Source organism: Cinclus cinclus, chromosome 2 (assembly GCF_963662255.1).
Source record: "Cinclus cinclus chromosome 2, bCinCin1.1, whole genome shotgun sequence".
In the NCBI taxonomy this organism is placed as follows: domain Eukaryota; kingdom Metazoa; phylum Chordata; class Aves; order Passeriformes; family Cinclidae; genus Cinclus; species Cinclus cinclus.
The window spans coordinates 697,742-923,573 of NC_085047.1; the positions used below are offsets into that span (position 1 = coordinate 697,742).

Genomic DNA, 225,832 nt, shown 5'->3' on the forward strand with positions numbered 1-225,832 from the left:
AGTTTACCTTAAAGCCACTTTTGCCAGTCCCGTTGATGGGGGGTCTTTCGAGGGCGTCCCCAAAAAGGGTCAGTGCAACGAAACCCCTCCTGCCTGGTGCCTGACCGATCCCCTCCCTCTCTCCCTCCCCACTCAGCCTGGAATTTCAGGCCAGGACTGCTGCTGCCGTGCCGGGAAGCTCCGTCCTCCCCCCCTCCCCCGGAACGTGGCAATGACCTTCTGCATAATTGAACGCTGATATCGTCTCCTCTCCGCTGTCCTCCCTTCAGATTAAATGGCACCAATTGCTTCCCAGTAGCTTATGTTTTCCTGGCCTCTGATTATCCTTATTTCTGCCACATGAACTCCCTTTGGGCTGTCCTTGGAGCAAGATGCTGAAACGGGAGCCGGCGGTGCAGGCGTGGGCTGTAAGGGGAGAAGAGGCACAGTGCCACCTCTACTGTCCCTCCTCTCTGTGCCAGCCCTGCAGAGATCGCCCAGAGGTCTGGGCACGCCTGGAGAGGGGAAAGACAGCCGGGTGGGTGGCACGGGGATGGAAGGCACTGCTCCTGCGCCCCAGCTTGCAGGAATCCTGGAGTCACAGCATGGTCTGGGACCTGTGGAAGCTCAGGGACACTTTCCCCTGGATCAGCCTGCTCAGAGGCCTGTCCGGCCTCTCCTCGGATGCTTCCAGGGATCCAGGGGCAGCCACCACCTCTCTGGGCAGCCTGTGCCGCGTAAAAAATCCTCATATCTGGTCCAAATCTTTTAGCTTAAAGCCTTTCCCCCTTGTCCTCTAGCTACAGGACCCACTCAAGTGTCTGTCCCCATCTTTCTTTGGCCCCTTCAGGTGTGGAAAGGCCAGGAGCTTCTGGAAATGGCGCTGTTTCCCAGCAGGATCCTGGATGAGCAGATGTCCAAACCCACAAACCCAGCCTCACTGGGGGCAGCGCTGAAATTCCTGGGGACACTGCTGCCACAGAAAGGAATGCTGAGGGTGTGACAAGAGCAAGAAAATGAAGATGCTCTCGAGCTTTCCAAAAGCCTGATGCACCATTTGTCTGCGCCAGAAGCCCTCACATTTGTCAAAGCTTAAAGACGGACAGACAGCAGTGATGGGGGGGGGGGGGGGGGGGAGGGGGGAGGAAGAAAAGAAAAAAAAAGCAGTGGAAAGCAACTGGGAGCTGCAGGAAAAAAGCAGCTCAATTAGACTCTCTGTTCACCACAAAGGAAATCATTAGAAATCACCAAACCCCAGGTTTTTTTGGTGATGATTCTCTAAAGTAATGAGTCTGGAAATTTTACAAGCCTGTGCTGCAGATTGTTGTCGGGGAGCTGTTTTTCATTAAAACCGTACCGTGTATCTGAAGGTTTTTTTAAAAACAAAGGGGAAAAAAAAGCAAGCAGCTTTTTAGAGAGTACCCCAAATTTTACACTCTTCAGGATGTTTTAGCTCAAAGCAAGGATTTCTCAGGGTCAAATTTGCACCCGGGTGAAGCCTGTGTAGTGCACTGACACAGGCGTGTTGAAATCCCCTGTATCAGTCAGTGCAAGGCAGCCTCTCAGGGGTCTCCTGAGGATTTTGGCTCCAGCTGGAGCTCTCTGTGCATTTATTTATCCCCAGTGTCAGAGCCGGCCTGCCCCACCATGGCCCCGAGCCCAGGCACCAGCTCCTCTGCTGCACCAGGATTTCTCCTTCTTCTCCCTTTCCACTAACCCGCAGCAGAGATATTATTTTCATTCAGGGCAGACTTGCTCGGAGCTGGCTGGAGACAACAGCCAGGACGGCAATGAAAGCAGGAGGGAACGGAGTATTTTTATTCCTGCAGCGTCACCAAACCTCCAGCTTCCACCTGGGAGTAGTGAGGCCGGTGCTAAGGAGTTCATACAAAGACAAGAAAATCATCTGAGTTGGGAAAATATCTGTAGGGGACGGAGGATTTGCCTAAGCCAGGCTCAGCCCTGCAGCCTTTAAGCGTCGCTGCTGTTCCCATCCACACCTGTCCAACCAGGACAGAACCGGGATCCTGCTCTGTGTAATTCCTTTGGAAATGACGAAAATGATGGACGAGAGGAACTGAAAGTCTGAGGAGAGTGTGCACGTCCCGCGCTGGCCATGCTTTTCTTAGAGCTGGACCCTCTCTGGGCTCCTCAACCGCTCTCCGCTCACCTGGGCTGGCAAAAAGCACCACGGCAGGGAATAACACCCAGGAGGGAATGTCCCCCCCAGGAGCTGCAGGGGCAGGAGACACACCTGGGACTCACAGGACGCAGCTTGTGGCTTTCTGGAGCATGGCCCTCCCAGCAGCACAGCCACCAAACTTCTATGGAAAGGTTTTCCTATTCCCCTGGCTGCTTATTTCAACAACAACAACAACAACAACAACAAAAAAAAGCAATTTCCCCGTGGGTTTTAGTTCTTTTAGATATGCTGCCTTTATCTTTGGGGCTTTGTGGTGCTAAATAGCTGCTGCATTTCACACCAGGAGAGCACAAATCCCTGTATTTCTGCCCCAAAAGGGCAGAAAATAAACATGGATGTAGTCACAAGTGAAACCACTCATTCTATTTTTGTCTCCCTTATCTCTGGTACTCCAACAAGATTTCTCCTGAGTCTTTCTTCTCCTTGATCTCTCTTTTTTTTTTTTTTTTTTTTTCTGTTCCCATCATCTTCTTATCCTCTTTTCTTCCCACCCTGGGTTTCTGGAGTCTCTGCCTTTCATGCACAAAGCCGGCAGCTCTCTTTAATCAAACACAGCAATTAAGAAACTCTCAATTACAAGTGTCACCCGTGTCATGATTTATTCCTGGCTTCAGGACTTTGAGTTCACTTATTATTGCTGTGTCTGGGGAAGTCTGAGGGGAAGGAAATGCAGGGAACTGGATGGCAGAGAGCAGCTGCCCTCAGGAGCAACATCCCGGAATCCTTACCGAACTCACCAGCTGAGATGGTTTTGTGCGGCTGGGAAGGAGGTGATTCCCAAGGGAGCCAGCATCATCAGCCACACAGGGCACAGCAGAAGCATCTAATTTTATTTTTTTAAAAATTATTTTATTATTGTTTTCCCCCCACAGAAAGTAGGATTCCCACGGCTCGCTTCTCCCCTTTGTGGAAGAGAAACATGGGAGTGGAATTATCATTTATTAATGTCAGAATTGAAGCCCCAGAGCTCTCTCTGCATTAAACCACAGCCCCAAGGAGGCTCTGAGCAGCCAGAGGAGAGTGAGGACACAGAGGCCACTTGCTCAGGGCTGTGTGACAAAGCCCCCAGGAGCCTGGCTGAAGAGCGGGGAGAAGGCACAGTCAAAAAGTCCTTTTCAGGCCGGTCCAGCAGCTTTCCCCAGAGCTGGGCTCCGGGTGTCTGCACAGTCCGTGCCCCTCTGAGCCCCTGTGCACACCAGACTCGCCCCCCTCCGTCATCCCCTGGCACCTCTGCTGCTGCCCCACCCAGCTCGGTGACATTGCTGCTGTTTCCCACTCTCCTCCGATCTGCCTGGCCCCCCCTTGAGGGCTCCCATCTCTCCTTGGCTTGATTGATACACCTGCAGAGGATCAGCGGTGCTTGCCCCATCCATCCTCGCTGTGACAGCCACGCAACCTGCTCCTGTCCCCACCGACCTCTGCTGGAGCCTAGAATCTTCTAGGGGAGATTCCCACTAGAACCAAGGCAGAATTTCTGTGATGAGGGTGGGGGAACACTGGGACAGCTTGTCCGGAGAGGTGGGATCCTGCAATCCTGCAATCCTGTGATTCTCCATCCTCTCCGAGGGCCCCAGCTCTTAGAATCATAGGATAGAATCACAGATTCTGCCTTGGGCTGGAAGGGACCTTAAATACCACCTTGTTCCACCCCTGCCAGGTCCTGGGATACTGCCAGGGATCCAGGGGCAGCCACAGCTGCTCTGGTAACCCTGTGCCAGGGCCTGCTCACCCTCACAGGGAAGGATTCCTTCCTGATATCCCACCTCTCCCTGCCCTGCAGCAGGGGTCCAGGCTTGTTTTCCCCTGGGATGGGGATTATCTGTCTGCTACCCCACCACCCCACTGTGGTTTCTTTTCTTTGAGCTGCAGAGAGCCAAGCCCATGGCCCAGGGAGGGTGGCTGTGCCCCGTGTCTTTCCCTCTCTTTCTTTCACTCCCGCCTTTGCTTGTGTTCAATTATTTCTCCTGCCATATTCATTATTAATATGCACATTTTCTGCCTAATTTCTCCTTCCTTTTCCATTATTTAACTGTACCCAGACCACGAGTGGTGTCCTCTGGCTTGAAAGCCGCCTCTAACCTAAAGCTGCAGGTTTGTGTGGGGATTTGAGGTGTGTGTGGGAGCTTCCATCACCTCCCAGGACTCGGATCAGCAGCGGCACGTGCTGCTTCCCGGGATTCTGAGCACACTGGGATCAGGGTTACCCTGCTGGGATGTTGTTCCCTGCAGACACACCTGGCTTGAGCTGCCACAGACTCCCAGTGCTTTTATTTAGGCACTGCTCACCCCTGCATCCTCTGTTCCCAGATTTTCTTCAATGGCTCCTATGGGGAATGAGAAATGTAGGAAACTTAAACTTTGCAGCTGGGACTTCAGGGAACAACATTCCAGCTGTTAATCACAGCTTCCCCCCCCCCCCCCCCCCCCCCCAGTTCCCTGGAAGATGGAAGGCTGTGGTTTCCTTTGGGCTTGCCTGGGTCTAGAGAAACCCCTGTGTGCCTGAACATCCTCAGGCCAGGTGAGCCCCGGCTCAGACCTGGGACTGCTGGAGGGGACGGGCAGGGCTGTGCCCCTTCTGCTCCAGCTGCAGGAGGCCAATGAGAGACCTTTGGGATAGGAAAGGGACACTTCATTTAGTGAGCAGCTGAATTCCTGCTCCTGGACTTCCCCCACTCCCCCTCTGCCACCCACACCTCTGCCAGTGCCAAGGCCTGTGTGTCTCAGCCTGCTCAGGATCATCCCAGGAATGATGCAAGCCCTCCAAAATATCTGGGCCTTTCCATCTTTCTTCTATTCCTCTTTGTAATAACTAGTAGTTTTTGGAAAGGCATGTGTATCCGGTGTGCTTTGCCTTAAAATCGTGCTTATTTTTGGCTTTTGTCAATCAGGCACAGCTGCTGCCATCAACTTTCTGTGGGGCTGGGTATGGATCAGGGTTGTGGGGGCTGTACCCCATCAGGCATGCTGGGAATGGAGCTTTCCCCAGTGTTCCCAGTTTGATTCCCATCAGCAGTGTCTCCATTTCTCAGCATGCCATCCCCATGCACCTGGATTTATTGCTCCTGTGGGTGCTCTCACACACGGGCATTTCCCATCTCCCAGACCACGGGTTTTGGAATATCTCATTATCTGTGCACAGCTTGGAGCCATCTCAGGCTCCGGTCTCTTTAGCAAATGACATTCTACCTTGAAAAGTGAGGGGAGAGGGATTGAAATGTTCCAGCAGCCTCTGTCAGTGCTGTGTGAAAGCACTTCTGTCCTTCAGCACCCCGGAAGCAACAGATGAGTGAGGCTGGGAAGGAACTCTGGGAGCAGTGTCAGCTCTTATCACACCTGCAGGATAAAGGATGCTCTTCCCTTGCCACAATCATTTCAGAACCTGCAGCAGTGAGCTCCTGCACAACTCCATTGCACGTCCATTAAGCCCCCAAAATGAATTCCATGCTTCAGGAGTAATCATTACTCAACTTGTCTCTAAACGCAGGAGATAATTCCTGATTTGCTCTGCACTGTTTGCTTGGACCTCCGAGAGAGCACAACTGGAGGAGATGCACTTGGCAATAAGCAGGGAAACTTACTCAATTCAGCAGCCTGGGGAGATAATTTTATGCCTCCAGGTGCCAGGGGTCATATCTTCCCCTCACAGAGCAGCCAGTGAATTGTGGTGAATGCCAATTTAATTTAAAGGGACGATATGAGCTAGAAACTCTTCTGCTCCAAATGAGCTGGTGCCACATCCCCTTTCTCACAGGGCAAACTTTGCACCCCAGCCCTCCTTCCCCTGCACCACGTTTTGCCCTTGATGTTAAATCCCACTATTATCCGTTTCACACCCTTTCTCCAATCTGCTGTGAATAATTTGGATTCCAATCCTGCCATCCACAGCACTCGTGACCGTGAGTAAAAAAAATTATTAGCTCCTGCTTCTCTCATTGTCCAAGTAATTAATTAAAATATTGATTAGTCCTGGAGACAGGACAGACCCTGGTGAGATTCTTATAGATAAATCCTTTTGGGCAGGCAGCAAACTACCTGCAGCTGCTGGAGCTGAAGCTTTCCAATTAAGCCTGGCTTTTTTTTTTCTCTTCTTTTCCTCCTCTCTGCATAACTCCATCTGGCTGGTAATTGTTTTATGGGAACAAGGTGGGACAGGGTCAAAATCCTTCCTTCAGTCAGGAGGTAGCACAGCTTCCCCAGGTGGGACAGGTGCCTGCCTGAAGGAGAAATGAAGTGTTTGGTGTGATCTGTGTGAGACAACCCATGACAACTTTATCCAAGTGACTGCACATGGATGAGTCACTTCTTTCCAGGGATCAGTGCTGAGCTGGGTCTGAATCTGCCTGGTTGCTCTGTTTTCCCCTTCTGAGATCCCTGGAAACCTCCAGTTTCTGGGAACTGTGGTTTTAATTGGTAGAATTTCAGCGACTCCTTGGCTTGTTTTTCAGTATCCCTCTGGGAACTTCCCAGGTTTTCTCGAACCTCAGTGTAACACCCACGGGTTTTTTGCCTTCCTCATCCCCAGCCTGGGGACTGGATTCCCTGCCCAGCTCTGCCTCAGTCCCAGGCACAGCAATTCTTTGTCTCTTGGCTACACACCGTGTCTCCTCAGTGAGCATTTTCTGGGAACAGATTTCAGGTTGCCAGAGGCAGCTCGAGTGAGTTTTAAGACGGCATCCAGTGGGTTTTGATCCATGTTTTGGTGGTCCCCTACAAGCAGCCGCTGAATCCGCCTGGGACCATCCCTACCCCATGTGCTGGGAAACCTGCTCTGTGACAGCAGCAGCAAACCAGGAGAAACCCTTTGGGTCTGACTGCAGCAGTGGCCAGGAGCACTCCCAGGGACACATCTGGCTGACCTAAACACACCAAGGGTGACTTAAAAGCGTCAGCTTTGCTCTTTTTCCAGAGGAATGGGAACTGTGCTGGGCTCTAAAGCAGCTCTTGGCTCCGTAAGTGCTTTGGATCCTTCCTTCCATTTTTAACCCCTTGTCTTGGCCCCGTGCAATTCTCACCAGCCTTAAAGGCACTGCTCTGCCTCCAGGTCTGTGACCCTGCTACCACAAAGTGCTGCATGAAAACATCCAGCATTCCATTCCAGGAAGCCTGTGAAGTTCTGGCCCACCTGGATTAGCTCCTGTTAACCTCTCCATGCAATTCCTGGCTGGTGCCCAAGCTGTACCCTTTGGTGCTCTGTAAATTCTGTTTTAGGCTGAACCTGGCAAACGGCGCAGGGTGGGTTTTTTGCTGCTTGTACCCCTTCTTTTGCTTCCTTTCTGCAGCCTTCCTACCTGCCTGCACCTTGCTCTGCATCAAACACTCTTCCTGCTGCTCCCTGCTGCTGCCAACCCTTTCATATTCCCTGGGTTTTCTCTCCCTCCCTGCTGACGGGAGGTGGGAACAGCCTTTCCAAACCGTCTCTCTTTAATCTTCCCTGGCAAGTCACTCCCTTTCAACCGTGTTGTTAAAGAGCACAGAGGAGGGGATGGGCAAATGTGGCTGTATTTCTCTTTATAGAAACTCCAGCCCGAGCTGATGGAAATTACCAGAGCAAAAGCAGGGTGACAGGCCTAGAGCTAGGACCGTTTGCCAGTGCCTTGGATGCTTGTCCATGGGGATCTGTCCTGTGCTGGAGGGGCAACGAGGCAAGGGAGAATTCAGGCTGTGCTACCTTCCTTGTGACGTGACGGGAGCTTTCCAAGTGGAAAATGACCGTGCAGCCCTGACCTCGGCAGTGAGAAGGAGCTGAGAGTGAGCTGGCCGGGCCACTCTGCAGTCCCCTTGTGCATCCATCAGGATCCCAACCAGGCACGAGAGGGATGTGCAGCCTGCCTGCCACCTGCAGCAGCACCACAGCCAATTCAACTCACTGTTTATTTTGGGAAAGGGTTTAATCGTGCCCTTTGCCCCTCCTTTCTGTAAAATGGAACCACCTCTTTCAGTGGCTGGAGGGGCTTTCAGAATGGCTGAACAGCCCTGAGGGGCTCTGGTGGGATGGGGGAGAGAACCATGGAATCACAGAATGGCTGAGGTTGGAAAGGCTTTAGAGATCATCCCATTCCACACCCTGCAGTGGGCAAGGACACCTTCCACCACCCCGGGTTGCTCCAAGCCCCGTCCAGCCCGGGCTTGTGCACTTCCACGGGCAAAGAATGGAATTCACGTCAGATTCCCGGCAAAACCCATTGCAGCCCCCGTGGAGCAAACCGTGCTGTTGTTTGCTTGTTGTAGTGTGGAAAGTACCTTGGGGGAGCTTGGGATCCAGCTGAGCGCCGCAGGAAAGCGCCTGTGTGCCGAGGCTCATGCTCAGCCAGGAAAGAACCTTCCTTCTCTGCGGATGCCGTGGATTCCTGGGCTGCCAGGAGCTGGAACAACCACCGTGGGCGTTGTGGGCTGTCACTTCCCTCCTCCTGCCCCAAGACCTTCATTCCCATTCCTCTCCTGCTGCTTGAGGCTAAAGATGCTGCCTTGGCTGTGGCTGGGAAAAGAGGATAGTGCAAAACTCTCCCAGTTACGGCTTTCTAAAGGTCATGGGTAGTGGTCAGCAAATGCTACTCGTCCTTCCCTGGATGGCTCCACTTCCATCCCTGCAACATCCACGCACACCTCTGCCTTCTGGAACTTTCTCTGAAGCCAGACACCACTTCTTGGAACCCTGAACAGGGGCTGTAAACTCTCAACCCAGTGAACACAAGGCATTGCATAAAAATAGGGAAAAAAAAAACCCAACCCAAATGCCTGAAAAATTCCAATCAACCTCTCAGTCTGCTCTGAGGTAATTGGGTCCCTCAGAATGGCTGGGCAAGCAGTTTGGGGAAACAGCTGAATTAATTCACTTCACCACAGGCCTTCTCCCACTTCTCTGCACACCCAGTTTTTCCCAGAGGACATTGGCCAGGGTGGGAGAAGGGAATTAATTTTCCCCTCTGTGTATTTATTTTCTGCATATTTGGGTTGAACTTGCAAGTTTTGTTTTCTCTATTAAATTCCATCCTGGAGCCACAGATGACAAAGTTACCCAGTGGCTGTGGCTACTTGCTAGTGGTAGGAGCAACATAATTCACTCCTGGGTGGGAAGGGGCCCCAGGACGAGAAGAATGCTGGAAATGGAGGCAGCTGAACCAAAATAGCACCAGGCTGGACTTCCACCCCATAATTACAGACAGAACCCCCTTCAGGGAGCCCAGGGCTGGCTGGTGCTGGGCTCAGATGGCTCAGCCACAAGCTCTACCCAGTCTGGAGTGGGCTCCAACCTTGTCCTCTGATCCTGCAACCCCGAGAAAAGTTCTGCCCTTCTTGAACTGCAAACCAGGAATGCACCTGAACTCCCACATGCTCCGGTGAGCTCCTGTGATAAGCACTGACCATCAGAAAATAAGTGCTGATAACACAAAAAACAAGAATTATAATCATCAGTCACAGAGATCTACAGGTTCAGTACAAACCCCTTTCTTAAAAATGATTTATTTAACAAAAACTGCACTGCAAAACCTGCCAGGTTTATGGTTAATTATGGTTAATGCTCAGTGCTGGCATCACTGTGACAGTCAGCAGGAAAAAACTGCTTTGAAGGACGCAAATCCAGGAGGCTGCAGAGTCCACAGGTTAAAGAGTGTGGACTTATCCATGCGAAGGAACAAGCTGCACCCCCGAGGTGGAGAACAACGTGCGGGTGGATCCACAGCACTGCATGGAGAGTTCATCCTGCTGGGAGATCAGGAGGCAGCCCCAGGGTCCACCACCCCAGGCACGCACCCTGCGCAGCTCAGCCCTGGGCTGATGGACGTGGCTTCACCTCCTCAGAATGGGTCACAAGTCACCTTTTCCATGTCACACTTTGGATTCCGGGCTCTTCGTGGAGTTTCCTGCCAGCTTCTCCTTCTCTGGCTCTGCCTTTGTCTCCTCTGCCCAGCTGGCTTGCCTCTCCTGCTTTCTGAGGATCACGTACACGGCCCCGAAACACAGGAAGGCGCCCACCTCGAAGAAGAACTGCAGCCCCAGATACCTGTGGGGTACAAACACAGAGAGTCAGGGCAGCGGGGATGATCCCAAGCACTCCCTGGCACTCTGGGGAGGCTGTTCCAGGGAACGCCTCTGCCACAGAACCTCTGTGGTCTCCAGCCCTCACAGTCCTTGGCAGGTCCCCGTGTCCCTCAGCGCTTCTCCCCACAGCTCATCCCCACGCTGCGTCCCCCCGGTGCCCCGGACCCCGCTGTCCATCCCTACCTGCGCCTGAAGAGGGTATTGTCATAGTATCTGCAGGCTGCCCTGCGCTCACACCTCCTCTCCCACAGCACGCACGTGGTGTCGATGGCACTGCCATAAAGCACCGGGCCCGGCATCCACGCTGGAACAAGGGGTCAGTCAGCTGGGCCCGGCCATGTCCTCAGAACAGCCACCCCGAAAACACGGCCCCAGGTGAGTGCACAGCCCAAAACACAGCCCAAACCATGGCCCACACCACCCCCCTGAGTGCCATGACCTAAACCACAGCCCAAACCATGGCCCCAGGTGAGTGCCAGGGCCCAAACCACAGCCCTGAGTGCCACAGCCTAAACTGCGGCCTAAACTACGGCCCAAACCACGGCCCAAACCAAGGCCCCAGGTGAGTGCCACAGCCCAAACCACGGCCCAAACCACCTCCCTGAGTGCCATGGCCTAAACCACAGCCCAAACCACGGCCCTGGGTGCCACAGCCAGGTGCCTTCTGAACACCTTAGTGATGGGGACTCCACCACCACCCCAGGCAGCCTGTTCCAGTACTCATCTCCTCTACACACTGAGCATTTATTGCTCCTTCCCACAGCTACTGTGGCATGTCCTGGGGGCTGCCAGGGCAAGGTGAATTTTCCCCCTTGGAAAAATGACTGGTGGGACCACAGGACAGGGTGTGGAGTGCCCCCTGACAAGCTGGAGGTGAACAGAGCAGTGTCTGCACACAGCTTGAGCTCCTGGACTTGAAGTTATTCCCAGGCCTCCTTTGCTTACACACGGAGATGGAGGCCTGGGAGCTGCCTTGTCTCATCCCCCCCCAGGTGCACCCCCAGACCCTGCAGGGCAGCATCTTTTCCTGCCTTAGGAAAGACCTCTCCAACAGCTGCCATTGCTTTCCAGGATGGTATTGTAACACATTTCAATTTACCTAAAACTCTCAGCAGCATGAACTGTATCCCAACAGCAAATGATTTGTCTTCAGGCTGGATGCTCCTGAAAAACAAAATGGAACGCGTGCTCTCTGGCAATCCCAGCAGGATGGATGCTTCCCTCCCTGGCACAGCAGCTCACCCATACACCTGTCCTTCAACCCAGCTGCTGAGGAGCCCAGAGAGCTCCCAGTCACATCACCAAAGCTGATGAGGGTTCATTCATCAGGGCTAAACACTGACCATGGCCTTTTCTTGGCCTGAAAATCCTGCCAGACCCAGGAAGAGCTTGGAAGTGTCATTTATAGACTAAGACAGAGATTCCCCCATGGTTTTCCCCTCAGCTTTACCCATCCTGGGGTCCAGCCCCACCAGCCTGGGCTCACATCTAGGCTCACTGCATCCTGCTGCCACCCCACAGGCACCTTTCCAAGGACGTGGGAAGCTGGAGCCCTAATTGCCTCTCTGCACTGGGAGGGGAGGCTGCTTTCAAGCAAAGGAAGGTAATTAAACTTTTTAACTTCACACAGTGCTGCCTTAAGAAGAGTCCAATTGCTGCTGTGCTGAATTACTGCTGAGTTAATGGTGCATCTTGTGCCGAGTTAAAGCCACAGCAGGAACAGGGCATGAGGTGGAACTCAGGGCTGGTTTAACCCCAGCCAGGCTGATTCAATCCCCAGTCCCACAGCTGGAGAAACCCTGCCTCCTGAAGGAAACATCCCCTCTGTGGCTGCCCAGGGCTGTGGCCAAGATGTCCCCACCTGAGGATGAGCATGAAGGACGGCGTGTGGGACGTGCTGGCCAGGATCCCTGCCAGGCAGGACAGGACCACGAAGGGCACAAAGAGGTGGGAGCAGCCGGTGCCGCAGGTGCCTGGCCTGGCGAACCCCGCCGGCCCCGGTCCCATGATGCAGCTGCACCTGGTGTAGTTCTGTAAAGAGGAGAGAACATCCAGAGGCTGCTCAAATGCCCAGGGACGTGCAGAGGGAAGGGAACTCTGCCGGCTGCCAGACAGAAGGAGAAGGGGTAGGATTTGTCTGGAAATAACGAGCAGTAATTAGCACTGAGTGCTTCAGGGAGACTCCAGAGCCCTGTCCGGTGCTCCAGGAGAACTGGAGAGGGACTGGGGACAAGGGCTGGAGGGACAGGACACAGGGAATGCCTTCCCACCATTCAGGGCTGGATGGGATATTGGGAAGGAATTCCTGGCTGGGACCGTGGCTTTGCCGCCTGTGCCCAGGCACTGTCCTGCTGTGAGCCCCTTCGCCCAGGGCTGTGTGCAGGGCAGAGCTGCAGCCACAGCCAGAGCCCCAGCTCAGGGCAGTGTTAAATCAAACATGCAAAACCTCACCTTTGAGAGAGGGTTATAAATGACTAGCAGAGCCTCATAGCAAGCAAAAGATGCCCTGGGGTGAGGGATGAGGAATTTTTCCTTTTCTCTGTTTTTTAGTCATGATTATCTTTTTTTTTTTGTTTTGTTTTTGTTTTTGTTTTTGTTTTTGTTTTTTCTTTTAAACAAGAAAACACTAGCTGGTTTGTTTGTTTTTTTTTTTTTTTCAGAGGGGGTGTCAGTTTGCAGAAGGGTGATCCCAGAGGCAGGGGCCAGCTCAGTGTCTCCCAAAACCTTGTTCCAAGCTTACATGGTGCCCTTACATGTGCCAGCAAAGCTGGGTGCACACCACTTTAGGGCTTTCTGCAGGCTGGGAGGGTTCCTGGAAACCCTGGGACAGGGAAGGCAGTAGGCAACGAGTACCACAGGTCCCTGTACTGGCAGAGATACTGAAAAGGGCAAGAAAACTGAAAAGTTTCCAAGAAAGAAAGGGCTGGAAGAGAGAGGCATCATCGAGGAGGGAAAAAAATCATTTGGAAAGGATCTGCTGTAAAAAAGGCAAGGGTGGGGGTGCAGGAGAGCACATCTGGGACTAAGCTCTGGCAGAAATCGTAACTGATATTAAAACGAAGTGCTGTTAATTAACGGAATGTGCTGCAAACTGCCCAGACAGTCCCGTGCTGCCATTCCATCCCCTGCAGAGCCGCTCATCCCACAGGGGCTGCTGAGGACCCGTGTTTGGATGGCAGAGGTTTCCTCACGGTGAGCTCCTGCAGACCCACAGAGCAGCTGGGAACACTCAGAGCTGTCAGGGCCTCGGTAACAGGCTGGGAGCAGCACAGGAGGGGCCAGCACAGGGCAGCGGGATGACCCAAAGCGAAGCAAAGCAAGGCCAGGAGCAAAGCCCGCTCTCCCAGCCCCTGCGCTGCGGCTCTCGGCTCAACTCCCCTCTCAGGCAGCCCGTGCCCCACGGCCAGTGCCCACCCCTGCCCAGCCAGGGCCCAGCACTGGCTCACCAGGACAGAACTGTCAGTGTGGATGTGGACGCTGCCGCAGCCAGCGGAGCAGGGTGAGGTGTACTCCACGCCGTCAGAGCCGCAGATGGGGTTGAAGCCCGTCTCGGGGCAGTGGCACTGCGCGTTGCACTCCAGGACGCGGCGTCCAAACCCAGAGCTGAACGCGAGGGAAGCGTTAATGCCAGCTCTGCGGCATCACCCTCTTGCAGAGAAAACTAACTGCACGCGTGCCAAGACCAGTAAAAACCCACCATGGCACGACAAATCCTTCCCCGTGTGTCAGTGGGGACCCACGGGAATTCCATCATCACCCCCAACCTCTCTTCTGCCTGGGCGAAGCATCCCAACCTCAAATGGGCACAGGAGCCACCCATTTCCTTCATTCTTGGTCCCAAACCTGGGCTTTGGGGTTCTTGCATCACCAGCTGTCAGAGGGAGGGAGGGAGATTCCTCCTAAGGGCTGGGACCACAGGACACAGAACAGGGAGTTCAGAGATCTGGATCAAGCCTTGAGGGCACACAAGAAGGTCCTGCCCACATTCAGCTGCCACAGATTGGATGGTGTGGTCCAAAGGGCTGGCCCCTGCCTGAATGATTCATCCACCACACTTTCCAAGATGAAAACTCGTGCTGTTTATGCCAAAAATTGTGTTTACTTCGGGTTCCACGCTTGCTCCTCGGTAGGAGGTCTCAGTGGTGGAACTCTTACAACCCTGCTCCTAAAAACCTCACATTATGGAGGTTTTACCCCTAAGGCGATAATCTGAAGCGGCTCCACCATGTGCAGGGTAGGTCACAAAGGCTGGCTGTACATTTTCTGCCCTAAACCTGAGCATGCAGCAGACTCGGTGTTTACCCTCAAGAATTTCTTACTTTATCTCCATTGTCTTCTTCTCCTGAGGGAACAAACCTGTTTCTGGGGATCCTGGTTGGCTCCCCCCGCCACCCTGGGAATGCCCCCGTGCCCAGCCCGGCAGAGCGGTGGTACCTGTCCCAGTAGGTGACGCCTGCCACTTTCTGCGTGGGGCAGCCCAGGAAGAGCAGGGGAAAAGCTGTGAGCAGGCAGAGCAGCATGCCCAGGACACACAGGGCACTGCACTGCCTCAGAGACATCTGGAACCGCTTCAGGATGGCACCGCCCACCACGATCCCGACCATGGCCCCAGGGATGTTCACAGCACCTGGGGGAAGGCAGGGCAGGGAGTCAGGGAACCACAGACTGGGTTGGATTGGGTTGGGTTCGGAGGGATCTTAAACATCACCACTTCCACCCCTTCCACCGTCCCAGGTTGCTCCAAGCCCCAGTGTCCAACCTGGCCTCGGGCACTTCCAGGGATCCAGGGGCAGCCACAGCTGCTCTGGGCACCCTGTGCCAGGGCCTGCCCACCCTCCCAGGGAACAATTCCCTCCTAATGCCCAATCCAAAGGCATTCCCCCTTGTCCTATCACTGTACCCTGTTTTCCATCTCTGATGTGTATCAGCCCCTTCTCACAGCAAAGACCCAGAGGATTTACTGTCGGGTTCCTATTCCTCAGCACAGGTGATTCAGAAGGGTCTAAGTTTTTTATGGGGACTGGTGGAATAATGCTACGAAAAAGCTGCTTTTCAAAAGCAGCAGGATCCCACAGCAAACTGGCTGCCACACGTATCCATGGATGGAAGACGTTAGGAGCGGTGGAGAGCTGTGCTTCACCCTGCAAAATGTTATTTTTCTGTGTTCACAGGAAGAAAAAACCAAGCAAGCCCGGGGAGCATGTTTAATTTCTGTGCAGTGCAGGACTGTGCCCGTTTCTGTGGTCACCCCTGTAAAACCCCACGTACAAATCCACCCCCCACCCCATGTTTTTGGGGGAGACCAAAGTTCAGCTAGAGACATGCAAACTGTTTAATTCAGCCAAGAATCAATGGGAAGGTTGCTTTCAGCCCATAAATACCCACGCAAAGAAGGAATTTCCAGCTACTGAAAGCTTTTTGGTCTGAAAGAGAAAGGCCAAGCAAGACTCAGAAGTGAGGACAAAGGCCAGAGAAATTAATCCATGGAACACAGTGCTGACTTGAAGGCAGAGGATAAACCGAGGCTGGGAACAGCTCAGCTGGGCATTGCTTCAGCATTTCACCTTCCTGCATCCAGCCGTGGGCTCTGCCAGTCTGCTGGGCTCACTTTGTCCTGATCTGCTGCCGACCTCAGAGGCCCCTTTCCCTGAGGGGCTGCTTGCTCAAAAATGTGTTTTAAACACTTCTGTGGCAGCATCTCTGAACTCTCCAACCCATTCGGAGAGGGAGGCTTTCTTCTAGAGGAATTCTTCCTAATTCCTGGGTTATTTTTTTAAAGGAGTCGAAAGCCCAGCAACACTTACCAATGACCATGTTGGCCAGGGAGGCTGTGAGGGAGAACTGTCTTTCCAGGAACTTGCCCATGAACGTTGCTAATCCAGCAACCATGGCAGAGATGCTGACCTGAGCCAGCACCACCAGCAGGTACACAGGGTGCCGCAGGTTCCTCAGCAGCACCACGGGAAAACCTGAAGGACAAGGGGGGGACCTGTTGCACGGAGAGCAGGGGCACGGCAAAATATTCATCAGGGAATCCCAGAAGAGTTTGGGTTGGAAGGGACTGCAAAGCTCATCTCATTCCACCCCCTTCCTCAAAGCCTTTTGGCAGAGCTTCTGCTTAAACAATTGCAAAAGTAGATGGGAAGCCGTTAAAAGTTAATTTATTTGTTTGCTGCGGTTGCAGTTCCAGTGTCCTTCTTGTTTCCATCATGAAAAACACTTTTGCTGATGACAGGCATTAAGCACTCCAGCAAACTGCCCCAGGGCTGAACCCTTGAGCAGGAGAGGTCTGCAGCCCCTGCTGCCAGGGGCTTGGGGTGCCCCGCGCTGCCATTGTCCCTCCTTAGGGCGACGTCCCCTTCCTGCACATCCCAAACCCACTTTCTGCTCCTCCTCGGCTCTGGCTGGCACGCAGAGGGCAACTTCCAAACAAACTGCTGATGAGTTTCCCAGATGAGGGCTGGGGCAGCCAATATGCTGGAGCAGAGATAAGGAATTAACAGCCAGGATTAATGCAAAGGACTGCCATAAATTAATGGCGTTAATTCTTAGCAGCTGACAAACGGCTGGGACAATCTTTCTATCTGCTGCAGCACAGCGGCGCCGGGAGCTCTCCCTGGGGCTTAGCTGGGAGCTGGCCTCAGATGGGGATGGGTTTTGGCCGTCCTGAGTGTTCTGGGAAGAGCAAAAGGACCCTCCCTGGGTGCGGTGGGCTCCTCCACGTGCAAAGGCAAAACTCCCCTTCGTGGCAGCATTGCCTTCCCAGCTCAGTGACAGCCAAAAACTGTAGGGAGCTGCAAAAGGGGTGCAAGCATACAAAGCACAGTCAGGGACCCTGGAATACTGACCCTCTGGAGGCTGGAGTCAGAGGAGAGGGAAGGAGCTGCCTTACACAGGTATGAACCCAAGAGGGGAGATGGTTTTGCTCTGAAGTACCACTAAAGGTTCTGATTTTTGAAGAGTACTCCTGGCATTTCTCAGCCACATTGCAGATAGGAAACCTCAGCTTGCTTGCAGAAAAATCTCCTGAGAGCCAACCCAGCCTTTTGTGGGAATCTTCCACCAAAATGTCCCTTTCCCTGGAGGTCTCTGGTCTTTTTAATCAAACCCACCCCTACTGCCAGCCCACATCAGAGGTGAAAAGCTGAGCAGGTCCCTACTTCATGGTGGGAGCAGCCAGATTTCCATCCTCTGCAATCCCCACCTCAGCACTAAGTGGAGCCTCCTTGCAGCTCCAGAGAGGAAGCTGGGCAGACAGCAAAAGCAAGTGGAAACGTTAAACTAATAATAATAAAAAAAAATATCCTTGAAACTGCCTTTAGGGACCATAAGAGAAACAAACGAGTCACGAGTGCAGCGTTGCAATTGCTTTGAGGATCACCTTTAATGGGTTAATTCACAGTAAGTGCAGCAGAATCTGCACATCCTCCCAGGTGTTTTCAACAGAAGCCTGGAAATTAGCAATGGAAATGACTTCAGGCAAGCTAAATCCTACTTCTTTCATTACTGCAGGGAGATCCAACGCCTGGGAAGGAGGAATTTGTGAGTGTGAGGAGCAGGGTGCAAGCCAGTGTCACACCGGGCACCTGTGCCAGAGCCAAGATCACTCCGCAGCAGCTCTGAGTGAGTACAGGGGAACTGCTCCCTCCTGGGCTGGGTGACCTCAGTGCTTGGAGCGTCCCCACAGCTGGGCCTGAGCCCTCACCCTGCACACAGCCCTGTCCTGTTCCTGCTGCTGTGGCTGGAAAAGCCCCTCCTGCCCGAGGCAGAGCTTCCAGGGCTGCCCCAGAGAGGCTCAGACCCAGGGGCACCTTGTGGGATGGGCTCCAACACGCCCTTGTTCTGCTTGCAAAAATTGCCACCGGAGTGATTTTGCTCTCTGGTTATCCCCAAAGCAACAGAACACACGGCAAAAGGTGTTTCCTTCTCCATAAGCACGTGATGGCTTGGGTTGCAGGGACCTAAAAACCCACCCAGGGCCACCCCTGTCATGGGCAGGGACACCTCCCACTGTCCCAGGGTGCTCCCAGCTCCATCTAACCTGGCCCTGGATGCTGCCAGGGAGATTCAGGCTGGAGAGCCTCATCTCCAAATGCTGCTTTCATAAACTATCATGCAGAAAATAATAGTCAAAAGAGAAACAGAGGGGGTGGAAACAGAACAAGCAGGAGAGCGATGAAATGGGAGGGAAATTCCCTTTCCAGTGACTTGCAGATGAGCCAGCCCTGCGGTCTTTAGGCTTCACCCACATTGTCCCATCTAACCATCGCACACTACCTGCCACCCCGTTCCTGGCTCTAAAAAGAGCTCTGTGTTAGAGATCCAGGTGATTTCAGCAAGACTGCTCTCCTAAACCATAAACCAGACACTTCATTTATTTCAGAACTGGGCTTTGGGGGATAAATTCCCCGAAATAATGAACTTATTAGCACAGCCCTGACACAGCAACACTGATTCAAGCCCCGAACCAAAGCTGCAGCTGGAGCAGGGTAGGACGTTTCCTCCTCTCTGCACCCAGAAGCTCATTTTTATTTGTGTTCTAGAGGCACAGAGCAGAGTGTTGGTGTGAAAATCCCATCTGAGCACTATCAATCTGCTCCCACGCAGCTGCTTCCATTACACAGGTTTCTAAAGGACAGTGCCACAAGGTCAGGGGGGGAAGAAACCCCCGAGTGCCTCCTCTAATTGAGCATTAGGCTGACGAGCAAACGCTGCCAGCAGCTGGAGAGAGCAACCTGCCCACGCCTGCCTGGCTGTGCCTGCCCTGCACTGACCTTCAGAAAACAGAATTTCCAATAAATTAACGGGACAGTATTTGGGAAATATGGGGAAGCTGACATGAAGTGCCTTCAGAGGGCCACATTTCATAAACAGTTGTCAAAGTGCAGAGTATTTAAAAAACCCAAACCATTAGCAGATGCCTTCAGAGACTAAAGCCCAGCTGATCCCCTTCAGCACAAAGAGCCCACTCATTTCCAAACAACTTAATTGCACTGGATTCAAATCTCCCCGTGGATTTTAAGTGCTCAGAGCCTGGCCAAGGCAGCGCTGGCCACGCTCAGCGGGACAGGAGGTCCCACAGCCTGGCCTGGATGGTGTCTCCAGCCTTGAGGAGGGAGTCTGATGAGGTTTTTTGGGGGCATGAAAAGTTGCCGGTGCTGCCCTGGGACTGATTCCTGCCATGGCCCGAGGACCGAGCAAGAGCAGCTGGATGCACCCAAACTCCTCTGACTGAAGGGCTCTCTCCCCTCCCACAACTCTGCTCCAGGCTCACAGCTGGCACCCCTCTTCCTTGCCTGGATTTGGGCTCTGGTGAGATTTTGGCCTCTGATTCCATTTATGACCACACGAGCCACAAATCACAGAGCCACAGAGGATTTAGGTTGGAAGGAACATCACAGCCCATCCCACCCCCTGCCATGGGCAGGGACACCCTCCACCAGCCCAGGCTGCTCCAAGCCCTGTCCAGCCTGGCCTTGGACACTGCCAGGGCAGGCATGTGACACTCGGAGTGACCAAGGCCAGACGCTTTGGCTGGCATGAGGTGGAGCAGGGCAGTGTGGGCAGGCTGGAGCACATCTGCTGGGAGCAGAGGGGTTAAACCCAACACTGAACCTACGGTGTATCTCAAGGGCTTATCCAGGAGCTGGGCTGAGCTCAGGGGGGAACGTGCCTGCTCCTTGGCAGGAATTGTCCCGTGGGATCAGGGATTTGCACACTTACGTCTGATGAACTCCATGAGAGAGAGGCTCTCCGTGTGCTGGGATCTCGGCCTGAGCTGGCTGAGCATGTCCTTCCTCTTCCTGCTGCCTCTGTCCTTCTCTCTCACCACCTGGGGACACGCCAGAGGCTGTCACTGCACACATCATGCCACAGCTTCCCCTGGCCTCGCTTTTCTCTCCCAAACCGTGGCACACAGCAGCCCATGACGTTGCTGGCCTTGGCCATCCCTTGACCATCCCAGTGTCCAGCTGCTGCTCCCTGCCCACACCACGGCTTTCCAATAGGGCTGACAGCATCCAGACACATATCCATGCTTCAGAGGAGTTCTCCCACCTTTCCTGCCAGTGCTGGATCACACAAAACAAGGAGGCCCAAACATTTGCAGGGAAAGCTGGATACCCTCACGGGATGGTTTTCTGCCCCAGAGCTCTGTGTGTGGGCACAGTCACACAAGGAGGGATACAGCTGGATCCCCACCAGCACAGCTTTGGGCACTGGTTTGGATGAGGGACGAGCAGTTCCCCGTGTCTCCGTGTTCCCTCACAAGCCAGTGGGCAGGAAAGGAGCAGCAATCGTAAGAGGAAAATGTGTCCAGGCAAGGAGGGGGTCTGGGATGGAGGCAAGATATTTGTCACCTCCTAAGCCCGGGACAGCAGGGGAGTCCCCAGCCCTGCAGGGCTCGGAGCATGGAGGGTCCACTGCAGCCTCGCTCGGTGACATCCCACAGCATCAGGAAGCCAAAGGATTTCTGGGATGCGCTTTAGATGCCCTGCTCTGCAGCCTTCCAGGGCAATCACAGGGGCGGAGGGCACTGACCAGAGACGTGCTGCTGTGCCTGTGGAGGGGCAGGCAGGGCTCAGGGCAGCGTGGCTTGCACAGGACACCGGAGAGTGTTTACAGCCAGAGCAAACCGCCCCGGCTCTGCCAGCCCCAGCAGCTCTGCTGCAGCTCCTGGCACCAACCTGAGCTGGACAAACGAGTTCACCCAACAGTAATGAGAGACTTGTGATGGACAGGAGGAAACGGGATTTTGGCTCTTGGGCTGAAATCGCCTCCTTTGCTCTGGAACTGAGAGTGGTCATTAAACAGCAGCGAGGTCATGGTGTCTGTGCTGTGGGTGCCTCGTGCCCTTTTTAAGGGCAAAAGCAATGAAGCTCCCTTCCTGTTTTGTATTGCTGGAGGTCAGGCTTTCATACATTTTTCAAATGCAAAGATAAAATCCGGCTCCCTTTCACTTTTCAGTCGTGTTACAGGCATTCTTCTCTCTGTTCTGAAACTGCAGCATTTTCCAAAAATACATTCAAGCTGTCCCTGACTCTAGCTTCCTCAGCTTCCAGCTGTTTGTGCTTCTGAAAGCCAACAGCCTGCACGTCCAGACAAAGCCCCAGCTCCCCCAGCTCCTCCAGTCTGGGATGTCCCTACGTGTGACCCTTGCAGGGGATGTTTCCGTGCTGGCAATCATGGGAGCAGCAGCTGCCTGCACATGGAGCAAAGCCTTCATGGAGAGGGAAAGCTCCTCTCCCTGTGCTGCCTCGGCCCTGGTATGGATTTTTGCTGCCTGAAAGGATCAGGAAATACATTGCTCTGGGATGAAGGTTAGCAGGGGCAGAAGGACAAGCAGGAATCCTGCCTGCTTGCTGTGGAGGATGCTGGAATGGCACTGGAACGGTGCTGGCTGAGATGCCTAAGCCCTGAGGAAGATGCTGTGCCCCTGCCATGAGGGATTTTGGCATTCTTACAGGAGAAATTTGTCAAGCTGGAGCTGGAAGGTGCAGTAACACAGGGCATCTGCTCAGCCCTGCCCCAGCATCGTGCCAAGGAGAAACCAACTAAGCTTGCAAAATGCCCCCACACTTGGATTTTCCTGGATGATTCCTTAAGGGACTCAGCTTCTTGGTGCCCCTCGCTGCATCTCATGTTTCTGCAAAGAGATTTTTTATCTGCATGGAAGATTTTGGCCAGCAAAGCTGTGACTGCCCCTGGATCCCTGGAAGTGTCTCAGGCCAGGCTGGACATGGCTTGGAGCAGCCTGGGACAGTGGAAGGTGTCCCCGCCTGTGGCAGGGGTGGCTTTGAGGTCCCTGGAAGCCGACCCATCCCGTGACTCCACGAGCCCATTGGCATCACTTCCACTCTCACAGGGGATGGAGGAGGCAGACAGGCTTTGGAGGAAGGAGGATGAAGTGCTCACAAGCCTTGTGCCAGGAAGAGCATCTCCAACCTGACTTTAGCCTGGGGAAATCCCCATTTCCCTGCGCAGGCTTGAATAAATCCAGGGATGGCTGAGCAGGGCTCTGCAGGAAAGGGAAAAAAAGCAGCTTTTCCTGGCAGCTTCTGCTCTCCCCACCTGCTACTGCACCTGTGAGAAGGGCAGCCAGAGGTGCCAGCAGGCTGGGTTTATCCAAATTCACCCCTGGAAACAAGGATAAATGACCTGCTCTGTGACAGAGAGGGCTTTTTTTGTTTTGTTGTTTATTTTGAGGTGTCTGCAGAGTTTCCCTCTGGCTGTGAACAGAACCTGGCACTTCCAGCTCAGTGAAAAGTAAGGTCAGAGAAGTTATTTTCATATTAGACAAACAAAGTGTAAAACCTCACAGCTTGGAGAAGAATTATTTTCCTTTTGACAAGGTCAGGCTCCCTACAAACACTCCATTATGCCTCTTCCAGCATGCGTGGGTCCCTCCAGGGACCCCATTTCCAGGAGTGCTAAAATAGCCAGCTGAGGGGCACCTTGCTCCCACCAAAGGGGAGGATTATTTTTAGCTGCTGTTTGTGCCTGTCTTTAAAGCTCCCTGGGGAAAATCCAGCAGTAGAGACCAGCCCATTCCTGAAGCCTGCCCTGCCACTTGGCCCTCTCTGTTCCTCCCTGTACTCCTAGGCTGCCTCTGGAGGTGCTTTTGCAGCTTCAGTGAGGCACCCAGAGCATCACGGTGCCTTTTTCCAGAGAAGGACCTCGGTTGGAAAATCTAGGTTTTGCCTAAGGAGGGATAGGACAAGGGGGAATGATTTTAAGATGAAGGAGGGCAGGGTTGGATGGGCTATTGGGAAGGAACCCTACCCTGTAAGGGTGGGCAGGCCCCGGCACAGGGTGCCCAGAGAAGCTGTGGCTGCCCCTGGATCCCTGGAAGCGCCCAAGGCCAGGCTGGATTAATCTGGGATAGTGGAAGGTGTCCCTGCAGCACCTGCAGGGAAGTAAGTCTTTACAACCTCCTGGCACCAAGGCTCAGGAGGAGAGCACTGCTGAGTGACCTGGTGTCCAGAGGGGCTGTGTGAATGGCAGCCCCCAGGGCCTGGACACTGCTTCCCATAAAACCCGTGGGAGCTCTGCCACCAGGCATCTGCCAGTGGGCGCTGACATGGCAGGGAGGCTTTGTCCCAGCCAGCAGAAGTGTCGCTCAGCCCCTGTGGCACCTGGGAGGTGCTGGGTTCTGTGCTTGGAGTAAAACCTGCAGCGGGAGGGATCTGGGTGGAAAAGAAGAACCCGCGCACGGGAAACGCCGAGCAGGGACGGCTCTCCTGCTTTGGTCTGAGGCGCTGCTGAGAGCAGCTTTCCCCTTTTCAGTCCCTCTTTGTGACAGCCCCAGAGCTGCACAAAGCCTGTGTCCCAGGAACATTGGAATATTGTGACAGTACTGCTGCCTGCCTTGGGATACAGCAACACCAGCAGATGGCAAAGCACGAGCTAAACTCTGGCTACACAGCAACTGAAGAGACCCTAAAGTTCCTCACAATCCAGGACACAGCTCCAAGGAATGGTTCGGGCTCCTGGAGGCAGTATTAAACCGGAATTACTGGGCAAAAAGCTGTTCTTGACTGAAAACAGTTTTTCAAGTATAAGAGCCTCATCTTCTCATCACCCTCCTGATTTCATGACAATCTCATGGCTTTGCTGTGATCAGCCCTCAATAGGGTTATTCAGGATACTTTGGTGCTAGAAACCTACTGACAAGCAGCAAAGCAGAGAAATAAAAATGTTCTGGGTTCAGAGTGACAAATTTACAAAAAAAAAAATAAATCAAAAGAGCTGCCCCACATTATCACTAATGTTAACACGAGCAATTCCAGGAACTTCAAGGAAAGAATTCATCAAGAAAACGTGAAGCTGAAACGTGTCTGTGGAATGAAAAATGTGGACGCGTCTTGGCTGGTGGCAAACTTTCTGGAGAGGCTTTTATTTGAGTTTTCCCAGCAGGGCCCCTTGCTGCTGCTGCTGGTGCTGATACCCCCGCGGGACAGGCATGGCTGGCCCTCCCATTCTGCAAGGAGGGCAGAATTTGGCTGTTTACTGTACTTTCCTATTATTGTTATTATTTTTAACTGTTGGAAGATTCCAAGAGCTTTCTGAGGGAGATGCGAAAATGGGGAGAAATCCAAGAATTCCAGAAATTCACGTGTCCTGCAGAGGGACACGTGGGTGCTCAGCCATGTGGGAGTGTTCCCTACAGATCCCAGCCAGCAGAGCAGGGTGAAATCTTCCTGCTCGTTTTAAAAACCAATATCTCCCTGTTCCCCCTTAAACTCTTCCAAACTGCTCAGAGCGTGGCACTTGCCAGAAAGTGCAGCTGTTCTAGCTGGAAGTGCATTGTTTTCTCTCAAGAGGCATTTATGAAATTAATATTCCCATCAGCCCTAATGAAGAACTTTTCCCTAAGATGGAGAGTAGCATGCTGAACAGACCCTGCTAACACAGAGCTTCCCCTCAAGGCTCCAGAGCAACCCAGGCTGCTCTGAGGGAGGGTCAGTTAGTCAGGCACATCGCATTTGGGTTCACCCTCATCCTGCCACCAGCCCATCACCTCACAGCTCAGGATCAGCTGGGAGTAAATCCCTGCATCCCCAGGCTGAACTGGTAAAACAGGTCGGGGAACCCCAAATCTCCACTCATTCCCGTGGAAATTCAGGCAGGGTCAGGAGAAATGAAGAATTACTCTGCACTGGGGCACAGACCTGTTCAGACAGGAAGGTTTTGATGCTGCCTCAAGGTAAAGCAATGACACCACTTACAGCAGGGCCAAGACACTGGGATGAGCCCAGCCTCACCTCCCGAGCGTGTCCCAGCAGCTTCAGCAGCGTCCCACCTCGCAGAAACGCCTCCTGTGCAAGCACAGTTGGTTCTGCGCCGCTGCTTGCGAGCTGTGCCGCGTCCCGGTGAGCAGCTCTGCCCTGCACAGCCTCTCCCTGCACAGCCTTGCTCCCCAGCTGCTGGGGAACAGCTGTCCTTGTCAACCCCTTGATGAAATTTCAATGCCGTCAGCGTTTCAGAACCGTCAGCGGTTCTGGTTCCTGCGGCTGGCGTTTGGGCTCCACCGAGGTGTGTGTGTGTGTGTGTGTGTCTGTGTGTGTGTGTGTTTGTGTGCGCAGGGCCTCTCCTACCTCCTTCGGCATTTCCCGTGGGAAGAAGAAGTACGGCAGGGCAGACAGGGCCACCAGGCTGGCGGCCACCAGGAACCCGAGCCACCAGGCCCCGACCCAGCGCGGGTCCTTGTTGGTGAGCTGCACCTCAGCTGCAACACGAGAGGAGAGGGGCATCAGACCGATGCTGGGACAAGAGAGGTGCCCCCAGTGCACCCCCAGCATCCATCAGCCCCAGGGTGGTGGCTCCCAACCCAGGGACCACCAGTTCTGGGCCCTGAGCAGCGTTTGCCCCTGACCATCCCATGGCTAAATTGCATTTCACTGTCTGTTTCACTGCTGTCCCCGGCGTGTCCAAAGATCCACTCAGCCTTTTGGACGGAGACAGCTGGGACAGGGATGTCCTGGATGCCCACTCTGCCCCACGGGCACGGGCCAGAGAACCCACAGGAGGCTGGAACCCCCTTGTGCTCCAGAAGCTCTGGCAGGACGCGTCCCTCACCTGCGCTGACTTTGTCGATGTCCACGTAAAACCTCAGCATTGCAGAGCCCAGCATGAAGGCCACTCCCGGGCCAATGACTGTCAGGGAGAAAAGGATTCCTGCAGAGGGACAGCAGGGAAGGGCTCAGCCTGGGGAAAGTAACCATGCAGACAGAGCTGCCCCATGTGGGACCAGGCTCTGCTGTACCTGCCTCCAGCACAGCCTGTTTCCCTGGTGGCTTCCTGATCTCCGAGAGCAACAGCCCCATGCTCCCCATGTTCCTTTCACACCTGGAATTAATTCCCTTTGGCACGCCTCAGACCTTTCCTGATGCCTGTGTGCAGCCTCCTAGAAGGACTGAAATACTCTCAGGAACAAGAGGTGCCCCCTTGGCATGAGCAATCCAGTTTTTTTACAAGGTTAAGGAGATAGAAGTTATCAGGGAACTCTCCTCCGTGAACTACTGATAAAAGAAATCCACGCACAAATCTACGATTCAACCCCTACCTTACTCGTAAGAGGTTTGGATCATCTACCAGAACAAAATTTGCTGCTGTGCTTCCTTGTTTCAACAGTAATGGCCCCTCAAACCCACAGCTTGTGAACACGGAGATCAGATGGTTCCTCTTGCCCTTCTTGAAGCCTTTTTGGAGGAGGATATGGTAATTAACCCCATCTCCAGGTTGTCAGAGAATCCCCAGCATGGTGGTTTTTTGCCCCAGATGGTGTTTCCCCAGCTCTCCTGCTGTCTGCCCATGCCTGAAGCAGACAAACTCTTTCTGCAGAAACCTTCCTGGCTCTGGGCACAGCAGAAGGGCTGTAACCAACCCCGCTCTCATTAATGCAAATTAGCCCAGTCTGGCCTTGCTGCTGCCTCCAGCCTGGCTTCTTTACCTCCCAGGGAGCCCAGCCTTACCCAGGTAGAGGGGGGAGTTCCTCTCACTGGCGAAGTCATCGATGTAGGAGATGCCAAAGGGCTGGATGGGCACGCCACCGATGCCCAGCAGTGCCTGGGCCATGAACATGACCAGGAGAACCTCGTGGTTCTCCCTGGAGGCGCGTGGGGTGCAGCTGGCATCGCTCAGGTTGGCCCAGCCCCCCGGGGCCCCGGGCTGCGGCTGGCACAGGTCGGTGGCGTTGCTGAAGGTGCCTGCGGTGACAAGGGACAGGTCTGAGGAGCTTGGTCTGGAGAAAGAACTTCTCTCTTTAGGCACTGCAAGGGGCTCTGAGCTCTCCCCGGAGCCTTCTCCTCTCCAGGAGAACTCCCCCCTCTCTCCCAGCCTGGCTCCAGAGCACAGGAGCTCCAGCTCTGGAGCAGCTCTGTGACCTGCTCTGGATTCGCTCCAGCAGCTCCACATCCTTATTTTATCCTTAGATAGCAGGTGAAATAAAACAATAAGAAGGTGCAAAGATCACTGCCCTGATGTTCACAGACACGGGTTCCCACGCCACAGAAAGCCTTCAAGGCTTTTCCTCCACCGAGGAAGTGGGGCTGAGGTCGCTCCAGTTCCAGTACGGGTAAATGAGCACACCTGCAGAATTTGTGAGCAACTACCCAGGAAATGAGAACTAATTTTCCTCAGGAAAGCTGCCTAAGTGGCAGTGCTGATTCTAGCACCCTAGAACCCCGGGCACGGGGGCGGTGGTGCCGACAGCAGGATTTCCTTGGTTATAGTCAAATCCCGCAGGAACTCAAATGCTCGGGCAAGGGGCCACCTGCAGCAGCGCTGCTGAAATACCAATTTACTGTTTCCAAGCTGGGGGTTGTGGCTGGCCCATTTGCAGCCAGCTATTTTTCACCTTTTCATCCTTCCTTTGGTCTGAACCAGCTGCACTACCTTTGGTGAGCCAAAGGAAAGCTGCCCAGTGGAGGCTTCTAGAAGATTTGCTGGAGCTTCACAGCAGGAATTGGAAAGGTAGCAAATAACTGGTTTTCTCCTTCCTTTCTTTCTTGCCTCATCCCTTCGTTTTCCTTCAGGGAGAAGACCCCAAACCCAACGTGTCCTGCTCCCTCCACGAGTGATTTAGAGCTGCGTGTTTCTCAAGGGAGGCTGATATTCCGGTGGGGTCTAAAACCTCAAAGACAGCCCGGCTGGACCAGGGAAGGCAGGTGAGGCTGGATGCACAGCAAACAAGGGGAAGCAGAGGCACAGCTTGCATTTTGATTGTTTTCCTGCCCTTTCCCATGGTTCCACGGTTCCCACAACCCCCGGCTCTGTTTTCCGCCGGTAGCTGTTGCCTCTCAGGGTTGAGATGATTTCATTCTCAGAAAAAACAAAATTTCTTGAGGAGAAGCCAACAGCTTGCAGCTCCCAGTGCCTGGAGGCAAGGTCATTTCCCAACAGGGGGTGGGGATAGGTGGGATATTGGGAGGGAATTGTGCCCTGTGAGGGTGGGGAGCACAGGCTGCCCAGAGGAGCCCTGGATCCCTGGAAGTATCCAAGGCCACCCTGGGATGGTGGAAGGCATCCCTGCCCATGGCAGGGGTGGGACGCGGCGATCTCTAGGGTCCTTTTCAGCCCAAACCATTCTGCCATGCCATTATTCCCTTCTTCTTCCGCCCCGAATGAGTTCGTGGAGCACTCACTGGCCACGGACTGGTCGTACTCGTGGGGGCCGGTGAGGAAATGGGGCAGGGCCATGAGGAATCCAGCCAGGGACACGAGCAGGGCCCCACAGCCGATGATGCGCGGCCGGTGCACGCGGCTCCCCAGGTAGCTGACAAAGACGATCAGCAGCGTGTTCCCAACCTGCAGGGACAAGAGAGCAGGGCTGTGCCCCAAGGAAGAAGGAGCACAGCAGTCCAGCAGGGAGAGGGGGTGGGGGGGACGGGGCTGCTCACCTCGTTGAAGGAAGCGAGCAGCCCCGAGGTCTGGCTGGAGAGGCCGTAGCGTCTCTCGATGGTTGAGATGGAGCTCTTCAGGTAGCCCGAGACCAGGAGCTGGGAGAGCTGCAGCAGCCCATGGCAGAACACAAAGAACTGCCAACACAGAGAGAGAGAGAGAGAGTCCCCAGCAGGGTCACTGAGAGCTGCAGCACAACAAACTGCATCTCTCTCAGAAAGGCACTGTCATCCAGCATAAACCTCTGACCACAAGCCTTGGAAATACCACCCCCGCTCTGCCACCAGTGAAATCTTCTGGAATTAGGTCAGAACCACGAAACCGGCCTCTGCCAGAAGTAACAACGGGGTCTGTTATCTGGCTGGTGGAGGCTGTAATTTCTTCAGCTGGGAAGTGGCTCTGGACATGCCTTCAGCTGGGGTGATGCCTGTTTGTGCTGGCCTGATCCCTAGGATGCAGCAGCAGAAGGGAGGTTGCACAACGTGCCTGTTCCCATTCAGCCAGAGGCAGGCAGCCATCCCCAGTGCTTCTGGGACAGGAATGAGCCCTTCCAGCAACACAGCAACAAACAAGTCCTTTAGAGAAAGTCAGCAGAAGGTCAGGGGGAAGGATTCAGACTGCTTTCCTCTCCTGCTCACAAAGCCCTGGATGTAAAACACATCTCCTCTGGAAAATACGACGGCTCTCTTCCGCTTCCAAGAAGAAAGCCTTGCCAAAGTCCACCATCTCCCAGAAAATAATCTGCCCTCATCTCCATCCTCCCTCCTCCACCTGAGCCATCTCCTTCCCTGCTGCCCCGTGGCTCTCCAGGGCATCCCTGCAGCCCCCAAAGGAGTTTGAATAACCAGCCCAAACAGTCACACAGCCTCAGGACACGGACCACACATATCCCTGCAGGACAGGCTGGATGGCCCTGGCTCCTTCCAGAGCTGCTGCCCTCAGCCCTGCATGATGCCCAAACCCTGGGGCCAAACCACTCCTGCTCCATGTGTTTTGCAGCAGCTTCTCCACCATGGAGAAACTGCTCAGCCTGGCCTGGACTTCTGCCGTATCTCGTTCTGATCCAGGCCTGAAGTGAGGTCAGTGCCAAAGTGGCCTGCTCTGTCAGCCAAGGCAACATCCAGAGCACACACAGGGACAAGGGGGAAGCTCACAACAACCCCTTGGGTCCCTGAGAGCAGCGGGGCTGGGCTGTGGTCGCCACCCCCCATAGTGATGGGCTGGCATGATGCACACCAGGACACCACCCAGGACCATCCCCCCCTCCCAGGCTCATGTCACCACTGGCGGCTGCAACGTGCCTGGACCGGGAAAATGTCACCCGGCCAAAGGAAAGCGTCCCCGGAGTCAGCTTTGCCAGAGCTCCTGCGTTCCTACAAGCGGCTGGCCGTGTCTAAGGCTCTGCTTCCTGAACGCATCAGCTCAGATGGAAAAGGCTGAAACCAGATCTGCTTATTCCAGGCGTCCGCAGCACACGGCCCCCTGAGCATCCACATCCAGCAACTTCACGGGTTCCCAGCAGCTCGGCCGTTGCCCAGCACTGCCCCACATCCTCTTCAGGTCAAAACGGGTTGGGAATCTGGTATTTTATTCTGCCCTGTCTGGGCAGAGTAAAGCACAGGAAGGAGAAATATCCCAGCAAAATCATAATGCTCCTTGAAGCCAAACGGGGTGATTTTTAGTCCCTCAGCTGCATTTTGACATGTGGTATGTGGTTCTTTGTGACACGCTCCCCGGAGATAAAAATATACATAAAAAACTGCAGTGCTGTGAATTTTGGCCCTTCAGCCACTTCAAACACATATAACCACATTGTGCAATGGTTCTGCAAGAACCATTCAAACCTCAGTCTGCAAGTTTTGTTTTCTGAGGAAGTCATTTAGAAACCGGACAGGGTGGCCTAACTTCTTGAAAAAAGAAAACCCCAAGAGACGAGGGGAAAACATCCTGTGCTGAGGTTAATTGTGCTCTTGGTTGACAAGAGCTTCCTCCACATCTGCCCGTGGTAGGGGTTACAACTAGGGGATCTTTAATATTCTGTCCCCCCCCCACCCCCGGTCCAAACCAGTCTGGGATTTTAAGATCTGCCTTCACAAATACAGCTTGGTTCTGCTCACAGGCCTGAGCTGACTTTGCCCCTCAACAGCTTCACCATCGAACCCCTTTAAAATATCTCCTCAAGGAAAATTCAGTGGGGTCATATTGGTAAAGATAACCTCGCTGACAAGTAAAGGGAAAACAGACAAACCCCAGCAGATATAAAGCAGCTGAATGGGCTGGGGAAAAGATTGGGGAAGGAGCCTCAGGTCATGGCTCTGTGTCTCCAGCTTCCGTACTCTGGTAGCCTCTGCCTCAGTGACTCACTGCACCAGCACTTGTAGAAAAACCCTCAAAACCCCAGATCTTCCTCACAAAAGTGACAGAGAAGTCTTGATCCTTTAAGACCAACTGCCATCTTTTGCTCTCTGGCCTGGTGAAGTTCTCTAACCAGCCAGGTAATTGGCTTCCAGCTACACTGAACATAGTAACAAACTGATGCTAAAGCTGCCTCTACTGATAAAAAGGAATCACTGAGCCAGAAGGGAATGAAGCAGATGCTGCAAGACAGAGGGAACCGTTCCAGGCGCAGCCTGTGGTTCTGCAGAGCTCCTCCAACACTCACCTGGAGGGTCTGGGGTTGCACCGAATCCAGGAGGACCCAAGACTCAGAAGAAAGGCTTCACACTGACAAAGCCAGGGCTAGGTGGGGGTCTTGGGAAAGAATTGTTCCCTGGGAAGGTGCCCAGAGAAGCTGTGGCTGCCCCTGGATCCCTGTAAATGCCCAAGGCCAGGCTGGACAGGGATCGGAGCAGCCTGGGACAGTGGAAGGTGTCCCTGCCCACGGAATGGGTGAATCTGGATGAGTTTAAGGTCCCTCCAAACCATCCCATCCCTCTGGAGTTAAAGCCTGCAGGATCTGGGAGTTAAACCTGCATTGAAACATCCCTGCCCCACCACTGGCTTTGGAATGGAGACACCTCCACGCCAAAGGCACTTTCACCGTGGGAAACACAGGGAGCATTTGCCAAATACACCTGGCACATGGCACCCAGAAATGCCCTCCATGCCTCCTGCAGGAAGCTGAACTGCTGTTTCCCAGGCTGGTAGTCTGAGGGGGTGCTGGAGCAAGCAGGAGGTGTTTACCTTGATGCTGAGAAAGGGGCTCCTGCAGAGGGTTTTCCGGGCCACCTCTGGATGGCTGTTCCTTGGAGCCGGACTGGTCATCCTGCCAGCCTGTCAGAAATAAATCATTCAGCACAATGCCCAGTTGCTGTGCCTGAATTCCACCCCCCTGCCCCGTGCTCGGCAGGCTAGATCCTGTCGTGCTCTGCAAACACCCCCACAGCGGGCACATGGGCTCCCGAGCAGCCACTGGCTATTCCTGGGTTTCCTTTGCTTGGAGCACTTCCATTCTGCAAAGCGGCAAAGTAGCTTGCAACATGTTAAACGCCAGAGGCCTGGAAGGTGAAACGCTGCTCAGCAGAGCCAAGGACAACATCGTGAAACATTTCTGGTGTCGGTGTGACATCCTTATCAGTGTGATGGGGCGCAGGGCACCCTCAGTCAGCTGGCAAGAGACACAGCCCTGGGAGAGCAGCTGGCAAAGCTGATGGCTGTGCTGCCATCCAGAGGTACCGCAGCTGCCTGGAGAAACGGGAATTGAAGGGCATCAGTGAGCTGCGGAAATGGGCTTCCAGAGGGATCTCAGTGGGATCTCAGTGCAGAGCCCCGTGAAGCTCAAGCGGGTGCGGTGCAAAGTCCTGGCCCTGTCCTGCCCTGCCCTCTGCACCCCTCAGGAGGGATTCCCTCCAGGCCACTGCCTGCTCAGCAAGCCCTTCCCCATCCCTCCCTGTGCTGGGCTCTGACGGATTAAAGCCTCGCTTTCCTGTCCATCCCATTTTCACCCATGGTGTTTTTGCATCTCCCCTGGCAGATCCCTCCACTCTCACTTTCGCATTCCCAGCCACCACCTCAACACCATCGTGCAAGGAGATTCCAATCCCTGGGAAGCCAGCACACCCCTCCCTGCCCGCAGATCCCCTTCCCTTCTCCTTGGCCTCTCCGTCCCCCCTCCTCAGGGACCAGCGATGTCTTTGTCGGGTTTTAGTGCCCAGGCTTCCTGCTCAGGAAGCTGCATTGTTTGGAGGCACGTTAAACCCATTAGGCTTCAACTTGTTGTTCAGCACATTCTAATAGATGTTCTCATCTCCGCAGCAAATGGGGTGAAAGGCTTCCCATCATTATTTTGTGTAATTCTATTTCCCCCATGATGAGAAGCAAAGGAGCGAGGACCTGCAGCCTCGAACAAATTAACAAACGCAGGGGTTGATGTAACTTCTAGCAGGAGGAGACTGCCTAAACTGTGGTGTTCATAAACCCTTCAGCACAGTGCACGGGAGAGGTGAATCCCAGGGGGGACCTGCGCCAGTTACGAGCGCCAGAGCAGCAGCCTCTGCAAAAAGCAATTGCTGCCCTCAGCCCTGTTCCAAGAGATATTGCTACAACAAATCCAGGACAGGATCAATAAAGTGAATTTGATTGTAAGTGAAAGCAGGCAGGAAGAACTCCGCTGGTCACCGGAGGGTTCGGCAGTGCTGGGACAGAGGCACCTGCCTGGCTCCAGCCCCATGAATTATTGACAGCCTGGGGTTGGCTGCTGCAGCCCCTTGGAAGCTCAGGAGGGACACAGGGGGCAGAAAAAGGGTGGAAAACCAAAGGGCATGAGACCCAAAGGAGCCGGAGCCTGGATTTCCAGGGATGGGAATGCTCATGGAGCTGGGAGCCACTGCAAGCTCTTGTGTTCATGCCTTCATCCCTCATTAGACCTGCAAACCACAAATTCAGTGGTGTGCAGCAGAACTCTGGTCCCCCGGCCCATCCTTCCCAGGCTCTCCTGTAAGTGTGTGGAGGAGGGAGGGTGGATGACCCCCGGGCCAAAGCTCAGCACAGATCTGAAACACTGCAGGGTGTGCCAGCAGACCAAAATGAGGATAAACCCATTTTCCTCAGATCCCACCCATCCACAGCTCTCCTTTAGGAATAAAACCAAACAGAAAAGTACTTTGACCCAGCAGAAAGGACAAGGAGCACATAAAATAAAAACGAACGACAGATAAGGCTTAATTGATTTAAAACAAAACAAAACAAAACAAAACCCAAGCATGACGACAGCAGCAAGTTAAGGGCAGTTTGATTCTTGTTGCCTTCGACTGGATGGAGCCCAGCCATGGAGCCACATCTTCTGGCAGTGGCACGAGCCAGGTTTTCCATCCCGGACAGCTCCAGATGGAAAGAAGAAATCCCTGGTGCTGAACGCTGCTCTCTTGGAGCTCACAGGGATGCTTTTCACCTTCTCTCCCCCAGCGACCAGGGGTGCGAAATCCCTTTGTTGGGGAGACCCCTGGGTCTGCCAGCAGGGGTGGCAGGGAGTGTGCTGTCACTCACCCTGACACTGATCCCTTGGGAGCCAGCCCTGCGCCATCAGGGGGCAGAACACACCATATTCATATGCCTGCAAGTGAGCTCTGCAGGGAAACTGCTCCTCCCAAAAACCCAGGAGGGGTTTTCTGTGCTCACCAGGTGCATCTGGGAGGTGCACAGGTGGCTAGGCTTCCCCACGGGTCACCTCTGATGGTGACACTGCAGGGGACCCCAAACAGCAGCAGGGACCACACAGCCACAGGTTTCACTCCAGGGAAGGAGGGAAGGAAGGAAGGAAGGAAGGAAGGAAGGAAGGAAGGAAGGAAGGAAGGAAGGAAGGAAGGAAGGAAGGAAGGAAGGAAGGAAGGAAGGAAGGAAGGATGGATGATTGTTCAGTTTGTTGCAGATCCATCAGCTGCTGGTATTCCTTCAGCTACAGGTGCAGGATTTGTCCTCAAAGCCCAGTTTTCTTCCCACTTCTGTCCTGGGTCACTGCACCCCTGAGAAAGGCCTGGCATGGTAAACTCTGGGTGCAGTGGGCACCACGTGGGAGCTGAGCTCAGCCTCACACCAGCTGATGCCACTAGAACTCTGCCAGGAACTCCAGCCTCACCTGCCTGTCATCTCCTCCCTGCTCCCAGGGCATAGGGACTGCAGGGAGCTGCAGGCTGGGGAATGACCCACATCCATGCACAGAACCCCAGACGGCTTTGGGATGGGGGTGGGGCTTAAAACTCACCCAGTTCCGTCCCCTGCCATGGGGCAGGGACACCTTCCACCGTCCCAGGCTGCTCCAAGCCCCAGTGTCCAGCCTGGCCTGGGATCCAGGGGCAGCCACAGCTGCTCTGGGCACCCTGTGCCAGGACCTGCCCACCCTCCCAGGGAGGAATTTCTTCCTAATATTCCATCCAACCCTGCCCTCTGGCAGTGGGAAGCCATTCCCTGTGTCCTGTCTCTGCCTGTGTCTGAGATAATCTCACAAACCCATGGCAGCACTGATGAAGATGCTCCACTTGTCCCCAGGCTGCCCTTTCTTTGACAGCAGGGCAGCAGAAATGCCCCAAACCCAAACCAAACCCGCACCGTGGGACCTGCTCCACGGTGCTGGCTGTGAGAGCAGGCTCTGGGCTGGGTGCCACAGCCTCCTGTCCCATTCCCGAGGCAGTGCCTCCACCCAGCACCTCCATTAACAGCTGCTTCCCTTAGCTGAGCTCAGCGGAGCATGAGTAAATAACAGCCAATGTAACACAGCAAATTAAATCCCAGCAGGGGACTCGAAATGCCAGCAAATATTCCGGAATCTGTCTTCCTTCTGCTGAGTAATTTTCCCTCGCTGGCAGCCAGTCTGGGATGGTGTCAGGGTGTGTATTTATGAGTGTGCCTGGCTAAAGGGGAAGCTGGCTTGGAAAATGGGGGTGCAAAGATGCTTTATAACACGACAGAAGGAAAAGACAGTGGAAACACATCACAGCTTCCCTGAAAAAAGACAGAGGGAATAAAAAGGGATGCAGAGATGCGCCCAAGAGCTGTTTCTATCTTGCACCGAGTGGCAAAAAGAAAGTGAAAATGAGATCAGCCCGGCTCAGTGACTCTGTATAATGAGAAATTGGCCACAGATGACATGTCCCAGAAATCTTACAAGAAGTCAGAATAGGAAAATGTTACTGGAGGTTAAGAATTAGAGGAAAAAAGACGGGGTGTTGAAACACGACACACAAGCACAGGCAATGAGGGAGAGGCTCCAGCTCTGCCCTGGTACCCCTCTGCCTTGGCAAGGATTGAAACCCTGCTGTGTGTGCTGAGGTCTCCCAGAGCTCCCTGCCTCTCCCTGGCACCCTCTGCCAGGGCTGCAGCCCTTCCTGGAAGGATCCTCACCTGCTCCAGCACTGCTCCAGAATGTGGGGAAGGAGTTGGAGCTCACCTGGCAGTACCTAGCCAGAGGTGGGAATTCTCATATCACTCCCTGTGGATGGGGCAGCCACGGCCTCTCTGGGCACCCTGTGCCAGGGCCTCCTACCCTCCCAGCCAGGAATTCCTTCCCCATATCCCATCTGCCCTCTGGCAGCAGGAAGCCATTCCCTGTGTCCCGTCCCTCCATCCCTTGTCCCCAGTCCCTCTCCAGCTCTCCTGGAGCCCCTTTAGGCCCTGGGAAGGGGCTCTGAGCTCTCCCTGGAGCCTTCTCCTTTCCAGATGATCACCCCCAGCTCTCCCAGCCTGGCTCCAGCCCTTGGAACACCTCTGTCCCCTCCTCTGGACTCTCTCCAGCAGCTCCACGTCCTCCTGCTGCTGCTGCTGGCCCCAGGGCTGGGGCAGCTCTGCAGGTGGGGTCTCACCTGAGCACAGGGGCAGAGGGACAGAATCCTTCATTCCCTGCTGCCCAGGCTGGGGGATCAGCCCAGGGCTGAGAGTTTCTGGTTCTGGTTGATGTCCAGCCTCTCCATCCATCCATCCATCCATCCATCCATCCCTGCAGGAAGGCAGCACCCATCCCATCTGGGGTGACTTTTTCTCCTGGGGGGAAGCGCCCTGGTGGCTCTGAGTGGGGAGGGAAGGGATCCCAGAGCCTCTGGCTGAGGGAGATGACTCTGGAGTTACATAAGCAACGAGGCTGGAATTGCATAATTCCATGAATCACTCTCTTGGCTTTGGTCTCAAAGGCTGCCCAGGGCTGTGGAGCTGTCGGGGTCTGCAGCCACACCAAGACCCCCCCTCACCCTCTGCTCCTGGTGCTTCCCAGGCTCCCGTGGGGTGCATCCCCTCCGTTCACCAGCAGCTCCATTGAACTGCTCCTGCCCTCGTTCCTCCCTTCTCACTCGTGGGTTTGTGCTGTGGCTCAAGGGTTTGTGAGATTTGCCAAACCAGGATCTCCTAGCTTTGCCAGTTTTACTCCTTCCCTTCAAGGTTTTAAGCAGTATTATGAGTAAAAAAAAGTCCCCCGTCTCCTGGATCGAGCCAGGTGCTGAACATCCAGCCCATGTCCTGGGATGGCTGATGTGGCTGTGCTGCAGAAAAAGCCTCCTCTTGCGTCCTCAGTGGGGATCTTCTATTCTAGCACCACCTCCTCTGTGTTTGGCAGGGAAACTCTTCCTGCCTCAAGCTGCTCCAACCCCTGCAGTTAAAGTGCCGAAGAGCTCCATTCCAGCAGGAATCTGCCTTTCCACAGGCTGCAGGCAGTGCTTGGCTCTATGGACAAACACCTGCTAAGAGAAGCCTGGAGGGAAGTGATCCCAAACCACAGTTTCCCCAGTTTGGGGTTTCACACACCATAAATACCTGCCTGATGTTTTTTTTCCCCTCTGTATTTCACTGGACAGGAGTGAAGACTGAGAAAAACAGATTTTTTTGCTGAGTCCCCCTGAAAGCTGTGAGAATTTGCAGTGCAAGGAGCAGCTGGAGGAAACAGGCAGAGACAGAGTGGCTCCAGGGACACTGACACCTCCGGTGAGAAAAATTAACTTTGTGAAGGGGAAGCTGTTGCAAAACAAGGAGCAAGGGCCCCTGTAACAGCCCCGTGCCTTGAGCACCCATCCTGAGTGGAAACCCCAGTAGTTCCCTGGAACTGAGTCCTCCTGGAGCAAAGCAGAGCTTGTTTGCTATTTATTACCTATAACTTCAGGGGGAAAAAAAAAAGCCCCAACAAACCCAGATTCTCCATCTTCCTGGGTCATCCCAGGACCACAGACCTGCTCCTCACACTGAGTGTTCCATGAGGAGCAGCTACACCCCAATCCTGAACTTTTCTTTCCGAGGGACATTCAAGGGCAGCTCTTTACTCCCTCCACACTAACCCAGGGATTAACAACCAGAGCATCCCCAAATTTTGGAGGTGGCCAGTAAAATTTGCTTCACCAGGAGCTGGGAATGATGCAAGCAAAATGGATGGATGGAAGACCAGGAGTAGGGAAATGCTGCTGCCAGGAAAGGGAAGTGAGCAGAGCTTAGGAGAAGTGAGACAATTCCTTAGCCAGCAAGAGAGGAGCTGGCTGTGAACAGCAGAGGAAACACTGCGGGTGGGAGAGACCTGGTGACATTTCTGGGTGATGATGGACAAGGATCAAGTGCTTGAGTGAAGCCAGAACAGCTGGCAGGGGCTGGAGCTGGCACAGGAAAAGGAGGAAACGCTGGTATTTTGGGCAGCAGGGGGAACTACTCAATGTCCTTCTGCCATAACTTACATGAGTGGACTGCACTGTCCACTCAGAGGGACTGAGAAAGTCCAGTGACAATGGAGATTGTCTTCTGGAAGTGCTCAAACTTGCAGCTGCAGCCACAGCTGTCCCCGGCCAAGCCACCTGACTCAGCAAGCCCTTTCCTGCATCCATGGGCACGAGCTTGTCCCGGGGTTTCTCCAGCCACGCACCCACTCTCAGCTTTCCCGGGATGACACTTGAGAGCCTTGGGGTGTTCCAATCACTTCTCAAGCCAGGAATTCCCCTCAGCACCTGCTGTGCCTCCTACACTGCCTCCATTTCCTTAGAAATCGCCTTTCCCAGAGCTTGGGTGGGGGGAATGGCAGGTGCTGAGGTGGGAAATGAAGCTCCCAAGCCATCTCCCAAATCCACATTCAGCCATGTCACGGCTCAAGGCTCTCGATATTTAATCTCCATCCAGGCAGGGCACACGTGGCAGGTCCAGGACAGAGCACGGTGCAGACCAGCAGCCCCAGTGACCCACTGGGAGCAGACTGGGAGCCAGGAACCACAGAGGAAGGGGGCTGGCAGCTAACTGTGGCCAGACCAAGGTCCCCAGAGAGCCCGGGGCTGCTGCAGGGAAGGGAGGAGGCCAAGCAGCCCTGCAGGGTTTGAGGGTTTGGGTGAGCCAGGACAAGGCATTGCAGAGCCTGGAAATGCCCAGCACAAAACAGGGAAACTGGAAAAGCAGGAAGGGACACGAAGAGAAGGGAGAGTGTGCTGTAAAACAAGCCCATAGCAATTACAAGCAGGAGGCTGGCAGGCACCAGGGCTCTCACAGCCACTTTGGGGCTCCCCAGGAGCACCTCAGAAGCTTTCCAAGGGAGTTGGCTGGAGCAGGGAGGAGCTCTGGATGCGTCTGTGCTTCCGTGGTGGGGAGAGAACCTTGCACAGGCTGCACAGCTCGACGCTCACAGAAGGGTTTGGGTTGCAGGGGCCTTAAAAGCCCATCCAGTGCCACGGGCAGGACACCTTCCACTGTCCCAGGCTGCTCCAAGCCCCAGTGGCCAACCTGGCCTGGAACACTTCCAGGGATCCAGAGGCAGCCACCATTCTTTTGGGACACACAGTGCCATTCCCTAATGAGGCAGGAGCTGCCCTGCCAGGGTTATCATTGCCCTTGGACACCCATCTCCAGAGGGGGTGGCCGCAGAGGGCTGCAGCAGCCCCCACACAGGATGGGACATGTGCCCCCCATCCCTGCACTGTCCCCATGCCCAGCAGGGACACCACGGCTGCCACCTGACAGAAGCAGCAGGGGTGGCCAATCTCACCCCGAACTTCAAGTCGGGCGTTCCAGGGAGGGCAGGATGACTCCCGGGGGATACTCCCACCCCAAAGGCTTGAAGGGACACAGCATCTCCTCCACGTGCAGGACCCAGCAGAAACCTGCTGCTGCCAGACCCGGCAGCCAAGGAAAAGCTCGGCAGGAGCAGGCAGAGCAGCAGCTCAGCCCTGATCCAGACACTTCCATGACTCTAGGGTTGTATGGATCATTTCTCCACCCAAGCAGTGGTCAGGCTCTCTCTCCCTGTGGCAGCAGGACCAGTCAGATCCACGGCTGCCTGGCATCTTCCCCAGACCTGGGCTGGAAAGAGCCATTGCCATCATCGGAGAAGTGAAACCATAAGAGAAACCCATCGGGGCAGCCTCAGGCATTGGGAAAACTGGGAAAATTCCCTGTGACGGGAGAAATAAGTGGAGCTGCCTCACTGGGAAAAAAAAAAGCAGACCCTCAAATAAACAAGCACAAGCAGAGAGGAAGCCACAAAACACGCGTGCAGACGGCACTCCTCATTTTTTTCCCCCCTCTGAGGCTGCTCCTGAGCCCCAGTGGATCCGGGAGCCTTGCAAAACCAGCCGGGGAAAAGCAGCGGCACAAAGTTCACCTTTCCCACCTTTCCCGGAGTCATCCTCAGCATCCCCCGATAGGGGCAGGTGCTGCCATACTCACGGTTCCAGGGCTGTCCCGATCCTCACCCCACTGGCAGCCAGAATTTTCCCGTGCCAGCAGAGCTGGGGCCACTCGCTCCTTTTCCTGCCCGGGCTGGAAGTGGGGATGGGTGTGTGGAGGTGGGGCTTCGCCTACACTTTTAAAAGACGGAGCGCGCTCAACTTTTGCAATCCCTTTCAATAGGAGTTTTTTCTTTTTCTTTTTCTTTCCCTCCACCCCCCCCCCCCCCCCCCCCCCCCCCGAAATTGCAATCCCAGAAGGACGGAGCTGTGCGGTTTGCTGAGCCAGGGCTTTGCGACCTGCTTACCCAGTCCCAGTCCAAACTGGGCTTGGTTTTCCCTCCATCTCCCGGCTCCAGTCCCCTCTCCCCTCCCTGCAAGGCTCCCATTCCTCCAGGGCAGTTTCTCTGGGTTAATTTCCTTGTTCAATCTGCTGTATCTACAGGTTTTTTGGTTTTTTTTTTCTGTAGATTTTGAAGCTGTGGTGTAGCCCTGGGATTTGGGAGAGGGAAACTTTGTCTATCTAACCCTAGACTATTTATTTGCGATTTCTCCCCGTACTCTATTGCTCTGAGCCCTGATACTTTTTCCAGACGAGAGCTGGAGAAGTTAACAAACAGGCAGCCGCATCCATCCCTGCCCTCTGGCAGTGGAAGCCATTCCCCGTGTCCTGTCCCTCCATCCCTTGTCACCAGTCCTTCTCCAGCTCTCCTGGCTCCCCTTCAGGCCCTGGAAGGGGCTCTGAGCTCTCCCTGGAGCCTTCTCCTCTCCAGGTGAGCATCCCCAGCTCTGCCCGCAGACAGGTGCACAAACACGGGCAAGTTTTGCCAGGTCAAATTCCCACTTAGATTTCCTAAATAACCCAGGGGAAGAGGATACCACAGGGGAGCATGAGACAGACACCCCAAGCAGCCCCGACAGGGGATCCTCGCTCCTCACACCTGGAGAGCGGCAGGGAAAGGGGGATATCCAGGAACGGAGAGGCAGGAGGAATCTGACGCTGCCATGCTCCATGAAAGAAGAGCACCATCTATTGACTCTTCCCAGCTCCTCGCGGCTCTGAGCCCGCACGAGTTCTGGAGTTCTGCTCCATCCCACGGCCAGCGGCTGCCAGAGCATCCTTGTCCCGCTGGTCCCGGGTGCCTGCTCCATGTCCCAGCTCGGGGACATCCCCGTGGTCTCCCCAAAGGATGCCCATCCATCCATCCATCCATCCATCCATCCATCCATCCATCCATCCTTCCAAGGCCAGGCTGGACAGGGCTTGGAGCCACCTGGGATAGTGGAAGTGTCCTTGCCCGTCACAGGGAGGCAGAAGTGTACAACCCCTCAGCCCAATCCTAAAAACACTCCCACGGAGTGTTCAGAGCAGGGCAGCCTTTGTCCTGGTGCCTCTGGAGCTGTGTCTCGCCTGCTGCTGCTTCCACACCAAGAGATTTCCCGCTGCTCCTTCAGCTTTTAGGTCATGTGAGATTTTGGCCTCCAAATATTGGGATGTGCAGACCCTGAGCGTCTCCCAAAAAGGATAATTCCTATTAAAAGCAAGCACTAAGTCCTGAGCGGGCGCACGAAGTCCTCGGTCAGGTGAGGGGCGTTGAATCCTCTGGAGGATGTGTAGGAAGGAGTGAGTGCTCCTTGGAACCTATATATATATATAAATGCAAAAGTGGCTGCCCCATTCCTGGAAGATGGGGCTTGGAACAGCCTGGGTTAGTGGAAGGTGCCCCTGGGCATTCCTTTCCAGTTCGGAACCACAGATGGCAGCACGACCCTGGGAATTGCTGCCTCGCCGCTTCCCACGGGAGAGCAACGCCATCTAAACTTCTTGCCCTAAACTAAAAATCCCCGGAGAAACCGAGCGGGAAAGTGAATTTAAATTCTCCATAGACAAATGAAGAGGGCAAAAAAAAAGGGCAGAGTGCCGCGTCCAGCATTTGGATGCTTAAAGGCATTTAAGCACTTTTAAAAATCGAACGTGCTATTATTTCAAGGAGCTTCTACTGGTTATGTCTAAAGGAGGAGAGATTTTAAAATTCTGAAGAGAAGATTTGCTTTTTTTCCCTTTTTCGCAGCATCACTTCCAGCTCTCAGCCAGGGCCGGGAAACACTGCCTACAAATAGCTTTATTTAAGCCAACAAAAAATTGTTTCTGCCCCATCTTAAAACCAAACGGTTCTGCATATAAATATAGATATAAATATAATTATAAATGTAAATATAAATAATAATGTAAATATAAATATGTTAAAATAAAAGGCTTTCCACCAGAGCATATTCCTGACATTTATCAGGCTGTAAACAAACACCCACTGAAGAGCGGCACGTTACCCTTCATTAAACAACCGCACTTGGATGGGGGATGGAGCTGGAGAAGAAAGCATTAGTTTATATATATTTATCAGAAAAAAAAAAAAATATATATCAGAAAGACATTGTCCAAGACTCGAGAGAAGTCTTGCCCTTTTGCTCTTTTGCTGATATCTTTATGTTGGTTTTCATCCCTTAAAAAGAAATGTATTTTGTGCTGTTTGGACGATATGAAAAACAGGGAAAAGTGATGTAACATCGGTCACTACTCCCCGCGGTTTTAAAACTGGCTTAACACAGGCTGTAAAATGATGGCTTAATCATCTCAGGTTTCAGGGAAGTTTCTTTAAAGTTTCCTAATCTTCCTCCAGGGAGGGAGGGAAGATCTCATCCTAGTCCTTGTGTTCTGTGAATGGCATTTGTGCTGCAAAGGCACTGCACAGGGGTCAGGGTGTCAGAAGCCTCACTGGAAACGTTCTTTTCGTTCACCGAGGAATTTTCTCCTGTGTTCATTTGCTGTTCTGTATAGCAAGTGTCATTTTTCCCCTCCGGCCTTTCCCTGCTCCTCTAAATAAACCCCCAGACAACTTTTGCTGTTCTGTCCAGACGTATGTGCTCTGTAAGGAAACAATCCAGATTAAGAAAAATTTAATTCTGGCTCGCTGGCATCAAACTAAGTTGAAAACGGTTCAAAATTCCTACAAAACTTCAGGAAATTACTTTCCCACAGACTTTGCCTCTATTTAATTCGAATAATTCAGGAACAGATAAACCAGGATAACCAGCGGCAACAACGAGGTAAAATGAAGCGTTTCCAGGACCACGATGGAAAGCGGAGGGGATTTGAAATGGATTGTGGGATGTTTTAAAAGAAACACGCGTGGAGGCTCTGATGGATTTTAACCCCTTGCTGAAGAGGGAGAAGTGTTCCCGGTGTCCTCTGCCAGAGGGTATTTAGGGGGTTTCCTTCTCCTCCGCAGACCTTTCCCCAGGTCTGGAATGCCTCTGAGGGCAAGAGAAGGCAAAGGGGAGGCTCCAGCTGTCTGCCAGAGGCAGCTCAGGGCCTCTAATCTCCCAGTCTGTACACACGAGATTAAAGATCCTCCCGGAGTTTTGATTAAGAATGCAAAGTTAAGAGATTAAATACCGGGAAGCCAAATTAAAGAGCTTTAAGTCCATCTCAGAACTCATCAAAGTCCCAAATTTTTAAGCCGTCATTACAACACAGGATTAGTGCAAAGCTTCCCTACCCTGATTTGATGTCCTTTCTTCCACAATAATGTTATTTACCCCCCTGCTGCAGTCCTGTGCTCCCAGCTATTGTCTCGTCTGCGGAGCTCATCCCACCTGGATCCCTCCGGCGCTTCCCTGGCGTTCCAGCCGTGCCCCAGGTAGCCTGGAGCCCAGGTTGAGCCTCTTGGTTTGCTCTGCCCTGCTTGGTGCACTGTCACTACCCAGTGTGACAGATCTTAGACAATTCTCCTGGCGCTCACACCCCGGGCTAAAGGGATAGATGCATCCCAGGGAATAAACACATCCCAGGGAATAAACACATCCCAGGGAATAAACGCACCCCGCTTTGGCTGATCCCAGTGTCCTGGGAAAGATGCAGACACCGGAGTGGGATGAGGCCACTGCGGTTATTCACCTCCGGGTACCTGAAAATGAGCCCCAAAAGTCCCTAATTGATGGGCACACCTTTCTGGATCCAGGAATCCTTTCAGCTGGAGTCACTGACAGCCCGGGGCGCAGCGTGCTGCTATCCAGGGATCTTCTGATGCAAAGAACTGCTCTGGAAACGCATCCTGCAAAGTGCCACAATTGTCATTTATAGCTCCCGCTGTAATGCATGTAAGTCAATGCTCCCCCGCTTTACAGGATAATAAATCGTGTCCTTCCCGTTTTTTTATTTACGGAATTGGGATGTCTCAGCTGCATTAAGATTGCGCTTCCCAGGGCTTTTTCCACAAAAGATAACTTAATAACGTTGCTAAACGCTGTGCTAATTAAAGGTTCCATTTGAAGTTACTCTCCCTTGAAAGATGCTCTGCCAAGTGAGCCATTGCCAAATTTGCATCTCAAGCCTTAGCTCTCTTTGTAAGAGTTAAGCACAATTTCAAGCTTCTTGAGCCCACTTTTTAACTTTCCCAGGATGTTTTATCCAGAACATCAAACTTCTATGTTAAATTACGGGGAGTTCTTTTATTTTTATTTTTTTTTAAAGGAAAATTATAATTTTTGTTCTTTGTTGAATTTTATTATCCTCCTTTACAAGCTGCTCTTCGTGGTTATTTCGTGTAGTCATTATTAGTAGTTATTTAGTGTAGCCATTACTAATTGTTACTTAGTGTAGTGATTACCAGCGTATTTTTTACTCTTGAAAGCCGTATTAGAGTGAAGCTTTTCACCCTCTGGAATTACTGGGATGGTTGCCCAGCAGCTCCAGCCCAGCTGCTGCACTGAGCTGGTTCTCCCCAGTGCAGCAGGGCCCTCAGTGTGTTTTTCATCCTTTCCCCACAGCCCAGCCCGTGTTTGCATCCTGAGCACAGCTCCCACCACCCTGCTCTTGCTCTCTACTTTATTATTACAGGTCCATTACGTGCCAGAGACCCAGAAATACCAGCATGAATTGAAAGCCCTGCTTATTGAATATCGCTCTTTCCTGGGCAAGCTGAGGGTCAGCTTTGCTTGCAGGAGCAAAGCTTAAAGACTATTTTGTTTTTTGTAAGAAAAAAATAAAAATATGTTGTTTTTTTCCCCCCAGAGCAGCTGTGGCTGTCCCTGGATCCCTGGCAGTGCCCAAGGCCAGGTTGGACACCGGGGCTTGGAGCAGCCTGGGGCAGGGGAAGGTGTCCCTGCCCATTGCAGGACGGTCCTTTCCAACCCAAACCGTTCAGTGATTCTCTGATGATGATAAATTCACTTTGTCTTCAGTTAAAACCGCGGATACAACGGCTCTGTGTGGTGCCACCAGCAAAGGGGACTGACTCAACAAGTGCCCCTGTGCCCAGCCCTGATGCTGTTCTTTGCTTTAGTGCTCGGAGCTCTGATTTCAGAGGTTGTGGTTTTGAGTCACTGCTTGGATTTGTGGCTGCATTCAGAATCTGTTCACGTTCTCACAGTTAAAATAAATGACTATTATTTCCTTCTCCCGCTTCCTCCCCCCATCCAACTGCTGTTGTTTAATTAAGGATAACGTGCTGCTCTTCAGTGGGTGTTTGTTTATAGCCTGATAAATGTCAGGAATATGCTCTGGTGGAAAGTCTCTTAGCTGGGAATACTCAGGTCCTTTTAATCACTACTACAGCTGTAAAAAAGGAGAACTGTCTTTAAATCTCCTTTTCCATGACTTTAAATATTTTCATTATTAATTTAAAGGGAAAGCACAGTTCAAAACGTACTTTTTACAACAGCCTTCCTCTTGGCTTTTTTCTTTCCCCCTCCTGTTTGTTTGTTTGTTTGTTTGTTTGTTTGTTTGTTTGTTTTAGTTACTTGCTGGCAACCTGCATGTTTTGAACTGGAGAGGAAAAGAGCGTTTGTGATTTATAACAGCAGAGAATCTGCACAATCTGTTGCCACATTTCTTTTTGTTGGTTGTGAAAAGCACCTTTTTCAAAGCAAGCTCAAGCAGTAGCCTCTCCTCAGGGCCTCTGGGTTGTCCTGTAGCCTTCAGCAGGCAGAGGTTGGGCTTATAATTCAGAGCCAGGAACATCCAATTTTTCCACTGGATGGCAAAATCTGGCTGTGGGTTGTTTGTTTATTTGTTTGTTTGTTTGTTTGTTTTGTTTTGTTTTGTTTTTAATGGGGATTTGTGGTTGAACACAGACATTTTTCACCAGCTTTGCCATGGAAGATTTTACATTGCTCTGCCCTTTCCTACGTACAGAGCAAAAAATTTCGTGGCCCTTTACAAAAGTCAGTGCAGCTGCCATGCTTAAATCACCTTAAATACAAAGGAAAAGCTGATTGGGAAGGTGTCTAATAAGTAATGTTGTCCTTATTATTTGGGGAATCAAATAAGGAGAAGACAAATTAGTTCAGAAATTCCTCGGAGACTTTGCCATTCCCAACATCGCTGGTTGGCTCTGCCACTGGGGCCTGGGATGACCTTGGTCAGGTGCTGAGCACCTCTGGAATGGAGTTTACACCCTGTGGAAATGCCACAGAGACTGCAGGCTGAGCAGCTCCGTTTAAATGCCGGAATAAATGACGAGTTCTTGAGAGGCTGATACCAGAGATGAGCATGTTTTAATTCCCTGTGAGGAACCTGGGGGTTTTTAATGCATAGCTCTCTTAATGAAAAGCTGTAGATTCATGCTTCTCTCCGAGGTGGAGCAGCCTGCAGGTTCAAAGTGCTGAGTTACTAAGAGGCTGTTATCCATCACAGTCTTTCTGGTTTAGCCAAACTGAGACAGAAAACCTGGGGAGGAATCTCTTTTCCGTGAAATTCACAGACCAGGTTTTTTAGCCCCAGAGTGTCACACTCCTATCAATAATTATTGCCTCTGTGACTTTATCAAAGTGGACAAATCCAGGACCACCCAGCTCTTTCCAATGGCTTTCTTGGGCCACTGGTTGAGTTGCAAAACCGAATTTGGCTCCATCTGCTTGTATAGGTGGGAAAAAAAATCTCCTTTGGCACTCCACCTCCACCCCCCCCCCCCCCCCCCCCCTTGTTTCTGCACTGTCACAGCACTGCAGATTCGGGTACTTCCTCAGGTGCTCTGCAGGGAGGGGCTCAGGTTTGGTACTGGACTTAGAGATGGAATGGGATGGGCAGGTTTGGAGCAAAAGTGAGCGAGTTTTGGCATGTAACCCCCAAATTTTGGCTTGCAGCAGTTCAAGGGCCATGAAGCTGGGATAAGCTTTGCAAGCAAAAGTAAGGCTGAAATTACTTCTTGGGAAAGCAGAGGCAGTTGTGTCCATACACTGCAGACTGGGGTTAATTTGTCTCCCTCTGTTCCCAGGGCTTGCCTTTGTTTATGGGATTAGATTTCTGACCCAAGAATCCCATTTCTTCCCAACATTGCCTGAGTTGAATGAACATTGATCATCTATTAATATTAAGATATCTTGCAGGTCTTTGGCTCTGGATCAGCACCATCACTTATTCGCATTTGGAAATAGCTCTGCAATGGATGATGGATGATGCTCAAACCTGTACCTGAAAAGCCTCCTCAAATCTCTCCACAGGGAACTTGGGAGGTAAGGAAAGCAGAAAAAAAAAAATCAGTCAGGATGGATGCAGGAAGTTCAGCCCCTCGTTTTACCCACTTTCTATGCATTTTGTATAAAGCAAAGGCCATGTGATCATCAAATAGCTCTTTTTAAAACGTCAGCGATTCATTGCCCAAATAGCCTGCCAAATAATGGCTAATCAATTGCAAATGGAGTGCAGGTTCCCCAGGAAACCTGGGGGAATTGTTCACCTCAGCTAAACGCAGGTGATGCTTTAAGTCACTTCCTGCACTTGCTGAATTAGGCTGGACAAAACCCCGACTGCAGAAATGTGGCTTAGACTGGAAGGTCCTGGTTAATTTTGCGAGCAGAACTGTGGCAGCAGCTCGTGGCTGTGCAAAACCAGGCTCCCTGGAGGTCCCTGGGGGAGCTCTGCTGGCCATACTCGGGCAGCAGCCCGCAGAGAAGCTGAAGGCCAAATGAGCAATGAATGCAGCCCTCCTGTTGAACGTCTCCTCCTTAGCACGGGATCTCATTAAAATGGGCAGAAGGAGCCCAGAACAAAAGGCCATATGTTTACCGAGTTCAGCCTGTAGATAATGAAGTGGCAAATAGGTCACACTGCTTAGGAATTTATTTGAAGCCATTTTATTTTGATAATGCCAGCTGTCACCAAGTGATGCTGGCAGGGATGGTCTCCCAGTCAATTTTTCTTCCTACCTGAGCAAGGCTTGACCCTTGAAATACCAGCTCAGGGTGCACAGTGCAGCTCTGGGCAGGGGCCTGGAGGTGTGGGCACTTTGCATGGCAAGAACAGGAACTGAAAAGGGGAATTTAGCCATCCACAGCTGGCCAAGTTCGCTGTCTTTAAGTCCACAATCAGATAAACTTTGTGTTTGGCTTTATACCACTGGGCCTCCTGAAAGGATTGCAGCTCTCAAGCTCCAGGGATGCACTGAAATGAGGAGGTAACTTTGGGGTCTGGAGGAGAGCAAAGATCCCTTTGCAGGAGGGCTGGGGTGACATTTCTCTCTGGAGAAAGGCAGGTGATAGTTTGGGAAAAGCGGGGACAGTGACAGCACCATGGAAAAGATTTCCTCGAGCCTCAGAGCATCCCCTAGGGATGCTCAGAGTGATTTATTCAGCAGAGAAAGATTATTTAACAAATCATCAACCTGGGGTTGAATCTTTTAAAGGGAAGTAATTTTCTGTTCATTTTGGAAGGGAAACAGGCGTGTCTGACAGAAAGCTGTCCTTGCTGGGGACTTCCTGCCGGGACGAGAGGAGCCTGCGTCAAACAGGGGGGACCTTGGTCCTTGTGCTTGCTCCATCCCCTCCAAAGCAGCAGAGCCTCCGAATTCCGCTGCTCCTGCGGAGGTGCAGGCTCAGGGCTGTGTGCAGTGCCTGTGAGAGAGAAGGGGTAGCCCCAGCCCCTGCCGGGTGTGGGATCCCCGGCAGGGTTTGCGGGATGCAGCTTCTGTGCCATCCCCTGTGCCCGGAGCAAAGCCCAGGTTGCGCCTCCGAGCAGGGCGTTCATCTCCAGGCAATCAGATCGAGTGGAGCGGGGCAATCCCTGCTGCATAGCGAAATGCTGGATTAGCAGTTAGGAGCCCTTGTGATTGGAGAGATGAACTGCTAAGCACATCACTCCTTCCGAGGCCAAGCCTCCCTTTCCATTTGGATCTGGTAGTCCGTTAAAAATTACTGCTCTGGCAATTAGGAGAGACGAACGTGCTGACCTGCACAAGGGCTTGTGCTTTAGGAGATCTTTGGTAGCAGCATTTCTGCCTGTTCGCTTCTTAGGCAGCCCCCAGTTTCTCTTTTTTCTGGACATTGAAGGTGTTGCCTTCTCAAAAGATGCTGCTTTATTGGAAGAAAAGAGAGCAGGCAGCTCCAAGCCCCAGTGTCCAGCCTGGCCTTGGGTACTTCCAGGGATCCAGGGGCAGCCACAGCTGCTCTGGGCACCCTGTGCCAGGGCTTTTCCATCCTCTCAGGGAACAATTCCTCTCCAATCTCCCATCCATCCCTGCCCTCTGGCAGTGGGAAGCCATTTCCCCCTTGTCCTCTCAGCCCAGTGAGGACACTGGCTTTCCTAATCTCTAACCAGGCTTCTCTGCTGCCATGTGGGGGATAAAGGCAGGAAAATGGGACTTGTCGGGATACAGGGAGAAGGTCGCTGCAGTCATATCTGCTCCTACATCCACATGTGCAACTGTAAAAAGTAACCAAGGTGCTGTCTCTTACTTTCAGGCAAACACGAGCAGATTTTTTTTATTTTTTAATTGGACTTGGGATTCTTTAATTTCAAGGTCTAAGCCACAGGAAAAAAAAAAAGTAATAAAAAAACCTGCTTGATCATAAATCTTTTATCACTTTTTAACCAAGTAATTTAAAAAAAAACCTTAGCTGAGGGCCATGGATGGCAGAGAAATAGAGTTACACCCGCTGGAAAATAATAACCTGCTTTTCAATCATTATTCCAATAATAACCTGCTTTTCTAGTGTGTACAGTGGTGCTGGGGGTCTGCAAGGTCTGTTTGCGAGGTGATGTTGGCACGAATAAATGAAACTGACCATTATAAGATTCTCTGTGAACTCTCTCTCACAGGCAGGGGCTGCTTGCCCTAATTCCTGCTCACCAGCCCAGCCCCCAGAGTTGCCCAAATCAGGCACCCAGCTTCCAGCTGGAGGCACCTAAAAGAGACCCTGCTCTCCCCTGTCCCAAACCTCCCGGAGGACAGGCACCGTCCAGAGGCAATGCTGGGAAACAGCAATAATAATTCCTCTTTTTGGAAGAAGGAAAAGAAGAATCCTGGGAATTTAGTGTTGCCTGGCAAGCGCTTGCATGAAATAAGTATTCTTTTTAAGTAAGAGGGAGGAAATGAACAGGAATTAATACGAGTCTGTCAAAACCAGGCCTTGTTAATCTGATGAGTTTCCTTCTTTGAGAATTCAACCCTCCATGGGTGGGGGAAGGGGTCCTTGATAAGCCTTTGGTGTCCTTAAACCCAGGCTGAAACCCTCCCTGCCTGCACCACAGAGGGATCACCCAACCCAGGCCAGATCATCTGTTTCTCAGTGGCCAACACAACATTGTTATAATATTGTTATAAACAGAGCATTCTCAGCCCTGTTTTCTCAGAGATTTTCACTTCCAAATCGAGAACTGCTTTATTAGCTATTTATCAGGATCTGGGGGATATGGTAGAGTGATTGTGTCAGTGTTGCTCACTGATGGCTGCTTGTGGGATTTTGATTATTTTTTAAACACCAGCACCTGCTGATGGCATCACCTGGTGCAATGATATAATCGTGGTTTAAAATAAAAGGAAAAGGGGAAAGATGGTGGAAAGCAAGCACAGAAAAGAGCCTGCAGAGTGTTCCTTACAGTATCAGACAAAATAAAAAGCCCTGTTTTTGGATGCCCTCGTATACTTCACCTATTTCTGTAGTCACAGTTTATGAGTTAATGGTGTGGATTTTCACTTTGGTGTTGGGGGCCTGGTTCTCAAACAGCTGTGCTCAGCAGAGCTGCAATCTTTGCCTCAAGGGGGAAAAGAAAAGTTACACTCACAGATTCTTGGAAAAAAGAACCCTGTCTGTTTTTTATTTTATTTATTTAGAAAGCACGTACAGCGATGCACAGAGAGGGGACAGAGATGCAGATCAGGTGAGCAGAGAAATCCAGCCCAGAGGAAGAGCCAGACACTTCCCAAAGGATCAGCCTAGGTGAGCATTTCAGCTGCTGTACCTCTAGATTGAAAAAAGAAACCACGGAGAGCCTCTGAGGAGCGGGAGCTCGTGTCCCCTCAGGCAGGGTGGCTCTGGCCTGCTGCTCCTGCCCCTGCCTGCTCACGCCATGGTTTCCTTCCTCGGCGTGCGCCGCTGCTGGCAGGTGAGGATGCTCGGGAAGGACGATTTCCCCTTCGCCCTCGACCTCTTCTTCAGTTTCTTCTGGTGCTTGAGGGAAATTCCCAGGTCCTCCATGATGGCGTTGAAAGAAAGACACTGTGGAGAGAGGGGATGGCATTAAACACTTCCCACTGCGGAGAGCCCGGCCAAAGCTCGGTCTTGGCCCTCACAGGGCTCAGGCGCTCCTCAGAGCCACCAGAGCTCGGCCGGGGCCCTCACGGCCCTCACAGGGCTCGAGGCTCTCCTCACAAGAGTCCAGAGCTCCGACTTGGCCCTCATGGAATTCAAGCATTCCTCAGAGCCACCAGAGCTCGGCCGGGGCCCTCACAGGGCTCGAGGCTCTCCTCACAAGAGTCCAAAGCTCGGACTTGGCCCTCATGGAATTCAAGCATTCCTCAGAGCCACCAGAGCTCGGCCGGGGCCCTCACAGCCCTCACAGGGCTCGAGGCTCTCCTCACAAGAGTCCAAACCTCGGACTTGGCCCTCATGAGGCTCAGGGAGCTCCTCAGGGGAAGCCAAAGTTTGGCCAGGGCCTTCACGAGGCTCGGGGAGCTCCTCAGAAGATCCAGCTGGGAATAAATCCGTGGATACAACAGGTGACTGCACACTGCAAGGGTTTTTCCATTACTTGGCTTCCAGTGACTTTCATTTAACCTTGGCTGAACTAAAGCTGCTTATGAATGTTTCCAAAATGCCCCACAGATGCCTTTGCAACATTTTGGTGGCTTCACATCACAAAACTTACCCTTTCTCATTTGCGTCTGACCTCACAAGAGAAAAGACCTTGTTTTAAATACCATTTACCTTAGCCACAAAAAAAACCATGAGCGCGCTGGAGAAAACAGAGAAAAGTTTTTTGAAGATTTCTTTGTGGCTTCGTTATTTTCCCCTCATAAAATGAACAGACGTTTCCCAAATATAGCAGCAGCCCTCAATCTTCTTTTCTTCGGAAAGAATCCTTTCAAATATTGTGTGTTGAAGAAAGGAGATAATTACCACAAGAATAAGGGAGCTGAATGGCTTGGAAAGAAAGAAGACATCTTCGTCCTTCCCACCATCACAGCGTTAGCAAAGACGTGTGGGGTAAGTGGAAAAATATTTTAAAATCCACAGCTGGAATAATTACATATAACACACAAAAAACCACAATAGCCTTTAAGTGGAAGTATCTGGCTTTGCAAAAAAACAAAAAAAAAAAAAAAAAACAAAAAAACAAACAAACAAACAAAAAACCCCACAATAACTGCTCTGGGCAAATACACACGAATAGATTATTTATACACATATATATATTTATTTATACAAATGATGGCAGCAGGGGGGAACAAAGCTTTAAGCCCCTTACCTTCACCAGGCTGAATAAAGGGGGTGTAGCCGGTTCTGCAGCGAGCTCCTGCCCTCATTGCCTCAGTGTGGGTGGGAATTTTGTGTCCCTGTGTGTGCCACCTCGCCCTCACGGGTTGGGCCTCACACAGGCTGCTGCAATTATCATTTAAATACCCTCCCTTTGACAACCTAATCCAGGCATTCCAGCGCTCCTTCCCCCCTGGAAGTGGGCGGAGGAGGAGCAGGTATCCTCCCAACACCCCTTCTGCGCTTCTCCAAGCTTTTCTGGAGAGCAGCAGCACCGATTCCCGGACTAATGAACACAAGGGCTCTGAGTGGTTGACTTGGCCTGGATTGTTGCTCTCTGTGATTTCATCTTTAACTGAGTTTTTAAAACCTGGATTACAAAGCGGGTCCAGAACTCCGTGGTAAATAGGGACAGGATCCTACAAACCCTAGGTAGGATTGATGAGTCTTGTTTTTATTTTCTTTCCCTGCGTTTCTCACTGACCTCCTAATGTGCTGTGTTTAATCCCAGCCATTACTCTCTGCAGAGAGCAGCCAGGGATGATTTCTGCAGGTGAGAGAGTGCATTTTAGTGCCTTGTTAACAGGCTGGTACTTTAATTTTCCAAAAGGACCCCTATTACTCAGGCTGCGCAACAACCACAACACTTTCCACATTCATCTCCACAAAACGGCCCCATGAAGCTCATTTTGCATTTGCAGACAGGTACACGGAACGTGCTGCTGGGATGTTTTTAATGTCTGATCTGCGGAGTGCCCAGTGGCTCCACTTCCAACCGCTCTGAATTTTAAAACAGTTATTATCAGGGGGAGTTCTAGTTATTCTTAGGAAAAGAGATGCAGAGCGAGCACAGCCTCAGCCAGAATGGTGTGGGGTTTGTAGGAAAGCCACGGGCAAGGAACACACACCCCACGGGGAAACCCAAGCCCTCTGGGCAGCACCTGCAAAGCAGCGTCCCCTCGTAAGGGGGATGTTGACATTAGCATTCGATTTTAAAGGGTAATAATAAACCGTTCTTTTGTGTCATATTCTGGTGGCCAGACTAAAATGGTTGCTTTAAAACCCTTTTTTATTTTTTTTTCCCCATGCTGGTCAGTCCGCTGCTGAGGTCTGCCCAGAACAAGAGCAGAGTGGGCACAGATCAATCCCTTTTACAACTCAAAAATGAATTTAACATTTTGCATTCAGCCAGCTTAACTTTCTCATTTCTGGCAGTGTCAAAATGCTGCAGGGCCACGGCATGTAAAAGGAAATGTCATCCTTTCAAAAGCAGAATAGGTTCTGCCCTCTGTGTGATGTGGGACTCTTTCTCTGTGCCTTTTTGGTCATTTCAGCAGCTGCTAAAGCTTACTCATGAAGCTCCCATGCAGAGGTCTGTGCTAAGCTTTAGGAGAATTACAGACTCAGAATTAAAAATAAATAAATAAATAAATAAACAACATAAAATAGAGTAGAAACAATGAAAAAAAAAAAGAGTTGCAGTCAGGATTTATAAATCTGTTGCTTCTGCTGCTGGGCTGCCACTGAGGGCGAGGCATTTTATTAATAATGCCTTGCAAAACCAGCCAAATAGCAATAAGGAAGCCAGCCAAAACCTAGAGTGCTGTTGGAAGTGCTGAGAACTGTGGAAATCAAAGCATGTGGGGCGGGTTTCATTCGGGAAGAACTCCTGAGCAGCTCAGGGACAGAGGAGGAAGTGCAGAAGTCAGGATTTTTCTCCTACACGCACGGCTGGGACCACCGACCTCTGTCTTGTGCTGAAAGAAAATGGATTTGGTTTTGCACAGAAGGAAAAATATCCAAAATAGTTTCTTTTAGCGAGCAAACTGCTGCTGGGGCACATGAAGGATCTGTGTGAGCATTCTGTCGCTGATGGCAGGAGGAGATCCCCAGACTGACTCCTTTAACCCGCCGGAGTCTGCTGAGCAGCGGCTGTCAAAACAGTGTGGCAGCCACCCAGGGATCGATTTAACTCTTCCCCGCTTACAGAACCTGTTCCTCTGCGCTCTGCTCACAAGAAAAAAATCAGTAAAGCTGCTTGTTGGTCTCCCACATCTCCTGAACACCAGCCGTGGTTTTCGATGGCTCTTTCCGTGGCCAGGGGCGGGGCTCTGTCAGGGACAGAAGGAGCTGCTTTGGAATTCCCCCAGGGAATTGCTGCCGGCCTGCGGGGCTGTGGCCCTGACGGCTGGGACGCGTTTACCGGGCAAGTGACAGAAACAGCTCCGGATCCTGCACTCATCCAAGGAGCAATTGCAAAACCCAAGTCCAAGCCGCAACCCAGAGGATCTCTTGCGTGGAGCAATGATGGAGATAAACACATTAGGCGTCTTCCTCCTCCTCTGAGAGCTGAGAGGAGCCGAATTTAATTAGTTTTAAGTCTCTTCTACTGGGAAGTTGCAAATAAAAAGTGTTTTCTTAAATCGGGTATTCAGAGGACCTAATTCGGGTCTTTGCTGGCAAGAAGGAGCGTTTTGTGGAGAGCCGAAGCTTTCGAGGCCCCATTCAAACAAATTAAGGGACCATTCTGAGCAAGACAATTTCCTGCAGCATCTGGAGTGCAGCACAAGCTCCCACCCTGGATGAGCAGAGCACTGGCACACGAAGCCACACGAAGCCACTGCCAGGCTTTGTCACAAGGCGCTCCAGCCTGCCGGCGGCGGCGGCAGCAGCAGCAGCACGGACCGGGGCTGAGGGGGGGATCCCGGGGCGCTCTCTGCCCCGGCTGTCCTCGGGAGCCAGGAGCACAGAACCCGCTCAAGGGACAGCGCTTTGGGTGTGGAGGCTTCCACCCAAAGCCAGCTCCCCCGAATGCAGCCGGAGGCAGAAGAGGCCCCAGGAAAACAGGGCGGTGACTTGTCTGATGAGCAGGAGCTCCACTGAGCAGGAGGAAAACATCAAATAGGGGTGAGAGGTGAGGGCTGGTGAGGCTGATGGGAATCTGGGATACAGTGGAATACAGGTGCAAGGGTTTGGGAACGCTGGGGTTTGCCACAGTTCACGGAATCCCCCGAGCTGGCATTTCTGTGCGCTTCTGCATCTCAAACTGTTGACGTATGGTTTGTTGTGTTTTTTTTTTTTTTTTTTTTTTTTTTTTTTTTTTTTTTTTTTTTTTTTTTTGGTGGCAAAACCACATCCATTCCATCGTCCCCTGCCCTGTCAGTCCCTGGCAGGCCAAGGGCTGGACGGAATCCAGGCGCTGTCTTTCCAGGGTGTGAAACGCATCCGGTGCCAGCCACCTACACAAAACATCCCACCAGGGTTCGATATGCAGAGCAGTGCCAGGGCTCTTTGCGCTCTTTTCACGTCTGGGACAAAACGATACCCGGTTTTCCCCACAAAGGAGTTTTCTCCGTTGCAAATGAACGCTGTGAATTGCTCGGACAAGACAGTGGAGCTGCTTTATTAATGGTCCTTTCGGGTGTTGCCTGAGGCTGCTCCTGTTGAGCACGTCCTTAATGGTTACATGGCATAAAACCTGACTGATGGCTCTGATAGCTACTTGCAGGCTTTGAGCGATGAATTTCAAACGGGGGGATTAAAATCATTAAATATTGACACAGGGAGTAAGAGATGCCAGCTCAACATCTCTGGCTGCCTGTAGCAGGGGTTCAGGAAGTTAATGGAGCCCTGCAGGGTGTCTGGGAGGTTCTTCCCGGATCCAGGGCCATCCGGACCACTCGCAGCAGAGACCGAGCTGAGTGCTCTTCCCTGCTTCCAGTCACCAGGCTGCCGCTGCTGGGGCTCGGGCCGGGGAGGAGATGAAAAGGAGGTGATGAAAAGGAGGCAAACAGCTTTTCTTACCTGGAGCAGGCGATTTACCCCGGGAAATGACAAGGTGACAAGTGCACGGGAGAGACTGTGATAATTCTGAAATTATCTGCCGAGCTCCCTGCTGGGGGTGCAATTATTTCCCGTGACGCGCATGGAAACCGCCCGGATTTCGGGGCTTCGGCAATTTAACCCTGGATCAGCTCATCCCCTGCGTTAACCCTCGGCGGGGCCGAGCCCTGCCCGGGTGTGATGCTCTCCCCCGGACACACCTTTGGTCCTCTCCTGACTACACCGTGTGGATCGAGGGCTGCGCTCGGATCCCTCGCTCCTCCCGGATTAACTTGCCACAGTCTAACTCCGTGGATAAGGTGGTGCCAGAGGTGGAGTTGGACGGGTGGGGTTGCTTACACTGCAGTCCGTAAAAGAAACAAAAGGCCTTGCATGCAAGAGAAGAGAAATGGAGAAAGTAAATAAATGAACGGAGCGGAAACCGAAAACAAGCATGAGAATGATTCAAAAGCCATTTAAACCAAAAGAGACTCCGCTTAATGGAAACAGAAGAGTCACAGATTGTACTCAACGATGCTTTGGATTAGCTTAGTGATAACACACCCCGCGCAGCATTTCCCATCTAAGCTTCTTATCTCGCCAGGGAAAAGAGAAAGCAACCGCAGAGAAACCAGGGAGAAACACTGGGATCACTGGCGTCGTGCTCTCTGTGAAATCGCTTCCGGAAAAGCAGCAGGACGTGCCACATTGAGTCACTTAATGATTCCAATTACTGAGCAGCGCCTTGCTGGGCAGGTGCAGGAAGGGGGGCTGTGTGCAACCCCGACTCGTGTTACGCGCCCCACATATAAATTAAAAGCTTTAGGTTACTTCATATATACAAATAAAGCTTTAGGTTACTTCGGTCCCGGCTTCAGGGAGTCACTGCCTTGCTCAGACTCCTGCAAAGCTTCCAGGACGTTCTGCACCATGTCAGCACTTTTCACTGAACATTTTAATTATACTAAATATTTTAATTAGCTGCAACAGTTCTCCAAAACGTGTTTGGATAAACGATCTCCCGAGACACGAACAAAACAAAGACACCAATACGTTTTTTATGCATTTCGCTCTGAAATGGGCTAGAAAGCTGCAGTATCTCTGCCTTTATCTCTGCCTTATCCCAAACCAGGGACCTTTCGACTGACACGCCCTGCGAGTGCTCCGTGAGCTGCATCTGTTTTTTGGGGACAGTGATGCTGCTTTCACTGCAAACTGCACCTCCCAGAGTGAATTCAAAGCGTTCCCTTCTCCTCCCGCTCGTCCCCGCTGCCCTCGGGAAGGGTCTTTGGCTCAAGAGCCACACCTGGAGCTCATGTCCCCACCCTTGGGTGGGGAGGGGCAATCCCCCATGGAAGAGCTCCAGCCTCTCCCACCTCAACGTGCAAAGGGAACTTAACCTACTTCGAGGTGGGTGCCTCATGTCTGGGAGCCTGGAGTGAGGAAATGGGTATCTCTGAGAATTCAGGGCTGGCGTCCCCTTGTCCCTCGGGAAAGTCCTGCTGGAGAGAGGACGAGCCAAACAGGGCCACAGCAGGGTCCGGGACAGAGGCAGGACAAACTGGCCCGGAGCAGGAGGGGCTGGCTGACAGCCTCAGGAACGCTCTCCAGGCTCCTGCTCAGCCCTGCCTCCTCCACAGGGCTGGGGCATCTCTGAAGGGGTGTTTTCACTCGCTTTTAGGGATTGATCCCTTCATACCACCCATCCTGATGCTCAAGGCACGATTTGCACACAGCATTTCCTTTGTTTCCCCTCTGCCCTTTTAAATAGCTCATTAGGCTTCGATCTCCCTGCTTTGAAGTGCATCCCTCAGCGCAATTTGCAAACCCCTAGCTCCGGAAAAAGATGTGTTCTAGAGCAAGAGGAAAACGACTCTTTGGATTTGGATGGGCTTTTCCGGGTTACTCAAGCGGCTTGCGTCAATGCCACGTTAAAAAAAAACCCACAGCCCGATTGCGTTTCATTCCTTTCCGGCGTAATTCACGCTGGAAGTCCTGAAGCTCAAGCAGAAACTGGTCTGAGAAATTAACTGCCCTTGCTCTGCACTGCCCTGCTCGGCAGCACTAATCGGCCGGCGGGTGAGGCACTCCCCTGCTCTTACTAACAAAAGGTTTGTCTTTAGAGCCCGGCCAGAGCTCGGGCGGCAGCGGCGGGGCGGGGTCACACGCACCTGCTCGATGTCGCTGTTCTTGCGCGATTTGTAGATGAACTCGCCGATGGCCACGAATACGGACAGCACCAGCCCCGCCGCCAGCACGATGAAGATGCCCCCGATGTTCTCCACGCCGAGGGCGCTGGCTTCCTTGCTGTCCTCCTCGGGGCAGCCGTTGCCTCGCCACCACTTCTCCTTCATCATGTGCAGCTTGCCCTCCTCCTGCAGCTGCAGGATGGCGATGGTGATCTTGTCCCTGTACGGGGACCCTGCGAGGGGACAGCGAGGACTGGCAGTGCTGGCAGGGGAGCGGCTGCCACCCTCTGAGGCAGAAGCCTCCCTTATCACAGGAGGGATTATTCCAGCTGGAAAGGCTGGAGGTGGGAAGGGAATCTCTGCTGGAGCCCCAGACCTGGGGACTGGGAAGCAGAAGGCTCCACTGGTGCAAATTATTTGCGAATTCATGAAAATTTTAGGGTGTCCCGGTGAGGTTTGTTTAAGCCTTGGCAGTGGTTTTCTTGCTAAGGCGTTCCTCCATGTCATATCTGAATATTGCTGTGAGTCCTGTCTGAGAATTCCCACTTTGCATCCCTTCTACTGACTTCAGCATCTGTCAGTTTTTCCTGCTGCCTGCAAATGAGTGGCTGCCACAGTCCACAGAGTGGGGCCCACAGTCACTCAGACACTTTCTCTTCTCATTTGCACCTGCACCACCCTCAGCTCCACCTCAGCTACCTACAGCTTGTAAGAACACCCTGTGGACAGGTCCTTTTTATTGTGATTTGCAGCAACAGGGACCCTTCAGGCTGAAAACAGCCACAATGGCATGCTTTTTGTTCGCAGGCCACCACTTGCTAAATGATGTGCGTGCAGGCTCTGCAGCTTTATGGGCCTGGGCAGTGTCTGGTGAGGAGTGGGGTCACACTGGGTGGCTCAGTCTGCTTAGACTTGGCTCTCACACACTCTGCTCAGCCTCTCCACCTTCCAGAATCCTGCAGCCGGTGTTTGTGAGAGAGACTTTTCTATGGGGGCCCGGGATTTTGTGATAGCAAGGAGGGAGAGCTCGCAAGAACGGTTCTGTGATTCGGTGAGATGCTGTTTCGGGCTCCAAAGGCACACGTGTGCTCCCAAACCCTGCCATGCTGGACTCCCTACAGCTGGAAAGGTTCAGAGTATGGGCTGAAATTCAGGCCTGAAAGCCCTGCAGCTAGTCCTGCCCGCCTTTTCCCCTCCTTTAGAAGCACATTAATAAGACATGGAAGAACAGGAAACAGGGAATGGCTTCCCACTGCCAGAGGGCAGGGTTAGATGGGATAGTGGAAAGATGTTCTTCCCTGAGAGGATGGAAAAGCCCTGGCACAGGGTGCCCAGAGCAGCTGTGGCTGCCCCTGGATCCCTGGAAGAGCCCAAGACCAGGCTGGACACGGGGGCTTGGAGCAACCTGGGACAGTGGAAGGTGTCCCTGCCCATGGCAGGGGTGGCACTGGATGGGCTTTAAGGTCCCTCCCAATCCAGGCCATTCTGTGATTCTCAGATTTTCTTCAACTGCTATTTCACCAAAGTCACATTTTGTTGCACATTAAAGGTGTTGCAAACTCAACTCCGCCAAGGCAAAGCAAGCTTTGAGTTGGACTGTGTGCCAGAATTGCGGAGCTCACGTGGCATTTCAGAAAAATCTCACTGGGGCACCATCCCTGAGTCCTTATGCATTGAAACAGCCTTGGAAATCTGTCCTCGCCGCTTCCGTTTTCCTCCTTATTTTGCCTAGCAGGACACTGTTAAAAATCCCTGTCCTGTGGATACACATCCCCCTTGCTGCTCTCCATGTCCTTCATCCCCCAGCCCTGCCCGAGGGGAACCAGTGTGAGGAACATTGCGGTTCCTCACTGGTTGTGCCAACGCTTGCTGTGCTGGGGCAGAGCACTGCCAGCACTGGGCCATGCTGTGCCCACGGCTGCCAGGAGACATGTGTCACACTATCCCAGATCCATCTGGGAAGCTGGAGGCCAGCACTGCTGGAGGCAGCCAGCTCTGAGAGCAAAACGTGCCCGCTGTAAGAACGGATGATTTGTGTGCTTGCTGTTAAAGACCCAAAAATAACAGCACAGAAGACGGGCCAGAAACACCTCCAAAACTGGTTTTGCACAGAGGAGTGAATTATTACCCCTGAAAAGAGCAGCGCCTCACAGAAGGGAGACCAGAATTTTTTGGGCCCTAGGAGAGGCTTGTGCCCTGCAATGTGTGAGGCTGCAGGACTCATCCACTTCCCCTGCCTGGAAGGACACAGCTGGGAGGTAAAGCGGAGCAGCCAGAGTCACGGCACGGGATTTGTGGGGCTGTTCATTCTTTCTTGTGGTGTTTATGTTGCCATCAGGATCGCCACAATTCATCTGGAGGGGAACAGGCACCTCCATATTTCTGCGTGGGCTTTTAGAGTTTGTCAAGAGTGCCCGGAGAGCTGCGCTGGTGGTGGTTTATTGGTGAGCTCTAACACCACCCACAAATCCATCTCCACACCTCTTCAAATATTCAGCGCATTACTTATGGCCTCTGAGCTATTAGCAAACCTCTCAGGCCAAGAGATGCATTTATCCACTTTCTTAGCAGTTTCCCAAGGAGCCGGGAGGAGCTCTAGTGTTAGAATTACCTGCATCAGCACTGGCACTGATCCTGGAGTTAAACCTGCCCTGACACACACAAAGCACAGAATCCCAGAACCACTGAGGGTGGAAAAGAACTGAGAGCACCGAGTCCATCCTGCACCCCATCCCCACCTTGATCCCAGCCCAGAACACTGGGTGCCACATCCAGGAGGAACTCCGTGAACACCTCCAGGGACAGGGACTCCAAGCCTCCCTGGGCAGCCACCCTTTCCACGGAGAAATTCCTCCTGATGCCTTTAACTGCTGCATTTTATTTGCAGAAGATGCTCTGATAAAATAGTACATGTCCTGGATTCAAGAATTCTCCTCCCTGTTTCGTCGGGAGCCATAAGGTGCTGTCAGCCCTCTCACAGGAAATTCTGGAGTGACAGGCCCTGTGGCTTTTAAGGGTCACAGACAAGCCTTTTTCATTTTCATTTTCTTTTCCTTTTTTTTTTTTTTTTTAATTTTCCATACAGCCTCTGCAATCAATACTCTTGAATGGCTCTGAGATAAATAACAGAGCCTTGGGGGTCCCTCTGAATAGCAGCAGGTTCATCTTATTTATGAAATCAGTTGTTTATGAGGTGCTAGATGGTGCTGGATTGTTCCACAGTGATTTGGGATAACTATTCCCCTGAATTTTGCAGGATTTTCTTAACCAAAAAAAAGGTGCACTTCTCATACAAGAAACATTTTATAAATATATTTCACAGCTGCATTTCCAGTGGCTGCACTGTCTCTGAGGATTGCCATCTGTTCCAATTATTCCTTCATTGTTCTTGGTTTAAACTGTGGCAGTTTTATAACCGCAAGGAAACTCTTGCCATGAGTTTGTCATTCTTGGGGATTTTAGCTTTTGTATCACTTTCCTCAGGGTGCCAAGGCTGTTCTTACACAGCCAGTGGAAAAACAGACTTGGGATGTCACGTCTGTGACAGTCTGCCTGCGGTGCTCAGCACCACCAAGAATGGCAGTTCCAAGTGCAGAGGTGTTTCTCCGTTATTTATATCTGCTCAGCCAAGCAATGGATGAACCAATCCCCAGCTGGACAGGGCTTGGAGCAACCTGGCATAGTGGGAGGTGTTCCTGCCCGTGGCACAGGATGGGCTTTGAGATTCTTTCCAGCCCAAACCCTTCCGTGGTTCCGTAACTCTATGAGCACAGGACAAAAGCTGGCTCCCCAGTGCCAATTGTTCACAAGCGCACAGCACAAAAATCTGACGCAATTTTTAATGCTGTGCAATCAGAAGGTCTTAGAAAGGGTATTGGACATGCTAGAAAAGTTTCTGCCAGAGGGACTTCAGAGAAACTGGGAGTCTTAGAGCTCTGCATTGAAGGAGAAGAATTTCTGATCTATTTCATGACCTCAGAGCAGCACCGAAGAACAGTGAGGATCAGCTGCAAGGTTCTGCATCAGGGATTTCAGTGTTTTGAGTGAGCAGTTTTCTTTGGGGTACATACAGAATCCCAGAATGGTTTGGGTGGGAAGGGACCTGAAAGCCTCTCCAGTCAGGTGGACAGGGACACCTTCCACTGCCCCAGGAATCTCAGAGCTCCATCCAACCTGGCCTTGAACACTTCCAGGGACCCAGGGGCAGCCACAGCTGCAGCCTGTGCCAGGACCTCAGAACCCTCACAGGGAGCAACTCCTTCCTAATATCCCATCTGCCCCCGGTTTTGTCGGTGTGAGTCCCTTCTCGCTTGTCCTGTTTCTGACGGGATCCCAGGACTGATGGAATCCTCTGCCTGTGTGCCCCCCATCAGCTCAGCCCCAGAGCCTCTTACCAATGGGGGTGCCCACGCCGTAGCCCTTGGAGTCGATGAGCCCCCCGATCTGGGTGAGGTTGCAGTTCCTCTGGGTCACGTACTCGATGCTGGTGGACTCCATGAGCAGGGCGTAGTCGGTGGTGAGCACGCGCTGGATGCCCTCGTCGTTGTTCTTCACCAGCGCCGTCTGCTGCCTGCTGCTCATGAACGCCCACATCTTCTCGTACGTCGAGATCTTGGATTTCTGCCGAGGGACAAGGAGGCACCGAATCACAGCAGCACCCCAACTGCATTCGTTCCTGATGTTCCTCAGCCTCCCCAGCCTCAACGCCAGTGCCGCGTCCGGAGCGACAGGGGACCCACGGCAGGCTTTTCCTCCCTGCAGCATTTCCCTCTCACTAGCCTTTATGCTGAGGAATCTCTCATTGTTCCCCACTTTCTTTGCAGTGCCAGGAACTCCATTACTGGCCTGGCTGTGAGGTGCTCTGAAGTGTTTCCTGGGCCCGTGCTGTTCCCTGGATGGTAGCAACACGGGCAGCTGCCCCGGGACACCCCGCTCCCACCCATCGTGGCACAGCCAGTGCTCCACGAGTGGGTGATGGATGGACAAAGCATTCATCTGCACCTGTTGTGTTCGTATCACTCACCTGGGAGTCACCTACTTCGGGCATGAAGCTTGAGGAGCAGACCAAATAAACTCCTGCTTTGTGCTTCCCACTGCAATCCGACTTAAGGACATGATACTTTTGTCACAAGGGTTAAGGGCAGTGTCTCCTCAGACCCTCAAGCTCTGTCTCTGGCTTACAGCCATCTCAGCTGATTCCAGGCTCAGTTTTACACACCAGCTTCGGGGGGATTCCTGTGAGAAGCTGATTTTCTGGTTCTTTGAGCTTTAAATGTTAATGTGCCTCACCTGTAAATTCAATATCTGTGAGTGTCACCCGAGTTCCACCTCAGTTTGGTGAGCCACAAGACACCACTAAACTCTGACGGTGGTTAAGTGGCTCTTCACAAGTAGGAACCATATTTATAGCTTGGTTGGGAATGTTTTTGAAATCTATGCTATGTTTATGCACTAGACTGAGTCTGACAGTGAATTTAGTGGAAGGTTGTATTCCTTATTCAGAAGAGTTTGTAAGAAAGATCTTGGCTTCTCAACTTGCCAGCTCCCATTTTATTTTATTTTTTTTTTTAGGATGGATGCTGTGCCAAATTTTGGCCTTTGAATTTTCATTAATTTCAGTGGAAGCACATCTGCACTTTAGAAGGCAGGAGCTGGCACTGGCCACAACACAGGGCTAAGATCTGTTATGTTGGAAGGGCGAGAAAGCAGTGGAAGATTTATGGGCATTCTGGAAACAGAGCAGGGCAGCAGTCTGGAGAAATAAATGTGTGTCTCTGCTTGTGGATGGGAAACATCTTGCCTTCAGCTGGACTTCTCCCGGATTTGGCCATTCCCACAGATGGGCAATGCTGCCTGGGGTGCTGCTGGCTTGCTCTCCTACAAGGCTAAACTGCCCTGAGCTGCCCAGGCCCTTTTCTCGGGGTGTTTTCATCTGCTCTGGCCAGATGTGGCATCTCTACACAGGGAGGAGGCGGATTCTGAGGTTCCTTCCAAAGTCAGAACTCCATTTCTCCCCGCCACAAATAATTCCAATTGCTTTTGTGTTCATTCCCCCCTGCTGCCTGGCTAAAAGTCACTGCAGAAAAGTGACTTCCTTGAAAAATACGCCGCCTTTAGAATTTTTTTTTCTTTCTTTTTTTTTTTTTTTTTCTTTTCCGGGGGAAACTGTTGCAACAGGGACACCGGTGCTAGGCATTCCAAACCAGCGAGCAATCACGACCGTGATTTCACGTGCCCTGCAGACACCACTAACTACAAGTGGTGCCAGCTTGAATAAATGTAAATGCAGCTTTCGGAAAAGCAGTGGGAGTACCCTGCTTTTCCACCATGCTTCCCGATCTCCAGCCAATCCAGCACTGTGTCATCTCATCTTCCAGGGGCTTCCTGCTGCTGCTTTGAGCACAAAGTCCTAAATCTAAGCTCTTTACAGTCTGCTTTGTGCCAGGGTCTTTTTTTCTGTGCCTGAAGTCTCCAGAAACCCTTTTCCCCATGTGTGTCCCATACAGTCCTGGAAAACAGAGGGATCTGGGCTTTGCCCCTCGTGTCCTACACGTCACTCCCTTCTTGCTCCTGTCCCCTCCGCAACCAGGAATGCCCAGCACGTCGTGGTTTGCTTTGAAAAATGTTGGTCTGAAAAAAAATCTGTTCCTCCTTGGCATTCCTTGGCTTTAGTCCCATTTGATTTGACGAATCGCGTCTCGCAGCAGAGAAAGCACTCGAAGTAATGACCCTTCCCAGGGCACCCCAGCCCCGTGCCTCACTCCCCCAGGGTGATTTTGCTGCCGCCGCAACCCGCGGCGCTGATCCCTCCTTTTCCTCTCCCCGTTCCCAGCACTTCAGCACCGCCCGGGACAGGACAGCTCCCAGAAAAGAGCCGGAGTCTGGAAAGCGGCGGCAGAGGCGCGGTAACTGTGCCGTACCCTGGGAGGATGCGGGAGGGGGGTAACTGCTGCCTGAATCCCCTGCTGCTGCCTTCTCCCAGTTCCCAAGCCACTCCCTGGTGCGTGTGCGTGTTTATTTAGCTCAAGGAGTAGATGCAGCAGTTCCCGGTCTGAGGGAGGCAAAGTCGGAGCCTTCCTTTGCAGACAGAAGTAGCTGGTTTTGTGCTTTGTACGGAGAGCTACTCCAGGGTTTCTTATTTCAGGTTTTGGGCAGGACAAAGAACTCCTATTCTTGTGAGGTGATTAGGAGATGCTTCCGTAATAAAAGTCATAACACCTTTGATAAAACACGGAGTGTTTACAGGTGTGATACGCTGCATTTTTCATGCATTTTCACTGTGTCGCCCTCCCTCTGCCAGGGAATCCATTCCCAGTTTCTCTGTTGTCCTCCCCCCTGTGCTTCTGTGCACGTGTATTTCAGGCACAAGTAAGCTGGCACATGCAGTGCATAAATATTTAACCACCTTGCCTGAAGGTTTTCTTTTAGAAGCTCATATACTTTTAAGCCTACAAATTTCTGCCTGTGGGATTAATGGTGCAAAATGAAATCAGTGTAAAACTAAAAACAGCATTCGGAAATTTGTTCTGAGCTTCAGGACCTATTTCCTCTAAAAACGCAGGGATGCAACAGGATTTGAAGTTCTGTCTCTGAAGCTAAATTTGACTTCAGTGTATCAGTGGCACTGAGCTTCTTTAGGCATGGAAGAGCCAGAGGAGAATCCAGAGCCTGCCTTAGTGGAATATCTCCGGGTGGGTTTCCTTCTCAGAGCACGTGTCAGCTCACCATTTCAGGAACCCACCACAGCAAAATGCTGCAGCTGGTGTTTTTCTTTCAGCAAGTTAACCTTTCTGTTCAGCCACAGGAGAGCCTTGACAGGGGCAGATCACCCTTAGCAGCACCAGCAGGGAGAGACTACACAGAAACCCAGAATTCTGGGATGGTTTGGGTTGGAAGGGCCCTCTGGAGATCACCCAGTCCAACCCCCCTGCCAAGGCAGGGTCACCTGGAGCAGCTAACACAAGAACTTGAGATTTTTGCCTTTTTGGGATGCCCTCCCCAGAGGAGGAGAGATCTCTTGTCACAGACGTTCTGCCCCACTGGCTCTGTGTGTGTGACTCCATAAACACCACCCTCAGATGCCACAGGGAAAAGCCTGATCTGGGCTCATCCTGAGCCTGACTTCCCTGCTGAGACTGCTGATTAATTAATTCTGGCTGTCACAGGATTTTTGTGCATGTATTCTGTTTTTATAGCTTGTTGGCTTTTACACTGACGTTTCATGAGATTATCCATTTTGTATGTAATTAATACTAATGATTAAGAAAAAAAGTCACAATTATCACAGTTTTCTACCAAACAATTAGCCAGAGAAAACTCTTCACTTGCAGATGTGTTCAGGTGTGTGTGTAGCACCTGTATTGATAGTCTGGGTGATACTGACCACGGAGCATTAAAAAAGGGGACAAACTAACTCGCATTTTCCTGTGGAATTACCCTGGTGCAAATGTGGCTTTCGGAAGGGGAAGCAGAGTTTTCCAGCTGCTTGTCAGTGAAGTGGCTGGAAGGAAATAGGAACCCAGCTGGAGGAGAATATCCCCATATCCATGTCCTGGCTCCCATCAGGGGCAGATGGGTTTACCCCTCACTGCACTTCACTGCCAGGCTGGTGTCCTGGGGGAAACCTGCTGGGTTTTACATTCCTGAAGGAATGTGCTGAAGGATCCTCTGGGGATGGAGTACCTGGTGTATTTATCTTCTCCTGCAGTCCCTCGGGATGCTGTGGTGGCTGTGGGTGTATTATCTATTTACCTACCCCTGCAATCCCTCGGGATGCTGTGGCTCTGGGTACCTGGTGCATTTATCTTCTCTAATCCCCTGGGATGCTGTAGTCTGCCTGTGGGTACCTGGTGTATTTATCCTCTCTAATCCCTCGGGACGCTGTGATGCTGGTTTGGGGTGAATCATGTATTTCCCGACCCCTGCAATCCCTCGGGATGCCTCGGCTCCACCTCCCGTCCCCGCAGCTGCCCGAGGCTGCCTTACCTTGAAGAAGGTCATGGTGGATCCGTCTCTGACAGCCCCGTACTCTATCTTGGTTTGCTTTGCCAGGTCATCTGCCGAGTCGATGGGAGATTCCATCCTCTCCACGGTCAGGAAGGCAGCCAGGTTGGCAGTATAGGATGAGATTATGATTAAGGTGAAAAACCACCATATTCCTCCAACTATTCTGGTGGAAAGAGCTTTGGGCATCAGCTCTGATCCTGTTACAACACCATCAAAACAACCATATTAAAATGTGGCTTTCCTGGTTCCACAGCCTGGTTTTAGGCACAGAATGTTTTTATGAGCTGTAGCATGATAAAATGATTTCAACAATAATCTCACAGATGCACGGCTGACATTTATAATGGTAACACACTGGGAAGGGGATGTGTGCCATGATACATGACAAATGGAATTATCCTTGGGTCTAAGCCCCCTTACCTCTCTGAGCTAGCCAGCCCTGTGATATTATGCATCTTGTACACCCCCAGCAAGCTACTCTGGTATTTTTGTCTGCTTCTGGAGTCCCTTTGTGCTCTTACACTGCAATCAATTTTGTAACCAGAGCTCTTTGGCAAAGGCTTTTCTGCTCACAACTGCCTGACAGAAATACCTCACGGGAGAAGCCTGCCCTGTGCATCCTATTGACACATCTCAGCACCAGCAGGGAGACCAGTGCAGCTCCAGGGACCTGCAGTGAACCTCAGCTCAGCCCCCAGAAAACCTCTTTCTAGCAACGTGGGCTTCACATTTGAGAAACCAGAGGGTCAATGGACACATCCCTTGGGTCCTCAGGGTGATACCAAGCTTTGGACAGCGTATTTAACACCTTATTCTGAACGGGTTTGAGCAGGTGCCTACCATTACCATAAATCCCCGCAGAGCAGCACGTGTTAGCTGCTCTGCAATGGTTACCAGGCAGCTCAGACAACCTCTCTTTCAGACACAGACAGAAATGCTGTGTCTAAACATTCTGAGGCAAGTTATCTGCTCTTTTACCGAGGGGCCATTCCCACTGAGCTCTGTGCCTAATGTAGGATCTGGGGATCTGGTTCAGCAAAGCTCTTAGGTAGCCACCTGAGTAATTTGACTTCAAAGTTCAGTTTTTGCATAATTATTTTGCTGATGAGGGATGGACTTAGGAAAATACTTAAGAGCCTGTAAACAGGATGCCCAGGGCTAAAGCTTTTTATTTGACAAACTTGTTTTTATTACTGGAAAAGCATGCTGACCTATTCCGTCTCCTCAGCTATTCAGTGAGTTCTGCAAGAAATTTCAATGCTACAGAGAACATTTTCAGACTTTGCAAAAACTCCGATTGTGACTTTTGGGGCAGAGACCCGAAAGGGTAAAACCTTCCCCACCAACCAGCAAAGAGATTGGAGCTGTATTTGTAAACACAGAGCTGTGTCTCTTAAAGGTCAGAGCTAAGCTTAGCCCAAGGGTTGGAGTGTGTTGACAGAACTGCCAAACAGCGAGGGCAGTCTGAAGACAAAAGCTCTCACTTGAAATTTTACAGTCCAAATGGAGTTGTTTCCAGAGCTGTAACTCTGCCTGGGTTTGTGTTTGGGGATTCTGCTGCACTTTCTTGGTTTCATGATTAGATTTTTTTTTTCCAAAGCTATGAAATATTTCCTCATTGCTCTCCATTTTTAAGCTGGGTTTGAACTGCAAAAGCTGTGCTGATGCAGGTCATCCTGAAGGAATTCTTTCTTTTAAGCTTAGGCAGCCATACAAACAGAACTCCTGCACTTGGCCCCTGACGCTGTGCCACGCACATGGAGTGTGCCAGCGCTTCTCAGGAGAGGATGGAAAATCCCTGAGTGCTGCACTTGTGGGGTGCAGACGCCAAACCTTCTGTGATTTCCTGCTGCAAAACATTGTCTGTGGGAAGAGCTCAGTTCCCAGCCTGGTAATTCTGCCCGGAGTGACTGCTCTAGTGAGGTGAGAGCAAACCCTGCTCCTGGCTGAGCAGAGTGGGGCAGCAGCTCATCTTTCCCACGGTTATTCCAGTGTTCACCTTTCCAAGTGCCTCATCTCCAGCAAAAAGCATTGGGTTATCATAGAATAATAGAGTGGGCTGGGCTGGAAGGGACCTTAAAGCTCATCCAGTGCCACCCCTGCCATGGGCAGGGACACCTTCCACTGTCCCAGACTGCTCCAGTCCCCAATGTCCAGCCTGGCCCTGGACACTGCCAGGGATCCAGGGGCAGCCACAGCTGCTCTGGGCACCCTGTGCCAGGGCCTTCCCACCCTCACAGGGAACAATTCCTTCCTGATATCAAATCTAAACCTACTCTCTCAGTCTGGGTCCATTCCCTGTGTCCTGTCCCTCCATCCCTTGTCCCCAGTCCCTCTCCAGCTCTCCTGGAGCCCCTTCGGGCCCTGGAAGGGACTCTGAGCTCTCCCTGGAGCCTTCTCCTCTCCAGGTGAGCACCCCCAGCTCTCCCAGCCTGGCTCCAGCCCTTGGAACACCTCTGTGCCCTCCTCTGGACTCTCTCCAGCAGCTCCACGTCCTCCTGCTGCTGGCCCCAGGGCGGGGGCAGCTCTGCAGGTGGGGTCTCACCTGAGCACAGGGGCAGAGGGACAGAATCCTTCATTCCCTGCTGCCCAGGCTGGAGGACCAGCCCGGGATCTGCTCCGTCCCCCCCTCTCTCCACCTGGGCGCTCTCTGCTCCGGCTGCTCCTGCCTGCCCCGTGTCTGGCTGAGCTGAGCTCCGAGGGACAGCTCTCCTTTCTGACAGCGACAGCTTCCCTGGATGGATTGGATGAAATGCGCCCTGTTTGGATGCTTTCAGAGGATGCAAACACATCTGAGACTTCCAGGGGAAAAACAGGGGAAGCAGTATCTAAATCAAAATGTTGCCAGCAAGACTCGGGGGCAGAGACAATACTTGCTGAAGTCTCTCTAGTGCCTTTTTATGGCAGACATGACAGCCAATCCTGATCCAGACTTTGCTCACGCTCTGTAGAAAAGAGAAAGTCTGATCATCACATTTTAAAATTTAATCACAAGTGGCTTCCAGTCGAGCATAACGAGCAGCTGCTGCCAAGGAGGAGGAGCGCAACGCTGGACCCAGGCTTCCACCACCACTCCCATCATGTCCAAACTCTTCACGTGACCATGATGCACAGACAATCACACCGCAAGTTTGCACATGGAAACATTTGTGTTGCCTTACAAATGTTTTCTTTTTTTCCTTTCTTTCTTTCATTTTGTTTTGTTTTGAATCTCCTTAAAAGACAAGCAGAGTCTGGTTGGGGCTGACTGTCATGTACCCAAGGTAGTGGTAACGAGCAGACACTGCATCCCACAGTTTGCTGTGGATGATGGTAAACTCCAAAAAAAGGCAGGACAGGAAACACAAAATCCTGGGGCACTTTCACACACAGGGCAACCACAGTTAGATACACACACCTGCCTGATACTGTAAAACCTCAGCCTGTGTTTTACTGACAGATTGGAAGGAAAACAAAACAAAAAAGCTCCGAAACAAAGCAGAAATGCACTTCTTTCATCCAACCTCCTCCAAAGCAATTTGTCCTCTCAATACAGTAACGCACCCCTAAAAGCAAGTGCCTCTTAGGTCAATACAAACTTTATTCTCTACCATGTCTAGGAAAAAAATCCTCTTTATTTTTAAATTTATTTTTTACTCATGCCTGCTAAAGAGGAAAGAACAAACTGTACCTGTGTGAATGCAGAGATGATTTTACATTCCTTAATGTTTAGGAATTTAATACCAAGGTACTGCTGGGCTTTGCCTTTTTGGTTGTCGTGGGGTGGGGCCTTTTTTGTTCAGCTTTGATTAGACCTGAAATGTCTGCCAGAAAACATTTTCTCTCTTTTCAGTGGACCCCACTTTCACGGTTTTGGTGAGAAGTGATTTAATTAGAAAGCTTGGAACATAAATGCCATAAACAAATGTGTTGTTTAGCACATAGATCTATTTGACTTCCCACACAGAGTAAGCTTCGCTGCCCCTCCTTGGCATCTGAATAAAATGTCAGCTGTTTCCAAAATCATCAGCAGCGGGGGCTTGTGACTGGGTTAAGTTAAGGCTTCTAGGGTTGGATGCATTTACAGAAGGGTGGGACTCATACCTGCAGAAAAGCCGTGGAAGACAAGGGTTTGGTGTTGGTTTTAAACAATGTGTTTGACAAGTGCCTACAAACTCAACAACCCTTCTGGAGAAAGAGCATCTTTCTCAGTTTGGCAGCTGGAACAGCTCTTCTAGGGCAGCTAAGGCCAATTGTGTTGGGATGGAGCCCAACATTTTCCTCTTGCCAAAACTCTTACACCGATAAACTCAACTTCAGCGTGAGGCACTTCATACCCCTGTCGCAAATGAATTCCACTTGAGCTGCAGACCTCCTGTGCGGCCCTGCGTGCCCCCCTTCCTCTCAGATGCTTGCCCTCCTTCCTCCTGGTCTGGGCTGCACAGTTCCCCTGGGGCAGTGGCACACGGCTCCTTTCCCTTGTGCTACTCTGCGTGTGTGAGACCAGGTTTTACAGTACATGCTGCGTTTACAGAGGGTGGAGTTTACCAGCACAGAAGCCCTTGAGCAGACTGTGGGACGTGTGCGAGAACGAAGTGTAACCGGTGTACCTTGCTGCATGAGAGCTCCAACTCCAAACCAGAAACTATTTAGTAAAGTAAAATTGTTTTCCACCACATCTGAGTCTGGGTTGCACGGGTGGGGGTTATACCACTCGTATGGTGTAAACCTGTGGCAGTCAACAGAAACAGTCTGTAAACATCGAGCAGAGGACACACAGCAAACCTGCTGAGACCGCACCCCGGCACGGCACCACGCAGGGAGCAGGCACGGGAGAACCCGGGCTGCAGGGCTGTCCCGTGCCAGAGGAGAATTTGGTGTCCATCGGCACTGCCCCGTGCCAGCTGTGGATAAGCTGTGGAGCTGTGGGCGGCACACTGCTGCTGGACCTGGCACGGGGCTGCTCCCCTCCTCTCCTCTGCTCCCTGGCCCACTCACAGGGCACTGCTGGGAGCCACAGGGGCTGCTCCTGGGATGCGTTTTGGGAATAAGGAAGGAGCAGCAGCCCTCTGAGGGCACCACCGCTCGCTGCCTGTGGGTGCTGGACCCTGCAGCGGCAGCTGCCCGTCATTCCCAGAATCACTGGATGTTGTGAGCCGGCAGGACCATGGAGCCCCAGTCTGAAGCAGGTGCCCGTCCAGGAGCAGCACCACAGCCGGGGCGTTCGGAGCACCCTGCTCTCCCAGCTTTGGGAGGCGCTGGGAGCAGCAGCAGCTCCCCAGGCCACAGGCCCGCGGGGGGGGCACTGCGGGGAAGGAGCTGCACAGGGGCTCCCTGGAAGAGCTCTGGGCCAAGCACACAGCCAGCAGGAGCACCCCAAGGACTGCTCCTCCTCAGGGTGCCCGCTCTAGCTCCCCAGTGCCGGGTGGCTTGCTCATGGAGCGTGTGAATGCAGCCTTAATTGACAGCCTCACCCAACACATTCTAATTACTGTTGCAACAATATAATTAAGCACTGAATCTATGCACAGTTGCGAGCGGAGTGCCTTAGCTGAAGTAATGAAGTCTGGTAATAATGAACCTGTTAACTGAGAGAGGTCGTAGCTTAGGATGCCGTCAGCAATACCCAGAACGAGAGTATCAAAAATCATGACAAAAGACAAAGTTTTCAGGTTCAAGTTACAACAGTTCTGCATGCACCCGTCAAAAGAAGAGGAACTCCCAAGTTAGATGTTTCCCATTTCTGCTGTAATAATGGAAGCAGGGGCTGTGGAGTGACCAGATCATCCCCAACTCAATTTGTGCACACAGAGGGAAACACATCCTTCACAAGAGACCCCCAGTTAGGACCAGCAGGTTGTCAACAGCCCCAGGAGTGAAGAGCTTCCCCCACAGTGTTCACACTGTCAGGCAGGAAGAAGAATAAATCCCTCTGCCCAACCTGCGTGGGAAGCCCAAGGCTGGAATTCTGCAGGGTTTCAGAAAACCACCACATTCCATGAGTTGGTCACAAATGTCTCCACCAGAGAAAAAGGGCCATTACTAGGAAGTGGCTGTGAAATTCTGGAAGCAAAGCCCTGTCTTCCAGACTGGGGAGGTTTTTCCTGCCCCGGGTACACGTTTCAATGTATTAGCAAGGTGTATGTACGTCTCCTTTACACCTCAAAACAAAACCTGATTTTCTTCTCATGCTTCTGTTGCTGTGCTGAGCTCTGGTTTACAGTTCAGCAGAATTCCTTGCTCAGACCTGTTCTCTTGGCCTTTTACTCCCTGGTTTTTCCCTCTTCAGCAGCAGCTGTGCTGAGGTTTCTGGTAAAGGTGAGATGCTCAAGGTCACCCAAGCACCTTTTTCCACTTGGTCTGTGTGACATTATTGGCTCAGCTGCTTGGCTCTACCTTCACTGACGTAACAGCGCAGCTGACATGGCATTAGCAGAAAGGGAAATTTTGGCAGAAAACACCCTGTTCATCCACTGGCAGTGTACTTGGAACAGAGCTCTGCCAGTCTGCAACCCTTCATGGTGATAAAAACCTCAGAGCTTGGGTTTAAAAATTAATGAAAAAACAACAGGGCTGCATAAGTCTCTGAGACAAATGAGAAATTATGCAGCTGCTGAAAAGTTGAAGGAAATGACGGGAGAATTATACCAGTCTGTGAAAATTATTCCCAAAAATTTGTTTTTTCAGGAACTGATGTCAAAATGTGGGTAACCATTTAATTCACTGTGACAGTGCTAAGAAGTTGATGGTTTCTGGGGTTATTAAAACCAACTAGTATTTGCTGAAACACTCTGCAAATCTTACAGAAATCTTGGTGCACTGGGAGACATGGACAGGTCTCGATGTGTGCTGCAAGAGCAGCTTAGCTTAAAATGTATTAAATCTAAATTAACATGAACACAAATTTCACTTCTTCAGTCTGAAGAAGTGCAGCTGAATCTTACTAGGCGCTGCTTTCAGGCACCAGCTCAAGGAAAGCATTTGTGTTCCCTTCCACTGCTCTGAGGTGGAGAGGGCTGGGGGGGATGTTTTCAGTCTTGGCACACAAGTGCAGAGAAGTCAGTCTGCCAGAGAGGAGCAGATTTAAGATTAGTCATGAGTGAGATCATGGGTTGTGTACAGTAGAGTTATTATTTATGGTACAGTGAGGCACTGCAGGAGCCTGTGGCAAGTCACGGGTAATTGCACAGAGCCCCACAGCTGCCAGGGAGGGATAAACTCCTCCTTCGCCTCAGGCCATCCCTGGGAAGTCACCCCGTGGCCTCTCCTCCTCTCTTTCACAGAATCATTTTGGCTGGAACACACCTCTAAGGCTGGACCTCCAGCAAAACTAAGTTCACCTTTTGTGTCTTTCGGCTTTGAGCTGTGTGCACCGTGAGTGGAAGAGGGAAACGTCTACATGCAAGTAACAAACTGCTGCTTTCCAGCACGTATCTGCTGGGGTGGTGCCTCCTGATGCATCCCATTGTATATTTCCCTCGGAACAGCCCTTAAAGAATGCAAGACCCCGGTGCAATCCAGACAAGTAGCGCTGATGAGAAAATACCAAGACTCTGCAGAAAGGTTTTAGGAATGGAAAACCCCCTTAGCATCGCTTGATACCCCTGTACTCCAGAGCCCATCCAACACCTGTGAGGGGAGAGGCTGTGGGTGCATCTAAAACTCTGTTCTGGCCTTACCTGGCAATGACAAAGAGGACACAGCTGACTCCGAGGCAGGCCAGGAGAACATACATCCAAATATCTGGAGAGAGAGGGTTTAAAAAGGAGAAAACGCCAGGGTTGGTCCCATTGGGCTTCCGGTACAAGATACTTATTCCCAGTGTCATGAAGGGCTTGGAGAAATCAATCACTTTCTCTCTCACATAGGTAATGGTGAGAGGAGCTACAGCCAGGTCAGCTTTCTGGAAACACAAAAGGGGAAATACTCATCTCCTTCATGTTCGACAAACCCACTGCAATTCCCTCCATTTCTTTCCCAAGTACTAAAAAAATAAGCCCATTTTGGGTCAAACTCAACACAATTTAACATTTCTATGGTATTTTGGTGGGGGGGGGGGGTATGTGACATTCTCTTTCCTCTTTTTTACAAGGCAGGGGGACATTTGGGAGGTGGCCACTGAGGGATGCTTCCCCCCAACACCTGCAAACTGCTCCTTCAGATGTTCCTACTCTGACGGGTGGCAAAACAGACACAGCAGTGGCTCTAAAAGGTGCAAACCCAGCAAAGATTTCAGCTATAAAGAGAAAGGAGAATAGAGAAGGGTTCAGTCTTACGTGATCTATGAGCTCCTTGACCATCCCATTCCACTCTCCCTTGTCATTCTGAGCTCCATATTTGCCATCAGAAACGAGCTTGACCTCATAGATGAAGCCTAAAATGTTTGACAGCTCCTTTAGCAAGTCCAGGCAGTAGCCCTCGAATCTGTCATTGCCGTACAAGGGCTTGTCAGACTTCTTGTACATCACGTAGGGATCTTCCTGCAGGAAAACACAGCAGACAGACAGTGAGAGACGCGAGGCTTGGCTCGGGTTAGATGGATTTCTCTACAGGGTGGTCGTATTTTCCAAAGGGATTGCAAGTACATGGAAACCAGCAATTTACTGTGTACGTTGAAAGCTGTTTTAGGTGTGTTAACAGACTTGCTGAATGAATCAGTGATGAATGTAAGGGCCCCGATTTTCAGTGGAACGGACCATTCATGGCTCCCAGGAACTTTAATTCCTGATGTGCCCAGAAGCTCCAAATTCAGACCCAAGGTCCAGGCCCTATATCATCCCACTCCAAAGGACAGAGAGGGATACTGAAGGAGAGAGGATCCTAAATAACAGGAAAACACCCATGAGGCGGACCCAACATTCTATATTCTGTGAAAAATAACTCTTTACTGAGAAAAACTTTCAAATGGAGCAAAGAGGGAATGGGCGACAGCAAAGGCAGATTGCAAAGAGCATTTTTGCTTTCCCCTTTGCAGGATTTTGGATAGAAGAAGATCTGGGCAAGCAGTTTAATGTTGCAAAACACCTCTGGCAATAGATAAGTAGCATAGAAGGAGCCTTTGAGCTCTTTCGCTCCTCCTGAGGAATTAGGCAGAGCAGTTGAAAAAAAAAGTGGCATTACTTGGGCACGTGGAAAGCATGGGCAGAGCAGCTCCGGGATACCGGGTTACGCCTTTTGCTTCCTCACAGGAAGAACAATGACTCAATCTGTCTGTCTGCCGTTTACCACTCCCTTTCAGCCCCCTTGGTCTCACTTTCAGTAAAACAAAGGATGCACAAGCAGCGACTGCGAAGCCAAGTGTTTGTGTGCGTTTGTTCTTCTGGGAGGAAAAAGTGCACAGGGCTCCTCCGAAACGCTGGAGAAGGTGAAACAATTTTGGAGGCAGAGGTTCCTGGGAGTCTTCCACTGGCAGTGTGGTGTTTTTGAGTCAGTCTCGTGCATATGTGTGTGTGTGTGTGTGTGTGTGTGTGTGTGTGTGTGTGTGTGTGCATCCTGAGCCAAAACCAGCAGCTCTGGGCAGCCTTACCAGGATGGTGGTGACGATGAGCGTGCGGTTGGCCAAGGAGTCCGTGATGTTGGTGGACCGGTCCTTGTTGCTGTCCGTCATGTTGAGGCCACTGTAGGAGTTCCAGACCCCAATCTGCGCAAAAGAGAGAGCGTGAGACCTGCCCTGGTCCCCTAAACCCCCAGAGCACCGGCCTCAGGAAAGAGCCCGGTGCTGGAGGAGAGCAGGAGCTCAGAGGAAGACAGCAACACCACGGGCTGATTCAGAAACCCCAGGGAATGACTGCAAAAGGCAACAATGCAAACCCAGGAGCAGTGAAGAGTATGAGGCTTGGCAGTGCAGTCCTGGGCTGGCCAACCGGCTACTAAAGTAGAACATTCTCACTTAGCTCCCCGGTAAAAAAAAAAAAAAAAGTCAAATGTCTATTTTTTATGATCTTTGAAAAAGATTTTGACAATGGTGGAGTTGAGATATGTGGCAAGACCTCTTTCTTCTGACAGAACAGGTTAAAAGCCTGAATAACTACATTGCAGCAGACTGATGGATACACCGGCCTTTTGCTTGCCCTGTGCCTTCAGCAGCTTTAGCAAAGATTATTCTGTCATTCCTGGACTCCTGGGTATGCCAGAGCTATCGAGGTGATACCATTTCACACCCCAAGCAGTATTTGCTCAGCAAACATCAGTGGCCAAAGGCAAATTGCCTTCTAGCCCCGGAGAGAGTGAAAACTTCCAGTATTTACTGCCCAATCCAAAGCCTCCAGGGAAGATATTTGTGCTTTCAGAGGATCTGGATCAATGCTGGGGTGGGGGGGGAGAGGGGAGGGGCAGAAATTATGACCATGCTATTTCTTCAGGTCAATATTTACCCAATTTATTTAAATGCAGTCTGGAAGCATCTCCAGCGTTTTTGTCCTTGGACTTTTGTGTCCAGCCTGGCTGAGGGCTGATGTGAGGAGCTCCAGGCGAGGAGCTGGCTTGGGCAGTTTGGTTTGTGCTGGGAGCTACGGAGAGCACAACCATTTCAAGCACACTCAGGGTTTGTGTCCCCAGGTGCCATTGCTTTTGCCCCTCACAAACTTTTTTTTTTCTTCCCAAATCCTTAATGGGCACATCCATGCCATTAAAAAAAAAAAAAAGTTCACGTCAAGCATTTGTCAGTCATTCCCTTGGTTTCCAAAACTAGAGCAGGCTGTGAAGCTGATCTGGGAAGTGCACAGATTTACAAAGGCGATAAAATGTTGGCAATTACGGAGGCCTGAGCCAGGAACGCAGGAAATATCCAGCATCCTTGGGTTTGCACCAGGGCGGATGAGCCCTTCTGCTCACTGTCACTGACTTGGAAGGTGTCTGTCGGCCGGCAGCAGGGCAAGAGGAGCACAGCTGTGGGAACAGGGAGCAGCAGGGTGGCAGAGCACACAGAATACACCAGGAGAGCACCGCACATCTGGGCAAAGGGACGGCACCGCAGGGCAGCCCTGGCCGGAGGGAGGAGCCAGGGGGAAGGACGAGACCGAGGTAGGACATCACTGTGGGGAGTCCCGGGGATGTTCTGCAGTTTAGTGACAAGTCTGAGAGGTGTCCTGTGGTCTTCCCAGTGAACGCACCGTGATCCGGTTTAAATCAGTTCAGCAGGTCACGAGATGCCTGCAGTCAAAGGGGAGATTGCTTCTGCGTGTCAGGGGATGGTCTCCTCCCCAGGAAGGAGGGGAGAGGGCCTTTGTGCCTCAGCCCGTTCCACTAGAGACTAAACCAGGCTGTTAAGTATGGATGTGCTCCGTGAGAACCCCGGGAGGGTTGTAGAGGGTGTTTTACACTGGTCTACACTGGTTTTCTCACAAAAACAACACGAACCCAAAACCTTTCCAAATGGCATATGAGGGAGGGCTGTGGAATATGGAGATCTGCGTGAACCATAGACAAAACAGAATTCTAGGCACTATAAAAATTTCTGTCTCGTGACTGCAGAACACTTCAGACTTAGTAGACTTAGAAGTTTTTATCTTCTCCTCGTACAACAGCAGCCAGGGGTTGTAAGTCCTGTGAGGAGCAGCTTGTGGAGCTCCAAACCCCACTTTTGTGTTTTAAGCACCTTACGTTCAAAGAGGGATGAGCTTCCTGGGGTAATTTCCATCTTTTATAAACAAGCTTAGTCCCAATTTCCATATGCTAGTGAATGACAGCACCCACTTACTGTTATTTCCTGTAAGGAGTTAGTAACACAGTCATCCAAATTTTGAGGCAGTAGTACTTGCCAGTGCTGAGAGGTCTGTGTGGGGAAAAGCACCCCCAGCCCTGCACGTTAAACCAGGCTTGGGAGCTGATGTCAATACACGCCCAAATTGGTGTCATTTTACTCCTGGGGTGAATTTTAGGAGAATCAGGAAGGACGGTACATGAGAAAGGACTGGTTTTGCTGCAGCAGGGGCCTCTACTCAGTGATGGGGAAAGCACAGCTCCCAAGAAGTAAAATAATAATTGAACCCCCATGATTTTGTTGAAAAAGCTAAATCCTGCCAAGATCTTTTCAGTCTCTGCAATTACAGTGTCTCAAGCGGAGAAAAACAGAAAAACTGCCAGGAAAATTCCTGCTTTCAGAGAAACTGTCGTCTCTAAACTGCAACAGGAGAGTCACCATTAAAACCCAAAGGCTGAGTGTGGATTCCCAGCCCACAGGGTTTTGGCATCACCTGTCTGTGTACAAACCTTCTTCCACACTTTATATAAATGGTTGGAACCCTCGCCAGCAGCCTTGGTACAGGGAAAAATGAACAGAGCGCTTCATTAAAAATGAAAAGAGAAGCTGTCTGGAGAGCTGTGAGGGAGCAATTACAGTTAAATTCTCAATGAACCCATCAGCAATTACCAGCCAGAGCTGAGCCAGCACACAGAGCAAGGGCCAGCGGCCTCGGGAGCCGCTGTCACCTGTGCTGGGGTTTGGGACACTCACGGCTGCCACCCCCAGGGCAGCCCTGATCGCTGGCTGAGGGCTGAGGAAAGGGAGCAAACCCAGTCCCAGAAACCTGCAGAATTCTCAACATCTCCACTTTGTTGAGGTTACAGCTCAGGCACCTTCTTTCCTCTCTCCCTTAGGTCACATTTATCTGTGCGCTGCTATATAAATTTATCTATCTCTGTACATGAATTTACCATCCACAGTTACAGTGGCGAGAGATGAAAACGAGGTGCACTTAAAATGAATTTTTTTCCATTAGGTAAGCATTGCCTGCCCCACGTTCCTCTCCCATACCTCGAAATGCACCATAAAATATAAAACCCAATCTTAGCTGCCCTGCTTTAACTCTGACTCAAATCACTTGAGAACAGCGGGGTCTTTTTTACCCCAGTCACAGGAGATTCAAGCCGAGGAATCATGCCCTTGTCAAATAAACTTTCTGCCACGTTTCTGCACAAAAGACCTGCTTACCTTTTCCGTGCCCTCCTCCTTGAGGCTGATGATGTCCAGGTCAAAGTCCTTCCTGAGCCCGTCGGTTTTGTTGAAGGTGATGCGCCCGGTCAGGCCCTCCCACCGTGCCTGGGGACACAAACACACCCTGCCTGTGGCACCCAGCGGGAGCTGCTCCCAACCCAGGACAAGAACCCCAATTTCAACACACCACAGCATCGAACCGCTCCCACATTTGGGGGGTTTTAAGTGCATGTGGCTTTGCCGCACTGACAAAACTGCCTTTTTTTTTGCTGTTTGGTTTCTTCCTGATATGTTTTATGTCTTGCGACCAGGCACAAGTCTGTGGTGGTTTATATAGATCGATCTGCATGCAGCTGGTACTGATAAAAAACATGCAGGCTTACTGAAGAGAAAGGGAGAATTGCACGTGCCCAAAGGCAGGGCAGTTCTGCACTTCTCTAAGGAACTAAAAAAAAGGAGTCTGCTCTGTCCAAGCTGTGGGGCCAGGCTTTGGAGCTTCCAGGAGAAGCCCAGCCCGTCACAGGGACCCCATAAAAGCTTTGCAGGGCAAGGTCACTGAATGTCAGAGCCGGGGGAAGGACGGCACACGAGCTGCAGAGGAGCAGGTTTGGTCCGAGCAGCACTCCCCGGCTCCAGCCTAACCCCGTGAATCCTAACCCTTGTTTAAACACTGGCACCTGGATTCGTCCTGCACAGCCAGGAGGATTTCCTGCGCTGGAGAGCCCTTCTTCAGGCAGCAGGACCGAGGGCAAGGACAGACTTTCTCCATAGTTTCAGCCACCTGTATCTTGTGAGCCTCCCACCCAGCCCGTTTGCCTTGAAGTAAGATCTCTCCCCCTCCCAGCCCATTTTGTCCCCAGAGCTGGTGCTTATCCGTAAAACAAAGCAGTGGGTTTCCAAGTGCAGACAATCTTGATAATCTGTTTTTGGGAGGTCCCCCACCAGATTAAATTTGTCAGAGATACAAGGAGAGCTGACGATAAATGATGGCATTGTTCTTTCGTGTGTGTCAGCCATATAATTTTAAATTACAAGCTTTCCCACCACACGTTGTTCCTTGCCTCATTTAATTTACTGGGGACAGAGGACAGAAGTAAAGCTGCATTAAAAATCACCGCACTCACAGACTGGTGTCTCCCCTCCCTGTTTAATTCCAGCCCTGGATCTGCAGGATTTAATCTTGGGGAGCTCTCACCACGTGTCTCAGGCAAATCTGGCACATTTGGAATTTGTTGAAACAGCAGGACTTTAAAACACACTTAAGTAATATAAGAATGGGGGGAAAAAAGCATTAATGCAACAAATTTGCTGTGAGACTTTTCATCTTAATGACTTGGTAGACAGAAATACACAGTTTGACTGAACTTGTCCAACCTCAGTCCCACTCAGACCATCAAAGAGCGACCCAAAAGTGACTTCAGTAGGAACAGGTGCCAGGGAATGTTTCTCAGGAGGGTTAAACTCTGATGGCATTTTTAAACCCTAATAGTGAGGAACATGCTTCAGATACTGTCTGAATTCTAAATTTAATTTCTGATTTTTATTTTATTGCTTCTAAACCAAAACAGTGAAAGCAGCGCCTTCGGAGTGCTTGTTAATTAACTGAAATGAAGCAGAACTTCCTGAAAAGCCAGGAGCTGCACGTGTCTGTGTATCACAGAGATGGGATTTCATGCTTTCACACACAGGATTGATAGCAGTTTTTATGTTTCTGGTGACATGCTGAGTGTTACAGGACATCCTAAAAGCTGAATTGGAACCTGGTCAGGTAGTTGATCGAAGAGCATCACTGTGAGCAGCTGCTCAGGCCCCTTCTTACCAAGCCTCGAGAAGGCAGTGGACAGGAGAGGTTACAGACACAACTTCAGCCACTTTCAGAGGCTGCCACGGCCAAAATACACAAAGCAACCTAGTGAGAGCTGTGAGGCTCCCTGCCTTTACTGCTTGAAAGGGTGAGGAGTGTGGGTGAAGCACAAGCTGAACTCTGGGGTTAAATATTCCAGGTATAACCAGTATCAATAAATTGATGGGAAATGACAACAGGAGAACAGGGCTGACTCAGCCTCCAAGGTCAAACACTCCAGAGGAGTTTTATCAGTTCCCACCCACCACAGGGTCTTTGTATCAATTTCCAACTTCACCATCTCAGATCAATGCAGCAGCCTCCATTCCAGCCAGAGCAAATCAACAGTTCAATCCCAGAATCAATTGGTTCAGCTGCTTCCAGACTTACCACGGAATCATGGAATGTCCTGAGTGGGAAGTGACCCCCAAGGACCAGCCAGCCCAGCCCCTGGCCCTGCACAGCCCCCAAACAATGCCACCCTTAGCATCCCTGGGAGCGGTGTCTAAACTGACTCCAGAAATTCCCCAGGCAGACCAGATTAAGTTATTTATTTCATACAACAGACCTATCCTTTTTATTCTCTCTCTCTCTTTTTTCCTCCTCTTGCTATATAAGTGCAACTTGGAAATTTGGAAACTTTTCCCTAAAGGCGAGCAATCAAGGTTTTTCTCTGGCTTTGATGGGAGTTTGGTCAGAAATCAGTCACCTGGACTGGTCACTGTGGGTGGAGCACACTCAGAAAGAGTGGAGTGAAGTCTAATTGGAGATAAGAATATTTCCCTGCCTACTCTGTTTCGGTGTGGAATTATTTTGACCCATGGTACATGTATTTGATTCTTGGGGTTCTAGTCTGCTTATTTATTATCAGAAATTCCTAGGCAAAATGAACATCAGTTATTGATTTAACGTACATTCCTAATTAGCTACAGGGGTGAAGGAACTGATCACTCTCAAATTTCTGATGAGGGCTTTGATGGTACCTGACACTTGAATGAAAAATTTAAAAACCTAGGAATACCTAAACCTACAATGCTCAGAACACCTCAGGTCACTTATACATAACAAAACTTCCCAAGCCCATAAAAGGCAATACTACTATAATAACAAATACTAATACTAATACTAATACTAATACTAATACTAATACTAATACTAATAACCACTGCCAAAATGCTACTGACCAAGCACAGTTTAATTCCCCTTTGGCTTTCTTTCCTTTGGGAAGAGAAAGCCCTTGCTTTATTGGAATTGCAGAGAGAGCTGCCAGATTGAAGTGACAGTGATACTGCTTCTCCTTGGAGTGGAAATCGTGTGTGATGAGCCACACATCAACTTGTCAGCTCTTATAATCAATCCTCTTATTAACAGAGATCCCCCAGGATTATGGAATACAGTGAGTTAGGGTATGACTTTGCCATTATCCTTCTCCAAATCTGGCATAATTGATGGAATAAAGAGAGTTTCAGCACTCGCCAGCATAGGGGTTTATCTGTGGAGATAAACTGAGAATTATGATGCTCCACATCCCTTTTACTTGGAAGAGGTCCAGGAAAAGTCCTGAACTTTCAGTGAGCAGCACTGGAATGGAAACAGAGGGAGAAGCAGAAAGGAGGGGTGGGATTATGCCGGACTGTGAATGTGGAAAATGTAACCTGTGCATTGTGTTTGAGTAAGTCTGGATATATTCAATATGTCCGGAAAGCATATATCAAAATATGTAGCAAATATCAAAACATCCTCCGTACATTCAGATAAAGTCACTTTATAATAGCTCTTGCTTATTTTTTATAAACAAATCCAGTGCCCAGGTAACATTTAATGACCTGAAAACAGAATGGAAGAAAAGAGATGTAATATTTTTTTTTTTTGGCAAACAGCTCGCTTTGATTTTGGATATCACAGTATCAGTACTTTGCAGATAATTTTTATCAGTTTTCATCAGTTCGATATGTATTTATGCACAGCATGCAATCCTGCAATTACTTTGCAATCTGGGCATAGATAATTCCATAAATAAGTGTTTTTGCACTTGAAATTTGATTTCAGAATAAGAATGCCTATTGACACTACCCTCAGCCTCACTGTCTTCTTGGGAAGCTGAGCTTTATTTTCTAATAAAGCACCATGGGATGCAGGTCAGGCAGGTGTTTTGTTTGCTCTTCCTAATTAAGAGTTTTCAGGTCAAAGCAACAACCAGTAATAGGCTCAGAATGCAGTGCAGAATGCACTTCACGGACTTAAAAAAAAGGTTATGGAAAGTGAAACACAGAAAAAAAACTGCTTTAGTGAGAGTGGATCAAGTGTTAATCTTAAATTATCTGGTGAGAGAAGCCCTACCAAAGTAAACAACTGCTTCAAATTTGATGTAACTGAACATTGCAGCACCAGAGCCCAGAGAATAAATCCAGCCAGCACCCACAGACCCTGTTGCTGGCTCAGTGCTAAAATGCAATGAGAAACATGCAGCAGAAGAGATTTTATTTCATGTTTTGGAGCAAAATGTTGTCCTCTTTTCCCAGCCACTGCACAAAGATTTCAGTGCTGCCCCACAGCCCCTGTCTCGGGGAGCAGGGGAGGTGGGGGTTTCCTGGCTCTTCTGGCATCAGGCTCTCGTACTGCTCTCTCCTTTTAATTTGTTCCACTTGGCAGGGCTGGAGCCCCATGAAAACACTCTGACAAGCTGACTCTGGGAGTAATCAAAGACCACTGAACAACAGAAATGTTCTGTTCTCTTACGAGATTCTTTGTGCTCCTGTGTTTGGAGATGTTGCCAATTGGAAACAGAACTAATTAGTGGATACCTCTGCAGATGGATTGCTTTCCCTTCTGCCTGCCATAGTTTAAATTTCTACTTTTTCTGTGATGAAAAACCTCCAGTTCTTTCTCCTTCCAGTACTGAATGCAGATGCACGGCTCTCACTCCTGGTCTCAGTGCTTGGCATGGATCTTTTCAGAAACACAGCAGGAACCAAAATCGCTTCAGATCTCTTTCAGTCTCTGAGATTTTTCCCTGTGATTCTGCTTGAGGGCATTTAATAGTCACTCAGAATCCAATCTGCATCTCTATCCTTCTCTCTGTAGCTCTTCTTTTAATAGTGGCTGGATTTGAACAAGGGCAGCTCACAATGGTTTCCATGATAATTGAAAAACATTCATAATCTGGGGCCTTATGCTTTAGAGGGGACACGAGCAGAACTGGATCATTCAATTATAAATGTATTTTGCGTTTACCCCCCAGTTTTCCTTTGGGAAAGGTGGGATTATCCTTGCTGTCCCTGTTCCCCCTCTGCAGACAGACAGCAAAGCCCTTTTCCCTCTGAGCAGGGGTAAGGGGCACTCCCTGCAAGTGCCTCCAGAAGGGCTCGAAGACTAGAGCATCCTTCAGTCGTGGATGGCACTGGGTCACTGAGAGGCACAGCTTCTGACAAGGATTTACTTTTCATTAAAGACTCCTTAACCGGCTGTTACAGAGCCTTGATCCCAGAGGTTTTCATCTCGATGACCCACAAAGCAAATGAGGTGACCTCGGTTCTTTTCACCACCAAAATAAAATGCAAAAAACTCACCAGGGAGCCACTGAAGCACTTGTTAACTCCAGCATCCGCAGGAATCACTGCGGGCAAATTCTTTGTCTGAAACAGGTTTATTTAGGCCAGAGTACTGAATACTTGCTCTGTAAAATGCCTTCACAGAACGTCAGTGCTACATCACAAAACAGGAAAATTGAATTCTACCTATGTGGGCCCAAACTATCGCTCTGCCTCCTTGACCTTTTCTTCTCTGTACCTACTCACTGATTCCCAGTTATAAAGTTCCTCTATCCCTGCTGAACAAACCAGCCCCTAACAAGATCTAGGGTGGTCCAAATGTATTTGCTATTTGCTTCCAACTCACATTTATATCTTTACAGGAGATACAATATGGTCTTATAACATCCTATCCTCTGCCTGTAACAACCACCTTTTTCTCTTTTGCTACATCAGACACAGGAAGATAAGGCTCTCAGAGTATTTAAATCAGTGTTTTACTGATGATGAGAGACTATTTTTGCAAGGCCATCAGTAATTAGCTGCCATATCTCACTCCATGCAAGGGAAGCTGCTTGTCCATGATAAATGAGAGCTCTGTGTCACTGTTCAGGCTTTGAATTGATCTGCTGGTATGCAAATTGATCTGGGCAAAGTATTCTGCTTTAGGCTGCGGGAACCCTTGATTTTACCCTCAGCACCCTCCAAAGTAAGCAAGGCATCACTGCAGGGGCATTCCCTGATACAAAGTATTTTATTAACCTACAGTTTCATTATAATTACTCTTCCAAGGCAGGGACAGAGGCCGGGGAAAAGGTAAAAACGCACGTGGGACACTCCACATAACTTCCAGTTTTCATTTCCACACTTCCCTAAAGGAAAGGTTTCCACTTGAAAATCAAAATACAGCTGAGACTTTTGAAAGAGTGAAGGCATTTCAACTAAAGTGTGTGTTTTTAGGACATCTCTGGATCAAGCTCAGTCGTGGATTCTTGTAAGACAGAGAACTGCTTCGGGAAGCAATTTCCTTCTTTAGAAATACTGTCTACAACGTTTTGTGGATATTGATCACTGAACAAGAAGTCTGCAGAACAACTGGAATTGCACAGCGAAGCAAGGACAGAGCTACAGTCTCGCTTTTCTTTCAATTTCCAGAACAACTGTCGCAGTTACCTCCTATTTTTTTAGAAACTATCAACATCCACAGCAAGCATTAACCGAGTGGAAAACCTGGGAGGTCTCGCAAGCGTTTCAGTCTGGGACTTTGCCACACGCAGGTAAAGACTGGAACGGAAGGCAGAGGAGACTCGTGCCCGGGAATCGGGGGTTTTGCCATGAAGCTGAGGGAGAACTTCCCCTGCGAGTGCCAGGACCAGGAGCACAGCCAGGACCAGCACAAGCCAGGGAAGAGGAAAGGAAGGATCCCAGCGAGCAGGGGCAGGGGTTTCCACACTTGCCTCTTTGATGAGGTTCATGAACCTGGGCCCGAAGCGCCAGGGCTTGTGGCGGTGGCACTGCAGGGAGCTGACGGTCATCTGGGCGGCTCGCTGCGACGCCACGGCCACCATGTACACGGCGTCGTACATCAGCGCTGCTTCCGTCTGCAGAGACACAGCCTGGGTTAGTGCCTGCCCAGGGCTGCTGCCTGCTGCCATCCCTTCCCTCCCTGCCCTGCCCTGCCCTGCCCTTCCAGCCCTTTCCTCCCCCGGGCTCGCCACGGAGCCCTGAGGAGCAGCAGAATCCAGCTCTTCGCGTTCTTTTGCAGTGTTTCGTGGAGGTCAGGGGGTCCCAATAACAAGTCCCAGGTGTATGAGCCACTCTTCTCACGGCACTTGCGGGACTGCTCCCTTCCTAACAGGTCAGGCTGGCCGCCCTGCTTTCCAGGGAAGCCAGTGCCACCGATCACCTGGAACACATCCCACTGCCCAGGTACCTGCTGCCTCCAAAGGCCCGCTGCCCTCGAGGATCCAGGCTTTTGGCACGGATGCGTGCAATGGTGCGCTAGAGAGAGGGGATCTGTCCTTTGGAGGTGTGCTTCTGGAGGGGATTAAGCTGGACTGACACATCCAACTTCCCACTACAGCCCTTGGATCCTTGAATATTGCCCCACAGATTCAAACACCAAAACTGCTGGATGCTCTTTGTGCTTCTGTGTTTCTTTGGAGAGTGGGTTCATGGGTTTAATGGCACGGCCTCAAACTGACATCAGACACTCTGTCTCACTTTGTCACTTCAGGCAAGTCCCACCTTCACCTGCACTGTGCTTCTGTGCTCTCATGGTGAGGTGGCAATGGCTGTGGCTCCCTTAATGATGCTGCACAAATTACCTTGCAGGAAAACCTAACGAACAATTAAGCCGGGGCCTGAAAAAAAAAGGGCAGTAATTCTGCCGATGAGAAATTGGACTTCTTTATAGGAACTGCAGAGCTGATCAGTCTTCTATTTCTTTTCCGTGCAATTCCTCTGGGAAATTAGTACATTTGATTCTTCGTCTGTGCCATTTACCTGAGTAAATTGCAACAGCATCAGTGTTACCAGTATAGGAGGGTTTTGCTCAAATGTATCTGAATTTAAGGACTGATCTTAAGACAGTGCAGAAGAGGAACTGGTCTTGATGTCCTTGTCAGAATCCACCCGAAGTAATGCTCCACAATGGGAGCAAACTGTGAGATCAGAAAACATTGTGAGTGACGAGTGAAGCAGGAGGAGACAATACCAGATGTTCTCACTGCAGAGCACCTCTCAACAGACAGTTGTCTGAGCACACCCAGGGAATCAAGGGCTGACCCCGAATCCCTCAAAATTGATGGAAATATTCCCATCAGTGTCAGCAGACCTCTGTTTTTGCACTGGACTGGGCCCTCAGGATTGGATTACTTGTCACTTCTCCCCTCACTGCGGCTCTCTTTAGGGTTGTAGGGTGCAGCAGGTTGCCTCATTTTCCAAAGTCGATCACCTCACCCTGATTTCTGTGCTTTTATGTCAGGAGAAAGGGACTCAGAGACAGCCCTGGAAGCTGTTTTTCTGATTTTTGTGTGCTGCTTAAACCACTGCAGAGAAAGGCAGACATCTCATTAGAGCAGCTCTGCCTCTGGGTGCAGTTTGGGCACCCAGCAGGACGTGAACCAGAGCTGTCTTACTTGCGCCCCGCTGACTTCCCACAAGCTGCTTTCAGGGCAAACAGCAGAGCATGAACCAGAAGGGATAAATCCTGAGCTAGTAACAGGATGTACGGTCCTGATCTCTGTGCCCTGTCACAGCGTCATTGTCCGATGAAATGCAGCAGTGGTGCAGCTCTCCATCAAACTGGGCAATAATGGAACCTGCCAGGAATATTGAAATGATCCCAGCAAGGGGAGGAAAGGCTTCCCTCAGTGCTGTGCCAGAGCATCAAGGACACTGAGACTATGAAGATGCAAAGGACAGGACAAGAGTCAGGGCCACCAAGGAGAGCAGAAGAGTGGTGAGAGCTTTGCTTCTCCCCATGCTGTATTTGGGAGATTTCTGTGTGAATTCTCATCAGGAATCCCCAGGGACAACTTTCTCCCTGCTTTGGGTACGAGTGAATTCAGATACACCACCCAAAGCAGCACCAGCGTGTGCAGTGCCAGGGACAGCACACTTAACGCATTTCTCCTCGGGATGTGAAGACATTCCCAAATTTTCCCCGCCATCATCTGCAATAAAGTCTATTTCTTACTGCTTCGAGCGCCACTCAGTCCATGAGATACATTATCTCATGCTGCAAAGAGATGGCAGCCCTTCGCCCTGCCAAACTGAATGGAGTCATGTCGTCTATGTAATGGTTCCTATTCTTTCCTTTCCCACTCGGGGGAGTGCTGGGAGGAATCCCAATTCCATGACTTGATGATACCTCTCATCTACCTTTAAATTACGTCTCCAAAAGCCAGCGTTTCTGTAGAGATGGAAATGAAGAGAAAAGGCACTTCACCCATTTAAAAATGCTACTCCTTTCCCACTCGTGTGGCACCTGCCCCTGCAGGTTAAATAAATCCCGCGCCTTCTCAGAAAGTTCCATTTTCTGCCGCGTTTTCCGCCGCACAACGCAGCAGGCGGCGGGGGAAGCCAGGCGGCGTTTCAGTTCTCCGCGGCCACGAGAAGGACGGCGGCACCGCGACGGGGGAGCTGTCCCTGTGCCACCCGCCCAGCGAGGCTGCTCACTTACTGTCATCATGCCATCGAGGAGCCCCGTCTCGGGCTTGGGGGGAGCCTGCAGCCGCTCCATCGACCACTTGTCCACCACGGACGACACGTGCGGGTTCTCGATGTTGAGCAGCCGAAAGCCCGTCATGTTCACCCCGCTGTACCTGTAGGGCTCCAGGTCCAGCGCAAACAGGTCCTAAAGCACCGGCAAGAACACAAACAAAACCGTTTTCTAAAGGAAATTTTGGGGCTTTCCCCCTCAGTGCCCACCCTGGCTCACGTTTGAAACCTGGTTGAGCCAAAGCTGCGTGCGATGGGTGACGTACCACGCGTCTGCCCATTGGAACAAAAAGATCAGAGCTGCTTTGCAAGCGACCTGCACATTTTAATTTACAGCAGAGCTGCAGCTCTGACGGACAGACACGAGGAGTTAGCTGGCCAGCGCCAAGTTTCTTTCGAAGCTCAGGGGAGGAAAACTCCGAGAGACGGGGCGAGAGCTGCACTTTGGCTGCTCAAGAAACCCATCTTCCCCTGGCACGCCTCCCCAGGCACCTCTGCCAGGCTGTCACGCTCGTGGGCTCCACGTGCTCCAGAGCCTGGCATTTACAGGGCAGAAGAAGAACGGGCATTTGGGGTGACTGAACCATGTGGGCCCCTCCCGTGCTGTGTTTGCACCATCAGAGAAAACTCAGGGGTTTGTCTGTATTATAACATTTCCTGAGTGCTTTCATCCATCAGCGATTTTGGGTTTTCATAAGTAAATGAAACAATTAAACAGTGATGAACCAGCAGTACCCGCATGCAAAGCCATTCATTATTTTGTTTCACTCCGGTCCATCTGTACTGATGGTTTCTCGTTAATCAGCATATTAATATGCAATTAATTTTCACTGCACTAAATTGTTAGCCAGCCTCAGAAATGGGGCCAAACAGCTTTCTTAAGAAACAGTGGGTCCTGATATTCCTATGGAATGTTAGCATCCATTCTCCAGGGGTTTCCTTGACTAATGGCAACAAAGATCTCCTAGAAAAAGGGGAAAATTTAGCTGTCTTTTCTGAACCAGAGGAAATCCTGCCCCCCCCCCCCCCCCCCCCCATATGTTTACAGCGTTCCTTACCAGTGTTGTAAAAAAGTAGTGGTAGTATTCTGTCATCATTCCCATGGAAAGAATCTGTGAAAGAGATGGAAAGGTGAAGGTACTTTCCTCTGAAAGCTCCCTGCAGTGCCTTTGAAAAGCAAGGGTTAAACACATCACAGGTCATGAGAGCTTGATTGAGAGCTTGATGAGAGCAATAAACCCCGTATTTTTCTTTAGGAGCCAAAAATATCCTGTTGCATTTAAATGGTGTTTTTATCACCTCTGCTCAGGAAAGAGATTAAAGATTGCAAAACTTCCAGGACAAGGCAAATTACTAGAGATAACGAGATGCTGAATTTTAAAACCCTTTAGTCCGCACTCTGGAAGTGTAAAAAAGAAATTTATTAAGCAGACAACACAGTTTGTAGGGAGAAGGGCTTAGGGACAGGTTTTTGTCATCCTCATGTACCCACACGCTGTCACCAGGATGGGAGAATTCTGCTCTCTCTGGGATCTTGTGAGGAGGAGGAGGAGGAGAAATTATAGTCTGGGGAACTGCTGAGGAATTCATTGCCACGACAGCAACACAGACCAAGGTTAACTCCTGCTCAGTCCTGATCACAGCAATGTAAGGATCTGTTATTAATTCCGTTTTAGGAGAGTTTTTGGAGTACTTGAACAGCTGTTTGAAAGACAGGGGGAAATAGTGGGATTTGGCTGGCCAAAATTCCCTTTCCTGGCAAGAAGCCTCTGAACATCAGTTGAGCGATTGTCTACGGCAATTCCTCACGTAAACAAAGAGAAAGAAAAAGAAAGGGAGAAAAGAAAACCCTGAACTTTCTGAGCTGCAGCAGATAATAAAACCAGCTCAGTGTTAATCACAAACAACTGATCCGTTTCCAGCCACTAAAAGTCAAGCCAGAAGGCAACTATTTTATTGAAATGCTCCACTGGATTTACACATCAAAATTGCCTTTTTTATTTCTGATTTTATTAATCCTCTTCTATTCTGTTTCTTGGAGCTCTTTTATTACCTGTGGAGTAAGCTGGAGGCTGCTGTTCCTGCCCTGTTTATGCACAGGAAACAACACAGGGCTGCATCCAGGGGAACATTTGTGTGCTGTTTTCCAGCTGACCTGGCTGGACTCAGTCCCCCTCCCCGGAGCCACTGGATTTTTGCGAAGGAGGTGCCGAATTTATGGGATTTTTATGACGCAGATCTCCTCTGAGCTGAAACCGTACTGAAACAGCCCAACTGCGACCCTGTGGGGCTCAGAGCAGCTGCCAGGTTAAACAAATGTGGTCTGAGCCCAGGAGAGGCTGGAATGTCTTTGGTCCTTTACGGAGTGTTTGCAGCCGATCCATGATGGTGCTTTAGGGGGAAAGCAAGTTCTTATCAGTTTGCATGAGAGGGATCCAAATGCACAGGCTGAAATTACTGATTCCTTCCAGCTTGGATTCCATCCTGAGACAGGAGAGCTGAGAGGCCACTGCACTTCTGGTAGCAGAGAATGCAAACTCCAACTTGCCTGCACGGACAATGGTACCCCACACAATGCCCTAAAATTCAGATTCACGTGCGCACTTACTACAGCGATTACCGAGTGTAGCCTGGGCGCTTGGGAAGCATTTCCCAGCTTTTGCTGCTGCAGCTGCACTTCGGAAGGTAAGCAGGTAGCTGAGGCAGGGCAGCTTTCCTGTCAGTGCGAGGAGGGCAGCCCGACAGGAGTGTCTGCCTCCTGGACGCGCTCTGGGTGGAAGCTTTTAGGAGAATATTGATGGCCAGGCAATGCCCTGGGAACAGAGCTGGCCGGACACACAGAGCTGTCTATGAACGATCACGACTGCAGAAGTCATGCCACAGGTTTGTTCTTTAAAGCCGTTTAAACCACCCCGAAACACGGCACCAAAAAATGCACAAGCAAACAGGGAAAACCCCCAAGCCCCGCAACAAACAGAAACAAAGCCCCTGAGGAGAACAACCTCAACTGGTTGTCCTCCCCTCGCTCAGTCATTAAGGATGGCGATCAGCTGACAGATATTTAGAGCTTTGACACGACTGCGACGCGTGCATCAGATATTAAATCGGGGCTTTTTATTCGAGGATCAAGCAGACTTCACAATAACAACTTATGTTTAAGGGTAATACGGCTGCTAAGCAAAATTCAAAATTCCCACTGAAGGACGATGCAGTGCTCTGATGCAAGTAAACAAGAGATGGAATCAAGTCAAAGCAAATGCAGGAGGAATGCTGAGAGTCATGCTGGACATGCCAAAGCATCAGTAGCTCCCGAACCTTAATTCCCTGGATGCTCCTGTCACTGTAAACAGGAGTTTCCAGGGCTCTTCCGCTGAGTGCCCGCAGCACAGCAGACACAGGAAAGCAGCTCCCAGCACCTCCCAGGAGCAGGACAATAAGAGCCTGCTGGGACCAAGGATGAATTTCAGGCTGGGACACCCCTGAAGCACCTGGCTAAACCTCCCACAGAGCAGGTGACCCGAAAGAGAGAGAAGCAGCCCAGGACGAGAGAGGGGAAGGCAGTCTCTCTGTCTGTGTGCCTGCCCACAGGAAACCGGGATGAGGTTTCATTGCACACTGCTATTTAAATAACTCTGCATCTAATTATGTAAATAATTATGCACCTGATACAAATGTCCTATTTAAATAATAATAGCTTTTACTTACAGTGGAATTCAGATGAATGTAAACTAGGGAAATCAGCCTCAAATATTCTTCTTGTACATCTCCAGCCCAGCCTTCCCTGTGTAACATTTGTTCTTCAGCCAAACTCAGATACGGTTAGACAATGGGAGACAAAGACACTTCCATCTCTAATTATCCATTCCAGAACAGGAGCCTGGGCCTTGTCTTTTGCAGCTGTGCACTTTCAGCTGTGGGTCATGAACCACAAAGTGCAGCCAAGAAAATACCAGTGGTCAAATTATATATGGCAAGCTGGCAGAGCCTGGATAAAAATATTCTCATACATCTGAAAATCTCTTTTGGGCTCCCTGTTCCTGGCTTGAATCACATCCCAGCTCTAACTTGCATTTGTTCAACTTGTAAAAAACTCTATGCCTCATTTAGATCCATTGTCAGTCTTCCTTGGAGGCAGGTTGGAACTGGAAGAATGGGCAAGTGCATCGGTGGGAACTGCACCAAACCCTGTGCTTGCTTTCACCCTGCATTTCCCTCACCCGAGCTGTTATTCAATTTCATGGCCATTTAATGCATTTCGTTTTCCAAGTAATTAGCCTCTCTGTTTTCTAAGGCCAGCCCCTCCCCGCTTCTCACCCACATGGGGGCACCTGGGGGATCTGCCACTTGTGTTTCTCCCGTGGAAGTGGGAACAGAGCTAATCCTGCCTTTTCTTAGCCGGGAGTGGGCTCCAGCCTACCTGCCAGGTTCCTCGAAGGAGCACAGTCAGGAGCTGAAGCTTTCTATTCTCACATCTATCACTGTAGCAGGAGCGTACTGCGTGGTGACACCTGGTTTTCAGCCTTCTGTAGGAACTGAATTAATGATTCTTCTTCTTGTCTGTCACATCGTCTTTACAGGATGCTCTGTGAGAGCCTTAAACCTGATTAAATATACAGTACACTTCCTCAAATGTATTTTGGGGGTGTGAAGAAGGGAGTAGGTAATTTAAGGATAGCAGGGACGTACCTTCTGAGAGGCGAGTTTGCCTAGCCTTGAAGTCTGCGTTCGCTCTTGGTGTGTCAGCACAAACTGAGGGTTAAGCACAACCCGACCTCTTCAGCCAAGTTCCTCATGCAAAGGGAAACATCAGGCTGAATAGCAGGATAAATTGCAGGATTTGTGCATAAAACAGGTTGCAATTTGCAAGAGCCAGATTTCATTTACTCGGGGAACGCGCGTCTAATGCAGACAGAGCACCAACCCTCTGTCCACCAAATATTCCACGCAAATGCCATAAGCAGCAAAGGAGGGCTGGGCCTCGTGGGGGCTGGTTGGAGACTGAGAAAATCCAGGATCTCTGGGCATGTTAGAGAGAGGGGGGAAATGCGGGAGTTCAGGGAATAGCTTGTCCAGCTGTGTGCAGGCTCTGTATTTTGGCTGAATTAGGGTATTGATTCACCTGTTCTTGTTGTGCACACAAGGAAGCGTGGCTTGATGGGGTTTTAGTGGAAGCCATAAACAAGCAGAAATTAGAGAAGTCTGTCCTTTGTGGTGTTTTGTAAAGCAGAGGCTGGAGGAGGCGAGTGGAGAGGTCCCTGGTGCACACACTGCCGGCACAACTCCTGCAGTGTTCTGAGCTAATCCTTCTGCTCCCAGAGCAGCTTTTGGCTGGTGTCCCCTTCCTGCCCCATGGGCCACTAAACGCCTGCTACATTACTTAAATACAGTGAACAGACAAGAAAGAGTCACTTTGGGGACAGCTTTAGGTGGCCCCGAGTCTTGCTCCTGTTAGAAATCTTCTAAAATTTAACAACAACACCTGTTTTTCCTGTGATGGCTACCGGATCGTTCGCAAAGACAAAAATACTCTCTGCTGACATCACAGAGTTTCCTTGAAATGATTTCTCCAGTGTTTGATATCTTGCTTCCACCCCAGGGTAAAATGACAGAGGGGATGGCGAGTGGAGGAATGGGGAAGTGAACCAGGGCTCTTCTTGTAACCTGCAGTCAGAGGAGTCCCACAGGAATTCAGAGCCCTCCACACCTGCACATTTCACAGCTGCCTCTGGCAGGGAGGAACTCAACCCCTGAGTTATTGCTGCCAGCATCTGCACTCAGCCACAGAGCTAGCTCACAGAAAAGCCATTTTCCCTTTCTTTCTAGCCTATATTTATGTTGTTTCCTCTCCCTCAGCACTGACCCACAGGTGAATCTCTCTCAATTTTCCTGTTTTCTTCCACACTGTCATTCCCCCTCCTTCCCCCAGTTCTTTGGGCACTGGAGAGCATTCTCTGTGTCTACAGCCTGTCACTTGCCTGGTTGATCCATATCCCACACAAACTTTTCTGGTGCTTTGCCCTGCTTTTAGTGCATCTTTCAGCACTCCCTCCTCTTCCTTTGACACCCAGGTTTTGTTTTTTTGGGGTTGTTTCCACGCTCAGCCTGGCATATGGGAAGCTTTGTGCCTCCTGCCAGACATCTTCACCTTCATCTTGTCGGTCCTTCAAAATCTGTGTTGTCAACTTAACTCTTCCCCCACAGATCTCCTTTTGGAGCAGCCAAAAGTGGGGGTGCTTTTGGGCAGCCTTGCAGGGAGCAGAGTGGGGGGACAGCCCACTCCCCCTGCCCAAACAGTGCTGCTACAGTGCCCTCCCCACCCCTGTGCCTCAAATCATTCACGCCGAGAAAATCCTTACGTTTAGTGCAGGACAGCATTCCTGAGAGCAGCAAATCTCACCCTACAAGCTCACAGGAGCTGAGTGCTGCAGCTGATCTAGGATTCTGCAAGTCCCAAGTTTCTTCAGCTTGGAGAGAAAGATTCCAGGCTCCACACACAAATGCCTTACCGACTTTGGCACAAAAAGCTGCTCTGCAGAACTTAAAATATTTCAGTAAAACATTCTGGGATGGGAACAGAAAGGGACCTTTATGGGCAGTGAGTCAGGAGACCTCTCTGCTGCTCTTCTGGGATCAGGGTATCCCATCAGATTGACTGGCATTAGAAATAACAACTCATCCCTCATCCCTACAGGTGCAGCAAGAAGGGAACTGCCCTCAAAATGCATGGAGCTGTTTCTTGCAGGTCAACGAACTGTGCTGAGGACTTTGGTTGTAGAGGAATATACAGCAAGTGGCACCAGTAAATTCCAACTCCCCCCACTCCCTGTGTGCCCCTGGGAACGTCCCAGCCCATTCACGTCAGGCTGTGCTTGTCTTCGCCCGCTATGGCTGCCCAAATCTCACACTCAGGCTGGGCCAGCCCTCACTCAACAACCTCTCTCCTTGTTTTAATGGGAAAGAAATAAAAACCCTACAACTCCTCAGCTGGGACAAGCTGAAACACATGAAGTGAAGTCCCTGGTCAGGCAGGACGTGGAACGTCAGAAAGAAAAGCCTGTGTGCTACACGTGGGGCTCTCTGGGGATGTCGGTGGCTCTGCGCAGCCCTGGGCTGCTGCACCTTCGGTTGTGACTTCTGTCCCTGGCCCAGGCTGGGGAGTGCCCTTGGGTTTGGTGCTCCCAGGACGTGGAATCGGAGAGGCTGGCAGATTTCGGGGTGCAAGGCTCGCGTGGGGCTCTGCCTCCCCGGCCCCGGTACCTGCTTGAGGATTTCTGCCGCCGTCTCGTGCGAGCAATCGAATATCACGTAGAACTCCTTGCCCTTCTTCATTTCCTTCAGCAGGGGCCTGGCGTCCTTGTTCCCAGAGGGCAGCTGGCGGATTTTGATCTTAATGTTGTATCTGGAAGGGGCTTTAATGAGCTCCTGCAGGCGAATTAGGCCTGAAAAACGATGGGCAAAGACACAATCACCATCCTGTGCCACGAGGGTTTGCTGTCAGTTAAACAGGGTCTCTCACACTCCAGGCTCCCTGAGGATAATTGCTGGTTCTGTATTTGCCAGCTTCCCAGCTAATATTATTAAAGCGTTTCACTCCCATGTTTATACTTGGCTTCGACATCTAAATATTTTGAAAGGTGTTTTTAACTGGCAGGCTACAGGATACGTTTGCATTGATGTAATATAATATAAACATACTGCAGTATGTTTAAACTGAGACATAAAAAGCAAATAAGGATTTTTCCTGTGCGGCTCATTATTATTCCAATACCAAACAGCAAGAAGATAAAATTGAGGAAACCTGCTCCTAACTTTTGTGCCTGGTGTCCTCAGTAGCCGTGAGATCTTATGGAATCTTTTGGGATGCAGCTCTAGCTCCTCAAGCACAGGTGATTTCTCAGGCTCCAGTGCTCAGCTGGCACAGCTTCACACGCCTTTGCTGAAGTCAGTGGAGCTCAGCCAGAGCCTTGTCCAAGTGTTTAGACACAGTGCAGTTCCACTGGCAAATTCAGCACTCCTGTGTAATCTGCACTGCCTCCAAAACCGAGGGAAGATAGTTAAGAGCTCTTTGAGGTGTGTGATTACAGCCTCTCATTATCCATGGATGCAATTCACCCACAAAAGAATTCCTGATCTCCTGCTGAGGGGAAGTAAAAGGCTGCCTTAAAAATATGCATGGAGACAGAGAGAGAACACAGGCAAGGAGTGCTTCTTGAACAAAAATCAAACAAATTATTGAAATGAAGGAGCTCCTGCCTCTCCTCCTGGAGTGGGGATAATATTTGTGTGGGGTGTGAATGTGTGGTGTCCTGGAGAAGCCAAAGCAGCAGTGGAAAGAACTGCAGCTGTTTTTCTGGAGCACATGGCAAAAGCCTTAACCCCCTGAGCCCATCCAGTGCCACCCCCTGCCCTGGGCAGGGACACCTCCCATAAGACCAGGGCACTCCGAGCCTCGTCCAACCTGGCCAAGATGTTTTTTATTTCTTGTGGTGTAATGACGTCAAACATTAGGGATGAGAAATAAAAGAGCTCGAGTTGACTGGCACTGCTCTAACCCCCAAATCCAAGGACTATTTATACTGATCAAAGTTGACATGTTTACTTTCCTGACTCCGGGTTAACAAGATGATTGATGAATAATTTATTTTGTAAATACCTCTGCAAATGAAATCTCCTTAATATCAGTCATTTTTTGTAGCTGAGCAGGTACACAGCACTTGGTGTTTTGGAATGCTAATTTGGTGTTGGGGTGGGCTGGAAAAGACCTCTCCTCGTTTCTATTCTGTCTAGAAGATTTATCTAGGAGCCGCTGGAGAATGACTAGTGGGGGACACAGATGAGGATGAGGGGTCTGGAGCACACCTCTTGTGAGGAGAGGCCGTGGGAGCCAGGTCTGGTCAGTGTGGGCAAGGGAAGGCTGAGAGGGGAATCCATCAATCCACATAAATATCCTGTCAATCCACACAAATACCCCATGATCCACACAAATATCCCCAAAGGCCGTCAGGGGATGGTGCCAGACTCTGCTCAGTGGCGCCAGCATGAGTGACAGGATGAGAAGCAGTGGCCAGGAACTGAGACACAGCAAGTTCCACCTCAGCCTGAGGAAGAACTTCTGTCCGTGGAGGGGGCAGAGCCCTGGAACAGTTGCCCAGGGAGAGTGTGGAGTCTCCGTCTCTGGGAACATCCCAAAATCCCAAATTTCTGTGTCAGCTGCTCCAGGTGACCCTGCCTTGGTAGGGGGGTTGGACTGGGTGATCTCCAGAATCTGGGATTCTGAGATCAGTTTGAAGCTGTGTTATGGGTTCCACAAGCAGGAAGCCAAACGGGATTGACTATTCCAGCCGCAGGGGCTGCTTCCCAATGTCTGGTGAAGCGAGCATCTTCCCAAAAGTCACGGCAGCAGCAGGACAGGGGTTTTTCTCCTGTGAGCCGGGCAAACTGCTGCGGGCACGGCAGAGGGAGCTGCCCCAGTCCCAGGATGGACTCTGACAGAAGCAGGGGCCCCGCGCCCAGCCCCACTCACCCGTGCTGTCCTCGTACACCACGGTGACGATTTTCCAGTTGTAGTAGAGCACGAGGTCCAGGACGGCCCTGCTGATGGCGGCGTAGTCGGGGTACAGGTTGATGTAGAAGGCGTCCCTGTTGTCCACGGTGGGGTGCTTCCAGCGGGTCTGGATGTGTGGCACCTCCAGGGCGTTGCAGATGGACTGCACGGCGCTGACCGAGGAGCTGTGCGCCGGCCCGAACAGCGCTGCCACGCCCAGGGCCAGCTGGTCACAGGCTGGGGCATACAGGGACACACAGCAATCTCTTAGTGGGCAAGAGCAAGGCACCTGCAGGATGCTCACCCAGAGCTTTCGTCATCCATCCATCCATCCATCCATCCATCCATCCATCCATCCATCCATCCATCCATCCATCCACACCACTTCAAAGGGAGAACAGAGCACTGCAGTGTTCCCAGACTCACTGGGAGATGTGCCAGTGGCTACTGAGGTGCTCAGGGGTGATTTAGAGGGCAAAGAGAGAGGCTGGGGCACCTGGGAAAAGGGCTCAGCCTGGAGAAAAAGGAGGCTCAGGGAGGACCTTGTGGCTCTGCACAACTCCCTGGCAGGAGGGGACAGCTGGGGGAAGATTTAGGATCTGCTCCCAGGGAACAGGGACAGGAGGAGAGGGAACGGTCTCAGGCTGGACCAGGGGAAGCTTGGATTGCATGGCAAGAGAATTTCCCCATGGAAAGGGCTGTTAAACATTGGCAGGAGCTGCCCAGGGAGGTTTGGAGTCCCCATCCCTGGTGGTGTCCAAGGAATGCCTGGATGTGGCCATGGGCTGGTGACAAGGTGGGCATTGGGCACAGCTGGGACTCCATGGGCTCTGAGACCTTTTCCAGCCTCAGTGATTCTGGTTTGATTGTGGTTCTGAAAATGGCTTTACTGCTTTATCAGCTTTATGTCCTTGACCCTGCTCGCTACAAATAAAACCTTCTCTGCTCGTTGCCTTGCAGATCTCATGGATTCCTGAGCTGCCTTTCTCAGAATGGCTTTATCCTGAAGGAACCAGGAGCCCTCCGGCTGCCAAAGGAATGTCACAGGAATGAAGTTTCACGGCAGTGTCAGGTAATACATCCCTGGAGCCACAGCAGGCTCTCCATGGATCTCCCTGGGACTGGCACCTTTCTCCCTGCGTGAGCTGCTCTAATTTCAGGCTGCTGCAGGGACACCAGCAGCAAAGGGAACCACGATTCACTGATCTCCATAAATAATCTGTGTTTACAGAGCAGGTAGGAATGCCTAAAGCCCTTGGCAACAGCAGGGGAAATAAAGAACACACACACACACACACACACACACACACACACACACACACACTCTGACATTTTATACCCCTCCAAATCAGCCAAATACATCAACAAAGGTTTTCTTCTCCTAGTGCCCATATCTCAGCCTGAAGCACCCTGGCCGGAGCTGTCTTTGCATTTATCTTTCTCTCCTGTGACTTTGCAGGCTGACAGACAGGAGATGAAGCAATATCAGTGATTTCTGTCCATTGGTAAAATTTACTGCCAATGTTTTTAACAAGGCTCCCGACTGGGACAAAGCCCTGCCCTGAGCTGCAGGGCTGCACTCCTTGTGAGGGTGGGGAGTTTAGAAATTGCTCTGATTGAGTGAAATATTGAATACACCAACTTCCACAATAAACTTCCACAATTTAAATCCATATTTTGCTCTCTGACTGTAATAGAATATGACAGAAAATCAATTATTTTCTGTTTCCATTCTACAAATGAGTGTTTCACAGACAGCATGAAGTGCACAGGCTTTCCAGGTTTAATTCAGAAGCCATTCTGAAGGAACACCGGTTCCAATGTGCAAATCCCATAAATAACTTCAATAATTCATGATGAGAAGAAATTACTGCTGTCTGTGTGAGTTTCTTGCATGTAGATTGACAACTTCCTATACATTAAAGAGAGAAGGCACTTTCACAACAGTCACAGAAGAGATTCTCACTCTACAGGGAATCTGAAATAGTGCATCAGCCTGGATTATACAGATTATAAATCCACCACGCTTGGGATTCTACAGCATATAGCTCCAGCATATACCTGACACCTGAAAGAGAATGTAAAAAATGCCATTTAAAGCTCCTTTTGATGTTCTTTGAAATCATTCTCCTTTTCTCCACTCTTACTAAGAAACTGAAGTGGCACGAGGAAAATTTGGTAGTGTAGATGTTTGGAAGGTGGCAGCTCACCAGCTTGGCTTCTGAAGCGAGGCATTTTTATTTTCCTTAGCCTTCTAGCAAATCCAGTTTCAGGAACTGGGCTGCTCTTTATAATAGTTTATCAAACTTTGAGCTTGATTCCTAGAGGCCAGGAAACACATGGAGCTTAAGGAAAATTGTGACTTATTTACCCCTCTCTATTTTGGCCTGTAAGTCAAATAGATGGGAGTAAATTAGGCCATACATTTCCTTCTCAGAAGAAAAAAAAAGAAATGGAAGAGTCAAAAAATTTCCAAATTGTACCACTTCAGTTCTTACGGTTGTTTATAACAGAGAAACTTATTTCTGTTTCCAGGCCACTGAGCATTAATACCTCAGGGCAGGGGGGCTACTGGCCTCTGGTCTTTAAAACACAGCAGAAATAATTTACCAATAACAGGTATCTGTGCTAATTATGGGTTGTGACATCCCACTGTGCTTCCTGCGAGTCTGTGATCATTTTTCTGCAGAATTCCAGGTGGCAAATCTATGTTTTGGAAAGAAAAATGGCTTGGACTCGCCACCTGCCATCTGGGGCTCTTAGCATGAGGACAGGACATAGGGGTTTATTCAGAAAGCACACGACAGGTCCCAGCCCAGCTTGATGCTCAGTCCAAACACCTCTGAAAGATTAGTTTTATGGTACACATGATATGAGCAGAGCAGAAAAGGAGATCGGGCCGGGGAAAGGTACAAAGTACAAAGTGAAGTACAAACCAGGTCTGTAACTGACACAGTAATTGAGATATTTACCTCTTCTCGAGGCTTCAAAACTATCGAAAAGGTTAATTCTCTGGATGTCATAGGTTAATGTGGTATTAGGCATCAGTGTTCTGTTTCTATTAATGTTGGTGACAGCGAACTTGAACGCCAATTCTTCAATATTAACAGGTTCATTTTCCACAGTTTCGAATATCCCTCCTGTTGGAACAGAGAGAAATGAGAAGGATTATTCGCCTCTTAATCAGAAAGAGGGAAAAATAAATCCTGAGCCGTAATTTCCTAGTGTTCATCTAGGAAAAGCCAATGGCTGCTCAGAGCACTACAGCAAGAGCACAGTGCATCATTAGTTGTTATCTGCTGTGGCACCGGGGTTAGCTCAGTGTCATGATGCTGCTCCACAAACATCTGGGGAAGACGACGCGTGTTTACCGTCCAGCCTTTTCAGAGGAACGCTTGGAACGCCCGTGAAAACTTCCAGCCAGCTCCTTTCTAACGTGGGTGGGGACGGACACGGGTCCTGCTTTCCCTGCTCCAGTCCAACCTACGCGTGGAAATGGAGCTCGGATGCGTGGATGTTTTCTGAATTGTTTCTGCACGTCCTGGCACTCCAAGATCCACTGAAGAGTTTGACAGCAAACGGACAGAGAGTCTCCCCTCGAGCTCTGTGTTTCCTCTGTCTTTTCATAAACCTCAGGCAGCCCTGTTGGTCATTCCTCAGTGTGCTCTGGGTCAGGGGAGTATTTTTGTTTCTCCCAAGGAAAAGGAGCTGAACCTGTGCTCACGGCAAGTGGCCAAGCTTTCGAAAAAGAAAGTGTGCAAGCTTTCCAAAAGAGGGCTGTAAATAACCCAAAATTTTGGATGTGTAATGATCTTCCCTGGAGTGTATCCTGGGATGGGGAAGGGGTCTCAAGGCCACAGCCTGTCCCAGCAGACTGGCATGTCTGCTCCCTCCAGCCTCCAGAGACCTTATTATGCCAACAGCACATTCCCACTTGTCCAGGGGCAGTGGGATTTGAGGAACACACAGCAAACACAGCTAATTTTAAAAAACAGCTCCTCTAAACAGCAATATCCAGCTCCAGTGCTTGATTCTGCAAGTATAATCTACTCATTTAGTGCAAGTCACTAGAGAATACTTTGGATTTGTCATGCACACATTTCCCCATTGCCCCGTGTTAAATCTGAGGCCCCTCTCTCTGTAATTTCTGGCCATCTGAATGCATTCAGATCAGGAGCTGCAATCTCCTGCAGTTTTGATGTCACCCACATAGGAATAGTTCAGTCATTAGCTGACTATCAGAAATGGGAACACATTGGAATCAAAACCTGGTTTGAATTTTAATCCAGCAATGAAGACCCTGGAGGCTACCAACCCCAGTCTGGTAATGGTATCCCTGTCTCCTCTGGAATAAACAGCATTATTTTATCTCCTGAACCCACACAGAGCAATGCCTTGACATGGCTTAAACCATCTGACAACTTCAGCAATTTTCTCGTCCACTCCATGGATTTCTCATGTACAATGTGCAGGTATCAGATCCTCAGAGACTTCTTCCCTCTCCCTCAGAAAGCATCCAAGTGATTGCAAAAGAGTGTGATACTCAAAAACAGACCCGCCAAAAAAGGGGGGGAAAAAAGCCTACGTGCAGGATTTGGAACCAAAACAAGCAGGATTTTCCAGAGCTGCAAATTCCAGATCACCCGAAGGGAAAAAATCTGAAGCCTGTCCTTTCAGATCCAATCCTGTAATCCCTCATCCCAACTATTATCCCAGCAAGTTTAGTGGTTGAATTCAATTATCTTTCCCTCATTTCACCAGAGGAAGACAATTCTTTTCAGTCAGCTGCAGTTCCAGCCTGGGCTTGGGCCAGAAAGGCCCCTCTGCTGAGTTTTCCTTGAATCCCTGCTGGAAGCAGCTGAGCATTGCTCCATCAGGGAAGGTGGATGCCACAGGTACAGCCTGAGATAACCTGGAAATAAGGGTGTCCACAATCCCTCTCCTCACCCCCACTTCCGATAGGATGGATATTTTGACATTTGATCCTGGCAAAAAACCCCTCCACCTCAGAAATTTTACTCTGCATTCCATCACTTTCTGTTCTTTTTTAATTAATTAAATCTACTTCATCTCACCACCCTTGAGGCAACCTTCACACCTGGATGTACACAAGCACTTCCTCATTCCAGGGCCAAGAACTATTTCCATCCCTCTAATCAACTGCCTATTAAATGAAGATTAATTTTAATTAATGATGTATAACCAAGAACTATTTATCCCTCATTAGCGGAATTCTGCCGGATTTTTCCTTTTGAAAAAGAGTGCAAGCTCAGGGGGCAGCAGGAAGGAAGGGAGGGAAAGGAGGAGTGATGGAAAGAGGGGAAGTTTCGTGCGGATGCGTTTTCTGAGCAAACAAATCAAAACTCTGCACCATCAATACACTTCCAGGTTCCTTCTGCACACCTTAAGGGAGCAGGAAAGCACCCACAGGATTGAGCTGCAGGCTTTATTTGTTGGTGAGATACCCTGGATAAAACACGGAATGGTTTGGGTTGGAGGGGCCCTTAAAGCTCAGCCATGGACAAAGCCCTTGAGGGAGTTGGTGGAGGCAATAATTCCTATCTGTGACTGAGCTGGGGGATATTTCATTCAAAAGGCTTGGACTGTACCTATTTGAGCTTGATTCTTCTGTTCAGGCCTATTCAACTGCAAAAAAGGAGTTGAATTGCTCAGTAAATCTGCATCACGAACAAGCTGTGCTGTACATTTTCATCCATACATCCCTAATGAAATCCAGTAACTCCATAAATAGTCTCTTCTCCTTCTGCTGATGACTGACAGCCAAGCTCAGAATTTATTGTGAAGGCCAGGTTAAAAGAAAAATAGCAAAGTGACAAGTTTGATGAAGAACCAGTTTGTCAGATGATTCATTTAAATAAAATAATTACTGTACAACATTCTAAAAACAAATTAACCACACCATTATACAAGCCAAGGAAGGAAGGAAGAAGAAATCGATGCTAACTCAATGCATAAATGATGTTCCAGGAATGAAGCTGTTATTGCTGAGTGTGAAAACAAGTGCTGGCTTTCATGCTGGGCTGCTGGTAGCACTCAGGTGGGAAGAACTGCAAATTCTGGAGCCCCCCTTTTCAATTCCCTCCTCCCTCAGTCAGAGAGTGAATCCTCCACAGCAAACCAAAAGCTGCTGTGTCCTGGTCAGTGGCAGACCTGACTTTTCACTTACAGAACATCATCTGTAACGTGATTTCTGCAAGGATGAAGGAAAAAATCAGTATCTGCCCCTCCTTGGAATTTAGCAGTGGAAGGTAAGAGGGGATGACAGCCTGGGTACAGCTGCTCTGCCAAAAGGGGCTGAGCCATGTGAGCGAGTCAAAGTGACAGACAGGGCAAAGCTTCAGCTCCATTCATTCTCTGAGCACAAAACCCCCCACAGCAAGGAAAATGTCACAACTGCACAGCACACTTCAGCAGGCACACCTGCAAAAGCTCCTCTGGCTCTTCCCAGCAAGCAAATATTTCCATTTCAAGGGGTCATCGGGGACTGAGGGAGTTTCAGTAAAGGTCAGGTCTGAATCCATTTCCAAAGGGGGATTTTACAGTTTATAACTCTTTCTAGTCGAGGATAAACCCCGTGTTTCTACGTGGTTGAGATCTGTATTTCCTGTCCTGGCTCAAAGGAGGAACTTTCCCAGGCTCTGCAGCTGGGGAGGTGCTGGGACACGTGGAATCAGTGGTGTGGAAGCACAGGACCTGCTGGATGCTGCTCCATCCCCGAGCTGGGAGCCACCGACAGCTCCCAGTGCCAGGACAGACAGGTGGTTTGCGAGCAGGGCTTCCAGAAACATCTGAACATCCATTTTCTGCGGGGATTCCTGCTCCGAGAAACCTCCCCTCCTTTCCACAGGGAACCTGGGGAGGTCCATAAGAACTCATTAAAACCCACCCGTCGGTCACTGAAGGGAAAGGGGAGCTGAAGTCCTAATGCTGAGAGCTCTGTGCTGCTGCTCTCCCCAAAGAGAAGCCGCTGCTGGTGCCAGGTGAAGGGAGGGGATTCATGAAGCCAGATGAACACACGGTTTGCCCTTGGGCTGTCTGACAGGGATTTGGATTCCACGGGGGTCTGGATCGTGTGCACTCAGTGGGATCGAGGGTTCAAAAAGGAGCAGTGCACAGCAGAACAGTGCTGAGGAAGATCTTTTGGTCCAGATAATTCCCTCTGACAGAGTTCCACTTGCACGGAAAGCACCTGCTACTGGGAGCCCCCTCCGAGCACATTTTGCCATCCTTATCTCTTAGCAAAGGACAGATTCTCCTGTGCCATGTGGTGTCCAGCTGGGAGGCAGTGCCTGTTCACTCACCATGCTCATCTCCCCAGAAAATAATCGAAGAAGTTATTGCTCACAGTTCAGCAGAATCTTCCTTTGCAAAATCACCTCTCTGACAGTGTAAGGTTATCCAGAAATTGGCTGTTAGCTCTAATTTGGACAGGAAATAGGAGCTGCTCTTTTGCATGGATGTGCATTAGAAGCTTCTCAGGAAGAATGGTGAACAGCCATTCCCAGCCCTGTAAGAAGCAGTAACTGCAAGTTGCATTTGCCCATCCTGCAGCCAGCTGAGGGCTTGCTCCCCGAGGTTCTCCTGGAGCTGGAGCACAGTGGCCGTGTTTGGCTGGCAGAACCCACCCTGAGCCCATCAGCATTCTGTGCACTGGCTGAGCCTGCAGCAGCCCTGGGAGTGAGGAGCTATTATCATCCTCATTTTACACACAGTGGAGCTGAGAGCCACGTCCCCACCACCATTCCCTCTCCGATCTGTTCCAAAGCTGTTTTGGAAGCCTTTCCGTGCACTGTGCTCTGCTCCAAGCCCCTGGCCCTACCTTGGCACCCCTCATCTCTGCATTCCCCAGGCTGGGTCCCAGCCAGCCCGCCCACAGGTCCCCTCCTGAGTGCTCCATCCTGCCACACGTCACTGCCATTGCCCTCTGCCTCTCCTGGATCATCTCCCCTCTGTAATTCATCACCCATCTGTGGGCTCCTGCTTCTAGGGTACACACTCAAAGAAAACTCCAGGGCCCTGCCCCTGCCTTTCCTGCACTTCCCCCTCCTTGTTTTCTGCCTCCAGAATCTCAGAGGAAAGATGGTGAGTGCGGAAAGGCAAAAATCCCGCTCTGGAACCCCCTGGATGTCGGCCTCCCTCACCCCAAATAACTCTGCAGTTATTTGCTCCCTGTCTCTGTAGATTGCAAGCTTCTCAAGACTGTAAGAAATATACAGCCGAACAGGACAATTTTTGATTTTAAATGTAATAAATGTGGGGCTGGCCCTGGGGGTGGTGTGATGGTTTAATTCTCCGTTCTGTGGCTGTGGGGAGCTGAAGCCTGGGACAGGCTCAGGACCCGAACCCTGACCAAGGGAGGGGATGAGCCCCAAGTGTCAAACTCATCAAGTGGGATTTTTTAAAGACTAGGCTTCTTTACAGCAAGGTCACTGCCTATTTGTCAAATTTGGCATCTCCTCTGTTCCAAACTGCCTATCCAAAATCCAGCTCCGTGTTCCAGATGTGGTTTTGTTCCAGCTGCTTTTGTGAAGGATTTGCTCCCGGCTGTAACAAGGCTGCTGAAATTTTGCTTGATCTTTTTTTTTCTGAACTCTCAGAGGCACTCAGCCTTTCTGCCCTTTTCATGCAGCGTGGGTGGTGCTGAATGACCAGAGATGAAACTGCTGCAAATCCCACTTTGGGCTCAGACACGTGCGGGGTGTGCGAGAGCTGCAGCCCCTCACGAGGGCTAAATAAAAATGGCAAAGTATTTCTCCACCCAAAATATCCCCCCATGAGAGCCAGGAAAGGTTTTTATAGCTATCTGCACTCCAGAAAGGTGCACTCAGCCCTGATTCCATCCTTTGGAAAGCTGAGAGATAAAAATACATGTGTGTATGTATATATAGAGAACGTGGAGCTTATTAAGATACAAGGATCTGCATTTTCCAGCAGGAGTTATTTTGCTTCTTGCAAGTGGAGATATTTCCCAAAGGCACAATTGGCATGATTCTTGTTACAGAATTTTGAAGTAATGAACTTTTTCCTTTTTATTAGCAGTGAAAAAATCATATTGATCTGATTTAGGTACCTCTTGCAACAGCAGGCAGGAACTAAAGCATTGCTTTCAAGGTGCAAGCTCTCCATTTGATAGGAAGTTTAAAAACTGTTGATTTTCTCCTTTATATTTTGTATTTCCCTCTGCCTGCATTATACCATGGGCTGTGGGTTGTTCCAAACATTTCTCCCGATTCCAGCAGGGTTTGATCAAATTCCCTCATGGCTGAGCATTCCTTCCCCCACGCAGTAACAACTTAAACAGTCCCACTGGAAAAGAACCTTACTTTCTGCTGTCTTTTGCAATCTTTCAGAGCCCTGCTTCACAGCTCTGCTTTTCCTGAGTGTCTGAGTGAGAGGATTTCCCTCTGAGACACCCAGACATCCTGACACATTGACTGCTGATCATGTGCAGGACCACGGGGTGCTGCTGGAAACAGAGAGGGAACAGGATAGGAGAGAGTAAGCAACAATCAATGCTTATAGTGAGGAATAAAGGAAGGGGAAAAGAATTTGTCTGAAAAAGGGCAGATGAGGAGAGTGCAAAGCAATATGGTGGAAGGGAGACTGAAAGACTGATGGCACTGAGCTGCAGGCATTGCTGGAATTTTTGTTCACTGCTTCTATCTGAGACCGTCTCAGAAGTGTCCAATTGCTTACAAATATAGCGAGATTTTTTGGGCAGTGTCAACCAACCCCCAACAGGCAGGTACAAAGCAATTGTATATATATATATATATATATATATATATATATATATATATATATACACACAATTATATATACAATTCATACATATACAATATTATATATACAAGAGGAAGCCTCCAACGAAACGATGCCACAGAGACCCCCAGAACAAACAAGAGCAAGGAAAATTGAATTCAGAGGCGGTTTTGACATGGACACCTGGTTAGGTCAGGAGGGTATCTGTACAAAAAGTGCTTTACGCTGTCCTTTGCAGTGGCTACAAGAGGTGACATTCACAGAAGGCAGCAATAAATACAGGTTTTTCTGCACTCTGGCAGCAGATGACCCTTAGAAACAGAAACATTCACTCGACAGAGCCCTGGAAAGTCACTCCAGAGAGGAACCCTGAGGGGAGAGAAGATGGCCCCACTACAGAACAGTTGGGAGTTGGCATCTGCAATGGAACTGCTTCAGGATCAGCCATTTTTCTCCAGCTGTTAGCCAGGAATAGAAAGACATTTTGAAATCCAAGACAATGCCTTGAAATGAGTGCTATTTAGCAAACAGCATTTTTGTGCATAAATGTCAGGGTTATATCTTTAAAAATGACAGAGTCTGTCTTTTCCTGAGTGCCCATTAAGCGCTATTATCTCTAAGATGCTTAGGAACATAAGGTCTTTGTTAAAGCTGAAGAAATCCGAGTTTATCCTGAAAAAAGCACGGATAAATCAGATCACAGACTGTCCCCAAGCACATCCCTTCCAGAGAGGAGGCACTGGAGGGAGGTTAAAGTTGGCAGGGGGGACATTTTAAGCTCCAACTTGAGTGTTTGCCTGCTGTCCTTCTGGATCCCAGCTGCTCCAGCTGCCATGAAGGCAGAGCTGCCTGTCCAGCCAGGAATGCTGGATGTGGGGGAAGCCCCAGGGCTGCAGCAGATCCCCCATCTGGAAACTGCTGTGCAAAAAATCGTGTCCTGATCAAGAGTTTCAATGTTAAGGATCCAAAATCCTGGAGTTTGGAGTTGCCCCTCTCAGTCTGGAGGAAAGGCTTAGAATCATGTGATTGTCCCCATCCTTCCTTCTCCCCAGATCGGGCCAGGCCTGGCATTAAGGAAGGATAAACCTGAGGTTTGAAAATAAAAACTGCAAAGAGACATAAGTGATTTGATTGATTTTCGTTATAAGAAATAAATCCCCCCCATTTAGCTTTTCTTGGCATAGAGGAAGGATATAAACCCAAACGTTGCCAGGTTTCCCTCTGGATCCATGGTTTTGATTCTCCTGAAGCTGCAGACACACGTTTGGTGTTTGGGGGAAACGAGGAAACTTGCAGGTTTTGCTCTGGATTTTCTTTAAGCCTTACAGCAGCATATTTTCCCCATGCTGCTGCATCATTATTCTGCCTCCCTTTAACTGGCATTAATGCAGTTTCATCCTTTATTTCTCAGGTATTGGGAAGGAACACGGAGGAAATGGGCTGCCATCCTCCTCACCAGGGCATCATTCACCTTACAGCCTCAGCAGCAGCTGTTCTAAAGGAAACCAAGGTACATTTTCAGTCCTGGGAAGTGTAATGTCTAAGGAGCTCATCTCAGATGATGCTCTTAAGGGTGGGGGTGGGGGGGGGAGTTGTGTGCAGATTTTCCAACAGATCCACTCTTATGAGTAATGTTTAATCAGCACCTGTGCTTTGAGCTGCCACATTTCCTCATAATAATGATGGTTGGCTCTTGAAAAGACACTTACTGGAGGTGCCTGCAGTTTAAAGCTTTCTTGGTAATTATCAATCTGGAACATTTCTATTCCTCAGTCTACTCGGGGCCACTCAAGTCTGAAGAATGCCTTATTCAACGTCTACATTTGCAAATATTAAAGCACCAAGTGTAAACAAAACACTGCTGCACCTGGTGACAACAGCACATCAAGTGCTAAATTATACAGAAATGTGGAATGGGAACCCAAACAACTCCAGGAACACTTTCTTCCTGGAACGCTTCCCTCAAAAAAGAACTTGGACAATCCCAGACTGGTTTGGGCGGGAAGGGACCTTAAATCCCACCCAGTGCCACCCTCTGCCACGGGCAGGGACACCTCCCACTATCCCAGGCTGCTCCAAGCCCCAATGTACAACCAGGGATCCAGGGGCAGCTGCTCTGGGCACCCTGTGCCAGGGCTTCGAGAGGCTCCTGCTCCAATCACTCCCGTGACTGTAAAAAGGAGAATCTTTTAGCTGAGACACCTTCCTGAAGTGTGGGCAAATCTGGGGATGCCTGAGCCACCAATGTCACATCCAGATAAATCCCAGCCACAAAATGTCCAACGTCTGCACCTTGTGTGCACGCAGAAGTGTCCTTCAACACAAATCACACTCAGACTGAGACATTCCACTGCAGCAGCTTCACTGGGAACTGTTTATCAGGAAATATTAACGCTGATTAGAGATGGTAGTGACAATTACTACATTTATTATGTTAAAGGTCTTAGTTGTAACTGTTACACTTATGGATAGGGAAGTTAGATATCTACTTTGAAAAAAATGAATATTTCTACCCAGGGGTTAAAACTTTGTTTAAAGAATTAATTTTAAAAAAAGTTGAAGAAAGCAAAAGACGCTTGTCCAAAAAACTGATACAACATCTCCAGGCCCCACAGGGTGAATATCCGAGTTACTAAATTGTTGCTCCTATTTTTTAAAATACAGAAGTTTATGCTACTGGGCATAAATATTGTAGGACGGGGTTTTTTTTTAGCCTCATTGTAAGAAATAAATTTCCATCAAAAGTCAGTAAAAAACCCTAGCCGTGAAGAGGAAACTGTAATTAGTACAGTGTGTAAAGATGACTTCAATTAAGTATTTCCATAACTGATGAAACAAATTGGCCTTCGTTTCAACGTGCTGCCCGTTCAATCTCCTGATTGAACAACTTAAATTTCAAAACAAAATTTAAAATGCAGCTGAAGGAGAGGTGTGATATTTTTCCTTGCTCAGCTCTCCTGTGTGTGGGTCAGAATTCTCACTCAGAGTATTCAGCGATTCGACCTTCAAACAGGTTTACATTTCTTGGCAAAGCTGCTGGGCTCACTTTTGGGGTAGGGGCGTGGAATCGAGCTGCTCGTTTATGCTGGGAGATCACCGGAGATCTGAGACCCTGGAACAGCAACAAATCCTGGGCAGGGAGCTCAGACAAGAGGGGGATGCTCCAGAGGGGCAGGGAAGCTCCTTGCAGAGTTCTGTGTGTCACAGCAAGCTAGGGCACAGAGTGATGTGACGACACCAGCCTCGCTCTCACTCTGTGTTTTCTGAGACTCAGAGCATTGGAAAATGGTCACATTAACCACTGCAGTACGTCCCCTATGTAAATGAAACGCTGTGTACATGACTCTTCTGGTGATGATGGCTCACTACGTGACATATGTCTAATGATTTAGATTGGCTGCTGTTGAGAGGGATTTAATTTAAGGCACTTATGGCATTGGGCTCAAATTATTTGCAAGAGTTGATTGAAGCTTATGTTTTACCCTGCAGCTTGTGCTCAGCTGAGGATCATCCGCTGCCTACACTCCATTTGTCTCCTGCAGGATCTCAGCTGTGGGCTCCTGCCACACTCTTGTGTCTCCACACCACTGTTCAGCCACTTCCCAGAGCGCTCGGGACCTGCTGGAAAATCAGATGCCAGAACAAAAGCACCCTATTCCGGTACTGGATTTATCTGTGTATTTAATTGTAAAGCCTGGAAGTTTTAAAGCAGTGGATTTCTGAAGCAGTGCTGATTTCATTATCAGAGAGTCCCAGGATCACTGAGGCTGGAAAAGCCCTCCAGGATCACCGAGCCCAAGCTGTGTCCCATCCCCACCTTGTCCCCAGCCCGGAGCACTGAGTGCCACGTACACACCTTCCTTGGACAGCTCCAGGGATGGGGACCCCAAAACTCCCAAGAATCCTTTTTGTCACAAACCCAGCCCCTACAGAGGAGATCTGCACTCCTTCCTAGCCTAGGAACATTCTGGAAATGCTGTTTTTCCTGAGGGGAAGGGAGCCAGCTTGAGCTCTGTGCAGCATCAAAAAACCTCTTGCTCAGTGAAACCTGTACAGAAAACCACCTGGGATTTAAGGGAGCATTAAGCAGAAATCAGCTAAATGGATTTGAGAGGAGAACAAACAAGCTTCTTTAAATGAAAGAGTTAGAATATGGAAATGTGAAATTTCACATTTTTCTGTGTGTGGATATCTTGTAAAGCTTCATTCTGATTCCTCTTTGCTCCCTAATGACTATTACATCTTCCTTGCAAAAAAATATGGAGTATTTCCCGAGACAAATCTTTGCCTTCCTATCTATCCACTGTAGCAAATGAAATCTTTGAAATAGTAAACTGTTTCAGAAAAGGGAAATGAGGGCACCCTTTAATTCACAGATTCCCAGCAGACTGGGTGGGAGTGCTGATCTGCTGGGGGGCAGGAAGGTGCTGCCTTTGGGTATCAGGGAAATTGGGATGTCAGGGAAATTCCTGTCCCAGAAGCGTGAGCAGAGGTAGACTGAAGGTTTGGGGTCTAGAAAAGGCAGTAAAAATTTGTTACTAGGCATTCAGAACTCATTTCTGTACTATCAAGCTGCAGCAGGGGGCTAGGTTGGCTTATTAATATAGGAAATTGCAGCTGGTCCTCAACACATTTCGATCAATGCGTGAGAACTGGCTAGAAATTAAGAGCAGGAGAAAATTAAAAAGATCATCTAAAAGTTTCTGACTGGCAAACTCCTGTTGCCTGAATCCACTGTTTATTTTTTCCAGGTGTTTTCTGATAAGCTCTTGGAGCACGACTGAGATCTTTTAGAAGGGGTGGAGATCTTTAAAATCTCCTTATGTGCAGATTTTTACACCAAGATGTAAAAGTGAATTTCATGCTGCTTTTGCCCTGCAAGGAATCTTGCCACATGCCCTACCTAAATCCAAATAAACTTGGGAAATTGTGACATGAACTTTACCCAACCCGCCCCATGACATTTGTCAAAGCAAACATCAAAATCAGGAGGGTTGTACGAGAGCAATGCAAACTTAAATTAATTGGTTTTCTCCCTCTTTTTTCTTTTTTTCTCCACTGAAAAAGGAGAGATGCGAGAGCCATCTGAAAACCATTGGAATTTGCAAAAATGAAAAAAAAAGTGTTTTCCACATTTCAAGCCTTTGGAAGATTGGTGATGTAACTTTCCAGCAAGGAGGAAATGAAGAAACCAAAGGTTTGTCCTTTTATTAAAAACACAGCATGGCCTGGGCTTGCTTTGATGTTCTAACAGTGAGACTGATTTCTCCTTAGCACATGAAATTATATTGTGGCATTAGGATGAAAAAAAAAAAAAAAGCAAAGCTCAACTAGGAGCTGTACAGCTCCATCCAGAGTGCCAAACACACTTTTGGTGTTTTCTTTTTTGCTTTTAGGGAGAATTTCCTGCTGGTTTTCTTAAAAACACTTAGGCATGACTGGTTTAATAAAATCATCTCGTGTTCTGAAAAATCTGAATAATGAATTGAGTGATGGAGCTGTCAGCTCCCTGCTGCTCAGCTGACCAGCTGTCACACCAAGGACTCTTTGGCAACTGGGAGATGTTTGGTTTGATGTTTAATTCCCTCATTCCATCAAAAGACTTTATTTGAAAAGGGTATTTGAATCATGCATGTGCTGGGGATGTTCCTTGTATCTAAATCATCCGCGAGCAGCAGTGGGGTTTTAAAGATTAAATCACTCAAAGATTTATTATTTTATTAAAGAAATAAGGTTTTCCTTCGTGTGGGGACTTGTGTTCTGGAAGTGCTTCCTTTGCATTATTCAGACTTGGTGGTGATTAATCACAGATTTTTTTTCAGCCAGCAAAGTGCACCTTGTGCAAAATGTGCCTTGTGCTGCAGAGGCTGGGACACAGCCCAGTACAGCACTGGAAAGTTCTGTTTTCTTCTGAGTTTTGAACATTCAGAGTCACTGTGGAGCTCCAGGAGGTGGGAGGACAGGCAGAGGGATGAGCTCTGCTCCATGGGGAGATGGTTACAGCACCCAGTAGAAGAGTTTGTGGAAATAGAGCCATATTTTTGTGAAAACAGGAGCCTGAGGATCATACTGAAGTTGCAACCTGCTGCAGGGTGACATTCAGGATTATCCCGAGCTCCTGAGTCCCCTTCAGCCTCAGTTACCCTGCGAACAGCTGGGGAGTTTTGCTAGGACAGAGCTCCAATTTGGGAAAGGGATTTCTGGCCGGGACAGTGCACATTCCACAGAATCATGGAATGGGCTGGGTGGGAAGCTCATCCAGTTCCCTGCTGTGGGCATGTTTGGGTTGGAAGGGAATCTAAGATTCCCACAGAATCCATAAGAAAAGACCTCCAAGAGCATGGAGTGCAGGCTGTGAGTGAATGGGTGTGAAATCCCCCCCTTCAGGACTGCCAGGAGTGCTGGGGAAGCTGCAGCTCCCCAGGGAATGTTCAGGCATGGAGCAGGAGCCACTCCAATAATGTTTATGGATGTCACCATTGCTGCCAAGTTAAATGCTGTGGGTATCCAGTGCTAGGAAAAAAACCCAAAAAAACAGGAAAAAGCCCTTTTGCCTCTTCACTTCTGAAATTGCTTTTACACCCCAAGCTGGCCCATACTGAGCGAGGTCCTCAAGGATATAGGAAATGCCTTGGATTTTAAGATACTTTTCAGCTTGCAACCTACCCAAACCCATTTGCAATGAATCATTCAAGATGTTAAGGCCCCAGTTTTCAGGATTGGCCTCTGTGCCTGCAAATAATTACAGGTACAATTTATGGCAGATAGGAGCAAGGGCAGTTTTTGACAGCAGATCTCTGCCTACCTGATTATCCCACAAAAAGATGGTTCTGTGCTATGCAATGTTCCCAGAATAATCTGTCTCTGGCAAATTGCTCCCATAAAATCAGAGCCTGACTTGAAGTCCTCTCAAAAAAAACCCCACCTCCCAAAAAAGTAAAACAGTAATTATGCAATTACTCTAAATCCCCCCCTCCCCCCCCCCCCCCACAACACAGCTTTAAAAATCTTAAAAATCTTTCTTTAAATATGTGCTTTATTGTTACCATAATTTCCCTGGGGTCTGCTGCACTGGCAAACTTATGCGCATCACCTAAAAATGTCACTGTGGTGCCTTTGGCACACATAAAAAAGACAGATGTTCCTTAACATTGTTCTAAAAACTATTTCCATGTCCCAGCATTTGGATTTATGAAGCACGGGCTATATGTATTATATAATTTTATTGTAAAGTAGTAGGCTTACAAAAAGTAAATAGGGCCCCCATTAAATAAAAAAAAAATAAAAGAATCCCAACAACAAAAATAAAAAAGGTATTACGTTTGAGGAGGCCAAGCATCAGGGGTTTTATAAAGCTTGATTTCTGTGCTTCTCCATAGGCTTGAGAGCGCTTACAGCTAAATATTGTGAGCAATTCAGATTCCCACCCCAGTTTGACAGAGGTTTTAATGCACCTCCTCCCCAGCAGTGCTGTTTAATATGCAAAGGAGGCAGGAGATGCTGAAATGGGCTTCTCCCCACGCTGTGAAGCCATGATGCAGCTGGAAAAATCTTTGTCAGGGCTGTTAACCCTCCTGGAGAAAAAGAAAAGGTGGGTTTTGCAAATGTAAATGATGCCATCCTTACCCACTCAGGTGGGTAAATATGCAGCCAGTGAGACACTGAGGCAGCACTGCCTAATAAGCCCAGAGGAGCTGAGGTATTTGCTGCACTGAGTGCTGCAGGTCTCACTCAGGAGTAGAAAAGGTTCTCTGAGCAAAAAGCACTTGGTGTTTTCTGACAGATCCCCTCTTCTGACCTGCTCACAGCATCCAGGGTCCAGCTTCCTGGGCTAATCCACTCAGAGAAAGAAACGAGGTTTTTATCTCCCGCTGAGCTCTCATGCTGCAGCTTGTCCCTGTCTGTGCTTTATAATCGGGTGACTTTTTATTTTCCCAGGGATGGTGGCAGCTTCCATGAAACTAATGTCAACACCACAGAACTGGCAAAGGCATTGCAATATATGCACCTACAAGCCTGCAAAATGGCACATACCATAAACATACCATTTGGATTTCCCAGGAAGAGCTGTCACAGGGCAGGATTTAGGGGATGGATTCAAACTGTGATCTCCACTGAAATATTTGGAATGGGACCCTCAATATTTTTCACCATACCCTCCATTTGGTACTACTGGGGAATGCCAGACAGGAGAAACTTCAAACAATAAAAAGTGTTTAAAAAGTCAGAATTCCATCCAAAATGGAGAGGGAATTAATGTTTTATTCAAAGCATATGCACAAAAATAGAAAAAAAGGATCATGTGAAAGCACAGGCTAAACTTTGTTCAAGTGAAGGTTCCAGAAAGCTCCCAGAGAGACTGAGAAACACCAGTCTGTGGAAATAGGAAATGTGGGTACCCATTAAGCAGTTCATTTTTGTAAATAAGCTAAAGCTGTCACATAACCTTGCCTACCTCTCACTCCCTGATCTAGACACAGGAGAAGTGCAGCAGGAAAACTGGGGAATATTAAACAGCAATGTTTTAGTCACAAAATTGAAGGGTTTTAAAATTTGGTTCAACTCCTAGCCACAGCGCAGATGGTGTTAGAGAATTACAGTGAATTTGGATAATGGTGTTTAACACCAATGTCCAGATGCACAATCAAACTGAAGGAGGGTAAGTTTAGATTGGATATTAGGAAAAAATTCTTTACTGAGGGCAGTGACACACAAATGTTGGAATTCATGCGCTCCATCTATCTGTCCTGAGTAGTGCTTGGATCAAAGCACAAATTCCTTCAGTTTACCCATGCTCTGCCATGGAAGGAAGGTTCCTCATGGACCTGGGGTCATGTCACACGTTCAAGTGCCAGAAAGGAGCAGGGCAGGAGCAGCCAAGTGCTGGCAAGAATCTGGGCCCCTCTGCCCTGGCCTGGACACCCCCAGGACTGGTGAAGCCGAACTCGGGGTCCCCTCAGACCTCTCCTCCTCCCTTCCTTCCCCACATCCCTTCTTTTTCAGTCTCTAACAAAAGAAGAACTAAATCTGTGGCATTTTGTTTCCTTTGCCTCGGTGCCCTCATTCCTTTCCGCCGCTGCCATGGTGCCTGCTCCCAAAAAAAGCCTTTTGGTTTCCTTCTGTGCCCCAGTTTGTTTCTCATACCTCCTTTTATTCACTCAACACTTCTGTTCTTTTACCTTGCACCAATAGTTACTTTCCTTGCCAATATTTACCTTCCTAAATCACTTTATTCCCTTTCCAGCGCATCCCAACCAACATTACTTTGAATCTCACATTTTATTCTTTATTCTTGCATAGAATTTTTCCTAAAAAGCCCCAGAGTGGTAACAACTTCCACGGTTTTCCTCTCAAACCCTTACTCAGCTGTTGCGCTCCCTGCCTAGGTTTTTTGCCTCACATCATCCTTCTGGTATCATCCCTTCCCTCTTACTTTTCATTTTGCTTTCACCTCCTCCCCTTCACTTTTCCCCTTAAGTTTCCATTACTCAGCCCACAGCTTTTCTTAGATTTCCCAACTTCATCTCTGCTGCAGCCCCACCTCTCTGCTCCTCCTTTTCCATGGGATTCCAAGAGTTTGTTCCTTCTCCTGGCACGGGTTTTGCCAAGGATAGAGAGATAACACGTCCCTGCATCCCAAAGCAGTGGATGCCTAAGGCTGGCTAATGGAACAGAGATAAGAGCCCTAATTCATTGTTATTCTCAAAATCAACTGCAGATAGAGATTCCAGCCCAAAAAGAGATTGTAACTTTCGAGGAGAGTGAAAGCAGTCTGTGACAATCAGGTCTGGAACCGTGAATTAAATGAACTGTCAGGTTCCAGACTCGCTGGCTTCTAACTTAGCCGTAGCTCAGTCAGTATCAGACATAACTCCCCTGCTTCAGAGGTTATTAAAATTTTAATAAAACCAAGGAGTTGCTGGGACAAAAGCATATTAAGATGGCATAAAAGTTGTGCCTACATCTCGTTAATTTAAAGGCAGATTAGCCATTAAGTGGAATGACTTAATTGAACATTTCCAAATACCAGCATGCTTACATTGCCCTGGAGTGCATTTTCAGGTCTGGACAGAGCAGGTTTAAGCTGCCTGGTGCCAGCGGGGTCTGAGCCCTGTCCTCTCAGGACTTTTTGCCCTCAGTACCTGGCAAGTGCAGCTCCCTCAGCCCCAGAGCCAGAGGTCATGTCTCCGCATTCATAACTGGCCAGATTACTCCCCCAGGATTTCTCCGGTGCCTTTTGGAACCCGTGGAATGCTGTGAGCTTCCCCAGTGCCCCGTGGCAAGAAGTTTCCCAGCTGGACTGCAGGTTGTGTGAGGAGCCCCTTTACATCACCCCTGCTGCCAGCCTGGCCACCGGGCAGGTGCACGTTGTGCACCTTAATCCCTGTATCCAGCAGGGCCCGGAAGGCCCATTCTGGATTTGCCTTCTCCACCTGCTCTGTGGTGATCTCTGTCCCTCTGTCTCTCTCTGTCGTGCTTCCAGTTGTCTTTACTGACCCTCCCTTGCTCCTGAAAGTGCAGGCAGTGCTGCCCCAAATAATGTGTGCACACACCCTGCACTCGCCAGGACCAAGGGACCTCTGCAAACTCAGTCCTTGCACAGCTCCATCCTCCCTCCCTGGCTGTGATCTGGCTTTTAAATCCTGCTCTCTAGGCTCATCCCTTTGGTGAGCTCCAGACCCATAAATGCTCAGCTGAGCCTGAGCTCAGTGTGGCAAACACAGAATACAAACCAAAGCCCAGCAGCAACAAACTCTCAAACTCCTACTTTTACAGCTATTATATACTTATATGCGTATAAAGATCTGTGTTTAGGGGTTACTTAAGCCTGTTTTCCTTCAGTGAAGGCTCTGGCAGCCATCAGAATTAGAAGGAATATTCTCAGTAAATTGCTTGTGCAGTTATCAAATGTCTCTGAGTTCATTTCAGCATTTAATCACCCTCAGAGCCTGGGTTTGCCTCATATGTTTGGGCATCCTTTAATCAAGGAGGAATTAACTGCCAAATCCTGCTGGGGGTTTTTTGTTTGGTTCATTGGTTGGTTTGGGTTTGTTTTTGTTTTTGGTTTGTTTGTTGTTTTTTTTTAAAGTATATTTATTTCATGTACCAAAACAAGGAATTGTAAGGGTTTGGCTTTTTCTTTTTTCCTTTTTTTTTTTTTCCATGAAGCTGCCCGTAAGTCTTCACCCCAAGCGAAAGTGAATTCTCATTTGGATTGGGTTGCCCTCATCCCCACCTCTCCTGCCTTCCCACATTCTGTGCCTGTTCTTTAGAACTGCCCCTAAAGGGACTTTTTGCCTCCTTCCACCCTTCCACACCCCGTCCTTAGAGAGATGAGGATTCTGCTGTGGCTCTGGAGACACAGCAACACACAGGGAAACGTGCAGGGTTTCAGGGACAGCGCTTCCCTGGGAACTGATCCTGTGCTCCAGATTAGCAGATCAGGCACCTGGAACTGCAGCCTGTTCGGGCTCAGCTCCCTCTGGAAATCATTTCCCAGTAATCCCAGAGCACCATATGGCCAGGACCCTGCAGGAGCCTGTGCTGGGAGCATGAGGAAGTTTCCCCTTCTCCCAAGCACTGCTGAGCAGCTCCAGAGTAACAACCACAGCACTTATTCCCTGTCCAGAGAAATCCCCCACCCTGCTGGGTGAGGATGTGCCCATCAGCCACCAGAACGGTTATTCCAAGCTGGTTTTTTTCCTCCTCCAGCAATTATTGTGTTCCCCAGCCCAGATATCCCAAAAGGGACCCTGTGCCTCCTAAAGACTGCTCCCACCCAGCCTCGCCCAAACTCTGAGCTGCAAGGGCTCCGAGTATCCCAGACCTGCTGACCTCCTGTGCCTGGTGCTGGTGGCATGAACCCCATCCTGACCAAAGGCAGACAAAACCTGGGGCTGGGAAATTTACCCCTCGCTCTCTTCTGTGGGACAGAAGAAATCCCCCTGAAGAGCAGCCCTTTAAAAAGAACCAGGAAATTGGGCCCTATCTGAGATGCAGCCCTAACTCAGCCTGAGCTCCCTGCAGGAGCTCCCTGCTCATGGCACAGCGGGTGCTGTCCCCAAACCCTTCCCTTCAGGCCTCTAAGGGGATCATTCCCAGCCGTCCCATGACAGGGAAGCATTCCCAGGAACACGTGTAGGCAGTGTCCTACTTCCACTAATTCTGCTGAGACCTTGCTCATTAATCTCTGGGATGCTGCAGGTGCATTTATTAGCAGCAGAGCCCCTGTTCAAATGTTGGGATCCTCTCTGACACATTAAGCCATTTTTAATTTGCTCCCATCATCCCCAGCCTCTCCAGCAGACATTGGATAACTCTGGGGTCCTAAATAAGCCACAGTGACTCGGGGAGAAAGCAAGTGAGTTATTAATCTTATGCAAATGCCTGTTTAATTTTCAGGATCTTGGCACCATTGTAAGTGCTGAAAGTCACGGACTATAAAGAGAAAAGGTAATTTCCTGTTTGTTTAATTGATCTTCTGTAGCTTCTCTCCTGGCTGGTAAAGCCAGGTAATGGAATTTGCAATGTAAAGTCATTATTAGAAGTGCCAGTATGACATTTGATTAATCCAGGCTATTTAGGCTTAATAATACACACTTGACTTATGTTCTGGGAGCAAAATTGCTTGCTACTCCCCCTCCTGCTTTTTAAATTTATTTATAAATATCCTTAGCGTGATGATATATGAGCCCATTCCTTCAGGCATCGTTATTAGGAAGTGATAATTCCTCTAAAGTGTGCTCCATCAGCAATAGGATGCTTGCTCTCAGATTTGCACCTACTGGCAATTTTTGGTGCAAAGGTTCCTTTAGGGGCCCGCTGCCTTCCTCAGTTCCCTGCAGCTCCCTCCTGAGCGGCAGATCCCGGGGAAAACCCAGGCAGGAGCTGGTGACGCCTCAGGAGCTGACACTGCTCTCCCTCGGCTATGACTCAATTCCCGGCCATGCCGGGGCTTGGATCCAGCAGGAACGAGCAGCACTTGTGAGTGTCCAGGGAAAAGAGAGGCCACTTGTCACCTCCCTTCCCCTGGGAAGTGGGACAGTGGGAAATGTCCCTGTCATGGCAGGGGTGGCACGGGATGAGCTTTAAGTCCCTCCCTACCCAAACTATTCCAGGATTTTTCAAGGTCAGGGCTCCCTGCAGAGAGCACCTGAACAGAACAAACATGGGCAGGCCAGATGTGAAAACAAACACCTTTTAAAAACCAACAAGCAAACAAACAACTGGCCTGGAGCCAGTGTTTTGAAGCACTCTTTGCACAAGTCAGGGAGTGCTGGGAGCTCTGGATCTGACTGAGAGGCCAGAAGTGGGTGTTATTTTGCCTTTCACCCAAGAACCAAGTGCAGCTGTCTGGGATGCTGTGGGGTGGGATGGAGGTACACCGACACCACCAGCTCTTCCCAAACCTCCTTTCCCCATGAATCTGTGCCATCCTCCCCTCCGTCCCTCCTGGCAAACTTGGCTTTGGTCTGTACCTCTCACATGGTGAAGCACAGAGCCAGATGGGCACTGGGCAGGGAGCAGCCCGATTTACCTTGGAGTGCCACTGAGCTTCCACAGCTGCTCCCAAACGGGAATGTTCCCTTTGGAATGAAGTGCAGCCCCTAAAGAGAGCGGCAGTAGACTGGTTGCGTGGAAATTTAATGCCTTATTGGACTGGGCTCCCATAAGCAAGGGAATAAATCTCTGCATGCTCCATCCCCTAGAAAGTGTAACGTCCTGGCAAGAGCTCCCCAGGAGCACAGCACACTGTCCCCATCACCTGCACCTCCCAAAAAGGTGTGCAGACAGCTGCCAAGGTGCCCAGGAGGAAATGTCCATCTTCAGAGCAGGGGATGGACGAGAAGGGCTTTATCAGAGAGCAAAACAAACGCAGCAAGAGCACGATGATTCTCCTTCCGAACTCAGTTTCGGTGGTGTGGAGGGGTGTGACACAAAGGGAGGGAAAGGCTGAAGACACAAAAACCACAGCGACAGAGGATGTGGATATGAGTGAACGAACCAAAGGCAGTTCTGGAACAGCCTCCCATCCCAGCTGGCTCACATATTAAAAAGGGAGAAAGGGGGAAAAGGGGAAAAAGGTCCTCTCTTCCCCTCCCTGCTCGTCCCCCTCCTTGGAAAATCCAGGTTGGGGTGGGGTGAGGGAGGTGAGCAGGAGCAGGGAGCGCTCAGCATTCCCGAGCACTGCTGGGGAAGGGGAGCTGTGCTCCTGCGGGCTCAGCACCCGGCAGGAGGGACGGGCAATGGTTTCCAGGCGCTTGCCTCCCCTTTGGCAGCCTGTTTAAAAACCGCTTGTGCTGCTGTGGGGGTATTTTATCACCCGGAGAATAGGTGTGTTTGACAAGCCCTAAGTATGAGTCGCTGCTGTGCTGCATGAAATATCTGCTGGCTGCCCCATTTGGAGGCAGGGCTCGCTCATCTCTGTGCACAAGCCTTCTGCTTTCTCCTTTGTTTATCACTGTTGTCTCCTGTCCTGTCTGATGCATTCCCTGGCCTGTAAACGCAACTTTCATTCTGCACTTAGCGGCGCTGAGGAATTCAATAAATTGCCTTGCAGTCATGCTGCATTTTCTCCCTGCAGTGCCTCCTGTTTGCACGCAGAATTAGGTATTATTCATTCTGGCTGGTGCTGAAAACCCACAGAAGGTGAACCTCCACCTGTCTCAGACCTGCCTCACTTCGTGAGCTGCACAAACAGACCAGAATGAAGCAATTCTCTTTCTCTACACCCTAAATTCTGCGTTGCAAAGCATTGCGCTTACAACATTCTATTTAAATTAATTCTGTCTAAATTCTATCTAAATTCATTTTACCAGCTTAACAGTGCTTGTTAGGTAAACGCTGTGCTCAGCCTTTGAGCACATTTTGGTTCTCTAAAATGGCTCTTGGCTTCCACTGCTCCAGGGGAAAGCAGGATGCTCGACTTTTTAAAGATTTTTCTTGGGAGCAGAGGTGTTTAATCTTACCCTGATAAAGTAAATATTGGTTAATCGAAGCTCAAGCTAGCAAAAGTATTAGAGACATTTAATTAGTCAAAATTATAGCTCATACTGTAATACAGTAAATTAGATTAGACAGGCTTTACACTTCAAAATTACATAAATGGCTGCAAGCATTTTCTTAGTATTATAATCTTTAATCTTAGATCCCTGAAGATACTGATGAGTCTCTAACCCATCAGTGACTTTAACATCATTATTTTAAATCAGCTTTAAGTTACAGGAAGTAATTACGCACCAGAAAAAGGCAAAATTATGCACCAGAAAGAGGCAAGACGGTCCAGAATGTGAGATTTAACTGAACCCGTTGTGTTGATATTGCAAATATGGGATGGCAGGGAGCAGCTGGCTGGAATTTAGGGAGAGATGTCCCTGTTCCCACTGCCCTCATCTCCCTCCTTGTGCAGGGACACATCCACCTTTGAGGAACAAATGTCTTCTGTAAGATCATCTTCTTTTCAGAGTTTCACAGAATTATTCAGGCTGGAAAAGCCCTCCAAGAGCACCGAGTCCAGCCTGTGCCTCATCCCCACCTCGCCAGCAGCCCAGAACACTGAGCATGCTGTCCAAGCTTTCCTTGGGCAACTCCAGGAATGGGGAGTCCAAACCTCCAAGCCCTTTCCAGGGCCTGAGCACTGGGGGACACTCTGTGTTCAAGGCCTGGGGGAAAGAGGAGCAAAAAACAAAACAAAACAAAACAAAACAAATCAAAACAAATCTCTTTTTCTGAAAGCAAAATGAAGCATGAGAGGACTGGAAAGTGAAGAGCACAACAAAGACGTTCATGTTTCAGCCCTGCTGATTTGGAGACTTCCATCCCAACATAAATCAGAATTTCTTCTGTCGATGGAAGTCACAAAGGACAGGCAATAAGTACTGGGAACTGACACTGTTCCTACTTAGAAAGTTTTTCCTCTTTCAGGGACATTTTCTTAATTATACTAATTTGTCAAATGTACCTTCGGTTTTACAAGAAGTTTCCTTCTCTGCATTTGTTAAAGGAAAGATAATTGCATCTGGAAAGCAGCAAAATGAAAAGAACTTTAATTATGCATTATAATAACAAATGTGTTCTAGTTCAGGTGAGCCAGACCAATTATATGTGATTAGTGAATGGAAACAATTGATGTTTTTTGCATTTTCATTTGGGTCTGCTGACCTTTCCTGGTGAATGAGCTACAATCTGTCTTCCCTTGGTGCTCAACACAGAGCAAATATTTTAATTTATAGAGCCATTTGGAGAAATTATTGCAGTCCGATCTGAGACGAGTTTTACTGAACTCGATCTGTACTCCATTCTCACAGAGGAGAAAAATTATTCTTTGCAGCTCTCTTTTCTGAAAAAGGACACTCAAGGAGGCGAGGCTTTGGATTTCCTCTGGTAATGTTGACATAGTGGAAGAAAAAATAATTAAAACTCTTATTAAAAATTAAGCTGCCTTTAATATATCCTTCATTTTCCTCTGTGGCATGTGATTCCTGGTGTTTACTTTTGCTTAGCACTTCTGAGTCTCTTAATCGGGTGCCTGAACCATTTGGGGCACTTCAAAATGCCTTCTTTAATAGAGACACAGGAAAGATGTTGTGCAAATGTAAATCACCAGCAGCTCCAGTAACTCCTTATTTCACCAAATCTCGGCTTAGGGGAGGTGTTGCTAAGAAAATAATTTTCAAATGGGCTGTAAAAAACAGATCAAGCCTTGCAATTACTGTGTCCCACTCACTTCAGCTGGTATTTTCCTTCCGAGTACTTTGTTCCCCCACCTCAGAAGTTCAGCCAGCACAGCTGAGTCCTGCTCAGCAGCAGCAGCAGGAGGATATTCTGCAATGAATGCAATATTCCATGCGTCCATTCCTCCCAAACCATGCCTTCGGAGAAACCTTTGCAGATTCCCTCAATCCCAGTGAGGCTGTACATCCCTGGATGCACTTGGAAGGCAGCAAGAGGGATGTGAGGGCAGAATTTGGCTGCTAACAACCAAGATGAGCAACAGGAGAGGAACCCTCTCGAGCCTCAGAATGCACAGAGAGCTTGGGGCAGGAAAAGTCTGCTTTATTCTGGGTAAATCTGACACAGGATTTTGGGGCACAGTTAAGTGTGCCTCCCTGCCGTGACTTCATCAGACCTTTATTGTGAATCTGTTTCCATCATCAGGGAGTTAATGACACTTCCATTCTTAGTGAAATTAACTGCAGTTATCTCTAGTAAGAAAGCAAGCCCATTGGCAGGGTGCCTGATGGCTCAGGCTTAGAGAAAGGATGTGCATGGAGGCAGTGCAGAGACAGGACCACACTAAAACATCTACGTGGGACAGGTGGTGCACCTAGAAGCCTGATCATTTTTTTTTCCACAGGTATCATGTGATCAAAGATACCACCCGTCCACAGTGTTCTGTGACACCAAACGGGCTGGAAGAGGGAGGGGGGATGAATGGAAGAAACAACCTGTAGTTTTCCTGGCCTTTTTCTCTTACAGTCCTCGAGGATTTCTGCACAGAAAAGCACCTTTTCATTCCAGTATAATAACACTAAGCATTACCTTCCCAATTGCAACTGATAAAGTTATTTCCCCCATAATCAGCAAGCCTGCGTTTTATCCTGTGCAACTGGGGCGATAATGATTAGTATTTCCGTGCTGGGAAGTTTGGGACTGAACACAGATTAGAGGGTAGCTGTCCCCATGCATGTTTTGCAATCACTGGCAGCTAAAATTAATCAAAGCTAAATTGCCTTCCCAATTCTGCAGCACAGAGTGAGGATTCCTGTTAGTTCTGCACGCGGGGAAGCACAGAGGGATCCACGGAGGACGTGGAGCATATGGCAGACGAATAGGAAGGGAAGGGAAGCAGATTTGCATAAATTATGTTTTTGGATGTCAGGAGGGATTTTTTCATGGAAAGGGATGCTAAACCTCACCTGGCTCCTTTCAGAAGACAGCTATATTTGCCAGAGAATTAATGCTCCCACCTTTACCAAGGAATTTCTTCAAGTAGCTCTTAGCTATGCGTGCTCCTCATGTCCATGGGAATTGAACTGCAGAGGGGCAAGGCAGGCGATGCACTGGCACTGCAGGGGCTGAGGCGGACACTCAAATCCTCTGCCCAGCAGGAAAGACTTAAGGGTTTGAGGCTCTCTGTCCTCAAACTGCACAGCTGACAGTCCCTGCTCACACAAATCCCCCAACAACGAGGGTTCCTGCCCCAGAACTGGGATCCCAGGTGGGGAACGTCCCTCGGCACAGGCTGAGATGTGGCTGTGCTCACCCCTATGAGAAGCAGAGCAGTCCAGCCCTGGAGTTTCTCCCTGCTGTTCCACCACTCCTTGCTGCTCCTTCCTCGGGTGAGATAAACCTTTCCTCAGGTGGGAAGCAGACACCAGTGCACAGTTCTTGCCCTGCCTTCAGCTACACACTGGTGTAAATCCAAAGAAATGGCAGCCACCCCAGCTCCTGCAGCTGGAGTTGTAAAGCTCCCATGAATCACACAGTGAAAAACACTCACTGCACATGGCCAGCAGCAGCAGCGGCTCAATGCCAAATTATCCTACCTGATACATCATGCAAGAAGCTAGCTATTACCTACCTGTGCTCCAGCTGTGATTATTTATTCATTTGGAAATGCATTTCTTACCAGACTGAGGAGTAGTGCTTTTCTCTGAGCCTGCCCTGCACAAAACCCACAATTTATGCTTTCCAAAAGCCTGTGCTGAATATCCCTTTAATCTGGTTAAGATTTATCACCTGAGAAGCGTAAGTCTTGTCTGCTTGTGAAGAGAAAACTAAAAATCAGATGAGGGATAGCACAGAGAAAGTTTAGTGTGTGTTAGTGTTTCACTCGTAAATTGAGGTGTTTTTCTGTTTTACTCTCTCAGCTATTTCAGACTCTGCTGTGCTGCAGTCTGACATGGTGGATAATTCATCAGCCTGGATGTCTTTTATTATTATTACCGTTACCAAAAACTCTTGAGTTTAGGAGAAACAAAACAATAATTTTGCAATAATGTCACAACACGCTGGGTAAGAACATAATAAACCTTGTTCTTACGGTCCTGGAATAGCAAGGAATCACTGAGCACGGTACACAAGAGCATTCATCCAGAATGCTTAAAACCACCCCGTGGATGAAATGAAGTTTCAAACTCAAAGAGACTCACAAAGAGCACTCAGCTGCATCTTTTGGGCCAAAACCTGGATCTGCTCCCATTGCAACTTGGGGTTCAGACATGATGCCAACACACAATGGCCGTGGGAGATCATGGAGTCATGGAATGGTTTGGGGAGGAAGGGACCTTAAAGCCCATCCAGCGCCACCCCTGCCATGGGCAGGGACACCTCCCACTGTCCCAGGCTGCTCCAAGCCCCAGTGTCCAGCCTGGCCTGGGATCCCTGGCCAGGGATCCAGGGGCAGCCACAGCTGCTCTGGTCACCCTGTGCCAGGGCCTGCCCACCCTCACAGGCAGGAATTCCTACCCAATATCCCATCAATCTCTGTCCTCCATCAGATTGAAGCTGTTCCCCTTGTCCTGTCCCTCCAGGTCCTTGCAAAGAGTCTCTCTCCCTCCTTCTTGTGGCTCGCTGCTGAGGAGTAAACAGGCCCAGACCTGGAGCTGTCAGTGCAGGGGTGGATTTAGCTGTGCTGACGCTCTCTTGGCCCTAAATCCATAACATGAACATGCCCAGGTGACAGACCTTTAGCCCCTGTGTCTCTGCTTTGCTGCAGGTCACAGCCACTGCACGTCCCCGCTGCGGCACCCCTGGGATTCCAGGAGATCAGAGAGCCACCACTTGGGAACCCAGCTGGGGCTGAAAGGGTGTTTAGGACTTTATGGGATGTTTTTGGACTTGACCTTAGCAAGTATTTTTTTACCAAGAAGGTGCTTAAACACTGGCACGGGTTTTCTGGAGAGGTGGTTCATGCCCAAGCCTGGGGCTACTGTGCCAAGGGCACTTGGATCTTGGTTCTGAGCTAGAGCAGAAACTCTCCACCAGAACAGCTTCTGAGGCTCAGAGTTGCCAGAAGCTGAGCCCAGAACTCCCATGTCCTTCCTCTTCACTCCAGCAGTGCCTGTGGCTGGCACATCCCTCCCAAATGCTGAGCCGGCCACCCAAGCAGAGCCACAAGGAGCTGATGCAGACAAATTTCCCGATCACGAGGGCCTCTCCAGCACGGAAAGCTGTCAGGGAGCTCTGCAGAGAACTGAGTTATGCAGCGGCACTTCCCTGCCACATCATCAGAGCTCTCACCAGGGCCAGGGCAAGGTTGGGCACAACAGGAACATTTGGGATAACCTCAGCAGTGACTGCTCCTCCAGCTTCCAGTGGGGCGTGAAATGCCATCAGAAAGCTTTCTGCTCTTATCAAAATATTCCCTATTTCAGTAGTAATGCAGAAGTTGGCACCGGGGCCTGATGCAAACTGTCTGCTTGCATATGGTCTGGCAGGAGTGGGAAAACATGTGGGGAATTCTGAACACACTGCCTTCCAGAGCACTGTTTTGTGAATACACAGCCTTCCAGAGCACTGTTTTCTGAACACACTGCCTTCCAGAACAATGTTTTGTGAACACACTGCCTTCCAGAGCACTGTTTTGTGAATACCCTGCCTTCCAGAGCTCTGTTTTCTAACAGCCCTGCCATACGCTCAGAAGCAGCACTCTGAGGCCATCTTGCAATAGAGAACCATCTCATCCGTGCAGGAAATGAATCAGCACAGAAATGCTGCGTGTCAGCAGTGCCATTATGTGCCTCCAGCACGGGGCATTGTTCTTCACCAGAGAACAGTCTCTGGACAAGAACCTGCTCATTTCTTCTGCCTCAGAAGATGGGCAGGGTGCTCCACCTCCCAGCCCATCTTCACACCCCAGAGAGGACCCAAAACACGTATCAGGCATGCTGGCACAGCACCCAAATAGGGTGTTCAGCCAGGATTCACAATCAATTTTCTTGTATCAGCACACACAAAAGTGGAGCTCTCTGACAAGCTGGATGGAGAAACACAAAGGTTTGAGAGGAACGTCCTGCACTGGGGGGAAAAAGCAGCCTCTGTACTAGGATATCACTTCATCATTATTTAAGGATATCATTAATTAGCTCAGCCTGGACTCTGGCCTTTACCTCTCCTATTTATTCCACGATTGTGAGGAAAAACCAACTGATTCTGCACACAGGGTTTATAGTCTGTGTCAGAATCTGTCTGCAGTGACTTTTATGGGCACTGGGAAGGGATGCAAAGAGGGGGTTATCAGTGTCTATCCCTCAGGGAATCGTCCATGGAAACACACTGCTGATCCCACAGCAAGAGTTTGGATCCAAACCCAAATCCCTCTGAAGTCCGCCACCTAACTAAGTCACACTTAGCCTCTGAACAAAAACCACGTCAATAGTTAAATGTTCAAAAAATATAGTGAAGTTATGATGCCTAAAGATTTTTGTGGCTTTTTGGCTTGGCCTGTTAACTCCCAGGAAATGTTTCATCCTTTCATGGTTTGCATCTACCCAAAACTCCCCAAGCATTCCCTGAGTCCTGACTTCTACATTTCAATTCCATTCAGGTTGGAAGTGGCACAGGATTAGCTCAGCTCATCAAGAACATCAGTTCAGAGTAGTTCACAAATAATTGCATTTTAATGAATTGTAATCATTTGCAAACTGATTTTTATTTTGTCCTTTTATCAAGTAGGATGCAAAATCATGGATTTATTAGCACAAGGAAATTCCTCATCTTGCCACAAGAGCAAGTCATCAATTTTGGGAGTTAAATTTGTATCTTTTGGGGGTCATAAGGGTTTTTGGGTAGAGACAGATCTCATACTTGTGCTTTTCAATTTCCTAGTTTTACAGTAAGCACAAGATGAGGAAAAAATACACCACATCGAGATGTCTGTGATAAGAACACGAGGAAGAGATTGAATTTTGGGGCTCATTCATTTTCTATCATGTTCCTCAGAAAGAGGAACAGAAGAACACAGGAGAAATACAATCTTTGGATCATTGTTTTCATTTTCCTCCAAAGATTTAGGGAGGGGGTTCCCTGGGATTTTATATTTCTGCCATCGACCCAACTAAGCCAGACCAGAATGATCAAGTGACAGCAGGACTGGGAGAGGCTGAAATGGGATCACATCAAAGGAGAGCAGAATTCCCACCCTGCAGTTTAGATGTGCCATGGAGGCGTTTAAACCCTCAGTCTGATAAAGTCAATTGGCAAACAGGGCATCGCCTTAGGGAGAAACATCTCCAGCAACAATCTCCTCTGCTTCCTAAACTGGGCACCAAAGCTGGTGCCCCAAGTGCTCTCCTGTGGACGTTCCAACTCCCCAAGGCAGAAATTATGGCAAAATGCTGCAGGAAAATCTGCACCATGTAAAAGGGAGGCTGAAGCAGTGAGTGACACCTGCTAAAGGATCAAATGTGCAGTTCTGCCTTGCAGGTCTCAGGACCGTTCTGTGTTAGATTTTTCCAGTGTGGTGCAGCACTGTCCTCAGATCCCAGCCTGGCTCTGGATGATCATAAAATCACAGAATATCCTGAGCTGGAGGGCACCCACAAGGATCATCCAGTCCAACCCCTGGCCCTGCACAGGCACCCCAGCAATCCCTGAGAGTGTTGTTCGCATCAATCTTCCCCAAATTAATTATTTTACATCTCTGGGAAGAAAACAAAGAGATGCTTTATGTTTCTCCAGGTACATTAGCACACAGATTTTCATGTCTTTGCAAGCATGCACAGCAATGTTGAGGAAAAGCCTGATTTCTCAGAAGGGCTCTTTCTCATGTTAGATACTCAACTGTATAATTATTTTCTGCATTCAGGTTTTCTTCCCAGCTGTTCACCAGCTCCAAAGTGATGACTACAAAACGAAAGACATTTCCTACTAAAAGATGCTTTCTGCTGCATGATAGGAAATGTCCTTGGAGAAATGCTTTGCTCTGTCACGGGAGGGGCATGGACCTGGTGAGCCCCAGCTCTGTTCCTCAATGTGTCCCTGCTCCGGGGGGCCACTGGGACAGACGACAACTGGTTCTGGCTCTGCAGGGTGGCCATGCAGGGCAGGGCAGGGCAGGGCAGGGCAGGGCAGGGCAGGGCAGGGCAAGGCAGGGCAGGGCAGGGCAGGGCAAGGCAGGAGGCCTCTCTGGCAGGGAAAGGACACTGATTATCCCAAGCGCTCAGTGCAGTGCTCAGGACTTTGCTCAGTGGCACGTGGGAGGCAGCAAGCTGAGCAAGGAGGAGTGGATATGTTCATTATACAGGATCATACAGGAGGTGAAATCCATCAAAACCAGGAAAGCAATCCCATGGATCCAACAGCAAAGAAGAGCCAGCGTAGTGTCGGTGCCACGATGGGCAAGGTGGTGGAAACAAAAAGCCAGGAAGAGGAAACCACAGAAGAGAAGTTGGGAAGAGGATATTAATTCTCACACATCTAGTTCTCACACAGAGGATAATGCTACAGAGGTCAGGGAGCACTGTCTGAAAGGCAAGTGGGTGCAATGAAATAACACTAAAAAGGTACTGACTATCCCAAAAGAAAATTAATTCCTTGTAATAGATGGCCCCTTTGGAAAGAGCTGGACACACATCACAGGATATGTCAACGATGCCCTTACCCCATGCCTGGTTAAGAAAGCTGCCAGTTTTACAAGAGTTAGTGCCTGAGGAAAAGGAAACACCAGGAAGATGTGGCCAAAGTTATTCTACAGTTCTCCAAGATAAAATCCCAGCTGTGCCCAGTGCCCACCTTGTCCCCAGCCTGGAGCACTGAGTGCCACCTCTAGGCCTTCCTGGGACACCTCTGGGGACGAGGACACCAAACCTCCCTGGGCAGCCTCAAAATTATTCAAATTGAAATTATTCCACCGAATTACTCCACTGCTTTGCTTAGACAGCACTTCCAAGGGACTGACTCTCCCCACTTCTCCAAGGAGTGGCAGAGGAACCCTGGGAGCAGCCAACATCCCTGCAGGATCCAGGATATCTGAGAGCACACAGTTTATCTCTTCCAAATGTGAACAGCTCTGCAAACCCACCACGTGACCAGACTCCCTCTCCTCTGGTATTCAGCACACCCAAAAAGAGAAGCAAAACCATTCTTGTGCCAGAGGCTGATTTTCTTTCCCCCTGCTGAGCCGGCCCTGGGGTTCGCTTGGAGAGAAGTGCCCAATCTGCTGCAAGTCTGAAAAGAAGCTGCATCCTTTCTGAAAAAGCCACTGCATGTATCCACAAAGCAACAAGGAAAACTAAATAAGCACGGGAAAGAGCAAACAACTTAATTTTTGCCTGAGCACCACATCTGCTTATAAACATCTGGACCAGAACCAAAGCACAAAATGCAATTTGAAGCAATTTTTCAGTGTTTAAGCTATTAAGTGAGATCCGTACTTGCAACAAAAACCTCTTCAGAGAATTAAGTTTTATTTGCCACTTACTTAAAGTAACTCTCAGCCTGGACAGGTACTGCTGGCACTGTTCATACTTCTTAGGAGAGCAGCAGGAAAAACCTCTGCAATTCTCCATGGACAGCCTGCAGTCACCAGCTTTCCACCAGGGCTGCACACCACTGATCTTGACAAATGAGTCCTGTCAAAGTGGCTTCTTTTTCCCCCACAGACTTCCTCTGTGGTCAGTTTAGGTCCTGAGGCTGATGTGGCCTCTAGGAAATGCCTCATCGGATCAAAGTCATCCCCATCAGACCAAACTGCAATTTATCCTTCCATTTTCTTTGACTAAGGAATCAGAAAATTGGAGGCATTGAGTTAAATGGAAAACAAACCATCAAATTCATTATTTATTCCCACATTAATCAAATATAACAAACTCTGCTTTTAGCAGATGAGAACCCCCACAGCAGAATATACTTATTTACCAAAAAAAAAAAAAAAAAAAAAAAAAGTTTAAATGTGAGGACAGCAGACTTACGTTCACCTCTAAGCAAACACACAAGAAGGAATAAGCCGGGAGGGGGAACTGTAACCACATTTAGGCCGGAGGCAGCTGGGAGAATCCCAGGTTACTGATGGATATTGACAGATGCCATTTTTCAAGAAAAGCACCATGTCCTGCTGTTCTCGTGATCCTGAGACAAACCTGTGGCTCCTGAAGGGGCTTCTCAAAAGCAGCCAGCTGAAAGTGGGACATGGGCAGGGTTTGGGTTGGGAATCCCTCCCTCCTCACCCCAGCCCCACGGGCAGGGAGCACGGTCACCAAGTGACCTGCCACACTCTGCTCTCTGCTCCACAATCATTTGTCTTTGAAAAACCTTTCAAATTCAATTTTAAAAACTGACACTTCAGTGCTTAAAACTACACCAGGCCAGACAGTGCTGAGCCACACAGTGCAGGGTTCAGGAGAGGGATGGATATTCTCTGGAGGCTCACTGAGTGTGTTATTTGCCTGTTTGGGTTTTCATTCATTTACTTAGCCATTCCTTTTTCCCTCTCTGTAGACAGGCTTGGGGGGAGGTAATGTGTTTGCACATTGCTGAAGCACTCGTGGTGAGTTGCTGTCTGAAGCCACTCATCTCAGAGTTTCCCCATGATGCTCTCCTTTGCAGACCAAACAATTCCAGCACATTTCCCAAACCTGAGTGACTGACAACTCAAAAAAACCCACAAAACAGAGCAAAAACAAAACTCACAGGGGGAAAAAAAAAGGCCAAAAAAGAGCTTTATAGCTTATAGGATTGAGATGTATAAATAGGGGTTTAATCTTCTAGGCATGAATAAAACTTCCATTTCTGTAGCTTCTGTGTGGCTGGACCAGAGGGAGCAGCAAACGGCTTCCTGGGACAGCTTCCTAGGAAAAAAAAAACACCCCAGCATTCACACTGCACTGGATTTTCAACAGGGGAAAGTTCCCAGCTCCTTCCTGAGACTGTTTTGGGAAACATATAAAGCAAAGAAGAACAAATTGTCCAAACCAGCATCTTACACTGTGACAAGGGAAAAAAACAAAAGGGCAAAGGAGGATGTTTTTAGAATGCCCTGAAATGAACCTCTGGGAAGCCCCATGAGCCAGGGCCATGAACAAAGGCAAACAGCCTAGTTTGTGTTCTCTTTTATCCAAGTGCTCCCTGTAGGAACAGCCTGCAGGAGAAATTGTTGGGAAGCCCAAAAATCTGCCCTGACATGAGGCTAAATCCCAAAGAGGGCACGAGAAACTGCCTAAATTTCCCTTAAATAAAGGAAAGCTGGATTGGTGGGGAACCTGCTCCCTGGCTCACTGCCCTTCAGCCTTTCAGCTGAGCCAGGGAATCGGAAATGAAAATGCACAGTGTGTCTTCTGTCCCCTTCAGCCCTCCTAAGTCCTGAGTGGGACAGAAACTTCTCCGAAGTCAGAAGGAACCACTGGACAAATGACCTGTTGGGCCTGGGCAGTGAAGAGTTATTTCTGGCTCCAGGAAAGGGTTATTTCCATTTCCAGTACAGGGTTATTTCTGTCTCCAATAGGTAGAAATGAAGCAACTCCCTGGTGTTTCCTCTCTAACTACCGTGTGCTGGCATGGACCAAGGCCACCCAGTGACACAAACATCTCCATTTCTATTGATCTCTGCAAACTTTGCACCATTTAGGGACAGAAACTCGATGCTGTTGGATTTCACTGCAGTTTTGAATTGCATTTCACGTCTGCTTCTCTGAGGAGTGTGTGCCTGGCCAGCACCTTGCTCAGCAGACATCCTGTTAGGGCTTGTCTACACAGATATTAAGCATCTTTATCAGCATCCCAAGTGGGAGAATAAAAGCAGGGATTGGAGCGGAGCCAGGGAAGCTCTCTCTTTGCACAGCATGGTAGCCTGGGCTGCTCTGCAGTGATTTACTGACACTTCCTTTGGTCTGAGCTCTGTGAGCTCATCCAAGCAAGTGCATCCCTCCAGACCTCTGGGGACTAGCACAGGGAAACCTGGAATACTTCCTACTTCTCAGAGGGCAGAGAACGCAGATTTTTCAGGGAAGTAAAAGGTAAGGGAAGTAAAGGTGATTTTGCCACACGTGGTTCAGCGGCGCACTGGACACTGCTGGGTTAGGGGTTGAACCTGATTCTTTCAGAAGCTTTTTCCAAATGGAATAATTCTGTGATTCTTTGGCACACAGCAGTCAATATTCCCAGCCTTTGTGTTCCCTGGAGTGTGTGTGTGTGTGTGTGTGTGTGTGTGTGTGTGTGCCCGGGTATGTATTCCTCAGGGAATTTGCTCCTTTCTGTGCAATCCCCCCACCCTGTAGAGAAAGGAACCCCCACCACTCATTCCCTGATTCAGCTTTCCAGTTGTCTTGCCAGGAAATAAAGTAGCTGTAAAATGCAGTTTTAAATACCTAATCCTTTGGGAATAGACGCATAATTGACTGTCACGGTCTCAGGAATCCTTCTGTGTAAGTTCCTCCTCTTCCCCAAAAAAAACCCCACAACAACAAATCCAAGAATCGCTTCCCGAGGTGGCTTTTAGGATTTAAAGAACTGCTCTTCTTTTTATGTAAAAAAACAACCAACCAACCAAACAAACAAAAAAACGGATTCTCATCAGCTCTGCAGTTGTCAGAATTCCTGCACGGGAATTAAAAGCAATGGGATTGGTAAACATTAATAGAGCTGGATAGGAGTGCACAACCACAAAGTCCCTGTGTCTTTTTTATGTAGGTGCATAAATACCTATTGCAGAGTTATCTGAGGGCGAGCGCAGCGAGCAGGAGTCCAACTTTTCTTTCTCGTAAAGTGACCATACCCCCTCAGGAGAGGAAAACGGAGAGAGCTCCAGAAAGCAGAGTGTTAAATGAAAGGCAGGGGGTTGTTTTCAAGGGAAGCCTTGCCTGGCAGGTGGGACAGCCTACTTGGAGAAGAGGGAACCTGGTGTGGGTTGCAGAGCCTGGTGCTGTCCGCAATGTCCTGATTTGCACATGGGAAATGAGCACTTTCTTTACCGTGGTGGGTGACCTTGAAGTGCTGTGTCCAAGAATCTACAAAGCCAAGCAGAGACTTCACCTCAGCAGGGCACTCAGGAAAAGGGGATTTTTGGGAGATCAGGAGATGCTGCTCCTCTCAGGGCATCCTTTTCTGGCAAAGGGAGGAGAGAGAGCACAACCAAAAGCACAGATGCACACCCCAAGCTGTGAAATCCCTGCTGCTGCTGTTTAACCTTGGAATCTTCCTTCAGGACCAAAAAATTCCCATTAGGATGACTCCAGAAGGAAAAGCAACCTCCCTCTGTCCTTTTCTCTTCCTCTCAGCAGAGAAGCATCTTGTTCAACCACAGCTAAAATTGGGCTCCGAGCTAATACTGAGAGGAAGGGAGGCTCCCAGCCTTTGGGGATGGGGCAGCCAGCGGACGGAACGGAGCAGAGAAAATGGGATGCAGATACAGAAAATAGCAAGAGGGATACAGGCAGAAGATTATCCTCTACAGTTGATCCTTTTCATTTGTGTGGATACAGGCAGATGCTTGGAGAAATGGGAAAGCACCAAATTTGAAAGGGATAAAAGAAAATGCAGTTTGATACAAGGGATAATTAACTCGGGGAACGTGTGGCTGCAAGGTGATACTGAGAGCTGAGGGTTCCGGGGATTCAGGAAAAGAGGAGGCTGGGGAGGCTGAGAGAACAGCTCCGATTACCTCAGCTAGTATTAAATGCAGAATTCATGCTTGTTCCTAATGGGCAGAACACCAGAGGGTGAGGAGCTGGGAATGTGCTTTCTTGAGGGATATCTTTCCATAATAACCCATTACAGGGTTTCTAATTTCATCCTTTCAAACCTCTAACACTGAACACTGTTTGACATTGAAAACTGAAATGAAAAAGCTCCAGAGGATGCTCATATTGTAGTTCCTCTGATTTATGTAACCATTTCTGGGAAGTGCCGGTTCTCTGAAAACAAACTGCCCGAGCGTGGAGGCAAAACTGCATCTCACTATTTACCTGAGTAAAATTAACCTTCTGTTCCTGAGCCAACGGTGAATCTGATCCGTGGCCTGGGGCCCACCTGCAGCCCCCCGGCCAGGGTGCGTGACCTCAGTCTCACCCAAAGGCCTCCTAAGAGGAGGAGCCTCCGTTCGACCCGGGTTCATTCACCCTGACACACTGCAAATCACCTCTGGCTCCCAGGAAGGTGGAAGACCTCTCAACAGCTGCCCGAACCACCTTGGATTGAGCATCTGTGCCCCCAGTGCCATCCTGCTCCCAGGCTGGGCAGGAGGTTGTACCTGCTGCCCGCCCCAGGCACAGGACGCGCCTGGCACTTCCACCTCGTGCTGGATAAACATTTGTGACTGGGCAGGAATAACCCAGCAGATTTCAGCTCGGAGGGGAAGCCCGTTTGCTGTGATTTATCCACTCGCTGCAGAGGATAAACACTGATGCCATCATGATTGCCCCTTGTAAAGATCCTGTCATCGGCGGCAACCTGTCTGTCCCAGCTGCTGTGGCTGCTGCTGCACGGCAATAAAGCCCTGCAAGGTGGCTGTAAAGTGACAGGCTGGCAGCAGCACCCAGAGCTGCCCTGCCTGGTCAGGCACTGCCACTCACCTCAGGTTTAACACTTCCCAAGACAGCAAGCTCCCTGCCTCCCTCACAGGTTGACCATAGCTTTTCCTCACGCTGGCAAGAAACACGGAATGTCTTTGAGCCTCAATTCAAAGATATCCCTGAAAAGAAAATGGAGAAACCCTTTATTCCCTGTTAGCTGCAGATCCATTCTGGTACTGCCTTGGAGGTTTTCTGAGCACACGCCCATGATTTGCTGGATGTCTGAGTTCCCACTGCAGTATTCTCTCAAGTTTGGGGTGCCAGGATAAGAGAAGAGTGATTGAGAATTTCCTGACAGTTCTGGCACTAAATCCCAAACCCTGTGGTCTCTTGAGCGTGCTGCACGCTGGAAAGCACTGGGGTTTCACTAGAAACTGGGCATAAACACAGTCCCACATACTTAAGATTACTATCAACCTGACAATTCCCTCTTATCTGAGATTTTATTTTTTTTTCATTCTGTTTCCTTCTCTTTATCCCCTTGGTGTGCCGGTGCTTGAGCCCACAATGACAGGAGGTCGCAAGCCTGCAGTTCAGAGTTACTGCAGGACTCCACTCCTGAATCCCAGAGAAACAGCACTTCCAGAAGGGGAGAGGGGAATTCCCTCTTTGATATCGTGCTCATCATCCCCCACAGATCAGTGCAAACTGAGCCGTGGGGAGGATGCAGATGGCCCTTCTGGAATAACAAGCTCCAATGCATTCCTGATCTTCCTCTGCTCCCGGATTTCCTGAGACAGGTTTGCCTCCAGTGAAGAGAGAGAGAGAGAGCTGAGCTCCTGATGGTCCAGGAATTGCTGTGCCAGCTCTTCCCTTTGCTGAGTGCCCACACCCAGGCTGCAGGGAAGGAAGGGGTGGTGGTGGATTTCTGCACGGCTTGGGTGGAAGCAGCACTGCACCTCAACCCGGCAGGAACGAAGATCCCCCCCAGATCTAACCTTCAGCAAAAGCACGAGCTTCATCTGCAGCTTTGGTTCTGATTGTTCATCTTCAGGTCTGGAGTGCAGCATGGGCAAGCCTGCATTTTGGCTATTCTAGGTATAAGCTAATTCACGGGCAAGGTGAATCCAAACACTTTTCAGACAGATTTTCTAGGGGAAAGTATCTGTGTGCATTTAGAGATTGATTCTGGAGGGATTTTTTTTTTTTTTTTAAAATATTCGCTAGGCATGAATACAGAGGGGATTTTCTACTTTGTAGCGCACCGGTCCGGGCCTTTTTCATTTCAGTTTGTCTCTCTCCAAGCAGGAATGTGCCAGGCTGCCTGCAGTTCTCCAGCTGAGTCCAGGCTTTGGGAATGGTGGGGGGCTGCCCACTGCCCCCTTTCTTCCAGCACTGCTGCCCTGTGCGGGCTGATGGATTCCCCAGCCCCAAGGCTCCCCAGTTCGGGTTCCTCCTCTCCCACTCTAACTTCTCTGAGCAGTTGTGCCAGATTATGTTTAAATATGACCCTTTTAATCAGGTTACTCAGTGTAATGCAAGCAAAATGGTGATGAGATGGATGCTGTTACTGCACTCCCTATTTTTATCTCCATTGATTCTCCCGTGTCTCTCATGAATCAGCCTCCTGAAGAAGTGACAGCTTTATGTCAGCCACAACAGAGCTGTAACAATATTAGCTCCAGCACGAATTCAGCGTGACACCAGAGCTGTGCCATGCTTGACCCTATTTGATATATCCATGCGCAGAATCGGCAGCTCTGCGCTGGGCTGCACAGAGAGGAGGCAGAGTCTTTTCTAATAACTCATTTTGCTGTCCAAAGAAAGGTTTGTGCTTTACTGCTCACTGCCCTGGCCCCAGCCGCGGGATTGCATGTAAATAATAATGCTCTTTCTAGAGGCTGTGGCTAAAAGACATCCCAGCTCTTCAATTCCAGCCTCTTCATTCCATCCTAGCTGGAAAGACTCACACACAACAGCACCGGTTCTTACTACGAACCAGGGAATTTTGGCATCCTTTCCCTGCCTCTGCTGTGGTGAGGAATGTGGGGCAGAGGAGGAAATCTTTGCAGAAGTGGGAAAGCTTGGCAAAATCAGTGGCTGGAGATTAGAAACAAAAAAAAAAAAAAAATAGGAGGAGGCCTTTTCCTGCTGATTTCCTCAAACTGAGGGAATACAGAACCTTCATTTGCAGTTTGGATGAGCTGCAGTAAATTGCCCAACTGTTCTCTTCTGCCAGAATAATGCACTTGCCAGAACCTCATCACTATAAACTGCTGCAGCTCCATTGACTCTGGCACAGGCAGAGCTAAAGGAGTCTTTGGGTCATTTGTTCCTTTTTTTTTTTTTTTCCCTGAGAAAAAGTGTTCTGCCACTTAAAACAAAGGGCAGGGAGCCAGAAGAGATGATTTTGTACCTAATTTTCTCACAGATTTTCTGTAAGGGCTCACAGATAAGAGCAAGGGCTTGGATTTGAAAGAAGTTTTGCAGTTAAATTTACTAAATTTAAAGCTTCTGTCACTGAAATTTCCTGGAGAAGCTGGATGCGAATTCATTGGGCTCTGCCTGTGGCCAGTGGGGTTTCTAACAGGGTGACTCCCATGGGGCAAGGACCAGGTTTTAACTCTTTGAAAGTCAGCCTCTTCCCAGTGAGGAGAACGGAGCAAGCAAAGACAGGGTGGAGAGCTCAGAGGAGAGGGCTGGATACAGGACTTCAGAGTGGCTGTGAGTGTTCCACATGGCTGCTGCAAGCAGTGGTTTATTTTAAATCGCCCCTGTAGCCCACACATCAGGCGTCTGTCTGTCTGAAGGGGAAGGACTGCAGCTCCCCAGTGCACTTGCTGCTCAGGGCACACGCCACCCTCGCTCCATCTGCAGATGCCTTTAATGTCAGGACACAGCTGAGTCCCCTGGGAGCTGCCTGAGCCCTAGTGGGAAAGGGAAAGGGAAAGGGAAAGGAAAAAAGGAAAGGGAAAGGAAAAAAGGAAAGGCTCGGGCAGCAAAGCAAGAACCAGCCACGCTGGGGCACGACAGGCTCTTCATTTCAGAGAGAAAAATCTCCATTCTTCAGAAAACACTGCTCAAAAATTTCATCTTCTTTCAGCTCAATGGAGCAGCCTCATCATTTACAGCAGCAGATAAAGCCAGGAGATGTAATGTGAAGTATTTGAAGCAGCTCTCCCCCCCATTTAAAATGCGCCTTGGGCAGCAGAGCCTGAACTCCCCTCGGCGTGTGTTGCTGGCAGATAAGTAAACAATTTGGAACTTTCTGAGATAGTGGCAGTCAGGGAAGCGGGAGCTCACATTAAACTGCAGCTGCAGTGCCCCACTGATAAGGTTTTGGGGTGGTTTGGCACAGCTGAAAGGAAGTGGCGCCGAAAGAATAAAAAGCTTTTTGTGTACAGGTTGTTGGATCAGAGATAGCAAAAAGAAAGACATCATTTTTTACAGGAGAACTCTGGAAGTGGCCTGGGTGGCAGGGGAGAACCTCAGGCACAGAGCAGGTGACAGGACAGCTGGGCAGCCCCACGCTGGGAGAGAAGGGGCAGTGGAAACAGCCCAGCAGCGGCTCCACGTCCTGCTTGTGCCCTGTACGAGATATTTACTCATTCCTCTCCCATTCCAACAGGCTGTCAAGGATCATCTCTTTGATTTTTAATTCATTTCCTATGCTCTTTCTGGATTCTAAGATGAACAAAAGCAAGCAAGAGCAAACAGAAACAAAAAAAACAAATATTTAGGGCAGAAGTAGTAACTTCATCTCCGAATTGCAGGGAGGAATTCTGAGGTGGCTTACTCAGAGCTTAACAGCTCTCGGTGGTTTATTGCTCCATCACTTTCTGTGGCCAGCTAAGCCGTGATCCACGTGGGACTGCCGAAGTCATTCGTGGCACGTTTCGAGTGCCCAGCCCCGATGTGGCAGTGACCGACAGCCCGTGGAAAAGTGTAGTACAGATCCAAACCTGACCTAACTCCCAAACAGCCTCCCGTGCGACAGTGGTGCCATCAAAGGCAGTTTCACATGTGTCAGCCTGTTGCTGCAGCAACCTGGCTGCTCCGACTGCCGACAGGCACAGCTCTGCCTGATTCGGGCTCAGATGGCTCAGATTAATCCCCTGGGACCGCGCCAGGGAAATCGGGATTCATTTGCAGTTCCTCGAAAATGAAGCTGACCGTTCCACGGAAACTACTCCTGAAATTCCTCCCGCTCCCCCTCCCCGAACCATCACCTTTCTGGGAATGGCTGGGCTGGCACAGGGCCCCAGGATGGGCAGGAGTGGCTCTTTGTGCCACAGCAAGCAGTTCTAAAATGGATTTGGCTTTTCTCGTGTTTTTTTCCCCCGAGTGTGAGCACCGGAAAGGTTATTTTTGGGAAAGCGGAAGCTGCGGTTTTGGGGGTGGTTTTCCCTCTGGGTGTTCAGTGCATCCAATTTCCAGTTCTCCAGATCTTCATCTGTCTGGGAGGGAGGCAGTGAAAGCTAAGGACTGTGGGCACTGAGCTGTGCCTTTCCCAAAGCCAGAGTTTGTTCCAGCCAGCCTGGCTGGAGGATTGCATGAGGACACGTGCATGTGTGCACGAGCTGTGATGGAGATTCAGGATTTGGAGGGCCACATCCCACACCCCTGTGGATGCTCATCCCACACCCCTGTGGATGCTCCAAAAGCCTCTGCTGGGACCCTGCTGGGAGCAGAAGAGGGAAACTCTGTGCTGGTACAGACATGGAGTAAGAGAACAAGTCAGGGTGGTCCTGTGTTTGCCTGTGAGCAACAGACCAGGAATATCCTTCATAGCCTTCATTCCCAAAGTGCACAGTATCCTTCTGGAAAGGGCTTAAACCCCAAAATGCTGCTGCTGTATCCAAAATCCGTGTAATTGCAGAGGGCCTGTGTGCCATAGTGGAGAAGCCTGTGGGAGTGTCAAAATGGGGGGGAAAATTTGCATTGTAAGACCCCCCAAAAGCACCAATTTCCATGGGTTTGCCTTCTAATGAGGAGTTTAAAGCATACAAGTTTTTCTTCTCAGTGGCTTGCCAAACCACGCCAAACCCGACTTTTCTAACCCAGAGCACCCTGTCAGGACTCTGCCCCTTCCCTCTCCCCGTGGGAGGAGGATAATAGCAGGGATCTTCAAACAGTTTACAGCTGCCTGATGTTGTCCTTCTAAACCAGATGCTTTTTTGTGGCTCTGGCTGTGTTTTGCCGTGTCTGAAGCTGTGCTGCTCCACCTGAGAGCCAAAGCAGAGCCCAGGAGCTGTGCTGAGGCTTCTTCTGGGACGCAGGGGATGTCTCACTGCTGTTTGCTCACCCAAATCCTGCATTTTCCGTGCCTCTGCACTCTGACTGTCACCTCCACCCGCCCAGCCTCCTGTAGGACCTTGGTGGCACCCAGCAAGGTGGGAGGGGGCTGCTCCCAGCCACAAGCAGGGTGCTGCAAACAGGATTTGCCCTGAAATAGGCCAAGTTTGGGTGTGTAGAGCCGGGGGCAGGAGGTGGGAACAGTCTCAGCGCTGAAAGCATTTATAACTCTCCTCTTTTAAACTTGTGCAGCCTGAAAGCTCAAAGGAAAAAAAAAATAAATAAACACCAAACCAACAACGACCCAACTAGAAGGTGTGATTGCAAAAAGCATGATGGAACAAGAAAAGAAGCTCAAAACCGAGCCTTGGACACGAGTTCTGCCTCTTTGGCCGCTGAACTGATTCCCATTTCCCACTGTTTGTGCCTAAGTTAGTGAAGTGCTGAGAGTATTTGAGGAACCTTCTGCACTGTCAGAGGAATAAAAAAAACCCAAACAAGCAAAGAAAGATAAGCAGTTACTTTAACAGCCCTGTCAGATACTGGCTCCTGCAGCTGAAGTGAAAACAATGCCAATGTGGAATAATGATGCCGTTTTAATTTGGAATTTTGATTTTGCCCTGAGAAAGCAAATTCATCATCTGAGAGCTCATAATTTCCTGGAAAATATCCTCTAACCTTCAGCAGGGAGACAGAGGGAAGGGTAATAACCTCCCACTGCAAAGCTTGCCCAAGATCATAAACTCATTACTGCAAACTAAAAGCTAAAGTCATCCAAACTAGGACAGACTGGGCTTGCTGGTCTCAGCCCCAAAGCTGTGCAGCAAAACTAATCAGTTCTGGGATGGGATTTGTTTCTTCTGCTGCAGTACAATCTATAGTTTAGTTGGTCAAATCAAGCCTTTCTGAGAAAAGAAGATTAGAGGCAGTTGTTTAAAGTATTGAGGGGGGAGCAGGATTTGAGCTTCATTACTGACCAGGATATACGAGGCAGACTGTAATGAAAAAACAGCATTGGGATTGTACTTCCAGCCCAAATGGAAAATGTAGAGAGAGGACAGGGCCATATGGAGGAGCTTAGAGCTCCAGCAAGGGGAAACGCCCTGTGAATCGGGGAAATCGGGTGTTGTGGGGAAAGCCAGGGGAGTTCAAACAACAATTACCACGCCCGAACGCCGCAAACAGGCTGCTGGGCAAGAGATAAACTCTGGGAAACCACATTTCATTCTGTTGGTAAGGAAGGTTCCTCCTGCTCAGGGCACCCGATGGCCAACTCTCCTCCCTGGGCATAATTTGGGAGATCCCAGGACTCTGTTTGTGTCTGAGCTGCTCCTGGGGCTGTGCAGAGCGAAGCCCGCAGGGTGCCCCAATTCCCAGCCCAAAGGTGTGGTACACACCCTGTGCCAGTGAGGGGGGAACCGTGAATCCCAGTGCCTGTCCCTCCAGCCAGGGCAAGGCACCGGCTCACCCACGGAGCTCCCGGGAAATGCAGCCCTGCCACAGCTGCGGTGAAGCGTATCACAAAGAACTGACAAACCACTGAGCGTTCAGAGCCTAGTGAACAAAATGTATTCAGTGTCTCACCGGCCGGTGAGAAAAATGCAGCTCCGCTTCCTATGGTATCGTAAAATAGAATAACTTGCAGGTATCTAGTAACAAATGCTGCAAATGAACGCTTTTCACGGTGCTCAAATACGGTAAGAGACTTTCCGAGAGGGGTTTTTTCCATTTCACTCTGATGAAGCTCAGATGAGTGATAGTATCATTCCCGTCACAAACAAGATCTCTTTAAAAAGAGTTGGCAAAAGCTAGTAGATTTGCAGAGAAATTAATGAGGTTTCTGTCTTTATCATTCTCATCAGGGGAAAGTGGCAATTTCACACAGGGAAAAGAGCTCGCAGCTTTAGCCCTGCTTGGGGAAATCCAACAGAGATTTTGAAATCCATCTTCAAAATTTCAACATACTAGAAACTGATGTTTTGTGGGTTGGGTTGAGTTGTGCGCGTTTGGTTTAAATCTGGTATTTGTCAGTCAGAGATAAATGTTATGGGGCCAATCCTGCATTGTGGAAAATACAGTTCCCTAAATTTGGGAATTTTGTTGAGTGAGGAGTAAATCGGTGCAAAGGACGAACCCTTATGTAAATATTCAATTTTCCACAGAAACACACAGATTGCTGAAAGTCTCTCTACCTCCTCACCCTGAGCAGAGCCTTCAAACCCTGAAATCTGCCCATGTGTTCATTCCCAGAAGGTGGCAGTTTCAGAGATAATTCCGAGATTCATCCAAGCGACTTCCTTTCCTTTCTTTTGAACAACTCCAGTTATTCTTTAATAACTCCAGCTTTGTTAATAACCTGCTCTTGGTCAGTTCCAACCCGAAATGGAGCTCAGCTGTAAATTTTCACATAATGTCACTGAATTTTACCCTTATAACCTATTCAGAATCTGGGTAATGTGTGCCCAGGAATGAGAGCTCTGCATCCAGCACTACCAAATGGATGATTCTGTTGTTGCTGAGATGTCTTTGGAAGCTGTTCCTGCACCTGAGCATCTGCTCCAGTTCATTACTATTCTTCCTTGGAGATCTTTTATTTTATACAAGTGGTACAAGTAGCATAGATAAGAAGGAACTTGGTGCAAAAACTAAAAACTCCTTGGACTTCAGTGAAAAATATTGGGGTCACAAACTTTAAATACACTTTTATGTAATACAGTCTGGTGGATAATGTGCAGATAAAGATGGTATTTCCTTGGACAGCTCCATTAGCTCATGTGTCAAAGGAAAAGATGGTGAACAGGAGTGGGGAAGAAATACCCAGTAAGACACCGGCACTTTATTTTGTTTTATGACTGAGGCTGAAAACTCTACCTTATCTCAAAATCCATTACTTTTATCCTAACGAGCCAGTTTTGTCGGTCACATTGCCATCCCTCATTTTTTTTGTTTAGAGAGCTGGAAAAGGAGTCATTAGTCAGATGCTGAGGAATAACTAGAATTCATATCGCTCACACCTCCTTTCTCAACTAATTACACACCAGCAAGACAACCCATTCATTCCTATTACAAGCCAGCAAAGAAACACTAATAAAAAATAAATCTGAATTCTCCCTGACGGTGGCAAATTCAATTAGACTCCCAGTGTATGAATCGGGGTACAAACTGCTGCACCATTGTGTGGCTGTTCTTCCCTTAATTAACTAAAAGGCGGGGAAGACAATCTGATGGCTTAATGGCATTTCCTTCACCGTCAGAAATGCTTGGGGGATGATTTTTATGATGCTGTCACAAAGAGATTTGGGGGAGTTCCCGCCATCGCCCCTCTCTGCCACCTCCGGGAGTGACAGGATCCACGGAGAAACTCTGCTGCTGTTAGTGGATGTGAAGGATGAATATTGTATAACACCATTACTCTACGGGCAGCAGAACCACGGCAGGAAGAATACACTCCATATTTTATGCATTCCCAGCCCCGTAACACCCCCTGCACATCCCTCTCCATGGGTGTGACTGACAGAGGAGCAGTTTGTCAGCTTTAGGGCTCTTCCTGTCCTGGTGCCACTCACAGGGGGGTGTCACCGTTGGGGCCCCATCCCTGCGTGCCCTGAGAGAGCAAATCTGACCCCAAAAGTTCCCCTGGCCCTGCACCCCACGCAGGGCAATTTTGGGAAAGCAACGCGGGCGATCGCCGGGAGCCCTGCTGGGCGCGCCAGAGGCAGCGCAGAGGTTCCGCAGGGTCGGGGCAGCAAAGGGGGGACCCCAAAGCTCTGGCCGGCTCCCCGCGAGCCTGAAGGCATCTGTGAAGCCGAGATTTCACCCTGCACACGGGAATTTAGGCTGAAGTCAACCCGCTGAAACTCTGGCACGCTTTTCCTTCCTTCCTTCCTTCCTTCCTTCCTTCCTCCCTCCCTTCCTTCCTTCCTTCCTTCCTTCCTTCCTTCCTTCCTTCCTTCCTTCCTTCCTTCCTTCCTTCCTTCCTTCCTTCCTTCCTTCCTTCCTTCCTTCCTTCCTTCCTTCCTTCCTTCCTTCCTTCCTTCCTTCCTTCCGAGGCTGTTCCCACTAAACCAGAGTAAGTTAAGGCAGCGTTTTGTGCATTTCCAGAGCATCCCGCTGGTGCCTGTGCCGCAGGGATTTGAACGTGATTTTCTTCCCCAGGTTCCACTGGGGGTAATTTCCCTGAATCCCCCCACCGTGTCTGTGGGATCACCCAGCTTTGCGTGGTGCAGAGGTGAGCAGGGAACAGCAAACTCCACCTGATGCCCCTGGTAAAGGTGAGCGCAGCCTGGTCGGGGACAGCCGGGAGGGAGCTGATGGAAGATGCTCAGCCGCGGGGCGCTGGGTGTCCCCGGCTTTGCTCCCCTCGGCCCAGCACTTCGAAGGGCTGCACTCTTCCTTCCATCGTTTAAATGCTCCGACCCCGTGTGCTTTGCTCTCCGGGCACTGGTAGCTTTCCCCTGGTGTTTCAGGGAGCGCTGCCGCGGGCGAACTGAGCGCGGCTAAGGCTTGCCGGGTCAAAAGCCACCGATCTTCAGCTCCGCACCGGAACGCTCCTTTGGGAATCGCGGGATGCTCTGATGCTCTCCCCGCTGCCATAAACACATAAACAGCTCATTTTTTTTCTTTTTTTCTTTTTTCTTTTTTTTTTCTCTTTCCCCCCCCGCCTCATGTTCAGTGTTTGCCAAGAGAAAAAGGGACAGACAGAAACAGCAGCGTGCCAGATTCTGCCTACATCTTTCCCACAGCCTCTCCTAACCCCGAACTCTACCGATACTTGGTATTCACCGTCTCACTTGACTGACACAAGAAACCCACTGTGGGAAGAGAGGCTTCCTGTCAGCCGAGCCCCCTCTCCATGGCGCGGAGTTTTCTGCTTAAAAATAAATTCCCGTTTCGCGGAGTTTTCCGCGCAGCCCCGCGGAGCTGCCCTGCCCGGGGGTAGCGGCAAACACATCCCGCGTCCCCCGAGTTCCCCTCCGCACCACAGCCGCTCGCCCTGCGCTCCGAGCCGGGACACTCCGCACCCCTCGGCACAGATTTGAGGGTCACAGAGCCCTTCCTGCGGCGCAGGAAGGACAGAGGTGCCCGCCCGGCTCGGGGGACCCCTGGCACCGTGTCCCGCGGAGCGCCCGAAGCCGGCACCCCGCGCGCTCCGGGGATGCTCCGCCGGGATCCCCTCGCCCAACTTCTCCGGCAGCGCTCACCGGGGCGAACTTTGGGCAGCGGCCCCGGGGAGCCCCGGCAGCGCAGCATCCCCGAGCATCCCTGAATATCCCCGAGCATCCCGAGCATCCCCGAGCATCCCCGAGCATCCTTGAACAACCCCGAGCATCCCCGGCTCCGGAGCGGCGGCTGCGCCTCGCGGGAGCCTCGCGGGTCCCGCTGCTCGCCCGGGCGAGCTCCCAGCTGCCCGGGAGATGCCCGGAGCCCCAGCCCGGCCCCGCCGCGCCCCGGCGGTCGGCACTCACCGATCCGCAGCACCTGCTGTGCGCTCCGGGGCAGCCCCGCCGCGGCGCAGAGCAGCAGCAGCAGGAGCCCCCCGCCGCCGCCCGGGGCCGCTCGGCGGGGCCAGCGCGGGCCTCGGCCGCTCGCCATGCTCAGTTCATGCCGGCTACCCCCGGGCGGGCCGGCTCCGCGCCGCTCCGCGCCGCCCGCCCATGGCGCGGGGGCTCCGCGCTGCCGCCGCCGCCGCGCTGCCCGCGCCCCCCGCTCCCGAGGGACGGAGGGATGGACGGAGGGATGGACGGAGGGAGGGATGGAGGGAGGGATGGAGCGGGAGGATCCTCCCGCGGGGCGGCCCCGGGCGGGGCCAGGCGGCTCCGGGCTCCGCGCGCGCACGGGGACACGCGCGCGCACACGGGGACACGCGCGCGCACACGCGCGGAGCGGTCCGGGCGCGCAGGGACAGGGACAGGGACAGGTCCCCAGGGAGGCCGCGGAATCTCCCGCTCTTCCAGCCCCATCCATCCTGGCATTCTGGGATTCCGCGATTCTGGGACAGGGAAACGGGGAACCAGAGGCAGAGCTGTCCCTGTCGCCGTCCCCCCAGCCCCCGCGGGTCTCTCCCCGCAGCCCCCTCCTTGGCACTGGAGAAGCTTTCCGCCCCGCGCCCTCCAACCCCGCGACTCCTGGCTTTTTGGCCTCCCGGTGGCACGGGGCTTTGGGAGAGGTGTCCTGTGCCGGGCAGCTCCGTTCCCGAACCGCCTGGCGTGGCACAGGGTGACAGGCTGAGGGACACCGCTGGGAAAGGAAACACTTTAAGCAGTGTCTCTGCTGCTCCGCAGCTGAACAAGGGACGGGCCATGTGTCCCCCCCAGCGAGGGGACGGCCAGGGCCAGGGCCAGGGCCAGGTGTCCGCCAAGTGATGAGTCCTCCGGGCCGATTTTGGGCCCTTAGTCACAGGGATCATGGACGGCCACATCTCCAGGCCTTGGCTGGGCTGCCAGATCGCTTTCCCCTGCGGACCTGGGACCTCTCAAGTAATTTTCTAAATCTGGTTTTTGAAGGTTCAGTGAAACTCAGAGTGCTTCACCATAAAGCAAACATATGGGTCCTGAGCTACTCTGGAAAAAGAAAACACCACCAGAGGAGAATGACTCCCACCTAGCAACAGAACTAGAACTGCATAGCCGACATCCAAAATTGAAATAATTTAGATTTGTTTACTTGGTATTCCTCTCCAGCCTGCCTAACTATCGCTGCAGAAATTAACTCCTCCGAGCAGCGGCAGCGCATCCTGGAGTGCAACGGAAAGGAAATCATCCACATTATGTCTGCCAGCCAGCCTCCAATGGATCCTGCAAAGAGCTGCCTGCATTTCCAGAGCAGTGGAGCCTGTGCAGGAGTGCCCACTGTGCAGTGCAGGAGTTCCCAGAGCTGAGGTTCCCAGGCAGCATCCCGGCTGGAGCCGCGCCCCCAGGTGCGTTCCCTTTAACTCTTCTGCGGGATTCAGTGTAACCTGAGAAAGGCTGCTCAGGGCTCCTCACCCGCACCTGGGCTCACTCCTGAGCCTGCCAAAAAAAACCTGTGAGCTCCTGACGAGCTTCCGTTTGTCTCACCGCCAGCCTCGGGAAAACACCGCTCTGGCCGGAATGGCGCAGCATTCCAATTCTGACGCTTCCAGAAAGATTCCCGGGATGAACCATTGCTCTGGCTGAGCCCATCTCTTGGGGCTGTGTCAGCAGCGGTCCAAAACGGGGCCCTGTGGTCCCACCACGGGCCGTGACAGCAATCGCCGACCCGCCGGGCGACCCTGCTCCCACCGGGAGGGGGAAAGACATCCAAAGTGAGTATCCCCGAGCGGGATTTTTCCATTTTTCTTCTCTTGCACTGTGACCGTGTGTGTGCGCGGCCCTACACGCGTGTGCCACATCAAATCTGGAAGCTGGGTTGAGTTGTAGTTCCAATTTCGGCTGAGTGCTGCTGAATGTTGTTTATCCCTTGTGGTTAAGCTATAAATGAAGGTGTAAGATGAGTTCAAGTACTGCTAAGTTTAAGTGTTGCTAACCTTTAGGCTGCGTTCGTTTTCATCCTTATTTACACTCTTTACACACACACAGACCGAGGTTGTTTCAATTACTTTCTGCATTGATTGCCAGGATTTCGTCGGCTCTTGAACTTGCTCGGTTTCCTTGTTGGGCTTTAGTTGTTCCTTGTAAGTGCAGTGAGTCTTGCCAAGGCACTCGTTCTGATTTGCAGTTTCGTATTAAACCTGACTTTTCCTCATACACTTGATTTTTTGACTGATATTAAGCACTCGCGTTTGGGTCAGAGACTCGCTGTGTGTTTCTCCTGCCAAGTTTTGGGGGGTAAGAGCCCCACTGTGTATTTCTCCTGCGATATTTTGGGGGGTCAGAGGCCCTCTGTGTATTTCTCCTGTAATGTTTTGGGGTTTCAGAGCCCCACTCTGTATTTCTCCTGGGATGTTTTGGGGGGTCAGAGCCCCACTCTGTATTTCCCCTGTGATGTTTTGGGGATTCAGAGCCCCACTGTGTATTTCTCCTGTGAGGATTTGGGGCGTCAGAGCCCCTCTGTGTATTTCTCCTGTGATGTTTTGGTGGGGCTGAGTCCCAATGTGTATTTTTTCTGTGATGTTCTGTGGGGTCAGAGCCCCACTGTGTATTTCTCCCGAGACGTTTTGGGGTTTCAGAGCCCCACTGTGTATTTCTCCTGGGATGTTTTGGGGGGTCAGAGCCCCACTGTGTATTTCTTTTGTGCGGTTTTGGGTGTTCAGAGCCCTACTGTGTATTTCTCTGCATGTTTTAGGTCCACCAGGCATAATTTCCTCCTGAATTCAGCAGTGTTGATTTCTTGTCCTTTAACCTCGGTGTATACCTGTAGTACATTGAAATTACCAGTGGTGACCGAGTTGTTTACACAGGAATTTAAAGTCCTTACTCTTCTCCACGGCCTGGAGTTCCAGCCTGATATAATGTGTGATTATGGCAGAGATTGCACTTTATTAATTGCTGTTCGGCTGATAACTGAATGCTTATCTGATATCAGGTCCTCATGACTGAATTTTGGGTTGTAAAACACCTCCTTCCCACTCTGTCTCCCTTCAGATTTTTTTTTCCACTTCCCTGTTTTCCCAGTGCATATTTCTCTTTTCTGCCATCAGTTACTCTTAATTATGAGTAAGCTACTGGGGTGAATTTATGAGTGTTCCAAATCTCTGCCAGTGTCATTTCAGTGTGTCCTAACTCATTTTTCTCCTTCCATATGCACCTCAAAATAGTATTTCACTTTATTAACTTGCCAACAAGAGAGTATTTCACCTGATTAACCTTATTCGCCTCGCTCCTGGCATTGTAGACCCTTTCCCACTCATCTGCAGATGTGGGACAGAATTAAAAAAAAAATAAATTATGAGGTGAGAAGGGTCACATTCCCTCTGCCCTCTGTTCCAGCCCGTTTTGTTTTTGTGTTGTTTTGTTTTGGTTTTGGTTTTGTCATGGCTAATTTGCATTCTGCCCACTCCATTGTGCTGCTGCATGAACGCTTTGCATGATTTGACCCACTGGAGGCATTTTCTGCTGGAAATGGGACAGGACAATGCATTTCAGCCAAACTCCCTCTTTTGTTCCCCTGTGCCGTGTCAAAAAATAAGGGCTGGCATCATCAATTGCTGAAATGTCCCTTTGGAAAAAGCCCTGTCCTAACAAACTGAGATGCCTCTGAGCATCTTTTCCCTCTCCAGCCTTGGCACTGATAATCTGTGAGATGATTAGGAGAGGATCAGCTCTGAAACTGTGAGGCTGTAACTGAGAAACCCAAGGCCAGCATTCTTAGATGGCTTTTTTTTTTCTTTTTTTTCCCCTTTTGTTTTTTGTGGTCATTAAGTAGCCTGAAGTGCAGTTGAAATATTCCTGTTGATTCCAGCCTCTGTGGCAGTGCAGTGTCTTTTAGGAATGAATGAAATGCTTGCCCAACCTCAGAAGTTAATCAGAACAGTTTGTTTTGGTTGGTTTTTTTTTGTTGTTGTTGCTTTGAGTTACTTAAATCTTCCTTCACGGCATTAATTCCTGATTTTCTTCTACTCATGTAATTTATACAAATCTGATTTTCTCACCATGATAAATAAATTGTTTCTCACTCCTGGTTTTACACATTGGATCAAGGAGGAAAGAAGAATGGAGAGGTATCACACAAAATACTGGGGAAAATAAAACCCCAGAGCAGCAGAGAAAGCTTCATTATTTTGTGCCTGTAAGTGGATCTGCTTACAAGCCTCCCTGATTATCCACATTAACAGCATTAGAACCGTGCACAGAAGTCAGGGCAGGATCATTCCGAGCAGCTCTGTGTGCTTCCCGTGGCCCTGTGCCAGCTCCTGTGCCATCCCAAATCCCAATGGGATTTGCCCGTTCAGTTTCAGATTTCAGTGGTACAGCTTGAAAGCCACACATACATGATGTGAAACCAATCTGATTCTTATCCTGAGCTGCGGCGCTGATCCAAAAATCCAACCTCTGTCCCTGGAGGAGTGCCATTAAAAATAATGAGCTGCTGTTGTCCCCCATGGCAGGGAAGGGAATTCCCAAGGTCCTGGATATAACACCAGAGTTTAACTGTGGGGCAGTCAAAACCTCGGATAAATCCATCCTCACCGGAAGCAATGAGGGGTTTCCCTCTGGTCATGTGGGATTAAATTGATGGTACTGGACTCAAAAGGTCTCCTTATTTATTTATTTATTTATTTTAATTTTCTCCCCTCAGATTAGCTACAGCATTGAGAGCAGGCAGGGGCCAGAATTTTATCATGTGCTCTTCTGGTATTTTATGCTTGCTATCCTCACCTGGTGTTCTCTGCAGTGGATTTCAGCCTCAGTGGGGTTGGGTTTATTCAGAGCTGCTGATGAACCATGCACATTCACCCTGATGTTATTTATGGGGGCATTAGCTCCTGCACAGCTTTTTTTATCAGCTTTACTAATTTCATGATAACCTTGCTGGGCCATCTCCACGTGTCACTATTTTAGGGGAGACTCCTGATCTAAAATACTGACAAAAGGAGACGGAAGGGATGGCATTGTTAAGGTATTCTGGTTAGCAGGACCCCTTCTGAAAATCCCCTGGGATTTCTTGGAGGAGGAAGCGTGGGAAGGCTGGGAAGGCAGGATGACAGGTCACGTTCCCGTGTCTGTATTTCCATCTGGCTTGCAAAACCAGGCATGATTAAGGAAGGTTCCCACTAAACTCAGGGCTGGGGGATCCACAGTCACAACCAAGCATCCCCTTTGGACCTCAGAGTGGCTAAAGCTGGGGGAATCCTCAGATTCCACCCAAACCAGGATGCTCAGGGTCACTTCCAGGCTGTTTTTCAGCATGTCCCAGGACTGGGGCAGCCTGTGCCAGCATTTGATGTCTCTGCCAGTGAAAGCATCTTTTTCTTATGCTCAGAAGTCAGACCCAGGTGAGAAGCTGTCTTAGACCAGATTAAAAATGGGACAAATGGTTTGTGCTGAAAAATCTTCTTTAAAATATATTGAACATTTCCTCTGTGCGACAGCAAAATGAGGTAGAAAAATATTTTCTTCCTTTATTCGGCAGGAGAAGCGTGAGCTCCACAAGGGGTGACCTACATATGCACTTGCTTGCTTGTTGAGCTCAGAACCTTTGCTCACGTCCCATAAATCAGAATCATTTAGGTTTGAAAAGACTTCCAAGATCACAGAGCCATCCGTGAGTTTCTTGGGTATCCACATTAATTCATATTGTATCTCATTATTCTTGAATTGACGGGGAGGGGGGAACTAAAAAAAAAACCACAGAATTGTGGACAGCATTTCTATTAGAAAACCAAAGCTGGAATGAGGTCTCCTCCTGTCTTTCACAGAATGAGTGCCTCGTGTGAAATCTGACTTCTAGCAACCCCTTGAGTACGGGGGAGCACCAGGAGCAGAAATTTCTGATCCCAGAGGCATTCCAAGACAAATCCAGAGTGTTAATATTTCCTAATTCTAATCATTATAGTTACAAAGTTTCCCAGGCAGTGTTGTGATATACAGAACTCATAGTTTGGTGATTCTCCTTCTGAAACGATGGAAAACAGAAAAATGATTGCTCGGATTCCTACCTTTGCATATCCCTTTCCAAATCTATCATTTATTATCGTGTACCTGCGTATATTTTAGCCTTCGTTTTTCAAAAAGTTGTCCATGAATTAAACAGGAATTCGGCGATCACTGAAGATTTATTTTTGCCACTATTGATGGTCTGGTGGAGATACAGGTCAATTTCTGAAGGCAGTTTCTTAGGGCTTGAATATTTGTAGCAATGAATTGTGTTCAGAGACCTTCTGACAGTGCTTCCAGAGAGCAGCTGAGTCTGTCCTGAGGTTTAGTGAAATTAATAATAACCCTGAAAAATGACGGGATGAGCTAGGTTGGAAAAGACCTTTTGAGATCATCAAGTCGAGCCCAGGTTTATCTAACGCACCCACTGCAGGATGCTGTGCTGACACCTCAGACAGTGACGAAAATTCGGGTGAGCTGGGCAAGTCCCCAGGGCTGATTGACAGGAGCACCCTCTGCAGAGAGGTGTTGATGGAAAGAGCCATTTTATTTTTTTCTGCTCTTTATTACCTCTGTTTTGCCTCAGCCACGCTCGGAGACACCACGCAGGGAGTGGCTCCTCCAAATCCACCCCTAAACAAGCTTGAGAGACATTTAGAGGTTTTCAGGGATAAGGTGATGAACAGTGTTTCTCTGGAAAAAAAAAAAAAAGCGGCATCACTGTCATAATTCCTTGTTGCCACTTCAGTTATGTCTCTGTGGTGCATTAAGCTGGCAGGTGGGCCCCGCACAGTGAGTGTCAGGTCTGTGGCTTTGCAATCCCAGCTTGGATTTTGTCTTTGTTGGCCTCCTGTAGGTCTGTGGGTGCTGGGATCCAGGCTGGGCATCCTCCCAGTGGACAGTTTTGGGGTGTGCGGGTGACGTGTGCTGGCTCTGTGGGAGGCAGTCTCTCTCCCAAAGGAAGCCAGCCGGCGTGGCCGCGCATCTGGATGGGGCTCCGTGGTATCGATGTGTAACCTTCGAATAGCTGGCTGGGAGAAATAAAAACCTTCTGCTCAAAGGCCAGGCAGGATCTGAGTTGTGCAGGAGTCTCCAGCAAACAAAGTCAGTTTGGTTCAGCAGTTAGGAATACTTTAGGGCAGTGGATGCAGTGGCTCAGGCACATCAGAGTCTGTTTTGTTGTTTTTTTTGTTTGTTTTTTTTCCGAGAGACTAGCAGGGGACGGAAGGAAAAGGAGAACGGGGTTTTTACAGAGTGTCTGTACAGGAACTTCTTCTTTGGGGGCACCTGATATTTCTGTAGGGAGGGCTGTGTTCCCACGGGGAGCCCTGAGGTGACAGAGGAAGGGAGGAGGGTGCTGGGGACTACCTTAGAGGGGAAATAAGAAAAAAAAAAAATTTAAAAAGGCCTTTTTTGTGCATATGTAATCCCTGTTACATAAAGACCCTCTGGCCAGAATTTTGCACTAGCTGAGGCTGAGTTTATTTATGCTTTGGAAAGGAGGAAGAGGAGGTCCCTGCTCGAGGTGATGCTGGAGGAACCCAGCATTCCTGGGAAGATGTGGCCAAGGCTGACACCTGCGAACTTACTGCATTTTCTGCTGGGGGAGGGCAGGAAAATGCCACGTGTGCTGGCAGAAAAATCCTGTGTGACATTTCCTTTCCGTTCAGGAAAGTCATCGCCGCACAGCCCTCCCCGATGTGTCACCGTGTTCTCAGCGAAGTGAACGAGATTAGAACAGATTGTTGGGGGGGAAGAAAAGAAATGCATCATTTCCCCGTTTAAGAATAATGGCTTTTAAACCTCCATCTTCCCTTTAGGTGAGCTAAATACCAACAAAGGGCAAAAATCAGCTTTGTGCCTGGAGGCCTTCTGCCTTTCCTCAGCAGTGTGACCAGATTTCATCTCTTTTGTCTGGACTGCAGTCAGTGCAGCAGCTTTTAGAGTTCAGTTAATGCCAGGTTCTGGCCTATATTTTCTATCTTCATTCATGACTATTATTACTGTTATTCTGGTTTGTGCAGCCCTGTAGGTGGGGGGCCTGGCCCTTTGTGGGTGAATAAAAAAGGCCAGCTCTTCTCTGCAGAGCTCAACATGTCAGTGCGGAGCTCCCATTCTGTATTTTCAGAGCCCTTTCATAGAACACAGAGCAAACACCTGGCCTCTCCTCTCTGCAGGGACACGTTCGATGTTTCAGTGATGCTCCTCAATGTCCCTTAAAAGCTTCAGGGGAGAAAAAAAAAAGCTTGGTTAGAGCTGCACTTGGCAAATATTTCAGCATTTGAAGTGAATCCCAGCACTGGTGAGGGATGGTGGTCGCTCCGTTCGTCTTAGTTCTGCCTTGATGAGAGGCTGCTTCCAAGAGGCTGCTCGGCCATGAGAGAAGGTCTGAGAGGTGCAACAGAATCAGTGGAAGGAGAGCGGGTGGTCTGAATAGTGGAACAGGGCAGAGCTGAGACCTGCTCCCATCATTAGTGGGATTACACTAAGCATGAATATTGCTTTGTTGTTCCGAGCTCCTGCAAATTAATGATTTCCCGAATGCTTAGAAAGTGAGCAATTAATTGGGTACTCTCTCATGAAGTGCTGTTTGTGAAACAAAGGCTCTGATCTAGAGGACATAAATCTGAGCTGCTGGGAGATGCTCCAGGAGCATTCTCACACAATAAACCTTTATTTTATAACGCAGAGGAAAGCAGCAACCCCGTGGGCAGCAGGGGAGGGGGTTTCTGCCCCTCTGCCCCTGAGCCCAGGTGAGACCCCTGGGTCACAGCAGCGGGAGGACGCGGAGCTGCTGGAGAGAGCCCAGAGGGGGAACGGCTTCAAACTGGCACGGACTGGGTTTAGATGGGATATCGGGCAGGAGCCGTTCCCCGGGAGGATGGAAAAGCCCTGGCACAGGGTGCCCAGAGCGGCTGTGGCTGCCCCTGGATCCCTGGAAGAGCCCGAGGCCAGGCTGGAGCAGCCTGGGACAGCAGGAGGTGTCCCAGCCAACCCAAAGCATCTGTGACCCCACGATTCCGTGGTCTTGGCTTGGATTCCCCATTCCTGGTGCCCCAACACCGATCGTAGGAATTGAGAATCCCAGGCTCTCTGCTGGGCTATTGGGATCCTGATGGGAAAATTCCGGCTTCGGCCCTCCCAGGAGCTCCCGGGGCCCCCTGAGTTAAGACCTTGTTATCCTTAAGGAGCAGGGAACACTGGAAATTATTATGGCCCATACGTTACTTAAAAGGGCTTTAATGTGGATTAGGGGTTTATGTAACGTGTGAGCCTAACCCACATCGGGCTTAATTTATGGTGCTTTCTCCTTGTCTCTAAAAAAAAAAAAAAAAGAGGCTTGTTTCCTAATGATAAGCTTGAGTACTAATTTAATTTACGTTTTACTGCTCCTAGCACAATCAGAACACGCTGGAGTAAACATTTAAAGCCCCTTACGAAACTATTTGTTGGCTTTGCCATTATTCTTTTGGCTTTTTATTTTTTTTTGAGCAATGTTCCTGTTTTCCCCTGATGAAATAGTCTACTTAGGTTTGATTTGGAATTATAGGGTCCGCAAGTTAAAACAATGAGTCTGCTACAATCTGCATCTCCTTGGAGGGGGGGAAAAAAAAAAAACCCAAAAAAAACCCCAAAAAACAAAAACTTCAGGAAAGTTTGGCAACAACAGGAATTTTCCGACCTCCTGGAATAAGGAAAGACCAGAAGAGAGCTTGAGACATACAAATAAAATAAAATCAAAGTCTAGAGCAAAAAGATACTAAAACTAAATAATTAGGTAGCGTACTTGGTTGGGGGGGATAAAACAAAAAAAAAAAGAGAGGGTTAAATTGGTGATGAATTCTAAGTTTATCACAAAAAAACTTTAAGGATTGCAAATCCTGAGGTTCCTTATTCCTTGTGTTTCCCAACAGACACTGCCATCCCTCCAGTGCCAGTTTGGGGAGACGTGGGCTGTGTTTTTCAGAGCAGACATATGTTTGCTTGTGATGTGTCAGGGTTTTGTTGCCAGCTTGGTGTACTCTGGGGCAGTTCTAAAATGCTGAGCTGTTTTAGAAACAGTTCCAAATTAAATCAGAAATGTGCAGACATTCAGATTCTCTGCCAGCCAACTAGAAAAAATCAAAAAAAGACGAAAAGTCATCTATCTTTTGTTATGTGGTGTTACAGTTATTGCTGATTTGAAAAGAATCTCACAAACTCATGAGGCATTTCTTCCCTGCACAGAAGCCAGGAGGATTTGTGCCCGATATCCGTTTATTCATGTAGAGAATTGTCTTTATCCTTGTTCTGAGTAATTTCCCAACACAGAAACTGGAGGAGTTTAGGGGTTTTCTTTGAAATTCCTGAATTTCTCCTGCCCAGAATTAATTTCTGTATTTGTTTTAAGTGACTTTGCATACATCCCTGTCTCTTGCTCTGGCCTCAAGGACACTTCAGGGAGCAGGGATCTGCTGCGTGTCTGTCCCTTTGGAATCTTCTCCTGGCTGGAGTCATTCGGTGCCTCTCCCTGCTCTCACCGTGGCCCTCCAGGGAAAGTTCCAAAGCTCTGGAGCTTCTCTGGAATTGCCCCTGCTGGATGCCAAGAATTCATTAATTGATTAATTATTTTCCAAACACTGATGAAACTCCCATTTCTGAACACGGGTTTTTGAATTCCTTCCCCAACAAACTGTGAATCATTCCTGCTAGGGATGCATTTGCGGTGGGGTTCCCCACATCTCCCCCCCGCTCTGGAAATCTTTTTTAAAATGTTATTCCCAGCCTGGAATATGGTCATGTCCCCAAGTGGTCTTTAGACCACTTTAAACATTTAGCTTTCCAGTGGCTCATTTCACTGGCTTCTCAATCTTTTTTTTTCCCTCCCTCCCCCGACTGTAATTCCGCTTCTTAAGTTAAATGTTATTATCTTGGATTTGTGTTTTGACTTTTCCGCCTCCCAAAAGGTCAGATTTGAATACTTTATGGCCTCCTCCGCCAAGAAAAAGTTCAGTGGCTGCATCTTGAAACAGGTCACATACTCTGCTTGAAACTAAATCATTAGTGCCTTTTCCTTTGTGGGTTTTGGGGCCAATTAATTGAAGAAGCAATCCCTGACAGCGTGTAAATTAACACTGTCTGCAAGAGGCCCTGTCCTGACGGGTACTGGGTCTTTGTCAGCACAAAGCCAAAGACAGAATCCAGCTCCATCCCAGCCACACCAGTACACACATAGAGCATTTGCCTCTTTTGATTCCAAACACTCCTCAAATCCTTCTTTTCCTCCCTGAAGCCAGACCCGGCCTGATGATCCCAGTTCCCTGAGCTGTCGCTTGGTTCATTCCATGGCTTTCAAGCCTCGTTTCTCCTGCTCAGCGTGCCTGGGAGCTGCGGCACCGCGCACAGCACCGTGCACACAGGCACGTCTGCTCCATCTGTGACTGCTTCCCCGTTTTGTCTGTGCTGGGGTGGCCCTGTCCTTGTTGAGCTAGGCTTTGCCATCGCTGCGCCGTGTCTCTGTTCCAGCCCATCCTTGCCCTGAGAATCCCGCGTTCTCCACCCCTGGGAAGGCACAATCCTGCTCGTCCGCGTCCTGCCTTTCTCCCAGCCTCGGAATTGCCCGTTGACTTTTTGGTCGTAATTCTCAGTCGCCGTGCTGGGATGCTCCGGGGATCGCTCCCGTGTTTTCCGTGCAGGGCCGAGGCTCTTCCCCTCCATCTGGAGCTCCCCAGCACCGCCGACATCGATCCCCATCGCTTCTGTGCTGCCCCAGCTCTGCTCTTGTCCTCCTTGACAGGCCTGGGAGGGCTTTCCCTCGTCCAGGGGCTCTCACGCAACATTTGCGTGTCAGGTAATTCCAGCCCTCCACGCTCTCCACTGAGATCTCCTCAACGCTGCTGTCACAGAGGATGATGCAGAGAGCGGCTTTGCAGCCATGTTCCCTCTCTTCCCATTGCTCCTCCGTGCCTGCGGAGCCGTGCTCAAGTGCGCAGTTGGAATGAGGCTCCGATCGCAATTGAGTTCTTCAGACCCTAAAATGCAGGTGGCTGGAATGGGGAGGGATAATTGCAGGCTGCATTGCTGTGCTTTTGCTGGGGCAGTCTTTCTTCCAGTGTGTGCTTCAGGTCCCAGCAGGAGCAGAAGAAGGGACTGGGAGCTCTTGATGCTGTAAGGTCCTTCAGCACTGCAGCTCCTTGGGATAATGAGGGATGAAAATGAGGGTTCAGCTCTCAGTGTCTCTCTGGTGCTGGCCAAATGCCCTCAGAGGGGTGTTTTTGTTCTCTCTTGGCTGCTTTCTGTACAGGACAATGAAAGCACTGCTTGGACGGGTCAGAGCTTTATATGGCAAAGGCATTTTCCATCTGGAAGTGAGTTTTAGCATTCCAAGTGGAAGAAACAGCCCGTGTGCAAATGTTTCCTTCGCAGATGGCGCAGCTACGGGCATAATTTTACACAGCCGAACCAAATGCCTTTAAGCTGTGCCATCAGCTACCAGGGGGATTTGTCAGAGAGGATAGGGTGAGTTCTACCTGCTCCCAACTGTAAATAGCAAAAAAGAAAAAAAAAAAGGCACAAGAGGAGACATTGAAATCCTGCACAGCGTTTTGTTTGCAGTAACTAAAGCAAAAGTGTCTTCCTGAAATGGTTCAGCACTGACCTGAAACTTGAGTTTGACATCCCCAGGAGTGATTTCTTGTTGCATCCCTCCAACAGTAGACGTGTTTTTATTGTACATGCAGATGTGGAGGGAATCGGAATGGAGCGTGAGCCTGGGACCCTTCTTGCCATGCCCTCAAGCACTGGTGAGGCCGTGCTTTAAAAAGTGGACTAGAGCAAAGGGGATCCACCCAAAGGCAACACTCCAGCAAAAAGCCCAAACCAGCAAGGTGCCTTTAAAATGAAGGCTGGTTTTACAGCCCCCTTTAGATACGCGTGGGAAGATGGAGAGATGCGAACGTCACGCTGTTGAAAAGGGGAAGACATCACAGATTTATTTTGCTCTTTTCTGAAATCAGGTTCTTTGAGAAGGCACAGCTATACAGGAGCTGGCAAGAGCACCCTGAGCTGTACCTTCCCTTTGAATCCAGCACAGCTGGCACTCGAGCCTTTCATTTGCTGTGGATACTCCAGAGCGCCTCAGTAGCCACTTGAGTGAGTTCATGCAGCACAAACACCTCCCTAGTGCAGGACCCCAGGTGCCAGGGCAGTCCCCACTGTTCCTACAGTGAGTCTGGGCAGTGAAACTCTTCCAGCCCCTGGGAGATGAGAAGGGCGTGCAACTTGCTGGGAGTCCCAGCTCACTGGCACTGATCCTGCTGTCATTCACCCCTGCTCACAGGCCCTTCATAATTTATAAAATATAAATTTTATAATGTTGCATATACATATATATGTTCCAGCTACACGTTCTCTGTGTGGAAAGGGAAAGAAAAGGAGTTTTAATCTTACCATGTGTTTCAAAAATACTCGCAGCTTTGGGGCTTGGCGTGTAAGTCTCGCTGCTTTCAGTCTCAGGATGGGTTGGAGCAGGACAGGATTTTCTCCTGGAGACACAGAGGGGGTCCCGGGAGCTGGACCCACCCTGGTTTAGCCATGGCACACTCCAGGAGCAAGCATGGGCTTGAATATGTGGCTGAATGTTTGCTGAGTGGGCCTCAAAGCACAAAAGGAGGGGATGGTTCCCTCCTCCAGCTGCCCTTTTAAAAATAATTCCTTCTGCTGTTTCAGAGAAACGCTGCTGCTGTGAGGAGCCCTGGTGGCCTGCTGTCAGTGAGCTTTCCCAGCACAAAAGAGGCACGTTAAATGCTGCTTCACGGGAAATAATTATTCCAATGCATTGTCTAAGCGCTCCTGTAAAAGGTGCAATTAATAACAGTGCATTGACTCGACTCTTCTCACGCACAGCGCCCAGTTCCTTAAGCCTAGCAGGCAGCAAAGCCTGTGCCGTGAAACAAGATCTCCACTTCCTAACTGATAACTCGATGATTTCTACCAGGTTTCTACTCTTTGTTTGTAATTAGTGGAGCGAATGAGGCTGATGCTTAGTGCTGAACAATGCCTTTTCCCCTGCGCTGTAACTTATGCCAGGAAAAGCTGCGGGCTTTTTTTTAGTTCTAACCCCAACAGCCTCAGGATGGGATCCGGTCGCTTTTTTTGTAGTGTGGAGGCTGTGGGCAGATGTGCGTTCGAGGTTTTGAACCAAAGCAGTCCCCGGAGAGCAGGGCTGTGTGAGCAGAGGGGAGCACTGCAGACCTAGGCAGAAATAATGCCTGGATCCCAGCTGAGATCCCACCTTTGGAAGTTGTTTTCCCGTGGAGCACGTGGCAGGGGGAGCACCAGGTGCCTCTGTCTCCCTGCTTTTTCAAGGCCCGTGGCAGGGATCAAGCTGGGGATGTCCAGATGGATCCACACACGCAGGCAGTTTTATTTCAGGCTGCGGACTCCAGGTTTTGGGAGCAGCCTCAGGGCCTGCCTCGGGAGCTCCTCTGTAGTGGCTTTGGAGTGACAAGTGCAGTCATACGTGTGCTGAGATGGGAATGGGAGGGAGCAGGGAGAAGAGAGAAGAAAAAGCCCTGATCGGCGCCCGGGATGATGGGCTGGCTCAAATGAGACAGCAGCCCCGTTCCTGTGCATTCCCAGGGATGGAAGCCAGGCAGGGAAGAGCTGTGTCCCTTCCCCAGAGCAATCTCCCTGCCCGTGGCACCACCACAGGGTCAGCTCTGAGCCCAGGCTCTCCCCCGGCAGAAATGGATTTGCCTTCAGCGGCGTTGTCCTGAATTTATGGCTGAGCAAGGAACGTTACTAAGGCAGGACCCGTTACCTGGATAAATGCTAGAGGTGTCAGGATAACGTATTTCATTTGTAAAACTTCAGAATGAGAAAAAGCTGTTTTACAGGCAGACGGCGTCCTGGTCCCTTTCCAATATTTTTGCGCGCAAATACAAAGGTTGGCAAACGGAGCTTGTTTTTCCACGGAGACTACAACAGCTCCTGATTCAGCAAACCACAAAAGTCAACGTATTAAAGCAAATAATTTCTTAATTCATCGTAGCATTTTAACGACTCGGTGTTTATTTTGATTTAAAGCTGTTTTCTAAGCCGTACCAGCTCCTTCCTACTCAGGTAGGATAGGTAATTCTCTCTGGCATGGAGCAGGCACTGCTACATAGCATAAAAAGACCTCTGTGACCTTAAAAAATTGCAAAAGATTCGTTGCACTCATCCTCTGCCCAGTCATGAGATGCACGTGTCTCGTGGAAGGTCCCAGCGGTCCCTGGCAGGAGCTGCCTCACCCGGGAAGGTCACATTCCTTTTGGGCAGACCCCAGCATCACTTAGGGGCTCCAAGTTCTTTTTCCAGCGTGGTTTGCCCTGGGGAACGCCGGTCAGCCAGACTTCCCCAGACTGCGCCATCATTCTTGTGTTTAGGTGAAGCAAGGGAACCTCTTGATTTCTGGGGTTGGTGGTTTTAGAGCCCTTGTTTCAGGCTCGCAGTCTGCAGCTCTGTTTTTGTGTCTGCAGTCTCCCGACTCTCGGTGACTTTCAGCGAGTTAAGGACCCACAGAATCAAGAGAGGTTTGGGAGTCCCGTGCTCCAGAACATCTGAAAAGACAGAGCAAAGAGGGAGATGCAAAATGTCCCCGTTTGTCCCAGGGGGTGCGATATCCACCCCTGCAGCTGCCAGGGGTGGGAGCGGCGGGGTTTCTGCTTCCCAGGCAGGATGTGCAGGTGAGATGATCTCCCCCAGATGTGTGAGCTGCCTTCCTTGTTCTCAGTGTTCATCAAGATGGGAGCTCCAGGCACCTCAGTGCCCCCTCAGCCCCTCCTGCACAAATCCATGTACAGCACAGCCTCGGAAAATCAGGTTAGCTGCTGGAAATTCAGTCCCTGGAATCAGCCACGTCCATCCCGAGTCCGCTTCCTGACTTCTGCAGGAGGGGAATGGAGGATTTTTTTTTTTTTTCACACTTGTGTCTTCATTTTACCGAGTCTGCCTTTGGCTGCATCCTTGTTTCTTGGGTCAAAGCTTTGTCCTAGAGTGTGAAATTGTAAATATTTAATTAACAACGGGAAAAAAACGAGCTCATCTGACTTAGTAGCTGATAAGGATCTCCAGTCTATTGTCAGATCCTTTTGCTTTCCCAATTCCTTTGCAGTTGTGATTCATGAATACAAAAAGATGTATCCCTTTTTGTTTTTCCCCAAAAGCTCTGAATTAGCCTTTGATTCTTCTTTTTTTTTTTTTTTTTGAGATGCATCTGGGATCGTTCTAAAATCCCTTCATTGTCTTTTTGCTCTGTCCAGCATCCCTTAGCCGAACAAAGGAGCAGCATAAAAAAAAGAAAAAGGAAAAACTTGGACAGTGCCCCAGTTTTCTTCCAGTAAGTTCAGCCTTTGACCTGCTACAATCCGAGGCAAAAGCATGGCAGGATATTCCTTTTTCTCCAAACTGCCTTAGGCTGATCACTCTCTGGCTTTGTAAGTGTGTGTGTGCTGTTCAGACTCCTACAGCTGGCATTTCAAATACAAATACAACCTGCACGGGTGTCAGAATTCACAAATGTCTGGGAATTCTGCAGGGCTCGTGTGCTGAGAGTCTCCTTCTCACGCCCCTCGCGTGCAGGAATTTTGGGACCGCAGATTCTGAGAGTTTCCAGTCTAGAATTAGCAACGTTTTCCCATTAACAAGCCGGTATTTGCTTCTCCACACAAGCAGGACTGCAGAGCTACAGCACCTCTGTGCACGTGTGAGAACAAAAGAGAGCTGATCAAGCAACAGAAACATTTTTAATTCCTGTGTTGAGTTTTCGCCTTGTGTCTCCTGGCTGCTTTCAAGGACACATCTTACCCACACATCAAAAAAAAAGTCTGGACGGACAACCAGAAAGTAAAAAAATTGACAAATTATTAGATGTCACTTCCCATAAGTGGGTGGCTGGGTCAGCAAATTCAGAGGCCAACGGGCCGAAATTGCTGCATGATCTGCATATGCATTTATACTGGTTTTTCTCCGAGTAATGTGCTGTCACTCAGAAGAAATGTGGCTTTTCCAATGGCTAACTGCATTCCCTGGAAGAGATTATTTGTCAAACCTGAGCCTCAACATTTAGCAAAAAGGAAAAACCTGTTGTCCTGCTTTTGAAAATGTTGGGTCTTCAGCAGGCCTGGATGATTTATAAGGGATATGCAGGTAATCAATCCCCAAATCCCAAAATGCAGCCACAACTGGAGCTTGCCAGTGGGCAGGGGAGGGGGAATAAGGGAAACATCTAGGAATGGGAGGACACTCGCAGGAAAGGAAGGAATAACATTATAAACTTCCAAACTCCTGAAGGTAAAGTCATAATAGTCGCATTTCCAACTCTCTGTCCTGTTCAAAGGATGTAAAATGTCCCGTGGCCTACAGCTCTGATTTGGTGCTGTGTTTATTTTTGTGTGACATCAGGAAAGGCGCAACCATGCCAAAAAGTTTTGTCTCCAGCTGCAGGGAAATCCCTTTAACGGGAGGGATTGCGAGGTGCTCACTGAAGGATGCTCACTTGGTTCACTTCCGAAAATGCCCAGCCGCTTTCCTTCCCCTGGCATTCCACAGCCACCCCCTCCTGCATGTCAGGGGAGGCAGCTCTGACCATTCCTCTTCCCAAGGAACCAGGGCAGCCCAAAAAGCACGGGAGCAGAGAAGGAGTGTGGCCAACAGAGAGCTGTGGAGGGCAGCTGTCAGCTCTGAGAAGTGAAGATATCTTTATTTGGGGGGGGGGGGGAACAAGGTGGGGTTTTTTTTGGGGTTTTTTTGGTTTTTTTGGGTTTTTTTTTGGTTTTTTTTGTTTGTTTGTTTATTTGTTTGTTTTCTTGCTTGGATTAGCTGTAAAGTGCCGCATAATTAACAATGAGCTCCTGGAGTCCAGTGGAGGCCACAAAGATGCTGAGGGGTGTGGAGCATCACTCAGGAGAGACTGAAAGAGCTGGGAAATGCCGGCACACCCTGTGTGTATGTCAGGGCTCTGCACACACCCCACCCTCGAGTCGCTGAGTGCATGCAGAGCCTGGCGAACACATGGACACATTTCTGACAGCCCTGTGGCTCCTCAGCTGCTGCCGAGCTCAAATTTGCCCTGTGAATGAAATTTGTTGAAATTTGTGCTGTGGAGCTGCAGCAGCTGCTCGGGCAGGAAGGGCTTCAGCACTTGGGGAAGGTGAAATAAAAATGTTTAATAATTACAACCCCTTGCAGTCACACATGCTGCAGACAAAGTCTTGACAGCAGCAGGATCTTCTTTTCTTGCCTGATTCGCATTCTGGAGAGTCTGGGTTATTCCTTGGGATGCAGCAACGTGCTGTGCCTTGTATTCCATGTCCTGTGCTGTCGGAGGTGGCTTGTTCTTCTCGGTCTCTGTGCCCGGCTCAAAACCTAAACCCGAGCGTTCCTCTGAGCTTCTGTGCCTGCCTCAAATCCTAAACCCGGGTGTTCCTCTGAGCCTCTGTACTGAGCTCAAATCCTAAACCCGAGTATTCCTCTCAGCCTTTGTGCCCAGCTCAAATCCTAAACCCGAGTGTTCCTCTGATCCTCTGTGCCCAGGTCTTAAATCTGGGTGTTCCTCTGAAATACTGTCAAGCCTTAGGAGGCCAGGGATGGGAATGTGGAGCTCTGGCCCCAAGGAGAAGGGAAGATCAGGAGAATTCCCTTCTGTCGTGGTTGTACTGGGTGCAGGATCCCAGCCTGCATCTCCCCCAGCACTCGGGAGCTTGTAAAGTGGGAGGAAAGGGAAAAACCCTTCCTAATACATGGCTGAGGTATAGAAACCCACTAAACTCTTTCTTGAGACTCAGCAAACTCGAGCAGGGTCCTCTCCGACCTCTCACACACCCCACAGTTTTTGGTATCATGATTTTAGCTGCAGCAGCTCCTTGGCTGCTGCTCCATTCCATGCACATCCACCGCACAGGTTTGCAGTGGCAGAGGGGATTATAGTGAAGAACAGCAGCTTTGCAGTTCTTCCAAGCCCCAGCTTTTGGCCCCAAGTACACGTGTGTTGTCTCTCAGGGCGATGTCTGTCGGCTGCAAGGCACAGTTCAGGCAGACAGGTGTAGGTCAGGCCTGCCTGTGGTTTGTGCTCAGTGTCTCTGCCCACATTTTCAGCGAGCTCTGACGGATCTGGAGGGAGGAAATGAGGTGTGTGCTCACTCCCAGGCACTGCCCAGGCTGCCGGGAAGAGCAGCACTGGAGGGACAGCTGGGAAATGCAGGATGCTCAAACCTCCTTTGCCCGGGGAGAGAGTGAGTGAAGAGAAAGGAACTTGTGCATGTTCCCTACAGCTGAGCTCCTGAACATCCTGCAGACATCCTGGGAACAGCTTCCATTGCACCTGGGGGCTTTTTTTATCCAGACCCATCCGTACCTGATCAAAACAATTTTCGTTTTTAGCCGGTAGAAATTATGGCTTTTCAGAATCGTTGTATCAGTTTGGGCTCAGCTGCCTCAGTGTTTATTAAAAGGATCTCACAATCAGCTTTTTTCAGGGGTATAAAATCACTGCAAGGAGCGATGCCCCAGACATTCCCTTCCAATTACCCTGAAATGGAAGGCTTAGTTGCTCTGAGTCATTTCATTCTGCAATGACTCTTTTTCATGGATGCGATTTAAATTGTGCCAAAGGTTTTTAATTAAAGTCACCCTTGTCATGCAAATATTTAATTTGGATTGATATATTTTTAGCTATAAACCACCGCCTTGATTTTCGGAAAAAGCTCTTTAAAATTCATGAGAGTGTTCTAGCACAACACCGTGTTGGCTGTGACATGAGGTGTCTGTCAGTCCTTCACTCCCTGCCTGGCTGCTGAGGCTGGGGAGGTGAAATTCCACCTCAGACTCTTTCAAAACAGCAGAGGTTGCTGCCAGGCTTGCTTGCGCCGTTTTGGCAAAATATGAACAAAAATAGTATTTCTTAAAGGTGGGCTTCCAAAATCTTGCAACTTTTCCTGAGCTGGTAGAGTCAGCCCCCTGCAGGAAGAGTTGAAGTTCTTTTCTGAAGAATTCTTGTTTTCGTGTTCAGCATTTTAACACGACAAGTTTCAAGAGTCTGAGTCCAAACAGTGAGCATAAATAGCTGCAGATGTATTTCCTTTTTTTTTTTTCAGCCACAATTTAATATTCTCTGCCTATCTAAGGTGCATTTAGACACACAGCACAATCAAGTATGCTTCCCAGAAATGTGTCTGGCCGGCGGGCTGGCAGGAGAGCACGCCTGCAGGAACGTGTGAGCGCACCCACACCAGGGAGGGGGGATGCTCCTGGCAGGCTTTTCTCCAGGGGTTTTGCTGTAGCTCAGGGAACCTGGTCCTCCCTTTGCTTTGGGGCACGAGCCTGGCTCCGCTTTGTGCCGCTTCCTTTTCTGGGTGGCCTTTGAGAGAAGCACAGAGAATGTGTGCTCTGAGCAGACGTCCTTGTCTCAGGAGGCGCTTTAGGAAGCGGATGTTGGTTTTTTGAACGTCTACCAGCAAGGCAGAGATTCCCAGGATAAAACCAGTGGCACCCTTTAGTCTAACCAAAGGTTAATTGAGTCTGCACTGTCAGCCAGGCTGAGGGAAGCAGAGCAGGGTTTTAGAGAGCAGCATCAAAAAGCCCCATTTAGTGATCTGCAGAGGCTGTCAGCTGCTCAAAGGGAGTGAGCCGAGCTCTTTTTATAACAAGCTTCTCTTATTCAAAATGCTTCTGGTTTCTCTAATTATCTGCTCATTGTTCTGTAAAAGACTAAGAACTTTGAGCATTTCCAGCTCAGAAATCAGGATCTGCTGGTGTACAGCAAAGTAATGTCACAGAAGCTGACCCCAGCACTCTTTTAACAGCTGGTGTCTCCCTCTAGGCCAGCCCAGACCCCATCTGCCTCTCCAGAAGCAGAACACGAGCCTGATTCCCTTCCTGTGCATCCCACAGCATCTTCTGATGAAGCAGTCAGCTGGGTTGTTCCTCTGCTGCTCTCTCTGTTCTCCCAGAAACAGTGGAGATAAAATGACAGATATTTCAAATAAACGAATGCTTTGGTTTGCAACAAAAAACAAGAGAAGCTCTTTTTTTTTTTTTTTTTTTTTTCCCCCATAGAAAGCAACAGGAGCACTTCATGTGCTCTTGTCTTCCCCTGTGCCTCTGGAAAGCCAGGTGAGGGATTAGAAGGTGATATTGAAGGCCACCTTTTTCAGAGCAGGAATTATCCCTGTGTCTCACCAGCCCAGCTCACAGGTCCCTGGCTCCTCTCCTTGGCTGGAATTGGCAGTTCTCACAGCACTGGTTGCCATTCCCCCCAGCACAGGATCCCATCAGCCTCTGGCCCACAACTCTGGAAATTTATTGATTTCCATGCCTGTTAGGGCTGTTTGCCTCAACTCCGGTGTCACGTGTCCCTGCACTGAGGATTAACGTGACCTTTTGAAAATGAGGATCAAACACTTGGGTTCAGAGGTTTCAGTGTTTGTATGAAAGCCACCCAGTTCCTCTGTCCAGCTTTTATGGTTACTGCCCACTCCTTGAGGTGAATAATTGCTTGCTGTACATTCAGACATTTCAGAGGTGTTGCCACTTACAGCACCTTCAGCCCATCTGTTATTCCAGAATCCCACACAGTGGGGTTGGAAGGGACCTCTGGAGATCGCCCAGGTCCCAGGCAGGGTCACCTGGAGCAGCTGACACAGGATTTTGGGATGTCCACAGAGATGGAGACTCCACACTCTCCCTGGGCAGCTGCTCCAGGGCTCTGCCCCCTCCACGGACAGAAGTTGTTCCTCAGGCTGAGGTGGAACTTGCTGTGTCTCAGTTCCTGGCCACTGCTCCTCATCCTGTCACTGGCACCACTGAGCAGAGTCTGGCACCATCCTCTGATGGCCTTTGGGGATATTTGTGTGGAGTGCCAGGATATTTGTGTGGATTGGTGGCTCCCCTCTCAGCCTTCCCTTGCCCAGAGTGACCAGGCCCAAGGCTTTATGAATCCCTCCACATTTGTGTGCTTTTGGAGCAGGAGTTTGGATTTTCCTTCTGATGGGTCTATGGCCGTGAGTCAAACTCACTCTGAAATGTAAATCCATCCATGTGATTATCGGTTTCCCATTCCCAAAGTCTTTCTCTGTTTCTGGTTTTTATCCAGTTCTGAGATGGCTTTTAGCAAATGTGCTTCACCCAAATTGGGTACGAGCAGTAATTGGGCACTACCATTTTTACATCTGCAGTGAGGGCAGTCCCTTCGTCGTTTGTGTCACATTGCCACCCAGCACTGTTGGGGTCCAGCACCTCCTACACCAAATCAACAGGAGCCATGAAATTATCCATACAGTTACGAGCCTGACCCTCTCTCTTCTCACCTTTGAGTAAGAGCTGCCTTTAGGCTAAATTGAGGGAGTTAATTTTTCATGTTTTCATTCTCACATGGACAAATCCTTGACTGGTGTCATTTGCTTCTGAAGGGTGTTTGATTTAGGCTGGTGTGGTTTTTTGGTAACAAACTGAAGCACGGGCCATCAGCGCACCCAAAAAGTGATTTCTGAGTGTGGCCTAAACAGATACTTCCTGAATATGATTTTGTTCTTTGCGTCTTGACGTGTCCAACTCAGATTTGCCAATTTGATTGGCAGGTCTTTGGTTTCTCCTCTGGCACTTGGGCAAACGTAGCTTGCACAATGTTGAGCCCCAGTAAAGGTGTGGCGAGGTCACTGACTGCAATAATTATTGGTTCTTAGGATTTAGCCAGTGGGGTGTCTGGCATTGCTGCTTTGCTGCAAGGGGACAGAGTGCAGTCCACTAATAATTGTCATTATCTGCCTGTTGCAAATAAAAATACCTCTGTCCCTTGGCAGAGCTCTGTTGTTCCATCTGCTGTGATTAAAGAGATGCTTTCCAAGGATTTTCTGACAATCAGACTGCGATTTTAACTTCACGTCCACATTTTTTCCTACTCTTCCTCACTCCTTTTGCAGATAATGTGACTGCGTAAATAATAATAGAAAAAGAGCTGATATACGGTAGTTAGACGGGCACTGTCAGAGCAGTTCTCAATTTCTGCCTGACCCCTTCCCCCCAGCCCCACCCTGTAGCTCCAGCAGTTGCTGCTCCCTGGGTGTGATGCAGTTTTAGCAGTGTGTGCTCGAGGTGCTCTGGGTGTTGGCACAGAGATTACAGGGTTTTTTTCTCTGGCCTTGGCCAAAAAGAGAGGTGTGAGCAGCAGGGAAAGGTGAGCATTGTGTGGGTGAGGATTTGAGCCAGTGCTTTGGAAAGAGACCCGTTCACCTCCCCACTTAATTCCAGGGAGAAGTGAGGGGATTTGGGCCAGTTCTGGTGATCTAAATGCTCCCAGGTTTAAATGGATACGAGGCAAAGAAAGGCCATTCCTGGAACAGAAATGGCCCTTGTTGGAGGCTTTGAGCCATCTCCTCTCCCCCTTGCTCAAGCTTGTTCTGAACACAGGCGCCAGGGCAGTGTGGGGAACCTCAGGCATCACCCTGAGTGTTCCAGAGGTGGGTTCAGGTGGCCACACAGCTGCACGGACAATTCTCAGGATTTCTTTGGGAAGCAGGCTGCGTTTCCAAGGCACACACCCCCTTTTCCTTTCACAGCTGTTGTACCCAATTCCCCTGGAATGCAGCACAAACACAAATGTTCACACACACACTTTGGATATCTCTGCATGGTCTTGATGCCTTCTCCTAAGCTTCCTTCACGCTATCAAAAAGTTTCCTTTGCCAGGTTTTTCCAAAATCTGCTTCGTGCGCTCTCTAAGGCAATGATAAATGAAACAACATGAGACTTCCAATGATGGAAAAGTAGGGAATTATCAATTTAGGCCAGTTAGAGCAGTGGTAAGGGCTGACACTGCAAATGCAAAGCTGCACCTCCCATCTGAGGGAAGGTATTTCCCCCCTGTACTTTCCTTGGAAACAGGATATCCAGAAGTCCTGCTCATAATGCAGATTTTTCCACGCATCCTCCAGCCAAAACAGCTGTTCCTGGCTGTCCCTCATTCCGCAGAGCACCTTTGCCAGGGGGATGCTGCACCCGTGGCCAGGCGGATTTCTGTCACCAGTGCTGCCTGTGGATTGCTTGCAGAGCACTCGGGGGTCCTTGGGGTGAAGGGTGCTGCATTCTGCTCTACTTCGTACCCAGTCCTTGGGAGTGTTTTGTTACTTGGCCTGTGTAATTCAGGGGTTTTGTTCCATAATCAGTTCAAATGCAATGTGTCCCTCGTCCAAGTTAATTACTTGCTTGGGTTAATGACTCGTTGCTCCAGGCTCTTGAGTGGCCAGCCACTGATGCATTGGCCATTCTACTGCCTCTGAGCTGAGTCTCCTCCCAAAACCTCCAAACTGGGGCCTTTACCAGCCAGGTAGGACCCAGGCGAAATCTCTTCTTATGTGGAACTGCCACTGAGTTCAGTGGGATCAAGAGATGGGCAAAGGAGCCAGCTCAGAGTCCAGGGAGTTACACCAGTATCAGTGTGATATCAGGAGAATTATATCAGACTGATATCAGTGTGATATCAGAGTAGTTACACCAATATCAGTGTGACATCAGGGGAGTTAGATTATTTCCAGTGTGATGGAGGGCTGAGTTCCCAACCTGTCTGGAATGGCTGCTGCTGGCTGGAACAAGCAGGGAACAAGCAGCTACAACACCTCTGTGGAATACTTCACAAAAACCTACCTGAGAACTTGTTTTGGGGTAAAAAAGCCTGTATATAGCTCAGAAACGCTCCAATGCATGCTGGAGGCAAAAAAAATGTTGCTAACTGCAGTGCCTGAAAGATGCTTTCCTTGTGGGGAGTCGGATTTAATCAGGAGAGTAGGACATCATCTCATCCTTACAGAAGGGGGCGGCTCGGGTCTGTACAAATGGTGTGGGCAAGGCAGAACATACCCAGGGACCCTCTCCTGCCCCCCTGCTCCAGAGGGAGCTCTGCCTGGGGCTACAGATCCGCTAATTGCCCAAAGGTGTCTTTATTTTCCAGTCTATTTTCCTTTATTTCCCTGCTTGTGCCCGTGGCATTCCAGCCAGGGATGTGACTGCAGCCTGCACACGGCACCACTGGGGTGCTGCTGTCCCGTCCTTGTTTAATATCCCAGAAATGGGAAGGTTCCAGGGCAGGGTGGGTGCTGGGCTCAGCCCAGCTGGTGCTCCACAGGCGCACATCCCTTCCTTTTCCCTGGGGGAAATGTGGAGTGCCACATCTGGAGCTGGGAACCGCTGGGAGATGTGCTTGGGCATCGCTGCTGCTGAGCGGCTCCTTCTGCAGAGCTGAGGTCTGGGGAGCAGGGATTGGGATGGGATAAACTCCCAAATTCCCAGAGCTGAGGTCTGGGAAACAGGGATTGGGATGGGACCAACTCCCAAATTCCCAGAGCTGAGGCCTGGGGAGCAGGGATTAGGGTAGGACCAACTCCCAAATTCCCAGAGCTGAGATCTGCCCTGCCTGAGAGATGGGACACAGGGATTGGGATGGGATAAACTCCCAAATTCCCAGATCTCAGATCTGCACTGCCCAGGAGCCGGGGAGCAGGGATCAGGGTGGGAAAAATAGGTTTAGGCACTAACCTGGTGTGGCTGGAGATTTATTAATTTATTTCATGGCACCATGCTCATTCCTTGAGCACGGGAACAGCTCCCATAGAAAACAGAGCTCTCTGTGCTGCAGGAACTTCTGGAGGTCACTAAAGCAAAACTGGTGATAAAAATACAAAAAAAAAACCCCACCAAAAAATAAACATTGTGTTGCTGACAGGGCCCCAGACACAAATCTCAGCCGAGTATTTTCATGGGCAATTAAACTCTGCTGGAAGCTCTGGCTGTCCTGGCAGGCCCAAGGAGCAAGCACAGGGGAAAGAGCCCTTGCATGGAGCTCCAGAGGCACTGCAGGATGAGGCAATGTTAAAGCTCTGTTCCCTGGGCTGGACTCAAGCAGCGTCAGACAAAACGACAGCAAAAACCAAAAGAGCCCTGGGGGGAGATCCACAAAGAGATCAAGACCTTGTTGCAAACATTCATGGATTGCTTATGGCAGAGATGACATATGAGGCCTGCAGGAATTCAATCTCAAAAATCCCTTTAAGGCAGGGAAGAAGGATTTTTATTATAGATATGTGCCTATATGCAAATACATATGCATATAGATTCATATATATATATATATATGAATTTATTATGCCAGCTATCAGGATTTAGTTGAAAGTGTAGCTGTGTTTGATGTTCTTAAAATCCCTTGAGTCAGTGGATAAAGGAGGAATCCAAATTTTTGAAGTTCTTCCTAAGTTAAAACATAACTCCAGCTTTCATGATTTAATGCAAAATTCATGAAGGGGAACCTAAGAGCTTTGAGATCTACAAAAAGTCTAAGTCAGTCATTTGGGTTTAAAATGGGATTTTAAGCCAGTTTGAAAAATTTCATGGCGGTGGCTAAAAATTCCACACGCTTTGGTGTCCGCAGGTTTGGTTCAGGTCCCAGACTCTGATTCTCAGACTTCAGAACACCCCAAGCTTAATGGTACCAGCATTGCTTTTCCTTTAACTCCCTTTAATGCCAGGACTTCCAAAGAGAGGCACTCGGTGCACACATTCAGTGCGTCCATCTCTCCAAAAAGAATTGCTTCCTTAGCACCCATTCTAAATCTACTTTATTTATTTTTTTAATTTATTTTTTTTTCTGTGTGAAGGCATTCTCCCTTGTCCTGTCCCTCCAGGCCCCGCAACTGTTGTCCACAAATAAATGCATTTGTTTGTATTCCCCTGCCCCGCAGAGTCAGGAGCTTTTTAAGGCACCTAGCTGTGCGAAAACCGATTTATTTTTATCCTGGGAAATAGGGCCAAAGGACGCTTGAGGAATGCTTGTAGCTCCCCATGCTGCCCTGCGGGATCACCCACGAGTAACAGAGCGCATCCTGTTCCAGCTGCAGGAGCCAGACCTGGAATCACCACGGGAGGAACAAACTTCAGGGGAGGGCTGAAAGGCCGGGGGAGAGCAGATGGGCTCAGGGAAACAGAGGGGAGGACAGCTGTGGAGAATGCCAGGAGCAGGGCTCCAGAGACCAAAGTGCACAGTTCTGCACCTCGGGATGAGAGCCATCAGCAGAAGGGCTGTGCTGGCCGTAGGGCTGCTCAGCGTGCAGCCGCAGAGCAGGAAGAAGAAGTGGATTTAATCACTCTCCCCTCGGCAAAGCGGATTATTAATCCGGGACTGGAATCTCACCCACCTTACAGTAACTGCAGTGTTTGTGATATCCTGCCCCAGTCCCCCTCCACGCTGCATCTGTCTGTGGGTGAAATTAAAATTGCTAAGTTAGAACTCCCCTGGTGGGCCAAACTCTTCTGCTCCTGAAGTCACGACAACGAGTTTATCTAGGAATTAAAAAACGTGGGGAAACTGTTTTTTATTTGTTTAGGAAGTTTTTTATTATTTGTTTTATGCACCAAAAGGACCTACCCTTTGAATTTCCTAGGATGCAAGTGGCAAAGTAGGAGTCAGATTTAGGCCTAAAGCTCTGCCCCTTGCAGGGACACCTTCCACTAGACCAGGTTGTCCCAAACCTCATGCAGCCTGGCCTTGGACACTTCCAGGGATGGGATTCTCTGGTTCTGTGACTGCCTGCTGGATCATTCTGACTCCTACCCCACACATTGTCCTTTTCCTCACAGAGTTCAGGATTTACCTCCCCAAATTCACTCATTTCCAGCACATTTATTCCTGGTTCCCCAGCAGCTCCCCACTGGCACTGGCAGGGGACAGGGCTGCCCAGTGCCAGTGCTCCTTGCTGTAATGGAATCTGATTTTCACTTTGGATTTCTGGAGCGAAATACAAAAAATTACACTTTTGAAGCACAGAGAGGGACCGCCGTGGTGAAATTAGCATTAAAATGTTTTAAAAGTTCTTCTGCTCCGAGAAAACCACTGCCTGCTAATTTGCATAATAATAGCATAACTTAATGCTCAGGAAGATAAAAATTGCAATCTTCGGCCAGATGCAGAGAATTAATTACAGCAAGCGAAAGGATCCTATGAAAAACACAAAGCAAGCCCTGAATATTCTGAAATAAAGTTGTTGTCAGTCAAGTTGGAGTGTGTGTGGAGAAAGAGAGAATTGTTTTGTTTGTTGCAGGGCTTTAGAGAGAGCCTGGGCAGATATTTGGGGTGGGCTGTCCCTTTGAGTCATGCTGCCAAAGGAGATAGAAAAGACAAAATGGAACACTAGAAAAGATAAAATGGAACACCGAAGGCCATTAAACCCAGCCCCTGGCCGTTTCTTTTTTCTCTACTTTCTTCTCCTAGTATGGAATGTTAGTACTCATCCTGGGAGTATTACTGTTGACATTAACTAAGATTTTTCTAGTACAAGTTCGAGGAGCTACGTTTGATGCCACAGAAATTATGTAGGGAAACACGGCAGCACCAAACTTCATGAAACAGGTATTTTCAGTGTTTTCAGCTCTCCTTCTCCTGTTCCACGGGGGGGGGGGTCAAACCTCAGAGACAAACTAGTAACAACAGAGTTCAGGGAAGATGTTGAAAGGGAGTAAAAAAAAAAAAAGAAAAGAAAGACAGCATTATTACATCATTTTAAAAGTCCTTTAAAGGGAGGGGATGCTTTTGAGTCACTTGTTAAGGAATAAGCACACAGTGAGTAATCTGTGCTTGGTCATTTCCTTCTGACCTTTGGGAGAGCTCCATGTTTAGCAGCATTTGGTGCACCAGTGACACAAGAGATGAAGAGATTTTTAGGTGATGGGCTGAGGGCATTGTCCATCCCACAGAACCAACCAAGGAAAACATCTCCAGGGCTCCTGGCATTGTCCCTCCCTAAACAGACCACCAAACATCTCCAGGGATGTGGCAGCCAGAGCTCCGTCCCCTTGCGCACGTCCCTTGCTCCACAAACTCCAGTTCCTGGTGATTTCCAGGATAATCGCTGCACTTTGCTGCTCCAAGAGCACAGGAGCTGGGAAGTGGAGTGGAGTGCTGTTGGAGACATCCTGGGGCAGCAGCGCAGACATCTGGAAACCTGCGCAGCCCCCCTGCTCACCAGGAGCTCTGGAACCTCTTGGAATGCATCCCAGCATCATTCAGGCTGGAAAAGACCTCGAGGATCACCGAGTCCAGCCTGGGGCTGCTCCCCACCTTTGTGGGGCTTTTTGGAGGTTCCAGTGAGAGGCCAGAGGAGCCTTGCAGAAGCCTGGCCTTGCAGAGAGCCCTCAGTGACCAGCACCCTTTGCCCTCCACACGAGGGGTTTGTGCTGCCAGTGTTTGCAGAGCCCTGGCTGAATTTGGCAGTGTTTGAGGGCTCTGGAGGTGATTTGCTACCCCCCAGCGCCGTTTGGGAACCCCAAATGCACGAGCCCTGCTCTGCGGGTCGCTTCTCCATCCCACGGGGGCTGAAAGGCTGATGGGCTCATCACCTTTGTCACCTGGCCACCAGGGAGCACTTCGAGGCAGCTGGGGCCAGGGTTAGGTCAGGGCAGGAATTAATGCAGTTCCTTCAGCTGCTGCTGATGCAGGGAACTGGTGAGTTTGTGCTTTCTATTTTTTAAGCGTCTTTTTTTTTTCTTTTTCTTTTTTCTTTTTTTTTTTTTGCACAAAGGTGTTAGATTCGTCGCTTAAATTGCTGCAGGCTCTTAGTTTTTTGCTGTAGTTCAAGCAGAGAGAGATGTTTATATTAAAAAAAAGAAAGAGTGCTGAAGGGAACTGTATGATGTGTTTATTGATACACAGCTTGCGTTTGATTAAAATTGCACCCCATAAAACTCCTCTCAGCAGCAGGATTTGTTCTGGGGTGCGGGGAGGTGCTTTGAAGAGCAGCATCACTGGCACAGACAGACCCTGGTGGGGCTGGCTGTCTTCAGTGCCTGGCAACAGGAAAGTGAAAAGTTTACAGCAAAGTTTACCTTTCTGTAGTGCCCCACTGCTTTTCAGAAATTTCCAGAATTTTTTTTTCCCAGAAATTTCCCACTGCTCAGGTGGTGACACATTCGAGTGAGGAGCGCTTTAGGAGGGACAGGCAGAGGATGAGATAAAAGAATAAAAAGCCAAATGGTAAAATTAGCTTCCTCTTTTGTTTTTCAAGGGCTGGGAGTGGAGGGCTGAGATCTCGGGTAACCATTTGTGTTCTGCTTTTGTTGTGGTGCAGACAGCTGAGCTCAGTACAGCATTTTCTCCTTCCCCCTTAGTTGTTTTTAAGATCAGGCAATTGGTTGTATTTATGAGAACATGCTGGCTTCGGTCCCTTCTGACCCCTGGAATGGAACAAACTCTGTGGCTGCACATGGCTTGTGAACCCTCCTGCCACAGCCCCTTCCCCAGCCACATCTGCTCCTTGATGTTGCTAAAAACAAAGTATTTGCTCTTTCCAGTACGTTTTGTTTGTCCTTACTGACAGCTGGAACATTTTCTGCAAGTGGCAGCATGCAAGAAGAGCTGACAGAAATCTCCTGCAGAAAATGTCCTTCCTTCCCCTCCCAGTACATTTCTCATTTTCTCTTGCTCTCTGCTTCTAAAAGTAGTCAGAAAATGTCAAGTTAGTCTTCCTCAGACTCTGAGATTGGGATCGGGAGAGCAGAGTGTGTAAGTCAGAGAGCGTTTCTATGGCAGAGGGGAAGGGAAGGGAAGGGAAGGGAAGGGAAGGGAAGGGAAGGGAAGGGAAGGGAAGGGAAGGGAAGGGAAGGGAAGGGAAGGGAAGGGAAGGGAAGGGAAGGGAAGGGAAGGGAAGGGAAGGGAAGGGAAGGGAAGGGAAAAGGAAAAAGGAGTTGCTGATTTAGGGGTCAGCCTGGCCCAGCTCCCCAGGATGCTGCAGGGCTGCCCTGAAAAAGCCCCTGGTGCCTTCTCTGGGGGCCAGGCCTGGCTGGGGGAGGGAGGGAGGGAAGGAGGGAGGGCTCACTCTCACTCGCAGGAGAGCTGTGACATTTTCCAACATGAGCTTATTTAGTCTTAATGCCCCTCACACCTCGGGACAGGGGACTGCAAGCATTTGTTTGTCTCAAAGCCTGTCTGATTCCTCTCTCAGCTATAATGAAGTGTTTTGCTAAGCCATTGTTTTTGCCGTGAATATATTCCCTTGGCCACATCTTTGTGGAGGATTATTTGCTCCAGAATCTTTTCTTTTCATCTCAGAGATGAATATACATTTCGGGACCAGGTTTTGAAATACCAGTTTGCTTCAGGAAGCTTCTTATGAGCAAGTCTGGGAAGCCAGCACTAAATCACTTTTGTATATTTTATTTCCCAAGGAATCAGACCCACTTTGTTTATTATCCAGCAAAACCCCAAGCAGAATGTAAAAATCAAGACTGAATCAGGAAGGAGCATTATTAAAAATACTGAAGCTGTCTTTCCCTGGTAAGGGGAAATACATTCCTTCTCTTTAATATGAAAAAAAAATGGTAGAATGTTCAAGAAATAAAACCAAAGGCAACTGAAGAGTCTGAGAAGAAAGCTGATATATGTTTACAAACAGTTTGATGGGTGTGAACATCTCTGACATGGGTCTTAGTGTCCCTGCTGATTTTGGGCAGCAGAGCCCAAAAGTTTGGACCCTGGAACAGACAAGTGGGTGTGCACAAGGCTGAGTTTCTGGACACTGGGGTAAAATAAGAGGCTCAAGGGGGGGGTACACCCTCCTTGGACACGGACATCCGGAGTGGGCGGCAAGGGAAGGGTCTCCACTATAGGGATGGTGATCCCAAATTGCCTCTGAAGGGCCCTGTGGGAGAGTGCTGGGATGTTTGCACATTCTCCAAGGGGCACTGAGGTGTTGGTGTGGAACAGGATTGGTGCAAGGGGAGTGTGGGGAAATATGGTTGAGGCACATAGCAGTGGGAGGCTACGTGATCAGGAAAACTGGGAAGTTCTCTGCTTTTTCCTCAAAATCTGCAGTCTAATACAAAGCCAGCTGTGTGTGCCACGTAAGGAGCAGGGACAGGGTTTGGTGTGAGGGACAAGGACAGGGTTTGGGTGTAAGGGACAGGGACGGGGTTTGGTGTGAAGTGTAAGGGACAGGGACGGGGTTTGGTGTGAAGTGTAAGGGACAGGGACGGGGTTTGGTGTGAAGTGTAAGGGACAGGGACGGGGTTTGGTGTAAGGGACGGGGATGGGGTTTGGTGTAAGGGACAGGGACGGGGTTTGGTGTGCCCTATAAGGGACAGGGACAGGGTTTGGTGTGTCCTGTAAGAGAAAACGTGTCACCAATGCCTGGCCTGATTGTCAAAGGGATTTTGTTTGAGTCACTGGGGAGGTGAGTGAGTTTGCAAAGAATTTGGTGGCTGTGGGTGGGTGGGTGGGTGATATCCCAGTGGTGTATCCACTGCAGTGGGAGCAAGGGATGGAGAGGTGGCAGAGTGGGACCTTCCGGGAGCTGGTCAGAAAGGGATCTCAGGGATATGGAAGAAGGGATGAGGAGAAGGTAAAGTGCAAGCAAAGATAATGGTACTGTTTTTACAACACTTGTAAGGTGCAGGGGAGCCTCAGGACCAAAGAGAAGGGAGGAGCCTCCAGGGCAGTAACTGGGAAGGAATGAATGAAAATGCCTTTTGTAAAAAAGAACATTAGAAATGGATTGTTAAGGGTGTCAGCATGTGCTGTTTTACCAGGGGCTCACCACGCTGGAGCCCTCGCTGGACCAGTCCTGGTAGACACAGAACTTGTCTGTCTGACTTGAATTTTATGCCAAAGGGGGAACAGTTGTTCAGATGCTGTTTTGCTAAGTGGGAAAGGTGAGCAGGTGCATTTGATTGAAGCACTATTAGTGAATGTGTGTGTGGATAGGAATTACCACTGTGTGTGTTATATCCACAGCTGCCTCTGCCCATTCCCTTCAAACACACGGCACAGGGCTGGGAGAGGCCAGAAAGAATGAGACATGAGCAGGCAGTGGCTTGTGTCCACTCAGTTGTTTTGTGCTTCTTCTCTGTGGAACAATATTCATCACTTTTGGTTTTTGTAGCCCAGTTTAGGACTCTGTATGGACTGTGTGCAGCAAAGCTGAAGGGCTACCATGAGACAGGTGAGTTCTGTGGCTTGCTCAGATCCTGCTGCTGATGGATGGATGGATGGATGGATGGATGGATGGATGGATGGATGGATGGATGGATGGATGGATGGACGGACGGAGAGACCAGGCTGGGAAGGAAGCTGTGGGAGAGTCTGCTTTGCATCCCTGTCCCTGGCAGCCTGCTCCTGATGTGCTGTTCTGGGATGGTGCAGAACCCCAGGGGCTGCTTGAGGTCACAGGGGTTTCTTGAGGTCATTTGGGGTTTCTTGAGGTCCTTGCAGTTCCTGGTAGGGGTTACTTGAGGGAACCCCTGAGTGGAGTTCTGTCTTAGGTCACAATAAGAGATGAAACCAAAAAGTATGAATTCCATCACAGGCTTTTCTACTGGATTCCCAGGGGTACACAGCCACTGCTGGACCTTCAGAGGAAAAGCAGACCCTTCTGCAGGATCCCTGCCTCAGCAGAACCACATCCATCACTTCAGGAGCGCTGCAGCCACCACTGAATGGAACTGCTGCCACCACCCTGACCTACAGGGTGCCAGGTTGTACCCTGACTCTGGCAGTGTTTCTGAATTATTGCATTTATTTTAATTTTAATTTTCCTATCAAATAGCACTTCTGACTTGCGATCTCCCACTGGTTTATTTTGAGACTAGCACATATTTTGGCTCCCAGTGTGGGACCCGTCCTGAGAGAAGTCACAATTGCAATTCTGTATTACAAAAAATGTGCTTACGTGGGTCTTGTACCTTGCTCTCTATATTTTTCTGCACAGGGGAATCTACCTGCCTGTTCCAGTGCTCCTGTTCAGACCAGGCAATGGTATGAAAATTGTTTTATTGGTTTGTTATGTCTGTTGCATGATAGGCTGACTGAGGCAGAGCTTGGAGGAGGAAAGTGAAGAGGGGCATCAGGAACTGAGACAGGAGCTTAAGGAAGGAATTCACCACGTCTCACCAGAGGCAAGAGTCTCTGCCATTAGGAGCAGATGTCCCTGGCCAAGGAGAGAGGGTACACCCCACAAGGTAACCTCTGTTTTTTTCCTTCAGGAGCATGGGATGGAAAACCCACCTCCTCCCTGGCAGCCTGGGTACGTGGACTGAAAATGGAAACATCTGCCACGAGAAACTCAGCCAGGGTCAGAATTCTGGACTGTGTAGGAATGATAATGTGAGTGATTCCCTTGAAGGGACCTCAGGAACATATTTACAGGAGGAGATCCATGTGGACCAGGGCCAGGAACAGAGGGGCCTGCCTCCAGCCAGGTGCAATAAATGGACAGTGGGATCTGCTGGACCGTGTGGATCCCACGGGCCGGCACCTCTGATCCACAGAGCTATTCCAGCTCAGGTACCCTGACACCACCAAGGCGTGTGGGAGCAGAACCCAGCTCTGTCTCTGGGGTGACAGTGGGTTTAACTGGGAACGAGTGGCACAAGCACCCAGAGGTCCCTGCATCCTCAGCATACAGTGTCTCAGAAACGGGGATTTGGGAGACCCAAAAGGCATTTTGGGGTGGCGGCTGCAGCCACAGAAGACACCAGAAACCTGAGTGCCCTGCCTGCTCTCTCAGCTGAGCCCTCTGAAGGACAGCAGGTACCAGCAACACTTGACCATCAGCAATTCCTCATCATCGCACAAATGTATGGTGTGGAACATCTCAGCGTGGACAAAGTGGGGTTTTCCCCCACTCCCCCTTAATTAAAACAAAATAAAAACCTAAATAAAAATTCTCTCAAGTTGCCTCTGTCATTCCTTTCCATGAAATGATCTGGGAGCTGTGACAGACACGTTGGGTTATTTTCAAACTAGAGCAACTTACATCAGGTCATTTAATTGCCTGTGAGGGGTTATTGCAGGACATTTGGGGTCATCGGAGGCCCCGATTGGGGTTACTTCAGGTCATTGGGGTCATTTGAGGTCACAGGGGTTACTTGAGGTCATTGGAGAAATTTTTGGTTTATCCAGGGGTTACTTGAGGTCATTTCAGACCCCTTTTGGGGTTACTCGAGGTCATTGGAGGCCCTGACTGGGGTTACTTCAGGTCATTGGGGTTATTTGAGGTCACAGGGGTTACTTGAGGTCATTTGAGAATTTTTGGATTTTTCCAGGGGTTACTTGAGGTCATTTCAGACCCCCTTTGGGGTTACTTGAGGTCATTGGAGGCCCTGACTGGGGTTACTTCAGGTCATTGGGGTTACTTGAGGTCATTTGAGAAATTTTTGGTTTATCCAGGGGTTACTTGAGGTCATTTGAGGCCCTGAGCGGGGTTACTCGAGGTCATGGGGGTTATTTGAGGTCATTTGGATTACTGTAGGTCATTTGAGAATTTTTGGATTTTTCCAGGGGTTACTTGAGGTCATTTGAGAAATTTTTGGTTTATCCAGGGGTTACTTGAGGTCATTTCAGACCCCTTTTGGGGTTACTCGAGGTCATTGGAGGCCCTGACTGGGGTTACTTCAGGTCATTGGGGTTATTTGAGGTCACAGGGGTTACTTGAGGTCATTTGAGAATTTTTGGATTTTTCCAGGGGTTACTTGAGGTCATTTCAGACCCCCTTTGGGGTTACTTGAGGTCATTTGAGAAATTTTTGGTTTATCCAGGGGTTACTTGAGGTCATTTGAGGGCCTGAGCGGGGTTACTTCAGGTCATTGGGGTTATTTGAGGTCACAGGGGTTACTTGAGGTCATTTGAGAATTTTTGGATTTTTCCAGGGGTTACTTGAAGTCATTTCAGACCCCCTTTGGGGTTACTCGAGGTCATTTGAGGCCCTGAGCGGGGTTACTTGAGGTCATTGGGGTTATTTGAGGTCATTTGAGAATTTTTGGATCTTTCCAGGGGTTACTTGAGGTCATTTGAGCCCCTCCTTGGGGTTACTTGAGGTCATTTGAGAATTTTTGGATCTTTCCAGGGGTTACTTGAGGTCATTTGAGACCCTCCTTGGGGTTACTTGAGGTCATTTGAGAATTTTTGGATTTTTCCAGGGGTTACTTGAGGTCATTTGAGACCCTCTTTGGGGTTACTCGAGGTCATTTGAGGGCCCAAGCGGGGTTACTTCAGGTCATTGGGGTTATTTGAGGTCACAGGGGTTACTTGAGGTCATTTGAGAATTTTTGGATTTTTCCAGGGGTTACTTGAGGTCATTTCAGACCCTCCTTGGGGTTACTTGAGGTCATTGGAGGCCCTGACTGGGGTTACTTCAGGTCATTGGGGTTACTTGAGGTCATTTGAGAAATTTTTGGTTTATCCAGGGGTTACTTGAGGTCATTTGAGGCCCTGAGCGGGGTTACTCGAGGTCATTGGGGTTATTTGGGGTCATTTGGATTACTGTAGGTCATTTGAGAATTTTTGGATTTTTCCAGGGGTTACTTGAGGTCATTTGAAGCCCTCTTTGGGGTTACTTGAGGTCATTGGAGGCCCTGAGAGGGGTTACTTCAGGTCATTGGGGTTATTTGAGGTCATTTGGGAATTTTTGGATTTTTCCAGGGGTTACTTGAGGTCATTTCAGATCCCCTTTGGGGTTACTCGAGGTCATTGGAGGCCCTGAGCGGGGTTACTTCAGGTCATTGGGGTTATTTGAGGTCACAGGGGTTACTTGAGGTCATTTGAGAATTTTTGGATTTTTCCAGGGGTTACTTGAGGTCATTTCAGATCCCCTTTGGGGTTACTCGAGGTCATTGGAGGCCCTGACTGGGGTTACTTCAGGTCATTGGGGTTATTTGAGGTCATTTGGGTTACTATAGGTCATTTGAGAATTTTTGGATTTTTCCAGGGGTTACTTGAGGTCATTTCAGACCCCCTTTGGGGTTACTCGAGGTCATTTGAGGCCCTGAGCGGGGTTACTTCAGGTCATTGGGGTTATTTGAGGTCATTTGAGAATTTTTGGTTTATCCAGGGGTTACATGAGGTCATTTCAGACCCCCTTTGGGGTTACTCGAGGTCATTTGTGCATTTTTGAATTTTTCCAGGGTTACTTGAGGTCATTTGAGACCCTCTTTGGGGTTACTCGAGGTCATTTGAGAAATTTTCAGTTTTTCCAGGGGTTACTTGAGGTCATTTCAGACCCCCTTTGGCGTTACTCAAGGTCATTTTGGACCCCCACTGGGGTTATTTTCGGTCACAGGGGTTACTTGAGTTCATTTGAGACCCTGAACAGGGTTATTTTGGGTCATTTGAGTTACTTGAGGTCATTGGAGCATTTTTAAATTGATCCGGGGCTACTTGAGCTCCTTTGGGATTTCATGACTGGGAAGCCCAGTTAGCAGGCCCAGTTAGCCCAGTTGGGTCTGTTCTTGGGCTCTCCTGTCCATCCCATGCAGCCAGGCCTGCAGGGACAGCAGCCAGGACAGCTGGACACAGATGGACCCATCACACTCGGGTCGAGGTCACTGTAGCCCCAGGGATTTGGAATTCTGGGCTGGAGGAAAAGGATGGGAGCCCTGAGCTCTAGGTAGCCACAAACTGCAGTGATGAACGGGTTAATCCAAGCTGTCAGTGTCTGCTGTTGTTTGTTTTTTTTTTTTCCCCCTCTGGATTTACTTCCCCCAGACTTAGAAAAGTTGGGAGGGGCTGGTTCAGGTGTTCCAGGCTGTTAGGAAGAGTTGAGGGAGCAAAACCTGGGGTCTGTAAAGGCAGAGTGAGGGAGGGGAAGGGGAGGATTGAGAGGGAAAACGTGTGCTGAGCTCCTCAGAACCAGCGGGGTGGGTGCAGCTCGGGCTGTGGGATGGTTTTGGGCAGCCTGGCTCCTGCACCTCTGACCTTTGGGGTTTGTTTCCAGCTTCCAGGGGGGATGTGGGGCACCCTCCCAGGACCGTGCGCCCTCTGGAACACCGAGAGACGTGTGCCCTGGTGATCTCTGCCTCTGTCCAAGCAGAGCTGCAGGACTGCTCTGCCCCTGTAAACCTCGGAGCTTTGGGTTCTCCTCAGGTTTATTTCAAACCCACGGCACGGTCTCCGTGAGCGCGGAGCCCCAGGGCAGCTCCCCCTGCCCTCCTCCAGGAGAGCAGAGCTGCAGCACGGGGGAGCCTGGCCCAAGGTTTTATCCATCCCCAGCAGGTGACAGCCGGGGGCCAGGTCCTTCCTGGGCAGAGGGAAGCACACGCTGGACTCGTTATTCCCACCCCTTTTCCTCCACCACGCTGAACAAGTTCTCTCTTGGCTGCCCTGCTCTTTTTCCTGAGCATCCTCTCCTCGCCTGTCTCATGTCAGGACAGCTGAGCCATCCAAATAAGCTCCAGGAATCCCCCTGGACAGACACTCGGGGTTACTGGACACGGATTTAACCCAGCGGGAGCCGGAGATTTTCCAGAGCGGGCGCAGCCCTGGGCACAGGGACGTGTCCCAGCTCCTCCATCAGCCCCCTCAAGCCAGAATTTTTTCCCTGTTACCCTCAGAAACCTCAGCAGCAGCAGCAGCAGCAGCAGGCTGGTTCCCAAGTTCAGCTGCAGGGTTTGGTTTGTTTTGGTTTGGTTTTTTTTTTTGCTTAAGTCCTACTGCTTCCTTTTCCTGCTCCTGCTCCCAGGGCTGCAGCTCCCACGAGCACCTGAGCAGGGTAAGGGAAGAGGAAAAGCTCTCAGCAGGGCACAAGTGCACCCAAATTCCAGTGCCAAACACCTTCCTCCCATGCACAGATAAAACATCTCATCCTCAAAATGGGCTTTTACCACTGGAACCTGCTGGAACACCCTGCAAGCTGAGAATTTTAAGGACTTTCTGTGCTAACGAGCACTAGCCCCCAGGAAAACACTGCTTTTGACCTGAAGCCGTGGAAAAACCTCCAAAATTAAGTAACAGAACTAAAATCATGAGTGTGCAACTTAAATAAAAACGTGTAACACCACACAGTAGAAAACTTAGAGTTTTGAAATACAGCAATATATAGAAAACCAAATGAAGACTTTTAAGAGCACAAGCTTTGTCTTTCTTTTACACCTTCTTCTTCATAAGTCTAAGCCATCTTGTTTAATTGAATTTTTAAAAATCCACATTGCGGGTCACAAGCTGTTGGTTATTGGGTTAAAAGCAAAAAAATAATTCAGGTGTCCGTCCTTAAAAGGCCTTGTAGGAAAAAAAAGGACACACCTCCATTTTTAGCTCGTTAGCTGAAAGTGCTGTAAAACCCACTGCAATATAAAAAAAAGAATTGATCAACATCTAAATCCAAACAAAACATATCCTCTCTTGCACATTTAATCCCAACTCTAGGGGGAAAAAAAAAATAAAAATAATTGAAAAAAAAAAAAGGGAACAGAATGCACATTGTGGGAATTTCAGTTCAGCTCAGAAGGAGGAAGCAGCCCCCCGGGTTTCCACTCCTCAGTGTATTCCTGTGAGCCTAAAATGCTCCATCACATCCCCAGAAAGTGCCGCTTGTGCCACTCCACCCCTGGACGAGCCCTGGGAATCGGGGTTGGGTTCCAAGCCCACACGCGAGCCTTGTGATTTTTGAATTCAGACACTTTGTCTGAGCTCCTCCTTTGATCCGCTGGTAAAAGAGAGAAACGGGGCGATACATCAGGCGCTAATGGCGGACATGAAAAGCTCAGGTTTTCTTTTAAATCGATGCTAAATGCTCAAATGAAGCAGTTTTACCTTTCTCCTCTTTGAAAATAAAGTCACCCGTGCAAACGGCGCGCCCAGTTCCCGGCGAGATTCCCAGATAAAGCCGCTGATAGTGGAAGCAGTCGGGAACCTCTAATTAACGCTACAGAAAACTGTACTTAATTACTTCTTAAGCACTTACATCTGCATAAAGTTGCATTACAGCGAATACATCACCATTTAAATCCATTACCTGCCCAAAAACACGTATCAAATTTGCATTGCAGACGTCTTCATCCTCTGCTGCTTTGTTAATCAAAAATGTCTGTACCTAAATTACTCCGGAATGCGCAGTTCTGTCCGGCTTACTCACCAAACAGTTCCACATTAAACAAAATAAGCATTATAGGACAAAATTACAATAAAGCAGGAGGTGGAGCTCCTCAGGGTAGTGGAAATTATTACCAGAGTCACCGGAATGACTCCACTGAAATCTGCAGTCAGTGACAGACTTCATAAGGCAACAGAAAAGGGAAAAAAAAAAAAAAAACAAACAAAAAACAAACGAAAAAAACCCCAAGCGGTTTGGTGCTAGAAAACCGATTTACAACCGTTTCCTTCCTTTTCCACCTGGAATTACTAAGTGCTGATTCGACTGCTCAAGTGATGAGCTGGAGACACGAAACCTGTTTCGCGGGGCCCCGAGAATTCCCACAGCCAGTTGCCTTCCATGCAAATGCTCGTGAGTTAATGCACGCAATGGATTTCTAAGTTCATCCGAAGCCAAGTTAATGAAAGGCTCCTTTAATTAAACGCAGCTTTCCGTGCTCGCTTTCAACCTGAGCGGCCGAATGGATACGCAGAGGCGCTGCTCCCCTCAGTCCGAGCGGTCAGGGCAGCCTTTCCCCAGCGCCAGGCACACAGAAAAGGACCAGGACGAGCCCTGTGCCACGGAATTATCCCTTAATTATCCAGTGCCATCCGGCACTGCTGGGTGAAGGACCAGGGAATCCCTTCTGAACTCGACCTTCTTCGGGCTCTCCTCAAGGACAGGGAGCACTGCCTCCCGGGGCCTTCAGCTGGGAATAGCAAAAATAACAACAAGAGAACAGTGCAGCTGGACAGACGGACGGGATCAGGCTGCATTCCCACATCAGCCTGGCAAGTACAAAGCTGCTGGAGCAACGGCAGGGCTTGGCTTTTTTGGGCGCGCTGGGAGTCGCGGCCAGGAGCTCTCCCTGCGCGTTCCCCGGCTGGTTAAACTGCGCTTTAACATCACTTACATTAATGCTGACATTAATGTTGACATTAATGCTTGACATTAGCACGGGGGGCTAACGAGGGGTGTCTTACAGGGGAGTAAAAGGGCAGGAGGAGCCACGGGAGACGAGGGGGGGCAAAAGAGCGGGGAAGCCAAAACTCTCACGGCAAATTCCGGGGAGGCGACGGCAAATTCTGTTCCGTGCCCTGCAGAGGGGATGAGGAGCGCAGGCCAGCTCCACGAGCACCAGAGAAACCCACGGGCAGTGCCAGAGGCCTCCGCTGGGGTAGCACAAACATCTCTGTGCCAGGACGGGGAGATGGAGCCTTCTCCGCTCTCTGAGCCGTGCTGCCAGCTCCACGCTGCTTCCAGAGCAGAAATCCCCTCTCAGAGGCAAATCCCTGCTCCCTCTGCACCTCGGGGGCCTGCAGGTGAGTTAGGCAGCCAGTCAATCGGCACGCGTCAGGTAGGAGGATCTCAGGATGCCCCCCGGATCCCCGGCAGCGTCCCAAGGGCCCTGGGGTGGCGGAAGGCGTCCCTGGGGCTGGAAGGAGCTGGTCCTTAAGGTCCCGTGCAGCATCCCAGAGCACTGGTGGCTACACGTAGGCATGGCCACCCCTGGCCAACCCTCCTGCCCGGGCCGGCCAAGGGCGCCCGGGGCTGGCGGCCGTGCCGGCCCGGCACCAGCAGTGACAGTACATGGCTCCAGCGGCCAGCAGCAGGCCGCTGCTGGCCCAGCCCACGAACAGGGCAGCTCCCAGCTCCCGTTTCAGCGGCGCGGGCACCCGGGGGTCGTAGAAATCCCGGACGATGCTGCCCCCGGTCCAGGACACCGGGATCAGCGCCAGCGTGCCCGCGAGCAGGAAGGCGGCTCCGGCCGCCAGGAGGAAGGCGCTGGCGGCCCCGGGCCCGTCCTCGCTGCGCTGGGTGTACTTGACGCCCGCGATGGCCGCCAGGAAGGAGAGGACGGCCAGCCCCACGGCCAGGCACATGAGAGCCCGGAAAGCCTCGAGCGGCGGCGGCAGCGCCAGCGCCGAGTCGTAGAACTTGCACTGCAGCCTGATGCCCAGCTGGCTGACGCAGTCCATCCACAGCCCCTCCCAGACGGTCTCAAACACCACGATGTTGCCGTCCACGTAGGCAGAGACCCTCCACTGGGGCATGGCCGTGGCTGCCAGGGTGCCCACCATGCCCACGCCGCCCAAAATCAGCCCGGTGATCTGGAGCACGCAGCAAGAAGTCATGCTGCTCCCAAAGGTGCTCCCAAAGGTGATCCAAAGTCACTTACTCACACAAGGCACGGACAGCAGGACAGGGGATGGCTTCTCCTCGCGCAGCAGGCCGGGTTTCCGGGCAGAGGCTCGCTCCAGCAGGTGGAAATCCGCCCCTGACTGCTATATTTATTGGCCTCGAGATGCCCTGCGAGCGCAGCCCATCCAGCCTGGCAGGTTTGGGGCCAATGGCAGCCTGGGAGAGGTGGGGCAGGGCCGATTTCACTGCTCCTCACGGGGTGTCTCGAGTGCTGCTGTAATTAAGCCAGCGGCAGGGATTCGATTTAAGGCACCTAATTGCAGGGCTAGCAATTTCTCAACTGCGAGGTGGCGGCTCTGTTGCAACCCAGTACGGAAAGCCTGAGCTTCCATCTGCTGAAATATTGTTTGAAACGGGTCGTTACAGTCGTTCTTGCAACCAAAGCGGAACCTGAGGCTCGAGTGGAACTTTTTTCCCAAGCGCTGCAGCCCTGGGAAAACAGCTGGTTATTATTTTTCCTTTAGATCAAGCCTTTAAACAGGTACTTGGTACAGACCCTCAGTGTAGATTTCTCGTTTTGACCGAATACAAAAAGCCTAATCGTGGTATTAGAGGACAGGTACAGGGAGGCCAAGGGTTCCAATCAACACCAAACTGGCCCACCAAAGACAATAAATGCCCCCAGAAGTGCTGTAGAAGGAAGACATATCCTGGCTTTTTTTTTTTTTTCTTCATGATCAAAGCCAAAGCTAAACCCATGGAAAGGGAATTGTCCAACCAAACCACCCACAGACCAGTTGCCCCTTACAAGGAAGGAAGTGCCAGATAATGCAAATTATTCTGTATAATGTTACCTTTCCTTGTGGGAAATGCTCCCAAGGGATCTGGGCAATTCAGCTTTGAGTCTACAACCAGGAATCTGGAAAGAAAAAAAATGAAGTGTCTTCAGCTGAGGCGTGGAACAGAAATAAATCCATCATCAGGTTTGTACTTAGAGGGAGAAGAGTTTTCCATCACTCTTCCACAGACTGCAAAGAAGAATTCTGCGATGCAGAAATTGGAGGCACTTTTTGCTCCGTGCCACAAAGAAATGAGCTGGAGCCAGGAGCCAGGGATGGATCTACAAGAAACTCCCTTCTCTGGCAGGATGCTGCTCCCAGGGAAGAGCTCTGTACACAAGCCCAGTGCTGCTAACCCTGAACACAGTCTCCATCATCCATCCTGCTGGACTTCCTTCACCTCTGAATCCCCCAAACTGTTTTTTCAGGTTTCTTATTTTAACTCCAGAGCCAACCAGCAATCAATTTACTAGGGGAAATCCCTCTTAAAGCCAGCATTCAAATGCCTTTTTTTTTTTTTTTTAAACAGAAAAACTCTTCGTGCAAGGTTTTCAGACAGGCAGCTGTTGAAGGTGAACACAGGCCATGCCTAATGCCCTGGACCTATCCTCCTAAGGAAATAAATAACAGGAATAATAAATAAATTAATAAGTAAATAAAAGGAAATCCCTGCTTACACCTGACCAGCCTTTGGAGGCCTCCTCACTGTGCATCATCCCCCTGCTGCGCTGTGTGAATGCTCCCCTGCCTCAAGAGGACAGGACCAGCTCTTATGCAAACACGTCCACCCCAAAACCTGCCTTCAGAGGGGAAAATGGGACTGAGGGAGCACGGAGCCTTTGCACCTCCTCTCCCCCCGGATCTATCTTGGATTTACATTTGCTCTTCCCTTCAGATCAGGATGCTCACTTGAATCTCTGCCTGGGGCACCACCTTCTGTTCCCTCTCTGGCTCTCAAAGTGCTGATGCCCCTCGAAAAGGAAGAAGTAGAGCGTCCCCAGTTCCACAGGAGCAACAGAGCCTGGCAGTGAGCCTTGGTGTTTAATTAGCTGTAGGCATCAATAATGTAAACACTGAACTCCCTCCCCTAAAGCAGGATTGATTCCATCCCCTCCTGCATCCTTCTATCCCTCCCTTCCCATCCTTCCATCCCTCTCTGCATCCTTCCATTCCTCTCTGCATCCTTCCATCCCTCTCTGCATCCTTCCATCCCTCTCTGCATCCTTCCATTCCTCCCTGCATCCTTCCATCCCTCCCTGCATCCTTCCATTCCTCCCTGCATCCTTCCATTCCTCCCTGCATCTTTCCATCCCTCCCTGCATCCTTCCATTCCTCCCTGCATCCTTCCATCCCCTCCCTGCATCCTTCCATCCCTCCCTGCATCCTTCCATTCCTCCCCTCTGATGGAGCCTGCCCTGGACAGCGAGGAACCTGCTGGCAGACTAATGAGACCCCACAGTAATCAAATATTAAACGTTCTTCCGAGTATTCAACCCACTAAACTGCTTCAGGCTTTACAAGGAATTTGTCACCTCCCCGCCCGCACACGGGGAGCAGGAAAACCTGACAGAAACAGAAACTGCCAAAAGAAAAAAAAAAAACAAACAAACAAAAAAACCCCTGCTGTCTTACCCTGCTGCTTACAGACAGCACCTCCAGGTGAATTTGGGGGCTTCTGGGGGCACCGAGCTCTTGGAAATACAGTGAGTTCCCAGGGCAGCACTCTCTGCAGCTTCCCCTGGGATGCTCTGTGTGGGTTTGGGGCTACCAACCTGAAAAGGGAGAGGAGGAGCAGCCAAAAAACAACCCGGGGAGGGTAAATGAGCCTGGGGGTGAACGCGAGGAGGCTGACTGCTTTTCTGGAGGGCAGCTTCACCCACCTGAGCAAAGGAACATTTTCCTCCCCTGCCCTGCAGGGTGTGCAGCTCTCCCTGGAGAGGCTCCACTTCTTCCAGGGGATGATGGGCTCCACTTCCATGGGCACCCAAGGCGCAGGAGGACGGGGCAGATCCCCTGGCTTCACCTCTGAAAGCAGCACTGCTTGTTATTCCCCCGGCAATTCCTCTTGTCCCTGAGCAGTTGGGAGGTGGGGGGGTGTGAAAAAAAAGGGTTTCACATCATAAACTTCCAATGAAATATTTAAAACGTACTCCAGAACGAGGATGCTGTTCTCCATTAAACACCACAAATTGAATTATGCACCCGGTTCGGTCAAAGGCAAAATTCCATTGATTTCTGGGGTTACTCTGTTGTTAATTGGTTGCAAAATTCTATTAAAATATCGCTGCTACTGATTGGTTTGGGTCGCTCATTAAATCAATCTGTCTGGAACCGCTTATTCTTTTACTTGGTTCTCTACATTGCTGCTTGTCATGGTGAGATGATCTTAAGGGGAATAATGCAATTTAGCCAGCCTTAATGGGAGCTGTGGGCAAATCCTGTGGCTGTTTGTGTTCCTTATGCCAATAGACCATGCTGGTGTGAGTGGGTCTCAGCAAAAATCTTGGCCTGATTGTACAGAAGACCCTCATATTGAAAAAACAAAACGAAGCAAAAAACAAAAACAAAAAAAACCCAAAAACAAACAAAAAAACCCAAACAAAAATTTTATAGATATATATATATATATACACACTCCACAGTGTCTGTGGTCTGTGCAATGCTGGAAAATAAATGTTGTGAGCCACGTGTTTGCTACCTCTAAAAGAAGGTTTGAATGAGTTTGACCTAAATGGGCTGCAAAGGAAATATTAACTTTCCCTGAAAAGAGGATAATTAGGATGTGCATAGAGAGCTGTGTTTATTCTCTAAAATAAGGGATATTTTTTCATGTATTTCAGCTTACCTTCCTCTGCTGGATAAACTCTCCATGCAACCCTCCATTAAGCCTACAGTAAATCAATCCCTTAGTGAATGCTTTTCTTTTAAACCATTATTATCTTGTCTTTATTCACTGTTATCCCTTTCCTCCCAGGCAGGGGAAAAAAGGAAAAAAAACCTCAGCAGCTTAATTCCACTCTTCATTTTGCAACAGGCCAGAATTTCATACCATGGTCTAATTCCAAGCCCTTTATTACTGTTTGTAATAAAATGTACCCCAAAGCAAAAGCAGAGCCACACAGCCTGAAACCTGTTCCAAAATACTCCCAAAAGAAGCCCATTTAGTACCAAAATAAGCCAAAATACTACCAAAATACTACCAAAAGAAGCCAATTTAGTACCAAAATAGCAATACTGAGCCCCCATCCACAGCAGAGAGCAGCAAGAGGCCAAGGCAGGTTCTCATCACCCTAATCCTGAATCCCTCTGGAATAGCTGGAAGCAGCCAGATCCCCTTGGGATAAATGTGCCTTCTGAGGCAGATGCTCTGAAGTGGAGAAATTACTTTTAAAAAAATAATAAAAAAGAAAAAAAAAAAAAAAAACAAAAAAACCACTGTGCTGTGATCGTGCTCAGGGATGGACTGGTCCCATCAGGAAAACCCTGGTGCAGTTCCTGGGGGGACACTGAAATCAGGAATATTCCACCTCAGCTCAGTGGTGAAGTTCCAGGGGAAAGCAGAGGCAGCTCCCTGCCACGGAGCCTCTGCTCCCAAAAACCATTTTTAGTTCTGATACTTTGGGGAGAGCCCAGCCAGAGACAGGATCCAGGGACAAGGCAAATCTGAGGGATGCAGGGAAAAGCAACCCCAAACCTGGAACACGTCTGCAGGGGACCAGCAAATCTGCAAAACGCTGTGTCAGGGGGAGAAAGGAGACCCAAATCTGCCAATACCTGTGCAGATATATAGATATATAGATAATAGATATATGGATATATAGATACCTCCAGACTGTCATTTTGCCCCACACCAAGCTGTGGGAACAGGCAGGATTCCAGAGATATCCCATAAAATGCCAGGTGAAGATACTTGTGAAAAGCAGAAGAACAGAAACCACAGGTAAAAATATCTCAGGGGGAAAAAAAGGCCCCCAGAAAGGCAGGGAACAGTAGATCCTTTTTATAAATGCTTACAGCTATGAATGTACATGCGTGAAATATTCAGCCTCATCTCTGAATGTGCCCTAGCATGGGAAATAAAAACCCAGGCATAAACTAGGATGCTTTTGTGGCAAAACTGAACCCCAGATGTTAGGAGGAAACCTAATTTGTTGCAGGGTAGAAGAACAATTTAGGACATAACCACCTAGATACTGAAATACAAGGCTGCTGCTAACTCATCTGAACCAAGAACCCATTCCCACCACTAAAAACATCCCTGAGTTTTCCCTGCAGGAAGAGAGAGGTTAAATCCCGCTCCCCCGAGGAAAGCCTGGGAGGAAGGAAAGGGAAAGGGAAAGGGAAAGGGAAGGATAAAAGATAAGGCCATTTTAGCATGAATTCATTTTTCCTTTGTTTTTCTTTCTTTTTTTTTTTGGGGGGGGGGTGGGGGGGAGGCAGTTGCAGTCACAAATTCCCATTTAAGGCTGAGGAATGGCTGGAAAAGGGAAGAGGACTGGGTTTAAATGGGATATTGGGAAGGGATTCCTGGCTGAGAGGGTGGTGAGGCTCAGGGGGTCAGGCGTAGCTGGGAGAGGAACAAAATCTGCTCAAATTAATTCTGCCTGGCTGTTTCTCAATTCCCCTCTCACGCAGGGTCCCCACGGGGGATGTTTGGGTTCCAAGCAGGGCAAGCTGAGGGGTTTTTTGGGTGGAAGGGTGATGCTGCACACCTGAGCTCAGGTGATGACGTGGCCATTCCTCTCCAAGTACGATGGAAAATGTCCCTGCAGCCCCAGGAGCTGCGGGAGCAGGAGCAGCTGGACACCAGAGCCCTCAGACACCCTGGGGCTGGGCGGCCGTGCCACATCCTCAGGGATCTGGGGCTGCTTTCGGGAAAACGTGGGACATCTTGGCACAGCACGCCAGCAGCTGCCCTGGCCTTGTCCTTCCTGATGGAAAATGAGCAAGGAAGCCTCAGGGAGAGGTGAAGGGCTGCAGCCATGGGCTAAAGGCTGCTGCTTTTGGAAATCCCTCTGGAAAGGATCCTTTAGAGCTGCTGCTTTGGGAATTCTCTCTGGAATCCATCCTTTGGGAATTCTCTCTGGAAAACATACTTCAGAGGCTGCTGCTTTGGGAAATCCCTCTGGAAAGGATCCTTTAGGGGCTGCTGCCTTGGGAATTCTTTCTGGAAGCCATCCTTTGGGAATTCTCTCTGAAAACCATCCTTTAGAGGTTTCTGCTTTGGGAATTCTCTCTGGAAGCCATCCCCTCCCCGAAGAGGAGACTCCCAAAGTGTCCCCAGAGACACAGAGCTGCTCTGCTTGTTTGTACTGGCTGCGTACCTTAGGGAAGCCTTGGGAATGCAGCTGTTTCCTGATGGCAGTGCTGCCTGTCCTCCCGAATTCCCAGAGCAGCAATTAGATTTGTGTAATGTCCAATCAATACTTTATCCCCTCTCTGCTGCCCTGGACAGCAGCATCCTCTCCCTGCTCGGTTCTGGAGATGGAAAAAGGAATTCCTACCTCGGCCGTGAAAGAGCTGCACCGGGAATTCCTGTCCCCAGCACCCAAATTGTCACCCCTCGCTGTCGCTGTCACTCTTTGTGCACTTACTATATTTACACTGGTTAGCTTCATATTTCACACAGCCTCACACGGGGAAAAGCTTTTCCAGCCAAGGGCAGGAAAGTCTCCCTTACAAACTCTTTGGTTTATCTCCCCGAGAAACAGGGGTGTAACTTAAATGGTGTTGAAGTGGAAGGCAGCTGCGGAGGTTGAGGGCGATTCCCATCTGTGCATGTCCCAAATTCTCACACGGCGCCTCACGGGAGGTTGATGCCTGATCCTGGCACTGCAGCACGCCAGATACTGCCGGATTCGCTCCAGGGAAATCACTGCACTTTAGCACAACACGGTGGAAAATTAGGAACACGATCACTGATGCCTTGGCCAGCGCTGTGGGGTTTTTAAAACTAAAGTCTTCTTTAATTAATTGATCCCAGCAGCAGAGCACTCTTTATTTCAGGAACTATCTTCCAGTGCTCCCAGTTCCAGCTCCGTGTCAGTCCTGCCCTGTTGCCATTTCACACCCACTTTTCATGAAAGCCAGCTGGACAGGGGGATCATGGAGTCAGACAAAATTCCTTGGCTTGGAAGGGACCTTAAAGCTCATCCGGTGCCACCCCTGCCATAGGCAGGGACACCTTCCACTGTCCCAGGCTGCTCCAAGCCCCCGTGTCCAGCCTGCTCTTGGACACTTCCAGGGATCCAGGGGCAGCCACAGCTGCTCTGGGCACCCTGTGCCAGGGCCTGCCCACCCTCCCAGGGAACAATTCCTAATTCCCAATATCCCGTCCCCCCTGCCCCCTGGCACTGTGAAGCCATTCTGCCGTGGTGGCAGGGAACAGAGCCCCCGTGCCAGCCCTTCCCTGCCTGTTCCCCCCTCCCCAGGCCGAGCCCTTGGGGACAAGGCACGGGCAGCACAGTCCCTCCTGCAGCACAGCCCTTCCCACACCAGTGGCACCAGTGACACTGCAGGGGCTCCCCTCCACGCTTGCCTGGGGAAGCCAGGAGAAGGAAAATTCCAAGCCCTGGCCAGCAGAGCAGATGGGAGAGGCTCAGGGGGTGTGTGCTGGGGTCTCCGAGCAGCACCCAGCCCTAGGACTCTGCTCTCCTGGTGCTCTGAGCCCCCACGGCAGCAGGAGAAGGGGGGAAGCGTGCTGGACTCGCTCACTGCCCGGTTATCACCCACCAAGGCTCGGCAAACCCTGCTGGGACCTGGAGGAGCAGAGCAGCCCGGCAGAGACCTGCAGTGCTTGCCGTGGGCACGTCCCAGGGCCGTGGAACAAACGGCACAGGGCGTTCGCTGCTCTCCTCTCTTGTTCTACAAGCAGTTCTCAGACCAGCTGCTGTTCCTCACCACGAATCCATCACAACAAGGAGGCCGAGCCAAGTGAAAGCTCCTCGTCTCCCCGGGAGAAACTCAATCCATTCCCAACCCTTTTCTGTTCTTAATTTTGCTTTTCTGAGGCCAGCCAGCCTCGGGCTGCTCCCCATCTACCTGCTGCAGGTGCTCACCTGCATCCAGCCCCACGTGAGGCTCCCTCTGCAAAACCAGGGGAAGAGTAGCAGCAGAGGTGGGAAGAATTCCCACTGCTCCCGCTAAAGTGGTACAGAGCGCTCCAGCTCAAACATGGAGCCTCTTTCAGAACAGAGAGTGATTCTGGCTGGAGAGGTGGCAATGAGAGGAGGAGCAGGGAGGATGCACTCGAGGAGCAAATCCAGTCATCCCCGGGGCGCAGGGCTCAGGGGCAGCTCCGTCAGGGCAGCGGGACAGAAACCACAGGCCTTGGAATGCCAGCAAGTAACAGTGAGTCACTGTGCTTCTCCAGACTGCTGGGTGCCACCAACCCCAAACCATTCCAGCCACCTGGGAAGTGCAGGCAAACAGGAACGCCCTCCCCACGTGCTGGATGCACAGGTGGGTGTCGCAGAAGGGTGACAGGGTTACCCCAAAACCCTCCAGTGGTGGGCAGGGGAGGCACGCACACCTCTGCACCCTCTGTGCCTGCAGCTTTAAAAAACCAACCAAGCAAGCGAACCACTAAAATCCCTACCAAAAAAAAAAAAACCAACTAAAAACCTACAACCTAACGAGCAAAGTGAAACAAACAAAAAAGAAAAATACCCAAACAAAGAAGGAAAAAGAAATTTTTTCCCGCTTGAGAAAAATCAGGAATGCTGGCAGAGAAAAAGTGGCAGCGAGGGGAGGCCAGGATATGGGCAAGAAATAAATGAAGCTTGGCACAAAGGGAAGAGGGTGTTAAATCTTCCAAGGGAAGACCAGAACCAAGTAGGAGGTGGGAAAAAACAGAGTCCCACAGAGGAGGAGGAGGAGGAGGAGGAGGAGGAGGGCGTGGATCCGTCCTGTTCCTGTCCTGAGCTGCAGGCAGCAGAGAGGTGAGAAATGCCAGCAGGTCTGAAGCTGTCTGAACAAGTTGCCTGGTGGTGTTTCATCCCAATTTAGGCAGCGCTGAGGGGTTTGTGGACCTCTCCTCCCAACACAAACATTCAGGCAAATCCTCTTTTCTCCTCCGCCTTCCCAGCAGAACTGGCAAAAAAACCCCAACCAAACAAAAAAACCCCCTACAATTAATCCTGAGAGGGAGAGGTCAGCCTCTACAACAGAGAGATGAAGAGAGAAGCTGATGAAGAAACACCAGTCTGAGGGTAAGGACCAAGGAGGAGAGGGGGTGTCACAGCATGGAATGAGTGTCACGGGGTCCTCCCAGGCTGGAAAGGGGCAATGAGGAGCCGTCCATCCCCCAACCTGCAGTGGGACTCCAGTGCCAGCTCATCTCTTTGGGAGCTCTGATGGGGAAAGGTGAGCTCCCTGCCAGCAGCTGGGGTGTGGGCACCAGTGGAACTGGCGCTTCCACCCGAATATTTCCCTGGATTTCCCCAAGGCAACGCCTTTAATACCTGCTGGCGTTCACTGGGAGCTGGTTTGATTCCCTTCTGGTGCCACCAGCTGCTTCACTCACAGGAACAGTGGGCTGGGAGCTTCGAAGCTGAGCGCTGACTTCCACTGCAGGCTCCTGCCGGGGTTCCTGAGGGAGAAGGAGCTTTTTTGGCCCCAGGATCTCGAGGGCTTTAAACCCAAGAGCTCGCAAATGCTGGGGCTCAGCTTTTACCCGTTCCCACCTCTGGATGGATCCCCGCTCTCCGACAGCTTTTTATTCTTCTTGTATTGTGCCACCCACTTTTTGCAGCGAGCGACAGCAGACAGGTGAATAAACCCGACAGAAAACGCAGGGGGAAATGCTTTTCAGTGCCAGGGGACACTTAGGAATTATTCTGGCTTTGAACAAGTGCTGGGCAAAGCAGCAGAGGTGGTGGCATGACATGGAGCCCTCTCAGAGCAGTTTAACAACAGCTTGTCCCTCCCAGCCCTCCAGCACAGTATTTAAATATTTTATCTCTTCCCTGCACTCAGGATTATGTATTAGGAGAGGGAAGGATCTGAAAGATTGTTTTCCTGTGTCCTTGTTAAGCTTCTCTCTCTCTCAAGCCTGATGTCCATATGGCCTGTTAATAATGCAGCACCATAATTTAGCACAGTTTGCCTTCAGATAAATCCCAAAGCAGGCATGGGCCGGGATAATGCTCCCTTAACAGGACGTGCCTGGCCCAGGGGGAGCCAGCAAGCAAATCAAACCATAAACGTGGGAAGGTGGGAGAAAAACACGTGCTATCGCAAGCACTTAAAAAAATTATTAGTATTGTTGTTGTCATTACTATTATTGTTATTATTATTATTATTATTATTATTATGTTGAGATTACATCCCATCGGCTTAAATGAAAAAGGGTTAGGTCTTATTATTTAGTCTCCAGCAGTTCCAGTGAGGTGCAAAGTTTCAAACGGAATGATAAAGGGATTTTTTTTTTTTTCTTTCTTTCTTTCTTTTAGAAGAAAGCTTGTGGTTTTGTCCTAATAGATTCTAGGAAGGGGGTTTCCAGGCATCTGATGGAAGATGGAACGAAGGGGCAACAAGGTTTGGCATCCCAGGGCTCTCCATTCCCCCCAAGGAGAAAGCAGAGATGTGAAAATCCTATCAATCTAGGGATTCTCCCCCAGCAGCAACACTTTTTATTGGATTTTATTTAATTTCTGCCCAAGGGGCACCTGGCCCAGCATAAACTGCTGGAGCACCCAGAGGTAACTGTGCTCCTCTGTGGTCCCCAGCACTCCTGAGCAAGCTGCACTCCTGCCAGCATTGCAGGAGAACAGGAACCCTCACTCACATCACATTCAACTCCTTCCTGGAGTGCTGCAGCTCCCAGGGAAGGGGGAATAAAATGTACCTGTGCTGCTGAGGCTGTGGGGGGTGTGCATCTCACATTCCAGAGATTTCCTCTGGAGCACCTGGAGCTTTCTGCTGGAGCAGGAGCAGGTCGCTGGAATGTTAGTGCAGATGGCTATCCCCCCCAAAAAAAAACTCCTCCCAAAGAGCACGGGCAGCCTGAAAAGAGATTAAAAAAACACGAGGTTCAGACAGGTAATCAGTTCGAGTTCCTGCTGCAGGGAAAAAAAAGCCTTCCCCCACCTCAAATGGCAAGGGTAAGGAAATTTGCCCTTTTTTTTTTTTATTATTTGGGAATTGCACTCCAGGAGTGCCATAGCAGGGATGGAGAGAGCAATGGTGTCTGTCTGCTGTGGGTGCAGCTGCAGCCAGCCCTACTGCCCAAATTCTGGGCCCTCAGGAATGCCAGGAGCAGCTCCCATCCTCCTGGAACAGCCCAGCACTGCCCCGGTGCGCCGCGCGCTGCACGGATTACGTGGCGGCCGATGGCAAAGCCACGTTAGCCGGCCGCAGAGAGGCTGGGATTTTGGCTAGGGATTAATCTGAGAGTTTTTCTGTGATGCAGGCAAATCTGCTTTGGCCTCGCGAGGCTCTGACATTCCCAGGTTGGAGGGAATTTGCCGTACCAAAATCCGCTTTTCCCCACGCTCAGAGGGTGCACAAGAATATTAGGAAGCGTAATTCTTCATGATCTACTCATGGCTGGTGTGCCCCCAGATCCTGGAGATTTTAATTTCGCTGTTCTAGCCCTGCCAATGGTTTATTATTATTTTTTTATTGCTGTTCCCAACTTACCCAAAGAAAAGGATTCTCCAAGCTGCTTGCTGTTCTCCCAGAGCTCCCTCTGAAAGGAGAAGCAGCAGCACTGATGGCCAGGGAAGGATGGTGCCTGTGGGTTCCCGAGTAGCATTTTCACTCCTGCTGACCCTTCAGATCTTACTTTTTCCGGGGTATTTTAACCTGCTGAACCAGAAGGACCTTGGGAATATCTTCGACCCGGAGACTGGTATTTTTGGCAAAGAGCGGCCATGGGATATTTTAAAAGGGCCTGAGCGCTTCTCCCGTGGGAAGACCAAGTTCTCTTTGTTATAAAGTCTTTTAACAATTTTCTAGCCAGCTGCGGAATGCTAAAGCTGACGAGAGATTGCTCAGGCCAATTAATAAAGCTTGCTTTGAACAATGCCTGCTTGCAATAGCTTAAAAAACAACGGATAAAGGTTCACTATCAAGCTTACACATTTCTGCTATCTTGCCTAACATTTTCCTAACTCTCCACAGCTCACAGCCTCATATTGTTTCTTGTCCTTGCACCTTCAGCACTCCTGCATCCTGAGATTTGCTTTCAGAGAGTTTTCTACCTTTTCCATTCCCCGCAGGACCCGCCTTTGTCACCAGCCCAGCCACCAGATGCCCACAGAGCTTCCGCACGGCTCAGAGCCCTCTCTGCTCCTGGCTGAGAACGTCTCTGGAACAACCCCACAGAGGTGGCCCAGCCCCACAAACTCTGCAGGGAGAGGCTCACAGGCTCCCACCCATCCCGGGGCAGCAAGGTGTTTGTTCATGGACCTGTTTTCTCCCAAAGGCTCACGCCGAGCTCCAGGGTGGCACCTGATGCCCTTGGCTCCTGGGGCCAGGCTGGCACTGGCCTCCCAAAATCCGTGTGCTGGGGGTACCCAGAGCCCAGCTCCGGCTGTTTCTGCACGGGCAGGGGGAACCTGCAGATCAGCTCAGGAAGGGCAGTGGGATTTGGGAGACTGATCTTTCTCTACTCACGGATCTGTCCCCAGCACAGCAGCCTCCTCCTCCTCCTCCTCCTCTCCCTGCCGAGCTTTCCCTTCTGCTCCTTGATCCTTAATGCAAGTGTTGGGTTCTGGGAGGTGCCACACTCTCCCCAAAAGGCAGGAGCATTCTCCTCACAGTCATTGGTGTTTCCAGAGGGAAATGGTCTCAAAAAACCGGGATTGAAGAGGGCTGGAGTGGATCCGGGGAACCGCGCTGTGCTCCGTCTGAGCAAAACTTTGCCTCTAAGAGGGCAGAAGATCATGCTGGAAATTAATTTCTGTCCATGAATTCACCAGGAGTGAGAGCCAGGAGAGTCAGGCTTTGGAAATTGCTCTCCATCAAATCATTTACTCCTGCCAAACTCACAGAGAAACTCCATTAAGGTTGAAAAAGAAAGAGGCCATCATCTGCAATCAGGGTCCCGTTATTAAGAGAGAAACTCGGTATTCCAGCGACCCCGCACCTTTCAGAAGACACAAAATTGTTTCTGTAGACAGATGGGAAAGTAGCCTTTAGTGAGCCACCTCCTGGCAGCAAAGAGTGAAACCTGCCTGGATTTCAACAATTCTGGAAGTTTTGCTTAAAGATGTGTTAGTTCAAGAGAGTTTAAGGTTCAGGCATGTCACCCACACTCTTTGTTTTTTTTAAAGCCACGGGGTGGAATGGAATGAGAGCCTCCCTGAGCTCACCCCGAGGATCCGTGGCTCTTTTTGTGGCAGATGGATTGCGGCCAGAACAGACTGAAAATCTCCAGCTTCACTTGTGAAATTAAAATTTGCACAGGCCACAGTGCTTGGTCCAAAAATCTGTGAGATTCAGGAATTTCCCCCATGGTTTCAGCTGGGGCTTGCAAGGAGTCTCCCTCTCCAGTTACATTTTGGTGTTTGGAAGTTTTTTTGTTCGTTTGTTTGTTTGTTTTTTTCCCAAATGCAGAGCCACAGAAGTGATTTGGGGGAGATACTGAGGATCAGAGCAGTTGTGGCTCTTGCCCAGCTCACTCCCTGCGTTCCAGGAGCTGAGGAATCAATGGAGCTCTTGGCACAAGAGACCCAGGCCGGGCTGTCCCTGTGCTGGGATTCATCAGGACGGGACCGAAAGCAGAGTTTAGGATCCCAGAGGCAGAATTTACCCTTCTGCTGTGAAGCCAGTGCCACAGGCCCCTTTTGTCCCTGCCTGAGCAAAGACCATGGCATGACAAACCAGACCCTGGCGTGACAAAAAAAACCCTGGGGTGAGAAACCAGACCATGGTGTGACAAACCAGAGCCTGGGGTGACAAACCAGACCAGGGTGTGACAAACCAGACCAGGGTGTGACAAACCAGACCAGGGTGTGAGAAACCAGACCATGGTGTGACAAACCAGACCATGGTGTGAGAAACCAGACCATGGGGTGAGAAACCAGACCCTGGGGTGAGAAACCAGACCAGGGTGTGACAAACCAGACCAGGGTGTGACAAACCAGACCATGGGGTGAGAAACCAGACCATGGGGTGACAAACCAGACCCTGGGGTGACAAACCAGACCAGGGTGTGACAAACCAGACCCTGGGGTGACAAACCAGACCAGGGTGTGACAAACCAGACCCTGGGGTGACAAACCAGACCAGGGTGTGACAAACCAGACCATGGGGTGACAAACCAGACCCTGGGGTGACAAACCAGACCCTGGGGTGAGAAACCAGACCAGGGTGTGACAAACCAGACCCTGGGGTGACAAAAAACCCTGATGTGACAAAAAAAAACCCTGGGGTGACAAACCAAACTCTGGTGTGGCAAATCAGACCCTGGGGTGACAAACCAAACCAGGGTGTGACAAACCAAACCAGGGTGTGACAAACCAAACCCTGGGGTGACAAACCAGACCCTGGAGTGACAAATCAAACCCTGGTAAATTCACTTCCCGGGCCTTTGCCCTACAACATCCCTGCTCCTTGTGTGCAGGGACAGAGCCAAAGCATTCTACCCTGTGCCCTTAAAAACATGATCTCCAAGGGGCTGTTTTTTAATCTATTTATTTATTTTATTATTAAATTCAATATATTATGTGTATTATATATAATACATTAATACATATATAGTATTATTTTCCATTTCATCCTGCTTCCCACCCACAGCATGCAGAATGCACAAGAGCAGAATGCAAAAGCTCCTCTTCCCCCTGCACCCCCAAGGCAGCTTCTCTCTCCAGACTGCACAAAACCAGAAAAAAAAAACCAAAAAAACCAACCAAACAAACAAAAAACAAATAAACAAACAAACAAACAAAACCATTAAAATTTAAAAACTTCAAATTAAACGAAGATAACAGAAAGGAGAAACACATTTGGAAATACATCAGAGCAGGACTGGCACCTTTGGCTCTGTCCATTCCCCAGGACACTCCAGAGGTGGCTCAGGGCTGGGAAATGAAGGGAAATCTGTGCCTGGAGCTCAGGGCAGCTGCTGATGAGATGGGAGTGGCCTGTCACCTCAGCACCCATGATTTCCCCCCTCTCTCTCTCTCCCCCTCTCTCGTGGGCACTAAGAGCTTTTGACAAGAATTTCCATAATTTCCCCCCAAATTTCCCGTTTCCCCCCATTTTTTTCTATATTTCCTAGTTTTTCCCATTCTTTTTCTTCTTTCAATTTTTTTCTTTTTTTTTTCCCATAATTTCCCCCCAAATTTTCCCTCTGTTTATTTTTTTTTTCCAATTTTTTGCCCAATTTCCCCCCATTTTTAAAAATATTTCCTAGTTTCCCCCCCCCCCCCCCCCCCCAATTTCCCTGATTTTTCCCCGATTTCTTTCCCAGTTTTCTGGCAGGGCTCTTGGAGGGGAATTCTCACCTTTGCAAGCAGGGTCTGGGAGCAGAGAGCTGCAGCCCAAACTCCAAGTTCTCTTTGTGCACTGCTTCTGAGCCTCCCCGTTTCCCTTCATGCTGTCTTTTGCACCCACTCGCTGGCTTTTTTTATCAGGCTGATAATTCAGCTTTATATCAATCCCCTGGCACCAGCACTAGTTTTGTAGAGTCCCTTATCCAGTGTGGGAAAACAGACAGGCATTCTGTTGAAACAATAAATCCATTATGTCAACACAATTAATTCTGTTCACTGACAGAGGAACAAAAGGCATTAAACTTAATATCTTTGTCTAGTAGTCGACAAAAAAGCAAATTGATGTTGCTGTGGTTTATGCCAAGGAAAATCCTTCTGGTGACATCATTTTTTATTTTTTTTTTGGGGGGTACTCAGGACACAGGGCTCTGCTGGGGTCAGGACTGTCCTTTTGCAAATCTTGCCATGGGAAGCTGAGTATTTATCTCAGATGTGAGATTTGTCAAATCTGAGCTCACCCTCTGCTCTGCCAGGGACAGCCTGTGCCAGGTTTCCTTCCCTGCAGTGTCCATCTGGGAAGGGCCACAGCAGCATCTCTTTTCCTCACAGTGACAACAAGAGAGAGAGAGAGAGAGAGAGAAGTGCAGAAATCTCCTCTCTAGAAGGAGAGAAGTGCAGAAATCTGGTAGCAGAACCAAGAGGCTCATTAAAAAAAAAAAAATATATATATATATAATTTAAAAAGTGCTTACAGTAAACTTGCAAGGAAAATTCTCAAACTCTGCCTCTTCCTGCCTCCTCCAGGCTTCTTTCCCAGCAGCCAGGATTCCCCCGCTGCACTGAAGGCAGCAGTGCAGCTCCAGGCAGTGCAGGTGGAATGACTGGGAATGGTGTAGCCACCAAGAGATTCCTGATCAGCAGTTTTTCTTCCACTTGTGCCTGCAGTGATTAAGAAACGTCCTCCACGGGGACTCTGGCACAGAACTTTTCCACTTATTTATAAGTTTTTTGGCAAAAAAGAAGGAATGCACGCTCTTTGGCTCTAAATGGCATAATTCTCTTTCATCAGTTAGTATTCCATCCTCTACTGGTTATTATTTCTCACTTCTCATGCTCGTTTGTCCATATTTTTAGTATCTTTTTCCTCCAATTTCCAACACATCTGCTGCCTCTTTTTTTTTCCAGCCTCTTCTTCACCTTCTCTGCTCCGTGCAGAGTGTCCCTGCGGTCCGTAAATTCTGCTGGACGTTCCAGATGTCCGACCTCAACCCTCCATCCTCCTCTCCTTTAGTTTAATAAAAAATTACACTTCCAGCCATCCCACCCAGCTGTGCTCCTACAAAAGCAGCTTATGACAGCTTTGCTGAGAGTGATCTATGAAAAGCACACACAGTTTATAATTTATATATATGTTAGTTATGATTAATTAAAACAGCGATTTCAAAAGGTAATTAAAACCATTACCTACAACTATTTAAAAGCTCTCTCGTTTCCAGCACACACCCAGCCCTCACCTGTTTTGTCAGCTCAGGGCTGCAGGGGTGGCACAGGAGCGGCACAGGAGCTGTCAGCAGATCCCACCCTGAGAAATCAGAGATGGATCAAAGCCCAGAGGAAAATGGAAAAAAAAAAAGGGGGGGGAGCCCCCCTCTTTTTTCACACCTTGTTCCTGTTTATGATTGGAAGGCAGAGTGCTCAGAGGTGACATTTGACTGCGAAATCCTTTGTCACACACTGCAGCCAGCAGCCCCTCCTTGGAACCTGCAGAAGTGCAGGGCTCACCTTGGCTCAGTGCAAAGCACAGGGAGGGCAGTGAGGGAAGGGCTCACATGTCCAGGTTTTCATGGCTCTGGCTCTCCAGAGAGACAAGAGCAGTTGCTGGTTGCTGTAAAGTTATTCACTGCATGAATGCATCAGTCTCAGAGGCAAAGAGTTCAGAATATTCAAGTCCACGCTGAAACTTCTGGTGTGGAGTCCCAAGCAGAAGCAGCCATGGCAACAGCAGCTCCCTGGCATTTCTTCTTCTTTTCCTCTTCCTCTTCTTCCATTTCTTCTCCTCTATCTTCTCTCACCCCAGTACAGGGGATTTTATTCACAAATCATCCAATAAGCTAAAAAACAGGATTGCAGGGCACAAACTCAATCCACACCTCGCTTTGTCTGGGGGGAACAACTGGGCTGAGCTCCTCTGTGTCCACTGGCTTTCCTCTGCAAAAAACGGGGGAGATACCCCCAGGATTGGGACACACAAATTGGTAAGAGCTGTGCCAGCAGCCCCTCCAGCCCCAAATTCAGCTGAATTTCATTGTGCTAGCCAAGTGACAGAGCTCCCTGGGGAAGTGCAGAGAGCTGAGCCCACAGCTCCAACTCGTCGGTACCACACTGGGGGGAATCTTCCCAGACTCAGCTGCTGCTTTCAGGAAGTTTTTTTTTTTTTTGTTTTGTTTTGGTTTTTTTTTTTTTTTTGTTTGTTTGTTTTACCGCCGCACTCTCGGTTTTATTTCACCTTTAACAAGAGCTCTTTCTCTGCTTTTCTACACAGGAGACAGGCAAAGAAGGGTCGTTTAAAAATCTCTTCATTACCAGCTGCTCGTTTCCTCATGTCTCGTGAGGGCTAGAGGGGGCAGAGGATTGGATTTTCTCATCTTTACAAAGTAACTCTCTTTTAATCTCCTTTTCCTGAAGTATTCCAGTGTGTAACTCAACTAATAGTCTGGTACTGCAGTGACCTCGAGGAAAGCTGATTCTCTCAGTCTGCTCGAGTCTTTTAATTTCATATCGGAGATCTGAAGGGCTTCTGTAGCACTCCCCTAGAACCTGCGGCAGGGGATGGAGCAGATTCCCTTCAAGTGCATTCCCACCCCAGCTTTGTTCCACATCCCTCTGCCTCCTCCAGCACGGAGATCATTCCCGGCTTCGCCACCCTGACACAACCGCAGAGTTACTCAGCTCTCTAATACCGCTTGAGGAGTTAATTCAAGGGCTTTCATCTCTTCTGAAATGAAGTGAAGCCGAATCCACTCCTGGAAATTACTTTCCCCAATGGAATGACGCACAATCCAGCTGGCAGGCGAGCGGGACGGCCCGGGACGGGTCTGCAGCACAGAGAAGGATCCCTGCGAGCCATCCTCTCTTCTGTCCGTGCGCTTGGTTGGGAGCCCAAAGGCCTCAGATTTCCCAGGAACCGGCCGGGATTTGCGGGGGAAGGAGGACACCCGCCGGCCGCGGCTGGAACGGAGAGGGAGCCTCGGGATAACGGAGTGGAGCATCCCGAAATACCGGAGAGAGAGGGAGAGGAGCATCACGAAGTACCAGGGAGAGAAAGAGAGGGAGGGACAGGAACATCCCCAATTACCTGGGACAGAGGGAGAGGAGCATCCCGAATTACCGGGGAGAGAAAGAGAGGGAGAGGACCATCCCGAATTACCGGGGAGAGAGGGAGAGGAGCTTCCCAAATTACCGGGGAGAAAAGAGAGGGAGAGGACCATCCCGAATTACCGGGGAGAGAGGGAGAGGAGCTTCCCAAATTACCGGGGAGAAAAGAGAGGGAGAGGACCATCCCGAATTACAGTGGAGTGAGAATGAGGGAGAGGAGCATCCCGAATTCCAGGGGATAGAGAGATAGGGAGAGGAGCATCCCGAATTAGAGGGGAGAGATAAAGAGAGGGAGAGGAGAATCCCGAATGACCGGGGAGAGAGAGGTAGGGAGAGGAGCATCCCGAATTAACTGGGAAAGAGCAAGAGAGGGAGAGGAGCATCCCGAATTACCGGGGAGAGAGGGAGAGGAGAATCCGGAATTACCGTGGATAGAGGGAGAGGACCAACAAGAATTACCGGGGGGGGGGGGGGGGGGGGGGGGGGAAGAGAGAGAAAGGGAGAGGAAAAACCCGAATTACATGGGAGAGAGAAAGAAAGGGAGAGGAGCATCCCGAATTACCTGGGAGAGAGGAAGAGAGAGAGAGGAGCATCCCGAATTACCGGGGAGAGAAAGAGTGGGAGAGGAGCATCCCGAATTTCCAGGGAGAGGGAGAGTGGGAGAGGAGCATCCCGAATTAACTTGGAGAGAAAAAGAGAGGGAGACGAGTATCCCGAATTACAGGGGAGAGAAAAAGAGAAGGAGAGGAGCATCCCGAATTACCGGGGGTGGAGAAAGAGAGGGAGAGGAGCATCCCGAATTAACTGGGAGAGAGAAAGAGAGGGAGAGGAGCATCCCGAATTAAATGGGAAAGAGGGAGAGGAGCATCCCGAATTACCTGGGAGAGAGAAAGAGAGGGAGAGGAGCATCCCGAATTACCGGGGAGACAAAGAGAGGGAGAGGATCATCCCGAATTACCGGGGAGAGAGGAAGAGAGAGAGAGGAGCATCCCGAATTACCGGGGAGACAAAGAGAGGGAGAGGAGCATCCCGAATTACCGGGGAGACAAAGAGAGGGAGAGGAGCATCCCGAATTACCGGGGAGAGAAAGAGAGGGAGAGGAGCATCCCGTATTAAATGGGAGAGAAAAAGAGAGGGAGAGGAGCATCCCGAATTACCGGGGGTGGAGAAAGAGAGGGAGAGGAGCATCCCGAATTACCTGGGAGAGGGAAATATTGGGAGAGGAGCATCCCGAATTACCTGGGAGAGAGAAAGAGGGAGACGAGCATCCCGAATTACCGGGGAGAAAGGGAGAGGAGCATCCCGAATTACCTGGGATAGAGAGAGAGAGGGAGAGGAGCATCCCGAATTACCTGGGATAGCGAGAGAGAGGGAGAGGAGCATCCCGAATTAACTGGGAAAGAGGGAGAGGAGCATCCCGAATTACCGGGGAGAGACAAAGAGGGACAGGAGTATCCCGAAATACCTGGGAGAGAGAAAGAAAGGGAGAGGAGCATCCCGAATTACTTGGGAGAGAGAGAGAGAGAGGGAGAGGAGCATCCCGAATTAGCGGGGAGAGAGAAAGAGTGGGAGAGGAGCATCCCGAATTACCTGGGATAGAGAGAGAGAGGGAGAGGAGCATCCCGAATTTCCGGGATGAGAGAAAGAGAAGGTGAGGAGCATCCCGAATTTCCGGGGAGAGAAAGAGAGGGAGACGATCATGCCGAATTACCGGGGAGAGAGGGAGAGGAGCATCCCGAATTACCTGGGAGAGGGAAATATTGGGAGAGGAGCATCCCGAATTACCTGGGAGAGAGAAAGAGGGAGAGGAGCATCCCGAATTACCGGGGAGAAAGGGAGAGGAGCATCCCGAATTACCTGGGAAAGAGAAAGAGAGGGAGAGGAGCATCCCGAATTACCTGGGAAAGAGGGATAGGAGCATCCCGAATTACCGGGGAGGGAGGGAGAGGGAGAGGAGCATCCCGAATTACCTGGGAGGGAGAAAGAGAGGGAGAGGATCATCCCGAATTACCGGGGAGAGAGGAAGAGAGGGAGAGGAGCATCCCGAATTACCGGGGGAGAGAAAGAGAGGGAGAGGAGCATCCCGAATTACCGGGGGAGAGAAAGAGAGGGAGAGGAGCATCCCGAATTACCTGGGAGAGAGAAAGAGAGGGAGAGGAGCATCCCGAATTTCCGGGGAGAGAAAGAGAGGGAGACGATCATGCCGAATTACCGGGGAGAGAGGGAGAGGAGCATCCCGAATTACCTGGGAGAGAGAAAGAGAGGGAGAGGAGCATCCCGAATTACCGGGGAGAGAAAGAGAGGGAGAGGAGCATCCCGAATTACCTGGGAGAGAGAAAGAAAGGGAGAGGAGCATCCCTAATTTCCGGGGAGAGAGAGAGAGGGACAGGTGCATCCCGAATTAGCTGGGAGAGACAAAGAGGGACAGGAGTATCCCGAAATACCTGGGAGAGAGAAAGAGAGGCAGAGGAGCATCCCGAATTAACTGGGATAGAGAGAGAGAGGGAGAGGAGCATCCCGAATTAGCGGGGAGAGAGTGATAGGAGCATCCCGAATTACCGGGCCGAGAGAGAGTGATGGAGAGGAGCATCCCGAATTAACTGGGAGAGAAAAAGAGAGGGAGAGGAGGATCCCGAATTACCTGGGAGAGAGAAAGCGGGGAGGAGCATCCCGAATTTCCGGGGAGAGAAAGAGAGGGAGACGATCATGCCGAATTACCGGGGGGAGAGAAAGAGAGGGAGAGGAGCATCCCGAATTCCCGGGGGGAGAGAAAGAGAGGGAGAGGAGCATCCCGAATTAACTGGGAAAGATGGAGAGGAGCATCCGGAATTACCGGGGAGAGAGGGAGAGGGAGAGGAGCATCCCGAATTACCTGGGAGGGAGAATGAGGGAGAAGAGCATCTCGAATTCCCGGGGGGAGAGAAAGAGAGGGAGAGGAGCATCCCGAATTTCCGGGGAGAGAAAGAGAGGGAGACGATCATGCCGAATTACCGGGGAGAGAGGGAGAGGAGCATCCCAAATTAGATGGGATAGAGGGAGAGGAACATCCCGAATGACCGGGGAGAGAAAGAGAGGGAGAGGAGCATCCCGAATTACCTGGGAGAGAGAAAGAGAGGGAGAGGAGCAACCCGAATTTCCGGGATGAGAGAAAGAGAAGGTGAGGAGCATCCCGAATTACCGGGGTGAGGAAAGAGAGGGAGAGGAGCATCCCGAATTTCCGGGGAGAGAGAAAGAGGGAGTAGAGCTTCACGAATTACATGGGAGAGAGAGAGAGAAAAAGAGGAGCCTCCCGAATTACCTGGGAGAGAGAAAGAGGGAGAGGAGCATCCCGAATTAACTGGGAGAGAAAAAGAGAAGGAGAGGAGCATCCCGAATTACATGGGAGAGATAAAGAAAGGGAGCAGACCATCCCGAATTACCGGGGAGGGAGAAAGAGAGGGAGAGGAGCATCCGGAATTACCGGGGAGAGACAAAGAGGGACAGGAGTATCCCGAAAAACCTGGGAGAGAGAAAGAGAGGCAGAGGAGCATCCCGAATTACCTGGGATAGAGAGAGAGAGGGAGAGGAGCATCCCGAATTACCGGGCCGAGAGAGAGAGAGGGAGAGGAGCATCCCGAATTAACTGGGAGAGAAAAAGAGAGGGAGAGGTGGATCCCGAATTAACGGGGAGAGAGGGAGAGGAGCATCCCGAATTACCTGGGAAAGAGAGAGAGAGGGAGAGGTGAATCCCGAATTACCTGGGAGAGAGAAAGCGGGGAGGAGCATCCCGAATTACCGGGGAGAGAAAAAGAGTAGGAGAGGAGCATCACGAATTACCAGGTAGAGAGAGAGAGAGGGAGAGGAGCATCCCGAATTACCGGGGAGAGAGAGAGGGAGAGGAGCATCCCGAATTACCGGGGAGAGAGAGGGAGAGGGAGAGGAGCATCCCGAATTACCGGGGAGAGAGAGAGGGAGAGGAGCATCCCGAATTACCTGGGAGAGAGAAAGAGAGGGAGAGGAGCATCCCGAATTTTCTGGGAGAGAGAAAGAGAGGGAGAGGAGCGTCCCGAATTACCGGGGAGAGAGAAAGAGATAGAGGATCATCTCAAATTAGCTGGGATAGAGGGAGAGGAGCATTCCGAATTACCGGGGGGAGAGAGAAAGGGGGAGAGGAGCATCCCGAATTAGCTGGGAGAGAATGAGTGGCAGAGGAGCATCCCGAATTACCGGGGAGAGAGAGAGGGAGACGAGCATCCCGAATGATCTGGGAGAGAGAAAGAAAGGGAGAGGAGCATCCCGAATTACCTGGGAGAGAGGGAGAGGAGCATCCCGAATTACATGGGATAGAGAGAGAGAGGGAGAGGATAATCCCGAAATACCTGGGAGGGAGAATGAGGGAGAAGAGCATCCCGAATTTCCGGGGAGAGAAATAGAGGGAGACGATCATGCCGAATTACCTGGGAGAGAGGGAGAGGAGCATCCCGAATTAGCGGGGGGAGAGAAAGAGAGAGAGAGGAGCATCCCGAATTACCTGGGAGAGATCAAGAGAGGGAGAGGAGCATCCCGAATTTCCGGGGAGAGAAAGAGAGGGAGAGGAGCATCCCGAATTACCTGGGAGAGAGAGAGAGAAGGAGAGGAGCATCCCGAATTACCGGGGAGACAAAGAGAGGGAGAGGAGCATCCCGAATTACCGGCGGTGGAGAAAGAGAGGGAAAGGAGCATCCCGAATTTCCGGGGTGAGAGAAAGAGAAGGTGAGGATCATCCCGAATTACCGGGGAGAGAGAGAGGGAGAGGAGTATCCCGAATTACCTGGGAGAGAGAAAGAGAGGGAGAGGAGCATCCCGAATTACCTGGGAGAGAGAAAGAGAGGGAGAGGAGCATCCCGAATTACCTGGGAGAGAGAAAGAGAGGGAGAGGAGCATCCCGAATTTCCGGGGAGAGAAAGAGAGGGAGAGGAGCATCCCGAATTATCTGGGAGAGAGATAGAGAGGGAGAGGAGCATCCCGAATTAGCGGTGAGAGAGGAAGAGAGAGGAGCATTCGGAATTAGCTGGGAGAGAGAGAGAGAGGGAGAAGAGCATCCCGAATTACCGGGGAGAGAGGGAGAGGAGCATCACGAATTAGAGGGGAGAGAGAAAGAGGGAGAGGAGTATCCCGAAATACCTGGGAGAGAGAGAGAGGGAGAGGAGCATCCCGAATTACCGGGGAGAGAGGGAGAGGAGCATCCCGAATTACCGGGGAGAAAGAAAGACAGGGAGAGGAGCATCCCGAATTATCTGGGAGACAGGGAGAGGAGCTTCCGGAATTACTGGGGAGAGAGGGAGAGGGAAAGGGAGAGTGAGAGGGAGAGGGAGAGGAGCATCCCGAATTACCGGGGAGAGAGAGAGGGAGAGGAGCATCCCGAATGTCCTGGGAGAGAGAAAGAAAGGGAGAGGAGCATCCCGAATTACCTGGGAGAGAGGGAGAGGAGCATCCCGAATTACCTGGGAGGGAGAATGAGGGAGAAGAGCATCCCGAATTTCCGGGGAGAGAAAGAGAGGGAGACGATCATGCCTAATTACCGGGGAGAGAGGGAGAGGAGCATCCCGAATTACCTGGGAAAGAGAGAGAGAGGGAGAGGTGCATCCCGAATTACCTGGGAGACAAAGAGAGGGAGAGGAGCATCCCGAATAACCTGGGAGAGAGAAAGAGAGGGAGAGGAGCATCCCGAATTACCTGGGAGAGATCAAGAGAGGGAGAGGAGCACCCCGAATTTCCGGGGTGAGAAAGAGAGGGAGAGGAGCATCCCGAATTACCTGGTAGAGAGAGAGAGAAGGAGAGGAGCATCCCGAATTACCGGGGAGACAAAGAGAGGGAGAGGAGCATCCCGAATTACCGGGGGTGGAGAAAGAGAGGGAAAGGAGCATCCCGAATTACCTGGGAGAGAGAAAGAGAGGGAAAGGAGCATCCCGAATTACCGGGGAGAGAGAGAGAGGGAGAGGAGCATCCCGAATTACCGGGGAAAGACAAAGAGGGACAGGAGTATCCCGAAACACCTGGGAGAGAGAAAGAAAGGGACAGGAGCATCCCCAATTACTTGGGAGAGAGAGAGAGAGAGGGAGAGGAGCATCCCGAATTAGCTGGGAGAGAGAAAGAGGGAGAGGAGCATCCCGAATTAGCGGGGAGAGATTAAGAGTGGGAGAGGAGCCTCCCGAATTACCTGGGATAGAGAGAGAGAGTGAGAGGAGCAACCCGAATTTCCGGGATGAGAGAAAGAGAAGGTGAGGAGCATCCCGAATTACCTGGGAGGGAGAATGAGGGAGAAGAGCATCCCGAATTCCCGGGGAGAGAGAAAGAGAGGGAGAGGAGCATCCCGAATTTCCGGGGAGAGAGAAAGAGGGAGTAGAGCTTCACGAATTACATGGGAGAGATAAAGAAAGGGAGCAGAGCATCCCGAATTACCGGGGAGGGAGAAAGAGAGGGAGAGGAGCATCCCGAATTAACTGGGAAAGAGGGATAGGAGCATCCCGAATTACCGGGGAGAGAGGGAGAGGAGCATCCCGAATTACCTGGGAGAGAGAGAGGGAGAGGAGCATCCCGAATTACCGGGGAGAGACAAAGAGGGACAGGAGTATCCCGAAAAACCTGGGAGAGAGAAAGAGAGGCAGAGGAGCATCCCGAATTACCTGGGATAGAGAGAGAGAGGGAGAGGAGCATCCCGAATTACCGGGCCGAGAGAGAGAGAGAGGGAGAGGAGCATCCCGAATTAACTGGGAGAGAAAAAGAGAGGGAGAGGAGGATCCCGAATTAACGGGGAGAGAGGGAGAGGAGCATCCCGAATTTCCGGGGAGAGAAAGAGAGGGAGAGGATCATCCCGAATTAACGGGGAGAGAGGGAGAGGAGCATCCCGAATTACCTGGGAGAGAGAAAGCGGGGAGGAGCATCCCGAATTACCGGGGAGAGAAAAAGAGTAGGAGAGGAGCATCCCGAATTACCAGGCAGAGAGAGAGAGAGGGAGAGGAGCATCCCGAATTACCAGGGAGAGAGAGGGAGAGAGAGAGAGGGAGAGGAGCATCCCGAATTTCCGGGGTGAGAGAAAGAGCAAGTGAGGAGCATCCCTAATTACCGGGGGGAGAGAGAGAGAGGGAGAGGAGCATCCCGAATTACCTGGGATAGAGAGAGAGAGGGAGAGGAGCATCCCGAATTAATTGAGAGAGAAAAAGAGAGGGAGAGGAGCATCGCGAATTACCGGGGAGAGACAAAGAGGGACCGGAGTATCCCGAAATAACTGGGAGAGAGAAAGAAAGGGAGAGGAGCATCCCGAATTACTTGGGAGAGAGAGAGAGAGGGAGAGGAGCATCCCGAATTACCTGGGAGAGAGAAAGAGAAGGAGAGGAGCATCCCGAATTACCGGGCCGAGAGAGAGAGAGGGAGAGGAGCATCCCGAATTAACTGGGAGAGAAAAAGAGAGGGAGAGGAGGATCCCGAATTACCGGGGAGAGAGGGAGAGGATCATCCCAAATTAGCTGGGATAGAGGGAGAGGAGCATCCCGAATGACCGGGGAGAGAAAGAGAGGGAGAGGAGCATCCCGAATTTCCGGGGTGAGAGAGAGAGGAAGAGGAGCATCCCGAATTACATGGGAGAGAGAGAGAGAGGGAGAGGAGCATCCCGAATTACAGGGGAGAGAGAGAGGGAGAGGAGCATCCCGAATTAACTGGGAAAGAGGGAGAGGAGCATCCCGAATTACCGGGGAGAGAGAGAGGGAGAGGAGCATCCCGAATTACCGGGGATAGACAAATGGGAGAGGAGTATCCCGAAATACCTGGGAGAGAGAACGAAAGGGACAGGAGCATCCCGATTTTCCGGGGAGAGAGAGAGAGGGAGAGGAGCATCCCGAATTAGCTGGGAGAGAGAAAGAGGGAGAGGAGCATCCCGAATTACCGGGGAGGGAGAAAGATAGGGAGAGGAGCATCCCGAATTACCGGGGAGAGAGGGAGAGGAGCATCCCGAATTACCGGGGGAGAGAGAAAGAGAGGGAGGGGAGCATCTCGAATTAACTGGGAAAGAGGGATAGGACCATCCCTAATTACCTGGGAGAGAGGGAGAGGGAGAGGAGGATCCCGAATTACCGGGGAGAGAGGGAGAGGAGCATCCCGAATTACCGGGGGGAGAGAAAGAGAGGGAGAGGAGAATCCCGAGTTACCTGGGAGAGAGAAAGAGAGGGAGAGGAGCATCACGAATTACCGGGGAGAGAAAGAGAGGGAGAGGAGCATCCCGAATTACCGGGGAGAGAGAAAGAGAAGGTGAGGAGCATCCCGAATTATCTGGGGGAGAGGAAGAGAGGGAGAGGAGCATCCCGAATTACCTGGGAAAGAGAAAAAGAGGGAGAGGAGCATCCCGAGTTACCTGGGAGAGATGGAGAGGAGCATCCGGAATTAACTGGGAAAGAGAAGGAGAGGGAGAGGAGCATCCCGAATTACCCGGGAGAGAGAGAGAGAGGGCCAGGAGCATCCCGAATTACCGGGGGGAGAGAAAGAGATGGAGGGGAGCATCCCGAATTACCTGGGAGGGAGAACGAGAGCGAGAGGAGCATCCCGAATTATCGGGGAGAGAGAGAGTGGGAGAGGAGAATCCCGAATTACCTGGGAGAGAAAAAGAGGGAGAGGAGCATCCCGAATTTCCGGGGTTAGAGAGAGAGGAAGAGGAGCATCCCGAATTACCGGGGAGAGAGAAAGAGAGGGAGAGGAGCATCCCGAATTACCTGGGAGAGAGGGAGAGGAGCATCCCGAATTATCGGGGAGAGAGGGAGAGGCGCATCCCGAATTACCGGGGGGAGAGGGAGAGAGGGAGAGGAGCATCCCGAATTACTGGGGAGAGATGGAGAGGGAGAGGAGCATCCCGAATTACCGGGGAGAGAGAAAGTGAGGGAAAGGAGCATCCCGAATTACCGGGGAGAGAGAAAGAGGGAGAGGAGCATCCCGAATTACCGGGGAGAGAGAAATAGGAGCATCCCGAATTACCGGGGGGGGGGGAGAGAGAGAGAGAGGGTGAGGAGCATCCCAAATTACCTGGGAGAGAAAAAGAGAGGGAGAGGAGCGTCCCGAATTAACTGGGAAAGAGAAAGAGAGGGAGAGGAGCATCACGAATTAGAGGGGAGAGAGAAAGAGGGAGAGGAGCATCCCGAATTACTGGGGAGAGAGGGAGAGGGAGAGAGAGAGGAGCATCCCGAATTACCTGGGAGAGAGGGAGAGGAGCATCCCGAATTACCTGGGATAGAGAGAGAGAGGGAGAGGAGCATCCCGAATTTCCGGGATGAGAGAAAGAGAGGGAGACGATCATGCCGAATTACCGGGGAGAGAGGGAGAGGAGCATCCCGAATTACCTGGGAAAGAGAGAGAGAGGGAGAGGTGCATCCCGAATTACCTGGGAGACAAAGAGAGGGAGAGGAGCATCCCGAATAACCTGGGAGAGAGAAAGAGAGGGAGAGGAGCATCCCGAATTACCTGGGAGACAGAAAGAGAGGGAGAGGAGCATACCGAATTTCCGGGGAGAGAAAGAGAGGGAGAGGAGCATTCGGAATTAGCTGGGAGAGAGAGAGAGAGGGAGAAGAGCATCCCGAATTACCGGGGAGAGAGGGAGAGGAGCATCACGAATTAGAGGGGAGAGAGAAAGAGGGCGAGGAGTATCCCGAAATACCTGGGAGAGAGAGAGAGGGAGAGGAGCATCCCGAATTACCGGGGAGAGAGGGAGAGGAGCATCCCGAATTACCGGGGAGAAAGAAAGACAGGGAGAGGAGCATCCCGAATTATCTGGGAGAGAGGGAGAGGAGCTTCCGGAATTACTGGGGAGAGAGGGAAAGGGAGAGTGAGAGGGAGAGGGAGAGGAGCATCCCGAATTACCGGGGAGAGAGAGAGGGAGAGGAGCATCCCGAATGATCTGGAAGAGAGAAAGAAAGGGAGAGGAGCATCCCGAATTACCTGGGAGAGAGGGAGAGGAGCATCCCGAATTACATGGGATAGAGAGAGAGAGGGAGAGGATAATCCCGAATTACCTGGGAGGGAGAATGAGGGAGAAGAGCATCCCGAATTTCCGGGGAGAGAAATAGAGGGAGACGATCATGCCGAATTACCGGGGAGAGAGGGAGAGGAGCATCCCGAATTACCTGGGAAAGAGAGAGAGAGGGAGAGGTGCATCCCGAATTACCTGGGAGAGAGGGAGAGGAGCATCCCGAATTACCTGGGAGAGATCAAGAGAGGGAGAGGAGCATCCCGAATTTCCGGGGAGAGAAAGAGAGGGAGAGGAGCATCCCGAATTACCTGGTAGAGAGAGAGAGAAGGAGAGGAGCATCCCGAATTACCGGGGAGACAAAGAGAGGGAGAGGAGCATCCCGAATTAACGGGGAGAGAGAAAGAGAGGGAGAGGAGCATCCCGAATTGCCTGGGAGAGATAAAGAGAGGGAGAGGAGCATCCCGAATTAACTGGGAAAGATGGAGAGGAGCATCCGGAATTACCGGGGAGAGAGGGAGAGGGAGAGGAGCATCCCGAATTACCTGGGAGAGACAAAGAGGGACAGGAGTATCCCGAAATACCTGGGAGAGAGAAAGAAAGGGACAGGAGCATCCCGAATTACTTGGGAGAGAGAGAGAGAGAGGGAGAGGAGCATCCCGAATTAGCGGGGAGAGAGGGAGAGGAGCATCCCGAATTACCGGGGAGACAAAGAGAGGGAGAGGAGCATCCCGAATTACCTGGGATAGAGAGAGAGAGTGAGAGGAGCATCCCGAATTTCCGGGATGAGAGAAAGAGAAGGTGAGGAGCATCCCGAATTACCGGGGTGAGGAAAGAGAGGGAGAGGAGCATCCCGAATTACCTGGGAGGGAGAATGAGGGAGAAGATCATCTCGAATTTCCGGGGAGAGAGAAAGAGGGAGTAGAGCTTCACGAATTACATGGGAGAGAGAAAGAGGGAGAGGAGCATCCCGAATTAACTGGGAGAGAAAAAGAGAAGGAGAGGAGCATCCCGAATTACATGGGAGAGATAAAGAAAGGGCGCAGAGCATCCCGAATTACCGGGGAGGGAGAAAGAGAGGGAGAGGAGCATCCCGAATTACCGGGGAGAGACAAAGAGGGACAGGAGTTTCCCGAAATACCTGGGAGAGAGAAAGAGAGGCAGAGGAGCATCCCGAATTAACTGGGAGAGAAAAAGAGAGGGAGAGGAGGATCCCGAATTAATGGGGAGAGAGGGAGAGGAGCATCCCGAATTAACGGGGAGAGAGGGAGAAGCATCCCGAATTACCTGGGAAAGAGAGAGAGAGGGAGAGGTGAATCCCGAATTACCTGGGAGAGAGAAAGCGGGGAGGAGCATCCCGAATTACCGGGGAGAGAAAAAGAGTAGGAGAGGAGCATCCCGAATTACCAGGCAGAGAGAGAGAGAGGGAGAGGAGCATCCCGAATTACCTGGGAGAGAGAGGGAGAGGGAGAGGAGCATCCCGAATTACCGGGGAGAGACAGAGGGAGAGGAGCATCCCGAATTTCCGGGGTGAGGGAAAGAGAAGGTGAGGATCATCCCGAATTACCGGGGAAGAGAAAGAGAGGGAGAGGAGCATCCCGAATTACCTGAGAAAGAGAGAGAGAGGGAGAGGTGCATCCCGAATTACCGGGAAGAGAGGGAGAGGAGCATCCCGAATTACCTGGGAGAGAGAAAGAGAGGGAGAGGAGCATCCCGAATTTTCTGGGAGAGAGAAAGAGAGGGAGAGGAGCGTCCCGAATTAACTGGGAAAGAGAAAGAGAGGGAGAGGAGCATCCCGATTTACCGGGGAGAGAGAAAGAGATAGAGGATCATCTCAAATTAGCTGGGATAGAGGGAGAGGAGCATTCCGAATTACCGGGGGGAGAGAGAAAGGGGGAGAGGAGCATCCCGAATTAGCTGGGAGAGAAAGAGTGGCAGAGGAGCATCCCGAATTACAGGGGAGATAGGGAGAAAGGAGCATCCCGAATTACCGGGGAGAGAGAAAGATAAGGTGAGGAGCATCCCGAATTACCGGGAGGAGAGGAAGACAGGGAGAGGAGCATCCCGAATTTCCGGGGTGAGAGAGAGAGGAAGAGGAGCATCCCGAATTACCTGGAAAAGAGAAAAAGAGGGAGAGGAGCATCCCGAATTACCGGGGAGAGAGAGAGGGAGAGGAGTATCCCGAATTACCTGGGAAAGAGAGAGAGAGGGAGAGGAGCATCCCGAATTACCTGGGAGAGAGAAAGAGAGGGAGAGGAGCATCCCGAATTACCTGGGAGAGAGAAAGAGAGGGAGAGGAGCATCCCGAATTACCGGGGAGAGAGGGAGAGGAGCATCACGAATTAGAGGGGAGAGAGAAAGAGGGAGAGGAGTGTCCCGAAATACCTGGGAGAGAGAGAGAGGGAGAGGAGCATCCCGAATTACCGGGGAGAGAGGGAGAGGAGCATCCCGAATTACCGGGGAGTAAGAAAGACAGGGAGAGGGGCATCCCGAATTATCTGGGAGACAGGGAGAGGAGCTTCCGGAATTACTGGGGAGAGAGGGAGAGGGAAAGGGAGAGTGAGAGGGAGAGGGTGAGGAGCATCCCGAATTACCGGGGAGAGAGAGAGGGAGAGGAGCATCCCGAATGACCTGGGAGAGAGAAAGAAAGGGAGAGGAGCATCCCGAATTACCTGGGAGAGAGGGAGAGGAGCATCCCGAATTACCTGGGAAAGAGAGAGAGAGGGAGAGGTGCATCCCGAATTACCGGGGAGAGAGGAAGAGAGGGAGAGGAGCATCCCGAATTACCTGGGAGAGATCAAGAGAGGGAGAGGAGCATCCCGAATTTCCGGGGAGAGAAAGAGAGGGAGAGGAGCATCCCGAATTACCTGGTAGAGAGAGAGAGAAGGAGAGGAGCATCCCGAATTACCGGGGAGACAAAGAGAGGGAGAGGAGCATCCCGAATTACCGGGGAGAGAGAGAGAGGGAGAGGAGCATCCCGAATTGCCGGGGAGAGACAAAGAGGGACAGGAGTATCCCGAAAAACCTGGGAGAGAGAAAGAGAGGCAGAGGAGCATCCCGAATTACCTGGGATAGAGAGAGAGAGGGAGAGGAGCATCCCGAATTACCGGGCCGAGAGAGAGAGAGGGAGAGGAGCATCGCGAATTAACTGGGAGAGAAAAAGAGAGGGAGAGGAGGATCCCGAATTAACGGGGAGAGAGGGAGAGGAGCATCCCGAATTACCGGGGGAGAGAGAAAGAGCGGGAGAGGATCATCCCGAATTAACGGGGAGAGAGGGAGAGGAGCATCCCCAATTACCTGGGAAAGAGAGAGAGAGGGAGAGGTGAATCCCGAATTACCTGGGAGAGAGAAAGCGGGGAGGAGCATCCCGAATTACCGGGGAGAGAAAAAGAGTAGGAGAGGAGCATCCCGAATTACCAGGCAGAGAGAGAGAGAGGGAGAGGAGCATCCCGAATTACCGGGGAGAGAGAGAGGGAGAGGAGCATCCCGAATTACCGGGCGGAGAGCCAAAGAGAGGGAGAGGAGCATCCCGAATTACCGGGGGGAGAGAAAGAGAGGGAGAGGAGCATCCCGAATTACCTGGGATAGAGAGAGAGAGGATCATCCCAAATTAGCTGGGATAGAGGAAGAGGAGCATCCCGAATGACCGGGGAGAGAAAGAGAGGGAGAGGAGCATCCCGAATTTCCGGGGAGGGAAAGAGAGAAGGAGAGGAGCATCCCGAATTACCGGGGAGATAAAGAGAGGGAGAGGAGCATCCCGAATTAACTGGGAAAGATGGAGAGGAGCATCCGGAATTACCGGGGAGAGAGGGAAAGGGAGAGGAGCATCCCGAATTACCGGGGGAGAGAGAGGGAGAGGAGCATCCCGAATTACCTGGGAGAGGGAAATATTGCGACAGCAGCATCCCGAATTACCTGGGAGAGAGAAAGAGAGGGAGAGGAGAATCCCGAATTACCGGGGAGAGAGCGAGGGAGAGGAGCATCGCGAATTACCGGGGAGAGACAAAGAGGGACCGGAGTATCCCGAAATAACTGGGAGAGAGAAAGAAAGGGAGAGGAGCATCCCGAATTACTTGGGAGAGAGAGAGAGAGAGGGAGAGGAGCATCCGGAATTAGCTGGGAGAGAGAAAAAGGGAGAGGAGCATCCCGAATTAGCGGGGAGAGAGGGAGAGGAGCATCCCGAATTACCGGGGAGACAAAGAGAGGGAGAGGAGCATCCCGAATTAGCGGGGAGAGAGAAAGAGTGGGAGAGGAGCATCCCGAATTACGGGGGGAGAGAAAGACAGGGAGAGGAGCATCCCGAATTACCGGGGAGAGAGAGAGAGGGAGAGGAGCATCCCGAATTACCTGGGATAGAGAGAGAGAGGCAGAGGAGCATCCCGAATTTCCGGGATGAGAGAAAGAGCAGGTGAGGAGCATCCCGAATTACCGGGGTGAGAGAAAGAGCGGGAGAGGAGCATCCCGAATTACCGGGGTGAGAGAAAGAGCGGGAGAGGAGCATCCCGAATTAACTGGGAGAGAAAGAGAGAAGGAGAGGAGCATCCCGAATTACCGGGGAGATAAAGAGAGGGAGAGGAGCATCCCGAATTACTGGGGAGAGAGAGAGAGAGGGAGAGGAGCATCCCGAATTACAGGGGAGAGAGAGAGGGAGAGGAGCATCCCGAATTACAGGGGAGAGAGAGAGGGAGAGGAGCATCCCGAATTACCGGGGATAGACAAATGGGAGAGGAGTATCCCGAAATACCTGGGAGAGAGAAAGAAAGGGACAGGAGCTTCCCGATTTTCCGGGGAGAGAGAGAGAGGGAGAGGAGCATCCCGAATTAGCTGGGAGAGAGAAAGAGGGAGAGGAGCATCCCGAATTACCGGGGAGGGAGAAAGATAGGGAGAGGAGCATCCCGAATTACCGGGGAGAGAGGGAGAGGAGCATCCCGAATTACAGGGGGAGAGAGAAAGAGAGGGAGGCGAGCATCTCGAATTAACTGGGAAAGAGGGATAGGAGCATCCCTAATTACCTGGGAGAGAGGGAGAGGGAGAGGAGGATCCCGAATTACCGGGGAGAGAGGGAGAGGAGCATCCCGAATTACCGGGGGGAGAGGGA

The 225,832-nt window shown here is 50.1% G+C and overlaps 3 protein-coding genes across 3 annotated transcripts; all 3 read right to left on the reverse strand.

Moving 5' to 3' along the window:
* Nucleotides 1-10,009: 10,009 nt before the first annotated feature.
* On the reverse strand, nucleotides 10,010-40,295 carry SLCO2B1 (solute carrier organic anion transporter family member 2B1). The gene is made up of 15 exons (XM_062511035.1): nucleotides 40,226-40,295; nucleotides 31,805-31,894; nucleotides 28,621-28,758; nucleotides 28,366-28,528; nucleotides 26,695-26,928; nucleotides 25,799-25,897; nucleotides 25,318-25,448; nucleotides 19,946-20,054; nucleotides 16,027-16,191; nucleotides 14,657-14,849; nucleotides 13,669-13,825; nucleotides 12,084-12,253; nucleotides 11,322-11,386; nucleotides 10,406-10,526; nucleotides 10,010-10,184 (listed from the first exon to the last, which is right to left on the reverse strand). The coding sequence occupies exons 2-15, from the start codon at nucleotides 31,883-31,885 to the stop codon at nucleotides 10,010-10,012; spliced, it is 2,001 nt and encodes a 666-aa protein (XP_062367019.1). The 5' UTR covers nucleotides 31,886-31,894; nucleotides 40,226-40,295.
* An 11,266-nt stretch (nucleotides 40,296-51,561) lies between these two features.
* Nucleotides 51,562-150,162, reverse strand: GRIK1 (glutamate ionotropic receptor kainate type subunit 1). The gene is made up of 17 exons (XM_062511047.1): nucleotides 150,036-150,162; nucleotides 103,018-103,185; nucleotides 100,025-100,282; nucleotides 97,759-97,940; nucleotides 91,560-91,613; nucleotides 90,464-90,637; nucleotides 87,735-87,878; nucleotides 80,902-81,009; nucleotides 80,181-80,225; nucleotides 77,497-77,610; nucleotides 76,247-76,450; nucleotides 75,650-75,873; nucleotides 72,581-72,699; nucleotides 67,971-68,188; nucleotides 63,380-63,605; nucleotides 58,968-59,218; nucleotides 51,562-51,717 (listed from the first exon to the last, which is right to left on the reverse strand). The coding sequence occupies exons 1-17, from the start codon at nucleotides 150,160-150,162 to the stop codon at nucleotides 51,562-51,564; spliced, it is 2,772 nt and encodes a 923-aa protein (XP_062367031.1).
* Nucleotides 150,163-191,460: 41,298 nt separating this feature from the next.
* On the reverse strand, nucleotides 191,461-192,108 carry LOC134054733 (claudin-8-like). Its single transcript, XM_062510649.1, has one exon. It carries the CDS (start codon nucleotides 192,106-192,108, stop codon nucleotides 191,461-191,463), a length of 648 nt encoding a protein of 215 aa, XP_062366633.1.
* Nucleotides 192,109-225,832: the final 33,724 nt, after the last annotated feature.

Coding starts and splice junctions, on each gene's coding strand:
- SLCO2B1 (XM_062511035.1), bottom strand. CDS start 31,885: ATGACCAGTCCGGCTCCAAGGAACAGCCATCCAGAGGTGGCCCGGAAA. Junction 28,759..31,804: donor GCCCCTTTCTCAGCATCAAG/GTAAACACCTCC, acceptor CTGTGTTGGCAG/TTCTTTGTGTTCTGCCATGG. Junction 14,850..16,026: donor CCTGGCCAACATGGTCATTG/GTAAGTGTTGCT, acceptor GCCTTCCCCCAG/GTGCTGTGAACATCCCTGGG.
- GRIK1 (XM_062511047.1), bottom strand. CDS start 150,162: ATGGCGAGCGGCCGAGGCCCGCGCTGGCCCCGCCGAGCGGCCCCGGGC. Junction 90,638..91,559: donor ACTACTTTTTTACAACACTG/GTAAGGAACGCT, acceptor CCGGTGCTTTAG/GACCTGTTTGCGCTGGACCT. Junction 87,879..90,463: donor TCCTCGATGGCATGATGACA/GTAAGTGAGCAG, acceptor GTGTCTCTGCAG/ACGGAAGCAGCGCTGATGTA.
- LOC134054733 (XM_062510649.1), bottom strand. CDS start 192,108: ATGACTTCTTGCTGCGTGCTCCAGATCACCGGGCTGATTTTGGGCGGC.